We start from the raw sequence: 221,018 nt of genomic DNA on the forward strand, positions 1-221,018 counted from the left end.
CTTGCTATGTCCAGAGATAATCTGCCATTATTAATTCTCTCCCTGCTTTCAGCTGTTAGTGGAAGAATACAAAATGTCATCTTTGACAAAATAAATTGATTTAGATTCTCTTGCCTCTCTTTAGCACAGTTCAGCCTATGCTCATGCAGCTCAGTCAGTTTCTGTTCTCGGCCCATCTGTCAAAATCCTTTTAAAACCGTAAACATTTCAGAAATGGTCTCATTAATGCTGTACAAATGGAAATACCACCTCCTTGACCTTTACTCAGCAATCTGCTCCCATCGGGGACAGTAGCATTTGCTTTTGGGTACACTGTATCACACAGGGAGTGCGTGTTTAGCCGACTATCCATTACAAACAAGCCTGAGTCACTGGTTTCCAAAACACAATCTCCCAGACAAATAGCACAGCTATAAAAGCACATCTTTGATCTGTTAGCACCTTGAATTTATCTGAGGACTCAGATACATATTTTTGGGGATGAGGTCAGTTTACCAGACAATGCAGAAGATGCTAAAGAATAGGCACGTCCTTGACACTGTCATTTATTACTTCATCTCTGGTTGCATCATCATCATTGTCTTTGTCTAATGAAATAAGTCATGGTCATGGGTTCTTAGGTAAGAACCCAAGCAACTGAGTACTCTGAGCCTCAAAGAATGAGCCCTTTGGTATATCCCTCAGGAACACCAATTCTGAATGCCTCTTCATCTACAATTACTTTAGAAATCATGGCAATTAGCCAGATTGCAATTAATTTGATGCCTTCATTTATTGTTATTGTCTTATATTGTTAGAGCGTGGGTGTTTTGTTTTGTTTTGGGTTTTTTGGTTTTTTTTTTACTCAGAGCATCATATGGAACAAAATCATGTCTTACAGAAATTTCAATAGGTGTATGTTTAAGTGACCACCAAAAACTTTACCTCTACCAATCAAACAGCCACCATTGCAAAATTACATTGCAAACAGTTCATAAGACAGTTTTACCTTGATTATTATGAATTATATAATCTTTTTCTATTCCCTTCCTAACTTCAGTTCTGTATCGGCTTTCCTGTGATTTGCCCCAGAATTTATCAGATTGCTACCCACTTTTTAACTATTTGAATAATAACTCCCATTTTTTCCTTATTTTTGGTTTCAATGTCCTGACAACTGACTTCATTCTTTTCCAGTTCCTGATGCTGAGACATGAGGGAAGTACAAATGAGTGCAGCAAATTAAAACATACTTTTTCTCAGGCTGCAGCAGAAAAAATTGTGACTTTTCTTGGTCCTTCTGACTTCTTCTGCATCATGTCTCCTCTGCTGTATTTAAAAGAAAATTTCTGCAAGTGAGCACAAACATGACTGCTTAGGGGAAAAAAATTAAATTAAAAAAAAAGAGAGAGCAGAAAACCTTTTTAAAGGTTAAACTCTCAAAAAAAAAAAAAAAGTTAAAACTCTGAAAACTTTCACCTTTGCTCTTCTTTTGGTCAGGAGAAGAAACCTGTTGGAAGAGTTGCAGGTGGAATCTATCCCTTCTCACACCAGCCTCTTGCTGAAGTGTGCAACTCCATCACTCCAAGCCACATCATTTGTTAAGCTTTGGGCAGCACCAAAGTCAAACACAGCCAAATCTGGCAGATCCCTGCACCAGCACTACGGTGCACATGACCAGTAATGACCCTCCTGCCTTCCTTCAGCACCACCTCTCCCTTGAAAAGAGCAACAGGTTTAACTCAGGGCAAGGAAACAGAGCAGATACATATGGAAAGGAAAAGCTCCCCTCTCTAAGCATATCAGCCCTAGATTCCTCTGAGTAATTTAGGATAACCTCTCTCCATGGCACACAATTAGAGCAAAGGCAGACACTCGAGGAGGAAGGATGGGACAACTGGCCTTCAGGAGGTGACCATTTCTGCTTGGTGCATCTCTGTGCATTGTCATTACCAGAGCTCTGCACAACTTGTGGTATTTAAAGAAGGGATAAAGCTGTGACAATTTGAGATTAGCTGTCTGTGTAAAATGATATTGAGAAACAGAACAGAAACATCCCACCCTGGACCCAGTAAAATGGATTAGTAAAGATCAGTATATCAAATTTCAGGCTGGAGTCTACTGCTGTTTCTTGTTACATAAATGGAAACACAGGGCAATCCATCAATTCACTGCTACCTCACACTCTAACTCGCTGCTAAATGCCTGCAACAGGAGCTCAGGTGACCTTCCAAATCCAGGTGGAAGGTTTTAAGAACTGAATTATTACTTACATAGCACAGGAAAGTAACTGATACTCTGAAGTGTTTTTGACTAATGTATTTTGTCTAACATTTCATGTGCTCTAAAATTGAGTCCTATTTATCACTTCTGGCAAGAAATAGGATCACTTGTGTGGCAAGCTTTACTGATTAAGGTTGAAAACAATTTGTCCAATATTATTGCCATCTCTGTTGAAGAAGGAACAGCTGCTACCCCTCACACCAACTTTAAAGGGCAAAGATGGATGGCTGGAATCTGCACACACATTCATGTGGGAAGCAGGAGGAAAGGAAAACACTGGCAAGACCCACGCTATAAGCACATCTGGGTTCAGAGAACAGGCAGCCACTATTTAAGGAATGGCTCCCTGATGCTCAGCTTTGAAAGTGGAACAAATATTTAGTGCTGGCTCTGAATTTTCCAGCTTTTGAGTTTAGAGCAACATGAAACAGCCTTTGCAGCATGGAGCCATTCCACACTGATTTGCTCATTAGGTTTGGCTCACAGGGCTACTCTGGGGATGGCCAGCCCTCAAGAGGTGATCCACTGTGCCTTGGCTGGCTCTGGAGTCAAGCCACCAAAGATCATTGGAGGTTTCCAGAGGCCTCATCATCACTTCATTTAAGAACCATTCCTTGCTGATGCCCATACTTGGAAAACTAGGTAAGAGTTAAGGACTTCCTGGAATTAAACAGGGGGGTGACACAAGATGATTAAGAGGATTTTGGGAGGGGGCCTTGCACAAAGTCTTGGACTCCGCCTTTTTCTCCCGTTTAGTCAGCGATATGCTTCCTCTCCCACAGCCTGCCATGGTGTTCTCCCTTTGCCAAGCACACTGACTCCCAGCAGGAAGGGCAGCAGCAGCTATCACAACAGCAGAGTGGCCTAAGGACAGAGAAAGCCTGCACTTAAAGCACATTTATCAAGGGGCAGCAGGCAGCTGACCTGCTGGAAGGGGCATTCTTGGTCAGCCTTTTTTAATTCAGGAAAAGGCGAGGACCATTTGTCTGAGGTATCCGTGGAAGATGGAGCAAGAATTATTACTTAAAGCCTCTTTCAACCCAGCCCATGCTGTTTTCTCAGGGCAAGTCCTCTAGGACTTCCCAGCAGCTCTACTGCCATGCTTGTGTCTTTGAGATAATTCTCTGCAATTTCAGATTGGAAATTTTAAAATTTCATTATGGGACAAATAAGCATTAAGGCTGCCCTTGATGGCAGCAATGGATGGATTTGCTCAGACTCTGTTCATGGCAAGCCCTAGGCTGTGACTCTTCTCATTGCCTCTCAAAAGGAGCAGGGGAGATAAAAAAGGTAACAGTAAAACTCTGAAGGAGGAAAACCCAGTGGAATAAAGCACCAAAGAAAAGAGACAGAGAAGAGAGTTCTTGAAATTAAGTCCTATAGGATGTAGGAGAACAGAAGAGTAGGTCAGCCTCTAACAGTTCCTGCCCCATCAGCAAACAAACAATTGCTCCCAGGATCTCATCCAGATTATCTACAAGCCCATTCAGTGGCAGCGTCAGCAGCCCTACAGATCACACAGCATTGCTTGTGGCTGTGGGACAAGCCATGGGTAAGGAGGAAAAATTATTTCAGTCCTACTTGGTTGGTCCTACAGGGACCTACTTGGTCCCTGTGTGGTTGGAAAACCCTGTAGGCACTGCAGCCTTCTTGAAAAGCCTTATGTTCATCACAAGAGATGTCAAGAACACTCCCCCTTACCAACACACACCTTTATGGTCTGTGGGGGAAACATCTCCAGTTCCTCAGCATGGCGAAAGAAGGTCTGGGCACAGCTGTCATGGCTGGGCCCCCTCCTCCTCCACAGAGGTCACTCCTCCCTTCCTGCAGGGTGAGGATGTCAGAAAAAGCTGGAGTCACTAGAGGAGAGCAGTGGAGGCAGGGTCAGGATGGAGCTCAACAAAACTCAGTTTTTGTGTTGTCCAGCTTCTGGGTACATGCTCAGGCATTCAATGGTGCTTCACTGCACAGCCCAAACCTCCCTACATCCCTCCCTTCAGAGACACCATCCTTTTTATTTTATGTGTGCCGTCTGGAAAGCATCAGAGAGAAAGTAAGCACCCCTAACATCATGTGGGAAAGGCCTCTGGTTTGAGTAGTTCCACTAAGAGACTGGGCCAGATTTCTTTCCCTTCTCAAAGAGCATTTACAAAACTGTCTGTCATGGGGGACACTGCTTTGCTGCTGAATCCATAATAAACTGGACGAGAAATAAATCTTCTGCATCAGAGAAAACATTTGAGGTTTTGACAGAATTATTCTAGAGAAAAACCTAAATATACAAAACCAAAAAAACCTAAAATACACCTAGCCCTTCTTTCTCTCATTGCGCTTGTTGGGTTTTTTTTCCAGCTTTGAGCACTTCAAAATATATTGATTTTTTTCTTGTTTTGGGGTCCTTATGACTAAGTGTTAAAATTAAGGTAATTTTGAGGTAGAGCTTTAGTTTAGAACTAGAGTTTATTATGTAAAAATATCAAAACAGGCCATTAAAATAAAAAAAATCTGAAATTTTTACACCTAAGTCTCTCAGAACTATTAATTCTCATAGAAAGGGTTAGTTTTAGACAAAGTAAGATCTAGTTTTGATAAAAAAAGGCTCTGGAAAAAAAATTCCCAAACAGCTTATCTCTAACCAGGCTGTCAAATGCCTTGTGTTCTTGTCCCAGGGAAACTGTTTTGTAAACTGAGACTTATTGCTATTGCAAAAGCAGGAAGAGACTTCTCTGACCTCCACAGCTTCCACGCTTAGAAAAGCACGTTCCAGTGCCACCAGAAAAAACTGACCTCTCGTAATCTCCTCTGTCATTTGTTCAACAACAGCAACAAAAAAGTTTATATGCAACTATGAGTATGTGACAGCTGGCAGGCTGAAGCAAATATACTGAAATTGCTTTCTGATTGCCCCTGTGTGCATCTGAGCACTGCTAGGGCCACCAGAAAGTTACAAATCCCAGTTCTGTCCGGTGTTAATCACTTAGCACATTTAAAAAATGTGTCACCTGTTGAAGGGCAAACCCATGTCCTCTTTCCCAGCATTTGAATCTGCTGTCAGATTTGACAGAGCTGGCACAAGCAGTGGGATTCACTCCTCTCAAGGCAGATGGTTCCCATAGAATCAGGGGACTAAGTAATGAAAAAAAAATGGAGGAGTGGTATTTTAGACCTGTTTCTCATTTGTTACATGTAAGGGCAACCACATATTTTTATGGATATAGCCAGGTCTGCTAAGCTAAGCACACAGAATGACCCCTTTCATTTTCATTTGGTACTCTTCCCTTTGGAATCATTCTCAGCTGCAACTGAACATTAGTTCATTGCTGTTGTGCAGGACTAACTTGGGCAGAACCTCAAACTGTCAAGTCTTCACTGCAAATTGTTCAGTGGTTTCCCTCCAGAGGCCTGCCTCAGGAAACTACAACTCTCCCTGATGCTCCAGTAGGTGACTTTTTCCTCCACTGAGCTATTTGCAGTGAAGACACAACACCGTGTTCAAGGTTCTGCCCAGGTTAGTTCTGCACAACTACACTGTGGTGAACCAAAGTGATCAATTATCAGATTTACCTGTAGCCACAAAGCATGGAATAACTGCTCCACAGGCATCCTGCCATCCAAACAGCCAAGAGATGAGAGCAACAGGTACAACAGTTCTTAATCCCACACAAAATAATGTGGTTGTGTGTGATCCTGAACACCACAGGGAAAAGGGATGGTCTTTCCCACAGGAGCAGCGGAGGACATCCAAATCACTGTCAGAACCACATAACACACCCCTGGACTGAGCCATTAAGACTACATTCTAGAGTTACTGCCCTTGCAAGGGAAACACTCTGGTTTGGTTATCAGACCCTCTGAATGACGACAGATTTGCAGCACTGTGGGCAAAGCAGTCCCAGCCCCAGGCTGCACCATGGCCTGGGCTCCCACGAGCTGAATTCCCCTGGAGCAGACCCAAGTCAAGGTCAGGCTTCAGTTCCTCATACCATCTCCTAGGGGTGCTAACCCCTGTGGCAGAGCTGCTGGAGCATGAAAGTCTCAAGAGTTGCTTTTGTACATCAGAAAACTGAATACTGGGGTTATTTGCATGGGTGGCTGAGCCACCTCACACTGCACATTTCATTACAGCCCTGTTTGCCTGCCAGTGGGTATCCGCCCTGCTGTCACCCTGCACCCCATCTGTGCCCTGAGCTCATCTGATCCCCAAGACAGTGAATTCCAGGAAGCATCCAATGCAACAATTCAGACCTTGCAACAAACAAGTGTTTTTTATTATTGTTGGAGTTTAAGGAAAATAGCTTACAGAACTTTGGGGACAAAAAATCCCCAAAACAACAAAAACAACCAAAACCCGGCTCTGTGTGTGTGTGTATATATATATATATATACACATTTATGTCAGAGGATTGCTGAACTTGGAGAAGCATTTAGTGCCAAGTGGATTGCCCTTCTTTTTGTCAGCAAAACCAACATATACATTTGGGCTTGGATAATTGCCTGACTGGGATGCTAAGGAGATGTTTATCTAGGGATGTAACTTGCTGTGACTGGGGGAAGAAAAAAAGCCCACAAAAACGCAGAGAAAAAATGAATTACAAAAATGTCACCAGTGGTGTTTCTGTATTTATTCCAACACTGAAACAATTACCCTTTGGCAAATTTTCAAATTCTGTTTATTTGGCAGTGCTGCACATAAGCCAGGGGAAAATAAGCATGAAAGAGAACAAACTGATATTCCTGATGCAGATCTGGATTGGCACTTAGAGGAAAGCATACCCAACTTAACCTCCAAATGTCATATGAACGTCATAACATAAAAATGAACGAGGTACTATTTATAGGGCTTAAAATGAGTAGCTGACAACTGATACTTAACTATGCACATTTAAATACATATCTTTCTTAGGTAACTCCTGCCTTTCCCATAAACACATTTGGTTTCAATGAAAGGGTATGCTTGGGGATTTATTTACTTTTTTTTCTCCTGCCTCTGGCACAGCATACAGCCAGTGTGAGCTCGTGTATGGTCAGAGCTGCTGTTCTGGGTTATGTTCACACAGACAAGAGCAGTCTGTGACAATGACTTCCTCAAGGATCCTGGCTGCATGCCACAGGTGCCACTCAGAGGGGTCCCATCCCCTTCCAAAGACATGGGCTTGAACAGGGTGGAACACTGCCCTCCTGACAGCTGCCGAGGCAGAACCTGAAAAGTGCCTGCAGCTCCTCTCCACTGGCACATCAGCCTCCATTGCTTGTTTCTTGCCTGGGACCATGCTGGTTCCTGATAAACTGCTCTTGTGTGCCAGGGACTGCGGAATGCTACGGGTTGATGACTATCTGCATCCCATCAGGCACCAGGGGGGCTCCTGGCATGCTGATGGCAGGAGTGGGACTCCAGGAGGCAGATTTTGCACCCCCCAAGGCTCTGCTCTGCTGCCTGTGACTAATTCTTCACCTAAATTAGAACACAAGGACTCCTGCTGATACATGCACTTCCAACAGGACAGCCAAGCTTTATTTTTTGTTAGCTTTCAACTACGGTACTTTACTTTTTCATTAACTCATGTCTGCTCTGTGTGCTGCTCATTAGGCTCTTTAGTACCCCGTTTCATGAGACTTGCCTCCTTCTACCCCCACAAACACCTCAGGGCTCGATGAGTGGCAACGCTGTGAGTGGGATTAGGTGAGTCTGTAGATTTTCCCAGGAGCAAGTATGTGTATCATAGGTGTAATCATCTTCCCTGGGCAACTCATTCAGCCAGGCCATGGGTTTGAAGCCTAGCAGTGAGGCAGGCCTCTGGCTTTTCCACTGCCAGGTTGTGCCTCCCAAAGTGTGGTGGGAAAGTGGCAGGGCCTGGTGCACACTGAGTGCTCACTGGTGCAGGGCGTGATCCCTGTTGTTTGGTGGCTTAATCCCAGCCAGCAAGTACCATGCAGCCACCCACTCTCACACCCTGCCACCCCTGCAGTGGGATGGGGAGGAGAATTGGAAAAAAGATAAAGCCCGCAGGGTTGAGATAAGAACAGTTTAATAATTGAAAATAAGATTATAATTATAAAATAATAATTGTAATGGAGAGACAACTAGAAGAGAAATAAAACTCAAGGAAGACAAGTGATACACAACACAGTTGCTCACCACCCGCTGACTGATACCCAGCCTGTCCCCGAGCAGCCATCAGCCCCTCCTGGACAGCTCCCCCAGCTGACAGACTGAGCAGGATGCTCTACTGTATGGAATATCCCTTTGGCCAGTAAGGGCCAGCTGTCCTGGTCATGCTCCTTCCTGCCTTCTTGTGCACTTCCTTGCTTGCAGAGCATGAGAAACTGGAAAATCCTTGACTTAGGGTAAGCACTACAGAGCAACAACTAAAACATAAGTGTGCTATCAACATTATTCTCATACTAAATCAAAAAATACAGCACTGTGCCAGCTACAAGGAAGAAAATTGACTTTAACCCAGCCAAAACTAGGACACCTATCAATCTCTTTATCATTGTTCCCTACTTGCAAATATATTGAGAGAGGCCCAAAGCAACAGCTTATACCTAAAAGTTCTCAAAACTGGAAAGTACAGAAGCGTATTATAGATCTTGCATCCATCTGCTGTAACTGCCCATGCAGAATTTCTCAGCATTTTCCTACTACTCTGCAACAGATGGGACAAAAGCTGCCAGACACTTCCAAGACTTAGCCCTGCTTGTTTTTTTCCTGAGCATTGAATTAGCACTACTGAAAAACAGGCCTGGCAGAGTTTGCTCAGGGAGCTGACAGAGCTCAACCCAGCAGCTACAAAGCATGCTGTCAACAGAGTGTCAGCAGCATTTGCTGTGGCCCACAGAGAAAATCTGCAACATCCACGCTCCTCTGACATGGAAACACAAACAAATTTCACCCACCTCCAGGAGCAAAAGGCTGGAAAGACTAATCTTTGGTTTTGTTTTCTTCCTCTTGCTAACCTCAGGCAAAGCAGTTACCATCCTGCTGCAACTTGTCATGCCAAAAACAACACCTTGCGTCAGCAGGATATGTGCTGCAGCCCACTGGTTTTTGTAAATTAATATAGCAAAATAATAGAGGCAGCCACCAAAATCTCTCTTCTCCCTTGTCCAAGTGAAGCTTCCCTACTGAGCCAAGAAGCATTGTGCATGCCACATTTAGCTGGTACTGCAGGGTCCTGCATCACCCTGCTTGCTTATTCCCCTCAGGAAGGCTGGGAAGCTTTAGGCCCCCACTCCCTCAACTGTCCTCTCACAGACAGAATAAAGGTTGGGTGAATAAAAAACAAGCGTGGGTTTCATATCAGTATATATGCTTTAAATAAGCATATCGATATGTGCACACATACATCAATCCTCCCTGCCACATCTCAGTCCAGCACTACCAGCATCAAAAATGTTTAAAATTAAAAGAATACTATAGCTGCAAAGTCGAGTACTCTGAACCCAGACTGTACAAACAGGCTCTGTGTCTGCATTTCTTAGCTTTAGTCCTCATGCACATGCCCTTATCACAGACTATTTGCCCATCAGTCCCCTCCAGTGCCAGTCCTTCATCTGCTAGTCAGGGGCTGTCCTCTAGTAGCTTGCCTAGAGGAACCCTGCTTTATTTTCTGTAAAAAGCCATAATAAGCTGCTGAAGTAGTGAACACAATATTGAAATAAAAATCATGGTCTCTTATACCAAAAATGTTTCCGTAGCTTCAGATTGTATCTATGACATTTGCAGAGTTCCTGCAAAACGCCTATTACCTTATGTAACCCCAGGCTTTAAAAGCAGTTAATTCATATTCATCTACTTCCAATTAATTACACTGAAACATTTTTGGCCTGCTGTGCTAGGACAGTAGGTAAATGCAACAACAACCAAAACCAGACGGCTATACTTAAATTAGTCAAGTAGCATAAGAAAAATGTTATTTACAAGGAAAAAGGGTTTGGAATTTCTTCCTCTTAATCTCACGGTTCATTTTGACCTTAAACAAATCTGTTTTTCATTTACGCCAGCCTGTGAGCAAAGTTGGGTCAAAATCAGCAAGTATTACAAAAAATTTAAACATTTGGGTTTACTCTTTCTTACAACAAAACTGTTTAAGAACATAAGTATCTAAATTTTGATATTAAAAGCATGTTTTAAATGGAAATGAAAAAATATTTTAGATTTCATATTTTTACAGCACTAACCCCCCCAAAAAAATTGGAAGTAGCAGACTTCAGCTGAAGAGAGGTGTTAGACATGCCTTTCCTCACCCATTGAGAAGTGGCTCAGATAAGACACTTGATGGCAGGTGCAGCACATCCTGCCCTGGATGATGAAGAATTAACTTTCTGTGCTCCCCTGCTCCTCCAAAAATATTGCCTCTCATCACTAGGCAGAAAAACACTGTATGGACATCTACAACAGCAGCACTACCTGAGAGCCAAACATAAAAATAACTACATTTGCTCAGGGCTGAAGGGGACACACAATATCTACCAGATCATGCATGGAGCCACACACTGTGAAAAGGAAACAGACTGAGTGTGCTGCATGACAAGCAGAGAAGTTTAATGATTCTATTAACTTAAACTAAAGGTCATATAGATGACCTTGACTTTGGCATGTATCCACTTTTGAAAGTGCCATTAGAATTATTTAAAAGCACAAGCTCACATTAATACGATGCTCCTAGTATCACTTAGTGTTTTACAATAAATATACTGACACAACAGATTTTCACTTGTGAAAAGGGCTCTTTGAGCAACATTTACACCTCTCTGCTAGAGCTAGTGCAATAGCCCATTGTTACTCCCTTTGGTCCTCCCAAAGGGTGGGTGAGAGAGCTTCCAGCAGGTTTGCAGCCTATTGCTGAAAAAGGAAATGCAGACCTGAAGGAGAGTGACCTCTGGGGTAATGCTCTTCAACCAGTTACTCTCCAGATTGCTTAACACTCTGAGAGTATTTATGGTTTAAGTGTGGAGATTAAAGCTGCAGCTCAGTGCAGCCATCAGATCTGTCCCTGCAGCCACATCAGGAATGGCTCCTGTCAGGAACTGGGACTGGCCACAGGATATGTGCCTGTGGTTTGACCCCAAAGCCATCAGCCCACCTGGTCTAAGCCTGCCAGACCTGTAAACACTTCCAGGAAGGATTTTCCAAGACAGAAGCATCTGGCAATTCTCACTGCAGGTGATTTGGGAATTAGGATACATTCTCTCTGTATGTAGGGTATGTTCTCAGTTCCCATGCACGTTCTGAACAGCAAAACCAAATGCTAATTAATCAAGGCTTGTGTCTCACCCATCTAGTGGGAGGTGACTCTGCCCTTGGCAGTGGGTTGGAACTAGATGATCTGTAAGGTCACTTCATACCCAAACCCAATTTTGAAGTGAAGTAAGGTTACTTCATACCAAATTTTTTGATTCTGTGATCTATCCCTTTATTTAGCCAGCTTCTTCTTGTTCTCTCCAGTCCTACCTACTAACACTTTCCTCTGCATTTCTGCGCCTAGAATTCTTCTCCCCGGCTCCCCTGTAAACAGAGTATGTTAGATAGTTATTTCCAGCTGCAAGCGGCTATAGCTGGAATCCTGCCACAGAGAATTGGCAAAGATGAGACCTTCCCATGATGCCTAAAATGTGCCCAAGCCACCCTTACAAGCCACTTCAAGTGCTCATACCAGGGCTCACTCCCTCACTGCTACCTGCTCAGCTCACAAGGACTGCCTCTGCAGTCTGTTCCTCAGACTCTTCTCCCAGTTAGAATCCAGTAACTTCCTGTAGCACTTCATTTGTACCTGAAAGGGCAACAATTTGAAATACACTAGTGAAAATAAGATACCTAATAAAGGGTGAATTCAGTGTCAAGGAATAAATTATCTGTTTGTGAAGCAAAGGCACAGAGCATTTGTTCATTATGGAGCAAGAGGAGGAGATGAAATCCCTTATGTGGGTTGTGCCTTATTTTCTTTCCTCACTGCTATGAGAGGGTACAAAATAAAATCATGGTGTACACAGAGCAGCAGTCAGCCCTCTCAGTGCAGGGTTGTACTCCTTTAGAAGAGGGGGACTTAAGATTTTGAAGATTTTGACAAGGATTTATTTAGTGCTTTTATTTTAAAAAGTATTTTAACTACCTGTCTTTCCATTATCTTTAGTACTATGGTTTACCCTCATAAACCACATGGATCAATAATTTGCTCTGGTACCATCTGGGAAAAAACTGGTTTTTGTGTGCCTCAGACTGCACTACAGAACTGAAAGTATTAATTGAAATGTAAGGGTAGTGATCCCAAAACACTCACTTGAGAAACCCTTTTTTACCTCTGGAGTGCTATTTTGTCACCTAAGCTATAAAGTCAAGCTCAAGTATCCTGCAGCCTTTGGTTCACGGGATTTAGCATGAGGTCACTGCTGCCTAACACAGTGGCAAAAAATGCAATTCCCTTCAAGAGCCTCTGAAGTAAGCAAGAGAAATGAATGCTCTAGGCACTTCATAAACTGGTTTCATGCCTTACTCTTGGGAAGTGGCAAAGTCCCACATCAACAGATGAAATAACATATCAACAGACTCGATGCCCTAAACAAAAGGCCATTCTCCTTTACTCTGTTGTGGATCCCACAGCCAATGATTCCCTCCAGTTCTGTGTTCCTTCCCAGGCTCAGCATGCATCAGCAGGTCAGTAGCACATCTCAGGAAAGCAAGGGACTGCTAGGAGCAAACATATTGCCTGTCCTGTCATCGTTGAGAGTTATCACTTCATAAATATCTCAAGGAGACTGAGCTACACTCTTGGATCCACAAGCAAAGGAACTGCCACTGGCATTACTGCAATGGCATAACCTCACCCTATAGCTGTGCCTGCAGGATTCCCACCGCCTAGACAAACTCCTGCAGCGCCAGCACACTTCCCAGGGCACAGGAGGGATGGATATTCAGCAGAAGCAAGAAATCCTGCAAAAGCTGGTTGGCCATCACTCCCCTGAAGGGACACGGGGCAGGCACAGACTGCCCTTCCCCAAGGTCACACCTTGCAGAAGAAAAGGTGGCCTGGAGGGAATGCAAGAGAGGGAAATAAGGTTCCTGCCCTCTGCCTCAAGAGGAGGGGCCAAAAGCAGCCTTTGAATCACATACCACAGGGGCTGGAAAGGAGGAAGAGGGGGGCAAAAGTGATCACTAAAGCTTTTTCAAAACAGGGCCCAGAGAGATGAACTAAGGCCAAAAGCAGCAGTCCTGCAGCAAGGCACAACATACTGCTTTGAGGAATCCCCCCAAAGCCATCTCCCACCTGGCCAAACTCTTTGGCCAATGTCTGATCGCAATTGTCAATATATATTGTACTAAATACACTGGGTTTGAGGCATCACCTCTGGCTCCTTGATTCCTCTGGACTTGAAGTATGTGATGTACAAGGAAGTCTTTGATCCTATTCTTTGAATCTTCTGCAGGCTGGATGAGGGGTAAGCAGTTGGGTCCAACATGTTGAAAACATTTTAGAAGTTGGGAGGACAGAGAGAGTAAACAAGAAAAAAATTACAACCAGCAGCCAGCAGCTACTTGCACACAAAAATGTAATTTCTTTTTATTTCCTGGGAAGTTCTGCTTCTGTGCTTAAGACCCAGACAGACAGGAAAAGCCCTTGCCAGGCCATCAGTTTTCCTCATTTGTGGGAACAGAAAAAGGAGGCTGCTGTGCAACCTTTACCTACAGTCTTTCTGTCAGCTGAAGGACCCTACAGCTTACTCAGGGCCTTTGTTATAAACCTATTTTGGTTGGGAGTGGTGGCAGCAGTTAGTGCCATGATGGAAGCATACTTTAAGACAGCAGTCATTTTGTGCAGTCATGTCTTCTGTAACTTTGGACAAAGCATTAATGTTGTCTAGAAGACCTTGGGGCAGGAAGGAAGCCATGCTACTAATGCTAGCCATCTAGCTAATTCTCCACATGCTACCAAGAGGACAGTGAAAGCATCTGAAGTGCAGGAGCCACTGTCATAACTCAGAGACCCCCCAGCGCCAGTAAGCCAAAAGAAACAGAGGCATTTGTTACAACCACTTTCCTGGGTTTGAAAGTACAAATAGTGAAAGTTACCAAGCTCTTAAAAAAAAAAAAAAAAAAAAAGGCAAGTGTGCTCTGTTTCCAAGGTTTCCTCCAGACTGATTCTCCTGGCAAACAGAAAAGATCCCCAAGCCAAGTAACTCTACTCAGCCTCATCCTGTGCCTCGCATGCTCAAAGGATTAAGTTATGGTTTACTGCAGCCATACCCAGAGCTCGCCTAAAACTTCACACCCTTCATGGGTAGCATAAACTTTTGCATATTCCTTTAACTCACAATTTTCTCACAAGCATGCTCAGCTATTTCCTGACACCTCCCACGTGTCATTTGGTGGTTTTTTACCACGCAGCTCATCTTTGAAACCTGAAGTGTCTCAGAAAATGCGCACTGTGCAATTGGTTGTCGGTGGACAGTCACCACTTAATGCTCCGGAGGCAAATTCCATGCAGGATCACCGTTTCAGTATCTCTTATCAGAACAAGGGCGGGGCCTCAGCACTGTTATGTTTATGCTTGTTACCCAAGGCAACAAGCAGGTTTAAAAAACAAATCAAAATGACCTTTGAAAGTTGTGACAGCACGACTGGTCATTTTAAAGCTAGATTAATAATCTTCAGTGTAGAGGTTGACCCTCTATTTTGTGTTTGCATAGTCCATATGGTGGGTCTGGCTCTAGACACTGTCCCAACAAGAAGAGCAAGAAAAATATTTTTAGAAGTCTGAGTTATTTAAATTCATAAAGCATTATAATTTGAAACCAAAACTGTGATTCGGTTGTGCTTTGGTTTACCAGCTGCATTTCTCTCAAAGCTTATTGGTGAAGCCCACAAAATAGCTGATTTTACCCTTTAGGTTCCCTAGCAGAGAGCTGCAATGTAGGCTGCAGATATGCAGATGAAGGAACTGCTGAAATAAGTATTCCAGAGCTATTGAACACTTCTGGGTATCGGCCTCCCCCACAAATGTATAGGGAGCAGTAAAGTAAGGCTATGCAGCATGCATCAGTTTATACCTGCCAAAATTCCTTAGACCGTAACAGGGATAAAAAAAGCCATGCCATTGATTAAAAACATATATTGCTGACAGTGGCAAAGTTATTTAATGACAGTTTGGAGAGAATCAGAGCTTTTTCCTGAGGAAAGTCTTGTGCACCATCAGGAGAGGCATGCAGGGAAACCCTGTGTGGAACAAAAGTGTTTGAATTGGCAGGACAGTAAGTAAATGGAAAGACATTTTCCTCCTTTGCTCATCTCTGTTTCATTGACCTTTTCTTTCAGAGGCACTTGGTTCTGTGAAGAAATATTTGGAACAAGGAAATCCTGCAAGTGAAAAGAAGTCCTACAACTGGGAAAGGCAAAAAACCAGCCAGTGTAACCACAATACTGGATTTCCTATGGAGATAACCATCATCAATGCACAAAGCTCCTGTGTTCCTTCAATTAACATACTGTAGGTGGAAGCCAAAAGCACTGGATAATGGTAAGTTTCACTTTCTACAAAGTCAAAAGCTGTTTTAATAGAAGCTTAAGTGCCTTTCTTTTCAGTTCAGCAAGAAAGAAAGTATTTTCTCAGAGGCTGACTGAACACCCACGTTGTTCAGAAGCCAGGCAGAGCGCTCCCTGTTAAGCTTACTTGCAATTACTTGTGCAGTCAAAGCTAGCAAGAGCTGGTATCCTGGGTTGGGATAATGCTGCAAGTCTTGGTAGTAAATGCAGTCTCACTGAACATATTGCCAAGAAGATTTTCTCTGGCAAAGAAGGGGAGAGCTTGTCTCTAGTAAATGAAGTCTCAAGGGTTGGTGCAGCCTATTGAGGCACAGTACATAAGCACGAAGACATGAGCAATTTAGTCCATCTTCCCATTAGAGGTGAACTTTTGAAGGTCACACCAGTGATTTCTCATATTTAAGGGAAAGTTCTAGATGTCAACAGGAAAAATTGAGTATCTCCTATACACAGTCTGAGACACTGCAGGAGGCCTTGTACCTCACCACTCCAAAATCTTCACAAGTTCCCAAAGTCATGCTCCCCATCTGCTGGTCCACAGCAGCCAAATTTCCCTGCAGAGGGCAACACCACAGGGCACAAACAGTGAAAGAAAAGGAGATTAAGAATGCAGCTAACCTGGACGTTTAATGAAGTATTTCTTCTTTCTGTCAGCCTAAGACACAAACATACAGGCATGTCTATGCATTACCACACACCTACTCTTCAGCATTTGAAGTCTAGATGAGCCTTGAGGCAAGAATCACGTCATGCAGAACAAAGAACAAATTCCATGCCATAACAAACACTTTATCAGTAATGAGACCAAATTGGAGCTGAACTACAATCTTAACTTTGCTCCTTAGCTTTCACACCCAAAGAACACTCACAGAACCTACATCCTTACATGGGCGACGGAAAAGATAAGGAGGCAGATTTATGATGTAATTACATAAATCATGCTGGTCTCCCAGTAATGAACACATTTCTAATTATCTTGGAGTCATCTTATCCTGCATGTGCTGCTTGCACACTCATTTAAGGTGCTGCCAGAGAGCCTTGTTAGTAGGACATGGTTGCCAACAGAAACTTCACAGCCCAAATCTGAAGCCAGGCTTACATACCTGTCCCAGTTTCTATCACTGTATTAATTCTTGAGAAAACTATTTTAAAAGAAAACCACAGAGAAATTTTGAAAGGGGTCTGAGTGAAAGAAATCAAATAAGAGCTTGGAATTGATGATTTCATAAGCGACATAAAATATTTTTTTCCACTGTTACTGTTTTAAAAAATGAAATGCTTTCCAACTTTCAACATCAAATAGCCCAAAGGGTTGGGTTTGATAAAGCACAGAAAGAATCTCCAAGTTTTTCTTGAAATCCTCTAAGATCTCAAATGCATCTCTTCATGTTTTTCAGGGAATCTTTTAACATATGTCTTTTTCCAGAAGCTATACTTGTTTAGAGTTTACTTCTTGCCACTTACACTTATTCTCCTCACCTTTTGTTGTTCTCACTGTAAATGAAAGTCATGGTTCTTTATACCCCTTTTAAAGAAGATAAGTGCATAAATAACCACCAAAAATGTGTGCTGCATAAGTATGTCAGTTATACAATTAAACATTTTCTCCTTCTCGTGATATGTTTTATTGAGGTATAAATCAGGACTACGAGGCAATTTAGCACAGACAGGAATTTTATGGAGGGGGTGTGCAGATCCCCTGGGCTCGTCTGGAAAATGAGAAACATACTCCTAGATGATACAGCTTGCTGGGTACAAGATCCACAGGAGCTAGAGAGCACTCTGTCTAGACTGAGATTTAACTCTCTCATTTAAATCAAGTGAAATAGGACTGTGCTGGATGCAATTGCATTAAAACCTTTCTGTGGTGGATTAAGGAGCTTTTTGCAAAGCCAAGTCACACTGAAGAAATGGTGTGGGCAGAATGAATTGGTGCCAAATCACAGGGAGAAAGCGGGAGCTGAAAGGTAGCAAGAGTCTCCCTCTGTTTAACAGGGCTTTAGCTACATTCACTTTCTGCCACTAACTAGAAACTTTCCCTTCTCTCCTGCTACTAAGACAGGCAGAGAAATGCTTGGGGCACATGTTGCTTTCCTACAGTCAGGAGTCTCAGTTGCAGAGCTTCCTTATTTCCCTCTAGGAAGGTGTAAATTGAGGTCAAAAAAAGAACTTTGGCTTGCTTGCATCAGGAATGTGCCTGGAAACAGAGAGCAGGATTCAGATACAGCCTTTTTCTTACCCTCAGACACTGGCCAAAGCCACCTCCCTGTACTTTGGCCAAAAGGCAAAGTCCCCGTGATGGAAGGGAAGTCTCTGCCTTGCAGTGCTGCCCAGCAGAGGTGATTGTCCCATTGCCAATGATGGAGCATGGAGTGATCCTGTTCCTCTCTTAACTGGGCTATGATTTGTGTACAACCACACAAATTTGTCCCCATGTCTGCCCATTCAGACATCCCCTCCCACCACATCCCCCAAGCCCATACTCGGGATTTACAGAAGGAAGCACCACAGTGTTTTTTATCTCTCCAGCCAGGCCTGCACCCAAAGATCTGGGGCATGAGCATCCACCTCACCTCACAAAGACAACCAGCCTTGGTTGTTCTCTCCACAGTCAACAGAATCTGCTGTTAGACCTCATAGGCCCTGGAGACAGCTCACTCTTAGCATCTCAGCTAGGCAGGATACATTTCAGCCTTCCTGCCCAGAGAAATAGAACTTGCACCTAACAGTAGCACCTTACCAAAACCAGCCAACAAAGCTCTGCCCACACATCTTAATGCCTGCACAATAGTGGGGCAAGGGCAACATTTTCCCCTCTGTGCACAACCCAGCCCACACCTGCATTCAGGGTAGCTGAATAACTAAATTAAATTTTCCTCTTAGCTGCTTATTTGGAAGCAAATAGCAGAAGCAAGACACAGCAGTGAGTTACCAGCTGAAACAAGTCCACAGACTCAGATGATCCCAGGCAAATGATATTTGAATCAAGCACCTCCCTCTTGACATGCAGCATCTGAAAGCACACAACATTCATTTTTTATCCTTATGAGCCTTCCACTGTCCAGCACTGTCAGCTTGTGATACATTCTCCAGAGAACAAGACTATGTGCCCCACCAGCTCCCAGATTTTGCAAGAATCCCGGCATTCCATTAATTTTTTAACAAAAAAAAAAAAAAAAGTGCTTTGTCTGCTTCTGCAGTTCAGACCACAAAACCCACCCACCTGCTTTGTTCAGGCAATGGCAACAGGCCCTTCCTGAGGATGTTCTCTCCCAACATGCCATCATGGATTTTCTCTGCACATTCCCTGGTGCCTTGCTGTACAGTAAACTGAGTTGCTCTGTGACACTTATTCAGCAGCTCATCCCCAGCCCCTGACCTTCTTCACTTCACCCTTGGCTTCCAGCTGAATATACACACCCCGACTAATTGTGTTTCCAAACAATAGCTAAACACAGGTCTGGCATCAGCAGCAAGCTCTTAATCAGGCTTCAGTAGTATTGTCTGACCAGAGGCTAGCACGGGGAGAGGCCCCTTGCCAATGGGGAAGGGAAGTTGGGATAAATACTTGTACCAAGACCCACAGAGAAAGAGTGGGAGGGCTAGAAGAACTCCTTGTAAAGAGAGTGGGGGTTAACAAGAGAGCACAGTACCTTTCAACCCTCTGTTTTGTTTTGTACTTCAAGGTGCAGTAAAACTCCTCAGTTTACAAGGAAAGCAGGTTGCCTTAAAGGTTTTAAAACTGGCCTCAGCTGAGCAGCAGTTCTCCCAGACTGGATTTTGGAGATTACATTTCACTCCATGAATAATACTTTCATTCATTTTTTCCATCTACCTCTACCAGAGATAGTTGATTTTCATCTCCATTAAAACACAGAAAGATAAAGGCCTGAAGTAGTAACTACCTAAAATACAGGCAACTACCTAAAATACAGAGGTGTTGTGCACAGAGCTTTAGGTCATTAAAAATCATCATGGAGAAATTTGGGTATACTGTTGAGTGAGGCAGCAAGAAAAACTGAGTACCTTAGAATGGATTTTGAAGAAAAGTACCAATTGCTTTGATTATATACATATATATATATTTTGATTATATACATATATATATATTTAAGGGGAAAAAGGAGCTTCAGACTAAATTAGCAGTGGAGGCAAAAAATATACAAGCATACAATATAGATAAAGAGTTTTGCATGCTTTCCATTTGTTTCCCATCTGCTGTGCAAGTAGCTAGTTCATCAATATACATTGGCCACAGTTTATCTAAAGGAATCTTGGCCTTGGGAGCAGCTCCTGCATTTACTGTTCTTTAATGCAGCAGTAAGACCTCAGGGACAGCTCATAAGCAGAAAGTCCATCCCCTGATAATCCTCATACAAAAGAAAGCAGTCCTCAGGACATGCTGGCAGACAAAGCAAAGCGTGGAAAAAAGCCTAAGCCTGCTCTGTGCTACGCCTGTGTCCAAAGCAGTAAGTCCTAGACTGCAGCCAGGTACAAGTTTAAAGCCAGCTTAGTCCTCCTTCCTTCCCAAGTGTGCCAAAGGGCAAGCGAGGCACATCTCATGCTCCAGCCAGCTGGAGAGTAACGAGAAGCACAGATAAAGAGGCTTAGCTGAAATTTAGATTATGGATTAATGCATCCTGCACCAACTGGAGAAATTATCCCTGAGTTAACAAGGACGAGTGCAGAAGGGAGAGCACAGGGGTCTAGATGACAAGTTTATCAGCTGTTGAGCAACCTGGTATTCAAGGGCTGACTCTTCCAGTGTACAGTTCTTTAATATCACCTTGGCCAGTTAAAGAGAGCTTCTGCTTGTTATGTTTCCCAGTTGTGTGAGGTTACCACAGTGTGTATCTGGATCACCGGGATTCACCTAAGAAACAGCAGAAGTAAACACGTTTGGTACCAATATAAAGCCTTTCTTTGAATGGCCATTTTATATAAACCCCTATCACATGGTCACCATTGCTATTCCACTGGAGAGGGAGGGATCCAGAGCAGCTAACTAAATACAGATAGTTATAAAAGGGCTGGAATAGGTCAGTGCAAACATTAAATGCTTGCACACAATCCTTTGATGGTCAGAAGCAGTCAGACACCAGGGAGAAGTCAGAGAGAACTCCCTTATCATCAGGCTGAAGCCATTCATTCTGAAGAGCACAAAGAGAAAACCAAACCAAACCAATCCAAACCCCCTACCTTTCACAGTTTCTCTAATGTCACCAAAGCCAGAAATACTCAGATTTTACAAGAAAGACAGATCTACAACACACCCAGCAATGCAAACAGCTCAGTGGAGTGTGGCAAAGCAAGACACCCAGAGGGCCACCCTGAGAGCCGCCCACACATGAGCTGGCACATGCAGGGACACAGGACCAGCCACCACACCTGCAGCCTGGGCTCAGACCCAGGGCAAACATTTGCCTTTCACAACAAAAACAAATGAGAGACTTTGGGTTGCCCCAAATGAACATAAATATTTTTCTCTAGGAATTCTTCTGTTTTGTTTTTCTGTGTGCAGGTTTTTTTTTCCTTTAAACTAACAAAGAGCAGGGTAGAAGTGAAGGGGCTCTCTGAAAACACTTTAAAGATTTATTTACTTTAATACCAAAGCAAGGGGATCTAGCATCTACTTAAATTCCATGAATACATACATTTCTTATTAGCATCATTATAATGACATTAAAGAACAGATTCACTCATCTGCCTACAAATTATTCTGCCTTTGCTCACAATGCCTGTTCATGTCCCAGAAGTCTCATTTAATATTAGTCTTTTTCTCCCTTCTCTCATTCATGACATTTCTGTATGTTCATGATTATTTATTTGGCATGGCATTTTGATGTAAGAGAACAACCAAGCCTTGTGTGCATACATAGCACAGAATTTCCACTTTAAGAGAACTTGGATTCTGTAATTTAGAGATGGCACAAAAAACTAACTTAAGGAGTGAAAGCTGAGAGGTGTTATCTGTGCATGGCCTTTGGCAAGACAAATTGAAGTCATATCATCCACTTCAGCACCTTGAACCTTGCTCTGCTATTGAACCAGAAAAAAAACATCTTGACCCTATGCAGCTGGCCTGCCATACCACCAGCAGTGGCACCCCAAGCCTGCTCAAATGGACAGGGGAAACAAAAAGGTGTCTCAAGCTCTCTGCATGAGAGCTTAGAGATAGACACAGCCCTGCAATTTCCTCCCAGTGACACAGAGCTTCTCCCAGACCTAGGTGACTTCTTTCACAGCTCAGCCCAAAGCCATTTGCAAGCAGCAGAAGGACTCAGTGACTTCACTGGATTGCAGAGCTCACCTTGCTGTTAAAATCACTCTTGCCCAGGTTAAGCAGCAAACAAAGACACTTCCCTGCATCACACAAAGGATGATAGCAGCAACACGGGCCATGCCTGTTGCCTGCTTGCCCACAGCTATGCAAACCCTAACAGCTACAGACACCTGGAAAAGGAACTGCTGGCTGCTTCCCTCCCTGCTCATGAAGCATTTGAGCTACAGCCATTGTTTATTCAAGAACCTAATAAGAGATGACTGTGGCTATTTTCCACTTAACATCATTAGTTAAAAAGAAATTTATTACAGATGGAGAACAGCCATTGTGTTTTATTACCAATAATTTGCTTCCTGGGATTTAAGAGCAGATCTATTTTGGCAGATCTGTTCCCTTAGGCTGCAGACACTACAAGGTGTGGCCACGCTCTGTGTTTACAAGCCATTACCAGGGCTGCTTTTGGCTTTTTTCAGCTCCAGGCATGTCAATAAGTCTTAAAGGCTCTGTGTGAGAGAAGCTGAGTAGAGCTTGGTTTGTTTGCTATCAGTCAAAAATTGCTGACATGCTTTAACTATCTCATAATAGAAAAGATATTCATTACTTGCTTTCAACAGAAGATCTCAGCAGCCTTAAAGTGAAATGGGCAAAAAGGAACCTAAATGGCTTTTATATATCTTAAGTCATTCAAGGAAACACAAAAGATATCTCCAACCCACCCAGTTTAGTTTGGCTGGGCCTTGCCACTCCCCCTATGCTGTACCAGATCAGATTTGTGGAACTACACATGCAATAACTGAGATGCAAGCTTGAACTCTGTCAGGCCCATCTTTCCACATTAACACTGAATGCATACGAGATCCAGCTCAAAATTTTCAGCCGGTGCCTATTAAAACTGAGACCAAGCTAATTAAAACAAGCAGTGGGTGATCTATCAAGCAAATAGCTTCAGAAATCTTTACTGGCTCCCAGGTCATAGTGAGAAACAGTGCAAAATACCACTGCTGAAAGTCTTCTCTGGAGCCTGTCTCATATTTTTTGCCTCAGATTTCCCCCTTCTGTGATTTTTCCCCAGTGATACAACAAGGACAGGTGCCCCATTCTGCAAGGTACCCTCCATTATGGGGATGTCAGAAAATGACAGCACTGGTAGGGTCTTGTAGGACCTGATTCTCAGCATTTAGCTATGCAGTATCTCTAGAGCAATTGCAAGACGTTACTGGCAGATCCCTTTCACTGTGTGCCCTCACCATCTGATGGAGCTTCCCTTCTGAGCCTGGCAGCTGGAGTGCATAGGAACCACCATATCTGAAACAACTAACTGTCCTTCTGATCCATGTGCTGCTTTTGGTGTAAAACCAGCTGTCTTGCTGAGGTACAAATAACCTAGCAGTGTCCCCAAAGGAGATGCTTGTCCCTAACTTCCATTGGTTACATCTCAGTTCATGCCTCGGGTCTGAAAATTTATAGCCCTTCCACTGGCTTCTGACCCATACCGACCATAAAGCTCTCAAATACCTGCTGGCACCCAGGTTGTCACTGGGATGGATAAACTCAAACAATGAGATTGATAGATGGTCCTTCCAGGCTTCCCATGACCACAGGACCACTAAAAAGAAATGGTCCACCCTGAACCTTGCCATCCTCACTACATATGACAGTCCATGAAGATGTACTTTCATGAAGCCCAGAGATGGCAAAACTGTACTTACATATTTTTTTAATTTTCCCACCTCCAAACAGAAAGTTTCAGGGAAAATGTTTTCAGGGAGTTACTGAGACCAGTTGCAAAATGCTTTCCATAATGCCTTATACAGCAGCTGATGTAGAAAACACACAGCATAAATGGTAATATTTTAAATACAAAGCTCAATATTCTGCTGACCCTCCCTAATGTTATGTCACATTTCAGACTAACATCTGACTGATGGCCCAAATTTGGATCAAATTTGCAGCAGGTACAAATTATGCAGGGCATGATTTCTAGCAAATCTAGTTGGCTAAGTCCCTAAGAGTTTTCTTTCACATTACTATTTCCTACTCAGTGCAGTGGTGAACATCAAGTGCAACAATGGGAATTTTTTTCTCATATGACAAATTCAGCATTATTTCTCAATAATAAGCACAATAAATAAATTCTTATTTCTCAAGACTTAAAAGTCCATCTGATGTCAAAATCTACTCAGTTTGGTATCACTAATGGTTTCATTAGCACTGCCTCCTGTGTGACCTTGTACAGTGGTATGGCATTTGTTAGCTTGTTCAATGGCACTACAATCAACTTGCAAATTCAGATTTCATGAGAGAGCTTTTGTTCTTAAGCAGCAGGACTGCTGGCAGCACTGTGTATGTTGTGTGCAATTGCGTGTGGTGGTTTGTGCAATATCATCTGCAACATTTTATTTTAGATCATCCCCCCGTTCCTCCCCAAAATGGGACTAGACCCTTTAATTGTGAGAATAGATTTTACAGTGGATGATTGAGAGCTAAAACTTCATGGGGCCTCAAGATAATACTCCATCTGTAGAGAAAGAATAAAGAATCTGCTGCAAATACATTAAGATTAATGCGGTAATCATCTGCTGGCATGGCACACCCTGGGAAAGAGGCTAATTAAAAAGGATTTGTGGAAAGTCACGTCAGATTACTCTACTGTAGAGTAGAGCAGTGGCAAGACATTTGGGTTATCAGTGATTTTTAAAAGCTCTAATTAAGGTTCTAGAAAACAGAAATTGAGACCTCCAACTTTATCTACATTGGAAATACTCTTCATATTAGTTCTTCAAGCATTTACAGCTTTAGGAAACTTGGAAAGTAAAGACTAGCATTCTATTATCTCAATACTCTAAATCCTCTTCCCATAAACTTCTGGGGTAATGACTTCCATTTACATCAGTGACATGGTCTGAAGAGAAAAGATAGTAAAGTTCTGCTGATTTTATCAGCTGAAGCATGTGATGCACAGGACATGGCTCCCAGAAAAATAAACTAGCAACCAAATTAAGGAGCTGAAATGCCAGCTCTGCTCTTCTGACAGGTATTAATTTTGCCCAAAACACATAATAATGAGCTTTAAAAAATAAAACTAGAAAATTAGTCAGAGAGCACCTCCTTTTCCATCTCTTGTCCTTTGAGGACTCTGCTGTGCGCTTCAGGAACAGGCATTCATACACCTGGTTTTCACCTGCTACCAAGAAAAGCTCAATCTTTCCTTGCATTCAGGGAAGGAAATTGTTCACTTACAGAACATCTGTAGCATGATCAAAATTGCATCTAACAACAAAGAGGGACAGACACAGGCAGAAGTGTTTTCAGAAGCAGGCATCCTTTGGAGTGTCATTTGTAAGAAGAGACACAGATTGAGTCCCTGAGCGCAGAGGCTCCTGTGGAAACAGCTCCGGTGCTCCCTCAAGATAGTCTCAGTCAATCACAAGCTACAGCATATGTGCAGCAAAGTTGCATTTCTGCACTTTGTCCCTCACTGGGCCTTGCATCTTGCCCTGGCCTCAGAGCAAAAGAAGCTGCATTGTCAGGGCCACCCCAGACAAGGAGGAGCATTGAGGGGTGGTACAGAAGAGTAAATTCAAGAGGTAATCCTCACAGAAAACACAATGTCATGTCATGATAGGGTCTCCTGTTGGGAAATTGAAGCGTCTTAAATCCCCGAGCCAGAAAGAGAAGAAAGCATTCCTTACAGAAGCAGCAAGAACCAAGACCAAGAACCTTTTTTCTTTGCTTGGTAACAGCCAAGAGAGATACTTCATGGTTTTGTAATGACCTGAGAGGGCAAAAGTAGCTTTGTGCACAGATGTGGTTTGCTGGGATGAATGATGATGTGCATTTAATTCCTATTTTGGATTACTGGGGAATGATGACTAGAGAGGATCATAAGCCATGAAGTTCAGATCCAGGTCTGAAACACTTTGAGCATTGCGGAACATGGGTTGACAGGCCTGGGGCTTGGGTTTTGCTCCAGATCATTGGAGAGAAAATGGTCAGCAATACAATGGAATTGGAATCATTCCTGAATTTTTCTGGATTCATGGCTTTGGCTTGAACCCTTTAGTGGTAAAAATTGTGAGCGAAAGCACAAGGGAGGAAGAAAAGATAACACAATAGCATAAATTCCAGTAGCTTCTGGAAGAAATACATTTGACCTTTATTATCTACTAACTTCTAACTGTGATTCTTAACTGTGGTTTTTCCTTTTAAAATATTGTCCCTGGCAGAATGGAGTCCAAGGAGAAAACAGACTCTGGAAAAAGTGTGAGACTTTGGGGAGACAGTTATTTACTGGCAGTTTCACAACCATCCCTGCACTTCTAATGAAATTTCATTTGTCAAATTCAGTGCAACTTGGTGACAAGCCAAGCTTATTCCGTCTGCCTTTTAGCTTAGAAACATCCCTTTGGTCTCTTGCTCTTAAGAAGCTCCTTTAATTCATTTGAGATTTAAAAAATAAAAAATTGCAGCTTGTGGCTAAAAAGATGGCCTGAAGCTCTCATGGACACAATTTCTTATTTTATTGTGAAAAATTAGTTAAAATTTTGAACTGCTTTTAACACCATGTGTAATGAAACATGCTCCTCACCAATACTACTTCAAAGGGAAAAAGACACAGCTTTGGCCAAAAAAAAAAAAACCAAAAAAAAAAACCAACCCACAACTGGTTATGATTTTCTATGGACTCACCACTGTCTGGGATGAGGCCACCTAATTGGAGCCTGGTCTTAACATCCTTCCAGCACTGGATGAAATCCGTAGCTTCTAAAGAAGGAATGGATCTAACTCATTATTGATGTTTTTTAACAAATGAGACCTGGTTTGCCTACATAGCTTGCATCACATTCCAGTGGTGGGTAAACCAGCTGAGCTATTTTGACTTCTCCTGGTTAAAATACTACTTTAAGCCTGTTGAAAGTTTTTGTGTGCTTGGGTCATAGAGTAGAGCTGTCAACAGAAACAGTCACAGGTTTTGTTTGGATTTAGGGAAAAGGAGAATTAATAAGAAGAGTTAGCACAAACAAAATGATCACACTTACCCCATTGTTCAGGAAAAAAAAGAAGAAAAGAACCCAATGATTTATTTTAGACAGCCTGAATAGCTGGAGACAGAAAGCTAAAATATGGCAAGGAAATTGCTACCCTAAACAAGTTTCTGTGAGGAATTTGTTGATTTTTTTTTTTCTTTCTGCCTGAGTTATGAGCCCTTGGAATTCACATACCATTGAATTGCTTGGTGATTTGCACAAATATCTCTTCCTGAGGTCCTAAAGCCACTGTTTATCCCTGACTGGAAATACTAGCATGACAGAGAGGGACAGAGCCTGATTGCCAGAGTCTGGCTATATAACCTTGTAAAAAACACGGGACACTCCAGCTTCTCCCACGAAACATGGGAGCAATTGAGCATGTGCTGTCACACACTGAGCAGTGAACATGGGTATACACACACCCACTTGCCCGTTGCTTGAAACTTCTGTTCTAAGCTGCCCAAAATCTCATGGGAGCATCATTGCTGAGGAACTGAACACCTCCTGGCTGCATATCTAGGGATGTGACCATCTCTACTGAATGGGGCTCCTTCTTCCTGACAGAAACATTGTTTGTACAATGAAATATTTTCTTTTGTGAAAGAGGTTTGTTTATGTTTTCATCTAAAATATAAACACAACCATAATTATAAAAATAAACAGACCACAATTTTATGGCATGAGATTTGTGTGGGTGGTTTGGGTGCCTAATTGCCATGTTCTGCAGAAAGCCTGTGGTTCCAACCCTGAGAACCTCTGCCTGCAGACACTGAACCTTGTTTTCTCTTCCATTAGCTCCAAACTGCTTTGTGCCTAATAAATGTTAAATATTGGTTAACTACACCCCCCCAAAACACATGCCCAAGTGGAGGTTACAAGAACTATGCCACTCTTTTATAAAGGGAGCCGATGGATAATTTTATTTCTGGGGCAGGAGAAGCAAAAGCTCAAAGTTTTCTTTGCCTGATATGAAACAAACTGGTGCTTGACAAAGGTTTCCCAAACTCTCAGGAGCCTCACTTAGCAGCTCTCTTACAAGTTATCTGGGAGTGGTCCTCCCACTGTCTCACTAGAGGGTCTTACTCCACTGCTCCCTCACCTAAACTGGGACAGAGATGACACAGGAAGTGAGAGGGTACATCAGCAGTTCAGCAAGTTGGATGCTCACCTGGAAGCTGGGCATCAAGCTGCCTTTCAACATCCAATTACATCAGGGACACTCACCATGTCCCAGCAGGGAGAAAGAGACCTAAACTATAGGACCCCCTCTTCTTTCAGTTCTTTGTTTTCCCTGGGGAACAGTGGGCAGACTCCCTTTGAAGCTCCCCCCAACACCCTGCCAGTCTCAGAGGCCAGGGAGTGACCCACCGTGCGTGGTGCTGCTCACAGCCTCCCCCGGGGCACTGCAGTGACCTCCTGTCTCCAGGTCCCCTCCTCCTGCAGGCAGCAGCACGGTTCTCAAGTGAGGGGTCTGCTCCTCCTTTCAGGGTGCATGGGGGCACCCTGATTTCCAGCAGTAAGGGATTAAGCTCACTGACTCACACAGCTCAGCCTCCTGTCTACTTTGAAATTTATCTTAGAAAATTAGGCCTGAAAGAGACCTGCTGAGATCATCTCATATCATTTTCTGCCCACAGGCAGGGTCTAATATCTATGGGCTAACCCCAACACATGTTTATTTAACATGCTCTGGAAGGCATACAAGAAAGGAGAACCCATAAACTCATTCAGATTCCTACTTCACTATTTTATGCTCACAGATTTATCTTATTTGTCATACAGTCAACTAACTAATCTTTGCTTCAATTTTTTTTTCTTCCTCTCCCAACGTGTCTGAAAGAAAATATTAACTTGATGTAAAAATACATGTAAAAATTAAAAAAAAAAAGTAAAAATTAAATTTCAAAGTTAAATTTCCTTCACTGAAGCTAGTAATTAGTAGGCAATTTTTCAAAGCAAAAGAAAAGGGAATTGCTAAAAAGAGTCATATCTTAATGCTGTGTCACTGTGTATGGAAACCTCCTTTTGGAGCTTTGCTGTGGATGTGGCAGCTCTTTGTTTATTTTGAAAGGATAAGTTAAGCAGTCACTCAAGGATGAGTAGGAAAAGCCTGAGGCTGGAGATTACCATGTAGCTTTCTAATTAGACTGGAATGAAAATAGGTCTAAATCCATTGACTAAACAAAATATGTTTGCATACTTGGTAATGGATAATAATTATGGTTCCCTTTAACAGCACTAAATGCTTAGTTGTTATTTTGTGACCTCAGGCAAATGAGTAGGGTATTTGTTTTTCTTAAGCTGACAAAACTTGTAAAAGAGGCCACCACAATGACAGTCCAGAGCACAGGGAGAGCTGTCATTTCATCTGCTGGCTGGTAAAAAAATAATATATGATTTCATAATGTCATCCTACTAAATCCTTGAGGAATTGCACATCTCACTAGCTGAAAGGATCTGAGAAATTAAACACTAGTTGAACACTTCTAAATGTGAACAGTCAAACTTGGTTTTACCTCAGTGCAGGATAAGCAGCCACGTACACCAGCAGCAACACAAGAACAAGCTTGTTCGTGAGAAACTCGTGGAAAAGTCTGACTCTCGTTCCTTTACATCGAATAAATTACAGAAAAGCAATCAATAAGTCAACTTCCAAAATACCCAAATGCAGACACAAACTATGTGGTGAATATGTGTTAACCAACAGGCAAAAAATACCTAAAGAATCATTGTGGTTATCTAGGGAGGGAACAGGAAAAAACCAAGGGTACATTCATACAATGGATGGTTGTTAAAAGCTGACCTTTTTCTTTGGGATCTGATTTTAATGGTCAGGACTCGCTTATGCAGAAAGAGGAGAGATTTTCAATATGCATGAATAGAAGTTATGCAAAAACACTCCCAAACCCACAAGCCTGTTTAGCATGTACAGAGGATGAGATTTCTATGTTGAAAGCATTACAGCAACCACGTGTTGCCTCGTGCTCATTTCTGAAAGCCACTTACCGGTGCAGTCCATGTAAATGTGCCACAGGACAAAACAGCACTCTAGGGACCAGTACAGTTTGTTCAGCTTGCCAAACTGATCCTTAAATTGACCTACAAAATGCCCATCTGTATGTGTGTGCACCTGTGGGGGTGGAATGTGTGTGTGCCTGGTTTCCTAAGGAAATGAAAGCTTAAGGGATGCACATGTGTGTATTTATTAGAAACTTCACAGTGTATCCAGATGACCATTTATCTAAGCTTAAGAAACTCCCACCTCTTGACTTCCAGAGAGCCAAGGCTGGTAGCTCACTCACAGCCAATCCCAGTGAGGTGGAATTCCAAATTTCCTGTGAAGCCCTGGATGAAGGTATAGTAACACCACCAAGAAAACCATCTCTTTGCAGCGCAGAAATCCCCTTTGTACCAGACATGCAGCTGCAACTTGATTTTGCATATTGAAAATTCTGGGGATTTGTCAGGGATTTTGCAAGAGATGATCTAGATGCACCTATAAGTGTCTCTGAACACTTTATGAGACAGCTTCTTTCTGCATTTTTGGTATTTGGGATTAAACTTGGCAACAGATGTGGTTTTCAGGTCTGGGAGATATTTAATTTCTGGACGTACTCAAAGCAAGTTGCTCAGTTTTCCAAGAGATTCATATGTATTTAAAAATACTTCACTGCATTTCAGTGGATGAGTTCCAGATACTACAGTGTCCTGCAAAAGCTTCTAGCTACCTCCTTTATGGCAGCTTGGATTTCAGAGAAGGTTTTATTAACAACAGGCGTAAGTCCTTTAGAGCACTACCTGAGAGAGAAAGAGCTGCTCTGCTGGGTCGTCAGGCAGAGCCTTAGTCTTCTTGTGTTTATGTGAATAAATAAACTACTTCAGCTGTTAGCAAAACTATGATGAGCAATAAACATAGAATTTTTAGTCTTCTAGTGGAAGGTGTTTACAGTAGTAGACACTCATAAAAATATTGGCCTGAAAGAAGGAGAGGTGCTAGCAGTCCAAGTGCTCCTTGGAAGAGGGAAAAGTAGATCAAGAGCTTAAATTTATTTACATGTTAAACAAAATGAAAATAAAAATTAACCTCCTGGGTTATTACAGAGGTTTTATTCTCTGTAATTTAAAAATGCAGGAAAATATTTTTATAATCTTAGGAGGCAAAGTGAATAAAACACTTTCATGCAACATCTGTACTCTATTCACAGCTGGAAACAGGGTACAACTTCTGCAGACTAGAAACCCCAAAGTTTCACCCTCCTTTTGTACATGAGAGAAAAAGGAAATAAATCAGTCAGAAATACCCCAAAATAAAAGCACATTGTGTCTCTTCCCAGAAACCTAATAATTACATTGAAATGAAGGTCATTTGGCTTTGTTTTAAAATCCATGCCACCAAAACTTTAACAATTCCATGTAGAAAGGCCTACAGGTTTTTCAATCTGCATCAGTAGCATTACCTGCAGTAAAGAGATTATTTTGAATACACATAATTTATTTGCCATCATGTCACTATTCTCAGGATACAATGTTCATTTGATTTCATATACCAAAAATCTCATACACTACAGTCCTTAGCTGGGCTCTCATCCACCTGCATTTTCAATATGAAGACAACATTAGTGGGCAATACAATATACACAGGTACAGAATGGAACAGTAAAGGAATTGCATTTTTCTTCATTGTCTTAAAGGTTTCCTTCAATAGTAAAACAGAAGATAATTTCTATAAAGTTAGTTTAGTTCATAGAAAAAAATCTTAAGATAAAGAAGAATGAACAGTCTTAAACTAGCAGCCATTTATAGATCTGTATACAAGAACTACACATACATGTAGAGTCCCAAAACTATGTAGCAGTTGGATGTGGGTGGTTTATATTCCAGGAGAAATGAAGGCTTCCCATTCTGAAAACACATGCAGAGGCAAGTGGAAATTCCCAAGTTCCTTAATATTAATCTTTTGCTAGGAGAATTGCAATTCTACATCCTATTTTGAAGAAGCCCAGGAAGGTAGGGAACAATGACTTTCAGCAAACACATCCTCAGTTTTAAAACTACAGAGGGAAGTGGTTCTGATATTGACATTTCCAGATCTTCCCTGTTCTGTCACGAAGAAGGGGACCAGGTTAAATTACTCCATGTCCATTTACTGGTTCTTTGTTTTCTTGAGGTTTTTTTAAGCTGAACTAGAATGATGGAAAAATTTTTAGATGCAGCTTTCAGAAAGGGAGTAAGGAGGCAAGGGAGACAGTTTTTCCTCAGTAGCCACCCAGAAGCCCATCTCCTCAAGAAACAGAGAGAGCTTCCAACCAGAATCATCTATGTTTCTTATTGATCTGATTTTTGTCTTTTTGCAGAGGACTAGCAACAACTACAGAAGTCAAAGATCTATATAAAGGTAGAAGGGGAGCTTTTTCTTGACTCTCTAAGAAGAAGCAATTGAAAGGTGGGAAGCAGCATGCACTAGAGGTCTGGTACCTCTTGCAATTTAGTAGAAATCCAGAAAATTACTGGACCTTAATCCAGTGCAAATGAATGGATAGTCAGTAATGAAAACTGTGGAGGTAGAGGTCATTTCCAACAGCCATTTTGAAATGCCAGGTCCCTGATAGTGAAGATGTGAGTTGACTCATTCAAAACAGTACATCTGGGATGACGTGCTACGCCAAAGGACAAGCCTGAAATTTTTACACTTCTTCTGTCTGCACTTGACACCAAGTGGGGATTTCTTTATGTTTCAAATAAATTGAGTTCCAGTTGCCGCTGTCTAAAATTTTTAAAAAAGAAAATTTTAGCCATTCCTTTTCCTTATTCAGGAGGGTACCTTTTAAGTTGGAATCTCCAACTCTTCAACTCAACCTTTCAATAATTGATGTCATATGGCATAAAATAGGAAAAAATGTGTCAAATTCGTTTTTCGCATTCCTTTCTCTTTGAGGTGCTTGGTGCAAAGTTCCCCACTACATTAATCAGCAGAGGTGCTTGGGTCACTGTTGGTTGCACTTTCTCAGCCAGAATATTTACTTTTCACTTGCACTTAAGAAAGAAGACAGACAACTTACCCAATAGCAGTGCTTTGAATGAAGTATGCACTCAGTACTTACTGACTGTGTTAAGGTACACTCATGGTACTTAAAAACCAGAGAAATTTTACCACATTAGCTGTAAACTGCTTAAAATGTAAAGTGAGTGTCTTTACATATAGATGTAATTTTCACACGTGCAGATATTTTAATATCTATTATTAATTTGGAAGTAGGTTACTGAAAGCCATTATTGTTTTCAGAAGGTACAGAATCCAATATTTGGTTATCCAGGCTGAAAACAACTTGGTCAAGGAGTAGCACATTGAAATCAGTCATGACACTTCAGAAATGAAGAAAAATCCTCCCCTAGAGACAGTTTTAATAATCTGGCCTATGGACTTCTGTACAACTTCTGTAAGAGCTGGTGCAGTCCTCACCATTGAGATATTTGCATGCCAGGCTGGTAGGAACAATTCGAAATGTAAGTGTTCAGAAAATATTCAGAGAAAAGAGTGGCCTGGGAGCAGATCCTGAGAGTGCTATTTAAAGGGAAGAGCATGCACTTCCCTTGGCAAACTTTGTTCCATGTGAAATAAACTACACTACTGGCAGAACAAAAGATAGCTAAATGTGCATAGAATCAGGCAGGGTTCAGATTATTAGAACCACATCCTGGAGTGCAAATGTGGAACAATGTTGCTGTTTGGTAGAAAGGTCAGGGCCATTTTCACCTGCGTTTGATATTCTCTGAACTTGGAAAATTATATTAGAAAAAAAGAGACACGCTCACATGTTGGCACATCAAAAGCAGTGCTGTTAAACTGAGGGCCTGGCTCAGTTACCACAAGATCCACCTGTGAGTGTGAGCCCCCTTGAAGCTCCTTCACTACTTCAGGAAGAAGCTTCACAGTTGCAGAACAGGGCTGTAATATTAAATTAGACATAAATATTGCATGTTGTCATGGCTAGATTTGGAAGATAGACTGTGAAAAACCAACTAATGCAAATTTGAATGTTATGAATGACTCAGTAGACCTGAGGCTATGTTTAACAAAAAAAACCTAAACCAAAACAAACAAACAAAAACAAACAAAAAAACCAACCAAACAAACAAAAAAGAGCTGGAGAATGTATCTAGTTTATTTGGGTTAATGCAAACAGGCCTTGAGCTGGCCCTTTATTTTTATATCCTCACACTACCACATAACTCTAAGTGGTTTTTTTATTAGTATGGGCTTAAATTCTGCAGTAACATCTTCTGTATGAGATCCAGCAGCAATTACCATCTCTTAAGTTACCCTGAGTGGTCTTCTGCCATATCAATGGAAGGATGAGCTGCTTAGGCCAGAAGCCATTTTGACATCATTGTGCAACTCATTAAAATCCCAGATGCAATCAAGACCAAAAGTAAATGGTAATGAAGCCTGTGTTTCACATTCAAAACATATTTATGGGAAAAGGAACCCACCCTACGTATGATTATGCTCTACATATTTACTTTTGAGAAAAAGAGAAGCTACTCTAGCAAAAATGAGATAGTCTGGAAAATTATTAGAATGCAATACATAGCATTGGTCTTGTTCTTTTAATAGCTCTTCTTTGAAATGAAGTCATTATTTTGTAGCTAGGTGGTGGTTTTAGAGAAGGGTTGCTTTTTTTTCTAATGAGACCAAAAATTATGTAATAATCTCAAAAGCCTGTCCTTAAAGATCAGTTTACTAACTGGTGGGCAGATATTTCCATCAAACTTTTCTTTGGTAGTAGTTTCAAACCATGATTCCAGTGGATTTTGGATTATACAGCTTTTTTTTTCCCCTGTATCCCCTAAAGAAGAAGAAAGATGAAGACTTGGTTCCAGTGCCAGCAGTAAATAACTCCATGCTGAGCACATTCCGCAGCTGCAGTTCTCTTAAATGTGATGCTGATATAAATTTATCAGGGAGAATTAGCAGTCCCTGGCCCTGTGGCCAAAGCCAAGTGTGGCAAATGCCCACAGGATGAGGGTGGATGTTGAACAGCCGTGCACATCTCCTGGTCACTCCAGGGCTGTCCTCAGCACAATGGCCTCTGCTGTTTGCCAGTGAGTGGAGGAATGTTATTAGCATGGTAAACCCTCTTTCTTCTCCATTTAATAGCAAATCTGTCACAAAGGAAGACAGAAAACCTTTGGTCTTCCTGTATAAAGACCCACAGACTGCTGAGCTCCCAGCAAAGACTGTATCCCTCCCTAAAGATATAACTCCTCTGATCGTGAACAATGACTGACTGCCTGCCAGAAAAAAAGGAAAGGTAGTCTTCTTTCCTGTGTTATGACATTCACCAGGATTGGGTTGAGTAAATTAATAAAGCTTCTTCAGCAGCACAGCTAGTCCCTGCTGAACTAGCCCTGTGTTCCTAGAAACTAGTCCATTTAGAAGAAGCTTCAGGACAGCCACTGCATTTACTTTTCCCTGTCATTTGGTTTAAGGAGTAGATGTCTCCACCTACATTTCATCCATGCTAAGCCTCTCATAACTGTATAAGAACTAGTTGCAGAAAGTAGCTTCCACAAGCTCCTCACAGTGAGGCCTTTGCAGACCCCAAACCCAAAGTGCTGACTCTTAAACACTGGCAAGGACTTGGCAGATGCTTGGAAACCAAAAAGGTGGCATATAGGGATTCCTTGTATAGGGTAGATTTAGCATGGAGTCAAACCAGGAGGCAAAATCTAGTAAATCCTCCACCTAGGAGGATGAAAAAGTCAAGATTTATTGTGGTGATACCTTCAATTTAAGCAGAAGCCAAAGCAAAAAGTAAGGGCCAGTTGTACTGAGTATTTGGGCAAGTATCATCATGCTGCATATTTCCATTTGCCCTCCTGACCTAGTTATTGTCCTACGGTACCCAGTGAGCAAGCTAAACTGAGTCCAGCCTTCCCAGCATGCCAGTTGCAGTTCAGAGGATTAAAATAGTGTGTTTCATCTCTTTGTGAAGAATAATGGCAAAGCATGGGTCACAGCTGACTACAGCAAACTTTCTGAGTCCATTTTGCCCTTGCCGCTCTGTATTGCAAGGTGAAAACCACATCCTGAATGTGAGAATATGGCCTTGAAAGTCCCGGTGTGAGGTGTGATTTCAGTCTAAGAAACCAGAGAGATACATTGCAACTAGCAAGGCAGTCTACTGATGCACAGAGCAGGATATTGATGCATGAGTAAGTTAATCAGTGATGAATTTAAGGGCCTTTTACATATTGCACAAATTAGTAGAAACAGAAACCCGGAGAGAGCAGTTTTCCTCTACAGTATTTTTGCCTTCTGTGTGCATTCCATCAAATGAACAGGCTTTTCAAAAGTCCTGGGAAAAGCTTACTGACTACTTTGAGCACTGAGATGCTTGACTGCAATGAATCATTTTCTGTTCCTTGCTGGACCAGGGAAGAGGCCACATTGTATTCAAAGGATCAAAGTGGCAGAGGTCGTGATCGTCTAAGCAAGCAGGCTGTGACAACTTCACAATGGATGAATTTTCACTTGGCTGAACCTTAGGGACTGGAAACTGGCCCTGATTTTTCTACCACTGCTACTCTAACTACCAAATCTTTCCTGCTCCCAGAATTCCTGGACCAAATTTTTACCTGGAAATAACTCAAACATATTTTGAAGATGTGATGATTATTATTTTATGTATTTTTCTCCTCTGCATGTCTGGCTCCTATCAGAAAAAATGACTTGAAGAGAGGGAGAAGCAGGTCTCAAACTCCAGCTCAGCTTTGCTGAGCCAGGTTGTTTAGGTATCTTGGCCATGATTCCAGTAAACATTCAGGAGTTGGATTCAAAAGGCTCAGGCCCCCCATTCTCAACTATCCATGCAAGGGTGGGTGTAATGCAATTGGACATATTGGCTATTGCTGTCTCCCTGGAGCTGCAGCTGTGTGTCAGCTGGGGTACCCCAAGACAGATGTGTCCACAGACTCCATGCCCAGGTAACCCGGTCCCATTGCTGGCAGACACACATTTACTCCTGAAAGTCTAGCCCTCAATATTCACATGCCTAAGTGAACCAAACATCCAAATCACTTTGACTTTTGAGGAAAAGGACAACACAGGCCCTAGAGCAAGTGAAATCGAGCCTGGTACTATTTGTAGCACTACAATACAGGTAATGATGTAGTGGGGGAGATCCAGTGAAAAGACAGAAGCCCCATCTATATGTAATAAATCAGGATTATTACCCTACACATATGAATGCAACTATCAGCTACTTCAACACAAGCTTTATCAACTGGACTGGTGTCAAGAAACAGTAATGACTCATAAAACTGAGCAGCTTGTGTAGCTCGTGAGTTCTCAACACCACCAAGGTCTTGAAGAAATCAAACACCATTTTTAGAATATATGGCTAGTTTAATCAAGCAGTTATATCACATGTGTCTTTAAAACTAGCATGCCTGATATAATTTAGATTATCTGGGGCACCTGCTTACAGACAATACATCTGAAATCTAGAACCACAACTATATAAACATGTCACATGTTAGTTTTCATGTTCTGAAATGCAGAACAAACCCTGTGAGAGACAACAACAAAGGCTAAAGCTGAGCTGAAAGCTGTCCAGAGCTGCAGGTGGAAAAATTCCTCTCTCCAACAGGTGTCATTCATTGTATCACCATGCAAAGAAAAAGCTGAAAGATGCAGACATACTTTTTACTCACCCAGATTTTTGGGTGGTGATAAATAGAAAAAAGTGACACAAAATCACAAGTTTTTATGGAACTCTAATTTATCTAGATAGTAAAATAATGAAACATCTACTGTCATACTCAAAGAGGAGAACTGAAGTCAGCAAACAGAGTAGCCTCAAAGCCTGAGGGAAAGGGGCAGGAGGAGCACTTGCTACTCACCATATGAATGGCAAGCAAAGAAAAAAGCAGACCTGACCTTTCAGGGAGACCTGGAAACAGCCCCAAGAGCTCTGGTCATTAAAACAAAACAAAACACACAAAAAGGCATTAAGAAAACCTCACTCCAGCGGGAAGAGGAAGTGGTTTAAGGGGATTAGCTCCCAAAAAACAAAGCTCCACTCTTCCTCAGACTGCTGAGGAGCCCCAGAAATCTTCTATATTGAACAGGGCTGTGAAAATGGACAAATATTGGCAACCACTCAACAAATGATAGTAATGTGAGGTGACATCTCTGGACCTCAACCAGCCAGCACACAATTGTCTCATTTTCATGCTGTGTCAAATTAAATTTAGACTTCAGCTCTTCGCTTGTCTTGCGCTGTTACCTCCTTTCCAGAGCAGAACACAGAAGAACATTTACAAATTTACACTGACTTTGACCTGCAGACACAAATGCCAGCCCACAAAAACTACTGCTGAATCATTTCTTTTCCTAGCTGCGACCTTTTTACCCGCCCCCCCACTTTCATGTCAGATCATTTCTTCATGAGAGGCTCTCCTTCATCTGTGTCCCAGAAGCATTTGGGAAGAACTGGTGGGATTGCACTGAGTAGCTGTGGGGACGTTTTCTCAACCAGGAGCCTTTCATGTTGGGCAACAAACACAGTGCCCCTTTTCTGACTGCTTCGCAACAACCATAGCAACTACAGCAACAATCACAAAGCCCAGGACAGCTCAGTAACCTATTTCACAAAAATACAATGCCCCAAAACCTTGGGATGTTACAGAGTGGCAAAGCATTGATTGGATACAAATAGACATCATTTTTGTCTTGGCACTGTAAAAATGTGATAATTGATTCATTCTTCTCTACCTTGAGACTAAACTGATGGTACAGTGGTGTCACAGCCACACTTGGGTCAGCTTTGACAGGACCAGGATTACACCCTCTCATTCTTTTACTGGAGTAGCAGCCTCTTCCACTGTGCAAACCCAGCCCATCTGGAAGTACTGTTACTGAAACCAGACACTTTAAAAGCTCTGATGCTTTTTTTGGAGCAGGCATTAGCAGTCCAATGTCTTGCTGCATCAAGGCAAAAAACATCAATCCCTTCAATTGCAAAATTACTCAGAGATTTGAGCGTTAAAATGAGAGGGAGTTTGTGGACTCAAAACAGGGCCAAAATTATAAGTCCTTGAAGATGTTTAGTTGATTGTGTGACTTCAGGAGACTCTGAATTTGAATCTGACTGAAAAGAGAACACTTGCAGAGGTGGATAAGGACACAGAGGTATCAAAATGAAAGCAGGCAGTACCAGTTCTGGGTAACTCAATGGGGATTTTTGAAAAGAGCTATCGGTATGACTGCTAGATTAGATCTGAATAAGCCTGAGCTTACACAGAAAAAGAGGCATCTCTTGTCCCAACTGCTTCTGCTTGAGCTGGAAATACTAGAAAAATTCCCTCTGCTTGTGGCATTTTGGCACTTCTGAGTTCAGACGATCAGTACTCAGAGATGAATAAAAATCAGGGAAGGACCTGAACCAGAACTCTATCCAGTATCCGTGTATTTGAGAACTCATTGCACATGGATCAAACTTTGTGGATAAGTTCAATGGGAGATGGATGAAGGAGAGCAAAAAGCACAGCGATTTCTCAAAAACCCTGAAAAACTAATTCTTCTGGAACAGAATTTTGTTGTACAAGTAGACAGAGACTTATCAAAGACCCAGTTCTATGAAGCACAGACACAGAAATTAATAAAGGACTTGAGCATGTGTTAAAATTAAGCATGTGTTCAGTTGCTCTGCTGATCAGAGTGTAGATTCTACTCCCTAGCAGTCATTTCCCATTTGGAAACCCTTGTCAGGAAGAGAAAGGGGAAGAAGGAGGGTTGTTTAGCACGATATTTTTAGATAGATTTTTAATGGAGTATTTGTTAAGCTTTCTTCCACCCTGACTCCCCCCGCCCGCTGTCTGGGTTTTGTGTGTGTTTTTTTAATGGCTAGCAATGCATCATAGTGCGGCTGCTGTTTAAATATTTGCCTGAAAAAAATGTAGTCTGTGCTTAAGAAAAGTGGTTTGGCACAAACTGGACATTTTCAAACATCCATTTACCAGATGGATCACTTTGTTCAATTACAAAGAAAAAAAAAAGATGGTGAAGGAGTTGAAAATCGAGTGGAATGTTCCTAAGCACACAGCATTGTTTACTATCTGCATGTCTCCTGGCATCCTGTGAGAAACTATCAATAGGCTCTTCAAAAATGTTCTTTCCTTTCAAAAGTCTGCATTTTTAACTATAACAAAAAGGCAGTAAATACATTCTACAATAGCCTGATGGAAAAATGTGCTAAAGTATTTCTATAAATCAAATGTAGCAGTTTGGCATTAGCTCTGAGGCAGTAAATTTAGTAAATTAGGACCAGATGATTTTAAAATAGAATCTTACATAACTTTCTAGCATGATATATTTTTTTTAAATTTAACACAAGTTTGTCTGTCTTCATAAAGTTATCTTGGCTGCTACCAGAATGTGGTTCAGTCTTTAAGGACCATATTTTTTGTTATTTATCAAGTGTATAATATTTAAAATATCAAAGTAAGAAGTGGAACAGATTTCTCAAAGACAGAAAAGGCCATAATATGTACTGATCCACATAAGGTGTGGGGTGCTTTGTATCCCTGATGCCTCTGACTATTTCACTCCTATTATTCTGATTAATATTAGTCTATATCTATGTTCATCCTCTTTTTTTTTGCCCTCCTTCCCTTTTCCCACAAATTCAAGGAATTGTCTCCCTCCATTACTCTCTATAGTGGTTACAGCTCCTATAAAAGCAGCAGGTCCAATAGACTTCTTCCTCACTCATGTGCTTAGGTCAGGAGTCAGCATTTGGGACCTTGCGTTTCTTATGCTATCCCACTTTGATCTCTGCATCAGAATATCCATCTCTGAGAAATAAGAAATTATAAGAAGAGTCTAAGGAGCCTATGACACCAGCTTCAGTCTAAACCTTTTGGCCCTATCTACACATATACCCCTGTGCTAACCTGCTCTCCCAGCAGACCTTTGACTTTCATGTCTGTGCCAACATTTACCCCACCAGACAGTCACGTCAGACCACTGTTTATGTTCTGAGGAGAGAGGATGGCATACACATGTCCTCTGTGGTCTTCTTTTTGGGCAAACACTCAGCCATACCATGGTCTTTCACGGGAGGCAACAACTTCTGGAATAGCTACTGTGGAGCCATCCCACAGCAGCTGTGCTCACTATGGTGCTACAGTGGCTTGGAAAGCACGACCAGTGTCCTTCCACAGAGCACCCTCACCGAGCCAGAGCCAACACCCTCTGTCTCAGAACTTGCAGATAAAGGAGTGTCTCCAGTACTGACTCATGGCTTCCAGACAAATGTACTCCACACTTTATGACACAACAAAAGAGTTAAGCCCCTCCTCAAAAGCTGTAAGGACACGTGGAGACAGACCTTTACAGCTGCCAGACAGGGATGAAATCTGAGGATGTGAAGTGTCAAATCCTTATGACTCAAGCCCTTATCAGACTTCAGAAGCAAACACCATGAGTCAGCTGGGATGTAAGGGAAAGGGTAGACAAAGACAAGAACAGAGATGTTGAAGGTGAGACCAGCAAGAGTTGTGCGGAGTCTTCCTTTCATATGAGCTGTGACTGGTGCTTCCATCACCTGTGCAAGTATCCAGACCCAAGGAAGCACAATAACTGTGGTGGATACTTGTGAGGGCTGAGTTAGCTGCAAGTGCTGTCTCCCCCAGCAGAGCCAGCCTGCTGTGACAAGCCAGTGAAGCCCTCGGTCCAAGGCTTGGGATGCTGCATGGCATGGCCAAATCCTTGTCCCAGTTGAGATGAGAGCTTTGCCAATGGGAGCATGCTCTGTCCTTTTCACCCTGTCTTTGGCTACCCTGTTGCTGGAAGCATTCAGAGTTTGTAAATGGAAAAGAAAGGGAACAGAGTTCCCACGTTCTTTCTCTTCTAGCATTGTTTCCTGAGAGTCCTGCAACACACAGCAATGCAATGATCTTTTCTCTAAACGACACCACACTGAAATGCTTGTTAAAAATAACAGAAGAGGAGGAGGGGTTTGAAAGTCAGTCATTTTCCTTTAAAGAATGATTTTAGGAGAGTAGACCATAAACAGATTTAGATGACAGCAAAGAAAACCTTTTTTGGCAATTTTGTAGAGATGCAAATTTACACTGAGTATGAGATGAGAGCTTAAATACCAACACCCAAAGGAGAGAAAAATAAGTCAGACAGTGTGAGGCATTTCATATGCTGTTTTCTGTTTTTATGGATATCAACTGATCTCCACAGATCTGTTTGAAGCAAAAGAGAGAAAAGATGACTGCTTTCCTATCTTATATCCTCCCTCCAAACACCTCCAAATGAAGGAATTCCCCAAGCTTCAAAACACATCTCGGCTGAGACTTCATGGGAAGCTTGGCAGTAAAGGCAAAACAGAATCTCCGTGGGTTTTTTTTAATCCCAAACTTGCATTTTATTAAAGTTTTATTTTTGCTTCTCCTCCTGCTGGAAAAAAGTGGCTCTGGCTAGTGAACAACCACTAAGCTGATGGCCTTACCAGAGAAAAATGCTTTTGGTTTGAAAGAGTTGCTGATGAGAGATGGGGAGAGAGAAAACATGAATATATAAAATACAGCAACAGCACATATTTTCTTTTTCTAAAAGAAGTGTGGGAGATTTGCAACAAAAGGTTTTTAAAAACACAGAGAACAAATATAACAAGCTTTGCAAGCAAAATGGCAAGTCAGTCACAGGACATTTCCTTGAATGATGTGTGAAACTGATGGACAAGTTATGGTCAGGAGAGATTATATTTTTGGGTCATTTTTGATGTTTTGCCAAGTTAAAGTAGTGTGCATTTTGCAAATCAGAGGAAGGAGAGAATATTTTGGCAAGGCCAGCTTTGGTCCTGACTCCCAAAATGGGGTTAAGACACACAAATGCTCTGTACAGAGGATTCATGGGATTTCAAGGGTTTTTATGCAGTATTTTAAATCTATCTAATATATGTATGAGGAGTTCAACAAACCCCCCTCTTTATACACCATTTTTGTACCTTCATGTGTCTGTACAAACTGCTTCCACACAAGTTCAGAGTAAAGTGCTAGCATATGTGCCTGGAATTGGGCCTCTCCACCCTGCCAACTGCAGGGCTGGGAAGGCAGGAGGAGGGGATGGAGAGGTAGGCAGGAAAAGTAGACAGGAGCAGGACACTACAGACTGGAAAGAGCAGAGGTGTGCACTACTATGTTCAAGAGAAAGCTTCTGGGGATGAGTGTTGCTGCATATTACTCTGTGTGTGGGTGAGGAGGTGAGAGAGGTTGTATCTCCTGAGAAAAAACTTGCTGATCCTAGTCTATAAAACCTTACCTTTCCAGGGCGTCGCAGGAAAGTGAACCTTTTTATTCCTGACCACTCTTTCCTACTTAATTGTCCACACTCACACTCCTGCTTCCATTTAGAAACTCCTTTGCAGGTGGGCTATGTGCTATTTGAGTCAGGACTTTGTTCCCACAAAGCCAGTATGCTGAGTGATTGTAATCAAAAGAAAATAAATACTTTACTCAATTCATTCCCATTTTAACAGTTTTAGTATCTTGTGGAACAATGTAACATGTTCCATGTGAATAAAATCCCAGCTCTGGAGTTTCACCCAGCATGGGGAAAGTTCAAGTAGAAAGTTCAGGTAAAGATCTGAGCTTTTGGATGCCTGCACTATGACTTTTTACAACTGCATGAAAAGGTTAACACGCCTAAGCTTTGTGCCCAAATTTCTTGTCTGAGGCAATTCCGGTCCCAATTCTGGATTCCTTTCATCTTAAACAAGCTGTGATATCTAAACATACATTTCCTCTTGAGCAACCTTCCTATATTACATTTATCATATTTCATCCACACAATTGTGAACCAGAGAGAACAGAAGTCCTTTCCAGTCTCCATAGCTGTGCTATTTCTCAGTTTTTCTTAGGAAAAACAAGAAAAACTCTTCTGGCATCAGTAGGCTGAATGGCATGCATGCCACATGTCTGGAAGCAAGCTGGTATTTTTTAACCCATGCATTAAAAGTATTCTGTGCTGGAGGGGAAAATAAGGGAGTGCAGCCTGCGAGCACGACTGTTAGACTGGTTTGTTTGTTTGGGAAATGAATAACCCTTTGACAGTATCTCTGGAAGGAATAGGCCAGTGCGCGCTCCGTGCTGACATTCTTTTCTCTCTCCAGGCTTCCCTGCATACCTCACATTCTTCTTTCCCTCCCAATAACATCAGTTCCTAGGCAAACAGGCACTGGAGACCCAGTATGCCCTGTACCCACCTGGAAGCCACGGGCCTCTGCTATCTCTCTTCTCACCAGTGGTACACCAAATCTGCACCAGTGCACGTGCCAAGATTCCCAGAGTTCCCACTTTGCCTCAGCTCTGCAAAGGCTGCATGACCCCTTCTGCTGTCCTCCACAAATTCCTCCCAACACCGCTGAGAACATGAAGTCCCCCTGACTCAAGTGCTCTACACCAGCCATCTCCACGGGGAGCTGCTGCATAGATCCAGAAAACCTTTCCACAGAATCACAGAATATGCTGATTTGGATCATTGAGTCCAACTCCTGGCCCTTGGTGACCCCCAAGGATCACCATATGCTCAAGAGCACTGCCCAAACACTTCTTGAACTCTGTCAGGTTTGGTGCTGTGACCACTGCCCTGGGGAGCCTGTTCCAGTGCCCAACACCCTCTGGGTGAAAAACCTTTTTCTAATATTGGCCTTGGTCATGGCAAATTTGAGAGGAAACTTCCAAAGGGGTCTCTCTAGAAAGCAGATTCAAGCGGCCCCTCCCCCAACTGGGCTAGTTTGGGAAAAGATTTCCTTGGAGAAAAGTGGAAAAAGCGAGTTTATTTAATAAGCAGAGTATTCACAAGCATTAAAAAAAAAGAATAATATTAAACAATACAAACTTCTGCTGTTCTGAAGAGATGGCAAATTCAGAAAGTCTTTTTCAATCTCTTATCAGTCCCTCCTGAGCTGGAAAATGCCATGTCTTGGGCCCTGGTGGGCCACAAGTGTGAGCTCCCAGTGTTTTTCTGGGTTTTCAGTCCACAGCAGGGTCAATTAGTTCCAAGAAAAAGAAAAGCCACAGTCCAGGGAACTTCTCTGCCTCAGCTGCCTAAAAAAACTAATTAAAAAGCAAAGGAAAGCTCTCTCCCACTGTCCATGCTGCAGACAACACAGTCCATGAGAGAGAATGTGTGGGAGCAAGTGCAGCTTCTGAAAACAAACCCTGCGCTTCTTTTCCCCCTCTTCACTCTCCCAATCAGTCTTAAAGGTGCAGAATGTAATATCCAGCATAAACAGAACAGACAACTGGGGATACAAGCATCATAAAGTCACCCTAGGACAAATATCCAACCTGAACTTCCTCTGACACAGTTTCACACCATTCCCTCGTGTCCTGCCACTGGTCATCACAGAGAAGAGATCAGTGCCTGCCCCTCCTCTTCCCCTCATGAGGAAGTTGTAATTGCAATGAGGTCTCACCTCCGTCTCCTCTTCTCCAGGCTGAACAGACCAAAAGACCTCAGTCACTCCTCACACAGCTTCCCCTCAAGGCCCTTCACCATCTTTGTAGCCCTCCTTTGGACCCTCTCTAACAGCTTTATGTCCTTCTTATATTGTGGCACCCAGAACTGCCCCCAGCACTGGAGGTGAGGCTGTCCCAGCCCAGAGCAGAGCAGGACAATCCCCTCCCTTGCCCGCTGGCCATGCTGTGCCTGATGCCCCCAGGACAGGGTTGGCCCTCCTGGCTGCCAGGGCACTGCTGGCTCATGTTCAGCTTGCCATTGATGAAAATAATTTCTGTGGCACTGATTTCCAGTGCTGGAACAGAGATAAATTTCCTTCTTTTCAGTTTTATGCTATTTTTCTTTTCTCCAGAGTAAGATGTGTCCCTCATGCTGTTTTAATAGTCATTCCGCTGTTTCCCTTTCCCATGTCCATTCTCCCCTGAGAAGGCGACTGCTTGCTTCTCATAACAAATGAAAATTGTAGTGGTATTTATACCCCCTTTTTTGTTGTTGTTGTTTTAACTGAAGAAACTTTTCAGGTTTTGTTCACTGAGTCAGGCTGGAGGTTTAGTGACAGACAGTGCCAGAATATCTAAATTCCAACTGCCTTCCATGATTTCTCAAGCTAACAAAAGCTGGATTGACTTTCAAAACCTTTTGGGTGGGAGGACACCAGTATGTTTCTTTCTGGCTGGCATTTGAAGCAAAACAGAGAGGACAGAAGGAGCTGCATTTATTCCCCTTATCTGAAGGAGGGGCACTAAACAGGGCCTTGATGGTTGACTTACAAAGTTAAATGAGCAATTCCTGATGAAACACTGCATAAAATGCCCTTCTCAAGAATGTGAACAGCTTTTGTGCCTTATTGTGAAAGGAGGTGGGATGCCTGTAAGATTAGTTAGTATATATTAAAGTAAATGTAGAATTCTAAAGCAAGGCAAGTGAACTAACCCTGTGGTTAAAAGGCATCTTAGGCACCTTAAAATGGCAAAGGACAAGCAAATTTAAAAAGATAATTCTATGTCACAATTTTTATTCTCACAATTTGACCCTTGCTTTTAAATCCCACCACTATGACTGCTACCCCTCCTCTGTCTGTCAGGACAGATTTCTCATACCATTAAATGGAAGAGAACACTTGCTTAAAAATATTTCCATCACTGGTAAAAGAAAAATCAAGCAGACTTTGTTTTGGTTTGCTGAAATGCAAAATATTCCCTTCTTTTTCTTATTATGTCCTAGTGAGGTGGGAGAGGGAGCCTTTCTATGCAGACAGACACAGAATCCTGCCCATGTCAGTGGTGAACTTTTGTTAATGTTCTTCTCAGGAAACAGCAGCGTTTCATCTTTTTTTTAACAGATATGTCCAAGCAAGCAAATTCCACCACTCTGAGTGTGTGTACAAAATCATTCTGCACTGAAGAAATTCCATCCACTTCATATCTGCTGAACCAGCCTGGGTAGCATTATATAGGTGACAGGATGTGAAGCTAATTATGACTCCCATGCTCAGAAAGTGCAGTGGCACTACAACTAAATTAATTTTAATCCAAACCCCCTGGCCAAGTATCATAGCAAGAAGAAATGCAGATGCCGCACATTATCCAAGAGATAGTTAGGCCTTTGTGAAGAGGGGGAAAAAAAAAAAAGACAGCTCAATGTTTCCCAAACACAGAGCTCACAGACCCTTCCTGAAAAGACTCTCTCAACTGTGAGGGAGACACTGCTGTGTCTCTCTTTTCTCAGATTGTGTCAATGGGGAAACGGGAACAAGGGGATTTTTGTTTGAGTAACCTTTCAGAGCAGGGTATCTGTCTTGTGTTCCCCTATCAATTGTCACAAGGTGATAGCTGGCTGATGTGCTTCAGCGGGTATTCCCTTCCTGGCCGCTGGCAGCTCTGCTCCATGCTGGATGCTGAGGGCCAGCCACAGAGCCCAGCTGATAAGCAGTTCCTGTGGCTGCCCCACAGTGATAACTTCACCTGCTGCCACATCCCAAACACCTCAGCATGCCAGCTGCCAACCAGGAGGGCAACGGGAAGACACAGAGCAGAGACACGATGAGAAATAAAGCAAGCAATAAGCTCAGCAGGATGGGGTATGAGAGCAGGAGACAAGCAGTAGGTTGCCCAAATGAGCAGAGAGTAATATTAATTGCCCTCAGCAAAAGCAAAGAAACAAACAAAAGCCATTGACAGAGGCACAAGACGAAGTCACAGAACCCATTTGCTACTCTACTAGAATTGCAGTGGAATAAATATGAGGCAGTGAATCAAGCCATTGCTGTGCTGTGAAGCAAAAAAGGCACATTACATGAATTACCCTCCTGAGAACTTCAATAGGACCTTGTAGTTATAAATCCTGGCAATACAGCTCAAGTTGCCTCTGAAACACAGACAGCAGTAATGCCTGGTCCCAGCTTCCTCATCAGCAAGTTGCATTGTATAATTGAGCTGATTATCCAAGGCAACCGACTCAAAACTTCCCTAGGCTGTGCCTGAAATACAATATTACATAGCAAAGGCACGGCCGCCGCCAAGGTCACCAGGAACAGCGGGGTGCTTGCACTAACCACAAACGTGCCTGGTGCAATCCCAACTTCTTACAGCGACACGAGGAGCTTAGAGGATCACGTTTACAAATCCCTCTTTCAAGGTATATTGAATTCCTGATATCCGTGATAGACCATGGAGCTCCGCCATGCTGCTGGCTCTGCTAGGAGTGTCCCTCTGAGTGGGAATGTTTCACCCTGGGGGAAATTAAAAACCCCCTCCGGGTAAATGCAGTAGGTGAGAGGGGGAGGGAGGGTGCGTGAATAAAATGAGCAGTGGGACTTCACTGTGCAGTGGTGTGCGATGGCAATCTCTTTTTCTCCCTGTAAAACACCAGCTCTTGTGTCTGCCCCTTCAGAGTTGCGAAGTACAGCTACCAACACTGACAGACTTTGTGGGTTTGTGCCCAAAGTGTCATTCCAGTGGCATCTAAGTAAAAGTATTTAATAAGAGTTATGGAGAGCGATAAAGGCAAAACAATACACAGGCAGGACACTCCAAGTAGAATTTCATATTGACACATCTGTTACCTCATATTAAAATCAGTCAGGGACTTTTTACACACATTAAAAGCCGTGCAAGCTAAAATAATAGCAGAAGGCACAGCTTCCCAAATGTGCTCAGGTTTCATAATGTGATTGTAAAGCATTCTGAAAAAACACCAATTACAAGAAAAGTACCACTATTGGTAGGATGACTGGAAACCAGATGCTCCCTGAGTTTAAATATAGGTGAAGTCAGAAATATGATGTTACTTATTTTTGTCTCCAATACTTATTTGGTTCTTGCTGATGTGGTTTTACAGTCCTTAATGCATTTATCTTTATGGTAATGGTGCCATGGGAAGAGAGTTAACAGAGCTTATTCAAGGAAGAGGATCTGGATGCTAGTCCAATACCATGCTAACGCCTTAGCCATCGCATCCTCTGAATCTAAAAGTAATTTTCTACTTGGAGTATGAAGAGTGAAAACATGCAAAAAAAAACCAAAACAACCCAGTGTTTCTTTGATTCTTAACTCTTCAATTAAGAAACGCTCCAAAGAGATTTGCACTCTCTTAATAGTAAGCTGGTTATACATAATCACTGGAAGAATTCCTTTCTTAATTAAGGTGTCTAAGGACACAGTTTACAAGTGATTTTTATTCTCCTGAAACTACCCACATTTATTTTAATGCTACACTTAAAACAACACTGCTCTAAACCCAGTGCATATAAAATATCATCTGTTTCACGTTTCTTCTTGGTAAATCAGGAGAATCAACAGCAATAACAAAACTGGAAAGAAAGGCCCAGAGAAAAACCCCTATAAGGGCTTGGAGCAGCAAAGCTACAGCCGAGCCACAGTGGCTCTTCTGTACTGCAGAAAGCAGGAGCTCGCTCTTCTCACAAATTTCTGAGACTTATTTTGTACTGACAGGGACACACACCCATGAGCTATTATGGCATCTGCAGTCAAGAAGACAGCACAGGGAAAAAAAAAAAAGCATTTTTGCATTCATTTAGTAAATTTATAGAGTACAGCCACATATTTTATGCTGGAATTGGAGAACAGAGGAGATTGCAGATAAAAGTATGACATTCTTTATCAGTCAAAAAGCCATTTTAGCAATAGGATCCCTCTCTAGAGGATTAGTCACATGAGAATTTAAGGATAACATTGTACGAAGGAATGTAGTTATGTTTGTAATCTGGTAGTACAAGATTATTCTTTGCTATTTTTCCTCAGGCCACCAGAAATAGCCTTGAGTCCATCTGTGACCTAAAAATGTTGGATAAGATTCAGCATGGGCAAAAAGGACAGAATTTATTTCCTGTTCCTCTAAACAAGCCGGAGTATGTCCCATATACAAAGATGCCTATTATGTGCACCATATTAATCATGCCTGATTAAGAGATCTAACTTGAAAAGCATGGAGGATCACCACACATCTATTTTCCCTGCTCTTTCTTGCTTCCAAGATACCAGAGTTAATTATTACTCTCTTCCAAATAATCCTTATTTACAATGGTCACTCTTTATAATGGACATCTCCAGGCCATTAAAGCATTCTTGGCCTCTGGTGTCTAATCAGCGTTAAAATAGCAGCCAGGCAGAGCGAGCACTTGGCAGATTGATTTCAGCAGTAATAGTTAAAGAAGATCATCTTCTGAGGACAAGTGAGAACAAAAATAATTGCAAAGACATGAACAAAGCAGTGTTCAGCGCCTCCAAGAGCTGCACGCGAGAAAAATGCCTATGGGAGGGATGGATGGAAAAGGTTTACAAAATCACAGAATCAGTTAGGTTGGAAAAGGTCTCTGAGATCATCGAGTCCAACTCTTGACCAAAGACCACCATGTCAACTAGGCCAAGGCACTAAGGGCCATGTCCAGTTGTTTCTGGAACACTTGCAGGGTTGGTGACTCAACCACCTCCCTGGGCAGCGGATTCCAATGGGTTACCCATCCTTTGCATGAAAAAATTCATCCTGATGTCCAACCTGAACATCCCCTGGACATCTTGAGGTTACGTCCTCTTGTTCTGTCGCTGGCTGCCTGGGAGGAGAGACCAAACCCCTCCTGGGTACAACCTCATGTCAGGGGGTTGCAGAGAGCATTAAGGTCCCCCACTAGCCTTTTTCTCCAGGCTAAACACCCCCAAGCTCCCTCAGTCGCCCTTCACAGGACTTGTGCTCCAGATCCATCACCAGCTCCGTGGCCCTTCTCTGGACCTGCTCCAGCATCTTTCAGCGAGAGGCCCAGGAGTGGACACAGGCCGTGAGGTGTGGTGTCACCAAGGGACAACTGCCCTGCTCCTGCTGGCCTCGCTAGTGCTGATCCAGGCCAGGATGCATTGGCCTCCCGGGGCACACCCGCTGCCTCCTGTTCAGCCGCTGTCAACCTGTGCCCCAGGTCCTTTTCCGCGGGGAAAAGTAAAGGCGAGCAGCACTGAAAAGGCACGGGCGGGGGTCCCGGGGAGCCCTCGCTCTGCGGGGCCCTCTCTCCCGAACCCGCGGACCCGGTCCCGAACCCGCGGAGCCGCCGCTTCCCCTCAGCACCGCCCCCGGCGGCGCCGCCGCGGTCCGGGGGCGGGGCCGGCTGGCGCTCGAGCAGATGGGGGCGGCGCTATGCAAATGGCGTGCGGGGCTGTCGGGGCGGCGCGCGGCGGGGCGCGCAGAGCGCGCGGGGATGCGGCGGAGCGCGGCGGCGGCGCAGCAGCCATGAAGCACAAGGTGAGCGCGGCGGGAGCGCTCGGGGCTCCCCTCACTCCTCCGCACGGCCGGCCCGCTCGGGGCTCCCCTCCGCACGGCCGGCCCGCTCGGGGCTCCCCTCGCTCCTCCCCGCGGCCGACCGAGCGCCCGCGGGGCGGCCGCGTCTCCCTCCTGCCCTCCCCAGGCGCAGAGCCGCCGGGAAGGTGTCGGCGCGGAGTGGGAGACGAGGGGGCAGCGGAGGGTGGGGATGCGGGGACCCCCGGGTGCTGTGTCGGTGTTGGCGGGCGGGGAGAAGGAGCTGCCCTCGCTTGTCCTGCTTTTGCCGGCTCTGGATAACGGGGTGAGCCCGGGATCGCTGGAAGGGTGTCGGGGCGGTGCGTGATGGCCAGGCGCGTTTGGGACAGGTACCCCCGGTCCTCCCCGGAGCTCACTCACCCCCTTCCAGCCACTTGTGGATGTCTCCTCATCGCGGTGCCGTCTGTTTGATGGATCACAAGCGGGGGGGGTTGAAAAAGCCCTAACATTTCTTTTAAAAATGGGTAGCCTATCCCCCGTATTAATTCCCATCATCGCCGCTTAGTCAATAATCGCTTTTAGCGACCTTTGTGGTGGTTGGTTGGTTTTTTGGGTTTTTTCCCAAAAGGCACAAATGTGGAGACTTTCATGCTAATATTACTCAAAAACGTCTGGGCAAGGTACAGAATTGCCCACGGGGCATTAGATTACTGTACAGACATACCGTAATCTTGTGCGATTGGAAAAAAAGGGGGAGGGAAGGAAAAACTTTCCTTGCCCTGCCAAAAATAACTTCAGCGTCAATAAAAAGGTGATTTTGGAAATGTCACACGCTCTATACTTACTTGGAACTTAAGTTTCTTTGGAAGCGAAGTCCATCTCCGTACTAAGCTTAGGCTGTGTGGTGTGAAAGAGTGCTGATGGAGTGGCAGTGTGCGTGAGAAGTACGAGTGATACCCAGGTAAATGTGCAGGGATTTTTGTGCTCTTCTGTGAGCATCTCTGAGCTCAGGCCAAGTTTTCAGGGTCTCTCAAGCCAAACTTTGGGAAAGGTCGGAGTTAAGTTTCCAAAGCATCTGCCAGTTTTTCCATCTCATGGAAAGACAAGGGAAAAATTAAATTTTGTTAGATGTGGGTTGACAAAGGTAATCCATGGCTTTCACAATATTGAGGTGCAGCTGATGGCTTATTTTTTTGCTTTTTTTTTGAATCGTGTCTCAAACAAGTGACTGATTTAAAGTCTGAGATAAAATCCATCTCTTCTCGTCTATCTACTCCACCTCTGATCAGTGCAGGTAGACTTTATACCTGCCTAGAGAAGGTGTTAGAGCAGAAAACACCAGCCACTCGAGGGTAGAAGAGCACTGTTAGTCCAAAGCTCACAAACTGCTTTCAGGCTGCCTGGAGCCAAGCAGCCCTTATATTCCTGGAGCCAAGCAGCCCTTATATTCCTGTAGGAAAATAATGGTCCTGCATAGCTATACAGCTTCCTGATTTCTTGTATGTAGGGCAGTGGCACTGCAAGAATAGGGACAGATAAGGTGGATCAAAGGGGGAAGTCTTCCCTGCTCTGTAATGTTTCCTTTGCCCTGTATTGTGGGAATGAGGATTTTGGATTTGGTTTGTGATTACGTAATTCTGGACAGAGAAGACTAGACAGGAAAGAACAAGCCATTAAAAATAAATAAATAAAAAGAGAAGACTGAGGGGTTTGGCCTCAAAAACCTTCTTGCTGGATTACGGTGTTTACTTTCCCTGGGAAATGTGAAGTAGTTACACTGTTTAACTGGGACAAACATTCTTAGATCAATTTCTTATCCCTAGAGTAATACACAAATACCTGCACGTTTGCTCTTTGTTCTTTCTGTATTTTCTCTTTCTTTTATCTTCTTATAGGAAACCTTTTTTTTTTTTTTTTTTATTGTACACATGAAATAAAGGAACAGAGAATGCTAATGGCCTGCCTGGGGACATACCATCACTTCAGAGGAGGCTTAGCATCCAGGTGCAGATTTGGCTCTGTTTAACTGCTCCCAGTGTTATACTGGGGCCTGTCATTCCATACTTTCATTGTGGTAGTCCATAAAGCCTCATTTGAAGAAATTATTGAAATGCTCATTATAGTTTAATTCCGAGTTTTAACGATAGGACAGAACAGGAACTGATTCATGAGTGAGACCCTGAATATGTCTCTCCATCACTCATGACATTGCTTTCAGTGTGACTAAACCCAAGGTCATTTCTGGTCTAGAAATCCTTTTTGCTATGCAATCTATACATTTTTTATTCAGACATTTTCAAAACTTGTTCCCTCCCTCTCTTCCTTCATCTAAGCTTCTTTTATTGTCCATTGCGTTCTTCCATCTTAACACTCAAGTCTGAATCCTCTGAAAGGGAAAATCCCTGTGGATTTAAGCAAGTTTAGAATTTTACATTACATATGTCTCTACACCACTGTCTAGCTTTTGCACACTGTGTGAAATTCAGTGATTCTGTGACTATTTAAAGCAAAGAGAAATTTAACCCCAGGTCAGGTTCTGTTCTCCTATTCATGTACTACTTAATGCCTGAGAACACAGAAGTTGTTTTAACTGGGCTATGGAAAGATGGGAAAGGTTAAGCATAAGAAATACTTCTGTTGGTTTGGAGCATTTCTTAGTCCTGCTTGTCTAAAAGCTACCTTCAAAAACTAATTCCTGTAGGGGTGCAGCTGCATGACAACAGCTTGCTTTTGATCTAAATCCCCATGTACAACAAAACTGCACCCCATCAAGTTCTCACAGGACTCCATTCCAGTATTCTGTAATCCAGGGGGCAGGGTCAGCCTTTTCTGAAACCAAACACAGGCTCCTCCAAGGAAGGAGCAGTTACAGCTACAATATACTCTGAGGCAACAGAAATACCAGTGGGTTACCGTGATGAGGGAAGGACATGGATGGGAGAGAGTGTATCTGGTCCCCAATTCCTGCACTCTTATCTCAGGCAATAAAAGTGCAACAGAAGCAAAAGGGAGAAGACATTATCATAACAAGGCTTTTGTAGCTTGTTCACATGCAAAACAAAATAAGAAGGGGGAAGGAAGGAAGGAAGAAAAGGGGACTTGTCTGTTTACTAAAACTTCCAAACAGTGAAAGAGGAGAGGGAAAAAAACCCTGCATTCCTTACCTCATTTAAGCCAAAAGGAATGACGTAGATGTAAAGTATGAGGTCTTGATTATCTATTTTTAGATAATTTGTTGGGCAAGGAGGAAACCTAAATAGGGTTCGAAATGCCTGCCATTTGTGCTAAGACAGAGTCCTGTAATATATAGACTTGATTACAATGTCTGCAAGCCAAGACAAACAAAATAGTGTCCCTGGGAAGAAATACAATATTCTCAACCAGAAGTGCTTGTGAAAAGCTGCTTGTAACCCTGGCAATGAAAGACTTTGAGTGTTGGACCATGTAAAAGGAAAAGAACTGTCTGTACTTTATTAACCAAATCGTCTCTGTTTCATTTATTCCTCACTCCTCTTCGTTTCACTTTTTTTCACTATCTCAGCAATCACAGGGTGGCAATCAAACTCAGAAGTAAATAGGAACTGTAAAGTCTTGTAAAATGTAGTAGGAGAGGAACAAATTGACAAGGGGAAAACCTGTCCAAGTTTGTGGCGTCTCTCTTACTGCCATGAGGTTAGAATGGAAGTTTCATGATTTTTCTCTCACCTGTGCACCCACGGGGAGAGGTGGCTGAAGTACAGCAGGGTCAGGCTTAAGTCAGCAGCGGCACCAGTGAGATGTGACCAGAAGGACTGTCCCCTTCATAAAGCTTGGAGGGCCACTGTCATTTTCAGGTTCTGGCTGTAGCCTCTGTGTGCCTTCCTTGCCCTCCCATACTCTCCCTGTAGCTTTATATTTGTATCCATAATAGAGGTGAGGTGTATATTTGTATACTTAATAGAGATAATTGTGTGCACAATTGTGTCCACTTGCCCTACCAAAGTCTTGGCAGGACAGCAGAGTGCTTCTAATTTTGCTTTACAGATGGAGCTGCTGAGGCTAAGGGATGGTACAGGGCTTATTTCAGAGGAAGAATAAGAGCCATCACAAACCATTGCAGCCAACAGCATGCAGGTTTTTCTGCATGACTTCTAAACTTCTGTCTTTTTATGCTAACAGCTGCTCCTGAGTAATGTAGCTGTGAATCTATTGAATCAGAAACTGGTAGCCTAATCTGTCCAGTAGTTCCTAATATTTGATGGGGAAGCAGAACTACCAAATGAACAGCCTTCCTTATTTTTTGATAGTTCCAATTCAGTTTGATTCTAGATAGAGCAAGAGACATTAGGTACTTGTCTGGGGAGGTTTTACTTTTGCTTTTAAGGTCCCGCTAGAGGTTGCAGGTTGCTCGTTAGACTATTACTTGGCCTTGAGGTATCTTGACTCAACTCTACTGATTCCAAACAGTGCCATACTATCAAAATATCTCATCGAGGGGGACTTATCAGATCAGAGAGCAGGAAAGCTGTCTAACAGTAAGACTCTATGGAAACATCTTCTGCAAAGGAAAAATGAAAGCACATTTCAGTGGTTATTGTCTTAGGCTGCAGAACTCTGCTGTTTTGCAGAATATAGGCTGGACATCAGAAAAGCCTCATGAAGTGTTATTGTGAACTTGCTAAAGTATTGGAGCACATTTCTTAAGACTGCAGACAAACTCATCTTTGGAACCTTACCATCTCAAGGCCAGCAACAAGTGGGGTTAGAACACTATACTTGCACTGATACCTCATCACTGAACTAGTGTATGTGGTGTCTGAGGAGAAATTTGTATTACTGTATTGCCTGTGCTCCATTATAAGTACCAGAGTAATTGCAGCAAGACCAGGTGCATCTACTGCTTACAGAAAAGTAAAAAACCAGGAGCATAGAGCTTCCTACTTGTCATATTGCTGCATCAAAGGTGTTAAGTGCATGGGAGTGCCTTCTGCACACAATAGATGCACTTAGGTCACTTAAGGGCCAACGTGAAGTCACTTTTGCCTTGCTCATTTTATTTGGACTAACTTATCACAGCATTTAAGTACTTAAATCCCATTCATACCAGCAGCAATTAGAAACCCACCTGTCTCCCAAGGTCCAGAGTTTAATTCCATTTTTAAAGCAACATGAGTGCTTAAGAGGAGTATGCACAGTCTCAGCCTTGGCTGCAGCACTTGTGGAGGACCCTTGTCTTGTGCTGTTCCCATTTCTGGCCGCACTTGATGGAGACAAGTAGCTGAACTTCTTAGGACATGGAAGTCCACACACCTCTGTAGGAAACCTCTTTCAGTGACATTTGGAATCACAAATGTGTAAGTCACTTTTCTAGAGGCTTCTTTACATAGTAGATGCTCTCTGAGCATCCGTGGAAGCAGTGGACATCTGTTAGAGCAATACTCTGGCCCCTGAAAGGTGTTTTATGCCAAGCCTCCAGTGGGCTTGATCAGACACTCCTCTGGGGCTGTACTATGAAAATAGTATTTATGGCAGGTATTGAGCAATGTTTATTAAGTCAGGCTACTGCTAAGTAAAGCTGAATGTAGAGGTACTTCTGCCTGTAAATAGCTGCAGCTCTCAGCATCACTGAAGCTGGGTCACTTTTATAGCAGCTCAGTGTGCAGCCTCTGCATATTATTGCCTGATTACCACAGCCTGCTTTTGGCAAGTGCCCGTTTTCTTTTGCCTTTTGGTCTAGACATTACAGTAGTGGAAACTGTCTTAATTTTAAGGAGCTCGTTTTTCCACAGCAGATTTGGATGTAGTTTGTGTTTGACATGAAACAGGGCTGCTAAAGCTATAGTTCATACTCCTAGAAACACAAGTGCATAGCATGACAAAAGTTGTATATTTTTTTTGTCTACAGCGATGAGGCCAATTCTCGCCTTTCTATTTTTATGTTGGTTTTGAAAACACTTTCCTCACAGTCAGAGTGGATCAGCCTGCCCGGAAAAGAGGAGTAATAAGAATTGGTTTACTTTACAGGAATGCAAGTCAGCCCTTTCTTAAGCAGGCTTCATCGACAGCAAGGTTGAAAATTTTAGCAATATCAATACCATAAATCATTTGGTAACAAGACTTAGAAAATGCTGAAAGAGCCTAGGAGTAAATCTCAGTTCTTCCAGTGACTATCTGCTTAGCTGCAGACAGAGAGAGGAAGATACAGACCATTAGAAAAATCAGTCATTCTCTTTCTAAAGAAGTTTCTGATTCAAAGGTTTAAGTGCAAGACAACTAGAAGTGAGCACTTTGTTTAAGATACAGCTAGCAGTAGGTAGTGTCATGAATGCCCTTGTCCTGTGGACTTTACATCCAGTTAAAATGCTTTGGGTAATAAACAAATTTTTACTGCTATAGAAGGGTATTTACAAGCAGAGAACTTTTGTTTTCTATCTGTCTTTTTATGTGGCTTTATTTTATTTGCAACCCAGGAACTGCCCCAACCAATCTCTCACACGATCAAAATCCTACATGATCGAGCTGAAGTTGTGTTCAGCCTGAGACTGAGCAGAGTAACCAGACCTGCTTAAAACTCACCTACACTTTCACCATCCCTCTTCTCTGGAGCTACACTTACCCAGAAAGTTTCAGCTTGCCAAAATCGAGCTGTTCTGGGAGCCTCATTGACTTTTGGCCACTGCCCTGTAGAATGAAGATGGCTGTACCTGGCAAACATCAGCAGCTAGTGAGGCTTGGCTCCCCTGGAATTCAGATTCACAGGCAAGGTACTACCTGTCCCACCAGCCTGCTGAGGGCTGGAAGGAGCCTGGAAAGAGGAGTTCCTGAGCTTGTTTTTCTTGTTAGCTGGACTCTCAGGGCATCCCAAATTGTAGCTGATGTGTAGTATCCCAGATGGTAACACTAAATTGACAGATTAGGATGGCTCTCCCTTCTCATGATTGTTTTTCTTTTTTGGAGAGTCTTGGGGGAAGAAGAGCATGCTCTAGTTCATCTAGATTCTAGACTTAAAAAAAATAATTTAAAAAACATACTTTTCAGAGCTGAAGTGATCAAACAAGTAAGTTGGTGGCAATACTGAGGTCCTGGGTCTACATAGCTATGGTTTCCTGACAATCAAGTTGTAATTGTTTCCCCAGAGCCGCAGAAGGAAGGGTTAATTTTGGAAGAAGGGTTTGGGCTTGTTTCTTTTTTTTTTTTAAGGAAACTTTGTCTGGGAGAAGACTGCTCACAAATGCCAGAAAATGGAAAACTGAGAACTCAAAACACACGTTTTGGGATTCTTTCTTTCCGTACTTTCCCCCCCCCGCTTCTGCTCTGCTTCTTCAATTCTTTAGCATTTAACATCCGATCTCCTTTCATTAAGTTTTTAATTGCTTGCCTGAGGGAAAGAGGTTAAGTTTTACATCTGCTTTTTGATTCTGATGTACTGTGGTTTAATCACAATGAGATCATATTTACTCTAAGGGTATTGTTTGCATGCTTGATTTTTTTTTTTTTCTTCTCCCTGTTGATGTCACAAAAGGCACACAGCTCTCAGCCAGATTTGAAAAGGCCTTTTAAAGTCATGGAACGAGATCACACCCTTCCTTGGGTGGGGGGAAAGGAAACCGGTTACGAGGATGAAACATACACAGAAAGCTTAGTGAGTTAGGTGTGGTGGAATTTCCCAAAATATTAATAGATCTTGAAGGTAAGTCAGGGGATGTGGTTTGTATTCCCAGAAAGAGCAAAGGGAATGCTATTCCGGCACTCCTGTAAAACTCAGGAACTCAGGGGGAATGAGAGGAATAAGAGGAGCGGATCAGCGCTGTGCCCGACTGAAGATGTTTGTGTCGCACGCCGTGTGTGATGCCTGTGATGGCAGCAGTGCAGGGTGGGTGGTCTGCCAGCCCAGCAGTGCCATGCTCAGTGCCAGGCTGTTGGCCAGGGCTGCCAAAGGAGCATTGCCCCAGCCGTGCCTGTGCCAGCAGAGCCAGGAACACCACGGCCCACTCGCTGCCGCATAGGGAAAGGGAGTGTCCACGCTCCCCTTGAACTCCTGCTCTGTGCCATTCACAGGGGGTTTGGGATGAGGTACATCCCTGGCAGCATCAGGAACACCTTATTTAACACCTAGGATATTATTTCTGTGATTAGTAATGCCTCTCACCCCCTTGAACTGAAATAAAACTGGGCAAGCCAATAAACCAAAATTCAGTCAACAGACAAAAGAATATCGCCTGAGCAAACAGAGATGGCCTGGGTTTTTTTCCCTTCTTGCCTATGTAGAATTATCATTTTGTTGCTCTCAATAGATGTGGAGCCAGAAATCTTTCTTTTCAACTCACTTTTCCATTGGGAAACATCAGACATGGCAATAAACTGATGCACTCAGTGCAGAATAGTGAAGTATTTTATTCACACAGGCCAGAGCACCAGTTAGAATCTTTGTTCTATTCTTCATTTACACATTTTTCCTTCTTTACTTCCCCCCCCCCACACCCACTTTTTCTAGCCTCCTAATTCCTTCTTTCATAGATCTGCATTTGGATTCCCTCCCAAGCTGCAGGTTCACTGCTGTGCCTCAGTTTTGCAAACTGCTTTGCCAACTACCTAAAAAAAAAACCCCACAAATATCTCCTATTTTCTTAAAACTAAGCAGTTGTAGTGCAACAAAAAGGGTTCTCAGACTAGAGCGCTATCAGTCTCTCACATGTTTATGTCACATTTGAATCCCAGTCTTGAGTGAACCACTGGACCACATCAGCATCTTGGACAGGAGTATGAAGTGCTTGAGCCCTACTTGTCTGCCTGCTGCTTGCCCGCCCTGCTTGATGGAGTATTGTGTCTGCAAAAACTGGCAATGAACATTCCAGAGCATGACAGCCATAGTGCCTACTTTGGCTTACCCAAGTGTGGTCCTATAAGAAAGAGAACATTCCCATTTTTCTTCCTTAACTTTCTGGTTAACTTGTGTCACTACAAAAAAAAAAAGTCCCAGCCAGGGCCAGCTCTGAATATCAGGCCTCTCAGGCAGAGGTACCGGGACAATTTGGTGGAACACTGAAATAAGGCACTTGCCTCTCTGCCCTGCAGAAAGAAGGTTTTGTACATCTCAGCCTCCAGGCAGCTTGGTCTGCTTTAGCATGACTAACAGCCTGTGTTCCAGAGATGCACAGGACCAGAGAGTAAGGATACTTAGGATGGATAAAGACTTCTCCTCCTTCGGGCTCTGCTGAGTCTTTTGGCTCACAGCTCTCTCATTAGCTGTGAAGTCAGTCTTCCAAATCTGTGCATGGAAAACTGCCTTAATTTCCATCCAGCAGGACTTGTTTGGGTGAGCAGTGTTTGACCAGAGAAGTATCTTCACTAAACCAAAACCTTGTGGGTTTTGGTGTTAGAAAGCAAGAGAGTGCCTGAAAAGTAGAACGATGGGCTTTGCCTGAGGAGCGAACGGAAGCATTACCACGGTGAGCATTTGCAGCTGGGCTCCTTATTTTGTCATTAGCTGAGAGCCAAGGAGCTCAGAGTTCCAGAGCCAGGCGCAGGCTGGGTGCTCGGGACCTTCCCTCTGCTGCAGCAGCTGCAACACCCTGCTAGTGCACAGGCTCTTTGATATGTGCTGTGGCAGCACTTCCTGCCTCCTCTGTAGCTGTAGACTTCATCTTGCGATAAAGAGCAGAAGCCTGCACACAGCTTGTTGCTGGCAGTGAGTTGTGTCAGGTCTGCACATGGATGGGGGCTGTCATGGCCGAGCCATTGCATAGTCCATTCCCCCTGTCACTGCCCACAGGGACCTGCCTAAGAACATGCCAGGACAGCTTTGTCTGTATCAGGTACTGCCTTTGCTGTTCACACTGCCTTCTTCCAGGTTTGAGCAGACCAGCAAAAGACATTTTTCAAAGCTGAATGTCTTATTCAGTGACCTCTGTCAACTGCTGTTAAGTAGCCTTTGTGATAGGTTGCTTGTTATAGATAGACCTGTTACCTACTGTGCCTCAAGAGTTGCTTTCCTTGCCAACACAGCACAATGAATGCTTTATTTCAGGGGCAGTGAGAGTGAGAAATAGAAAAGGAGATGGGAGCTGAAAAGAACCAAAGTTAAATTGTCCAATGACTCTTGCACTGAAACCCTTCTGTCAGAAGGCACAATAGAGCTAAAATTTTCCTCTCTTCTACCAGTCCTGCTTGTAGGCAAGCCGTGTATCTCAGAACAAAACTCACTTTTTACAGGGTTTTCAGAACGATCCTTTTATCTCACAGGCAGATCATTACTGTTGGGCCTAATGCAGCCCCACAAGGGTATGTAAATGCTTAAGCTTACTTTGGAAAAGCAGTCATTCATTTTTAGGAAATCTAAAAGATGGGAATCTGTATCCAGAATATTATGAGATGGATAACTAAAAATGATCCAAGCAAAATTAAGCTACTGGTTTGTTCACAGACATTGCCCCCACCTTTCCTTCCTTTGTTCCTCCCTTCCTACTCCCAAGCTAAACATAGGAGAGAAGCTGTTTCTCATTTTAAGAAACAGTTTGCCCAATAATAGAAAAAAGGGGTCCCACCCTCTTTCAGTGAGGAGCAGAGGCAATTTTCCCAGTCCTGTTTGCACATAAACTCTACACACAGGAAGCAATATTATAAAACAAGACAAAGCCCAACAAAACAATACGCCTCAGCAGCCAAGCGCAGAGCGGGGATCAGTATCCTCGTATTGCACCTCTGAGGGATGCAGCGGGAATCCTTTGAGCTTATGGTTGGTTGAACCTTTTCCTCGAGCGTTCATTCATCGTGGAGCTGGCTGAGAGGAGTCAAGTCGGCAGCCCTGTGCTGGGAGCTTGGCACCGCCGCGCTCGGCCCTTAAAGAGACCATTGTGTTTAATCTCGTAGCGTGTAATTTTTTATTCCTGCGTTTGCTTCCATGGCTCTGGGCACCTCACACACTCTCGTTACCCACGTCACTGGATGTGTTTACTCTAACAGAAGTGGGAGGTGTTTCCACTACTATTGTATTTGCAAGGTGCCCTCGTGGCAGGAAGGAATGATGAATCTGACTCCATGTTCTCAGAAGGCTAATTTACTATTTTAAGATACTGTATTATATTAAAGAATACTAAACTGTACTAAAGGATACAGAAAGGACACTTACAGAAGGCTAAAACTATAATAATGAAACTTGTGACTCTCTCTCCAGAGTCCGACACAGCTTGGCACTGGTTGGCCAATGAGTCAAAACAATTCACAGCAAAAACCAATGAAGCAACCACCTCTTGGTAAACAATCTCCAAACACATTCCAAAGGAGCAAAACACAGGAGAAGCAAATCAGATAATTATTGTTTTCCTTTTTCTCTGAGGCTTCTCAGCTTCCCAGGAAAAAAATCCTGGGTGAAGGGATTTTTCAGAAAATATGAATGTGACACACTACTCTCTTTAACTCTTGTCTCTCCCCTTTTCTGCCACTTAGCCTCATCAACAAACACCTGCTTCATCCTCCAGACTATGAATTACAGAATTCTGCTAGTTCCCCTCACTGCAGAGAAGGGCAGCCAAAACAGATCATGATCTTCAAAGTATTTTCATGTGTCTTCATCCAGCTGCAGATGTGTCGGCCACCAATTGCAACAGGCTAAGGAGAGAGTAGACACCTTTGACAGTTCTGTAATAGACCTCATTTATACAGCTGAATTTGGCATGTAGTTCCTTCAAGATTTGAGAAGAAAAATAGTTTACAGAGTCTTTTTTTTTTTTTAGTTTGGGTTCTGCATGTAGAACAAACAAACTGCTCTGACAGTTTTCAGAGCAGCATCTCTTGCTTACTGGTCCATGCATCGTAGGTGCAAAAGAAAGAAAAATCTGAGATGTGCAGAGAATACAGATTGCACCTTTCCAGCTTTTATCTAATGGATTTTAAATGGAATTAAAGGAAACCTCAGACAGAAGTTTCAAATCCCTGGTTTGCTTTATCTAGAGAGAGCTTGAAAGCTTTACTTTTGTCTCAACCAATGTAGAAAGTTGGGATCACGAGCACTGTAATCTGCATTTGATCTTGAGAGTATCCATTTCAGTTCCCTTACTTTTAGACAGTTTCTGACAGAGTCTGCTGAGCCTGTTCCTGCAGTATGTTCCAGCTAAAATCCCCAGGCAGCAGTCATTAGGCTCAGGCTCCCTTTTGCTTTGACCTGCTGACAAGGGAGATAGCACTTTGTTTAACAGAAGACTGTAAAACTTCCGGTTTTCAGTGATTTTACATAGGATGCTTTCTACTGCACTCATGAGCCCAAGGTTAAGAGGAATTTAAGCTTCTTGAGAACAAATGTGGGGGATTTTTTGTTTTGCTTGTACAGAGCATTAACACTACGGGGGCCTGACCCTGGCTTCAGCTTCCAGACATGCCAGTATTGCTAGCAAGGCTTGGCACAGAAGCTGAGCTGAGTCTTTCCAACCCACCAGTAGTTGTAGAGAAGCACTCATTACTTGAAGTAGGGCTGCCACAGCACAGGGAGCTCAGGAGAATGGAGATGCTGCAGAAACATCACACGTACTTTTGGATTTTGAAGAGAGCACCATTGCACCTATCATGTAGTTAATTTAACTGGACCAAAGGAGAGCAACAGATGCTTCCAGTATTTGTCTTATTAAAAGAAGCTGGAAGCTGCCAGTATCTTCATTTTATGAAATGCAGCTGATTTCTATAACAAAATGAATTTTTTTCCCTATCTAGCATCAGGTAATTTTTCCCCAGCCTTTAAAGAACTTGGTTTTATAGCTCTGCATCTGTTGCCCTCCCTTTTTTTTTTTTCTTTTTTTCTTTTTTTTTTTTTTTTTTGGAATGTAGAGGGACTTCTGTGTAACTTACTAATCGTAAAAACAAGTTCCAAGACAATTTTCTCATTGCCCTTTCTCTGTTGCTGATTTGTCTAGGAAACAGCCAAGGTTTTTTTAGCATTTAGGGATACAAAAAGGTCAATGCTGTGCTTTTGTCTTCTCATATCAGATCTTAGTGCTTACTTGGTGCAAGTTCTCAGACAGTTGAGTGGACAGATCCATGCCTCTTTAGAGCAAGTCCAATTAATGTCATGTAACTCTCCCCAGTCTCTGAGCTGACGAGATCAATGAGAAGGAATATTGATATATATGGGCTACAGTGCCCACAGAATCAAAAAATTACTCAGATTTGTCAAATCTTTGGAGATAAGGCCCACAGGTGTTGAAAGATGTCTTTGATCAGAACTTCTTTCCCTGTGCTGAAAAGCGCAGACTACCATCTTGATCACCACAGCAGGCTACAGGTGCCTCTGTGGCTTCCAAATGCTTTCTTTCTGTGGTCACAATTGCATTTTTCTCAAGGCTGATTCTGCTGACTCGTGAAAGTGACTGTGACACAGTTTCTGAAGCTCATACCAAGCAATCCTGTGAAGGAAGAATGAAGACAGGGAAAACACAGAAGGCTTGCTTAGCAGGAGCAGTGCCTTTGCAGCTGGCACCAAGCAACAGGCTTAGTGTTTCTGGTCCCAGTGCTTATTTAGAGGAATATTTTTCCTGCTTCACTGCTCCATCAGTGACTGGTGCTGGTGGCATAGCTCTGAGCTATTTAAAAGGCCTTGGGGAAATGGCTGTGAAACAAGTGGCAACCAATTAGTATAATTCACATACTGGTGCCTGAGTTAACACCAACAATGAGAATCTGAAGCTGTTTGCAGCAAAGAAGTTCTTGAAGCACATCCAGAAACTGTTAATATGCTGCGTGCCAGGTGGTGAGAAGGTCACTGGGACAGAGATAATGAACAGCTAGAAAAAAAGTTCACATGGGAACTTTTATCTGCTCTAATTCTACCACCATTTCATCTTTGTTCTGAGAATTGCTTTGCTGTAGAAGCTAATCAAGCTTTTCAAATACCTTTAAGCACCAAAGTGTAGAAGAATATGCATTTATCATTGATGTAGCCTGCTTGGTTAGTGCCTCCCCCACCCAGCTGTAATTTTCCTCCTTTAAACAACTCCTCTGTGAAAGTCTTTAAGTTGCACAGGCTGGTCCCATTAGTAGATTTCCCCTGTGAAAGACATGCTAGAAAGAAATGTGGAAAGAGATTGACTTGAATATTCAGATTAGGCAGGGGCTTTTGTTTTCTGAGCTCCAGACTCTGCTAAGCAGCCTGGTTGACACAGCAAGAGCATAGAGATAGTGCTCAAGAAGAGACCACTGGTTTTGACCATGCTTAAATAATTGTTTTACAGTCCTGCCAAGGCATGGACAAAAATTGCTCCCTGCTTTATCTATATTGAGATATCTTAGTGTTGTTGACTGATGAGCTGAGCAGAAGTACATCAGAGGGAATGTTGGGCCCCAGTGCTGCTGTTTACATGGGAGTTCAAAATGGCAATCCTGCTTTTCCAAGCCAAAGCTTAATTTGTACCGACCTCACTAATGATGCTGATGAAAGGTAAAGGCAGTGTTTCTCATACAGTTGAAAGCTGATCTCCCATTCAGAGAAGAGGAAACTGATCTCGTGCATCCCATTTCAACACTGCCAGTCTTGGGAAATGCAAGTTCGCCTACCTTTTATGTGATATCTGAGCTTATCCCCCTTCCATCCACCAGTCAGCCCTACACACAACCTGCTACCCTGAGCAAGGTCAAACTAAAGTCTCTCTCTTGAGAGGAAGCACAGGAATGATGGGAAAACATCAGTGTGTCAACAGGGAAAGATATAACAAGTGAGGGATGATTAAAAGAAAACGTTCTGATATGTCCAAGGAGGAGAATAAATATGGCAGATAAAAACACTAAACTGTACTTGACGCTATTCCTTTGACATAGGAAAGATAAATCTTTAAGGCAGCTGCATATCCTTTTTGGTGGATTAGCACCATTTCAGTTTGTGTACTGCATCCAAATATTTCAGCTTGAACACTCCAGATCCAGGGCTCTGTATATTTTTTCAAGTGCTTACAATCAGATTATAACCATCTCTGCTGACCGCCTTCTCTGAAAAATCAGCAGTCATGGAGCAGTTGTTTCCAATGTGTCTGGAAATATCGCCAGAGCCAAGAAATTAAATCTTCATGGCCTTTTTGAGGGGTCCAAGAATGTAGTGCAGACAGCCTGCCTACTTTCCATTGAATACCTTGGCCAGTTACTCAGGACTGGATGTGCCATAGAGGCCTGCAGAGAAAGAGGAGAGGGAGGTAGTTCCATCTGTGAGAGGACGTTGTACTTACTAGTAACACATCACAGCCAACAATCCTACATCAACTCAGAGCTGGCCTAAAACTGCATAGCAGAGGTACTGCTGGGAGTACAGCCCCAGCAGGAGAGAAGGGCAAGCTGCAAAGCCTGCCTGGAACTCTGGGCAAATGCTTAGGCTTAGAAGTGTGTGAAGTTCCTTGTGTTAATGGTACTGCTCCACTTGACATAATCAAGCAAAATGCATCTAAGAGTGCTTTAACTATGTTGACACAAGTCAAAGACGCTCCCTTGGCTGCCCTAAGACTCCCCTTAAGTTACACACAGAGGCTCTTCGTGGTGCTGGTTGATACCTACATTCTTACATTCTTTGAGATGGGCACTGCTTTCCTCCTGGCATGGGCATGACCCTGCTTGGGGTCACTGGGACATTATTTTTTTTAATTATATTTTTCTCTTGAAGATCTTTCTACAGAAGGTGGACCTCAGAGGAAGCATGTTCTTTGAAGTTGTTTTGGAGGGGTTTTTTTTGTGATGATGGTTTTGAGGCAGGAGGGGAGGAAGGGTTTTATCTATTAAGCTACTGCTATGCTATGCTGTGCCCCTGAAGAAGTTTGCAGAGAGTGAGAAGGCACAAAGCTACGTTCAAAGATGAGCATTGTAGCTCAAAACCTGTGACGTTTTGTCAACTCATATTTTAGATAGTTTTTCTTACTAGGTGATCTAGAGATCCCATCACTTTTAAGGCCACCTGCAGGTGTCAGCTAAAAAAAGCCAGGCCACTGTCTTTACACTAAATGGGATCTGCACCTTCGTGGAAAGTCTTTTGGGACCTCACAAATGGAAAACTGTTTGGGAAAAACTACTCTGGATTACTCACTCCTTCTGAGTCTTGTTCAGGTTTATTTTTAATGGCTGCTAGCTGGCTGTAGCAGTACACAGAGCACATTTGTAGGGAAATCAGTGTCAAGAGATGAAGGTATAAGCCCCTCATTCACAGGAAGAGTACCTCAGTGCCAGGAGCAGAACTCTCCTGACTTTCTGTCTGTTCAGGTGACTGGGCCGTATAAAGAGCTTCTATCTGACCCACTGTTGCTGGAAAATTTCTCACTAGCAGTGTTGCTAATGCATAAGCTTCTCATTTTCCCAACTTGGGAGAGAGGAATCCTGTGCCGTATGATTTTCCATGTTTTTTTGTGATTTCCTGCACACATCTTTTTCAAATTCAGTTCTTATTTCCTGTCACTTAGAATGTCCTTGAAGATATAGAAGAATTCTGGCTTGTTTGTTGACTTGCTGTGCTTGCCTTTGTTTCTCCACAGAATCTTATGGCAAGGGCCCTGTACGACAATGTCCCCGAGTGTGCAGAGGAGCTGGCCTTCCGCAAGGGAGACATCCTGACGGTGATAGAACAGAACACCGAGGGTCTGGAAGGATGGTGGCTCTGCTCCTTACACGGCCGGCAAGGCATCGTCCCGGGCAACCGTGTGAAACTCCTGATAGGTGCCGTGGTACAGGACAGTGCTTCTGGCCAGGATATGCCCAGCTCAGGATTGATGAATCAGCCCTTCAACCACCAAAAGATCTACCAAGTGCCAAGCTCGCACGCCTCGGCACGGGACCCTGTCTACCAAGTGCCACCTTCCCACCAGCATCAGGGAATTTACCAGATACCCACTGGTCACGGTGTGGTGGGACAAGATATTTACCAGGTGCCCCCCTCCATGCAGAGGTGTATTGATGGTCCAGCTGTGGCTAACAAGGTGTGTGCATTTGCTTTTACTTCATAGCTCCAGAGCAGCTCACTTGTGCTGGGAGAAGTATGGGATTCAGGTTCCTCCCAGGCTGAAGCACATTTGGCCTATGGCACTCTCACATTATATGTTCAAAAGAGCTGCTGCAGCAAGATGAACTCTCCCACTTAGTAATGAACAGTTACATCATCTGCCCAAGTAATTTTTGTTCAATTAAAAATTATATACTGTCTTGCTGGAGCAGTCCCAGTGGGTCTAAACTACAAAGAGGAATCAGTGATTGATGTGACAAGGGCCATACTTGTAAGAGTGAGGAAACAAGAGAATCGTGATAAAGAGGGATGTTTTAATACTGAACCTAAACCTTTTAAGAGTGCACTTAATATTTATCTACAGTTAAATTTCTTGCTTAAAAATGAGAGCAGCAGCAGCTCCATGATGCAGCCATTACTGCATTATTGCATTTTGCAAGGGTCCCCCCCTTGTTCCTGCTATTGTTTTTAAGCTGTCCCCAACTTTTGCCACTCCCTTATTTTACCTTCACAGGATACCTGCCAGGTACCCTGGTGACTGAAAAGGATTAAGGAAGATACCCAAGGAACGAAGTATTACAAAGCCAAAAAGAAATTCTTTCAGTCCCTCCATTCCCATTTCAACAGCTCCAGATATCAGCATCCTCCTTACCTTTAGAGCTTAAAGCACAACATTAATATCCAATTTATGTGAGCAGATGATGGCTCTCTCAGGAAGTTCTTTACTGGTTTAAACTTTCATCTAATTTAGTTTGGCAAGACCATCTGTTTTGTGTTTTTCCCTCACATCACCCACAAGTCAGCCTTTTCCATATCAGGCCTTTGGAAGACATCTTCTAATGCTTTTATTTCCTTGTTATAATTTCATTTTCCTTGATAAGAATAAATGGATTTTTTGCCTTCTGAGCAAGAGAGAAAGATCTGTGAAACCATTCCAAGTCAGTTTATAAAGAGGTTTGCTTGCTCAGCTTTTCCATAGTTATGCTTTATAGGCTGTGCAGGAAGATAATACAAGAAAATTGCACTTGCTGCACAGGCAGAGATAGCAGCTTTGTTGGAGGAATTACGTGAGTTTTCTTGATAACTCCCATGTATTTTCTCTCATTTCCTTCTTTCCATATAGACTACATACATTGAAATATTTTCCAGGGATGGTATTGTTTGCATATCCACAGTGGATATCCTCCATGGTAGTTAGTGAATACTTGGTGAATAGTCTATTGATGGGGCAGCACAGAAGAGATCTCATTTTAAAGTATGGCTGTAGGAAACACTTTACAGCACTGTTCAGAGGTCCCTCAGCTATCCAGCTTGGGCACAGGAGATGCACCATACAGCATATCTGCACTAAAGTCTGTAGGAAAGCCCAAGGAATTAGTTTGGAATGAACACTATATGCTTTCATTTTAGTACTTGACTTGCCTAAATATTAGGATAGTTTGCTTAGCATAATTAATGTGTGTTTCTACTCCACACAGAAAGAATTTTCCAACTGATAAGAGGTTTCTTCTCCCTCCTCCCACCCTCTTCAGCTCCAGTGAAAATAACAGGACATTCTGCATAAACCTGTTGGCTGCTAGGACTGTGTTAAAACCCTTGCAACACTAAGAGACTGAAATCTTTGTTTTAGTCTAAGTGCAAAGTCCTTGTTGAGATACAAAAATCAGAAGCTGTGAAGAACTTGTTTTCTCCCAAATTTCTGCTGAGAAATTTTTCCAGCAACCTTGATTATTAATTTTTCTAAATTCAAGTCACCTTTAGCAAGTTATCTATTTGTCAGAGTTGTGACTTGTTTTCATTTCATTCCTTGCAATCCATGAAAGACCAGCTATGCTGCTCACTGTAAAATAACTAAACATACATGTTTATAAAACATTTCATCCTCAGTCAAAATAAATGCCAACCTGCTTAGCCCTAGCCAATATTTGCTACTTGACCTAAATTTAAGTCCTGACTTAAATTTATTTAGCCCAAGAGTCCTTAGTCTCAGGATTCACTGTGTTGTATTAGTGGCTGGCAAACCTCATGGCAGCATTCTGCTCTGACCAGAGGTAGATATGTCTCTTGCTCCTTGGAAGTGCTCAGTTCTACACTAAAAGGAGCCCATTGGGATTGAATCCGTGGCAGGCAAGACACAATTTACCAGTGAAGGAGATGTCTGAGGTAAAACTAGTCTGTTCTGTATCATCCTGATCTTGCTAAGCCGCTTTTTTACAGCTACAGCTGCAACTCTCTGCTAATGCCTTTGTGAATGAAAAGCCTAATTAAAGGGAAGCACTTTAGCACTTGTTTCCTTTGTATGAGGAAACAGCCTGCCCTCCAAATCCTCCTCCTCTAGGGATCAGTAAAAACAATCCTTAATATTAAGAAAAGCTGGGCATCTTGAAGGTCTGATTTGAGGTCTCTTTGCTTTGTCTTCCAAAATGAATAATATCTTTTCTCAGACTTAAGACACCTGCTTCCAAGGCTTACATGAGCCCCTCTGCCTCCTTCCATCAGCAGAACCAGCTGGTCAGCAAGCTGTGTGTTTTGGTAGTTGTAAGGATGTTGAAGGGTTTTGCTGCAAGTTCTTGCTGTATGCAAGTCTTCTCCCTTCCCACAGCAGAAGCTAGAGAAGAAAACTGTGTCCTCTGGACAGCAGTCTAAGTGGGACCAGCAGCAGTTTCTGTGCTATCCCTCTCTGCACGTGTCTGCTTGCTTCCCTTGTGCAAACGTGTGGCTTGGCCGCCATACAGGTTTGGCAGGCAGGGCTTAGGAGCTGCTGTCAGGCAGGAATTGTCTAGCCTGGAGCAGCAGTAAATCAACAGCAGGCATGCTATTAAGCTCTGCTGAGGTAACGCATCTCCTAAGCCAGCAAGGCAAAGTGAGTCAAAAAGGAGTCCTGAGGCAGGTAATTACAGTGATTAATTGATTCTGGCCAAACTGGTTGCTGACAACAGAGCTGTATTGGCTCCCTCTATCAAATAAAAATAGCACCTTCTAGAACTCACTCTACCAATGACAGAGATGGGGGTGGTTTAAAATTAGTCTTGGTTAGCCCCAGGCTTTTGCAGCTCTGCTGCAAGTTCAGTCACAAAACGGTTCCACCCCAAAGCGTGGAGAGCATCTGAGGAGCATAAAGAGGTGAAAACTGTGTCTTAGAATTTATTCCCTCTTTCTGTGCTCTGCCTTGGAACTTACTCTCTTTTGCTGCAGCCAGCAAAGAGAAAGAATCTTCAGACAAATCTGACATTCAGGAAACCTGGATTTTATCCTTGTCTCAGAATTTTGCATGGTCTTGAGTGGTGCTTTTGCATCTCATCTGCAAAATATCTGGGTTAATTATGAGGGAACACATTCTGTACAGATTGCTTTGAGAACATCCTTTGGGAAAGGTGCCAACAAAGCACAAAGATTCTTTTGCATCTGATTAATCATTAGTGATTAATCACTAGTTCACACCTAAGCTGTGAAGCAGGGAAAGCTACACATGAAAAAAAAGTCACTGCCATAATTTAAACACTCATCTTCTGGTTCAGTGTTTCCCGAAAATAGCATTGGCCAAAAAATTAGGGGAATTATTTCCTTGTTGGAAAACAGCTTTCTGTAGGAACCAGTAGCTGTCAAGAGAACTGTCGGTCAAGGAAACTGCACAAAACAGAATGAGACTGATGTTTGACCAGGGAAGAGACTGCACTGTGGGAGTTACAGCCCTCAGCTACAGCTCCCACAAGGCACAGACCAACTCAGGCAAATAGAGATTCGTGCCAGCTTGGAACAAATCACCTTTTTTGTTTGTTGGTCTGTTTGGACTGGAGCGCTGTGGTTCAGGAAACACTCAGATTTATCCACCTTTTAAAAGTGTATAGAGCGGAATAGGGAAGGAACTCATCTTCAGCCCCGGCCTATTTCCAAGTATAAACATGTCCTTGACAAATCAAGAGTTTCACACCCGCCATCCTACTATCTCTGCCTTTATCAAGAGGTCACTGCTTTCAGCAGGAGGTTTGGGTAAACCATGGCTATGGGAATGGATCTTGTTCCCTGGGTTTTATTTATGTTAAGATTCATGCTGGTTCAATGCACGAGAAAGTAGAAACACCACCCCACAAGCAGCACCACCCTGACAATTCTGGCACAGACTTCAGTAGCAGGAGCCAGTTAGCCACATTATGACATTTTTCCTTCCAATTACACAAGTACTGTCCTAGCTGGGAAGAAACAAATGGCTCCTTATAATGTTAGTTCCAGAAATAAGCCTGCCTTTACATTATTGTCTTCTTTTCCTTGCCTATTTTCACATTTATGAAATAAGAAGAGAAATACATTAAGCACAGTAAAGAACTGTGTGACCAGATTATTTTGTTATCAGAAAGAATGAGATCATATCTAGTATTTTGCAGTTTGTTGGTAAAATATATTTACATTCCAAGATAATGTCCCCATTTACCCTCAGGCTTGAAATACCACAGTTTCCTGTGATGGGGTTTCCATAAATGGCCCCAACAGTGATCATACAGTCCCTCTTCTCTTTTGCTTTCACATTACAAACTCTACTTCGGGGATTTGTATCCCTCGTAACAAAATATTGCTTCTGTGTTAAAGTGCTGAACACATGGGAAGTTTGCTGAGTGCAGCAGGAATGGTAACACATACCTCAACACTCAGAGCTCGCTTTCACAAAGTGTGCTCTAAAGGATGAAAATACCTCAAGTTAAATGCAAGCTCAGTGGTTACAACAGCACACAGCTGTTTTCTTAGGCTCGGGAGTTTCCCTTGTAACTTTCCATGTGACGTTAATAGGAGAACAACCATTTTGCTGATAAAAAGTCAGTGCAGTTAATCCCTCATCCACCACGCAGAGTAAGCAGTAGTTAGTCACTGATGTGATTTGTAGAAAAGTATTTCAAGAAAAAGACTGCATTTTATTAGGCTGAGCAAATATATGAGCTCAACATTACTCCTTGTTCCTCCCTGAGCACAGAGCTCTTTTTCATCAGTTCTATTTGTAGACCAGAGGCATGCATTTTTCCCCTGGAGTATCAGAAAAAAAGGCCAGTCCTGCAACCTCATCCAATAACTGAGGTCTCCAGGGACAGAAATCTGTCTGCACAAGAGCAGGATCAAACCTTTGCTAAAAATAGTAAAAGAATAGTAATAGTAATAATAAAAGAAAAATGCAAGCTTATGGGCTCTTTCTTGGTGGTTAGAAACCTAACTGAACCTTTTATTATGTCTGAAACAAACCACCAAATTCAGGTAATCTAAATTGCCCTTTCAGTACTAAAACTAAGCACAGCAGCAGAGCATTTTAGAAAAAAAATATCCACATGAGTGGAAAACTGATTATTCAGAAAGTGAATCTCATCATAAGGAGGAAGTGTGGTTTCTGGAGATAGGAAATGGGTAGATGAAGACAGGTTGCTGGCCATCAGAAAATACAGTTCTAGTGAAATCTAAAGTCTTGGCAGGCGTTCTATGATTTTTTTTAGATGTTTTGATTTGGAGGACGACTAATTAGCATCAGAATATCATCATTCCATATGTTTGCATGCAACATTTCAATTCTACTTTTTTATATAGCAGTGGCAGTATTGCATCTTTTTTTTAAACATGAATCTAAATTAATCTTTTTCCCCAGACAGACTGTTAAAATGGGAGCAAAGTGAAATGAAATTAAGGTAGTTTAGTTCCTAGGAGACAGGAGCCTTCCATAAGCCATATTCCTAATCCTTAAAAGACAGTAATAACTGAGGTCTGGTATAATTACTATACAGATGCAAAAAAAAAAAATTAAGGATGGAGTTTATATCTGTTTAAAAGGTGTCTATGCCTTCCATAAACTTGTCAAAGCAAGCTGTGCTAATCTAAACACCACTTACTAGAAGCACTTGTCTGTACAGCTGCCCTGAGGTACCCATACAGAAATTGAGCCAATAGAGTTTGTGAGCCAGAGAACCTCTACAAATGAAATAAAATCAAATCAAGCTTCTTCCTCATGGAAGGTTTTATTTGCCTCTCTCTCTCTCAGAGCAGCGTAGTTCCCAGCTTAAATGATTTAGAGGCACTTCCATTGTTTCTGCCCAAGTGTACCTCTGAGAACACTCTTGTGGAATTGAAACTCTCTGGCAATGCTTTGTCTCAACCATTCTTTTGCCCACTGGGAAATGCCGATTCACAAAAACTGAAATTGTTGACAGGGAAGGATCTATTCTGAGAAATGTCTTAAAGGAAGGGCAACAAGTCATGGAAATACCCTGTTACAACAATTCCCAAATGAAGCTTCCCCCCTAATCTAGAAATTCAATATGGGAGGAAAAAAATAACAGAAAACATATGAAGCACCTCAAAAGAATTAAAATTATTTGTATGAACTGAACCAAACTGGTTTTTGATTGTGAGCCTTTAGGATTTCATGTCATTCACAACAAGACACACTCTGTCCTATCTGTCTTAACACCTCATCCTTTTTCTTTCTTTCCTTTCCTCTGCCAAGCTTGCCCTAAACTTGGGCTTCTGTCTTTGAAGAGACAGTCATAGTATTATGAGCACAGAAACCAAGCTCTGGTTTGCAATTGGTTCTTCTTATGACAACCTTTTTAAAGTAGGGAGACTAGAGAGACTGGGATGGCCAAAGCAAGATACTCTTTTTTTATCCTGGACAAGAGACCCAAATGCTGAGGTGCTGAGTTTTGCCACATACTTTTCATTTATCAAAACTGCAGCTCAGATTTAATCATGGTTTTCCAGAGAATGCTTTAGCAGACACGTATATTTCTCCACTAAAACTTATCACACAATAATTGGGAGGGATTCTTTCTCTGTAAGACCCATCCACAGACAATATTTCAGACTCCGTGACTGTTCTATCACCAGCCATGTAACACATCAGCTTTTTAGCTCTGTTGGCCAATGCATGCAAAAAATGATGATGTCTCTGTCTGCCTAAATGAGTAATTGTCATAGAGATGACATGACACTGATAAAACTCTTATCAAGAGTTAACTTGAGTCAACTATCCTCTTCACACTCCTCTTTAAAATGCCGATAATTTAATAGTAATGTTATGATTTGCTCATCTCTCTGTTCTCTTCCTCTCCTCTCAAAAATGGGACATTCTCAGATGTGTTGGTTTGACTGTCTTTAATTACATATTTTGAGCAAGAATGACTCTTACCAGAATCTTGGAAATACCCCTTCCTAGTCAGCCTTGCCAGCGCCAAGCCTGTTCCACTGAAGCAAGCAGAAATGTTGCTCATAACACAACTGGCAGCAAGCCCTAGAGCTGATGTGAGAGGGAGCAGGATCATGTCACAAAAACATCATAAAATAAAGAAAAAAAACCACACAGTCAAATCTTGCCAGTGACAAAGTTGTTGAGATTTTTTTTTGTGTTTTGTACAGCTCATTTGGTAAGATCTGGAGATACAGACCTTTTTATCTGCATTCAGTTTGCAATCATGAACATCAGTGAGAAAAAATTCAACACTATCAGCTAATGCAAGTTCAGCACTATTCCACCACACTTCATAGAGCCCTGTCATTTTATACTAATCAGAGCTTAGAACATTTATGTAACTCCACAGATTTATTATTTTTTTAATTGCTTGGAAAGACTATAAACCTGCACTTCAGATTTAGGGAAAAAAACCAAAACTTAAAAATAGTGTGATGACCCTGTTTTTGTGTGCTGATTAATGGGAGAGGTCACACCAGGAGTTAAAAATTCAGGATTAAGTTAGTTGCAAAGCAGTTGGTTATACCCTTTTCACCAGCAGTGAGGGTTTAAATCCAGGCCAGCTTGTGACGTCACATTTTTTGTCTTAAAAATGTTTCACAGCTTGTCCTCTATATCTTCAAGACTCACAACCCCAAAGTCGTGTAAGTCTTGTCAAAATAATACAGCCTCAAAATTGTAGCACCCATTTTCATTACATGCTGTTATGACAATACCACAGTGGCATTTTCTAAGACTGGGCACCTACTGGTGAGGCACTTCCTAGGCACATTTAAAAGTTTATGTTTAAATGCCTGAGCCTGCAGAGTTAAGCATTTTCAACACACCATGACTAAGTGACATCTGGATCTGTTTTAGGTTTTGAGAACATTACAGCAGAATCTTCATAGGTGTAGGTCTTGGACAGCAAATGGAGGTGGTGTAGGAGAAATAAGCAGGTTTTTTAAAGATAAAAGCAGCATCAAGAGATAAATCAGCTCTGTGTCGGGGTAGTATTTGCCATGTGTTATCTTCACACATCTGAGTATTCTAAGAAATCTCAGTGGTGAACGCCCCCTCAGGAACAAGCAGAGGTGTCACACTACGCCTTGGTGCCGCGTTCCTTTTTGCCGCCTGCCACAGCTGATAACTCGCTCGGCCCAGAAAATCAATGCAGCCATTTCTGTGAATTTCCTCTTGCCTGGCAGAGATGTCTGGACCTTAGCACGAGAAACAACTCATAGTTGAGCTACAAGTGCAGTGCATCAGAAGAAATGCCTCTACAGGCTTCCTCCACCTTCTTCCAGCTTGTGAGACTTGATCAAAGCTCTCCAACATCTCAGTCTTGGCAGAAAATACTACACCAGAACATTTTATAGTGGCCCAAAGTTCATACATTATTTGGGTTAAAGTGCTATGAGTTCATAATCTTAAGACCTGTAGCAACTGACAAACCCAAACACTGAGAAGAGTATCCTTAGCACATGTGAGACTCCAACCTTTACTCGTTGGCAGCAGGGAAATACACTGTCATTGTATGCAGCAAATAAGTAAGTAAAAACATGCCTGCTTGGCTTTTTTCAGAGCAGGCAACAGAAAGTGATACGGTAGGTATTACTCTCAGGAAATTTATTATCAGTCACTGGAAATCCTGATGCAGCTTGCAGGAGACATGACTGGAAACACTGTGTGCTTTCTGTAAAAATGACAGTTTTAGCCAGCTAGCCAGGATCTTTCAAATACCTAAATTACCTGTGTGTTTTTCAACCCAAACTTCCTGCAGTTCAGCTCAGCCACTGAAACTTCCCCAAAGGAAAATAAGTGCAAAACATTTAAAGAGACACACGTGGCTTCCTAAGTACATGCAGCAGAACAGAAAGTAGGGCTAAGAGACGGTTCAGTACCTGGTCTGACATAATTCAATGGCTCCTGTCACTGCCTTGCAGAAGAGAATAGGGAGTTCTTTTCCTCTTAATTCTCTCTGATATTTCCCTATATTCTCTGTGTCTATTTTACGCTTGTTACAAGCCTAAGAGAGCCCTGGTGGCTGTTACATATCCACTTAAGGGGCTCAGCAACAGAATTTCAACAATTAGAGCTTCATGTTAAATTTATAGAAATAATTTACAACAGTAAACAGACATGATTTTTTTTTTCATTTCCTTACACTTTGATTCATTTTTCGCACACCCAGGCTTTATGCCAGCCCCCTTTCATGCACCACCACCTGGCCTCCTCCAGGGCAGAGCTCTTCCCAGGGTAAGCAGTGGATGGCAGTAGCTCATCAGCTGCTGAGCCCTGCCCGTGGGGTGAAATATGCTTTAATACAGTTATTTATCCCGATTTAAAATATATGCCCCTTCTTTCCCAACTTCAAAAAGCACTATTTAAATCTATTTAAAAAGAAGTCAGCAGGCATCAGTAGGCTCTTGGGGTCGAGAGGCCATACTGGGAAATACCAGGCTGCACTTTTTAGCTCCCTTCTGCCTGTAGTTTGGATGGGGCAAGGTGTACCTCGGATCAGTTCTGTCAGCTGTAAAACTCACTTGTATCCAGTCACTCTGCACATCAGGAACTGCAGTTTGTGAGAACAGGCCAAATTCTGCCCTCACGGTACTGCTATAAATTCTGAGTAATTTTGTTTGCTTCAATAGGTTTATTTGCTCTTTGTCCTTGTGAAACAATGTAAACTACAGTGTTTGTATCTGCTGTAAGCATGAGAATGGTCTTCTTGTTGCCGTAGTTAGGAATGTTCTCTGTTGCAGCCTAACATGCATTTTAATCCTGGAAGAAATAGAATGTTGGTTTTTCCCCCCCTATATTTAGGAAAGTGGGATTTAATGAACCACAGGACTGGATATTTTGTAAAGTACATGCACATTCAGCTCTTTTTTGTTGGTTAGGGACATGCCATTGGCATGGAAAAGGCCCAAGTAATTGCTTTTGGAAGAGCTTGGTCTTCAGAAAGAACAGAACAAACTTTCTGCTCAGTTGCCTTTGTTTTGCAGTACTGAAAGTTTGAAGGCTCATTACATGTTTCACCAGAGCCAAAGCTGGTCCCTGTTAGCTGCTCTGCACGGATTAAGTGGTTAACAATGTTTTGAGAATGTTGTTGGGCTAGATAGTTTGTGGGAACACCATCTGTTTCCTTTAACACGTAAACAAGGAAAATTGCTGGTTTGAAATGCAGGATTATTTTTTTATACTTGGGTGACCACAGGCATTCTTGAAAGAGAAGAGGTAAAAGGGAAAATAATCCTCATGAGGTATGAAGTGCAATGACATTTGTTAGAAAATAAATTTGTGAGTGTCAGATGGGGCTGCTCTCCCTCTTCTAGAAGTGGCTAATGTGGAACATTTCCTTTGCAGTCACCTCCTTCCTTCTGAATTCATCTTCAAAAGTAAACTACTGTGAAAAATAAAACCATAAAAAATTGTTCAGCAATGCATTGGAAGGGCTGAGCATCCCATTCAGAAGCAGCAAATTAATTTAATATAGTAATGGGTAAATATACAAATTCAAAAGTTACTTCTAAATATCCAAAATGAAAAGTTACTGTCCTGATGACCCATGTGAGGTCATGAGAGTAAGAACAAATGCCCCACATTTTCCCTTTGTCAAGTAGTGTGGGCATTATTTTAATTATTGTTACAAAATGTTTACTAAGATAAGCTTTGGTGATGAGCTTCTTCTGTTCTGAACTGACCAGGAATAAGCAGTCCAGCTTAAGGAAAAGCTTTGGAAGGAAAGAGGGGTGGAGGTACAACAGGAAACATTCTTGTACTCAGTACAGATCAGATTATCGTCTGCAGGAGATTTTGCTGTGAAATTGCTCATAACATGTTGTTACTGAATAATGATCCTCCACACAGGAAAATATACCCAAGTCACTGGGAGAAAAAAGCTGTCTTCCATGTTATCAGCACCTTGGTTGTTGCTGGGTATCTTAAAGTCATATTTTCTGCTTTTCATATAACTTTTACAAAATCCTAAAGAGGAGCAGACATAAAAGCATCTGATGCATTTTTATTTGGAAAATAAATGCCACCATAAGTACAGTGCATAGCTAACCACAGCTCTGCAGACACCCTGGGTCTCCTGTCCACAGTTGCAGGCAGACTTTACTCATGAATACCCAGAATCAAACATTTTGCGCTTTAACTTCTCACTTTCTTTGTCAGCAGTTAGGCACACCCAGAGCACATTTTTGTTTCAACCAAATGAAGGAGTGACACTGCTTGACCACTGCTTCAGTTCTGGGAAAGAGCAAAAGTGCCTAGATAATATAAAAAGTCCTGCAGTGCTGAGTGTAACTGGTTTCCTTTGTGTGGTCCATCTAGCTTTAATGTAGCCTTTTAGGATGGTATCAGCACAGTAAATAAAACCAGCACCCTTGTAGTACTGTAAATCTTTCATATGGCATCTGGTATGTCAGGACTTTTTGAAAAGTGGGAATGGCCTCTAAAGATAGGCTACCAGAGTAACTGCAGCTGCATGAAACTCCTGTGTGCAGAGGAGGGAGAATTTCTCTGCAAGTACTGGGCGTGAGCAAGGTTCTCTTCCATGCATGTTCCAGGCTCTGTGGTGCAAGGATATCATCTGTTCTGTAACCAGGGATTCTTATTACAAGAGCAAAATACCATGTTTACCTGTGAGAAGAACAAGTGGTTTTACTCGCGTGTGCTTAGGGACATGTCTTAGTGGTGGACATGGCAGTGCTAGGTTGACGGTTGGACACGGTGATCCTAAAGGTCCTTTTCCTTCTGTGATTCTATGCCTTATTACCTGTGCTGCTTGGATCAACTCCCTTTTTTATATTAGAGGCCTGTGACTTTGTTCATGGAAATCAATTCTCTGAGCAAGAAGATTGGTGGTGTCTTTTATCACAGAATCACAGAATGACCTAGGTTGGAAAACCTTTGAGATCATTAAGTCCAACCTGTGACTTAACACCTCCTCATCAACTAGACCATGGCACTGAGTGCCACATCCAGTCTTTTTTTAAAAATGTCCAGGGACAGTGACTCCACCACCTCCTTGGGCAGACCGGTGCCCAATAACTCCTTCAGGGAAGAATTTTTTTCTAACATCTAATCTAAACTTCCCCTGGCACAGCTTAAGACTGTTGTCCTCTTTTTCTGTCAGTCATTGCCTGGGAGAAGAGATCAACCCCCAGCTGGCTACAAGCACCTTTCAGGGAGCAGTAGGGAGTGATAAGGTCTCCCCTTAGCCTCCTTTTGTCCTGAAGCAGTTCAGTCATTCAGTTTCTGGTGTAGAACAAAACTGAACAAGTGGGTATAAAAATTTCACACTGAGCAACCAATATCTGTCTTTTTGGAGCCTGACACATCCTGAGTCCTTCATTGTCTGTCTAGGCAGCAAGCAGCAGGTGAAGCAGAGCCCAGCTGCAGCAGTGCACCATTCCTCCTGCTTCCAGTGCTGCGTGGGGCCTCTGGCTGCCTGCCATGAACACCCTGTTGTTTCTTTTCTCTGGGATGGTCAAGCAGTTTCCCAGCATATTAGCAAGCACTGTGTTCACAGCAGCAGAAGGGCTGGTGGAGATGGGCTACCCAGGAAACAGCCCTTTGTCTTTACTGTACATTGTGAGTTCTCCCAGAGGATCACTTTAACACACTGAATGACTCATTGAAGCAGCTCCATGGTTGTCATGTTGGAGCCCTTGGAAGGAACCTCTGAGTAAACATGACTTAAAACCAAATCCTTCTGTTCTTGACTTGGGTAGAAAGTATCTGACTGGCTGTACACAGCTGGGGGGAAAAAAGTGTGCAAAATATATATAGGGAACTATTCTAGTCTGGTCACTAACTGGCAGAAAAAGCATGAAGTGATGTTGGTACTAGTTAAAATTTTCTCTGGCAAACAGAATAATCCCAGTACTACATGAGAGTGGCCTGGGAGGGATACTGTCTGCAGTGACCCATGACAGGAAGCTTCCAGTAACTTCAGAAAGAACTTCCTTAAAAGTTTTGCCCATAGATACCTTTTACAATGCAGTAGGTGACTCTGTGGGACAGGAACGGCCTGTCATAAATACAAGATTTTTAAATTCTTTTTTTAAAAACTCCTGTGTATGTAAGCCCTATTAGTCCCATGCCCAATTGAGCAGTTCTCTTATATGCAGCACTCTGGAGGCTCCATCACTTCCAGTTCCTGTCTTCTGATGATAATTCAAGGAAAAGCAGTTGCAAAAGCCATGGTCTTCCCCGCCTGCCAGGCTTGACTGTTCCTCCTTCCCCCAAGGCCCACGCAGTCAGGGCAGGGGCTGGTGCTGCCTTGGGATACTCCCTGAATCAGCCCTGTACTTGTGCTGGCAAGGCACCCTCCCAAGGGGGAATCCAGTGGTTTTTTCATGGTACAGGGACAGAGACTGCACAGCCAGATCTGGGTGGCAAGTGAAAAGAAGGAAAGCCTGTGTTGTTAACATAGCAGAGAAGAGGTAGGGGGTCAGCATGAGGGACTTTCCCTGAAGACCTCAGTCAAGAAAAACTCACTGTGAAATCTGGCTAGGATGCGAGGATTCCTTACATTCCTTACAAAAACTGCTGTGGGATCCTTACTGAGCATTGGGGTAGAAATGCTGTTGGTATGTCTCGCATACATTTCTAAGGAGACTTAGGTAGCTCTGGTATAAAATTTTTCCCAGCTGAGTACAAAGCCTCATCTTATACAAGCCTATGTAATTTGTCATATTGTGTCTTTGGGTTACAGTATTTATATTTTTTTCTTAGAGCTAAATAGCACCAGCAGAGGTTGAGATGTCAGCATTTCTACTACAAACCCAGTTCTCTTTTGGGGTTAGGTAACATTTCTTTTATACCACACTGTACTGAAATTCTGCTGTACAGATGCTGTCCAAGACTTTAGGCATTTATTTTTCACCAGATTTTATTTGTAGTCATTATGGTAGTTAATGGTTTACAAAATGTCAAAAAAAAACCCATAAATTCTAAATTTTCTTGTTTTTCATAGGCTGTTATTGCATTATATACTTCAAGAATGGCTTGACATTTCCCATATCTTAGCCACTAACATGAAAAAACCAAGCAGAGACAGCAAAATTGAATGTCCTGCTTTGGAAAGTTTAAGCATGGTGTTTCTATGTAAAGAATTTCCAGAGCCACAACTCACAATCAGTTCTCCAGGATGTTGTGTTGTGCAGCACAGTAACACATGGAGTCCTGCTGGAGTAGGTGCAAAATACCTCTACAAGCAAAGGCATAGACTCCCAGAGACTAAACATAGTATTTTAAGCCTCTGACAAGGAGTGGGGACACTCACCCCTAGTAGGATCAGCCCTGATCTCAACGAGTGGGTGGTGCAGCCATCACCTCCTGCGGTCTGTGCTAATGGGAGGTCAGTGGGAAAAAAGGACAGAGCTCGTGGACCTGCACAGAATCTGTGCTTGGCAAATAGAAGACACTGTAGAGCGCTAACAAACAGTCATGTCAGGGCTGGTCTGGAAAGAAAAAATGCTGCATTTGTAGGTACTCATTTTAGACCATTCAGCTCTCAGAAGGGTATGCAGACTGGTGTTACTAACATTGCCAATGATGCATGAATGTTAACAGGATTGGATTGTTTATACCCTGTGCAGTTACAGAAAGAACATCCTCAGACACTTAACAATTCCTCTTTTTTCCTTTATCCACAGGTAATAACACCAGTCAGGTCAGGACAAGGTTATGTTTATGAATTCCCTTCTAAACACCAGAAGGATGCCTACGATATCCCCCCCGTTCGCCCTCTCCAAGGGGTAGGTACCAATAAAAGTGCCAACAGGGCTGACAGAGCACAAAAGGTGATGAATTTCTACCAGACTTTTATGAGCAAGACAAGTTCTCTCATTTCAGAGAGAAAATATGTTTTAATTAGATGCTGTGGCTTATTCACAGATCACAGATGTATTTCAAAGTTTTATTTGATGTTGACTAAGATTTGGCAGCACACCAAACACAAAAGTCTCATTTGTTCTCTCTGTTTTGATCAAATAGTATATCTAAACAGAATAAACTTGCTGCCTGGGAACATTTTTTTTCCCCCTGTGCTTTGTTGATGCATAGTTGACAGTAATTCACTCAGTAAGGGTGAAATTATCGCCTAGATGAACAGCTGCTATGCAGGGAGTTGTTTTCACCACCTATTGACTGCACCATGTCACTGGGCTTGAACTATATCTTTGTTCTGGGGAGCGCCCTTAGCAGTGAGCCCCCAGGACCACAGGCTTGTAGAGTGGATGCTGGCAGGAGCTGGAATTCAACCACCCTGAATGTAAGGGTGTGATCAGTTCTGGTCACATGTTCACCCCAAGAGGTATTTGTAATAGACTGGCCATGGTTTACCTCTCAGGAGGGAAGTCAGCCTTGACTTCATCTCTCCAGCTTGCTGTCCACACCACTGCCCAGAGGAGACCTGGCAAAGTGCATTTCCTCCTAACTGTCCAAAATTCTAGGCAAATCCAAGATTTTCTCCCATATGAAAAAAACTGAAGAGCTCTGTTCACATTCAAACTTTCTGAGAGGAAACACAGAAACTATGAAAATTCATCTAATAGCAGAGCTTTTGCTGAGGTGACTTGTTTTTGTAATCAGTTTATTCTTTCTTCAGATATATGACATTCCCCCCACATCGGTTAAGGGGCCAGCACTTCCAGTTCCCATGGGAGAAGCAAAAGCCTTAGGAGTGTATGACATACCACCTGCCAAAGGGGTAAGCATTACTCTGTTTCCACAAGATCCTGTATTTTCGTGTCTGGCCAAAGACATGTTCTAACAAGGGTTTACATAGGATCCTGAAGGAGAAGGAGATTCAGTAGTTCAAAAACTTCCTTAGGTTTTTTAATTGTTAAAACTGGTGAAGTGAAGCACTGCATCAAAATTTAGGTTATGAACTATAAATTGATAATCAGACCTACACTATCTTTGTGGCAGCATGCTTTTTGGATTTTGCTGCTTTTGGGAATTTGCATTGAGATGAGTGATTAAAACTGACTCTCAGTCAAACTTAAGATAAGTATCTGACTCTTTGAAAGTCAATAGCAGATCTTCCATCCCAAATGGAGGATGGTAAATATTTTGCTATTCTAGTCAAAGGTTTCATGTTTTGTTTGCTGTGATTCAGGTCTATGCTGCACCTCCATCTGCACGCCAAGATGATACAGCCCTGAGGGAAAACTTGCAGGATTTTTCATCTCCAGTGGGACAGAGTGTAAGACCGGAAGGAGTGTATGATATTCCTCCTCCCATTACCAAAGCAACTGGAAAAGAACTTAATAGATTTTCTCCTGAGAGCATATTATTACCAGGTGGAATGGCACAGACACAGAGTGTTTATGACATCCCTACAAACCATCAAAACCATTTTCTTGGACAGCAAATTGCACCTGAAAAAGATGTTTATGATACCCCAAGGGGAATTGCATTCCCAGGACAACAGACAGGACTCAGTGAAAATCCCATTGCAGAAGGAAGAGAAGGTGTCTATGATGTGCCACCACCAGTCCTCCAAGACAATAAAGGCTTACAGGATGTGACTGATGGGATGAATAGGTTGTCTTTCTCCAGCACAGGAAGCACGAGGAGTAACATGTCCACATCGTCAACGACATCAAAAGACTCTTCTCATTCAGCATCAACTGCACAGGACAAAAGACTAATCCTTGATCCAGACACTGCCATAGAGAGGCTTTATCGCCTCCAGCAGATGGTGGAGTCAGCTGTCAATCACCTCACAGCCTTCATTACGCCAGACTGGCGGTCCTATGTGTATATGGAGAAACACATCAATGAAATTCACGCTGCTGTGGATAAGGTAGAGCAGTCGCTGTTGGAGTACCTCCAGTTTGCCAAAGGATCGGCAGCCAATGCTTCCTGCCTGTCTGAGTTCAGCCTCCTCAACAAAATGAGGAGGGAGGTGCAAAGGCTGGAGGACTCTCACCAGATTCTTACCCAAACCAGTCATGACTTGAACAGCTACAGCTGGTCTTTGAATGTCCTAGCTGTCAACAGAGTGCAGAACAAGTGCGATGACCTGGATCGGTTCATTATGGTGGCAAGGACAGTCCCGGACGATGCCAAGCAGCTGACCACCACCATCAGTGTCAACGCAGAGCTGCTCTTCAGACAGGCACTGGGCACCTCCCGTGTCAAAAATGTACCAGAGAATATAATGAATGCTCCTGACTGTGTGTATGACAGTCCTCAGATGCAGCGTCATGGAGAAAAAGCACAGAACCACTGCAGCTCCCTTCCCCCGCTCCTGAGTAAAGGCCAGCACCCCTACAATGCCACCAGTGAAGGCTCAGAAAAGAGCTGGATGGATGACTACGATTATGTTCACCTGCAGGTAGGTGAACCCAACACCTTGTTTTGCACAAGGCCATGTAGGAATTGTCTGTGGTTTTTGTAGAAGCTTCTTGTGGGAAAGCAGCAATCGATTGCCATGCTAAAGCCTATTCAAGAGTAATTTCACCAGGTTACCAGGATTACTTCCTGTCAAATAGGACTGTTGGATTTCTAATAATGATAGCCTTTTGTCCTGCCACACTATCCTTTCATTTTCTGTACTCTTAGTGGTGCACTACCAGTGAAAAAGCCAATATAAAGCAGCCTCTTTCTTGACCTGTGAGCTGCCATTTAGTTCAGAAGCAGTTTTGATTTAACAGTCTCTTATGTTATGCAAAACAGGGGAAAGAAGAGTTTGAAAGGCAACAGAAGGAGCTTCTGGAGAAAGAAAATATCATCAAGCAGAGCAAAATGGAGCTAGAGCACCATCAGGTACGTTTTTCCAGGTGCATAATTGCACTGAAATGCAGCATTCATTACACAAAGGGAGCACTGGTTAAACAGAGCAGGAGGGGCCCTCCCCTTAGCAGTGTGCAAAGGCTACAGATAATAAAAAGCAAAGAGTTTAAAAACTAAAAGTTCACAACAGAAGAGAAACAATCTTCTGTGATGTCTCACAGCAGGTCAGTCACAAAGCCAGCTTGAGAATTCCTGACCTGCCATCCAGGGCCTTAATCACTGGACCATACTCAATACATGTGCCACCTTCACATCTGCTCAGTGAACATCAATACCATCAGCTTAAATATTAAATATTGTGCTGAACATCACTTTTAGTGCTAAAAAAAGTAGGTTCACAAGGTCGATGGCTGTCCCTTTTTCCTCATATTAATTCTTCAGAATGTTGTTGCCATATTTTATGGCAGAAAATTGTACAAGCAATGAAGAGGTGAGATTTGAAGGGTTTTCATCTCAAAATCCCACAGAGATGACAGCTTTTTAAAGATTGTGTAGGAGTCATTGCCACTTGGATCCATCTCTCTCACTTGTGATTTCAGAATACTCCAAATGAGCAACAGCCTGTAAATTCAGGAGTTTGTGTTGTTGGGGTTTTTTAATGCAAATGAGGTATTTCAGATGGTTCTCCTTTCTGAACTCTGCATGTTTGGATTTACGGTAATCAAACCTGATGCTAGAAAACATACTGTTACTTTTTACTTGGCATAAGGTCACTGTAGGATACACGGGGGTGTCCCGAGGCACAAAGGGAAATCGTAGTACATAACAGCATCTTACAAGAATACTGGCTGATGGGAGCTTTTGCTTTTCTTTTCAGATCAATCAGTTTCAACGTCTGGAGCAAGAGATCACAAAGCCAGTGGAGAACGACATCTCCAAATGGAAGCCTCCGCAGGCCCTGCAGACCTCCCATGACAGCCGCCTGCTTTTGTTCTACTCCGACCAGTGCGAGACTCACTTCAACTCCCTCCTGAACGCCATCGATGCCTTTTTCAGTTGTGTCAACTCCTCTCAGCCCCCCCGGATCTTCGTGGCACACAGCAAGTTCATCATTCTGAGCGCTCACAAACTCGTCTTCATTGGGGACACGCTCGCGAGGCAAATGACGACTCAGGACATGTGCAACAGAGTGATGAACTCCAGCAACCAGCTGTGTGAACTGCTCAAGAGCGTTGTTCTGGCCACCAAGGCGGCTGCCTTGAGTTACCCCAACACAGCATCCCTGCAGAAGATGGTGGACCGAGTAACAGAGCTCTCTCATCACGCACAGTTGTTCAAACTCTCTCTGGTCCAAATGGCGTCCTTATGAAACCCAGCAGAATCCATTCCGTGAGCACCAAAACAGAAGAGCAGACAAACTGGAGCTATTTTTATGTAAATGGTATCTTTTTTAGATATTTTTTATTAAATATTTTAAACACATTCTTAGGCATCAAAGAGTCTAATCAAATCAGGGATCTGGGAATATTGTCTGGTTCTGTATTATGTTTCTTATACACATTTAGATCTGTATACACGGGGTATATGTATATGTTGCTACCTTCCCTAAAACATCAATTAAGCACCTTAAAAATTACGTGTCAGGTAAACAGTGCATATCTTTTGTATATACAGCCTGTTTCCTCAGCATATTTGTTAACTGGATGCTGCACTCTTTTTGTTTCATTCCTTCTTGATGCTGGTGCATGGACTTGGTTGTGAAACCTACTTGTAGCAATCCATGAAGCAAGCGTAATGGTTCTCATAGAACTCCATTCCCTTCTTTGAAATTACTTTCTGTAGGTTAATCTGTGAAGTTTTAATGCCTCTTGATGTTACTTTGTTGTGTAAAACATTTGGTCATTCTGACCAACATACATGCACAGCTGCAATAAGCAACATATCGAGCAAGGCATACACCATTTGGGAGAAAAGCATTTTTAGGCCCTGTAAGAAACAGGACCTTCAAAGGAGGAAGGCAGAATTGAATATATTTAATACCTTTTGGCATTCAGATTTTGCTGTTTCTAATAACTGTCCAACATGGGATTTCAAAACCGTGGATGGATTCCCAGCAATGTAATTTCATACATGTTTACTTTGTATGTCCTTGCATTGGCAGTTTAATTTAACAGTCAGGCTTGAAAGCCTTATTGTTTATGGACTCAAGAGTTATCCTGAGGGCATCCCAGGATCCATTGGGCTCATCTTTGAGGCTGTGGATGAGCAAAGTTTCAAAATACCAATCCCTTTCAGAAGGATTAACATACAAATTATATTTTGTATGGAAAGAAAAGAGCTTAATTTGAAATAGATATTTAAATATCTCTATAGCATATACACAATTTAATGAAGAAGTAGCACTTAATTTTCTAGGACGTATTATTGGGAATTAATTGCATCTGTTGTAATTCTCATTTCCATTCAGCTACTGGGCCTTTTTTCCAGAATTCTGTTGTGTAGGTGCTGATCTTTTTTGCACTACACTGTTGCCAAAAATGATGTCCTGTATTAATGGGACCGTTCCATCAGTAAATACGCACAGTCCCACCTAATAATTTTCAATGTAGACCCTTAAAAATAATTAGCAGAGTGTTAGGCTCCTTTAGAAATGTTGTGTATGCTGCTCACTCCAAAACCCTTATAAGCTTATTTGTCATCGTTGCCTTCTGTGAACCCCATAAAAATAAGTCACAGAACACCATTTTCCTGTGGTCTGCAGCCTAAAAGCTGTGCTTCAAAGTGAGCAGTAGCTCAGGAAAATTCCAGGTGATTCTTGCATTTTTAAAGCAGAAACACTACTACTGTCCTTATTAATTCAAGGTGGTCCCACGTTAATGTGTTCAGAGCATTTGCCAGATCACTGGAACAGCAGGGTCGTGAGATCAGTAGCACCTGGGAAACAGGCACTTCTCACTTCTGCTTGACTCCTAACTTTCCCATTTTGTAGCCAAACATGTGCCTTACTGAAATGGGATGTATTGTCCTAGAGCAAAGACAATTGTTCATTACCATAACATTCCGGAGTGCAGAACATTCCTGGAAGGTCAGTGGTAGCCAGCACAACCCAGATGGCTCAGGGTGGGTTCCAAGGCTTGGCCTGGTATGACATCCTGAAAGAGCAGTTGTGATTTTGCAACCTATAACCAGTTGCCAAAAAGCAATCTACATGAACCTGTTTTGTACTATTTTTGTTTGGGATTCTTTTGGATTTCCCTGTACATTTTTTTCTCTGTATATTCTTAGAAAGTGAAAATGTGTTTCTAAGTGTAGTGGTTATGTTGATAGTTTGTGCTTTCCAAAGGAGAACTTTTATTGCAACCCTGTATTACAGTTTGTTATCTTGTAGAGAATCATTTTGGAATTACTAAAATTACAAACTTTTTTATATTAAAAAAAAGGCAACTTGGTCTTGTTTTTTCTTGTTTTCAGAGTCTTCTAAGCATATTCAAAGGAAATATTGCTGCTTGCTAATACTATCAAAGCCATTCTTAAATGAGGAACTCATTTTCTGTCTTTTCACTGGTCAGTGCTTATAGTGTGAAATGAGAACTTGGTGGTTTAAGAGGAAGGGACAGACAGTTTCTCTGCCTGTCCAGAAGCAGCAGGTGAAGCATTTATCCAACTCAGCCACACAAGCTATCAAGTCCAAAATACATCTATGAGGGCCTACAGTACACTCAGGCACAATCCTGCCCCATTCCTTGTGTGTATTCCACCTGCATCCCGAAATGTCTCAGCGTGGCACGGACAGTGGTCCTTCATCTGAGTGGGGCAGTTCCTCTCAACATGATCCCACAGGAAGCTGGGGATCACAGGACACAGCTGTGCCTTCCACCCATTCTGGCCTGCTCCCCCTCTCCAGCACTTACTGGTGAAGCCATTGTCCACAGGAACTGGAAAAGCAATTTTGCTCAGTACAGGCACCTTTCTCCCCATAGCCAGTGGTAAGAGCATCCCTCTTCTATTACATGCCACGTTGAGCATTATGTGGTTGTGAGTTCTATCTGAAGCAACCCCGTGGCTTTAAGGATCACAAAGTTTTCCCTGAAGTTACTTTCACATTTCACTGCTGCCAAGGCACTCACTGCCCAACCTCCTGTCAAACACCCAGGGGTGCAAGGAGAGAGAAAACCCACGGCTGGTACTGTCCTTGCACCAGCTTTTGGCTGCTAATGAAAGACATCTCTGCCAGAAAGCATAAGAGCAATGAAAACCTTGAGAGCAAAGTGCTTGGTTTGGCTCACCATGTCCTTGCAAGGGGACAGCTGGGGATACAGGGTTGTTCTGTGGAGCACTCTTCCACAGTGCTCCATTTTGCTTCCCTGCTAAATGTAAAAAGGTCAGCTAACAACAAAGAAGGGACTGGACAAACAAAATAGCTCAGAATAGAAACCAGAGCCTCTTTGTTCCCCTCCCTCAAGCCACAATGTGCCCATGCAGTTGTCAAGAAACTGCTGTTGTGTGGCAACCAAGATGATGGCCAGTGTGAAATGACTGTCTCATGGCCAGTGTGGAAAAAAGCCTGCCTCACAGTAGTGGCAAATGCAGAACACTCAAATGAACACAAATGCATGGCTCTTTACTGCGTACATTAAGTAATTACCGTTTCATGTTTATTAGAAAAACACTTCTTTTCCTCTTCCAGTATGATGAGCAAGGGAGAAAAAGAACAGGCAAAAGCCATCCTTGAAATGGGCAGGTTTTAGAGAAGTTGCCAATTCATAACAATATGACACAAGCCATAATTCATAATGCACAACCCCCTGCTGCTACCTCTGCCATTTCTTGCAAGCCAGGGTTGTGCAGCTCCTGCCTTTTCCTCAGCGATGCAGTGCTGCAGCCCCAGCAGAGCCCCAGCACAGGCAGTATGGGTGAAGGACACCCACTTCCAACACCATCACCTGATGCCTGAATACACCCCAGCATCTTCACATCCCCCATAACTTCTAGGCCCTGGAGCTTTTGGCATTCTCTGACACAAACATCTGGGCTGCATTTCAGAAGTGTCCCTCCCACACCTGTCACCAGCTCTTCAGAGTGTTGTCACACCAGTGACATCTTCCCTCTGCCTACAAGCCAAGCATCTGTAACTTTTCAGATCCAAATTCAGCTTTTCCTTATGAAACTTCCAGGCTGCCTGCTCTACCTTAACATGCCTCAATCTCAGCCTAAAGGCTTTAGAAGCTCATGGGATTTTCTCCAAAGGTAATTCTTAATCTTCCCTTACCATTTCTCCTCTCACAATGTCCACAGCTTTAGTCAACATTTAGACAGAAATATTTCTAGGGCAAAGCCAGGGTCATGCCAGTCCCAGAAGACAACACAAAGCATTTCTCCCTATTCTAAAACACGCCTGTTCATTTCATCTTAGCCTCTTACACTGGCAGTTTCAAAAGTTGCATGTGCGTATCTTTCTTAACCCAGCTGAGCTCATCTCAGAGATGGACTGTCTAGATAATGTAGATTTGGGGTCTTTTATAAAATAATTTATTTTTGTTACTTGCACCCAAATTCCACCCATGACAGCAGCTTTCTCTGTCTAAGAGCCTGGATATAGCTGTGTGGCTTTTCAACATCACAGCAAAGCTACAGTTGTATCTAGTGATGCAAAGCCCTTCACAGAAATTCTTCTGACTTGAAGAGGGCATTGAAGCCACGGCTTGAGAGTACCTGCAAAAAGTGAACAGCAGCAGGAAAAATATCTAATCCAGCCCTATAATAAGCCAGTTGACTTCACAGAGAGCAGGAACTTCTTGGGAGGTTGCATGAGGAGTAGCACAGACTCTCAGTAACTTGTACTACTTCATTTTCTCTCTGATGTACTGCCCAGAGACAATTTTACTTTGATTAAATTAGAGCTAAATTTGGAATGGAGTTCACATCATGAGCAAGGCCTGACCATGCTGGACATATTGCTGGCTGTTGGATTCATTTCGGAAATCCAAGTACATCATTCTCTATTCAAAACCCAAATATTTAGCTTTCAGTGCCAGTGAGTTATGCAGGGTATAAAATAGCCAGTCAGCTGCCTAACCTTGGACGAAACAACTCCCCTGGGCATTGACTTGAGCTCCTGGGAAGCTGCTGGGCTCAGATCAGGGTGATCTTCATGCCCCCGCCTTCCAGGTCAGTGGCTAGGACCACTTGGGGGGTGGCTTCCTAGAGCAAAGGACCAACAAGGTCCTTTCAGGTCAAAATTCCAGGGCACAGTCTGGGCATGCACACTGTAGAGGCCTCCTCTTTAGCTCTCAAAACAGCAGAAAATCAGTAGTTGCCCATCCCATGGGCAAAAGCTCTTTGTGCCTCTTGATAAACCCTTGTCTCTGCAGAAACAGCCTTTGCTATCAGATGCTGTGGACTGCTGAACAGAGGAACCTGGAATGCTCAGAGGGAGAGCCAGTGCTGAGCAGATCACTTTCCCATCTCTCCTGGGGTTTAATTTGCAATAGTAAGCTCCTCACAGCAGTTTGTGCTTCCGTTCTGTCTTTTCAGTAGACACCATCAGGCTTGGCTCAACCCACAATCGAGCTGCAGTTTGCTTTCTTCTTTCTGCACCTCCCTGGGGTTTAACTTCTGGCCCTAGCCCCCACAAGCAAAGTCCACCAAGTCAATGCTCCTTGCAGGAATTCACCTTGTGGCTATTGGCCTCTACATCTCCATGAGTCCTCCCAGTCCCTGCCGAAGGAGAAGCCCAGTGCCTGGGAAACCAGTGCCTAAGGAGCGCTGCTGCAGCCTCAATGGGCTCAGCACCACACCACCGCCCTGACAGGGGTTCTTTTTTCTCTGCTGAGCACCAAGGGAAAGGATATGTTCTGTACACACAGCAATTCCACGTGCCAGGCTGACTGGCAGGAGCAGGGAGCAGGAAGCCTCAGGTCTCCAGGAGATCCGTGAAGCTCAGCTCATCTGCTCCGCGCTGCCTTTGCAGCAGGAGCAGCAGCAGCTGCCGCCCCCGCCCGCAGCGGGCTCCCAGAAGGTTACACATTCCATAAGGCCAGGCAAAAATCACAATTCCCTGGTTCTGTGCAGGCTTGCACCCACGGAGCATCGGGTGCTGTCAGCCACGGCAGGGATGTAAAAACCCTGCTGCTGGGTTGGGGGAGTTGTCCGCTGAAATCACGAGTAATTTTTTTCTCCTTCTGTGTAATTTCCCTTAATTACAGAAAAAGTGATCAGGGCTCTTCTCTGGATGTAAAGCTGCAGGAAACTAAATTCAAGAGGCCCTTCACAGCTTCCTACTTAGCCAGCTTTATCTTGCTCAACACTGCAGCCAGGGCTGCTCAAACGATTGCCAACCAGGAAAGCACAATAACAATGTCCCAGAAGCATCTGCTATTTATATGAACATAGACGTGGTTAAATGAAGGTTACTGTCAAGGACAAGCAGAAAAATCTGGAGGAGTGCAGAGAATAAGAAAAGACAAAGAAAAAAGCCTGTTCTAGCTTTAAATTTTCTTACAGAAAGGAATTGAAGTAAATCTTACAACCTTTTGTGCAGTTAGAGGGCCCCAGAGCATTTTGCTACACAGTGATTCAAGTTTTTTATTCCCAGTCAAGCACAAAGAGAAAAAGCCCCACGGGTGAGTGGCCATGAACATGAAAAAGAAAAAATAGATTTTTGCTGTTTTTTCACCCTGTGCTTTGTTTTTATGAAGGATGTTGGGACCAGCCCACCCAAAAGCCTTTTATCTCAGGAGAGCTGTAATTAGCTTTCATTCCAGAAGGGGAGAAGTTAATTTACCTGGCTTTTCTTCATGAGGCATTTCAAAGACAAATTAATTTTTGATGAATGAGCATGTGCATTCTGCAGTGCTTGACCTGCAGTTGGTTTTCAGGCCTCATTGCTCTAGACACAGCTTTCATTTGTCCACTCACAGATGTACTAAAGGAATAAGCACATCAGCCCTGATGGAAACCTGCATCACTTTCATGGGAATTGCTGCAATGCCCAAATGGACATTGCCAGAGCAGGGCTGCACTGCACAGGACACCTCATTCCACCCTGAAACAGCAGCAGGTGGAGCTGCCTTTGCTTTGCTCCTGAGAAGGTGGATATCCACAGGTCCCTCAAATACAGGCATTACACAGAAACTCTGGTTCCATCCAAGAAGTAGAACTGCTGAGGACAACAAGACACACAAATAAGAAAGTTTCTTCCTCACTGCCTCCTTTTCTCTCCATGGGTGGTGATGTTCAGAAATGCCTCAAGTTGGATTAACCTGTATGTACTCTCAGTATGAGACACCTCAGATGCAATTCATCCTGCTTATCTAAAGACATATGCCTGTGAGAAATATCATCAGAGTCCCCTTTAAGCTGGTTAGAGTCCAATCTATATGATTAAATCTACTTTAGGATGAGACAAATCCTCAACAGGCCCCAATGATTGATTGCATCTTAGGTCTTCAAGGGCAGCCAAGACAAGCAGCTCACATGCAAATGACCACATGATACACTCCTAAATTTTGAGGATGATGAATACTACCTGGAGACCTGCCTCCTGAAAGTTGATGGGGCCACAGACACAGCTCAAGTCACAACCTAAACACTAAAACATTGTAGAAACTTGTGGACTCCCCCCGGCTCACCAAGCCTAAATCTGGTATTCGTACTATCAAAGCACTTGTCCTGAGAGTTCATCAAGTCAGGGCACCCCTGGAGCCTAAGCCAGCAAATGTCACAACCCACATCCAAGCTGAGTACCCCCTGTCCTGCCACCTCCTCCTGCCCTCAGACAGCCTTCAGGCTTTGCAATTAGCCCTGGCTCTAAAGGCTCATCAACTAAAACATGCTCTGTGTCACATGGGGGAAAAGTTGGACAAGTAACTCAGAGCTCTGTGCCCCCACTCTCCCAGCAGTTTTCTTGCCAGCTCTGTGCTTGTAACAGTGCAAAATCCAGGTGGTTACAGAGCTCCTTCCTTAGGAACTCCCAGCCTGGAGGATACCTGGGTTAGGCTGTTCTTCCTTGTACCAGAGCAGAGAAACACAGGAGAAGAGGAAAATAAGGCAGATTTCCTTAAGGTCACAGGGGTGGTTGATAGGTGAGGTTCAGCTCCCCTCCATAAGTAATCTGCCTATATCTCTGCCCTGCTGAAAAGTGTAACCTGCATTTTCAGACACTCATTTCCAGGGAGAGCATGCACCAGATGCCAGGTTAAGTGGCTTTGGCACAGAAAGGGCTGAATCACCAAAAGAGGCTAAAGGAGAGTCAAACAATAGAACAACCCTTAGTTTTGAAATGTTGGTTTCAAAATTATTTTCTGACAAAGTGAATTTGCTTTCTTCTTCTAGTTAGAGAAGGCTTGTGAAAATCTTTTTTCTTTTACTCTGAATGCTTCTCCACTACCAGCACATATGGCTCATCCCTTTTTGTCTGTTTTTCTCCTCATATGGGAAAGAGGATGACACAACTGCAAACACTAAGTACCTTACATGGTGAGTGTGTAGATCCAGCTGAAAGAGATTTTACATTTTTATTTTCCTCTCGAGGAGAAAAAGAAAAAAAGACCTTCTAAAGATCTTATTCCCGATGCTGCGTCAGCCAGGCACTGCTTATGCAGTGACCTGCAGTGGCAGCTAGCAGCACACGAATAAAGAGTCATGTATTTAGGCACTGTGCTCATTAGCTGTTAACCATATAGAGGTGTCAAGATACTCCTAAGCTACTTCTGTCCCACAAACAAACAACACATTGTTGGGTAAAACAAAAGCACCCACCTGGAGGCCAGCACAGGATACCAGTATTGCCATATGATCCAGAGCCCTGCAGTTGACCGGTTTTCCAGCAAGTGATTCTGCCTCAGGCTGTTCCAGCATGGAGGGAAATCCCATAATTCATATACTTAATATGGATTTATGAATCCCATAATTCATATATTTCAGATTTTCTGCTTATCAGAGGGGCTCTGCTACAGTTAGGTTTTTATGCTAAAATTCCCATAATAGGCAGAAACAGAAGCCTGTGGCATATCTTCTACAACAAACCAAAATCTTTGGAGCAACTTATCTCATACATATAAGTTATTCAGAAGTAATAAGTGCAGAAGAAAATGCCAACCTCCACTTCCAGGCAAGGCAACAGAGCAAAAAATCTCCATGCCCTGTGATCATTGCTCAGTTTCTCATCCTACGAAAAAACCAATCAAGGAGAAAAGTGAAATTCAGTGTTTCCCACATGAATGCATCCATGACTTCCCAGGAGGACATTGTGTGACAAGCAGCTAGGAGGCCATTTAAGCATGCTCTGTTCCTCAGCAATGCTGCTTTTCCACAGGCTCAGTGATGAAGACACAATCCTTACACACACAAAAGCCACAGCTGTGGCTTCATCACCAGCTGGTATGTATTTTTAAAGCTCTCTCCATGTACACAGAAGCAAGTCCTCCAAGCCTGATTTTTCTCTAGTCCTTGCACTTTAGGTAAGGAATAAATAATACCTTTTGCACAAGTAGGAACTAATTAGCTCTTCAAAGCTCCCCTACACAGGTGAAATCAGCTACAGGAAGGTGGGACAATCTCATGCCTGCTGGCTGCAGCTCAAAGCCCAAAGGCAGAGCCCAGCTCTGATCTCTGCTGGTCCTGCTCAGTATGCAGGGCATCTCAGGCAGGAAAGGCTGCCATCTCCTCCCATGTGCTGCACTGAGTTCTGGCTTCTTACTGACTGTTCAGAGCAGTAAATACAACAGATATTTGTGAAACAAAGGAAAGCTTTTCTTCATTCTTTGAAGCTTTGAAGACATTTTTTAGTTGAGAAAATGTGCATGGTATTCTATTGGTTTTGTTCTCTAAGCATTTCTAGCTATCAGTCTGACAACATTTAAGAAAGTAAGAACTTACCAGGTGGGTCAGGCCATGGAGCACACAGCCCCATATTCTATTTCTGAAGGGGCAGGTAGGTCTGTTCAGGGCACATTCACAAGCTAGTGTTCACAATCATTGGATATTGGATGTTAGGAAACATAGCACTGACTACACCTCTCATTATCCTATAAACTTGGGATTTGCCCATGGAAGTATTAATTAGTTGGTATCTGCAGGTTTACAACCTTATCTTTGTGACATTCTGTGGCAGCAGATTGCAGGTTTTCATTACCTACTGTGTGAAGTGTTTATCCACATGTGAGACATCCCAAGAAACCTAGTGCTGCAGCCACCACTGAAGTGCTTGGCCATCCTAGAAAAGATACTGCTCCTGTCACATACCTGTACCTTGAGATGGTGTCCTTAGTCTGTTGTGCTGTGTTTCCTGAGTCAGAAGCATGCACTGAACCCTCCACACTCCCCTCATCCTAGCACACTTTCTTCCTTTTCCTAGGACAGGCTCACTCTGCTCTCCATCACAAGTATTTCTGAAGCACCTGCCAGTCCTGGCAGTCTTGATGACAAGCACATCTCCCCTAACATGAACTGAGAGCAAGGGTCTTGGAGAATGGAGAAAATACAGTGTGACTGAAGTATTTTCTGGCTAGTCAGCCTCGAGCTGGAGTCTGGCCAAGAGAAAAAGAAAAGCCCTGCCATTTTTAGCCTTAAACACCACACATACAAAAGGTTGGCTTCAGCTCCTCCTCCTGCTGGCCACAGGGCAGAGGCTTCTTCCTCCTCTCCAAGCTCCCACAGGATGGGTGGGTGGCCACAGCTGCAGTGGTCCAGAGCACTGGCAAGCACCTACTTTCCAGCGGCATTTGTGCTCCCCAGGGAGCTGTCAGGCAGAGGAGTGGTGTAAGAGCCTCAGCCCTGCTTTGGTGTTATAAACAGCCCAATTTTTAATCCCAGCATTTCATCTCAGTTTTGACTTGTGGAGTCTCACAAGCACTAGAGATCACTAACACAAGAGCAGCAGCCCTTCTTCAGACCCAAACAGCAGATGAAGACTCCTCAGGCACACACCTGCACAGCTGGAATAAACCTGAAATTACCTGGCAAGCCACACAGACTGGAAAAAAAAGAAAGTTTGTCTTTTTTTTTTTAATGCCAGCAACCCTCTAAATGTAAATGCTAGATTTTCTAATGGGACTCACTGAAAGTCTTGAGTAATGAACGAGGGACTCAAGAAAGGGAAAATAGATTTCTCCAAAGCCATGTGCAGCAAAGTGCTTCCTCCTCCCTTAGCATGAATACGGAGTCAGTAGCAGCATAACTCAACAAGGCTCCCACCCTATCTCTATCCCCTAGCTTTTCTCAAGAATTTTGGTATTTAATGCAAGGAAAATGTTACACAGACTTTCTGTCCCCAGGTTTAATATTAATATTGTGCTATTAATATTATATTTTATATTAATGGTAGGCTACTATTGGACTAATACTAATAGTAGATTTTGGGAGAAGGTTTTAAAGTAAGCCGATCGTAAGCACTTGTTTTACTTGCTCAGTAACTAGCAGGATTTAGACCAGCTTTGATGGGATGGAACGTCACATCACATCTCAATTGTGAGAAGAATAAGGATGCAACATCAAGAACTGGTTTTGAAGAGATCTAGATAGCAGGCAGCTTGCCCTTGCCATCAGACTGGGAAAAACCCCACAAAAGCAATACTTTTCCTAAGCTGCTGTAGACACTGGTACAGTATGTTTATAATCCTAAGTGCTGCTGTGGTGTGTTTTGTAGACTTTCTTTTTTCTTCTTCTTCAAGCACGGTGAGAGGTAAGAAAAGCAGACCACTCTTGGTATTTTTGAGACCTCTCTTCCTGAAGCAGATAGTTTAGAGGCTACTTTCCTTTACAAAGTAAAGCAATGCACCAGTGCTCCCAGACTCAAGGCTCCATGCATTCCCACAGGCTTTTTGGCATGCAGTATACGGCCAAACAAGAACCAGGCTCAATACCTACAAGCCGTTGCCCTTGTGCTTCCCAAACCCCCTAACTAACAGCAGAATTGCTATTAATTAAAAAATATATATATATATATATAAATAAATAAAGCAACAACACCGGCAAAGGAGTTCAGCAGTATCGGTCCTGCCAGGAGGGCGCGTCCCCAAAGCCTGGCGGCCCATGCCATCTAGTGGTGACACACGCCCTTCCCACCCAAACTGGATGCTAAAAGCCTCCAGGATGTATCCATTTCTTGATTTAGTATTTCAGACTGAATCTACAGTGTCCGGTTCAGGGATAAGCGTTTTCCACTATCCATGACATCCCTTGAGGGCCCAGGAGAAACGTGAGGACATCCTGGAAGCAGGGACAAAGAAAAGCAAAACCAAGTCTACTCTCAGTATGTGAATCTTTAGGAAAAATGTAAAACTAAGGCTGCAAAAAGTGTCACTGCTAGTACTTCAGTGCCACAGTTGTTAAGTGAACCTCGTGATTTTGCCCAGAGTAGCTGTCAATGCCCCATCCTTGAAAATGTTGGGTTGGATGGTGCTTTCAGCAACCTCGTCTCGTGGCAGGTGTCCCTGCCCATGTCAGGGAGGGAGGAACTAGACGACCTTTAGGGTCTCTTCCAGCCCAAGCCATTCCGTGATTCTATAATTCTGGAAAATAAAGAGGCTAACAAAGAAATCCAGTAAGACTTGCAAATCAGAGTGATGCAGTGAAATTCACAGCTCCCAGCCGTGGCATGGCCTCTTTGCTGGCCTGAAGGAAAGATGAGGATTTCCACACGTGGCTGTAGTACTCATGCTGGTTCGGGTGTGCCAACGTGTACCCAACCCACGGACACCAGAGGTTGATCAGACTGGTTCTGTTCTTGGAAAACCAAAAATCAAGACGTGCCAGGATCAGAAGTCACAGCAGCTGTGGTGCCAGCCAGCCACCAACACGAGAGGGCTTTAGGGGATTACCATCACTGCAGAGATGCTGCAGACCTGGCGTGTCCAAGCTAAGCACATCCTCTGCCTACGCCTTGCAGACACCTGCACCTTGCACCAAGCTCAGCCCTCCAGGCAGCATGTCCTGCTTCTCCTGAGGATCTTCTCAAAGCAGGGTCTTTCCAGAACCTGAGAGGAGCAACTCTTTATATTTCTAAAAACTGAGACCACCGACGTTGGAAATAAGTGGTGGGCAGGGACATATTTTGATGCATTCCACCATGGCAGGCAAGTTGCCTAACAATTTTAAACAGGTTAAAGTCCAACAGCTGATCATCTGGCATCAAAACACTCATTTGCCACAGGAACAGCAATTAACCGAAAATAAGCAAGAAGTTCTCACAAAGAAGGCTCCTGATTAAGTCCTTCAGTAAGAAGGACAGGGCACTGTGCTAAGAAGTTAAAGATTGACTTTAATAAAAATTCAGTGTTGACACAGCCCCAGTGGTTCAACCTGGCACACAGTTGTAGCAAAACTTGCTTTGAGCCACAGCCTGTGTTACTTGTGAACAAACAAATTTGCTGCCAGAAGGCTTTAGACTCCCCCCAAAAAAAGTTAAAATACTCTAGTGCAGAGAAGAGGAAATTGACATGACATACAGCAAGGTATTCTCCTTCATAGTGTTCCGAGGAAGACATAGGTTACATGTAACTTCTCATCTTGAAACTTCATTGTTACCAGCATAGAAGGCTGGATGTTTTAATAGACTGTGGACACAAGTCAGCTGCTTGAATCGCTCAGCACACCCAGATCCAGGGAGAAAGATTCACAGGCAAGTACCTCTCAGGCCACAGATCCCACATCTTAGCCTTCTTATTCAAGTACACTGCCAGCATATGGGACGAGTCACAGTGGCAGTGACACAAACCCAGCAGAGGCAGGTAAACCACAAACAGTAGGTTATGTGTTCAATACTTGGACAGTGACCAGAGTGGCCACATTATGGCCCTATCCCATCTTTCCCTACATACTGGAGTCCCTCAGCCACCAAAGTTAAAGGAACATTTGTGCTATTCATTTCCTGCTATGGAAACTGAAAAGCCCCATGAATAGAAACAGACGGAAAACAAAGCCCAAGATGTACTTGATCGCAGTGTCCCCCTTTGTGAAAATAATTCCTTTGCGTGAAGTGGAGTCCAACACTGCTATGCATGAACATTAGCCCTAGACCAGATGAGAGCCTTCTGCCAGGCACTGTGAAGCAGTGCCAAAGTGTCTCCTTTCCATCCAGCTTTCAGAGATAACACTGTGATTATTAACACCCACAGATGATCAAAGCATAAGAGCTTCTGGTCGACATGAAGAACACAGCAATATTCATGTCCTTAACATTTAACATAAAACCCAGCATATTCACACTGCCAACTTCCAGTGTGATCATGGATAAAAAATGTTCATCTAAGTAAAACCCAAGCACGATGTAACACTGCTTGTATTTGATAAAGTTTGTGTATTTTAATTACACAGAGCCAAGGCCACAGGAGACCCCTGATAGAACACGAGTGCCCACAGCACCAGTTGAAACAGCTTCTGGTGGAACTTGGGGCAAACTTGTACAATGGCACCTTCATTCATCCCACTGGAACAGACCCCAAAGGGGATCTTTGGGATCAGCAACAAAATAGAAAAGCAAACACATGTTTCACATGCACTCGACACCAGTTGCCCTTCACTGATTGTTCTCACTTATATTAGCCCCCAACACAAACCACCACATACAAATCCAACTTTCTAAGGTGAAAAGATCCAGGTGCTCAAGTCACATAACACCAAGACATTTTGCTGCACTCCTTTAGTAGCCTGTCTTTAAAAGTAAGAAGAGTAGAACAACAGCAGAACAGTTTCTTCTCTCAAGATATTTCAGATTTTTCTTTAAAATCTTCTTTTAATGTCTGATTATTAAATAAAATAACCCAGGATACAATGCATTTTACTTAACAGAAGCAGTAAGGGATGCAGCATGTTCTCACTTCCTTCTCCTATACATCTTCATTTCCAAAATAAGAACCTCCTACTTCACCAAGACACTTATTTTAGGAAAACCAGAGTCTACAACCAGTCTTAGAAAGATCAAAAAAAGCAGAGCGGGGAGGTGGCTTGATTTTTGGGGGGTTTGTTGTTTGGTTAGTTGCTAAAATAAAACCCAAAGGTTTCAAGGTATAAGGCAGAAAAAACACCTTTACTAACAACTGCTCTAAAAGATACATACAAACCTGCCCTTTACAATGAAGTCATCTGCAGGTATTACACCAGCTAGAATGTGACTTTTGACAAGTCCTCTTTTGTAGTGTTTCACACTCAAACAAGCAGTCTAATTCTACAGACAAAATCTCACTCAAAAATGTAATCAGAAAATCACTCAGGTCAAATATTCATATCAAGACTGGTTATTTTATTTTTCATCTGTGCAGTCAGTTAAAAGAACAGTAATGATGAAAACAGACAACCACAGAAGATTTAGGTACAGTTTCATAACACTGAAGAAGCAAATGACCACACTGAACACATTCTTTATGCTGGTCATTTCCAAATGAAACAGAAGGACATACACAGTTCTATTTCAGTGTAAAACCTGGTATTAAGCAGCAATGTGATCACAAATTGCAACACTGTCACATACAACACAGGAAATTACTGCTTATTCAAAGTTACACAGCCCCTGCAACAAAGATGATATGACTGTATTTAAAATAAGAACCCAAAATACATTCAATGTAACGGCTGCAACAATAAGGCAATCGTTTTAAAAATAGATCCCACTAAACAAAACAAGACCAACCTGTTGCCTTTGTAAGGTTTCAGACTTGGATGGGTGAATTCAAAGTTAAGTGCTTACCCACCACTAACGTTTCAGAAGGACATTGGTAAGAACACCTGAAGACATGAGTATATTGGACTGCCAGCAATCACAACCCAGGTCTTATCACAAGCACACGTCCCACACTCGCAGCTTCGCTCTTACACGTTTGCATGAAGTGCCCCGTACAAAGACTTCACTAGAGTTTCCTTTAAGAAAAATTAAGCATTGACAGAAGACATTAGCATTCCAAATTCTTCCAAACCACATTGTATTATATACCTTTGGCCTGCCACTAGTAACATCATTAAAGCACATCACTAGGGAGACAGCATTATTGGCAGCTATGTCACAACAACATTAAAAAAATAGCATCAGCTGTTTAAGAAAAGAAAGAGACTGAAAATAACTTGGAGAGTGAAATGTACACCTACAGACAGCATGGAAGGGAGAAGGAAATTGTTGGCTGGAGCAGATGAGCTACCCAGAGGTTCCACGTCCATCTTATTGCATATTTGATCAGTGTCCGCATTCAAACCCACACGGATTTCTCCTTCATTATCTTGCTCCAGAGTCTTGATTGCTGCACCTTCAGAGCTACCCTGAACTAGCCATGTATACTGCCATACTTTCACAATTCTTCACAGCTCCTAGAAGCAGGGACTAAGTTACTGTTTCTTAGCCAGGGATACTATAGGCATCAGCCTTTTGCTGTCTTCTGTGCACTAAAGTCTAGGCAAAGTGAAGTGCAGTGGAGTGTCAATATCCTATGTCAGTACAGAGCAAGTTCATTTATAAGCCTGTATTAGCAAAGCTTAAGATGAAGATGCTAATTTTTAAGAAAAATGTCCCAGTATTTAATTAGCACTGCTAGACTGAAAGTCACACCATGTGACAAGACATAAGTACACAAGAAAATTGTGACATTAAGTTATGTGAGGCAAACTGAAAGCAGCAGGGAATAGAATCCGACTGCTTCTGCTCAGTTTGAACAAATGGGAAGTTTACTAATTAAAGAAAAAAAAAAACAATCAACCATCATTAGACATTGCCTTGCCAGCATGCAAGACAGAGGAGGAGACAATCAATGTTTCAACATGTGTTTACAGGATATGTGCATAGCACTCCCTAATCATGCTTCAAAATGCAACCTTATGCTTAATATATACATGCTAGCAAATGAAACAGTCTTTTAGACTCCAAAGGAAAAGTCAGGGCTGATCTACCTTATGTATTTTCATACTGAAATATCCAAATGATTTTAAGAAGTGAATGCCCCCATTGGGTTTTGATCACTATCCAAAACTGACAAATTAAAACATAAAGGCACTAACAGAGTGCTCTTTTCCTAGATGTAGGCCTAGTTGATGAAAAACCTAAATGCTGCTGCTTTCAGCCATATAACTGAACCAAACCACAATTTGGAAGCCACAGGCTTAAACTTCTTAACAGCTAAAAATACAAGACTGATTTTAAAGTCCTGATTAAGTTTTTATACACTGAACAATGATCCAAACACCACCACATATCCAAACCTTGTGAGAAAACTGAAGCTGTCCAAGATGAGACCTGTTGGTAGCTCTCCCTCATACACACAAAGGTGGTTTTTACACATGCTCATCTTTCCAAAATCTCATGCATAAATCTTCAGAGTTGCTACATAAACAGAAGTGGAGCACTTCGTTTAGAAGTGCAATGTCAAAATAGCTGTAGAACTCATCCTCAGAGAAAACAGGAGCAACTGCTGATTACTGGTAAAAATCTGTAAGTCCTCCAGCAAACACGAGGTATCGAATTCCCTGCTGGAACACTATCAGAGTGTCCCAGTGATGTCTGACAAACTGCTAAGAGAGCCTTAACTGCTTCTAGGAAAAAAAGTTATGTTAGATACCAAATACCCAATGTAAAGGTGTGCAAGGAGAGCTAAGAGAAGGGCTCATTATCCAAATACCAAAGATGACACTTCAGAACACTAAACAGTGAGCACTGCATAACCCAGGCACCTTCCCGTCTTCAGCACAGGCTGCACTTGGAGTAAAAGGTTCAGGAAAAACATTCAGAAGCCTAGCAGGACTGTTTAAACTATAATCCTTCCTATATACCAAAATCAAGAAAACAGGTATTGCCATCCAATTGCTTTCTTTGCATCTCCTTCTTTTTTACAAAAGAGGAAATAATAGAAATCTCCAGATCATGTGCACCTAATAGGATTTTTCATATTTTCATATTTCATTTATACTTTTTATATGTACAAGAACTTAACTAAAATCTCACTTTAGAATACGTTCTAATCAGTTCTTTCAACTGATTTTTTAGTCAACGTGCTTTCTCAAGGTTGAAAAAATATATATATTCATATACAGCTAAGGAAATAAAACTCATTTTCATTATATGTAGTTACAGTGCTGTAAAGAAAAAATAATTTATAAACTATTTCGAGTCTGAAATATTTACTATGTTCAGACTAATGCAAAGGCTAAGCCTAAGGTCCAGGACCTGTTCTTCATCTGCGTGCTGAGACGGGAAATACAGGAGCTCAGCATTTTTGTGATGGAGATTTCTCTCCACCCCTCGCTTCTTCCAGTATTCTGTGACTTGCTGCTGAAGCCCTCCCTGAACCTCTACCGCAGTAGCATCATCCATTGGTAGCTCAGAAGTAAAGGTCCACAGGGATCAATGGTACCTCTTAGGTCAGTTTCTCAGTAAGGTCACACCACTGAAGGACACAGTGCAGAGGTGTTAACCATTCACAGTTTACTCAGAAGTCCAGGGGAGTAGTTTAAGTCGTGTCTTCCGTAGGCGCCCTTCGCTGCCGAGCCGATTTCTGTCTCCCTCTTAGAGGCGAGGGCGGAGTTTCCTGTTCAGTTTCAGGTTCTGAAGGCTCGTTGTCTCCCTGCTGGGACCCCGTATCACCTATCAATTCTCTCAGGAATTTGAATTTAGACAGGAACAATTGCCAGACTACATACCATCCTGCAGGAGAAAGAAGAACGATACCGCTTAGTTACTTCATACAAATTGATAGTCAGCTTGCTGGCAAAATGTATCAAAAAGGGAAAAAATATTTGAACAGCTCCCACCCTTTACTTGCCAACCCCAACAGCCCTCCTCACCACATCCGCTCCTTTTTACAGTCCTATAAAAACCAATTCAACTTTGTAAAAGTTGTCCTCATCCAGAAGCAACATTTAAGCTGCAGGAAAAGCCACACACCACACTTGCCACAGCAAATAGGTGGGTGATCGTCATGACCCAGATAAAGGTCTTAATTGTCAGGAAAAAAGAAGTCCTGTGATAATATCTCAAACAAGGACTCAGGATTCATCACACAGGCACTGTGAAAGCACTGGAATTTCTCCCCTCACCCAGCAAACACTCCATTCTGGAAATCACATTTTAAAAGTTGCATTGCATAATCACTATTAAGCACACTTGCTCAGATCCTCAAATTAATATAATATTTTATAATACATCCTATTCTGAAATGGACAAGGTCTTCCTTATGTTCACTAAAAGACCACTAAATTCAGTGAGATCCCTCACCATGCCCAAATCCCACTAAAGTAAAATTAACATTCTGTGGTAAATCTATGTTCTGCTCCACTGCTAAAATACTCTAGGTCCCAAAATTATGCAAGTAAAGAGCTGAGATGGCCACATTTATAGAATCTATCTTAAAAAATACTGAAGATCCACCTGCTCCTCCTCCTCTGTCTCGTCTAAGTGTTTCTGTAACAGATAGCCAAAAAAAAAACTTGAAAAAGCAGATATTAATATATCTAAACCCCAGCCAGGATCTTCATTTTAAGAGAACCCACCGAACAGGAATACAACCTATCTGTGAAATACAGTTAAGTGGAGCAAAATTTAAACAGCTCTTTGAAAACAAATGCTATACAAACATCATTTGCAACACCAACACTGATCTGGCCTGCACAGAGACTATATTTAATAGACCCATTCTTGATTCAGAAGGTCTTGCCAGCTATTTGAGCCTATACTGCTGACCCATTCAGTTATCAAGAGCCCTATGTTACAGAGCTAGGGAAAACTGTCCTCCCAATTACACAACTTCCAGCAGAAGCAGACTTCTTGGAATGGATAACAGGACACATTAGAAAGGGGGGAGAAAGACTAACTAACTAACTAATAAATAAATAACACTTATACAACTACAGCACCTCTGTATTTCTTCCTCCTCTGTAATCAGAGTCAATACAGGCAGTCTATTCCTTATGACAAAAACAAGATTCCACCCTTCTCCTCCTTCCTGGAATACTTTTCATATCCTGCAGTTTTTTAATTTCAGTAACTTCTCTGCTCCTGAGGAAATTGAAGAAAAGCTTCTCTATGACAACCTTTTATGACCTAAATTAATTCCTAAAGGCTACACAATATTTCCTTTCCCATGAATACCTAACCCCTTAAATGACTTGTGATTAAATCAAATCTGCTGTCCCACAAATGCGTTACATTCCCTTGCACCTCGGAAAATAAAAGATTGTAGACGGCTGGGTTTGGCTTCTCTTTTCTTTCAGAACTAGAAGTAAAAATTGAGGTAGCAGCTCTTTGAAGGTTGCTTCCATTGAAAGGGGAGAGGGAGGAGGATGAGGCAAAAATATTCAGGGCATTCCCAGAAGGGTTTTAGGGCACTTTACAGAAGCATGACTTGAACATATTTGGTGTAAATACATATTCCATTAAAGGAGGTATTTCAAATAAGCTAAATAAAGTGAACTACATGCTTCCTCTCTCACTGCAAACAGGCTACTTAACAGCCAGAAGTACTATGGAGTATGTGTTGGGGAAATACTAAAGAACATAAAAAGTTCATTTGCACTCTCAAGAAAAACAGCACTAATTTCTTTTCAGAGTTTGGTCTGACTTAGAGAGCAGAACAGAATGGTCTAAGTATCCAAAACCCCAAGTACCATAAACAGATTCTGGAGCTCTCCATCTTCAGACTACAAACAAGACAGTGCAAATAACCAGCCAAGGCGATTGGTTCTAGCAGACAAACAGACCAGGGGTAACAGGCAGGTGAAACAAACCACAATACAGCGTGTTGAAAAGAAAATTACAACACGCTAAGACAAAGGCATTAGTGAAAGGGCAACCACGCTTGAAAACCAGTATAAAAAACCTCACATCTCCTGGTCTCCTAGGAGAGAGACTCACCTGTCTCTCCTGCAGGTCTCCTAACCTGTACCAGGAACCTTGAGGTATAAAGTAATCAAAGTAGAGAGATTTCTTTCACTTGCTCTAGTTACTGTGCCAGCTTGGATGTAATGGTAAAAAAAAAAAAAGTCCCCAAAACAAACACACTTGTCCAAATCAAGTTTGGACTTGCCCCTTCAGCTGAACCTCCCTGTCACTAAATAAGTAAGAATTTCCTTGGAAATAACCAGACTACTAAAGAACAAGTTATTCTGGGTAAGAAAAAAATCTTTCCAGCAACAATATCAACTAAATACATCATTAAACAAAGCCACACACACACAGACACAAAGCCTGGAGGCAGAGTCACATCGTCTCTGAATCAGAAGACAATGCATTGTCTATTAACTTCTCATTCTCTTAAGAACATTGCAAAATGGTAACACCCGTCACTGTGCCATACTGAAGAACTGCAAGTTACACAACTGTGTTTAGAAAAAGAAAATAATTGTAAACTAATTTAAAATACAGACACAAGAAAAGGAAAATGGGCATCTCACTGTATTCTTTTCTGTATGTGGCTCAGTTTAGCTTTGTGGGGTTTTTGCTGTAGAGCTTTTCCCGGACACATAAGTGACACCATTGGTTTGCATCTCTAACGCTTGCACTCTGTTGACATAAGCTGCTCTCAAAGAAGTCCTACTGGTTTAGCTTCACCACACACAAAACATTTGATTAGAATCAGTCTTTCAGTGCTTGCTTTATTTTCTTTAGCTATTTGATTTACCTTTTAAAACCATCCTTAGCTTGACTGAGCCTGTGGAAGCCAAACAGCACACCCACAACACGCCTTCAGCAAACAAGCAGTGATGACATGCAGACTATAATGCATAGTATTTCTACACTAACTGGTGAAAGAAGCTGCCTCTCAGAGCAGTAAGCCAGATCAAATACACATCAGCGCAGTGCAAAGCAGGGGATCCAGCTCTTGATGTAGCACATACCTGAATCCTGTGTTACAAAATCTAAGCTACCAGTGTTTTGCAGCTAGGCAAAACAGCAGCACCCAGCCTTGCAGAGTTTAGTACCCATTAAAAGCTGGGTGCCACCATCTCACTTAAAAATGCCCCAGCCAGATGCCGTGCAAAGATACACCTGGTACTGTGCCATCAGTATGTCAACCCCCCTCTAATAAATCACGATGCAACGTGTTTGTAAAGATGGGGCTGGGAGTCAAAGCCTTTGACTCAGAGAGGATGTATGTAACATGCATACAATTCAGGTGTTAATCAGATTTTATGGTTTGACTAGACTTCATTAAACTATTGTTTCTGTTACTTCCCACATCAGCTCCTGGTTCTTTGGGAAGGGGAAAGAAACAGTGATCCGACTACAAAGTTACTCCCACTGCAAAAGCGAGGGATAGCAAGTCTCAGGTCCATCTATTTCATCCACATTTCACTGCCTTGTATGCAACAACCAACAGAGTTTTCTTCATTGGAGCACATTTTCCTCTTCCATTTGAACCAGGAAAAGCAAAAAAAAAGAAAACCCCCAGGGTTAATATGGAGTTCTGGGTAAAAGCAACTTGATTTCTCTTATGTGAAATACAAATGAAACCAAGAATGGCAGGATGGTGATGCAGTAACTGCAATAACACAGAGAAGACTGAGCTTCCAGTTCTGACCCTGCTGTGGAATTCCTGTGTAGCCTTGCAAGATCATTTTACTTCTTTGTCCCTACTGATTTGAAAATAGGATCCTATCATGGCAGAACATGAGTACTAATTTAAAACTGGGGTATCACCATGATGAATGTTGCCTATATTCAAATGCTGAAGTCCCCATCACAGACAATCCTAAACAGCTACAGCTGAAAAAAAACCAACAACAACAAAACCAAACAAAAAAAAAAAAAAAACCAAAAAAACCCAACAACAACAAAAACCAAAACAAAATGAAACAACAACAACCAAAAAAAAAAAACCCGAAAAACAAACCAGCAAGGTGCTAACCTGAGATTTGGGAGAACAGGGCTGTTCTCTGAGCTCTGTTAGATAACTCCTGCAACCATGCACAAGTCCATTTACTTCAAATTAAAGGATATTTTCTCTTTACAAGTGGTCTAGTCAAGTATGACTTTCCTCATCTGTTAAGGTATTTCCCAAGAATTATTCATTGAAGATAGTTACAAAGCTGTTTAAGCAAAGCATTAAAGAAAAGTTATTCAGGCAGAATTATTTAGGGCTGAAATGTTTTCCCATCTGCAATTGAATTCATACTTCTGAAGTGCACCACACATTCATTTCAGCACTTAGAGTTACATGATTTTTATTTTAAGGTTGTATGTCTCAACCTGCATTTCATTAGCCTCTTTTGACAAATGAGATGAATGCTTCCATCTGTTCCAGTGAAGGCACTTTGGCAACTTCACTTGGCTTCATGCATTGCTACACTGGGAAAACATAACAAATACACTGAGGTAAGCAGTACTAGAGTTCACCTTGGCTGGTATTTTATTTTATCCTACATCCTTGACTATGCACAAGTTCCTCCCATCTCGGAGGTACATGGAATACACAACAGCAGCAATAAGACCACCAGAAAATCAGAAAAGATGGGAATGAAAAAAGTGGAAGCGAGTTACCTTAGTTCCACTTTTAAAAGAGCAACTGAAAATTTGCTGTGTTTACAGTACCTCAATGGTTTCTGTGTCAGATGTGATCAGTTTACAAATGCTAGCTGCAAGCCTCCTGTGCTTCTTAACTAATTCAGATTAACACTGAAAGTAGCAGTAGTTGCCAGCATTCAGACATGTTTTAAAGAAAAGGAAATCAGGCCATTTATTCAAAGTACATTTCTAGACAAAAATGCCTAACTCACATTGCTGAAGAACCAGCAAAGTAACTTCTGATAATTTGTGCTCTGAATTTTGTCTTTTCATGTTGGAAAAAAAATGGTAAAGTGAATGTTTTACTCATTGTTTAAGTTTTGATAGCCCTTATCACATTATATGTGGACAGACAGCAGAAATCCACATGATCCTGGATATTTAAGTTTATTACTCTCTACAGGCAATCACACCATGAGTCCTTTTATGAGCTCAAAATCCAAGTCCCAGCTCTTTACACTCTTGACCCTTCCTCTCCAGGCTGTTTCAACACCTCTTGTCAGATGGCTGGAAAATATTCTCATCATCAGACCAGGCTTACTCCAGATTATATCCAGCCCTTCCTATGCCAGATTTGTCCATTAATTTGTATGTCTCACTGGTTTTTGCTGGCTTTTGCTCATATCCTGTCACACACAGCACTTGGGCAGTTTCCTCACTTGGAGGTCGCTACTTTTTCCAGCCTTCCCAGGGAAACTGCCTCTCACTAGCACAGATAAACAATTAAGTTCAAAGTAGTTTTGGTTTGGTTTTTTTTTTTTTTTTTTTCCAGTAGTGGTCTTGCCACTGTTTTCTTTGAATACTTTCCATGGCAAAAGACGTATAAGTGGTATAACCAATATTAATTAATTAATAAATGCTGAGTAATGGAAAAATAATTACAAATACTATAAATCACCATCAAATCCCACTGGGTCACTTCTAACATGGTAATAGTTCAAATCCCTTCCCAAAAAACCCAATTAATGTGTCAGCTTCCTCTGTTCAGTACATCTGAAATCTAGGTGACTTTTAGTAACCATTTTATAAAGTCTGACACTGATTAAAGTAAAATACAATGAAGGATTCAAAGCAATGTATTCATGGAATTCAAGATGAATGTCCAATATGCAACTCCATACAGCTAAGTATTTACAAGTCACTTAAAGTTATTCATTACTTCTGCTTTCTTTAACCAAGAAACCACAAGGCAAATAATTATGCTATCAACCAAAGTTAATACTTGAAATACCAATTCCATGTGTCATATACAGACAAAGGCAGAAGGGCCTGAGGAAAATGATGCTTGTTTCTGAGTTTGAACAGCAGGATGCAAAACTGTATTACACTTTCAGCAAGATAGTAACCAAAGATCTTGTATTCATACTTAGATATAAAAGCCCCAGCAATTACCATGCCGCATCTTCTAAAAGTTGAAAAGTGGCCAGTCAACACCTAATGAGGGTAGAGAAACTTGAATAAATACCTGCTTAGGTCACTGTTTAGTCTGTAACAACAGACAATACAGGGCATGCAGGAAAAGAGCAAAGTATAGCCTTGCAGTTCCAGTTATCAGCATTTCACAGATTTCCTCACCCAAGATAATGACCAAGATGTTGACCTTTCTTCCAGGAACTTTAAATGACAGAAGTTTCAGCATCCAAAATATTCCTTGTTAATGAACTTGCAAATTATTTCCCCATTGTGTAAAAGACATTTTTTTCTTTTCAGACTGTTGTTTGATCATTTAATTTCAGGTACTCCAACTCCTCTGCAATGATGGCATTTCACAATGCTTCCCACTTCACTTTTGACTTGCTACTCAGTGATACACCCATCACCCCTTCTCCAGTCAGCTATTTTCCATGTTTGACAGATCTAACCTGTTTAGAGTTTCTCCAGGCAGAAATAATTTCACAGCTCTCAACAAAGAATTGCTACAGAAACCCTATCTTTTTAAAAAGAGACTAGGATTTCATTTTTTTTAATGAGGCAACACACTTTAACAAGAAAGTGAGACACATGCACATGGATGATTCCCATAGCAGCACAATGACATTTTCTCTTCTATTTCAGGCTTCTAAAGTTCGGTTGCCTGTTTGCTAGCTACAAAGCATTACAGAGATATTTTGGAGAAATGCTTGCAATTACTTCAGCTAATCCTTTCTTTGGGATAAGAGCAGCTCAGTTGGATTCCATTCTGTTTCTCCACACAAATTCCATGCATATACATTTCACACTTTCTACATGCCTTACTTCATACATAATACCCAATACCATAATACCCCAATGCCTTGATAACGCAAAACCTTTCCACAATGCTTTGTCATTTTGACAACAACTAGCAGTTTTTAAACTATTAAATATCAGTCTTCACTTTGCTCCCTCAGTTTTTCAGAAACCACTTGTAAACACCCCTGTCACCAAGGTGCCAGGTAGGTTTATAAGTGGTTCTAAGTCTCACAAGCCTCTCATCACATATTAAGGCACAGTTTGAATTTGCTGGCGTGGTTTTTGTTTGTTTTGAGAGCTGCAAGTTCTGCATATTGGCCACAACATTCGCACACTGCTCTGCTGATTCCTTCCAAAAACTCCCAACAGACCTGCAAGTCATCCCTCCCACTGAAATAACCCTTCCCTCTGCGTAATAAAGAGAAAAAAAATCAATCCTTGGATGAATCATCATCAAGGTTGGAAGAAACCCTTAAGACCATCCAGCCCAACCATTCACCCAGCATTGCCACTGTAGCCCCTAAATCACTAAACCATCTCCCAGCGCCACATCCAGACATCTCTTGAACACCTCCAGGGATGGTGACCCCGGCACCTTTCCTGGGCAACCTGTTCCAATCCCTGACCACCCTAACAGTGAAAAAAACATTTTCTAATCCCTAATCTGATTCGCCCCTGTCTCAGTTTAGGACCATTTCCCCTGGGCCTCTCTCGGCATGCACAGCAGATGGCCCTCATTAGCCTCATGTCAGGTGGCTGTAGAGGGCGACGGGGTCCCCCCTGAGCCTCCCCCTCTCGATCCACGTAAGAAAGAACCTCCTAAGAGCTGTCTTCAGCCAATTCCAGCAAACACATGTCAGAAGCCGAGGGATGCCGGTCCCAAGCTCACTTCCCGCACTCACTGGCATTTCAGACCCATGCATGTCGAAGCCGCACAGGGTGACTGCGCAGGAGTCCCATCACTAAAAAAGCCCTCATTTCCAGAGGAAACGGCGAATTAAACACCGAACTAAGGTTCTGGAGCATATCAAGGCTGGCAACGACTCGGGAACAAAGAGAAGAGGGCGCTGCACACCACAGCCGCTCCCCCACAGGCCGGGGCACGGTGCCCTTTTCCTTCCCCCAGTCAATCCGAGCCAAGAGGAACCACGGCACATTGCGAGCCCGCTGCGAGGGCGGGCGGGGGGCACCGGCAGCGCCCGCCGCGGCCGGCCCGGCAGCCGCCCCCCGCGCCCCGGCTCTCACCGCACAGCATGAAGAGCAGCACGCAGGCCAGCGTGGCCACGATCACCAGCAGGGTCAGCCCGATGCTCTGCCACATGGCGCGGCCGGGGGGAGCCGACAGGAGCCGAGCCGGGCCGGCGGCCGCGGCGGCCCCGCTGCTGCTGCTCCTCCTCCCGCCGCCGAGGAGCCGGCGGCCAGGCTGGGCGGGGCTCCCGGAGCATCGCGCTGGCGCGTGGAGGTGCGCGGGACCTGCTGGGAGTTGTAGTTCGTTTTCCTCCGCAGCGGCTGGAGCGGAAGGGCAATCCCGCCAGCGAGGACTACAAGTCCCGGTGTGCCCTGCGGCACGGTGGTGATGGTGGGGGCGGTGAGGGCTGTGTGGGGTGAAGCCCGGGGGCGGTGGCTGGAGCCCTGAGCGGGGCAGCGGCCCGTAGCACCCACGGAGGGGTGATTCAAGGCGCGGCTCTGAGCGGCCTGGTCTGGTGGAAAGTGCCCCTGCCCAGAGCAGTGGGGTTGGAACTGGATGGTCTTTAAGGTCCCTCACAACCCAAACCATTCTGATTCCATCACTCTATGACTTAGATTTAGGGATGGGGCAAACTGATTTCTTAATTCTCCTTCGCCCTCTTGCCATTCCTGCCCTCGCATCCACCCAGTGGATTGTATAAAGGGACAACAGGAATATCCAGGCCTTAGTCAAGGAAGCAATTCTATGCCCTGACATGGTTCGAATTCCAGCTGGCCTTGGCTCTTGCCCTCTGTTGACATGGTGTTGGCACATCAAAGCTGGCCCTTCCCACTTGAAAGAAATCTGAGGAAATAATATCTCTCAGAACTGTCAGATAATCTTGATTATGATACAGACTTTGCTGTTAGCACTGGAATGAAGTTAAAATTTTCCTTTGTAGTGTACTGGTTAATGTTTCTAAAACTACTAGAAACGTGTGTAAATCCAGCACTACGGAAGCTTAGTTCCCATGGGCATGCCGACATTGTAGTGACACGTCAGAAAAAGCTAGTCCAGTTCTTTGTTTCTTTTATGTAGTATTTTAAAATCTTCCTGTTTAAGCAAAGCTAAAAATTGCTTTCCTGAACTCTGAGCATGCCACATGCCTCCTGCTTTCAACATACCTGTGAAGAAAATTACCTGCATGTTCGGTCCCCCATCCACATCCTTAAATCTGCTGTGGCTTCACCAAGTCAATCTAGAGTTCTTTCTTTCCAACCCTAGCCTTCTTTTCCCTACATTCCAAGCCCTGTTTAATACTCTGCCTGGAGTATTAAACGACTTAGCATGTCTTTTGCAAGTATCATTTAATTTGAAACATGTTTTCTGTTATTTTCCAAGTTTTACTTTGACATGACTCCTGATCTTTAAATATTATTACAATTCTTGCCTCAGCACTTGTTACAGATATTTAAGCAAGGTTTCTTTTGTATTATAAAGAAAGCAAAGTAGTAACGGTTGCTACCATATTATTTTTGAAAAATAAGCTTCCTCCTGGCTGCACTGTTCTGCTTCTCTGATTTTTTGCTTGTCATCTGCAGTTAAGAGTAAGTTCTCTGGATATGGGACTACTACCTTCTCTTTTCTGTAAAATAGCTGTCAAATTTAAGGGCTATTAAAATAATCCAAATATGCCATCCTATGGTTCCAAACTGATATAATAATAGTAGTAATAGATTCATTCACATCACATTCCCCAAGCATTGCAGAACCACACAGCATTTGGAATTGAAGAAAGAATTAATCTTGGAATCAAGTAATTTTGGAGCGATAAATATACATGATCCATGTATATAGGCCTCAGATATATATGGGGATATATATACATGGATCATACATTCAAACACATATAGTACTGCTCAAGGCAATATGGAATTTCAGGCACACAGTGATTCTTGGGGTGTCCTGTGCAGGGCCAGGAGTTGGACTTGATGGCCCTGATGAGTCCCTTCCAACTCAGCATATTCTGTGATTCTAATAGACTAGATAGTAAAAAATGAAGACAAGTAGCAATTAAAGTTCTCATGTGTTCTGTACAGGTTGAACACCGCCTAATCAATATATGTTCAGTTTGGAAAACTTTACTTAATGATGTTGTCCCTTTCTCTAGTTCTTTCACCAGGCTAGTCACCTGGTTGTAGAGGGCCACCAGGTGACTTAGGCATTATTTCCTGCCCATAAATCTATTTTGGCTTGTCACAATTACCTTGATCTTCATGGTTTCGGAGACCACATGAATTCCAGCAGGATTTTCTCTATGACTTTTCCAGGGACTGAGATGAAGCTCACTGGCCTGTCACTCTCCAGACCTTCCTTTGTGGTCCCCTTGAAGATAGAAGAGATGCTTGGTCTCAACCAGTCTCCAGGAACATCTCCCAGTCAGCTTCCTATTTCAAAGCTAATTGAGACCAGGCTCAGAGTGACATCAGCCAGCTCTCTCAGCAGTCAGGGACACAGCCTCTCAGGCCCTGGGAACTTAAGGTATTTCTATTTTGTGTAAGTGTCCCCTAACCTGTCCTCTTCCACTGAGGATAAGTCTTCCTTGCTCCGTTAGACTTTCCCTCTAATCTGTTGCCTGAGACTGCTGAATGCCAGTATGGGTGAACTACTGAAGCTGTCCTCAGGACAGACATCAAAAGGACTTTCTGGTGTAATGGCTGGGGCACTTCAATAGGAGGTAGATGTATGTGGATAGATAAAATGTAGGAGAATAGAGATGGTGAAGGTAATCTCACCCCTAAGGAGTTACAGCTGTGCTAATTATCAAGCATTAAGAACAAGCCTGCCCTTAATAGGCCTAATAGGCCACAGCTGGATCCAATTAAGAGGGGTATTATAAAAGAGCAGGTTGGCTCGTCGAGAGGTGAGATGGAGTTTGTTGGCTGTGCTGAGAAGAAGGAGTTAGTGCTGTGAGGAGCTGCTCATGAAAATCACCAAGAAGGTATGAAACCTTTGCAGCAAGATGGCAACAATTGGTGACCCCGACGTGATCAAGGACCCAGGATGGTGCGGGGTTCCCCCCGAATGGCTGTGTGTGCGGCAGGACACAAGCTGTGTGACAGAAGTTGCAAATGGTATGGCCACAGCAGCAGGGGGTGCCTCAGCAATAGCATGGCCCCTGAGGAGTACGGGGGAAGGTTTGCTAAGTCATTGCAACATGAGCACTGGAACAACAGCAACATGGAGCTCTGAGAGGCAGAGTCAGGGCTGCACGGACAACATGTAAGAAAAGCCTTCTAAAACTGTATAGTGGCCATCTCCGCAGTAACCCGACGTGATTGGGAGTAGGCTGCAGGGCGAGGTGCAGCCGGAGATGGAGCCCAGCGTAGCATTGAGAGCAGCAGGAGAAGCTGCCTGGTCCGGACCTGACAGATTTTGACACCTGAGGTACAGGTGAGCCGCTGGGGACACAATGAGAAATAACATATATTGCTTGATATACATGGAAAGAAGTTAAGGAAAAACTGTGAGATATAAGAAGCCTTCTAAAATTGTATAGAGGCCATCTCCACAGTAACCCAACGTGATTGGGAGTGGGCTGCAGGGCAAGGTGCAGCTGGAGATGGAGCCCAGTGTAGCATTGAGAGCAGCAGGGGAAGCTGCCTGATCTGGACCTGACAGATTTTGACACCTGAGGTACAGGTGAGCCACTGGGGACACAATGAGAAATAACATATGGAGTGCTGAACAGATTGTTTGTTTGATATACGTGGAAAGAAAAAAAAAAAAGGAAAAAAAAAAAAACACGCAAAAAAAAAAAAGGAAAAAAAATAAAGAGAAACCACCAAACTGTGATATTCCATAAGCATAAGTTGTACAGCTGTGGATATTGTCAATAATCAAAGTAACTTTGTAATTAAAAGAAAAGGGGGAATTGTGGATAGATAGAAGGCAGGAGACTAGAGATATTTGGCTGCCACCTGGAAATCACTTTAGAAAACTTTAAAAGAATGGAAAACAGAGTAAGACAAGAGAGGCTTGCAATGATCAACTAATACAACAAAATCTGTAGAAGGAAGAAGAGAATTATTAAAACAGCAGTGGGGACTGGGGAAAGAGTAACTCTTATTTATTATGGTGTATTTGTTTGATGATGAAATAAAACTGAATTAGAATTTAGAGACATATACTTTCACTGTAACATAGAAAGCTAAGTAACTTTGTAATTAAAAGAAAAGGGGGAATTGTGGATAGATAAAATGTAGGAGAATAGAGATGGTGAAGGTAATCTCACCCCTAAGGAGTTACAGCTGTGCTAATTATCAAGCATTAAGAACAAGCCTGCCCTTAATAGGCCTAATAGGCCACAGCTGGATCCAATTAAGAGGGGTATTATAAAAGAGCAGGTTGGCTCGTCCAGAGGTGAGATGGAGTTTGTTGGCTGTGCTGAGAAGAAGGAGTTAGTGCTGTGAGGAGCTGCTCATGAAAATCACCAAGAAGGTATGAAACCTTTGCAGCAAGATGGCAACAGATGTATAGGTGAGAGGTAACTGGGGGGGTTACTCTATAACCAAGCCATGAGATACGAGGAGAAACTCTTCCTCCTCCAGCCATTTAGTCAACACAATCTTTGTTACTCTATTTTTCCCGATACATAAAATAAACCTTTTCTTTTGAGCCACTTTATGTCAGTTAAGATTTATATGCAGATCTCCATGTGAATGAAAAAGCCCAAACATATTACATGTATTTACCTAAGAGTTTTCTTCAGATGAAAGTTAAATGACATGAATAAATACACATCTATCCCACTATGTATCATTTCATGTGCCAAAAGTCTGTACAATACAGATGCACTTGGGATAGGTGAGCTGCAATGTGGATATGGTTGTTTTTCAAAACCCCATAAAATCACACAAAAGAAAATGGAACTGCTGTTGGACACATGAGCTTTTCTATTCACTGAATTTCAGATATTAGGTTACTTATACAAATCTTACCTTGGTATATCCAATTACTTAAGTGTATATGTGTGATGCAGAGTCACAAAATTGGAGCTCATCCATTCCCTGAGGAGGATGGAAAAATCTCCCTCATGACATTATGACCTTCTCTCTGTCTTCTCGTTACATGCTCGCTGCATACTATCAATATTCTACATTGAACACTTTTTCCTGTGATGCTCAACACTGATCAATCTTCCCACATCATCTCAGCGTGTACAACCACAGACACCCTGACATATATTTTGGGGGTAGGGAAAAGAGGATGCCCAGGCCATCAGGCAGCAGAAGGACTGCAGCACCAGACTGCAGTGAGGGGGCACTCAGGGGGCCTCTGCCCAACAGTGCACCAAACCATGGGCTGGCCCACAGCAGCAGCATTTGACATGTTTCCTCAAAGCAACAAGGCCCCACAATGCTGTGAATAACAGAGCTAAAGACTCTTAAGCTCAGGGAAGAGGGGTGCAGCTGCTGAGGGCGCAAATCTTATTTTCAGGTTGTGAAAGCTGATGCATCTAGACCAACCAGTTGTTTCACAGCAGCAAGTGCAAACACTGTTTGTGTTTACATAGCAAGACAAGGGGAGGATCTTGTTATCCCTCCTTCACCTGGGAGTGGGCTGAGGCAGACAGACACATTTGAAGTATCAACTGAGTTTTGATTGCCCCTTCTGGCCTGCTTTTGAGCTGGCATGTGGGGAAAATCTCATGCCTCCCTTTATTTGTAGCACAGCTTTTGCTGATGTTGGGTACTGCTGCAAGTGTTCAGCACTTCAACAAACCCACACTTGGTTACCTACAGGGAGACAGCAGAAGGAAGAATGAAATCATTGACTAGCTGTAAAAACTTATATGTAAACAGTGTAGAAATTATTCTATATAAGGCATTTATTCTTGTCCTTAAAAAGAATTTCAGCCACTTAAGTTTGTTGGGGTTTTTTTTTTGTCCTTTTCCAGATCCTTGCATCATTCATGGCCTCCTGTTTGTTTATTATCATCTGCACCCTGCATTGATGAAGTGGGAGTGTTGCCGAAGGCTATTATTGCAAATAAGGCTTAGTAAAATTAATGTGGGCAGGAAAAGCAAGTTAAAGTAATCCAGGCAGTTTTTGTTCTACAGTGTCCTAATTTTTTAAGCCTTCTCTTGGCACATATAGTATCTCTGAAGGTAACTGGCAACCACATCAACTACTGGAGCCAAAATAATGTACGGGAACTTGACTGCCTGTCAGTTGTACCCCAGAAGCCAGGCAGGTAGTTACAGTACAGGCAGAAGGTGCAAATTGTAGCCCCTTTTGCTATTCAGAATATACTCATTGATCTTCCCACTGCTGATTTTCTTTTGGCATTAATACACGTCTCTTTTCCTGTGGTGGGAATACAGAGAAACAGCTTCCTCCCACCCCTTTCCCTCTGCGTTACACTGTTACTCGTGACATTGTGAGCTCTTGGATGTAGGACACAGCAAGACCATGGTCCCCAGCTGAGACCTCCACAAGCTACCTGAACACCAAATACTGGTGGCTGTAAGAGGTTCATTGAGGTTCATCCTTAATTCCCAGCAGTTAACTCCAGCAGGCTCCTCGCAGGAGACATGCAGACAGCAAGGAGCTACGGTCTATCGTAACAACTTGCCTTCAGTATTTGCTTTGGAACCTTCACGCTTTTCCCAGCTCTTGGCTGACTTAAATGAACAGCACAGACTATTTGTATAAAGATGATAAGCCTAAGAGGGATCAGAAAATTCTACTTACGTTAATTTATAGAATACAAAAATACATAACTAACCTTGCCTGTGACTGCAGCCAAGCACTTTTCCTGTTGCAAATGCTTTCCAGCTTTAGCCAAGCCTTTTAAGAGTAAACATCAGCAGTGTTGGTTCGTGTCCGAGAGAGGGTGCTAAAACAAAATATTTACTACAGAAACTTCAGAGCTCCACAATTCCTCAATTCAGTGCTTCTGCCTGCATAAATTTATTTTGACTTCGTTTTTCCTTTACTTGCTTGCAGCTGGCAATTTAATGTAGGCATTAGCTTTACGGACATATTACACCAGCTGTAGTTTCAAAGCTGAAAATAACACTTAGAAAGAACTAATCATTCTAGAGAAAAACAAGGGAACAAACTTCCAAATTTTCACTTCAGCCTGATTACTCAGGTTTAATTGCGTGCAGTTTTATTACTGACAGTTCTGAGTTAATACAATTAACAAAAATTAGGAAAAGTTAACTGAAGGAGGAGAAATTTAGGTTAGATATACAGAAGAAATTCTTTACTGTGAGGGTGGTGAGGAACAGGTTGCCCAGGGAAGCTGTGGATGCCCCATCCCTGGCAGGGGCCAGGGCCAGGTTGGAAGGGGCCTTGAGTGAGCTGTTCTAGAGAATGGTGCCCCTGTTTATGACAGAACATCGTGGAACTAGGTGATCTCTAAGGTCTCTTCCAAACCATTCTATGATTCTATTCTGTCACACTGACATTGTAACTCCCCATGGTGTCACTAGGAAAATTGAAATATGCGGGTACACAACCATTGTCCTGTGCCAAAAAAATAGCAAAAGAATGGATAACAGAAGAAAGATATCCTCTTTCATGTGAGCTAGATGCTCAGAGACCAAAGAGACATTTTGCCAGTGAATTGATAGAGGCTGCTGGCAGACGAATTCTGTGAAACAGTCATGTCCTGAGTTTAAATTCCAAGCTTTGGAAGAGGTCATGGTCAGGTCAAGAGCAGTGGCTGCTAGTAGGTGACATGGTAATTAATGGGAGACAGAAAGACTTTTCTTTCCCGAACTAAAACTTTTTCCTGCTGATTGAAACTTAGTGGGAGTTGAGCATTGCTGGTAGTTGACTGATCTGTGATACCTTGTCCACCCTGTTTCCTGCTGAGCTGTAAGCCCAGTGGGACCTGTCAACTTTGAAGTCATTGCAATTCAAAGGTGCTTTTCCTAAGATGCAGAGATATCCAAAACCTGACTGAACACCACCTTGGGCAGCTGGCTATAGAAGACCCTGCCTGAGCAGGTTGATTGGACGAGATGATCTCCAGAGGTCCCTTCCCACCTCAACCAGTCTGTGATTCTGTAAATTAGGTATTTTGTGATAAAGTACAACTTAGAACTACCCCTAGACCAGCAGTACTCAAGCTAACTCCCTGTGGTATTGCACTTTGAACAGTGGTGGTTGTGTAACAGCCCCAGAATGAAGCGCTGTTTAAACTGCCTCTTACTCTGCCAGTTTTCAGGGAATTTCAGCTGGAACTAAACAAGTCTATTTGTCCATATGTCAACTTATTTTTCTGCCTTTTATCTCAGGACAATGCTGCTCAACAATCACTGAAAGCTGGCTGGCAGAGGTCTGCTCTGCTTAGTGCCTGGGATCCAACTAAATGCATAGCATCACTCTCCCTACAAAACAGATGAATCCAAATCCGGCCACAGCCCTTAAATCTCCAAATTCAGGTCATTAGAGAGGTGTTAAAAATATCTGTAATGCTATTACAGCTTCTCTTAGATGCCACCAGAATCCTATTTGTTCTTCACTGGAGACACTATTGTTTTTCTAAAAAAGAAAGTTGCTACTGTAGAAGGAAACTACTTAAGGAAGAAAACTATCAATTAGTATGAATATAATGTGTCAGGAACAAGGAACTGAAGAAATTAGAAATATGATATCTTTACCAAACTTGAACATAGGTTTCCTTTCTGTTTTAGACAAAGAATAACAAGAATAAAGACAAAAATACCTTGTATTACCATATTCTTAGGTCTAGATTTGGTTTGACACACTAACCCAGATTATTTTGGACTATAGGGAAATTGGGTTAGAAATTGTGAAGCCAAAGCATTGCAATGCACTGGGTCACTTCTGTGTTCCTCTGTCAGTCAGCTTCCAAACTGCTCCTTGCTCTACAGCACCTAAAGAGTGACAAGTTTTTGGACGAAGAGGACAATTTTCTGTTTAGTGAACAATTTCTCTTGGGAAAAAATAGGTATAGAAAGTATTTCTCCTCAGTATTTCAAGATGGTTTGTAATTATGCACAAAGAATTAAATGAATAACCTATGGAAAAGATTAAGTAGGGGAAAGGTTGGCAGGTCAACCTCAGGAACTGGGGCAGTTAGTTTGGACTAACATGCTGGAATTTGGAAGCTTGAGCAAACAAGTTTGTGTCTGTAAAAGTGGGTTAGAAATTACATAAGGACATGCTTTCACATGAATCTCCTGGCAGTATCCTTTCTGGGCAGGCAGCAGCCCCAGGAAGATCACCATCCTCACTGTCTTTGGTGGATCTCTGTGTCTAGATCCAAGGGAAAGCAAGGGTTGAAGTAGTACATGGAAGAAGAGCCAATCAGGAAGGAAATTTCAAAGTCCAGAACATCAATGCTACATTTTGGACAAATATAGGATGTCTGTACATCAAATACACTTTAGTTTGTGAAGATGACACCAGTCCTGCACCACACATGCTCTCCCTGACTTATTTCCACTGTTTGTCCCACTGACATGGAAACACATGTCTGAGCTCCGGTCAAGCAAATTATGAACACAGCATTGAGAAGGCAGCTATGGAAGTGCATGTATGGATATGTAATTTCTTGACAAATTTTCCTTTAGAAAATAAAATAAAAATGAAAAATGATCATAGTTTTTAAGAAATATTATTTTGTTTTATTTATTGAAAGCAGGGATAAAGAAGGAGGAAATTTTCAACTAGCTTTGATAGTTTACATAAATGTTTCATAGTAGCTGTGAGACTTTGTAACCACTTGTAACAAAAATGAGTTTTGAAGGTGTGTGATTTTGTGCCTATTACACCCAGCACAAAGCCGCCTCCTTCCCTGACTCTTTCTCTGTTTTGTATCAGAGGCTGAGTTGTGATGGGATCTGTAGCTCCTGTTCTGTGTGATTTTTGTTTCCTTCCCAGCCAGCCTGAACATTTTCTTAGCCGTCCCTCCCTAACAGACAGATCTCCCAGGAGATGCCACAGTTGGAATCATAGAATCATTTAGAGACCTCTGAGATAATTGAGACCAACAGGTAACCATACGTGGTGAATCTCACTTTGGCTCAGTGTGTGAGAAGTTCAGCTTGTAAATACAAGTACTGGGCCATAGACCAAACCCAAGTTGAATCCAAGAGGCTCAGTGACCCTGTCTGCTCCCAAAGCGGCCCGACAATGAATTGAATCTTCCCGACAGGGTGGATTCCAACAAAGGCAAACGGCCACCATCTGCCGTGGCAGCTGGGTGGGTGATGGAACAGCACGACACAGCCTCTCCCCCTGCCCAGATACTGCTCCCCACCGCCTCCCCATCCCTCCGCTTTGCTCTGCCCTCCCCCGGCGGAGCCCCGGCGGTCTCTCCCTCGCCGTGCCCGCCCTCCCCGGCGGGGGCGGGCTCGCCGGTGCCGGTGCCGGTGCCGGGAGGAGGCGGTGCCTTATAGGGCGGGCGCGGGGGCCGCGCCTGCAGAGCCGCGCCGAGCCCGGCGATACCCTGGACAGCGCCGCGCCGCCGCTCCGCCGCCATGGTGAGTGTGTGTCCCCCCGTGTCCCCTTCCCGCACACGCTGCCATCCCCCCGGGGCCCTGCCTCCGGGCCGCCGCTGCCCCCCGCTCCACCGGGGCCGGCGGAGAGCCCCGCTGCCCGCCCTCCCTTCTCCCCGCCGCTACCCCCGCTCTGCGGGCCACGTTCGGGGCGTGATTTTTCGGGGGGAAAAGGGAGGCATGGCCTCAGATGCCCCCAGCCCCCACGCGAGGCGCACGACCGAGCGCGGGTCGGGTCGAGCGGCTGAGCTTGGGCATTGTAGGGAAGGAGGGAGGGACAGAGGGACCCTTAGGGAGCGGGGGAGAAGGGATGGGGGAGAGGGAGCCCCGGGGACACCCGCGAGGCATGGGGAGCCGGGCGGCGTGCGGGGACAGGCACGTGGAGGAAAGCGGTCCTGGCTGGAGGGAGGGATGGAGAGCGGGAGCAAGGGATGCGCAGCCCTGGGCATCCATCTGCTCGGGCCCCCTGCGCCCTGCCCCGCTCCGAGCAGGTGCATGCTGCTCTACTCCGAGGGGCGTTTGAGCGTGTTACATAAACCGATTACTCCCGTTAATTTGTTATCTTAACAGAAGCTCTTGCTTTAGCCATGCAATCTGTAGTGGAACACTTCCTTTTTTTTTTTTTTTTCATGTAATGAACGAACAATGGAGTTTTAGATTCTAGTTCAGCATTTAAAAGAGTTAAAGTGGAACAATGAAGTCACCTATTTAGTGAGGAATGCCGATTCCCCATAGCACATGGGGAATCTTTGCAGTCATAGTAACTTTCCCAAAGGGGCTCATCCTGTTTATAAACAGCAATGCATTAAGTGTGCTGCCAACCTTACAAAGTAGGACACTATCAAAGAAGTTTTGCAGGCTTAAATTTTAAGACACGTTGGGACGAATAATTTAGCAAAGCTTGTATCAGAAGCTTGAGACACGATTAACAACAGAGCCTAGTTTTTGTTTTATATGATTTTACAACAAAAATATGTTTTTCCCCAAAAAAAGTCTTTGCATCATATATAGTGAATTCTGCCTTCCTTGAACAAAAATCAGTTTGAACCCTTCCTTCCCCCATAAATCCAGACATGAATATTATTCAAATAGTCATTCTATGAATTAACTTCAGTCCTCTTTCTAAAAGTGATGTATCCCCTGGCTGTCACTCTGAATCTGTTTCTCCCATGTATTCTATTTGCCACCAACTCAGCTTTGGGATGATAGATATGAAAAGACCGTATTGAAAAGACCTGAAATTGTGCAGTATTTTATGCTGCCTGAGCCCCCTTAGAATGACATAATTGAATTCCTATTTCCTGTCGATTTGGAATATAGACACAAAAGCTATGACTAAATTACCACAGCTGCACAAAGCCTAAGTTAAAACCAGCTATTGATAATGTCTTCCTTGTGGCAGAGGAAGGTTACAAAGATACCTGGTGTTGCAGAAGGTAATGTACATTATTTATCAGTAATTGGTACGGGTAATACCCAGGTGCTCAGGAGTACTGAAGCAGCTGGAAAGAAAGGTAAAATACCCAGAACTAGTCAAAATGTTTCATTCTGATTCCTTCTAGGACTGAGATGAAGTCAGTTATACTAGTGCAAATCAAGGAAGCATTAATTGGTAACATAGGCATTGGCAACCTCAGACCAATTAAAATTATAGCTGAGACCTTCCCTTAACCTGTTCTTTCTGGTTCCTAGAGCTGTCCAATTAACCTTGACATTTTTCTTGAAATGGCTGGAAGCAATAACCAGAAGTCACCATTCAGAACTACACATGGGTTTGGATTAGCAAATTTTGCACTTCTGTATGTCCAGGAATCTTAGTGTTCAAAAGTTGCTGACATTTCCCAAGCTTTGTTACTCATACATAAAGGCATTCTGATGAAAGAATTGCCGATCTGAGAACGTCCTTGAAGTGGTATAAAGGCTGAAGGTTACTTTGGCTCTGAAAGTTGGAAAGAGTGTCCTTGGAGTAATAGTTACTAAAACAAATACCTGAGCTATTGATGAAAGCTGTTGCAATGATGCTAATGCGGGGTTAAAAGTTACAGCACATCGATTTCTAGATGGACCTGGAGCTTGGGGGCAAGGGGTCATGGGGACATTGGAGTATACTACCAAAGGTATCAGGAGCAAATGTAGGACAAACAGATTTTTGGCTCAAGTGGTGGGAACATTGATTAAGCATTCCCTTCACTAGTATAGAAATAGAAATAAGCAGGCTTATGTTGCTAGCGTCCTTTAAACTCAACTGAGAGTTTTTTCAGCATCCTGGGAGTTCAATAATCAAGCATCCTGGGAGTTCAATAATCACTATTATTTGTAGAAAGTTGCATAAGAAAACTTTTTTTGTTTGTTTGTTTTGAAACTACGTTTTGCTGAAGAAGCAAATCACTGCTATCATAGAGCATTAAGTATTTCCTCATCATCCTCACCGTATGAGGGCAACCACAGTGGCTTGGTTCTTCTGTTTATGTAGTTCACTGCAGCTCTCCTTGCTTCAGTGAATCTAGGTCAAATTACACTGGCTCAGGATTTGGCTGCACCCTTGAACTTTAAACCGATTACATATTTTGATTTGTCAGTGTATTTTCCGTGGGGTCAAATCCCCCTTTCATGGAGGAAGAGGGTGTATAACATTGCACAGTCATGGCAACTTATGCTTACCAAGAGACTAGGTAGCACTAAGGTAAGCATAAACATGAGGACTGTATTTAGATATTATAGATACTGTGTCAGTATCTATACCTCTACGAGAATCCAGTGGTAGAGGGAGAGACAGAAGCTAGAATAGAGGTTTCATTTCCTTCAGAGGCCTTGATACCCCTGTAATCTGAAGCCAACACAGAAAGACACCTAACTCTTCTAAGCATTCATAAGCTTCGTGGCCACCACATCAGGATATGGACCTTCATATGGACATAGGCAAAGAGCCCTAGAGAGAGCAAAAAATGCCTCTTCTTTGTTGACAGTAGCCAAAATAAACCCCTGTCTCATTGTCCATTGGTGTTTGTTAGTTTCTCTGAATACTGCATGAGAAAGAGGATTGCAAAGACAATGTTCTTGCCCCTGAACAGTGGCACACAAGTTGGAAGAGAATGCTTTTCAGCAGAGATGAGCTCAGCACAAATACCTGATGGCACAACATCCAATGCTACAGCACCCACAAGATCTCTCCAGCTCCAGCAGAGTGAAGAGGGAACAGTCTGCAGCAGCTCTGCCATCCAGAACCAGAGCAGGAAGGCAGGGGCTTGGCAGCTGACACAGAATTGATAGGCTATGAGAAAACATGCTGAGAAACTGCATGTAGAACAGAAAAAAATAGGCTCTACTTGCACAGAAGCTCAAGAAGAGACACTGAATCCTTTTGTACATGGTGGAATTGATTAGGAAAAAAACCTTCAAGGAACTGAAGTAAGAGTCCACCATTTCATTTGCATAGTTACAGATGTCTGCATACCAAAACCTGCATGCTGCCCTTGGTGTTGATCCCTCTTGTGTCTAGGGAGATCCTTTGATTCTTGAAGACTGATGATTGTGTCTTCATTACAAGCAGTCTGATCTGTGAAAAAAAGCACAGTTGTCTTGTTCATCAGGTTTTACATTCTTTTAACTTTATAGCATCTCTTGACTTTATTGAAGAAAGAGGTTAATCATAGGCAAACACTTTAAATGTGAACCCCTGACTCAATCAAAAGTTGGGAAAAAAACCCTGCAATAGTCTTTTCTTGAGGCATTAGTGAAGTCCAAAGTAAGGCAAATATATAGGCCTGTTTTATTCCCTGATCTAAGCAAAATTCAATTGTAAATAAATAGAATAACATCATAATTCTTCCTGATGGTTTCAAGCCATGCTATGTGAGAGTTTTGTTAAACACTGCCTGTAAAACTGATTTAAAAGCTGAGACATTATTAAGCCTCATACGAACTGAGTCTGAAGTCTATATTCAATGATAAAATAATATGTCACAAGTGCAGTCGGATTTGTAAGATTAAAGAAGGTAACAGAGAAGGGAGGGAAATTATGAGGATGGAATTAAGTGTACAACTGCTTGTTCCAGCCAGAGCTGTTGGGATGAGCCTGTCTTGTGAGGCAGTGGTGGAAAGGTACAAGGAGGATTGCCCAGCCGTAACAGAGAAGAAACACCTGGGGATGTGCAGCTCTGTCACATTATAAATGCCACACTTCAGACTTTGAGCACACCAAATTTATCAGCCAATTTGTGAGTGCCTGGCAACAGTGGAGCTTGTAAATCCATTATCTGCATACGCCCTCCATGGCTTGCCTTCTCATATGCTAAATACACGGGCAACACTATCTGAGTGACTACAACTTTACCAATGGGACTGCTGCACAGCTGACAAGTAGAGTACAATAGGAAATGAAGTGAATATTTATGATTTCTGTGGGGCATCATATCTACCTAACAGCAAAAGCCACTGTAAGTTTTTGATGAATAGTTAAATTCAGATTTACAAGTGTGATTAGAATTCTTTACATCTTCAAGAAATGACAACATTATATTGGCATTAATACTGGGAGTACTCTGACTTGATGTCAGTCTAAGAACAGAGTGATAATTTTAAATATTGAGTTCATCTAGGTAATGACTTTTAAACTGCCCTGAATTTCCTTTTTTTCAGTCAAAACTGACTGTGACAAAGTGGTAAAGGTCAGCTGTCCACAGTGAAGGAAATCAAACCCTCTCTAGTAGAAATTTGTGTACAAAGATATGTAATTAGAGAATAAAAAATTAAGATCATTAAGTTTTCATCGTTGTTTGGAGAAATTTTGATTTTATTTCACCCTAAGGAGGACAGAAATGGAAATGAAGCAAGACATAGTTCATATTCTGTGTCATCATTTGAAAACCAAACACAGCAAGAAATATAAATTACAAGTAGGGTGACCAAGTTTCAAATAAATGTCCTAAACCCAAGCAATAGGAGCCACAACCAAACCATTCTTACCCTAGTTCTTAAAGAACCTCCTACAGATTGTTAGTCAGTAGTCACCATTCACGACACTTTTTAGCCAGCAAAGACAGTGTGGTACAGCAGCCTGACAGGGGGACTGACTTACACACATGATAAAAAATCTTCAGCATTTTTATTTCCTCTATGTGACAATAACTGAGGCAGTTTACAGACATTTTGTATCATTAGGGCATTACCATGCAGCACAGTCATTAGCATTTTTATTCTGAGGAAAGTGTCGGTCTGGGTGTTTCCATGGTTTAATGGGTTTAAGAGTCTGGGCTTTAAAATTCCAGTTATGTGTGGATTAAACTCTAGGATACCCACTGTTGGGGCTGATGGAGAAAGGGTGCTAATTAGCCTGTGCACCCTCTTATCCTGTGCCAGCAGACAGCGCTCTGTTATTTGGGTTTCATACAATTTTAAGAAGAGGTGTCCTTGGAGTTCATTAGGGTTCATTTAGGGTTTAAAAAGAGGTAAATTTAGAATTGTTTTGGAGGAAGAGACATAAGAAGACTTCCATACCCTCTGTTTTCTTCTTTATTAAGCTTGAAAATCAACTGTCGTTTCCTCTCCTCTCCTTGCCCAGTCTTCTTTAAACATGACTGAAGTCCAAAACATTAATTAGCATTTGAAATACAGGGTTTTGCCCTCCAGGATTTAAGGGGGAAATGGAAGGAAGAAAAAAAAAAATTAAGGACCAGTTACTAGAAGAAATTTCCCTCTTTAATTGTTATTTTGTGTTCTCAAGTGACACTTTGGAAAACAGACATCAGCTTCTGTTTCCTTATTTCCTCATATTACATTTTTACTTCCAACTAGAAGTGAAACAATACTGTTTCTTGCATCTTTCTGTAAGCATGGATAAAACTGTTCCAAAAAGCCAAGTGCTTTCAAATTGGCAAGGAATAAATGGTTGGCAAACTTTTTGAGAGTGATTTCCTTGTCAGGGAATTGGCACATCTCTTGGTAAAGCAGTTCTGAATATTACTATCCACACCTGCTTTTTCTCCCATAGCTGGCTGCAGGCAGCCAAGTTACTTCTGCTGGACTTTAAAAGATTAACTGTGAGGTTGTGCAAGTTCTGGTCTGGTAGGAGTTGGTATTTATGGCAGAACCTTGCTTTACTGTGCACATGGTGTAATTTTTTTCAGAGTTTGTCAGTAGTCCATGAAATTCCAGGGATAAAAATCATTAAGTCTGGTTTTATATTTATATCCTTGTCAGTTTATTATTTAAATATCTTTATGTATTTAATAATTTACACAATTTGCATTGTGACTGGCTAATCAAAGTTATCCTCCTCCCCAAATTCAGATGCTTGTGTGATATGAAAAATATCCCATGCAATGGGATATTTTTTAGAACCAGCTGCATCTGTCCTCTCAGCTGTTAGTATTACATGGCTTCCTAGAGCAGCATTTCAGTCTTGCTTTGCTGTTACACCAGACTGTACTGTGGATTTAAATCTTAAAATCAGCCCTTCTTACCTCGGAGTACCCAGTTACCTTGACTTGACTTCTTTCCAAAATGTATCTCTTAATACTGACAGAAGACTATGCAAGAAGCCAGACAAAAACTCCATATTTTCAAGTAAATGGAGGAAAAAGAAAAATCGAAGAAAACAAGTGTATCAGAAACCAGTTCAGATTAGCAAAGTCTTTTTAGGTTCCTTTCTTCTTCCCACTTCCTGCTGCTGCTGAAAGCAGAAATGAGAAATGTCTTCCAGCCAGCAGCGATCATCATGCTCCAAGTAGTAGACAGCTTGTTTATCTGAGTTACCTAAGAAATCCAGATCTTCTCCCAAAAATTAGGTACACCCATCCACTGAAAAATATGTTAGAAGAATCTGGGTTCACCCTTAAAAGCAACATTGGAAATTTGTCCTGTTGAAATACTGGAACTATTGACTTTATCTGGCAGCTTGATGATTAAGAACCATGAGAAAGAGCTGCTCAATCAGTTGTTCCCCAGAACCAGAAAAATTAAGTACATCACATCTCTAGTTTTATAGCATCCTTTTCAATTTCCAGGGCTCTTTTTTCAGGCAGAAATTTAGTTACCTATTCTCTCTAAGATTTTTTTCAATTTTTTTTTTTTTGATATGTGGCAAAAGCATCACAGGATCTTCAAGTTCTCCTTTGAAAGCTGAGATACAGCTTGTGATTTCTTGGTGCTGAAACACATTTGAAACTTGTCTTTAAAACTGGGAATTTGTGCAAGGCAACAGAAGTGGTAGCATTTAGCTTTATTGTTCAGCAAAATAGAAATACCTCTCCATTTCAGTGAAAACTGAAATGAAAACCTCTTGGGTTCAATGCAGTTATTTCTTCCTTACTGCTATAGACTTTGTAAACCTGCTTTTTAATAATATCTGTAAAAGCCCTCCAAAGATAAAAGGCTAGATAAAAGTTATTTTGCTTAGATTAACTTAAAGAAAAAACAAAAAATATCTCTCATAACCTATCTGGAGAAAAAGAACCATTTTATTTCCCATTTTACATTTACTAAATTAGGAGCATAATTTTATTCCAATCTGGTATAACTAAAATGTCCCTCCAGGACTACATTTAATAGATTTTTTTTTTCACAAAATAATTTATTTTTTATCAATCAGGAAGTAATTTTCTTCTGTTTGCTAGACACCTTTGGGAGATGTCAGAATCCAGATTAGAAATTACTTTGATGGAAAGGTACCAAGTTGAAAGCCAAGATAGACAGCAGCGTCATTAAGACAGGTGTAGAAGGGAAACAAGACAGCACTGTCCTATTTTTCCCCCCAGATGTGTTTTCCTGAGTTTAAAGGAGTATAAGTATTTAAATATTCTGGCTTGTTAAACTTCAGGTCTTACTGAAGCTTGAGACGCATACTGCAAGCACTTTGTAAACCTAACAGCTCCTGGGCACTCAATTGGATAAGGAGCATCCTGATCAGCTGAAAACAAGCAACCCATACTAGTCCCCTGGTCTCCAGGAAATTTGGGGTTTCTTGTGTTCTTGCTTCTTTTACAAAGGTGTCTCCCCACTGTTCCACCTCTGAATATGAACAGCATTGATAAGACACTGGTGTAAGTGTAATTCTCAGATGCTTTCATTGGACGCAATAAGGTCGTTGTTTAAGCAAAGAGGTTACAATATTATTCAAATAATGAGTCAGTGTAAATTAAGAACACTGAACTCAATAGCAAAGTAGAAAGCAACATGAGATGATTAAATATCTGTGACACTTCATTCATCAGTCCAGCATTAGATGGGGTTTGAGAACTTGTTACCTCAAATGATCATGCATTTGACTCCATAAACCAGTTTAGGATATATTTTCATCAATATATACTTGATCGGCTCCTCTGGTTAATAGTGCAGGTAATTGAGTTTAAATTAGTACAGAGACATATGCACAGTCAGAACAAAGGAAACTTTCAATTTCAATTACAATCCTCAAATAACACAGTGTTTATACCTAGCTGGGGAAAGTACCTGAGGACATCTTCAGACATCACCTCTTGCTTTCTTTCTTATAGCTTTCATCAATGAAATCATTCTAAATAGATGGATTTTCTTTAAAATCAGTGATACTTGGAATTCTTTTATTTTACCTGCTTACCTAACTCTCACAACTGTCACACATTTACTCCCTCACCACATTGCACCAACTTAAACAGAGGTATATATTTCTTGCTATAGTTGGTTTTCCAGGGGAAAGCTTCTTAGCACTTTTATACCTGAAACATTGTAGTACTGTATGATATTAAATAACTAGAGTTACCATTATTACCTTTGCCACTCTTTCAGACAATGCATTTCACCAGCAAACAATTATTCTGTGTCTGCTAGTTGGTTTTCCTCCCTTAGTTGGTGTTTTTTGAGAGTTTTCTTGAGTACAGAAGGTTCTCATTTTATCTGTTTTTAAGGTTATCTGTACTGAAACTTAAATCAGCTACAAGTGCCATCAGTGCTGTTTATAACTTCTCCTGTAAAACAAACATATTTATTGTGTTTACTTGTAAGAAATTGTCATCTCTTCAAATCTTTATTCCTAACAACACACATATGATACAAAGTAAGAAGGGATGCATTTTCTTCTTGGAAACCTAAGCTCGTGAGGATATTCATTTTCTGGACAGTGATACTTGATCAGTGCATGTGATGTATATCAGGTCTCAGATACTTCAAGCTGACCTTGCCAGCAACTCTGTTTTTTCTCTCACCTGCTATGTGTCCACCACAGAGCAGCACTGAACACCATCAATGCTTACTTATCAAGGGAAACCAAAATTTTTCCAAGTGATATCTGTTTCTTCTGAGAAGCAATTCATTCAGTGTGGATGGGTGTGACAGCCACAGCGGTGCAGGGCTCTCATGGAGCTGTTATGTCACATGGAAATTCCCAACTTCAATGGCACTTGACTTTCCAGGTCAGCTTAGGCTGATCCTATCAGATGATCTTCCTGAAAGCTGAAGAAAGCTAGCTGTGTGAAAAGCCTCCACCAAGAAAGCCAATCTTCTAATACTGGACATCATTACAAAGGCACAAGATGTATTTATTGCAAGACCAGCAATACCCACTGAAGTACTGCATGTTTTCTAGTCACGCTTGCTTTACATATTACTAGATATCATGACATGCTTACCCTTCAGAATTTTTTGGGTTTTACTTTTCTTCTTTCAGTCAGCAGATACTAGTAAATAGTATCTACCATCAAATGATAAATTAGGAGATAAATGTCTATTACAACTCACAAGCTTGAAATCTGCTTGATTTAAAATCTAAGGCACAGATTTTAGAAGTAGGTATTTTTACCAAAAACTTCATGCTTCTTTCCCAGAACAATTTACACTCCCAATTGAAAAGCTTCCTGTACTGAGTTTTGTGCCCACATTTGTCACACAGCAGTTAGACAGTTTTGTACATGGGTAATGACCTCGAAGTGAAATTGAAAGGCTTTGCATATGTTGGAAGATTAAGGCTGAAACCTTAGAAGCTGGGATGTGAACTCTCTAATCCTCAGCAGCATGCTACAAACACCTCCCCCTTCTTCAAATTCTTTTCCTTCCCCTTTTCCAACTTACATCCCTATAAATAGCTCAGGAAAGGTTCTATTCATTTGGGCAGAAAATACCCAAAGAAATGGCACAGCAAATGACTGCAAACCAAGAAAAACCATTTCTCTAGTGGGCAAAAGAACACACCCAGATCTCCTTCACCCAGGCTCTAAGAACAGGAGCAGCTGAGTGCTGTTACTTTTAAGGATGTGGCTAAAGCAGGATACAACATGACCTATGTTGCCAGTCCCTGCATGGAGAGCAGCAGATAGAAAACATGCACACACATACCTCAAACTTAGTTACCTTGCCAGAGTCCCGCATTCCCTGTTTTTGAAGAGAAATTAAGATACAAGCGCTCCACGGCTGGCAGTGGGTCCAGTGAGTCTGGCCAAGGGGACTGTAACATCCACATGGAGCTCCCCTGGTCTCTCCAGCAGCCAGCATGGCATTTACCCATAATATGCTGGGTTATAATTTTGCTATGGACATGCCCCCTCATAAATCTCCTGCTTCTTCCAGGAGCAGGGGGATGGGAATTTGTCCTGGTTTAATGTCCTTTTATAATTCAACAACTTGAGCAGGTTAGACAGAATATGTATCAGAGTAAGTTTTGCCTTTGGGCAGATACTTAGCCCAGTTGACTAAGTGTTTATAGGTGCAATTTTTCACAAAGGAAAAGCAGCTGGTGAGATTTCATCTTAGTAGATTTAATGTATAAATAAGACACTCAGTAGAGTGTTTGGAAAAAAAAAAGCAAACTTATAATAATAAGCATTATTATAGACGTGCTTTTGTGGGGTTTAGTCCCACTTTGATCCTTTCTCAGCTTTCTGAATTTACAGAGGTCAGTAAAAATCTTCATTTAGTGGTATTAATTTTAAATACAATTCTGGTTTTACTGTTACAGTGAAAAGCTGGAAAATACGACTTTACCTTCTGGATTGTGTAGATTTATGGAAACAAGAACTTGTTTCCATAACTTGGTGGCTTAGTTCAGTAAAAATGCAGGGCAGAAGGGGTTTGATTCAGGGGATCTATACTAAAGAAGTTAAAGAAGTCACTGTAAAAGCTAGGCAAACATATGAACACCTCTCTGCTCCTGTTCCAGCTCCCAGGCACACAGCACCATTCCTTTGCTGCAGTCACTGTTCCGCACAGCTCACATCAGCTTGGTACACTATATTTTAAGAGCTCCAGTTTGGATAGTTTCAATTAACCAATCCCTTTATCTGAAATAGGTAACAGCTGTAGAACCAGCACTGCCAACAGCCCTGCAGTGTCATTCCCAGCCCAGGGGAAGCACAGCTGAGAAGCCAGTGCATGGCAGTCCAACTCTCCAGCCAGCACATTTCATGGTACTTAAAATGCCACAGATGTTTAGCTGTGATTTAGTTTTTCTGTATGTTTATGAGGAGTTCAGGGCAGTTAAATAATTGCATCAACTGGAGACTGTTTCACTCATGAGGATGAAAGTATTTTCAGGACCATTATTTGTTTCTGAAAAAATAAGGTATCCTATGTTACAATTTCTGTTTACGCATGGAACCTTTTCTATTTAAAACAGCCATCTGTGCACAGTCCCTAACTATTGCAACTTTAAAGTACTTCAGGAGTATGAAATTAATAGTAGTGAATTTCACAAATTCATAAGATATTGCCTATATGTACTGTACATGGTTAAGTGATGCGAACAAAATCTGCTGCATTTCATTCATTTTCTTACATACAGTAGCTGTGGCATTTTATACGTTAGAAGTGCATTCTACTTCATACATCCTGACACGTCTTTGTAACTGGTTTGAAGCAAGTGTTAATTATGTAGGGAGCTGTCAGTTTTTCCAGCTTCTCTTACAGTTTTCCTTTCTTTTTTACATGCTTCAGAGGCTGTATTCAATCTTCTACCACTCTTGTCCTTGGAAAAAGGGTGTCTGTAAAGGGAATTAAGACTGCAGGAAAAAGTCTGATTTAAGTAATAATTTAGTTAATATTTTACAAGTTGAGTTCTTGACTTACAATTTTCTGAAGGGCTGCTGACAATTGCCTGTCAAACACTACAAGATGTAAAAAGCACCCTAACACTTTATTTAATTTTTATATGTTTATACTTTAGTACTTTGATTTAGTTTCTCGTCTTTTAAAGAGAAAAACACACAGCCCTACTTTTAAGTGTGCCCAGAGGAACTAGAAATGCTACCCACACAGATTTTCAAATACTCCTGCCTTGTCTCCCCTGCCAGCAGCTGAGGACCCCCCAGCACTGGTATGAGCTGATTAAGAAATTCGGGCAAAACCGTTCAGTGGGGAAAAGCCCCAGCCAGGGAACACATTTTATAAAATCCTTTTTGATCCTCCTGCCTCTATCAGGAGGGGCAGGCAGTCCCTTGCACATTAATCCCTGCCGTGGGGACACAGTTGCAGACATCTGGGACGGCTACCAAGAAACCTACTTCTTTGGCATAGAGTGCCCTTTGTCCTCCTGCACTGCCAGGATTGTGGGAAAATCAGAGCTCTTGCTTTTGGATGTTTTTTGGGGAGTTTTGTTTTAGTTTGGGGTTTTTTTAAGGTTCTTTGTCCAACAAGCCATGAGATCGTGTGCAGAGGCTGAGGATCTATTCATCTTAGATCGTGAAGTTTGTTGCCATAGAAAATGAAGAGATTTTCACAGTACTAGAAAGGATATGTTGTCAGCTTGTCCCTGTTTCTTTCTCCAGAAAAATGATCAATTGTGTATGCAAAGCACAAAATAAAGTCCTGCATGCATTATACTTATGGAATCAGCTTCTCAGCAGCAACAAAGTCTGTCTGCAAATAGTGAGGAAAACAAACTTATCATGATATGGCATACTGAAAAAACTGAGCTACCATATAAACTTGTTGTTGTAATTCTCCTCGCCATTTCATTTGCTCCCTGTGCCCTTTTGGTTTATTTATTGTATGGGTCTAAATGTAGGATGCAAATTCTTTGCTGCAAAAACTGTGTAGTAGCACATGTGGCAAATTTTGGGCAAACAGTCTACACCCAGTATATATTTGGGGAATATTCTGTTCCAAAACTAAATAATCTGGTAAATCCAAAGCCTTAAAATAGTGATTGCCTCCATTGTTTTGGTAGAATTATTTTCCTGTCCTTCTCAAAGTGCAGCTGGCTGTCTTGCTCTTATATAAGGTGAAATTGTATACTGGTTCTTCAGATGCAGTTTGGTTGGGCATCCTTTATCCAGGCTAGTATTGCTGATGTAAAATTAATTCTGACACTGATCTGTCTTCCCAACTCTTCGTAAAGTCAACAAGAGCTGAACAGACAATTAAGAAAGCAACCAAAACAGAATTAACTTCTCTCTAAAAAAACTCATTGGGGTTCTTTGCTTGTAACTTTAAGACCTGCCTGTTCCAAAGGAAACTTTCTGTTATTCAAGCCAGAGGCCATTCCCAGGGATTGTTGCTTTCCTTGAGAAAGTGGTGTATTCACTCAGGCTGTTAGAAGGAGACAGAATTTTTACCTACTATTTCATTTTTAACTGATTTATTTTTTGTTTGTTCGCTTACCATCACACATTCTTGTCACATCGTCGCTGTCAGGAATTACGCTCCAGCCCAGGTCATTCTGTCATTTTAAATCTGATTGTTAAAGGAAAATGAGGTCAATAATTGCTACCATTTTCTTGGGAACTGGCAGGCCACATCTGAGGTCTCCCTAGAGAAATCTTCTTTAATTACAAGTTAAGCTGATGTTCCCCTGTGTAGCAGGTAGAATTGAGCAGGATTACTTTTAAAAGGATTGCACTGATCTGCTTTGGTGACAGTTTCATTTTGAAATTCTGATAACAAGCAAGAGGATGGATTATAAAGATACAGTTCTTGGCAGTGTACATGACTGACAAATGCTGAAAATAGGGCCACAGCAGCAACTCTTCCTTTTTTCTCTTCTTTTAAGGCCATATAAGATCTATTTTAAGAGCTGAAATTCGCTTGCATTATTTTAGTGATTACTTAATGTGTTCACAAAGAACAATAGCTGATCTGACAGTAGTGTGGCTGGTAAAACAAGTCTTGCCTCAATTTGTGTGAGCCGTTAGTATTTTCTATGACTCCCAGCAGGTTGCATAGTCCAGAAACAAGACTGATGTCTGAAATAATAGCTCACATACTTACAATGCTTTCACTAAAATTCTTCTGCCTCTTAGTGCTTTCTCACCTGTGGTATTGATGGTGTTTTAAGCTGATTTGAGTCCTGATGGAAACCATAAAGCAGCTATTCCTCCATCCTTATTCCCATGTGTGGTGGGATGAGCAGGTGCCACACTGAGCAGGACTACAAAACCAAATGAAAATACACCTCCTGTTAAACAAAATTTACAATCCCAAAGCAGAAGGAAGCTAAATGTTAGTGCCCTTTTATCAGAAGTGAAAAGTCTGGAGTATGTTGGCTCCCCAGCTGAAAACAGCTCAAACTCTCACCAACCATCAACCCACAACTCATCAGGCTTGAGAGAAAACTGCTCCTCCAGCATCTTCTGGTTGTAAAGACCTGTCACACTGAACTGAGGTGCTTGCAGACTGCCTGCTTTTGGCAGCAATCCCCAAAGCCAGGCAATCAGTTTTGGGGAGTTTTACACTAAGAAAAGTGTTAGCTGGGCTTTGGGCTTTCATCATGCATTATTATAAATTTGTCAGTATGAGGCAGCCCTTCTGCTTCACTACAGCTAAAAACTGGCGTTTTCAGAGAGCCATAAGATTTCCCTTTGTTACCTCAGTAACATGAGTTAAACCACAGACTTTAGGAGGAACAAGGACAAAACAGAAAGCAGGGTCATTTTTGTTAGCTAGGAAGAGAGAATGAAAACACAAATGCAAAGCTTTTACAGTTTGATCTTCATTTTATATCACAATTTTTTAGAAAGGTGAATGTTAGAAGATCCAAAAGTAAATTTCATTTTTTTCCTTTCATTGCATTGGGTTATCATCCATTGCATTTTCCCTTATGTGTGAGATAATTTTACCAATCCCTAAGCTGATGTTTCAGACAAGCAGCAGCAGGAAGGGTTGTCTATAGATTCACATCTGTAAAAAAACAAGTAAAAATTCAGCAGCCAAGGTGGATATTGCAGCTGTAGATGAGAGGGATTACAGCTGGTGTGGGGCACTGTGGTTACAGCCATGAGCAGGATGGGGTGCAGGTGTGTTTTGGGAAAGACCAAGCATAGGAGGTCTCCTTGGGTCGCTCTGCCATTCTGAGGTGATCAGCCAAAACCTGGCCTGGAGCTCAGAGACCTGAAGCAGGGTGTGCTTGATGTTTTGGGGGCAATGAGCAAGCGCAGAGATCTGCTTCCTCAGGGTGAGGAACACTTGTGCCCACAACTTGTACTCACAGGTGCCACGTGGGCAGCAAGGCAAAAGCTCTGCCTTTAGCAGGCCACTGTTTCTCTTAAATCTCTCTGAGAATAATACTCAGAGAGCCATAAGATGCCTAAGGTTGGGTTGTTAAGGGAACCCTGTGCTCTGACTAGTGTGGAGGCCACCCAAACTCACACTCCACAGAGGAAAGTGTGGCAGTTTCTCAACCTTCAAGCCGCAAAGTCATCTGCTTCCCTTTCACCAGAAGGAAAGATAACGCAGGAACAGATACTGAAGGATGGGGTTGGCTTTTTGCCACCAGCTGCTTTAGCAGAAAATGGGAATTAAGTCAGGAGAGGTCTGTGCCAAGTCCCTTCTGGCCTTGCTCTTTCCTGTGGGAGTTTCTATCTGCCTTTGGGAGCTGTTGGTTTGACTCTGCTGCTTCTCCACTGTGGGCAATGACAGGGAATGTTTGCTGGCTCCACAGCTCCTATTCCTAATGTTCTGGTCTGATTTGGGTGTGGAAACACCCACAAAAAGTACCATTGGCACAAATGGAACTGCATAAAGGTGACATTATTCATGAGAGACATGGGGTCTGCATAGAAACTTGGTTTAGGTGCGTGTTTGCCAAAAGATCAATTTCTAACTCCCCAAAGTGCAGAGGCATATTATTAAGAGGAAAGATTTCTTCTTTGAGCAACCTGGTTGGGTGGAAGGTCCCTGCCCATGGTAGGAGGGTTGGAACTAAATGATCTTTAAGGTCAAACTACTCTTCTACCTAACTGGAGCTCATATCTGACATCTTTTTATGTCTTTCTTAACTGCTTGGGCTGGCACATCCCCCTGATTTTTTGAGGGTAGTCAGCCATCACCACCATCAAAGAAAAGCGAAAAATTTCAACTGAAATAATTCATCTCAACATCTGGGTTGTAGTCTCTGCTGTGACACATACTTAAGTTTTCCACAGGTAGTTGCAGAAAAATAAATTCCAGAATTAACTGCTGGTCTGAGGCTCAGGGCAGATTTAGAATGCAAACTAAAGGTTCACTGACAGATTGAACAGAGGCAGGTGTGAACACTTGTATCACAGGCACACCTGGCATGCTGGCTGCTGCCTGTATCTGGGTACTGCTTTCTTGTCTTGGCTGTGTTTGCAAGGGGAAATACTTGTGTATGTACCCAGCTCCAGAAACAGCCACTGGCAAGCAGAGGAAAGCAGCCACAGCTGCTTAGCTACCACCCTGCAGAAAGGGAGCTCCTGTAGCCTCTCCAAGCCCAGCCATCTGCACAGTGCAGGGAGCCAGGTCCCGAGGTCTTGTGCCTTGAAAAAGCAGCTTAAACATCTCCCTTGAGACCACAGAACCTCAGCATCATACACCACAATACCACACCCCAGACATCTTGGATGACTCAACTATTTCTTGAAAGATCTGTTTGAGTAGAGAGAACACAGATGTAAAATTGAAGATAAAATTAAATTCAGTTTGCCAGTATAAGGAGCATCTTTCAGCATGCTCCTGGTAATTTAGGCAGTCAAATATTCTGCTTCAGGTTGGATGCAAATATTACTGGCAGCCTCCTGCTTTCCCTCAGGCACTGCTAAGCCCTATGGTAAAATTTCTCTGGGCAGCAATAAATTAAGAGAATCTGAAGTCAAGCCACCTAGACAGCTCAAATGCCAGATAAAACCCCTGGCTACATTTAGCTGTGTCTTTCCATGCTCACCAAACTTGACATCCATTCACTTTTGATATCAGAAATGGCTAGCCAGTCTTCTTGTTGAGGAACCCACTGAAAATTGCATTTTCTTCCAGGCAGTGTAACCTGAGCAGCTACTCAGGGGAAACCTGCAAGTCTGCCTTCCCTTTGCAGCTACTTTCCCCTTTACATCCTCAGTAACACATCATCAACTCAGCTCTCTCTTCAGTGACTAAAGCAGCACAAGAGAAGGTGTTCAGCACTTCTGGCTGTAATCCCTGTTCAAACAGCTGTTCTCAATTCCCTCCAGAGAAAACCCACCTATGTGGTGAATCAGTTCCCCCACCAATTTGCCTGCAATAACAGACAGACCTGCAAGCTCCCAGCCTCACCTAGGCTGCCAACCTGCAGTCAGTCATTTCCAAATACATGCAGAAAATAACCCTCAACTGCAAAAAAAACCACTGTCACAAAACGTGCTGAATTTGTTAATATCAACTGGGAAAATATCCAGACATTTGCACATATGCATGCAAGCTTGATCAGTGGAATGAATCATATATTGCATAGTAAGAAAAATTAATAGGATTAAAATATGATCTGGTTGAAAAACACTGAAAATTAAAAAAAAAAATTCAGACCAGACACGGCTCTCACTAAGACCTTTTAGAAATGTGTAATTTTCTAAACATAGACAGTGCTATTCTATGCTGTCTTCAAAGATGCTCTTGAAATTTTTTTAAATAATTTGCTAACCACAGTAACAACATCTTTCTTTCTTGGAGTGCTTACAGTTTTATGTGAAAGCCTTTAGAAGAAATAGGAGGAGAAACATACAAAGACTATTTGTTTTTTATTTTCTGTGCTAAAGCTGGAATGGACTTATTTTATTTTTTTTCCACTATATCATATTTTTCAGAGATTTTTGCATTATATTATTGTGTATTACACAGCCTGCATTTCCAAAACAAAGATACAGCTCTCTCTTTTCTTGGAATTCTAGAAGGAAGACTATCTATTTAGATGGAGTAGTTCACACATAGTTCTTTTCTTAGCTATTCTTGGCTATTTTCTGCAAAGTAGGAGCATTACCAAATGTCATCCACATATTATAGGGGCATCCTTCCAGACCCAGACCACCAGCAGGACTTCTCTCTCTTCCCTTGGCTTCAGTCACTTCTGTCACACTAAATTACATGCCTTTGAAGGAGAGATGGAAGGATTCAGGCAGTGAGATTGCTACAGCAGCAAAAACATTTCCCATGGATCCATCTCATGTTGGCAAAAGAGCCCTTTGGTCAGCCCAGGTGACCACAGAGGGCTGTGCTGCTCCTAGAGGTTCTGGCAGCACCACTCTGCTGGGTAAGGCTTTTGTGGCACAGCCCCTAATCCTGGTCAGCCACCCGTGTGGAGAGAATGTCCCAGAATGTGGGACACAGAAATTACCATGTCAAGTAAGGACTCCAGTTTCTGTCTCTTCAAATGATTAGTCTAAAATGCTAATAAAGAAGATCTAAGATAATGTCTCTACTAGCTATTTTTTCCCTCCCTCCCAGTACATCCGTGGGATATAGCAGTAGTCTCATGCCCCATCTAGTTGTGCTTCTCTCATGAGCTCTCTCCAGCTTGTTCCTGATCTCCATGAGATTATCTAACAGTGAGATCAATATATTAAGCATAAATTACACAAAGCAGCAGTTTATTGCCAGCTCCTGGATGTCCTTCCTCCCAATTTCATTGAATATCTCCCTTCTTATAAGGCACAATTCATACAAACATCTGTCTCACCTTTCTGCCTTCAGCTTCAACTTTCTCTGCGGTATACATATAAATCCCTAAATAAGTGCTTTCTTTTGGGATTTTTTTTAGTAAAAATTATATGTATCTGTTTCTCCTACAGATATAACACACAAATCATAGAAGATAAAGATGACAAAACCCTATAAGGTTGTCAGAAGCAATGCAGAATTGTCTCTCACTGTACATCTTTGTTTAAGAGTAATTTTAAATGCTTCAAGCAATCAAAAGTTAAACAATTTAATCTATAAGCAGTTCTGAGCTGGATTGAACTTTGCTTCATTTCCTCTGCTTTTTCAGCCATTCTAGAGCCAATGCTACCATTTAAAAAAATCTTCTTTAATATTTGTATATTTAAATATATGCACAGTAACATCTAAGATCAGTTTCTTTAAACATGCTGCTAAATTTGGATTCATTCCAGTACTTTGCAGACACTGACTATGTACAGAGCAGAACTCTTCAGGGAATCAAGGGAAAATTACCATTTAAATAATAAAATAAATCATGTATGTATTTTCAATCAGAGTAGTTTACAATATCACTGTTACTTCCAGGAGCTGTATCAGAGAGCAGAGTCTGGCACCCATTTCCACTTCTTTTTTGAAGTCTGAAATGAGATCTTTTTTTGTACAGAATATTCTAATTTCTGTGCAGCTGTGTAAGAAGAAGCAAATAATTATCTTGGATTTTTGAGACACTGAATAACATTGAAGGCTTTTGAATTAAAAAAAAAAAAAATTAAAAAAAACAGTAATACAAAAGGTTTCCAGATACCATAAGCAAGATTGAATGCAGTTTACTCACCCGTACGAAGTTTTTCAGAGTTTTTTTGTGTTTCTATTGGATCCAAATAGTTGGTTATAAAGCTATATAAAGAGCAAACCTAAATCACTTGAGACAGTGTTTTCACTGGGCAATAAAAAATGCCTAATGGCAAATCATTGGTATTTTGAGAAATCAGAGGTATTTTTGACAAATCAAAGTTATTTTGATAGCTGCACTGTTTATATAGCATTTACCTAATTTTTACATAGCTTATACTATTTTTTGCTGAAACTGCTCAAAAACCAGTAGATATTGGTCTCTCAATGAGGACCAACACTTACAAAGATATATGAATGTATAACAAGAAGTGATATATTGTTTACATACCCAGTGACTTTGAAATTGTGTTTTAGGTGCAATGGCATGAAAACTAATTCACTTACCTACATTTCTGTGCAAAAATACTGAAATATCTCATTAGAGAGATCTCTGTTGTTTTATCATCATTGACTTTATAGTCCCTACAGTTCTTTCCATTTGGGTGATTTCATTTGCTCAGATAACCTACTGTCTTTTTAATAGGTTTAGGTAAATAGATCTTCCACAAATCTGTCCAAAATCCTGCCAAGGAATATACATTGCTAATACCCAGAGCAATGTCCTGTACAAAAAAAGAAACAACATGAAAGACATGTTAATCTTTAGCCTTGTAACCCAAATACCTTCGTTGATAAAGGCTATTACAGTGATTTGCCAGAGAGAAGTGAGTTGTCTGAGCACATGGATTTTTTGTTTTATTTGCTTTTCTTTAGAAATGTGACAGATCATGTTGAGCAAGACATTTGCGTCTAATCTGCCCAGAGGTACTATTAAGGACATGTTCTAAAACCCAGAAATACAGCATAGTCTCTTATAGCAGTGTTGACAGGAAGGTGTCAAGACTAGTCACATAAAATTACCTACCCTTTTTAAGAATTTCTTTTCCCAAACTATTACTACTAGTTGTAAGTATATAAACAAATATAATTTCTATAACAATCTTACAAATCTATATCTTGTAAACTTCTGGTTTTCTTCCTGTAAACTAAAATAAGCTGTACAATGTTGAAAGAGAGGAAAAGGCTGAAATATTGCACTTAAGAAGAATATTTGTTTCTCTGCTGCACCTCCTAGAAAAAGTTCTACCCTCAAATTACCGATGAAGGCAAACCAGGCACTGAATTTTTGTAGTGCTAATTAAGATAGATGGGAAAAAGTTTGTCAGCTGGAACAAGTCCTCACTGTGTCATTTAAGCACACTCATGAGGAAGTAGATTTAATTTCAGACTGGCTCATCTACTCAGCATGCTGTCTGCTCATCCTAACCAGGTATAAGAGGTTGCAAGTTGGATCAATGAAGACAGTAACCTGTGTTGGGTGGGAGGTTGATCTGCTGGAGGGTGGGAAGGCTCTCAGAAGGATCTGCACAGGCTGAATCGATGGGTTGAGGCTGATGATGTGAGATCCAGCAAGGCCTATGCAGCATTACAGCCTTGGGGCAGAGTGGCTGGAAAGCTGCCCTGTGGAAAAGGATCTAGACCTGTTGACAGTCAGTGGAATGGGAGGTGGCAATGTGCCCAGGTGGCCAAGAAGGCCAGTGACATCCAGGCCTGTATCAGCAATAGTCTGGCCAGCAGGACCAGGGCTGTGATCATCCTCCAGGACTCAGCACTGGTGAGGCCACACCTTGAATCCTGTGTTCAATTTTGGGCCCCTCAATACCAGAACATTGAGGTACTGGAACAGGTCCAGAGAAGGGCAGCAAAACTGGGGAGGGGTCTGGAGCACAAGTCCTGTAAGGAGCAGCTGAGGGAGCTGGGGGTGTTTAGCCTGGAGAAAAGGAGGCTCAGGGGACCTGACTCCTCTCTACAATCGTCTGAAAGCAGGCTGTGGCCAGGTGGGGGTTGGCCTTTTCTCCCAGGTAACAAGTGACAGGACAGGACAAAGTGGCCTCAAGCCGGGCCACGGGAGGTTTAGATTAGGTGGTAGGAAAAATTTCTTCACTGAAGGGGTTGTTAAGCTCAGGAACAATCTGACCAGAGAAGTCACAGATTTTGTCACTATCCCTGGAGATATTTAAAAGATGTGTAGGTGTGGCACTCAGGGACATGGCGTAGTGGTGGAGTTGGCAGAGCTGGGTTTGCAGTTGGACCTGATGCCCTAAAAGTCTTTTCCAACCTAAACAATTCTATGATTCTTTTCTTTTATTCTGCTCTGTCTTCTTAATATCCTACAATTCCTGTTCCTCCATCTAACTGTTAGAAGCATTCAGTACCTAATTTCCATTTCAATGCAGCTGAGAATAGATTTGTCTACAGTATTTTAATATAAAAGGAATATACATGGTGTAAGATTTGTTTATGTAATGTAAACATGAAAGCAAATAACTTCGCATGCTCGTTCCTACATGTCGCTCAAAACCATTACAGTATTTTTTCCAAAGCAGTCTGTTAAGTCTAACCACAAAACCATTAAGCACAGGAGTAGGTTTGTTTCAAATTAATGCAGCAGGTGGGCACATCACACACAAGCAGCAGTGTGGCATTTCCCAAAAGGGAGTATCATTGTCATGAAATAACAACAGAACTACTGTATAGCTCTAGGGAATAAAAATGGAAACAGATTTTTGCACAGGTCCCACACCTAGAAATCAGGTCACCTCCTGTGACAGAAGCCATCCTTAGGCTGCTAAGCTAATTGTCTGAAATTCAGAAAATGCCTTTCTTTATGGGCTGTAGCCAGGACACCTTCCTAAAAGCTAGTTTAATTTCCTCAGCGCTGTGAAGTATGACAAACCTTTTTGTATAGTGAATCATCAGTTTCTTTTGAGGAAATATATTTGTTTGTTTGGGGTTTTTTTATTTAGTTTGTTTGTTTGTTTGGGGGTTTTTGTTTATTTGGTTTGGGTTTTTTTTTTTTTGTTTAGAAAAATATCAATGCAGCAGCATCTTACAGAGACTTTATAGCCCAAGATGCTAAAATAACCTCTCATGACTAATTGTTCACACAAAATCTGTCCACTTGGAACAATCTGAGGACCAAAATCAAGGTCAGAAGAAACACATGGGAGGGTCTTGGGAGTGCCAGGAGCTTGTCCCTGCCCAGATAAAAACCCAGTCCTAGTAACGGCGTGGAGAGGTCAGGGCTGGAACTTCTAGTGTGCAAATATGGTTCTTCATAAGGCAAATCTGTTAATGGTGTCTGCAGTCCAGGCTGGTGTGGAGGTATCTGGCATGAAAAGGCACCCAGAGCCCACAGCAGCTCCTGCCCTGCAGAGGGGCTCAGCATCACTCTGTGTCTCTCTCCTCAGCCTGGCAGCATTTTCTCAGTGCTGAACTTAGTTCATCAAGCACAGTAGGACACTGTTGGGAAGAAGAGAGGGAGAAACTGGCTGACCTCAGGTTGTGGCAAGGAATTGTTCAGGCACAGGCATGCAGGAAGCCGCTGCCCAGAGCTGCAGTCTGGGAAGAGATCACCACATCCAGTTGGGGGAAGGACTGTGTAGGTCATGGCTTAGCTCCCAACTCAGTCAAACACACAAATTTGCTAAACCTGCCAGCTTAACAGCTTCATTGACTAAGACCTAAAAACACAATGTCTCTATAAAGTTACCCACCTCTTCCTGTCACTTTGCATGGCCTGAACTTCATTACTGGACGTCTAGGTTCTTCTGTAGGCTTGTTTTATAGGAACTCAGGGCCTGCTTTAGAGAAATATCAGTTGGCTCACCTTCACTTAAATCACTTAAAGATTTTCTTCTTTAAGTGTAAAGCATTGAGACACTCAGTTGTGGAAACAATAAAAACAAAGAAGCATCTTTATCAGAGTGAAAACTACACCCATCACAGATGGGTTTACTGTGATACTTGCTGATTTTCATAAACCTTAATTTCCCTTCCTAAAGAGTTCTGGTCTGGGCAGTTTCCAGGAATGAGACCTGTATTATTATCTAGACCACAATCTGCCCTAAATTAATTTTTAAAGAGGTTTGGTGTTTTTCAGTATACACGATGTTGCGCACTTTGGAAATACTTGTGCATGACAAACTTTTTACAAGTTTATTGGATTTTTTTTTTTTAAATCATATTCTCTCTGTGACCCTGAGATAATTTCTTTTTCACATGTCCTTTTCCATATTTTTTAGGAGACCCTGAAAGCTTTTGACCGGGAAGTAAATGCATTTGTGGACTATATGTTTGGACCTCGAGGTAAGCTGCTCCATTTACAGCCCTTTAAGGAAATAATACTTCCAGAGATTACCACCCAAAAAACTTCTAATAAATTTGCTGAGTAACTTCCTATTGAAAAATGTAAACTAGGCAGAATCTTGACAGTATTATCAGGAAGACCCCATTATTGTAGCAAATCTATCAATGCAATGATTTGTGGTTCCTTTGTTTCTGAGAATATCAGAGAAATTCAGTTTTTCATCCTAACGTGGAATAAAAAGCCTGAAAGCTTGCATCTTTCTGAAAGTGGAAGATCTGCTTTGGGACTGATTGTCATGCATAATCCAATTTGTTTGGTCCAGCTACTTATTAAATTGCCTAATTCAGAAGGATGCTTGGAGCAAAAGCAACCTGCAGATCACATCCAAAATTTCAATAAACCAATAAATTAGGTGAGAGAACAGATGCATCTTTTGACTACCTATTATTGTTTTTCTGGAACAGCTTGGACAGCAGTAACTTAAATAATTGTAGGTTGGAGGTGCCTGATGCTTTGTTAGGATTGAAGTAAAAAAGAAACCAAACCTAAAATAGGACTGCAGCCAAGGATAAAGCATCAAAGTAGGGCTAAGAGAACAAAGCAAATACAAGAAAGGGATGAGACAGGAGCTTAGACAGGACACAGTCTTCAGAGCAGGCCCCTGCAAGGCCACCTTGCTGTTGAGAGGGCTGGGCTTAATTTCAGGAATTGCCTTGCAAACCTCCACCCATGGTAAAATCCAGAACTGCTGCTGTGGGGCGGGATGCATGATTATGGATTCCCAATTTGTTGCAGTAATATTCGCCATGTCACGGAAACAGTTCTTGCTTAATTGGAAGTAAAAGGGAAAGATGTCTTCTTAAACACAAGAAATTCCAATTTTTCTTAGCTTGCTGGCTGGCTACAAAATCTTTTCCTTCATGTCACAGTAGAAGTGAAGTTTGAAAGAAAGATTTCCAGTGAAGAAACACTGAGTAGCTTGGGAACTGCAGCAGAATTGGTTAAAGCAGAATAAGTTTTATTAATGGCTTCTACAATAGTACATTTTAATATTAGCAAAGAAATGTGATCCGAAGAACAAAAGCACTACTTTTTGGTGTTTTATTTTGGTTTTGTTTTTTTCTGAATAAACACGAAGTTCTCTTTTATTCCTCTTTCCTTGTTGGTCCAGACAAATTGTCTGAAGGAATAAGCAGTAGTTGATCCAATTCTGAATAACACAGAGATCCCTTTGGGATTTTAGAAAGCCCTTCAATTAAACAAGTATTATTTGTATTGCTTGCCAAGTACATCACCATCCTTCTCCAGACATCAGTGCTGAAGATAGCTTTGTATGTCCATGCCTCTGCACTCTGATCTTTAATTTAACTGGTGATATAATGACACAGTATCATACATTTCCTGAATAGTGTATCTCCCTCCAGTGTGTTTATCCACATAAATAATTCACATAAATAATTTGCATAAATAATTCACAATAGACTACAATCAGTTTTGAATCAAATGACCCCACAGATGAATACCTAATGAATTTGAGAGCTTTCCCAAACATCAAAACCCACAAACCATTCCTCTTCTTTCTCTCTACTGATTTTCATCTGCAGTACAGACTTAATTCAGCAGCAAGATAAATAAAATGGAGAGATAACAGTACTCTATTATTTTTTAAACCAATCCCCTATTTATTTCTTGTATTTTAGGTAGTAACTCCTGAGATACTTGTGTCACTATGAAGGTCTTAGGCATCATTAACAGATGTGTCTGAGGGCACTAGAAGAGACAGAATATAATGCCTCTGGGAGCTAGAGTGTGGCTGTCTCTGTCACATTGGGAGCACCAGGTTAACACAAGCTGCAGTACTGCCCTATTACAATGAGGGACAGACTGTCAGAGATCTGAATTAGATTTATACATATTGGCATATTGTGTACCTTCAGTCAGTGGTATCAGCTGTGCTCTGTAGATAACTTAACCTCCATGTTTGCTTTTGAACTAGCAGAACAAGTCCTTTGGATAGGGAACAGCAGCCATATATCTGCCCATTGGTTTCATCTCTAAGTAAGGGGTGGTCTTACAATTTGGTGTTGCTCCCTCTTGTTCTTATGCTCAAGGCAAATTGAGAATGAGTGAAATAGCAATTTTCTTCTGTAAGAGAATTTTTCCGGGGTAACCCTTTATCTGCAGAGTATTGTTTGGTGTTATGCAAAATTAAGTAATATTGAAATGCAGAAGCTAAATCTAGTTAACTGGTTGTTTGTTTTATCTGTGGAACAAACAGAGGTGGGCAAGAAGAGATGTATTTTGTTAAATTTATGATAAAATAAAAAGCACTTTTCCTTAATAGACTCTGATCAGTAGCAAGGCACTGGGGAAAGCCCATCTACCCTCTGCACCTTAAAAATGAGTGAATCTACTCAGACACTGACTGGCCAAAGCTATACAGAAACTTGAATCAAAATGTTTCTAAACCACATTGATAAAGGCCTGATATGTTTAAAGAGCCTGGGAGGCCTGCCACTTATTGAAAAGGAGCCAGGATTTCACCCCAAGGGTTTGGCACATCGTGGCCAGTGACCGTGAATGAGCTTATTCACAGAGCGATCAGAGCTTGCGGGCGCCTGCTCCTTCCCCTGCTGTAGTCCAGTGCTTTCCCACTGTGACTTTATTCACTGCTTTGGTCTCAATTTCAGATGCTGTGCAAATTCAATACTGTAAAAATAATCCTTTCTCCTATTGACAGTGTAACTTTATAATACTTGAACACGGAGATTTAACTGTCGGTCAACAGAAATACTTTTCATCTTTCATTCTTCTGATAACTTCTTTTGAAATACATTCCCTTTCCTCCCCCTTCTTGACACATAAAAACCTCCCTCTGCTTGTCATTCAGGGATAAGTGGAAGTGGAAACAAAACAGTCACGTTCCTTGGCTGCCCTTTATAAACCACTTTCTGCCAGAAACTGTCTTACTCTTCAAGGTATTGAGGTCATGGTGGGAAATATTCAGGAAGGGTACATGTTTAAACAATTTCACTTGAAACTGGAATACTATAGAACTTAAAAGTACTTGGCATGCTGACCTGAACAAGCACACGAGTTCTGCTTTTGTGTGGATCAGCCCACATGCTTGTGGCCACTCACAGCAGAATGAAAACTTTCTGAGGGCATACTGGGGCAGAATTTATTCTGTGTAGCTTAATTTGTATTCTGGAGTCTTCTGAATATTTTTCCTTTTTAAGCACACTTGCAGTTTTGCTGTCTACTGATGCCAGTTTACCTTTGTGCATGTAATCTTTATGCACCAAGTGTTGCAATCCTCAGATGGAAGACCCTTCCTTAGACAGCAATCTTGCTGACATGACTGCTTTCTACATCTTCATTTAGGACAGCAATTAAATAAATTAAATAAATTTAATTCTGACAACAGAATTAAATCCTTATGCTCCTAAAACACACACTTCTAAGACATCAACACTCAAACACTCAACCTTTACTTGTCCTGTGACTCCTGTGTCATGTTGAGAGCCCATAAGGAAGCATAATCACTTCTAAAATATTCATTCCAGTGCTTCACACGTGGCTTGTGAGCTTTAGGAGATTGTTGCAAGTGTTTCCTTCTCACACTGAGGTGATCCTAATAAGCACTGAGATCTGAAGACAGACAACAGGCCTTCTAGCTTGATAATGCACAACAAAGCAAGGCTGCCATAAAAGGAAGGATTGTGCTGTTGTGACTGCTTTAATCCTACACCTCTCTGCTCCCAGAGGTTTTTGGGAGTCCAAAAGGGAGAGTCAAAAGCAGGAGAGCATTGGATTTCCATGGCAGTGGTGACCTGGTTGAACGTGTTTCCTGCAAAAGGGCTTACAAGCCTCATGGAATCCAAATTCTATGGATGAATGTTATGCTATGGAAGTGAGGGGAGAGGCAGAAGGAAAATGTAATGAGGAAGAAAGCTGATGTTCAGCACCTGGCTCATATGCAGGTTACTCCAACACATGCAAAATTTCACTTTACATATACCTGTATGCAAGTATTTCTGAGGAAAGAATTGTTGGAAATAATACAGTACAGCAAAATTCCAATCAATTACTAATTGTTTGGGCATATTTACTTGGTGCATCATCCATTGCCCAGTCTTTTCCAATTTCAACACAGGCAGAAAAACAGTAAAATGTTTTTTTCATGCACTGTGAATAGCTTTTTTTTTACAGATGTTAACACAATCTTGACCTTTGTAAAAAATAATCTAAGTAATTTAAAACATTTTCCAACAACTTTCTGTGAGACCTGCACAATGACTCCTCACTGACTTCTTTCTTCACTTACTCCATAAGGCATGCTAAAAACTAGCTGTGATGGCCCCTTGTTCTTCCCATAGATAAATGGCTGAAGAATGTTGCTGTGGAAAATTGACTCTAGATTTTTCTCTTGGAAAAAGACAAAAGAAAAGAAAGCACACCCCTTTCACTCATGACATCCAGTTGCTCATATGACAACAAAGTGGTGCCTTCAGCTTGGCATCTGGGATTAGGCTTTGCTCATATACACTGAACTATCTGATTACTGCCAATGGGATTACCTGTGTGAATAAGGCAAGCAGGATTTGACCTTAATATTTCATTTCAGGAGCAGGCAAGTGGGACAGAAACTGTGAGAAAGCTAGCCCTTGCCCAGCCAAAAAAATTTGATAACCATCAAAGTAAACATTTGTCACTTGCTTTTCATATCTAATATTTTGGAAAAGTCTTCTCCTTGTATGAACATTTTCTAGTCAATGCTATATACCTTCCTACCTGTATGGCAAATGCAGAATTAAAATAACACATGAGCTGGCAATATTACATATATACTTTGTATTTAATGCTGTCTGCAAATTGTCTGTTGAGCAGATTAAGATAGGATTTAAATAAATATTAAGTGAAAACATTATATAAATATTTTTAAAGCATATAAGAATAGGGTTTTCCCTTTCATCTTGTCTTTACTATTAAAATGAGGTGATTTAGGTGACCTTAAGTTATTCGGGAATTCCATGCAGTTTTCAGCCCACATTCTCTGAGACTTAGCCTGCAGTTTTGATAAATTAAAAGCAATGGATAGCTCTTGTGAGGAAAGAACGGCTGATTCCATCTCACACTTTTAGCTGATTCTTTTCATTATGTGTTCTGCCTTATTTAACAATATTTTACCATAGCTTTCTTAATTGCTTGCTCCACGTGTTTCTTTTTTTAGATACCAGGGTTAGAGGATGGTTCCTTTTGGACTCTTACCTTCCCACGTTTTTCCTTACTGGAGCATATCTACTCTGCATATGGCTGGGCAACAAGTTCATGAAGAACAGGCCTCCTTTCTCTCTCAGACCTCACCTCATTGTGTATAACCTGGGCATCACACTGCTCTCCTTCTACATGCTCATAGAGGTAAGTGCTCTGCCATGCAGCACGGCTGAGGAGGTGACCAAGGTACAGGTTTTAGCAGAAATATATTAGTGACAGGTGGTTTTACTAGGAAAGCTTACATCAACAGCAAAATAATATTAAAAAGTTCCTTCTCATCTTAGATCTTGGCATGTTTTGGTCGTCCTTCCTGAGCTGCAGTCCACACCTGGGGACAGTTCTTTGCTGCCAGGACCGTGTCCATAAGCATAAATTTGAATCTGCAGCAGTCACTCTGCTCAAACGTGCCTATACCTTGTCCTTCAGCACCCACTTTTACTTCAGTGAAAATGCCTTAGATTGGGCTTTATTTGTATGACCAACTGTGGGATGATTTTTCCAGGCCCATGCTTAAACATGAAGAGATTTATAGATGAGAGCAAGTACTGATTTCTTTATGGCATTGGCAATTTGGTGTTATTTTTCTGCTCGTGTGGCTAAGAAGCTTTCCTCATATAGTCAGACAGTAAAAGACAGATGTTAAAAACTTACCACTTCATCCAAAAGCAAGGGCTGTGGGGCTTGGAGACTGAATATGGTCACATAGATTATTTCCCAAGTACTTATCAGAAAGAAACATGCATGTATAATTCAGGATCCATTTAGAATCAGAAGAGAGGTTTGAATGCATCTGATGGTCTTGCAACAGCAGAGGATTCAAACAGTGCCCCTCGGCAGACATGTGTTTTACTTCTGCAGAGGGAAACAGAAGCCAAAGTCACTATTTGGATATTATTTGGGAGCTGTCATTCTCAGCCTTTTGATAACTGTGATACTTTTAATATTAAGGTGTTAACATACATTACTTGAAGCCCTAAAAACAAAAACTAGATGACACTTCTTTTCTTTTTTTTTTTTTTTTGCCAAAGAAGTGACCCTGGGCATGAGAAGCCCTGGCTGAAGAGTGTGCTTGATTTCATATGCTTGATTTCAGTGTCAGTATGTGTCTGACACTGCTCTGTTACCTGCACAGCCTCACAGCATTTCTCACTCCCAGGCTCTCTGCCACAGTTTCCAACTTCTCTTGTTGGTTAGACAAGAAACTTTTCAGAAGCCAAACAGGACAGCCAAAGACTTCAAGTTTTAAATTAATTTGGGCTCAGCAGCAAGTGACTGGCCTGGTGAAATGGCTGAGGAGCAGTTCAGGTTTGTGCCTTTGTGCAAAGGACTGACTGTGTTACACAGAGCTTTATCCTAGTCAATGCTCCAGCTGGCTTCAGAGGCTGCTGTAGGTGTCTGGGAGTGCAGGATAAGGTTTAGAGCAAAGGAGAAACCAGCACAATTGCTGGAAGGTTTGATGACTCCACAGTGATTGTCCTCCAGAATTTAAATTAGTACTTTGATGTTTAAATCCCCATTTTGCTTGAAGGTATGCAGATAACTGGCTGCAGTAGCAGGACTCAGCAAAAAGGATTAACTGAATAGAAGACAATGCTGCTGCCCCCTTTGCCTTCCAGTCTGATTTGGCCTGCCACAAGTAAACAAATGGAAGAACAAAGACAATTTTAGCAGGTCTCATTTGCATGAATTAAGCAAATTTCATTTTAGCCACCTTCACATCCTGGTAGGAACTGTATTTAGTCACCTCCTGTTCAGCTGCCTTCCTGCTCCATCCTTCCTGAGGCTAACTTTGCTGCAGACAGTTGCTGAGTTGTGTTAGTCCTCAGATTAGTCCCTTGAAACCTTGATTCTGAGGCTGGAGGCTGCTGATTTACACCTCCCAGATGGCAGCTGGGCATGGCTGGCACTGCCAGCTCACAACTCCACATTCTGCAAATTTGGGAACATGATGGCTGGTCTGCACTGCCAGCTGTTCTACTGCAGATTTCTCTCTCAGCTCTGGACTGTCATCTAGGCTTGTTTTACACTGCACAAAACATGCTTCCATTATACTGACTCTGTACTTTCTTTTAGTCTACTTCCCTGGCTCCCATCACAGGTTCTCCTGTGAAGGAGCAGAATGGAAGTTAACACTTGCAGTATTGCACTGCCTGAGGTAGCCTGCACATCCCTGCTGAAGAAAAACAGGCAAATGGGAGAGCAGAAGTCATCTTCATTTCCAAATAGAGTAATGGTGATTCAATATTTCAAAATGTCTAATTTCCAAAGCTTCTCTCTATGCCCCTTATTCTCTCAGTCTTTTGTGGACAGTAAGCTCTTTAAGGCAAGAGTTACCTATATTTAGAACATTCTGCACAGTGGTTCCTTATGTAAACACAGCTGATCCTTCCAGTGGCTGTGATCTGGGATCAATTCCTGGTTAGACACATCCACAACAGTTGTTTTATTCCTTCGTCCTCTCACTGCATCTAAATCCCTCTGGTCTCTGTACTGGGGAAAAATCACAAAATAAGAAGTTCTACAATATGGATAAGACATATTCCCCACCCACCCACACCCCACCAAAAGAAATCCCCATAACCAACAATCTTTCTTTGTTTTGTTTATAAGGTGCCACACAGCATTTCTTGCAATAGCTCCAGAATGTAGGGGTTGCTTCTTAGACATTCAAAAGAAAAAAATATCTGATTCAGAAGAAAGGGGGTATCTCCACATACAGCCTGTCCCACATGATGGATTTAATGAGAAACATGGTGAACCTGCTGATGGGGGTACCTGTGCTTCAATTCCTCAACTCCTCACCCTCATCTCCTGACTAGTCATAGCTGGCACTTCATGACAGTTGATTTGTGCAGCCTCAAGGCAAGAAGATGAAGGTTACAGCAGAGAGTCATAACAAAAGGGCTGTTTTTAAATCTCCAAGGGCAGATTCCTCTTTTGAGCCAGAGCTCCACGCACTGCACTGTGGGCATGAACTATCTGGGAGCCGATTTTATCTCTGAGCTTTGAGGTCAACCAATCCACAAAGCACTTGGAGGAACAGCTCCAGACCAGCTCTAAGATGTGCCTTGAACATAAGGCCAGATACCCCTACGATCCCCCAAGGACAAGGTCTAAAGATAAATGGCTCTGCCCAGCTGCCCTCATCCTAATGAGATATCTCAAAATGTTTGAGTCAACAAAGAGTTAGGTGCCCCTGAAGGCCTCCCAGAAGGGCAGCTTGTTAGACCTTTAGACTTCTGAGTTAGGCAGATAGATTTTCCTGAAGCTGTCAAAGGTGCTTGCCTTCCCCAGGTGAATGTGGTGAGATTAGCACTTGGGTTTGGAGCACATTTTTTTCAAGTACCTGAAGCTTAGACAAAGGTCCTGTGCTTAAACTGGGCAGGCTGCAGGTGGGCTGCTGAGGAGGCAAAAGACAATTCCTTCCATCCTTGCTGCTACCAAAGAAAGCCACATCAAAAGTTTGTTATTGTTGTACTGTTCCGTACCAGTAAGTGCTCATAGACCCAGATTAACTCTACTGATCCAACAATTTCTAGAACATTGTCAAATTCTGTATAAGGAACAACTGCCAGCACCTTTTTACTTCAACAAAAATCAAAACGTTTACTAATTTCCCTTAAGAAATATATGCCTTTTCTCTGCACAAATCTTTGCTTAAGATGCTAAAGTTGCTAACTGTGTGCAGTAAACCAGCTTACTGTGAAAAAACATTGCATCTGTGCACATTTCAGAATTGTTTCATATGCTTACAAACCACACTTCAGGGATGCAACATGAGGCACCAGAGGCCAAACTGTCGCATGTTCAGTGATAAATTAAAACTGGAAACACAGGAGACCAGTGCTGATCTCTGAATTCTGAAATTACTCAGGTGAGGATACTCTTTCTCACTAATAGGAATAGACATAATCTTGCCACAGTCCTAGGCTGCTTTCCCCAGCAGTATCACCTCTGCCCTATTTAAATCAAATCTCAGCTGGTCATCAAGGTCTCACCCAAGTCCTTCTGTTGATCAGGCACTGAGAAAACCAGGACACTGGCACCATTTGGGTCAGATTAAAAAGGAGATCTAGAGATATGTGTCATTAGCAGAGGGGTGGCGTGATGTCTCAAGCTGCCTGTATCCCCAGGTAGCTTCTCAGACTTATTACAAATCCATGGGATTTGTAAGCAAGCAACCACACCCAAGTGGGGAAGCAGGACTTGCATGTGAGGACCCCTCATTTCAGAGCAAAGGGAAAAGAGCAGAACTCACAAGTATTGCCAGCCCAGTGCATTAACCTTTCTAGAGAAGCCAGGAAAAAAGTCATCTACCTTGCAGGATTAAGTAAAACAAAAAGCAGCAAATCAAATGCACTTTAGCTGTTTCTAGGAGCTGAAAAATCCTCCCACATGAAATCCAGTTTCTGAATTATAATCATAACTTGCATATTCATAGATGCCACGCTGGTGAGAGGATTCCCAGGAGTGCCAGAATGATCAGGGCCATCAGCCACCACTTTTAGCCCTGCACACTAAAATTGAGGGTATATCTCACATATTACTAGAAAGTATAATGCCTGAATTAGGCATAATGGGGCAAAACAAAAGGAACAAATCAAAAATAGAAGGAGCACTAAAACCCTGTTTTATTCCACCATTATAATGGCTTACATCAGAAGGATTTGCTTCCTATCTGTGCAAGTGTTGAAAAGATGGTGCTTGTGTAGCACAAGTTCTAAGTAAATCTTTAACAGTGCAGACAGTGGGGAAAGGTGAAAAAGATCCTAACTAATTTGAACCCTCCTGGAATTTTACTGTAGAAATCCAACTTCAACATAACATTTCTTTTGGTGTTTGTTTTAATTTTGTTTTCTGTTTTGGTTTTTTTTTTTTGATGTTTCATTTTGTTTGGTTGGATTTTTTTTTTGTAAGATTGTGATAAATTATTTGCTCCTTCATTAATTGTTCAGAAGTTAACAAATGTAAAGTAAGTACAGAAATATGGAAAGATTCTAGATCCATCAGTATTGGTGCTTGAGGTGAAGGCTTCCTTTGAAGCAATTATTTAGTACTGAAAGACTATTTGTGCCTTAGGGCACAAAGAGAAAAAGAACAAAGTGAGAAACCAGAAGAGATCAGGTGCACTTCTCTATCATTTGAAGAAAAGGAGAAGAGAAAAAGAAAAACCTAGAGAGCAAAAGGTCACTGAGGGTGCATTGTAAAGCAGTGAAATGTAAGGGCAAGAGCAAACTGATCTTTTGATCGAGTAAGAACTTTGTGTGAATGGAGTTAAATTACCAGGTGTTCTTCTATCTTTATTGAATAATTTGTTTGGAGAGCTGAGGAGCTGACTTTGCTGTCCTTGCCTGCAGTTATTCCAGCCGGGCATGTTGTCTTCACATCTTGGTTTTCATCCTCTGTGTTCTTCTTGTCTTTCATACTGACCTTTCTGAGCTCTGCATTTCAGTGGAACATTTATCCGGATCATCAGCAAATGCAATGTTCTGGTTCTCTCGTGCACATTCAAACAGTATTCAGTAGAACCTTGCTGGAAATCAAGAATAAAACTTCATATGATGAGGTTTTCCATACGTGCACAGCTTCTAATACCCCACTGGTACCATAAAATATGATAGGGGAGCTATTCAGAACAGATATAATCAAAGACTCATGGAAAATAAGCCTAGACAGGATTTCTTTTAGCCTGTCCCGCTATCCCAGACAACAGCAATACTCAAAGTAATTACCATTCATAACTAATTTTGAAGTCATTAGTTCACTAATCCTTCTGACGGGCTCACATTTACTTAAGGAGTATTAAATAGAACTGGCTGGTAGTTTCTCAACAATATGGCTTTACATTTGAAGGAGTTTTTGTTGATAAAAATAATTCAAACAATTATCAAAACTTCACTTGGGAAGGGGCTCTTATTTTTTGTCACCATGTCATGAACTCTCTGACCTAAAAACAGGAAGAAAGCATAGGATCACATATTTCCTCTGCTCTGGAATAACCAGTATCCTTTTAGCTACAATGCTCCAGTTGGAGGAGACATCCAACTTAGGGTCCAGCTGTACATTCTGCAGGTCAGGATAGCAAACTCCAGTTGTGTTTTACAGAATTAGCAGATCTTTTTGGGGGAGACACCATGCACACAATTTTCTGACCTCTAACCAGACCCAGGGGGAGCTGGAGAGCCTCACCAAGCAGTAGCCCAAAGCACACTTTTCACAGTTCTGTCATCATGAAAAATATCTTGAATGCATCATAAAGAGGAACAACAAAATATTTCTCCTTTGACAAATCTTGTGGGGTGTTTCCTATTCAGCACCTGGGTTTGTTTGGCACAACACCTCCACTAAGTTTTTACATTTGGGAAAGCCATGGCACTAACCAAGTGGCAAGGCTGGAACGTTCTGGGATCTCCCCATCCTGGGCTGAACCGTCAAACCCCTGCAGTTTCCCTATAGGGTTTCAGTCATGCCAGACTACAGCCTATCCAAGATCTTTGAGGCACAAGGGCACCAATCTGGAAACACAGGCTGTTCTTCATCTCAGCTATCCATCTAAAATCTGGGATTATATCACAATTCTTGGAGTCTTGTCTAAAGATAGGCAACCTTTATAGAGATATTCTTCAATAAATACTATTCACAGATGATTTTATAATTTAATGTTTTAGCCAAAAAAACACCCCGAACTCTGTCTTAAAGCTTTCTATGTATTTTTTAAGACTGATTTAATGACAAGTAGAAGATGCTTAGTGATACCTTCCTCTTTTCTTTGAGTTATCATGTAAAAGTGTGATGGCCTCGGTAGCCTTGTGGAGTGCTTCACCCCAGCCTCTTGGGTATAGCAAGACAGTTCAGATGTTGCATTCTTGTTGAAGTCAAGGCAAGGAGCTGATTTCTCCCTTAAAAAACAAAAACAAACAAACAAAAAAAACACCAAACAAACAAAAAAAAACAACAAAAAAAGGGAAAATGTGCCATTATTAATATCTGTTCTCTGTTTTTAGACACTGAAATCTTCTCAGGCATTCCATTCTAAAATTAATTTAAGATAAAAAAGAAAATGTAATTTCTCTCTCTTTCCTGAAATACTAACCTGTGTGTGACTCCTTTTCCTTGGGATGTGGCCATCAGGTAACTGCTTTTAGGACTATTTGTCCAAGTCTATAGATCCAGGGAGGAGATGCCATCCAGAAGGATTAAGTCTCTGGTGGCCAAGCGAAATAAGTGATCCACAGCACTGCAAGTTGATACCTTCGTTGTGCTACACAGATAGATCAGTCTACTTTACTTAGTTTAGTCAGACTTCAATTGCTTGAGAATAGTGGTCATATCAGTTGTTTTAATAGGTCTGAAGGCTGGAGTGCCTTAGAAAACCCAGTAAAACTCATACCCATACATCCTGCTCTGTTCTTTTCACAAGAAGTCTGCTGGTGCTCATACTCCTGCTCTGAACTTTTATGAGGAATTTTAATTACTTGAATACTAACTCCATTATTAGTTTTTAGTTTTCCTTCTTAACTGTTTCTGTACAGACAGACCCTGTACTACAGAGACCATGTCAGCTGGAAAGGACCCACAGCAGCTACCTAATCCATCTGCTTGACCAATTCAGAGATGACCAAAATGTTAAAGCATGCTGTTAAGGACACTGCCCAGATGCCCCTTAAACATTGACAGGCTGGGGGCATTACCCACCCCTCAAGGAAGCGTGTTTCAGAGTTTGACCACCCTTGTGGTAAAGAAATGCTTCCTAATGTCCAGTCTAAACCTCCCCTGGTGTAGCTTGGAACCATTCCCACATGCCCCACCATTCCTGTCTCCAAGGGAGAAGAGCTCACCATCTCCCTCCTCAGGAAGCTGTAGAGAACAATGAGGTCACCCCTCAGCCTCCTTCTCTCCAGCTTAGACAAGCCCAAAGTCCTCAGTTGCTCCTCACAGGACCTGCTTCCAGCCCTGTCACCACCTTTGTTACCCTCCTGGTATTTTCAAGGATCTCCACTTCCTAAATGGTGGATCCAGACCTGCACACCGTGCTCAGGGTGAGGCTGATGCAGTGGGATAATCCCCTCTCCTGGCTGGGTTTGCCGTGCTTGAGGCACCCCAGGATGAGGTTTGCCCTTGGGGCTGCCAGGGCACACGGTGGCTCACAGGGAGCTGCTGCCAACCTGCACTCCCAGATGCTCTTCCACAGGGCTGCTCTCCAGCCACTCCTCCCCCAGTTCATACTTGTGCCCATGATACTCCATCCCAGGAGCCAGATCCAGCACTTGGATTTGTTAAATTTCATCCCACTGATGAGTGCCCAATGCTCCACCCTGCAAGGACTCTTGTCCCCAAGAGAGTCAGCAGCCCCTCCCTGTTTCATACCATCAGCAAACCTGCTAAGGGGGCATTACATTCGTGTCTCCAGATCATTGAGAGTTATTTTGAACAGCACTGGCCCTAGAACTGATCCTGAGGAACACCACAACTGGTGACTGGTCACCAGACAGATGTAGCCCGATACTGATGCCTCACCTTCTGCCTTCCTCCTGCCCTGGGACAAGAGGGAATACCTTATGCTTCTAGGCATTTCCTCTCTGAGAAAGTCCAACCATTCACAGAGATTTTTCTATAACTCAAAAGAGCACAGAGAACCTGTAGTCAGTAGAAATGGCAATATCCATCCAGAAAATTACATCCCTTTCACATAATTACTAGGTTGGAAGAGATCTTCAAGTCCATTGAGTCACCCATGCCCTAACACCTCAACTAAACCATGGCACTGAGTGCCACATCCAGTCATTTTTTTAAACACATCCAGGGATGGAGACGCCACTACCTCCTCAGGCAGGCCATTCCAGTACTTTATCACTCTTTCCATAAAAAGCTTTTTCCTAATATCCAATCTATACTTCCCCTGACATGGCTTGAGATGGTGTCCTTTCGTTCTGTCAGTAACTCATTCTGTCTATGGGGAACAGATAAAAAACAAGCTACAGCTATGAGACTTTTGAATTTGAAGGCTTGAAATGAGCAGGACACAGACCCTGGGTCAGGCTGTTAGAGCTCAGTCTGCTGCTCAGTGAGGTGAGAGGATTACATCATCTTTTGGTACCTGCTGCTCACTCCCACCCCTGATACCTCTGACAAAGGAATCAACTTTCAATTCTGAACACTGATTCTCCATTTACAAAAATAAGGCAGGAGTTAGACTGATGTGAAAAAACAATTTGTGCGAATTCTCATGCTGTTTATACTTGAGTAGATGAATAGAAATAATTTATTAGTGTAAAAACAGGAATCTGTTAAAAACAACATTAGGACAAACAGCAAAACATGAAAACTGTACTAATTAATAGGATGTTGCTATTTAGCAGAAATTATTCACAAGGCAGCACTTTGCTCTTTATGTGATCTGTTTTTCCAAATAGCTTCAAACAATACTTAATATTATTTTCAGAATAGGTTACCAAGAATGCATAGAATTCAAATAATTGGTTTCTAGGAGGAGAGAATTTGTGTTTCAAAAGAGAGAGAGGATTTCTTATCTCTTTGCTAGATCCTGCACTTTCACCATCTCTGAGTGATTGACACACCATCAGCTCTGCTGAGTTGTGACTGCTCAGTATACAAAAGAGAAAGTGATTAAAACAGTACAAGTAGTGTCTGGGTTTCATATCAGAAAAAAAGAGACCTGGTACCAAAATGTCTCATGTCAAGGTTCTGGCATATTCTGTTCCAGATATGCATCTGGCTCACTTTGCACCACTGAGTGAGCTGCTTGCCTTCCACCCCATTGAGAGCCAACAGGAAAGTCATGGCCTAGGATCACCAGGATCCCATAAAAATTACTGCTTTCCAAATTTCCACCCTTTTTTTTTAATTAGAAAGTTAACCAGAAATCTTGAAAGTTACCTTGCAAAGCAGAGGAGTCAAAACTCAAAGTGAATTCTTTTCCTTAAAGGAGACACAGCAGTATGTTAGGAACCTACAATGGAGAATATAAATTCTAAGCTACAGAAAAGCTGATGTGAAAGACTGAGGTTAAAAAAAGTCAAAAAAGATCTCCAGTCTAAGCTGCTGGCTTTTGAAATGCAGACACAAACCAGAGGAAACTCTTCTGCCAAGTAAAATGACTGGGGAATAAGTAAATAGAATGATTTGTAAAATCTGGCATTTTTTAAATCATGAGGAAATGAACAAAAGAAATTAAATTAAACCATGCAGTCAGACAGAGTGGTATTCTGACCCCAAAGCTTACTCCCCATTTGCATGCTGACCATTTTAAGGAGTTGCAGATTACCTAACTAACAAATTTTAAAATTGTGACATTGAAAAGAAATATTTTCTTTATGAGCCTCTAAGGGTCTTTTCAACTCATTTTCCAACATGGAACCTTTGAATTAAGTACTCGAAAAAAATAAACCCAAAACCTTGTGATACTATTTAGCTCACCTGTTCAGCACTGGCAGGAAAGCTACATAAATTATGTCAATTTGGAAGACACCCATCAGGATGATTGACTCCAACTCCTGGCCCTGCACATGACACTCCAAGAGTCTCCGGCACACACCATGTGCCTGAGAGCATTGTCCAAACACGTCTTGAGCTCTGTTGAGCCTGGTGCTGTGACCACTTCTCCAGGGAGCCTCTTCCAATCACCCTCTTGGTGAGAACGTTATTATTGATATTCAGCCTAAACATCCCTTGACACAGCATCGTGCTGCTCCCTCGGTCCTGTCACTGGTCACCACAGAGAAGAGATCAGTGCCTGCCCCTCCTCTTCCCCTCATGAAGAAGTTGTAACTGCAATGAAGTCTCCCCTCAATCTCCTCTGCTCCATTCTGAGCAGACCAATTGACCTCAGTCTCTCCTTGTAAGTCTTCCCCTCAAGGCCCTTCACCATCTTTGTTACCCTCCTTTGGATGCTTTCTAACAGCTTGACATCTTTTTCATATTGCGGCACCCAAAACTGCCCCCAGCACTGGAGGTGAGGCTGCCCCAGAGCAGAGCAGAGCAGAGCAGAGCAGGACAATCCGCTCCCTTGCCCGCTGGCCATGCTGTGCCTGATGCCCCCAGGACAGGGTTGGCCCTCCTGGCTGCCAGGGCACTGCTGGCTCATGTTCAGCTTGCCATCGACCAGGACCTACAGGTCCCTTTCCATGGGGCTGCATTCCAGCCTCTCATTCCCCAGTCTGTCTCTTTACCCAGGGCTGCTGTATCCCAGGTGCAGAACTCTGGTATTTTCATCCCAAGGACCATTCCATCCATTACCCTCCAGGCCTTCTGGAGATGCAATTAGTTTACTAATCTGCACAATGTCAGGAGGGCTTGGAGCCCACATAAACATTAGGTCTACTTTTTCCTTCAACTTTTGTTTTTCTTTCTGTTCCTCCTGTAGCTGTCTCTGGAGCTGTTCTATTTTGAAGGACAGTAGTAACTCATCTCCTTTCCATCTCAGTTTTCAGTCCTTATTTATATTCAATATTATCTTTTCTAGAGTGGCAGGCAGCTTCTGGAAAATTATCTAACACTGTGCAAATGATCACTTTCTTTTTCCTAGCCTTTACACAGCCCCTAGCAACTTGTAGGTGTTCCTCCCCAGCTTTCCAATCACACCAGTTATCCTGAGCCATTTGTCTGAGAACTTAGGACTCGGACTTCTTCCATGCTTTTATAAGTAGTCAGCGATAGTGCTTGCAAACCTGCTGACTACACCAATTTTTGGTGAATGTGTGTTTTAAGGTTACTTAAATCACTGGCAAAGGTATCATCAAAAACAGGTTTAATATAGAAGTAAAAGCACAACAGAGTTCTTTGGTAAGGCTTACTTTACCACTTATCAGATAGTTTAAAAAAGCAAACAAAAAACCAGTATCAATTAATCCAGACCAAAAATATCCCCAAAGTGTCTCCATGGAGGACTGCAGCTCCTGACACATGGTGATAACACCACATTCTTTCCTCAGGGCTTTACGCAGGAGCTGCTGGGCAATGAATCAGCCCTCACTCCTGACCTTTAATACGCAAGGAGACAACACACAAAAGATTTTTCAAAAATGAATCCACTGTAATCATATACAAATCAGAACAGTTATAAAATAGACTAATCAAAATATTGAAAATTGCATATTTTCCCAGCCAATTTCTGTGAACCAACATTTTACCTACTGCAGCAGAAAATTTTGAGGTCAAATTTCTTCAGCAAAGCAGAAAAATGTAAAAGAATATGTTTGCCTCAATTGCTACATATCATTTGTCTATAAAACACTCATTAACTGTATTGTCATCTTTCTCTGAAGTTTCTGTGGGCTGTTTTGGCCACCTAAAACAGCTAAGTTCATATTACAGGGACAATGACAGAGTTTGAATTCAGAAGAAAAATAGTAGAAGACCATGGTTCTCCTGGTTTCAGTGCATTTTAGTGTGAATTTACAATAAGCATTCTAGGCTACTTTCTAATTCTCTGGATAGTCTCAATAATCATTTTTAAAATGTATTTACTCTAGGAATTAATTTGGTTTGATCACTGAGAATGTTTCTGCTTCTCTTTTGTATGGGCTGTCACAGATTGAACACAGAACAGTTCATTTCATTGTGAACTAGAGGGAAAATTTCTGTGCTGACACACATCATCCCTGTGAATACTGCTCCAGAGCTGAAAGGAACTCGCTTCTCGCAGCATCTTGCAATTCTGCTTACAGCATAACACTTGAATGCATTTCTCCCACCTTCACTCTCTACAGTGTCTGTAGAGGGTGAGAAAGACCCCAGAACACGAGTTGCTCAGTTTATCCCCAAACCCACTTTGCACTTACTTGAGAATAAGCAAGACCTTTTAAAAATCAGTGGATTCTACATGACATTTATAAGCAAGAGATGATGCTCCCTCTTCCAAAAGGGCTGCTGAGTGCTTTAGGTGGCTGTTACTATAAAAATATTCCATACTGAAAACTACCATATGGTTTTCTAGAAACCTGCTCCATCCCAGTGTGGCACTCTGATATTTCATTGCTCTGTCTTCTTCCCCGTGTGACATGTGCAGAATCTAAGAAATTGCTTGTGTGCTATTCACGCCTCCATTCAGCACTGTGCCTGCTCTCCCCTTCACTTCCTCCAGCATTTAACAGTGGCTTATAAAGACATGTATGGCATTAGGAAATATTTCTCCCATTGCACTACTTTGCATTTGCCTTCTGTTTGCTTGGCAAATGGAATTTTTCTCAAGGGCAGCTTTGCGCAAGTAGCTGTGTTAAGCTCTGTTCATACTGCTTCAGGACAAAGACAGAGTATTCCGGCATTTTCTTTGGAGTGAGGATTTGGAGGTGCATTAAATAATGAGAGATTTTAATGGATGCCTTGAAGGCTCTAAAGCCAGAGAAAGATGAGAAATGCATCATTTCATATCTCCAGCTTAACTGATGCCTTTCCCCTTTCAAAATATAAGATATTAGCAAGTCATCTGGTTCAAGAGCGTCAGTTCATGGAAGGAGTGGATACCCACCAATGAGGACAGAACAACTGCAGGGGGAAAAAACCATTCCATCTGTTCATGAACGTAATTCCTCTTTTCTGTTCCAGCTCATCCTTGCCACATGGGAAGGCGGCTACAACTTGCAGTGCCAGAACCTCCACAGCGCAGGGGAGGCCGATATCCGGGTGAGAGACAAAAGCAGCTCAGCCCTCAGCACCCTTTCTGTTTGAAATGTCTTTAATTGTCCTAGCTCTGATTAAATATCTCTGCTCTAGAGGAGGACAGATTTCATTGCATTGAGTATCAAATTCAGATTTCTTCAAAAGAATCCGGAACCAAAATCTGTTCAGTGTCAAGAAAATGGTAGATTGTTCAGTAAAAAAACTGAACTATCACAAAATGAAGCAAAAACCCACCCACAAAACTGCACCTTTGGAAAAAAACCCCAACAAAACAATTTGAAAACCCTTCCTCAAGTGTTACATTTCTTAAATTATATTTTAATAATTATATATTTATACAGTTTCCTAAAAGACATTGTTTTTATAAAACTGCTTTTGAAAACTCATTGAAAAGCAAAATAAAATTGAAGGCAGAACTTGTGCTTCTCCTTTAATAGCATATTAATGCCTTCTGGGAAGTCACATGCCTAGGGAGTGAAGACATACAATAATATTTAAGCAATTGTATGGACAGATATTGATCTCCTGCTCCTTTGTTCTTGCTTGTACAGGTAGCCAAGGTGCTGTGGTGGTATTATTTTTCCAAAGTAATTGAATTCATGGACACTATCTTCTTTGTACTGAGAAAGAAAAGCAACCAGATCACCTTCCTTCACGTGTATCACCATGCCACTATGTTTAACATTTGGTGGTGTGTTCTGAACTGGATACCTTGTGGGCAGAGTAAGTCTTTGTTTGCTTCATCACCCTGGGTCTAAGTCAGCTGCAGCTGGGGAGGAATCACGTCACCATACAAAGGAATTGTGCCACTGTGCCATATGAGGGCACCTTTAGGGTTCAGAGCCTTTTAGACCACCTGCAGAACACAGGAAAGTTAAAAGCATGGTTAAAAGTTCAGGCCAAAAATACCTGAGTGTTAGGCCCTAGATTTTTAACTTAGCTGTCACAAACTCATGTATTTACTTCTCTTCAAACCACTTTTAAGCATCACAGTACTGAGTAGCACAGAGGAGCCAGCACATACAAAACCTACTCCAAAAGCAGATGCAGGAAGAAGTCAGGACCCTGGTAAAGCCTTTATAAATCACAACAAATCAAATCAATGGCCCTTTTACAGGCTCAATTCTTGTATACATCAATCTCTGCTTTAGCAGATACTTTACTTAGTCACTAATTAAAATACCAATTTGAGTTTGTTCTGTTTCCTATGAGAATACACCCTCAGAAGGTTACAGTAGCTGTCATCATCTTCCCTGTGAGGAAGGGATCTGTGATGCCACAGGCTGGTCACCAGGCATTTGTATTAGAAGTCCAAACAGCAGAGAACTACTTCAGCTGTCTCACAACAGGCACACTTTTCCAGGGCTTCACACAACTAGAGGCTTCCTGTGGAACTGCTTTCAAAGTTGAAAATAATTCCAGTTTTCTTGCAACCTATTAGAGTGAGTCACCACAGCCCGTTGTAACATTTTGTAAAGAAACTTGTTGCAGGTCTTTTTCAGAGCTAAAAGCAGAATTCACATTTCTTGGCACTTACTGTGGACAGCACAAAATCAAAGTAAATTACTGTTAGAGGTAGAAGCAGGAATCAGAGATTTCATAGCAATTAGGAGCTATTTCTAGAGGTGTAAACAAATCAGTGGGGGTTTGAACTTTCTAATGTGTGGTCCCCACACTTTACACTAGCACTGCACTACTGTAATTGAACCAGTAGCTAAGTAATTAATCAGTGGCAAAATGAGAACTACTGATGAGTCCCTCTTGTAGTTGTGGCACTGCCATCAAACACACAAGCACACAGCTGAGAGTAGTGCTGCTGCTTCTCCATAGTCTGCAAAGTACAGAGGATAATTAATTTCCTCTAGAACTAGTATTCACTAAATGTTACTAATAACAGCAGCAAGGTATTATCTGGGATGAAATTCTATAAACGTGCATCTAGCAGAAGAGCCAATGAAGAAAACAAGAGTGGTGATCAAACACAGGCACAAAAGGCTGGGTTAGTTCAGAGTAAAGCCCTTGCTACTGCATCAGAGAGCAGAAATACAGGAGTCTCCCAGGGTCCTAAGCTGCATACTAGCAGCAAAGCCATCCACAGCAGTGTTTAAAGCTTACAGGAATAATGGAGAGACTCAGAAAGAAGAGCTTTAGGAGAGGGAAAAATTATCCTGTAAACTACAGAGTAGGAAAAAGTGGAGGAGAAGAAAAATATCAGATAAAAATACAAAATTCAGCATGAGAACAACCCACTAAGAAGTATCACTTGGTTTTTCAGTTGTCCCTAGGACAGCACCTCTACACATCAGGAATGTCTTTAGCAAGGAAAAAGCATGAAAGGAATACTTACCATTTGCAAGAGATTCAATATAGAAGCAATATCACAAGCAATAATATCCTCTCTCACTTTTTAGCAGTTGGTACTTAATTATTTTTTCCATAATGGATTTTTGTAGGCTTCTTTGGACCCACTTTGAATAGCTTTATCCACGTGCTTATGTATTCTTACTATGGACTGTCAGTCATCCCTTCCATGCGCAAATATCTCTGGTGGAAGAAATACCTCACTCAGGCACAACTGGTAAGTATCTGTTTTACTGTTATTGAAATCCTTCAAAATGTGAGAGAGGACTAAATGAACTATAGCTAAACATTGTTATTTACACAATTAAGCCAGTAAGAATTGAAGTATAACTAAACTATCATACAGCATAAGTCACTAGTGCAGCTTGATATAATTTCATAAAGGAAACTGTTCAGAATTGTTTTCTGTAGAAAAGAAATAGTAGAAACTCTTTAATCCACAAAATTTTGTTAGTTTTGAACCATTGCATAGAAAATGACTGCTCCTTAATTGTGGAAAAAACAGATTTAAAAGTCAAAAAAATGTCTGACAGAATCAGCTCCAAGACAGACCCTCCCAGCTGGCCAAAGCTGAGCCCATCAGCAAACCTGGGAGCACCTTCATGATATAATATTTATTTAAGGGTGAAAAACATAACATAGCAGCTCAGAGAGGAGACAGCAAAGCCCTGCAAGTACCCAGGTCAGAACAGAAGGAGGGAATTAGCACCAAAAACTCCCCTGGAGCCTGTGGTGAAGGTGCTGGTGAAGCTGTTCCCTGCAGCCCACGGAGTCCAGAGGGGAGCAGAGATCCACCTGCAGCCCATGGGGGACCTCATGCTGCAGCAATGGACATGTCTGCCCTGAAGGAAGATACAGCCCATGGGGAAATAGGCTCCTAGGGACCCAAGGAGAGAGGAGCCCACCCTAGAGCAGGTTTGCTGGCAGAACCTGTGAGACCCCTTGGGGACCCACACAGGAGAACCCTGCTCCTGAAGGACTGCGCCCTGTGGAAGGGACCCATGCTGAGGCAACTTGTGAAGAACTGCACCTGATGGGAAATACCCACACTGGAACTCTCTCCCATGGGAGACACCCCACGCTGAAGCAGGACAAGAGTGTGAGGAGAAAGGAGCAGCAAAGCCAAAGCAGTAGGGGCTGACTACAAACCCCATCCCCCTGCACCACATGGAAGGAAGCAAAGGAGTGAAGTTCAGACACGAAATTAAACCTGAGAAGAAGCAGGGGCTTAGAGGAAGGTGGTTTTAATTTTATTTCTTGCTATCCTTCTGTGTTATTAATTGACAGTACTTGAAACTAATCTTCTTCAAGTCAAGTCTATTTTGCTTATAACAGTAATAGGTAAGTTTTATCAATTACCCTCCTCCTACCTTTATCTCAATCCACAAATTCTTTTCATCTTATTTTCTCCCCCTACTCTACCGAGGAGAAGGGAGAGAGCTGCTGGGTGGGCAGCTGGCAGCCAAGCCAGGATAACCCACAACACAGTACAACTACAACATGCAAAATGATGCAAACAAACTTTAGGCAATACAGAAATTGACTGACTTCTAAAAGTCTGTTCCTCCTGTTGCTGTACCTGAGGAGCTGAGCCACATCAAAAGTTTCTATCAATAAGATCTAAGGCTTGATATGAAATAAAGTTCCTTTTATCTTTTTTTTCGTGGGGCCTGTTCATATTATTTGGAAATTCAGATGTTTGCAGTGGGCTTTAAAATGCCTGTGTAGAAATTTGCTTAGCAAAAGCTGTTTCTCTGAGCTGAGACCATCCCTGCAGGTGAAACACACTTCCTTGCTGGAAATGCACTTCAGTACACTGGTTTGAGGGCATGCTTATATAGCTGAGAAGAATGAGGTGCACTAGTGTGGGCTGTGGCTCGCATTTCTAAATACAGACAAGTCTCTGCAATTCCTTCTCGGTCTCATTTTTCTGCCTTTGTTCCCTCCTTAACTCTATTAATGCAAGTGATAGCCCATCTGAACTCCTTGGACATGAGTTTTGCGTTTTCTGTTCAGGCTTCTAAAGCTATTGCCAGGAACCTTCAGAGTTTCCTCTGGTTTCTGCCCAGCAACAGAGACAACAACTGTACCTGTCACAAGGACTGGAAGATAGAACAACACCTACTAAATCTGAGAGAAAAAAAAATAAAAGCTTCCCTTTTGTCAATTAGGCCTATAAACTTAATTTAAGAAACCTCTGACCCCTTCAGGTTGTATTGAATTTCACAAGATCACCATTTTAACTTAATACTCACAACACATTCCGAGGTTATAAAGGGATACTTTTTAAGAGTACTCAAACTTTCAGGGAGCAGGACTAGGGGACATTGCTGTGTCTGATTTAGCTAGCACTGACCCTTTCTCAGCAAATACACCTGCATTATCTTCTCTCCACAGATCCAGTTTCTGCTCACTATTGTGCACACACTCAGTGCAGCTGTGAAGCCATGTGGATTCCCATTTGGCTGCCTCATGTTCCAGTCCTCCTACATGGCCACACTAGTCATCCTCTTCATCAACTTCTACATTAAGGTAAGCAGTCTTCTGAGAGCTCTCTGACAAAGATGGGGAAAATAGAACTTTTTGCATAGCAGTCTGGGTGGACTCAGATAAAGGATCATCATCAGTGCTTAAAATATGTTAGTCTTAAAATAAATACATCACTTAAGAGTAACAGATATAGTCGTGTCTGAGAGAATTACTCAGTAGTGATGACTTTCTCATTGCAGCTCAACTCTTCTGCACTTGTATAGCAGATCAGGTACTGCATTCAGTACATAGGAGGTCTGAATTTGCTTTGGTGGGCAAATTTTTGAGTCTTTCACCTACTTAGGGGGGGAAAAAAAAAATATCAGAGTTCTGTCTTTGCCTGTTTACTTCAACATCTTTTAGCAGGGAGTGCTCTAGCCTGCCTGCATACATAAAGCTTTTAGTGCGCAAGGCTTGAAATCTCTTGACACTGAGAAGTATTACGGTAAGGCTAGTAAAGTAACATCACCCACAGCAGTGAAAAGGCTACTATACTCCTAATGCAGTCTGAAGCAAATATATACCTCTGCATCAAACAGCAGACAAACTGTAAACTCCATTTACAGTTAACCATAAGCAGTGTTTTGGCAGGCACTGAACAAATCCAAATGTTTATTTTTGATTTTGCTTTTACAGACATACCGGAAAGCACCTTCAAGAACAGCTGTAAAGGAAACCCCTGTCACATCAGAAATCAAGAATGGTTTCCACAAGGACTACTTTGCTGCTGCCAATGGATTGCAGAATAATAAGAAAGCACAATAAGTATACTGTTTCCTATGATTTTTTTTCTAAAGAGAAAAAGAAGAAAAAAGACTGAATTACAAGCTTTAGCTTAAAACCTATTTGATTACATTTATCAGTCTTTGTACCAGACACTTATTAATGTACTGCTGTTTAGGTTTTAACAAAATGAGTAGAACTACTTGTCTTGTCAAAGATCAACATCAGAACAAAGAAAGCCAAGATCTTTCTCATATGAAAAAGAAAACCTTTTTGATCTCTAATGCTGACACAAAAACGCCTTATGAAACACTTGATGGATAAATCCATCAATGCCTTCAAAAGGTTAGGACTCTGTTCAGACTAACACAGTGAGCACTTTCTGTGCATGCAAGAGAGGCAAAGCTTCACAGTGCACCCACTACATCCAGTTGAACTGCAGCCAAGGATAGAAAATAAGGAGGGGTGGCAGGAAAGGTGAGAATTGGACCTCTTCTGTCACCATATCCCTCTTTTCTTCTTCTCAGCAATTCCCCAAAGCACACTAGCAAGGTGCCCTTTGATCCTGTGGGGCCATGGGGAAGGATGTGACAGAGGGCAGAGCCCAGGAGCGCCATCCCATAGATTTCAGGCGGTTGTGGCTCCACACTCACTTGCTTTACACAAGTGCTACCTGATTCAAATGCCAGGAAGGCTGGCAGAAGCTTTCTATTTCAGGGGGCTGGGCTTGTAGCCCCTGGCACTGCCCATAATGGCATTCAGAACATAGAGCAAAACAAGCCCACTTTGGATGTGCTAACTTCACAGGAGTTCCAGGTAAATGGATTTTGAAATAAATAGGGTCATGCCAACTTAAGGCAGACAAACCCGCTCAGTGTAAATGTGTGTAAAGTTATTCCTATACAAACGCTGCTAATTCAAAGGAAACTGTCATGCCACGTATTAATAGACTGGAAGATGCAGAAAATTTGAGAAGCAAGTTCAGCAGTGAGCCAAGCAGGTTATACAGGAATTCCTGTGGCAGGTGGACCTTTCAGACTGGTCTCTGGCTGGAGAAACAGACAGGACAGAGGCACAAACTGCTGGAGGGGAAGTAAGGAGATATCTGCTGTCTGTAGTTATAAAGGTGTCTCCCAACAGTCCATCACCATCTTTGTTGCTTCAGTTCACTGCATTTACCCTACTGAAATGGTTAGAAATGAAGAATACCCAGGGTTAACTTCATGGGTCTGCACTCACCCTTTTCCCATTTAGCCCACTTATTTTCCTCTACTAAAAATAGACACAGACTTTTTTCCTCACAGTGAAGTAGTTCTGATCTCTTCCATTCTTGTGTATAAAATTCTCTCAACAAAAATAACTTTTGGAGTCACTCCGGCCCAGCAATTCCCTTGGAGTGAAGCACTTCTGTAAAGGAAATATGTCCTCTCATTCCTGTCACCTTTTAGAGTCCCAGGGCAGGAGGAAGCCAAAACACACACCCAGCCAGCACAGAGGGCCCAAGCAGCCACAGAGGCACACATGCAGAGGAGGCTGTCCCAAATCCTACTGTCCAATTCTTCTCCACCTCTAGAGGGAGAGTTATCTCCTCCAGATATCCCCATTTAGATGATCTGCCGTCAGGGACTCTTGAAGACTGCAGGTATAAAGGCAGGAGGAAGGTTTATCCCAAGGAGCAGTGTGGACACAGGGCAGCCAGCCTCACCAGGAGCAGCCCAAGAGACTGTAGCCCTGAGGGCCCATGGATAGGAAGGAAAGGCTGAGGAAGTGGTACAGTAGGGGAAGAAGAGCAGATGGGGTTGCCCAGCAAAAGCAAGAGGAGAAAATGGCATGAAGAAGGGTGTCTTGTGTCAGAGTTCTGCTTGACTGTGTGCTTGAAAGTCCCATTGAATGCCATCTGTCTCCAGCCAGTTCCAGCGCCATTGCAAAGTGGACAAAACTTTCCTGCTCCAGCAGAAAACAGAAATTCCCAAAATGCTACAGCAGAAGCAGTACCTCTTAGCAGCCTCACTGCAGAACTTCATCATCATGAGCCGGGTGACCAAAATAACTGCAATATTCAGACACTTTTACACCACCACACCAACCTAGATCTAACTGGTGCATATTCACATTTACTCTCCTCTTCATGAAGTTGGTCACGAAGCCTCACTTACTGAAAGCCAGTGCTTGTTTTCTCTAACACTTAAGGGGGAAAGCAGCAACCCAAAAGAAAAAACCCAAACAAAAACACCCAAGAACCCTGAGTTCACAAAACCTGAACACTGTATGCATATACTATTTCTCACTGGCCCTTCCCAGAACCTTTACAGGCATTTCTGATTGATACTGTAAAAATCCCAAAGTGTAAGAAATTAGTGGGTTTGACTGAAGGTGTTTTACACAACCCTGAGTAAAAGGAGAGCTTCAGAACTCTGTAGAAATCAGCTTAATACTGGAAGCCAGGGTAAAGGCAGAGGAATCTGAAAGAGCTGACAAGACAGTGAACAAGGCAATGAGCTGGACCATTCATCTAAGGCAGGCAACACAAGGGTTGTGTGCCCAGCATGGATTTTAGGCCGAGTGGAGTCCATAATCTTTTGATGGCAAAGCATGCATTTGACTATCAAGGTGGAAAGCGTCAGCTGTGCTAAGTGTTAAAGTTTACTATGGCAATCAAACCCACAGATATTGTCTTTGGTTCTGTTGAAACCTCATCAAAAGAATAGGAAATAAATAAATGCCTTACTTGAAATTCAAAGGGCTGGGGAAAAAAAAAAGAACAAGAAAAAAAAAAAAAAAAGGAAAAAACCAGATGGTCTCAGACCTTGCAGATCCAGATCAGCCAGGAAAGCTGGAATCAGGTATGTTTAAAATTCTTCAGATACGTCTTAACATCTTCAAAATGCCGCAACTTTGAAGAAAAAGAAGCATTGACTTTTTAAACTGATTTTCCTGTAATACATAACACTGTAAATAAACAAATTTTACTATCAGGCTGTCTCCATTTCTCCTTAAGGCATCAAATTGAGCTGGTAATTGGTTACTTGAGACTGCTTTTGTTCTCCAGCTTTTTCAGAAGCATTTTAGGGCAGTCACATCAGATTCAAAAACAATCTCCATAACTTGATACACCACCTTCCCTGGTATTGGTGTAAAGCTTCCAAGCAGTTTTTTTGCCCCTCTTCCTATAGAAATGTGGACTTTTGAAGAAAGGTAATATTGAAGTAGAGAACTCACTTGGTTCAAAGCTTGTACTTGCCCATCAAGTCCTTGTTTGATTATCAGATTATTTTCATGGAACATAATGGTTGAAAACAGGGGAGAGACAATAGAGAAATCAAAATCTCAAAAATAAATCTCAGGATCTCAAAAACAAAATTTCTTTCAGATTGAAAATACACAACAGCTCTCAGCTGTTCCTAGAAAAGTCTATTTTCCAGTGCATTACTCTCCGACACAGTTCTACTGCGTGCAGAAGCAGGACCTGTCCCTGTGTGCTCCAGCTAACCTCAGCACACCTTACCAATAGCAGGATGGGCTGTCCCTGCACCACAGCTCCTCCTCTGCCCATTGCCAGCCACAAAGGACATCCTTTTTTCTGGCTTTACACAGCCTTGACATGAATTAGCTGTAACCCTTGGCTGGGCCACTGCACTGGCACAGAATGTGCAGGTAAACAAGCACTTGGCACAGCAGCATCCTCTGAAAGAGATGCAGCATAAACAGCAGGGATTATAGTCAGTTTAATATTAAACCCTATTTAAAGCTTAAAATGCATAAAGCAATTGTCCTTAACCGGAACTTTTCTATTTCCCATTTCTTTTTCTGGGTATTGATGCATAGCTTTTGCACCTCAGCACCTACATCTTTGTTGGTCTGGCTCAGAAGTGTCAAGGAAACTGAATAGGTTGAAAATTGAGCTATATATATTTGCACTGAAAGGAAGAAAATAAAAGAAATATCTGGATTAATAGCACTTTAAAAAGCATGAAGTGGGAAGGGCAAAGGAAACCTGCCAAGGTCAGCTACCTACCTTCCAAAAGGTAATTTTGGGATAACCCAATTACACATCTGTTGCAGAAACGAAATGGACTTCAGACTTTCAGGAGGTTTAAGGTCAAACATGTTTAATTGACCTGGGAGTGCAGAAAGTGGCATGAGATGGGCTGTCCAAAGTCAGAAAAGTAATTTCTGTCCCAGATGCTCTCTCCAAACTCTTCTACTGCCTACAGATGGAAAGACCATTAGTAAAGTCCAAAGTTTTCACCTTGGGCAATTCACAGGTCATCAAGCTGGAGCACACTGAGCTTCTCAAACACTAAAGTGTTTCAAATGAAGGATAGATGAGTGTAGGGGTAGAAGGTATTTAAGCAATGTGACATCCCTTTCTGCTCTCCTATACCCACCATTAAAACACCCTTTTGGGGTTCAGACTTTTCCAATAAAAGAGTTAAAATCAAATGTAAATACATACAGCATTATGGCAATTTTTACTAAGTAAGGAACCCTGATTTTTCTTCTCCATGCCTTCTGAAGCGGTCAACACTTACCTTCCAAGCTTTATTTGGAGATGCAACAATAAGAGATACAGAAATGCACTCTGTAAATAATCTAGCAAAGATACTTGGATGAAAAACATTCCTAACTTTTTGCAGTTAGAGGGGACACCAAGAGAGCCTTCTGCCAACACACATGAAGGGTGAGGAAATGTAGCAAAACAAGTGTTTCTACACATCTACTTCACAGTGCTGACAAAGCTTAAACACTTAGCAGCTTGAACTTAAGAGAGCAATGAATCCATCCAAAACATCAGATTATTAAAAAAAAAAAATCAACCATTACTGTCATAGTTTGGAAAAAACCCCACACCTTAAACCAGAGAGAGACATCCCATCTTATCCTCTTCCTATTTCAAACGTTCTCTCTGGGCTGCAAACTGCTTGGAGAAGCAGATGAAGGAGCCTAAATAGGTCCACACCCATCCCAAAGGAAATGCCGTGCCCCAAGGGCGCAAGTTCTCGGCGCTGTTTCTGTGGCTTTGCCGAATTCAGCGCACAGGAGCAACCGCAGCGCAGGCAGCTTATCTCAATTCTTGGGTCTGCTTCACATCAAGCACCTTGATAGCCCAGGTTGCTTCATCATCTTGGGCCAGGTAGTTGGGAATATAAGTAAGGAATTTAGGCATTTATGTAGGAATTACTGGAAGGCTCAACTTGGAACTTAGGAGCGGGAGTAACACAGCACAAGGCATCCCTTTCCATTCACCAGTGTGCACTCCGGATCCCAATAAGAAGCAGCAGTGCAGATCAAGCCTTATCACACTCCTACAGCCAGATCCCTGGGCTACTACTCAAGTACTGAAAGCCCCAAATGTAGGACCTGGCTCATCCAGGCAGTGGGATAGCAATAGAATCAGATTATTCAGGCTGCTATCTTAAAGTCTGTTTTGGTTAATGACACTGTTGGGGCCATCAGAGTATGCCACCACTCTAGTGGGACCAGAGCCTGCTGAAAACTCTGCTGCCAAGTTGCAAAACTAGTTTTACTGCTCACAGAGGTTAAAGCTTCATCTCCCAAAAGTCACGGCTGCTTCAGCTGAGTGCTTTGAGAGCCTAGAGTCAAACAGCAGCTGTAAGGACACTGAAGAGTAGCAGGAGGAAGCAGTGTAGCCAGATCACTAGGGCCAGCCCACAAAGAAACAAGAGTAAGCCAGTGGTTGTAAAAGCAGCACTTCAGCCCTTCACATTAGGAATAGCAGGGGGAGACCAGTACATCTGAACCTTTGGAAAGGGCAAGGTTGAAGAAGTCTTGTCTTTTAAACTACCCAAGGAAGAAAGCACCAAGTGCATCTTGATGTGGATGAAAAAACTTCAGCTCATGCCAACCCTAGTCAGGACTACTTAAGATAAAGAAATAAGCATAAAATGGTAACACAATGGCAACAGCATCTTCTTGCTGTTCTCTGTGCTGGTGCCACCCTGTGAGACCTTCTCAAGTAGGAACAGCATCAAACCTATTTCAGTTATGAAACAAACCCTGCCAGGGCTTGGGCTTTTGTTATGAAGTTACATTTTGTGCAGGGGAGGATTCCCTCAACTCTAACCCATGCAGCAATCTGAGGCTGGTTCTCTAAGCTAAGGAGATAGAAACCCAAAGCCTGGAAATCTGCCACGTTCCCACAAATTCATTAAGGTGCATTAGAATGAATGCTGTTTTTGAAAGAACACAGTCTTGTGGAAAGCAACTATATTCTGGGGAAATCTGTCACAGCAGAGGACAATATTAATAAGCTTGGGTTGTCTGCTGCTTAGTTTCCAGAGACCTCTGATGCTGTTTTGTCTAATCCTAGTGTTGTTCACTGTATTCTGAACTCTCCTTGGAGCCAAAAGTCACTGGCAGCAAAAAAAAAAAAATCTCTCCTGCTTCACTTCCCATTTTCTGTTTAATTCTCCAAATTTCTTGCCCTCTGCAGTCTCCAGCTTGCCTTCAGGCAGCTGGACAACAGATCTCTCTCTGCTTTGAGCTCTGCAATCCAGAATTGAGTGGCAATGGTGTCAAGCCAACAACTCCCACACTTACATGCACACAGGAGAGGCTATACCTAACACATCCTATGCAAGGCAGGCAGAGCTCTAGAGTACCTTTCCAGACATTCCCAGTGCATCAATTTGAAGGAAAGAGGCGAGATTGTTATCCTATGCAAACAACTTTTTACTTTGAATCAATTGTTAAGCACTTTTATGCTTGATAAAGGCGTTAGCAGAACAGTCAAAGTAAGTCAATATATCCATCAATTTTACGGCTATATAATTTCTTTGTTAATTTTTTTAATTTATTTGATATATAAAGAAGCCAACCTTGCAATTTTTCAGAAAAAACTTTTTATTAACACAGGGGTCGCAACTGGACCACTTAGCATTATATATTCTTTTTAGGCCAAAAAAAGGCTCAACATAATGCTTTTTCCTCCTTTTTTCTTTTCATTTAAGATAGACTAACATCCTTAACAGAACCATCTTCTCTATGCTGCACACAAAGTGCTCAAATGCCATGAGCAATAATGAGTTCAGGGGTTTGCTAGTCAGAAGGAACAATGAACACGTTTTCTTCTTCCTTGTTCACCGAGTGCACATGCTGCATAAAAGAACAAAAAAAAGGTAAGATAAAACACCACAAAAATTTAGATAAATATTGAAACTGTTCAAGATAAGAAATTGCAAAGATCCTGGAAGAACATTTAGACTCAGCTCTTTATTCTCAAGCACCTACCCTGGAACAAGTGCTGCAGGATGAGCAGCTCCCATAACACAAGTGCTCTTTTCTCAGTCCTGCTGCTCTTTCAGGAGCACCTGTGTCCCTCAGCAACTCAACGCTCATAATGGAAAATTTTCCCTTTGGAAAGGCTCAGGATTCCAACTTTAACTGCTAAAATATGCAAGCCCTTGGTTTTCAGCATCTTTTCTAAAATCCCAGGCTCAGTCCACTGTGGTGACCACATGCATAGCTGTTCCTTCAACACAAGGAGCTTTCTCAGCCCTGTGAAGGGCAGGCACATGGCCTCCCACACATGGCAGTAACCCCATCAATCTTACTGCAGAACTGCTGAACTCCCAAAGCCACCAGATCTGCACACAGACCTGGAACAGCAGCAGTAACAAAAATAAACATCCATGTGATGGGGTGAACCAGATAGAAACTAAGCATTGTATCAAAGTTAGCAAAGTATTTTTCTTACTTTACAAATTAAAACAAGGGCATCAAGTAGCGATTAGACTCTGCAGAGCTTAAGAACTTCAGCAGAATATTTAACCAGGATGTAAGTTAAATTTAAAAAGTTGTTTTTAAAAATCAGACTTGAATACATCAAGGCTAGAGGTTATCAGACCCAAAGAGCAGATGAGGCAAAGCACACAAGGTGTTGTTACACTGCAGAGCCCATAGCCACAGGTTGTCATGGATGTGTAACTCCAAGGGCAAATGCATTGAGGGTCACAAACTACACAGAAACTGCCCCAGACTGTGAACCCAGGAGAAACATCACTACCTGATGGCCCTTGTCTTTATCTTCTTCCCCAGGTCAGTACTCTGTGACCTCTTCCCCTTGTCAAACATTTCTTTCTCAATGCTTTCCATGCATCAGGGCCAGAGGTCCCACAAAGAACAAGCCCCACAAATCAGCCAAGCAAAGGCTTCACCTCCCAGGACTTCAGTTTCATTTTCCCACTTCTGACACCAGTCAGTCAAGCCAAAGCTCATTCCCCCATCCATAGGGAGCTGCTTTTGTACCACACGTACCGTTGTATTCTGGACAGCAATGGCAAAACTCCTTGGTGTTTCACCCAGGGCTGAGTCAACAGATTCAATTCTGAAAGAAAAACCATCTTAGCTTATGGCTTTCATGAAGCACTTACTGGTGAAGTTTGAACAGATCTATTTACCACCAAAAATAAACCTGAGAATGGCAAGTTTTTTTTCTCAGCACTTAGGCCAACAGCGTCTTTTATACAGAAAATTATCACCTCCTTCCACGTTCTCTGACCCCTAGACACAACCACATTGAGAGGGCACATTGCATGTTATTCCAGATTCCAGAGTACAGCCCTCCTGAGCAATATTCCTCTCCCATACTACTTCCCATACAGGGTTCCCTCATTACACTCTAATTCCAATTGAAAATTCTCACAAGGCTGCAAAAGCCCCATCTGTGGACACCAAGTGTAGTAGTGTTCACCAAGTGAAGATGCCATACTAGGTTTAGAATCCTTTCCCATCTATCACTAAGTGTACCACCAGTCTAACCAGTGCCCTCTGTGACCATCAGAGGACTTGTGAGCACACAGGACAGCTGGCAAAGATGTACCTTTCCTTTTGCTGGTTGTAGAATGTATTCAGTTTGATAATCTGCGCATTCCAGAAATCCTAAAAAGACCCCAAAGAAACCCCCTGTTACCTGGGAAGGGGCACCTTTTTGGGCTGGCACACAAGAAGCTGTACACACCAGTGCATCCTTCTCCATGACTGCCAGAATTTGAGTTTCCTTCTCAAGGCTGGCAAGCTCATCAACAACAATCTTCCGGAAGGTCTCAAGTTTATTCAGCCTAGTAATGAAAAGCAGAAACAATTTTACCACTTCAATGTGTAGCCACACAAGGTGGACAACAACCCCTTCAGCACCAAACCTACCTTGAGGCAGAGGAAAATTTCACTGCTGAGCTACATGGGGCAGATTTGTTCTCAGATATGTCACAGAGCATGTGAATAGCTGCACCAAAGGCATACTGCAGATAAATACAGCTCAACAGCCTGTCCCAAACAGCAGCCAGCAACAGAGGACTGGGACAGAGCATACAAATGAGTCCCCAGTGCAATACTTGCACTTCATGCTATCCTAACCTCTAGGGAGTTCAGCAGAGATCTCCTGTGCTGAAGACCCCTTTCCACCCAAACCATTCTATGATTCTATCTTAACACAAACAGCCTCCATGGATTTTCCTGCCTTAGGTTTGATATGTACAGGATACCAGCAATTTCTAAACCTTAAGAAGGGTTGTGGTTGCAACATTTGTGTTGCGTTTGCCACCATTCCCGGATGCAATGAGGTAGGAAAACTTTAGCAAAGCCCTGCATCCACTATCCTGTGATCCTGGTTAGATCCAAGTTACTTACTTGGCAACCAAGCATTGAAGCATCTCACTTCTATCTACTCTTATCTTCCACCACAAAACAACCAACTTTTTTCTTTTTGGACTCAAACTTCTCCATGTACCTTAATGATAGCAAATTCTGCTCATAGAGGTCCCATTGGTACCAGGGATTTTGACTTTAAAGGTTATTATTTCATACTACATTTGATCTAAATCCTAAAATGCGAATGTGCAATAGATACAGAGGCCTGATACATCCTATACTGTACTTGTAAGTATCTCACTTTACCAAATTCATAAATATTTGACTTGATTTTTTTATCTAGCTCCTATCTAAGAAATTCAGGATCTGAAAGACCCCTTTTCTTCTCCTCCACTTAATTAAGCAAGTCACAGCCTGGCTTCTTTCTGAAAAGATTTAGAAATAGAAGCTACTAAGTTGATGACAACCAGAAGACAGTCCAAGGACATCAAGTGCTTGTAACTCAAGCTTGCTTTGCAATTAACCCATCCTCTCCTCCTACAGAAAAACTAGGAGCAATCCCAGGAGTTGCACTTCTGAAACTCTTCTTGCATAAAGTAAAAAAATAAAAGACACACACAAGTACAAACCATAAGAGCAGTATCCAGCTCTCAGGTTGGCTTTCCCTATCAACCAAAATTGACACAAAATTGAAGCTGTTTTCAGCCAGCACCAGACTACTTACCTGCACTTATGTATCTGGTTCAGCAGGGCAGACAAGTTCTTTTCTGAAGATCTCAGGGCATTCTGTGTGTTGATCTCAATCCTTTTGTACCGGGACTAGCCATGGGAAGCACAGTTAGGGACAGCAATGGCCCAAGTCAAAACCTAGAAGTGTAGCTTGCAAAACCTTTCCCTGGAAAACACGTTCCTCTGCAGGAACTTGCCATTCATCTTTGCAGAAACTATCTTAAATCGAATTTAATCTGCAGTAAGATGACACATCAGTGCTGCAGATACAGTCTGATTTAATTCAGTCACAGTAGTTAAACCAACAAGCCTCAATGTAACCTATGTGACTTCAGGGCAGTGTTGTGTTAGGAAAAACCTAATTAAAATTTTCTTTGTCTTCCCTGAAACACTTCTTGGAATATACAAGTTCTGAAGAATACTTTTAAGAACTCCAGACTAACAGACACTGTCAACAAAGTCCTACTCCTGAACACAAACTAAAGATGAGATATTTGCACTAACTCTCCCTGAGATAAAAAGGTAATTTCACATAAGATGATCAATTGCCACACATGTTGAAAGAGCTCACATTACCCAGAACAATTTCTTCAGTTGGCCAATAAAGCTTTCAAAGGCAAAGATCACTCCTGAATCACTCAAGTCTTCATGGAGCATCTTGGAAAAAAACACATCATCTAGGCTATCATCCATTTCCTGACCTAGGAGGAAGCACATGCACAGTTCGCATCATGCTGGAAGACTTGCTGGAATAGAAACCTTCCTGCTACTGAAGGGATTGTCATTCACATGAGCAACAATTTCTGTTAGAGAGCTGGAATTTGGGGCCTGTTCTTCTAGAGTTCACAAGCAGGAGGAAACTGGCTCAAAAATCCCTAGAGAAATACTTGTTAGGGAGCAGCAGGGAAGGATAGGCACAATAGAGCAACACAAAGGTATCTACAGAGACTGAGGCAAATGCACAGAATAAAGGCAGAAAATAGTCAGGCCACCACTGCTTCTGTCTTCTACTTATGCATTGCAGGATCTTCTACTTATGCATTGCAGGGAAAGCCTGATCCTCTTGTGCTCAGAGTTCACAGTATTTTGCAGTTACTTCATCCATTACTTGCATGCATTTTTTCCAGCTCCTGTGTTTGTTGTTTTTTTAATAACTCTGTAAAATCATACTCAGAGTAGAAAGGGTGGATGTTATGGAGCAGCTGACCAAGTGAAACCCAAATATCCTTATTCACACCTCTACAGACATTGCCATCCACTGCCATTGGCAGTGCTGCATCTCCTGCGAATTTTCACTTTTGGATTTTGTTAAAGTTGGCCTGTCTACAAATACATGTCTTCAAGCTTCCGTGTGACTATGATTTCTATCACAAGAAAAGCAAAGCTGAAAGCATTTAAGCACTTCACCTTAATTACCAACCGGATTTTACCTTTCTGGATGTCCACTTCCTCTTCTACCGAATCAGAAATTTTCTTTGGTATATGGTTAATCTCAGAGGGCAAGTGATTTTCCTCCAAACTAGAAAATTTAAGCTTTTTTACGATAGTGCCACTCAGTATATCTAGAAAGAGAATAGAAGATGTTTCAGAAGAAATCTGTCCTTTTGCATGGGGTATATGACAGTGCCTGCTCAAGGAGAAACCACCACTGGAATTACCAATGTTTCAGAAAAGGAGGCAGCCCCATTTTATGGTCTGGCACCACACAGGACAGAATAAGACTTCACCTGAAAGCATCTTCCCTCATAAAAGCAGGGAACTAGCCTGCCTAGTGTTATACAGGTATTTGGAAAGCTTCTATGTCTCCACCCTAAAGATGAAGTAATTTCCTTTCTTGGCCTGCTACTCTAATGATCAAAAACCTCTGGTGTCCAGCTTCTTCCCATTCCCTTTTCCAACCCAAGTCCTCAAACTGCTTATGAAGAAAATTTTTGAAAAAAAAAAATTGAATCAATCCAAACCAAAGCTGCAGGGGCTTTGCAGCCTCTACTTTAGGGAAAATTTGCTAAAACCCAAAGAAACAAACTAGACCCCCATCCTTTTGTCTCACTGTGCACTTTTTCTGATCTCAGTAAGTTGTCTGACAAATCATCTCCTTGGAGTCTCCATAGGGCAGAATGGAAGGTGATGGGGCCCAGAACAACGGGGACAGTCAGACCAAGAGAAGCACCTTGGAGTAGATTTAGAGTTCACAGAGAGAGTCCAAATGCAATCAGAGACCACACCTGAAACTTCTGGGCATAACCCTGTTTGTGCCTTTGCATGGCAACAACTCCTCTCCAATTGTAAGGCTGTACGGCAAACAGTGATAAAAATGAAGTCCTCAGCATCTACCTTCCCCCAAAATTAAACAGATGTGTTATTGCAATGAAGGTGTATTAAAAAAAATGCTGGACAGGTAAAAGATACATTGGGAACACAGAGTCAGCTCATGAGAAAAGGGATGCTTTTGTCCAAGACCAGAACTTCAAGGAGTCACTCCATAGTCACAACAGCAACCCAGACTCTTAGAATTACAACAGCACTGAGAATTATTAGGATGAAAACAACTCCACTGCTGCTTGAATTGCTTGAAATTCAGTTGTTTCCAATCACAAAGAGACTGTGCTGCACTTTTGAGTTAGTTTATGAAAGTTCGGTTTCATTTTAAAAAAAGATCCTGACATGCCACTAACCTATTAAAAAAAGCTACAGCAGTAATAAGCATTATCCAAATCCCCATTTAACAAATGCTTATAGCAATGGTTTACATCCATGTTCTTAGGTATAAAAAAATTCAGCAACTTGAAGGGATGCTTGTTTTTTAATCTGAAGTTGCAGTTCAATTTCAAAACATGAAAAATTATCTTTTGTGTGTCTCTTGGGTCATTAGCTTGTAAATCTACACTACAGGTCCCCCTATAACCAAGAACAGCTTTTAAGAGTTAGCAATGAATTCAGAAACATAAGTAAAAGCATCTTACCATAGTCTGTCATGATCTACAAAACAGAAACAGAATTTAGGAAAAAAAAAAGTAACCTCAAAAAATTCTGTGTTAATTTATCTTTGAAAGAAAACAATAGCTTCGGCACCACGTCTTTCTGCTTTTACCCAACTCTTCCATGTTATCAAGAGTAACAAACCTGAGTCCTTCTGTTTGCTACTTTCTTCCACTCTTGATAATTCGCCTGGTGTACCATGAACCTTCTAAGGAGAGAAAGGAAACGAAATAAGAAGGTACCCACCCTGCAGACAAGCTGCCAGGGGCTAGTCTTGTTAGGGTAAGCAAAGGGACACAAATCCCTGGTTTCAGGCAGAGGTGGCCTGACAGCAGAGTGGGAGGAGGCTAAGCACTGCATCCTGCACCTGTGTGGTTTTCTCCACATCACTGGGAGGGCTCCTGATAGACACGCCAAGTAGCAGTGGGCTCCCTCCAAGATCATCTGGGAGAGTTTCATCTGTGTGAGATATTAATAAATGACACAGGTAATAGAGTTTGAATCCTGCATTGGCTGGAAATCGCAATTTAATGACACAAAATAAAGCCCAAGCCTCTCTACCCTCTCCTTTATCTTGTCACACAAGGAAGATGTGGTGTCTCAGGCTCAGTCCAAAGGCTGTTTTCTTGGTGGTTGTCAGTTTATTTCTTCACCTCTCAATAGCACCAGCTTATCATCTTCTCCTTGTACAAGAGACTATCTACACAGACAGTTATCTATCCCTCATAGCCATCACAAAGAAATGTTACTAGGCAACTATTGATGGAAAAAATGTGACAGAAAAGTGGCAAAAATCAAAAAGAAAAATCCATCACCAAAAAATCTCATCCAAAAAGTACAGACCCATGCATATCAAAACTCTTCTAATGCACTGAAGAAGACCAAAATAAAAATACCAGCAAGATTCACTGTAGGTAAATCATCTCCCGTGGCACTAAATGTCCTTTTTCTCCTTAGCGTCTCCTTTGGAGCTCTTTGCCTGGATTCTCCCTCCTAAAACAAAAAGTCTAAGCCTTATTTAAACATTACTACAGAAGCAGGGGTTGGGGTGTTGTTTTGGATGGAGAGTTTTGGATGATTGGTTTGTTTTTTAAATACACTAAGAGTAGATATATACAAAAAATATGCCTAACATACTGATGACTATCCAGCACCAAAGGAGACCGTGCCCTGAAGTTCAATGCATGCAAGAATTCTCCCTTTAGGCACTGGAGATGTACATTTGATGGTGTTTTTCATAAGCAGAACAGAAGCGTTGTTGTCAAGAAAGAAAAAAAGTTTCCCAGGGGAAAATAAAAGCTTTTAGTGTGACTACTAGTTCTAGGGATTTTTTTCCCAGACTTTCTGTATTTCAAATATATATAAATATACACACATATATATTTGATATGCAGCATTTAACAGTTATTTCTATAAGATTTACCATGTTTTCCTAAAAACTCCTCCATTAGACCAATAGAGTCTCAAAAGCACTTAGCAGACAAATCTCTCCATCAGAACATTTGAGAATTAAAATAACACAAGCTTATTTAATTCTCACTCATTGGTAAATAATGTCTTTTAATCTGAGGCACTAAAGCATGACACCTTCTTACCTTCTTTGACTCGTAGTCGCTGCCACTACTTGCAGAAGATACTGGAAGAACTGCAAGAAGAAAAGGTTCCCTGGTTACTGGCAACATAAAGAGTGTACTTTACCCAGTTAACTGAGCTAGTCACAATGCAAACCTTTTCAGTTTTGGTTGTCTAGCCATTTGCAAGATAAACCTTCACAACACTTCAATTAAATTTCAAAAAAACACCTTACTCTAACAAAGACAGATGCCACAATACAAACATACACAACTCATTGCATCCAGAGCAGCCAAAAAAGTAAAAAACAAAAGGCTCAGCATTTTGTCTGACAGTCCCCAAGTCCCAGGCAAGACATGGGCTGACACTGCAGTGAGAACAACTGCCCTGAAAACTCAGTATAAAGAATATTTTGAAGCTCATCTTTCTTTTGCTTTTTAATCTGTGCAGAATCCAACAGCTACCTGAGCAAGCATCATTTCTCCAGGAGTGGGAGAGCAACATTCCATCTCATTCAGGACAATTTGGTTTCCATTTGGTGGTCACAGCAGCACACAGCCCTAGAGCATGGCTGCAGGGGAGGTCTGCTGCTGCTCAGGCCCGAGCAGAGGCTACTATCAGAGATAATCACATCTGACACTCAGAGCAAGGTTGGCTTATTACTGCATAAAGAGGGGAGCAGAATGCCCTGGTCTGCAAGTTGTGAGGATTTTCAAGGTTTACTTGCCAAGTCAGTGATGTTCTGGGGAGGTGAGGAGGGGAAGGCTGCAGGGAGGAGGTGTGGTAGCTTCAGAGAGCTCTTCCTCCTCGTGGGGTCAAGAGCACCAACACAGCCATCAGCTCAGGGCCCACGGGCTCTTCAGCACCATCACAGAGAGGGCTGGACCCACACAGTTTGTTCAGGGGCCAGATGTACACCTGGACATTTGAGCCCCAATTTGGGAAGGAGACAGGAGCCCAGTTCAAGCAGAAAGGTTTGCAATTAATCTCCTCCATAGGGCACCCCTTGCTGCTGGCCTCAAGCCTGCTCTCTCCCACTCAGGAAAGCAAGGATTTGGCCAAACTCTCCTTTTTCTAAACCATCACCAGCATTTACTTTTCTGCAGCACAGTACATCATGCATATCTAAGTGTCAGTAGGGGATTAAGCTTACCTTTTAATTTACTTCTCACTCTGGGTCTTTTTCGGGTATAGCCAACAGATTTTGGCACTGACTGGATCTGAGAGTCAAGGATCCAGCTTTTCTCACTCTGACCAGGGCTTGTATTTTCATTGTTACTTTCAGAGAAAAGGTGTTTCCTGTAACTGGACTAAAGACACAATTAAGTCCTGTTAACTCAGAAGACCCTCAGCCATTCCATTTCAGCTGCTACAAAGTTACCCCATTTCTTCCTTCCCACAATACAACATGTAAAGCTGTGAAATCTGCCAAAACAGCCACAGCCAGCTGTATAAAAACACCAAGAGGCAGATGTTTGCCTTTTGCCAACATGGGGTTTTTACAGTATCCTCCTTCCTTGTCTCTCTCCTGTGCCTAAAATAAGAGCACTTTTGCAAGGAGGAAAGGCTCAGTGTGTCTGAGCTGCATCCAGTGGCACATCAAGGGGGGGAACAGGTAACACAGACAATTCACTAGCTGGTCTGGCAGTGATGGTGCATGCTCATCACTGCTTTCAAAATGCAGACAGTATTTAGAGGCTGTCAGAATCACATTTCTCCAACTCTGCACTAGATAGGCCTTAAACTTCAGCTTCTTTATGGGTGGAACAGATTCATAGAGGTAGAAATACACAGCATTCAAATAGGCAACATTCTACGGATGCAAAAGCATAGACAACCTACCTGCCTTCTCTCAAGACTGCTTAATTCCTTGCTCTTGCTTCTTGTTTCATAAGTCCTGCCAAGTAACACAAAGACCCAGATTAGAGCACAGCAATAACACACTACTTCCACTCTGTGGAATGGGCACAGAGAAGTAGAGGTGGCAGGAGGCCCCTCAAGAGCTCAGCAGAAGAACCAAACTGTTAAAGAGCATACAGTAGCCAAAGTTTTCTTTGCCTGGATTTTGAAAGTAGCAATTCGGGGATATCTAGAAATCAGCATATTTTAAAATAAAAATTAGTCTTCATACATAGAGGTGGTGAGTTCTGGAAGCTTACTATGACTGGAAGGCAGCCAAATCACATCAAGGAGTTTTAGAATTTTTCAAAAATTAAATCAATCATTTTTGCATATGGTCAGAAAAGGATGATGTTTAAGAGTTAAATCTTATTGTCAAAATTGACAGGAGTGACTAGTCTTTCCAGTAACCTTTATATTCTCAGGTACTAATTTAAATATTGGTATCAATAGTATTCACAGATAGTGTGGTAGCTAAGCAAGGAACTACTGTACTAAAAATTCATCCAGCCTTTGGGATCCTAACTTAAAAGATCATAACCAAAGCTATGAACCCCTATTCACATAGCAAAAGGTTCATAAACACAATGTATAATACTGTACCTCAGAGTTTGTGAAGAAGTTCTCTGGGCAAGAACCTTTCCTTTGGCTTCAGCAACCTGAAAGCAGAGAGTTGTCTTAGAGCCCAGGTGCCTCATAAAATACTCCATATAGTAAAAATAGATCAGAATTCAGAAAGGAAATGGATTACCATTCATGCTCAGAAACGTCACTTTTTAATGGAATGGGATTTGTTGAATGAAACAGTGTCATAAATTATAATAGACAAACAGCTAAGTCTTAAACAGAGTTCTTTTCTCTTTTCCTTGGTTTATGAATAATGCTCATTTTAGGCACCAACATGATAAGACTCGTCATTTAAATCGATAGCAGTGCTGGCAGCAGCACTGTAAGCAGAGTGCAGGGCCTGGACAGCCCTGGGACAGGCTGCTGGGACGGGGGCTGGGTGCCATGGAGCAGGGATTTATGCTGACACCCAGTGGCAGTAGCAAGGATCGGGCCACGTCCAGTTAATAACAGAAATTTGGGGTGTTCCATTCGGCACCCACTGCCTCACAGTTAACAGGAACCAGTGACAGCCCCCACATCAGGGAAGAGGCTGAAAGCCAAAAGGTTTGTCCAGCACAGCCACCTTGATGAAAGCAATCAGGAACAAGTTCACAGCTTCCTGGGAAAGGCCACACCAGGCAAAGTTTCAAAGCAGTCAAAGTGATTAATTTTTATTCCCCCCCCCCTTTTTTTTTTTTTTTTTGAGAGTCTGCAAATGTAAGTCAAGCAGAATTTCCAACAAAAGTTTTGTGAGGACCAAGTTTTAACCAGGGATTCCCAGCTTGCAAAGCACAGCTTGAAGGGGATTTCAGTCTCTTCTATTTAGCCTAGGAGGACAAAGTGAATGCTTAGCAATCTGCTTTCGATATTCAGTAAAGCACAGAGACTGGCCTTCAATCACAGCCTCATTGGATCAACAGCACAAATGTCTGTGATGTTATCATGCATTACCCACCACAAAATTCACATAGTGATGAGCATTCTTGCCACTCAAAAAAATCCATTTCCACCACACAAAGAAAACAAAAAAAATCTCAGGTTCCCAGTTGTCTGTCTTGCTAGAACAGTGCGTCCATCCTTACAGCATTTCTGCAGTAAATGATGCCCCCTGCTTCAAGTTACTACTCCATTAGGTGCTGAGCTTCTGTCTCAAATTTACCTTTTCACGACTTGAGGAGTCTGAGTTTTCAAAGTCATAGACTTCCTTCCTGCAAGACAACATAAATATGGCAGTGACGTACAATAGTGAAGAATCACCCTATAGAATTCCACTAAGAATAGGGAGGTGATAATGTGGTTTCTTTCTGAGCCCCTCACCTCAGATACCTTATAAGGCCTAAAAATACTGTTTTCTAAGCTTCTAAAAAATACTTGCTCCTTTTCTACTTAGTCTTTTTGCTGTCTGTCTTGATTCTCACTTTTTAAAATAGTAACTGTTTCAGGAGATATTCAAAACATCGAAATTAACCCATCCCTGTTTACATAGAGGATATTTTGTTCTCACATCGCCCTTAGTAGTACATGGTAAGAAGTAATAAGTGGAAATATAACACCAGAAGCATTTTAAAAGTTCCTTTTAATTACTTTTTGAAAATTCTAGTATTAAATATTTGTTCTCTAATCTCTTCTCTGTGTACACCTAGATCTTGTTTTCATGTCCTCCAACATTTAAACTTAACTGTAGTTTTATATATCTCTCCAAATCGTAACTATTTAAAAAAAATACTGCAACAATTGCTGAATATACAGTACATCATCTTTTTACTAGTAAAAGGAATGGGAGGACTAAAGAGCTGAGTTCCTCGCCAAAGGAAGGAAACACTCACTTCCAGACGAAACACTAGAGGGAGCAGAATGACCAGAGTTAAGAAGTTCCACATCCCTCACTTCTACACTGCTGTTCCTGTTTTAAAACCGGGATTTGTTGCATCAAATTGTCTTAAAATACACAAAACAAAAAAACCTATGAAGCCCTGCATCAAGTTTTCCAATTCTTACCAACAGTCGAAAAAATGATCTAAGCACTTGAGGTTTTGGGAGATTTTCTGAGCTAAGGGACAGTGGGCTGAAGCAGGACTCCCATGGAAGCCCCAGAACAGGAGCAGAGATCCTCACACACAGTTCATTTGCCCTCCTGCTCGGCAGCAGACATTAACTTGAACACAACACTTGGCAGGGTGTAGAAGGAGGGGTCAACAAGGCAGACTTTCAGTGCCACAGGCTGCATACAGCCCCCAAAACCTCAAGTGCTTCTTCCTGCAGTTTCCCCAGCTTCCAATGCAAACAGACAGATGTGGGGGTGCAAGGGAAGGGGACAAATTGAGAAAGAGGCCATCCTGAAACCCTAGGACACATGATGACAAGAAACTGGGACAATATTCGAGAAAACTTAAATATTTGTGAAAAAGGTGATGCTCAGAACTCAACTCACTGGAGGATTATGATTGGGCAAGTAAAAAACCAACATGTCATGACATAGGGGTAGAGGGCAATTTTGCAGGCTAGGGTTAGCTTCTGAGATCTTGATCACTTTGGGCACCCAAGGAGTCCTACAGAGACAAGTTATGACCCTTCATAGCCTCATACTTGTTTTTCTGCCTGTTCTAGGTAGTCAGGCCACTCCCCCATGGGGACACCCTTCCTCCCTGAGGGCTAGAAAAGGTCTAAAATTACTTGGTACACCAGTTCCTGCATGGGCACAGGGCTTGTGTGTCATACCTGTCTTCAGCTCTCTTCTTGGCCAAACTTGTATTCCTGTTTCTCTTTTTGGTGGTAACATCCTTTGGAAAAGGAGGGAGTTGCAGGATCTAAAACAATACCCAAAGTCATGTTCTGATTCTAGAACCTGCCAAAAGCAGAGAAAGGGTGTGCCAGGGAACTTCCTTCCTCCCACTACAACAATTTTCCAGGTGCAGCTGAAAAACTGTTACCTGCAGTACTTTCCTACCACAAAGTATGGGACTCACAGAGCTGAAACTGGGGGGTCAAGAAGGTGAGGGGAGAGAAAGTAGTGCTCATCTTTGAATTCACTGTAAAGTGGGCAAGTGTTACAAAGCAACTGAACTGGCAGTAAAAAAATTATGGGTTTTTTTAATCTTAAACTAGCACCTAGAAACAAACACAAGAACAAGTCTAAAACGTGATTTCTTATATAAGTACCTAAACTCAAGATATTGCTTTGGGAATTTAATTTTTCTCACATAGTGCATTTACTTATTTGTTTTAATACATGGACGCACCAATAGAACTTTCCAAGTGCAACTACAGATGACTCCCAGTTACTTGGTAATTTACCCAGGCTGCAAGTTCCTACATGGGAGAGCCATTAAAGCCCAGATACAAAACTGAATAAACACATCTGTAGACTTCCAAGGCTTGCCTCCATTCAGGAAGCAAACGCTCCTTCTTGAGGAGGGTGTGCAAGACTTGTGACGTGCAAGTATGTCCCACACACCCCTGTACTCCTGGACACAGGCACAGCACATTGCTTTGGGGCTGTGTATGTGCTGAATAAACTCCAGCGAGCTTGAATCACTTGGCTGGGCCCCTCTAGGATGAGGTTGGCAGCTGTTGCCTCTGCAGCTCAGTCCTGGTGCTAAGTGGCACAGCACATCAGGTGTGACACTCTGTGGGCTCAGGACACTGCTCAAAGGCACGAGTGGGTTAACCCATCCCAGCTTTCTCCGGCAGCTCCACCAGAAAGTCTCTTCCCTACCCTGTATCTCTTCACTCGGGGAGACTCCCAAGGCACACATACCTTTGGTATCTGTTCATCCATGGGTTCTTCTTCTAGGGGATTCTCACTGGGGACAAGAGGACATGTGAGGGAGCTGCTCATCTAAAGATCAAAACATTTGTGAAGTACTAAGTGGCAGGGGGGAAAATCAAACTTGGACCAGTTAGCACCAAAGCAACAGTTTAATATGTAAGGAAGAAAGGTAAATCAGTAGCTCTACAGAGGTCCAGCTCCTTACCTAAAAGAAATTCTGTCCTCCAATGTTATGGGGAAAAAAGGTGAATTCAACCTAAGGTGAATTCAAATTCACATAATTTTTCACAAAGCCATGGTGCCCATAATGAACAATCTCACATTTGGCAAGCTCAGGTTTCACAGCTGAAGTTTAACTGTCTGTGAATTAGCTGTGGGCTCACCTTGCATTTGGACTGAATCCTTGATGAGAAAAAAGTCACACCAAAGCAGCTGCCAATCTAGTAACCAAACTGTTCAGCAACTCCAAAGTATTGTAACTCCAGGCAAACAATGCCCTTGATGTCCATGTGCAAAACAGAATCTTCAATTTAATAATAGATGGAATAACCTCAAAATTATGTGCATTAAAACCCCGGGGGGAAAAAAACCACACACACAAAAGAGCCACAAAAAACCCACTTTGCAACTTTCTGTCTGCAAGACACTTACCTAGGCTTAGCTTTCATCCCTGAAGATGGACTTTTGGAGTTTTTTCCTGAAGAAAGCAAGGAAACTATAGTTTTATCCTCTGAAGCTACTATGAAACGTTACCTATTTTTTGCTGTAAGACCCACGAAATCAGAGCCTTCAGCATGTCACCTGTGTGACATGTAACTGGGTCAGACAAGGTACTGAAGGGAGCCATGCCTGACCTTGGTTAGCATCTTCCAGCTCAGTCTGCTGGCTCACTGTAACCATGGCAACACCAGAGCTGACCATTTTCTGTTTGGAGACATGAAACCATGAACAAAACATACATATGATCAATAAAAATGTGGGGGTTTCCACAAACAGATTTTTCAATGGTAGCTTGTGGCAAGAACTGCATGGCAGGTTCATCATTATCCACACAAACTTTTAAGCTGCATGTGAGTGACACTATGGGTTTCTCACTAAAAGCATCCCACTGTCCTCTTACAAGAGGAAGTAATTTATTTTTTCTTTCTTTTTTAAAAGCAATTTTGCCAAAATTGCAGCTCTGGAGATAAGTATTTGAGCTGAATAGACATAAACCAGTTTTATTTGAAAGTAGGTTTTAGTCACACCTGTAAAAAAGGCAGACTGGAGGAAGGGAAAAGGGGCACAAGGACCATTCCATCATACACCAAACACTTACTGCTACAGTCCCTGTTAACTGCTGTCTGTGCTGAGAGGTTAAGTTGTCTTTTTGAGTCTCCACACTGTCAGAGTTTGAAGGATTTTTCCACCTCTGTGTGTTAGAGAGCACAGGTGTTTCTGCAGAACAGCAACCAGGGTGAGAACGCCATTGCAGCAGTTAAACACACTCACTACCTCTTTTTCCATTCCCACACATGCATTCATAAATTGCAGCAGTACAACCTTCTAGGCACATCTTCAGCTCACATTTAACAGAACAAACCCAAGTATTTTCAAAGTACCCAGTGAAGAATTGCAATGCTAAATAAACAACATACAGGCTCATCAATACTGGATAAATATACACAAGTTTATCATCTTACTATTTATATTGCTACATTGACTCCTAGGCTCTGGAGGACATGGAACAAGCCTTTGTGTCTGACTAGAGCAGAGGGATCTTCCACCTTTTATGTTTTCCTCCGCTCAAATTCTGCAAAATTTGTTTTATTGCAGGTCAACTACCTTCTGCCCTTTATCCTCTTAGACTGCTTCAAGTAGCAGTGCCCACCTTGCACCTCTGTGTGCTCCATGGTGGGCAATGATAAAGGAACTCCTGGCTCATCTGCATCTCCACAAACTGGAGGACTTCCATTCTAGATTTTAGGCTGTAACTGGAGGAAAGTGGAAAGGACTACTGAAGAAGTTACTGCTCTGGACATTTACAGGTGGAAGTGGCTCTTTCAAGTATGGAGAAATCTGAAATGCACAGGAACTTAGAAGAAATTAAACATATTGTCACAGAAAGAATGTGACAGCTATCCTAAGAGCTCTTCAGACTTTATTTTCAAGACAGTGGGTGATAGCAGTAAGAAGAGCTGTGATTTCACACTCTTAGAAGAAGTGGAAATAACTGTCAAGTAAGTTACACTAGGAAAGGACCTACACAAAATGTAATCAATCTAAAACCTGAAACATAGCCAGTTTAGGAGCAAGAGCAAATCCCAGCTTTCAAAGTTAAAAGACCACCATACGGAAAAAAAAAACCTACCTTTCAAAAAATTTGATACCAAAATTGAGCTGAGGAAGCTTTTCCTGTTTAAGACCAATTTTGATCTCACACACACACACACCTCCTGCTTCTTCGCTATAAGCAGCTTTTCCTTAAGGTGTGAGCTACAGTTTGTGGGGACTTACAGAAGAATTTCAGAGTATAAGACTGAAAGAAAGGAGTTTCTCTTTTTCTCGAGAAGTGCTGGGCTTAGACCTTCCTTTGGGTCAGACACAGAAATTATATGTCTGTACTTCAGGCTCCAAGTTACCTCAACAACTACTGCATTTAGTTGCTGCATAATAAAACTCTGCCAAATGATCCTGGAAGAAGATGCCTTGCAGAAGATTGTCACTGGCAGCAGCACAGGAAGCACCACCATTTGATGATAGAAAACTTGATGCACCCAGTTCAAAGAAACACAAATAGAGAATATTGGAATAAATGCTACTTCAGGTGCAGCTTAGACCCTATCCTACCTTAAGGCAACTATTTTTGTAGCTGGGGCACACGCAGATACAGCCGTGCAGCACGAGGTGTTTACAGCAGCAGGTCACCTCCTGCAGAGGCGCTGGGCTGCTGCTCACCTTTACCCACAAACAAGGATTGCAGGTGAGCACTTCTGCTCCCCCAGCTGTTTTTCTATGACAGCCCCAGGCATCATCCACTGCACTTGGGGACAGGAGCACATCATTCACTAGCACATCTCCTTGTTCAGAAAAAACAGAAGTCACCTCCCTGCAGGAAGCTTTAGTAGAGGTTGCCCCACAATACACACCCCACTGCACAGAGGGGAGCTTGTCAAATGCCAAGGTGCAAGCACTGACCCATCCGGGAACCTGAGCTTTCAGGAGGCCAGAGGCCACCACATGGCATAGCCAAACCAGAAACCAGGCACCAGGCAAGCCAGAGGGGAGCACAGGAGGGTGCATCCCACCACACCTGCAGATGGAGAAACAGTTCTGCACACCCTGCACACCAGAGGTCAGCCAGCAGCTGACATGTGCCTTGCCAGGCCATCTGCCAGCACACAGCTCTGTCTCCATGAGCATTCCCCTGCTTGTACAAGCACAGCATGCATGGCCATGCTGCCCAGCCCTCACTCCCTGGGCTGGAGGGACTCAGCATCTGCCACAGGCAGAGTTACCAAGCTAACAAGGAAGGAACAGTAGAAGACTGAGCTTGGGCATGATTTGGTTTTTCTTGTGTTTCTTCCTTTTTTTAAATTTTTATTTTAAGTGACATCAACTGTGAGCTGTGGACTACAAGTGAAAATGATAATATGAAAACAAATATTTAAATTTAATTAAAAAAACACAATTAAAAAAAATTACCTTCATTCTGCATGGCTTCCTTCCCAGAAAGGACAATCTCCTCTTCAGACTCAACTATCTGTTGGTATGAATTAATCTCATGTGAAAGTGGTCTTAAAAAGAGTAGTCTTTATCTAGTAAAGTCAGCTACTTCATACAAAACTAAGAGTTGCTAATTGCCAACAACAAATCAGTGGATACTAATTGAGTTGATAATTTGGAAAGGCCTTGGCTCCTTTAAGGACAAATGACAGCCACTATATTATGATTATTTACTGTCATGTAGGTTTTTCTGTAAACACCACAGACTGCGGATGAATTGCAAATCAAAAATTAACTATTATTAACACTCGGGGGGGAAAAATAAAAAATTATACACAATTTACATTTTCATATTAGCTAATCAAAACGCTGAGGTTTTAGAAGTACTCTAATCTTTGTCTTGACTTCTATCTACAAAGTCAGTCTAAGATTTGTAGTTTTCAGCACACCTCCAGGCTTTTGTGTAACAATTTGCTCATCCTGTGCAATATAACACTTGCAGCCATATATAAGATCATGTCCATACTTAAAGTTATGTAATTAAATGCCATAGGCTTTATTTTCTACTTCACAAACTCAGGAAAATCAATGAATTAGCAAATAATTTTAACCATCTGGATTTTGAATGATAAATTTGAGTACCTTGAAACTTTTTTCCTAAAACACCTAATTTCTCTTCCAGGCCAAAGCTTAGAACATCTACGTAGAGTGTCATAAATCCATAGTGGGAAAATAACTATACAGTAAAGAGACACAGAGAAAATAAACCACAAAACACAAATCCCACATACCTGAATTGTTGTGTCCAGTGTAAAATACAGTTAAGAAAAAATCCCACATATTAGAGCTTACCATCAGTCTTTCATCTCCCAGGACTTTTCTAAGTACACTTAATATTTCAAATTCAGCACTGAAAACCAGTTTGACTTTTGTTGCTTCTGTTTTGTTAAGAGCTGCAGGTATCTTCATAAAAAATTTAACAATCTTTTGTCTATCTTTCTCTGTGAAAAAAAAACCACCAAAAACAATCAATTACATTCATTTTAGATCAAGACATTCTTCTGTCAAACCCAAAATGTCTGAGTATTTGTTTGGGATTTTTAAAACAGTCTTTTACATTCTTGCCTGTGCATTTCCAGTTACTCTGCTCATTTCTTTCCCCTTGAGTTTTGGTTATGCTGTTCCCCAGGACACCTACAAAGGTGTCCTGTTGGGGTAGGGAGGGGGGGTTTATTGTGCAGAATGGGCCCACACATAGTCCAACAAGCAGAGCTAGTGCAGGATGACCAAAGAACAAGGCAGAGAGGGAGGAGAATACACAGGAACACCTTGGTGATGGTGGGATTTTAGGTTTACCTGTGTCTCATGGATCCCCAGCCAAACAGAATAATGTTGTTGGGAAATATCTTACCCTTCACACTGTAACTGTTGACATTTTCTTTTGACAGCCTCACAGAGTCCCAAAGAGTTCCCTTTGAAAACCAAAGCCATTGTGTCAGAAGGGCTGAGGGAGTGCCCACTGGCTTAGGCTAACCCAAGGCCATCTGGGCTTTGCTGTTACCTCATCACAATCCACATAGAAAGTTACACTCTGGCTGCCAGCATTAAAGTCAATCCAAAACTCCTCCAGTTTCTCATCCGATGGCTTCTTCACCTGGGGAAGAAGAGCAGCACTGTTGTTCCCCAAAAAGCCCCACAGCTGCTGTACCAGTAAATTTTCTTTAATGACAGAAAACTGGAAAGCATTACTCTACGTAGACACCCGCACACCTTGCAGAAACAAGAGCTTGGGTCATGCTGTGGGGTGCCAGCCCACTGCTCCCCCCAACCACACCCATGTCAGACATGCCTCTGCTTCAGCCACAGGAGCAGAAATGCACAAATGCTTGCATGATTGTGCCAGGAAAGAAGCTGTGGAAGCTCTGTTTCTGAGCACTTGAAATAAGCAGAAGCAGTGGAATCAGCTTCCATCTACATGGGTTTGATTCAATATGACTGTCAGGAATGGTGCCACAGTTTATTCAGCTGAAGACCAGTGAAGCAAACTGCAGGATCTGCAACTCTTCTCCAGGGGCATCAGGCTAATCTTGTTTTCTGGCAGTCTGGAAACAGCTCTGCCAGAGGACCCAGTGTTGTCCTGTCCTCCTGTTTCCTTTTAGGACTCTCTTCTGTCATCACCATGAAGAGAAGAGTTGCCTCTATCACTTGGCTGATATAAGAGCAAAGTCAGCAGCAGTAAGTTGGGAGCTAAGTGACAAACAACCAAACTTTCCAGCTAGAGCAGAAGGTTACACCCTGTGCTCCAAGAAATTGAGCTCTTCAATGAAAAAGAGGCAGGGGAAAAAAGCCCCAAACATTTACCACAGAAAGCAACATTTCAGCAGCCATAACGCAGTAGGGAAGGTGTCACAGCTTTAAGAGCTATTACCTCATTCGTTTCAGCATAAGCAGATATGCAAGGAAATGAGTAGACCCTGGAAGAGAAGCAGACTTCACATGATATGTTCAACATTAGAGTCTGACTTCAATGATTTTATTTTTAATAAGATTAGTAACCAATCTTACTGTTCAAAGAATAATTTTAAATTTTCTAGAAGTAAATTAAGCTTGGATAAGCTAGAGACTACTATATTTTAGTAGTGGTGTGTTATCTTCATTTATTTTACTTTCAAAAGAATCACCATAAAAACCCATAAAACTTCCTTCTTAAAAAACAGTTTAATTTTACATGTGATGTAAAATATTTTTTTATGTTTAAGCCAACCCTTTTCACAATTCCACTTATTCCCCTCTGCAGTAATGATAGCACCAATTTATTCTGTTGGGTCTCAGCTTACCTTCTTTTATCTCCAAGCCTTTCATTTAGTAGATTAAGAAATTTTCTGCAGTCCTTCAAGATAAAATGACATGTTATTTTTTTTAAAATCAGGCTACTTTTCCTTTGCAAAGAGTTATTCCATTGTGTAGAATAACTATTTGCTGTGTAACCTCTAATGTCCAGTTAAAAGCCTTAAGCTGTGGAACACCGAAGACCACTGGGAAGAAACCCTCAATTTACTACAAAAGGTTAGACCCAACTTAAGACCAGTAAGAACTCAAATATAAATCCCACAAATTAACTTGTTTGTGCATTATTTATATTTTTTTTACTTTTTTATAGGTAAAATAACTTAGATGTAGGAGCTATTTTAACAATGTTAACAAAATTATTTAATATTTACCATATTAATAAGAAAAAGAAAGGTAAAACATAACATCCACAAATAACTGTTCATTTATAAAATCAGTTTTGTAGGAACTTCTTGCAAGGACACCCTGGCTTAACTCAACCAAATCTAGCCCCTATACACATTTGTCAAGTATCTTGTTTTCAAAATAAGGACCCTCACCGTCTCAAATTCTCGATCCTTGATCTCTTTGAAAGCTTCAGCAAGATAGTTATCTTCAAACCAGTGATGAACAAGGTCATCTCTCCATTTTTTTATCATTAACCTACAAAGTGCTTCTGAAAGGGCAACCTGAAGATCATAATCTGCCGGGTAATCATAAGCAGAGGATAAATATCATCCCACTGGCACAACAGAGGGTTACAGCATTGCTACTCCTGCCATTTATACTGCAGTCACACCCATCCTCTAGCTTCAGTTCCCCCTGGGAGAACAGGGGAGGGTAACAGCCAAGTGCTGGCTCAGGCATCCTCCCATCAGCGAGATCGAGGTACAGAGCGCTGCAAACCACAACACACACGAGTGGGAGATGTGCTTGGGGCTCGGGAAGGGGATGAGAGCAGAGACTCATCACTAACCTAGTAGGATTAAGCCACATTCCATATACCATGGCAATACTTAGTGTTATTATTGGGAAAGAACAAAAAGATTTCACTGAAGTGGCCATTAACCTCGTTAAGTAAATTTTGTCCACATCATGGCAAAGCAATTAAAATTTAAGTTTTTGAAGACTAACAGCCAGCATATTCTGTAAACGCCTACATAAAGCTGATCTAATTACTTTTCTACATAAATCAGTTTAGCCTACCTGATCAGTCAATATGCATTACTAACATCAACCAGAAAGGGCTAATGCATTGCTGTATTTAACTTCTTTCATTTTTATTTTGCTAAAGTACATTTGACTTGCTTCCCTAAAAATCAACTCTCAACAAGGAAATAAAATTTAAATTATAGCTCATCTATAATAAATAAGCAGATGAGATAAAGCTGGAGAACTTCTTACCACCAACCTCCAATATAGTTTTTGCCAGGTCTTTCCTGAAACAACATAGTGCCACAAGTTAAAATGGAAATAACTAACTCCTAATGCAGAGAAGAGGGGTTTAGGCACAGAAACTGGAGTGTATTTAGGCACAGAAAGGAAAGGAAAAATCACTTACGTGAGTGAGCATATCTCCTCAGAGAGAGGGAACTTCTTCCTCTCCTCCCTTGGGAGACTGTCAAGGATAGAATTGAGGGTCCTCAAGGCCTTTCCACCCCCACAAGAGAAGGAGTAAAAAATTAATGGAAATAAATCAATAACACCATTTCATATCTTTTTATCAAATTACATAAACTTTCACACAAATATATCAAATTTTCTTCTCCTAGTAAGGATCTTACCTCCAGATGCAGAGCACAGCAAAGATTTGCTTCTGTCACTAGGCGCCCTAGTTCAGGCAAAAATAAATTCACTAGCTCTTTCTTCCCTAGAAAAATAATTGGAAAGGCACAGCTAGAATTGGGTGGTGTCCACATAAAAATAGTTGAAGCAACAACGGTTTGTTTTGTTGAAGGAATAAAAACATCCCAGCTGTAAATTCATTTTAAGACAAAGGTTCCAACCATCAGACAACCTAGACAGAAAGGGGAACTGGTAAATTCCATCTAAAAAAATGCTCCAGATACACTAACTTCTGACTTGGGTAAGTATTTAAAGAGGCACAGAAATGGGAAGCTACTTACTAGCCACCAGAGAAAAGCTGAATATACAGGTTTTGTCAAAGTCCACAGAGCAAACTAATAAAGTATTAACCAGAAGACGCTTGTGCCACTGTGCTCCCAGTAGAATAAGGTACCAGGACAAATAAGCACACATTACCTGACCCACACTGCAATGCTTCGTTTTCACATGGATTGTGAGCCTGGATGCCTGGTCATAGATATTTTCTGAAAGTACCTGCTCCCCTCCCACCCTAATGTAAAATCAGCTGCAGCCACAGAACAAAATTTTGCTGCTGAAATGAATAAGAGAGACAGACATCCCTCTGTTGAGTTCAGAAGGCTGAAGGAGTTACCATATTATTCTGTGGAGATGGTTGCCTTTGGCAAGAGAATGACATCTGATGCCAGAACAAAGAGATTGTGCAAGAACAGACCGTCTAGACTGAACCCCTTTCAGAAGCCACTCACTCTGAGCAAGTGAAATGCTTGATGTTGACCATTTAAACAAGATAACAGATTTTTTTCAGCATGTACATAGCAAGAAAACAAATAGAGAAAGGTTTTGTGTTCTAGTGTAAATGTTAATGAAAAGTAACTGAAGAGAAATCAGCTGGAGAATTTTTAAAAAAATATATTGGAGAGAGGAAGAAGTAGAAGTAGGAAGCTGAAGAGAAAAGAGAAAGGGGACAGAGTTCAAGCAGAATTAAGAAATATGCTCCTGAGATTAAGATTCATGATACTGAGGAACATAAGGAAAAAAAAAATACTGACCTTCATTACTGCATTTGCAAATCACCTGATGGAAAGAGTAAAAGGAGCCTTCATTAGCACATTACCACCCCAGAACTGCAGCACACAAAGTGCCAAGCTGTTCATGCACACCTTCCTCATCCCCCAACTTTCAGATGCTAAATAACATAAAACAGTATGAACCCACATCAGAATAACATAAAACACTAGTGTACCCACATCAGAAAAAGCCACCTGATCCAGGTATGTCACATATGGTCAACCCTGATCACACAATATGCAGGGAGGGTAAAGGTAGCCAAGTACCCACTTCCCCCAGGGATTTCAGCAGCACTTGAAAGCACAGTGTCTACAGCTTCCCTGGAAAACCCACATCATGATATCATTCTCTTTTTTTTTTTATTACACATGTAGGCCTATGTGAAAGCACATTTTATGATTATACAGTACTAGATATCACAATGCATATATGAAGGGTGTTGAAGTCCCTTGAGGAAAATTAAAAATAACTCCATAACATGAAACACTTCCTCCTCCACAGTGAAATAATGTGGAAGAAATATAGCAGGAAGACACAATTCAAAATAAATTCAAATTTTGGGAAAATAAATGGGTGTTTTATAATTTCAAAGTGGCTAGTACAGAAAGAAGGAAGCTTGATTTTGCTCAAATATCTTTTAGCAGAACTCCTGAAAAGAGATCTAGGCATTGACATGAATTCTGATGCATAAAGTGTTACTGTTCCAGTAAACTACAGACAAGACTGGGAGCAACAGCCTGGGGGAAAAAACTAAAAAGCATTCTTCCTATTACAAATGTTACATCACTAGGCCTCTAACACTCTTAAAGTCATGAATATTTAAAGTTGAAACCTAATGAGAGTTGTAAGCAAGTTAGATAATTTTTTAGAATTAAATAATCTGTTTCTAACAAAGCAGAAACAAATTGCCAGGACCAGCTTAGCAAGCATGTTTGCACATGAAGTGCAGCTCAGTGTCAGTAACTTGTGGGTTTTAAAGAGAGCTTTGGCTCACAAGCCTTTATTTACAAAATGCATCGGTATGTATTACAAATTTTTCTACAAAAACAAATACTTCCACTTAGAAAATGAGAAAATGCTCTCAGCCAGACCCCAGCCTGGAGCAGACTCCTGGCTGCCCACCCACTCCACCTAGGCTGCTTCCAAGGCTCAGCCCGAGGACACTCTGTCCATGCGATTATTTATATTCTAACAGGAAATTGTTCATAAACAATAGCTATCTTATCCAATAAAGGCAACCCTTCTGTCCCCTTAAATGCACAAACATACCAATGCAGAATCAAAGAAGTCTTCAAGCAGTAACATCAAAAATTTATTCTCATTTGGGTTGATGATAGTCACAAATGCTCTTGCTCTTTCAAACCAAGATACCAGGTAAAAGTTAAAAAAAAAAGAGTTAAAAACTGAGAAGAGGAATTTAAAAACCTAAACTTTATAAGTCTGCAGGAAATTGTACAGAGTTCTTTACTCTTTAAACTTTAGAGTCATGTGCTATGTCAAAAGCTACATGGCTTTAAGGAGTTCAGATTTTGCTAGGAGGACATGAGAAGTGCCATTTCCCCCTTCCCTCCCTAGTCCTCCTTTTAGCCTCCTTTCTTATCCAGGGCACCCACTTGTGGTGCTCAGACACAACACATGCTGCTAGTGGCACCAAAACTACTATAGATATTTCTAGAGGACATCAACTCACAGAAAACTACTGTACAGTTTTTTCAAGGTAAATATATTAATACTTGATGGTTTTAAGCATTGCATAACACCACACACAGATGGTGAACTAGAAATCTACATTCCACTGAAAGAACAGAGCTCAGACTGGAAAAAAATTATTAATTTATCTCCATACAGGAATTTTGAGCAACTGTAACCCTGAACAGCATAACTACAAGGCAGGAATACAACATTTTGGACTGAGGACGCCTCATTAGCTCTCTGCTAACAGACAGCATGTTCCCTGGCACCTGTGTTAGATCCAGGTGTTACTCATCTTCAGCACAATTGCCTTTCTGCTGCTACAACTATTACCAGCTGAAATCAATATGGTGCCAGAAGAAAAAACACAACTGCAAATTAAATGCATTGGGTTTGCTACAGAGGGACCCTCATAGAATATCTCAGTTTTTAAAAATATAAAAGTGCAAAGTACTCATCAATTCTACTACAAAAATTGTATTTCAGTAAAATGTATTTTGCTGGAGCATTTAAAATTGCATTTAGAAAGTCTATATCATTTCACTAATGGGACTTATAGAAATTAATTCTCTCCTTCTACCATCAACTTTAAAAAATCCCAAACAACCCAACCCTTTAAATCACATAGTAAGTGGAGCCATAAAATTGGCTGCTACACCAAAAGCAGTAAGAGAGTCAGTATTTTTCCCCACTCAGTTCATGCAAAATATTAAAAAAATATTTTGTTTCTGTGGGACCAAGAAGCCATCCTCTAGTTTTCACTTCCTTGGAGTTATTTTTCTGATTCAAACAACCTTAAATCATATTAGTAAATGGTATACATTATTATACTCATCTTTGCTACCAGTCCTTGCTCAATAAACAAGCTCTTCCCTTCTTGAAGATCACTTTTAAGGTAGAGCTGAATACATTTCAGCAGCAATGAAACATTCTTGAATTCATTCTTGTCCAGCTCCTACAGAAACACAGAGTGCTGTCCATCATTAGCCTGCTACCCTCTGAGTTGGCTGTTAGGAGAGTTGAGATCATTTATGGTACTCGCCTTTCTCAGTGCTTTGTCCAGCTGGTTAAAGAGAGATTCACTGTATTTCTGGGGAGGCTCTACTTCCTTCTCTTGCAGCAGTTCGTGTATTTTTTGAAACCCCTTCCCTTTAAAGGCATCAATGAGCAATGATTCAAGCTGTAGATGGAGGGGAAGGAAACAATTAGTGAGTAAAATAAGCAGGCATTGAAATTGTAGCAGCGCTAATTATGATAAAATACTTTTAATGCTACTTTAAAAGCTGCAAGTTTCTGTTTATTTGTTTCATATTGTTTGTTTGCCTACTTTCATTTTACTACTACATCTGAAGTGAAACATCAGTCTTAATGTCCAAAAGAGACAGAACTCTTGAAACTGAATAATCACAAAAGGTACTGAGTAAGGAAATAGACAATTCAGTATAGCCCACAGTTTGTAAGTCCCACAACTATTACAATAACTTCTTCCCACTTACTAAAGAAAATATTAGGAGGACTACTGCACTTCCCACATTAAATAAAATTACTAAAAGTATTGGGTCATGCCATATCCACGTAAGATATGTACCTTTAAATATATATATTTTAAAAATAACAGTTGATAAAGATAAGGATGCATGTAAAAGATCCTTACGTAGTCTTCTGCTCTGTCTGCCATACTGCCACTCACATTTCTATTTCGTTCTTCACTTCTTTCTTCCTTTAAAAATAAAAGGAAGAGAAAAATACAGAAAAAAAATCTTCCCCTGTCCCCCCCAAAAAAGAAAATCCAACCAAAACAAACAACATTTTCCACCCCACTTACTCATCCCCTCACTTCCAAAAGGCTCGTTTTCCTTCGTTATTACCCAAAATGCAAAACCTCCCACGTCTCCCGGCCCGAGGTTCCTGGTGGCCGCGGGTGTCCCCTGTCCCTGTCCGGGTCCCCGCTGCCGGGAGCGCCGCTCACCGGGGCCATGGCGCGGGGGCCGCTTCACACCTGGCTGTGACCCGCTGCTGCCGGACACACCGGCTCTGGGGCTGGAGAGCGACCCTCGCCAGCCTTTCCCACAGCTCCGAGCACGCTCCTTTTCTCAGCAAGCCCTCGCTTTACATCCCAGCAGCGGAGGGGGAAAAAAAGGAGGAAGAGCAGCGCGGTTCGCATCCGCCCTAAAAAGCCGCGGCTGTGCGGCACCTGGGACGGGTCCGTCGCACCCCGGCACTGACAGAGCCCCGACCGAGCCCAGGGGGCAAAAGAGGAGCTCAGAGCCTCCCTGGGGCTGCTCTCGACCGAGGGATGCCACAGCCGGCGTGTGCTGCTGCCGGGTGGGCTTTATGGTGCTCAGCTGAGGGTAAAGGTCAGTAAATTTTGGACCAGAGAGGATGGAAGCTAACGAGAAAAATCATTGCGAACAGCTGGGATCGTTTAAAGGGTGATAGCAGCACTCGGAGTTCAACCGCTCTATGCTGTTGTGGATAGTTTTATCTTTCTGTTTTTCACACCAAATATCAATCTCCCTCCTTCCTTCCCACAATATCCCCCCACTCCAAAAGAACCCAAACAAACAAACGAAAAAATCCCCACAAAACCAATAAAAAGAAAAACAAACTCACGAAAACCAAACCAACCAAACAAAAAGCTCTAAACTTCAGATCCCACCGGCTGTTTCTTTCGAAAAGGTAACAAAAAGCCGGTAACTGTTCAATAGGTTAAAATGCGCCTATCGATACAATGGCACCAGCACCAACTCTGCCTTTTAAAGCAGGTGCTACAGGGCGAAGGGGGAACCTGCCAAGTAACGCCGGTTTCGTTTACGTCCGAAGAGCAGGTTATTCAGCACCTTTTCCTCCCTCCGGAGGCTTTACAAGCTGTGGACAGCTCCGAGCCACGCTCAAAATCCAAGACCAGGGGCATCCCCGTGGGGCAGAGCAGGGTCCCCCAGCTCCCCGTCACCGCTCTCATCTCCCCGGCCACCCGCGGGAGAGAGCGGCAGAGCCCCGCGGCTGCCGGGTTAGACTTCCAAACGCGGCTCAAGTTTGCCGAGGTCACGGCCCCTAGGGGGCTGGGGGGTGGATTCGTGCACAGCCCCTGCATCTATCCCCCGCCACACACCTTCGGGTGAGGGCAGCGAAACCCGCCCGTGGCGGGGAGGGGCAGCGCCCGGGGTGGCGGTGGCGCTCGGTGATGGTGCTGCTGGTCCGCCTACGAGGCCGGCTGAGAGCTCCGATCCCGCACACACACACACACACCCCGGCGACGCCCCGACGGCATAAAAAGCCGGGAGCCGGCACCCACGGCCACTCTCTGCCATGAAGCTCACCTGGGACATCAACGACCCCAAGCTGCCGCAGGTACCGGGTGGGCGGGGAGGCGCTGGGGAAAGTCTACGTCCAGCTCTGTCGCGGAGCAGGGGACCAGCGGAACGAACTTCACTCTAAGCAAAGCTTTGGTTTACGTCTGCTTTACTTCTCTTCTCACTGTGTTGTGGTGTAGTCTTTATAAAGTCACTTGTAGTAAAAGTATGGATTTGATGCACAGCTTTGCCTAGCTGGATATGAACTCCTGCTCCATTTGGACAGTTTCCTTCTCCCTCCACCTCCTGTTCCTTGTTCAAGGAATGTTGAATTGGAGCTTGAATTGACAGTTTACTACTATTACCCAAGTTATCTAATTATTCCTTTGGTTTATTGATGCAACACTTTAATGCCAATGAGCACTCCACTTTTGTCCAGCTGTGAGTTTCAAGTGTGTTTTTTAATTTGCAATTTTTTTCGTCTTAGTGTTTATTTAAGTTTACAGAGCCCACGCTGTTATGTCTTAATGCTGTAAATGCTGGTAGTTTCCTGGGATTGCTCTCACATATGGTACATGCATATGTTAAATATGTATTGCATTATAAATATTTGCAGTTTAAAATCTTCATTCATAGCTCTGGTAATTACATTTTCGTAATGAGTGAAAATGAAAGCCCTGAAATCCCAAACTGAAATATTCTTTGTTTGTGCCACTGTACATATTGGAAGTACATTTGCAATGACAAATCATTTTATCTCTATTTTCTGGGAAAAGCCTTATTCAAATCATATTAGATGCACTTTAGGAAGCCATTCCATAGCTTAAACTTCTAGTTTCCTGCCTGCAGCTGCATTGTCTCACAACAAGGAGAACTTAATAGCAGTCATGATCAGGGTGGCTCGTGTCCTGTCTGGGCACACTGATAGTAGACTAGTCAGTAAATTCTGCAAGTAAGGCTGATGTCTTATAGCTGGTAACTTCCCTGTAAAAGGCGTAAGTGTGTAAGTGTCAGCAGACTGTGCTACAATGGATCATGATGCAAAAGAGGAAATGATCCTTTCTATTCAGGTACGGAATCTCAGACTGCCCTAGCCCTTTTAGAGAGCACTTCTGAACAAGCTATTCTTTCAATATTTCTTTTTCTGCTGCTTGGCTGGTGACAGAAAAAGCATTTTGCCCCCTGTTATGTGTCTTATAAGTAGGCAAAAATATCAGGTTTAATGTACTAATAACGTTCTCTTGCTCTTCTCCTCGCTGCCTTGCCTGCGGGCCTGCAGGAGCCCAAGCACTTCGACGCCTTCCAGGAGTGGCCCGATGGCTACGTGCGGCTCATCTACTCGAGCGAGGAGAAGAACGCGCAGCGGCACCTCAGCGGCTGGGCCATGCGCAACACCAACAACCACAACTGCCAGATCCTCAAGAAGTCCTGCCTGGGCGTCGTGGTGTGTGCCCGGAGCTGCGCCCTGCCCGGCGGGGCCAGGCTGCAGCTCCGCCCCGCCATATGCGACAAGGCTCGGCAGAAGCAACAAAGTGAGAGAGCTGCGATGCCCAAGGGACCCCTTCTTACTTCTGGGCTTGATTTCCAAGCTGGAGTCACTCTTACTTGTGTACAGACTAAGGCACAATTGCAATGGCTGATTAATTGCAAATTTCATCAATGCCTCTTTGCAAATATTTAAGGGGATATGGATTTAAATCCTTTAAATTATTAGTGTATACATCTAGTGGGCAGTTCTGGTTCATACCATTTAGCTATGCTGGGTAGTCTATGTCACATTTCCTTGAATATACATTTTAATCTGAACTTTGGAAAAGTCTGATCATGTTGCTCTTGAGCTCTGTTTACTCTCAGACAGCATCCTTGCCCTTAACCAATCTCTTCAGTAGTTTCTGTCTGTTCACAGAGAAAGCCTGCCCCAACTGTAACTCTGCCCTCGAGTTGATTCCTTGCCGAGGACACAGCGGGTATCCGGTCACGAACTTCTGGAGGCTTGATGGAAAAGCAATATTTTTCCAGGTAGAAAGCAGCTGTATGTATTTATGCACACTGTATAAAAAAATACCTGTAAAGAGAGAGATTTCTTCCTCCTCCCCCCCTCCTTTTTATGTAACACAGACCGTGATGAGCATGACAGAGGTATAGCGCACAACTGAATTTCTCTTGAGTATGAACATAAGAACAAATAAAATAACACTTGGCTGTCTCTCTGAAAGCAGTACTTATGGGTTGGCAATATTCAGTTTTAACTACAATATCACTGACGGCTAAAGTTCTCCTGTTTACAGAACACAAATATGAACAAAAAGGTTGTCTTGCACCCTGGTGTAAGTGACAACTGGATCTCTCCAATGTTATTTCCAAATATTTATTTCCTACTAAAATAAATAGGGAAAAAAGGTCTTACTTAATTTACATGAGTGGAAATATAAAAATTCTACTTTGTGTGAAACAAGCCTTTGAATTTTGAAGGATTTAAAATCTTGACAGAAAAAAGAAGAATCTTAGCTGAAATTTGAAATTTTGTCGTGATTTTCATTTTTTAGCAACATTGGAACAAAAATGAATCAAAAAGTTTCTGTTCTGTGAGATTACATTTTCTCCTGGATCATTTTTTTCCACTGACTCTCACAGCAGTAAATTCTGTTCTCCAGTCAGTAAATGGAACAAAACTGGCCATATTCCCAGATTCCCTCCTATATTATTCTTTTTCAGATGTTCTCTTAAAGACATGCAATACTGGAAAAATTTACTATCCAAAAAGTTGATAAATCCTTGCCTAGAAGTTAATTTCTGCTTGAGAAAGGACAGTGTTTTAAAAGCAATTTTTAGCTTTCTGCTTTGTATTGGGGACTGTATGTAACTCTGCTCAGACAAATGAGTAAGGAAATGTAGTGTCCATTACTTCATCATATGCCAATATAACTTTGGTTATGTAGCTCTGCATACCCACAGATGTTTCAATAGCAGAGCATCTTCAGATTTTCCAGGTTTTCCCAGGATATAATTTTCAGTCTTGTTCAAGAAGGTGTACTGCTTTAAGAGAATATTTTTCATTTTATGGCACGAAACCTCTTTAAAGCCTATTTATGCTATTTATAGATGTGCTTATAAGGCAGAACTGGACTGCAGAAAACCAACCAAACTAAATTCCCATCCCCACACCCTGCCACCTCTTGGTTCTAATTATCTACTCCTGAATGTCACAAACTTAGGTAGCACTTTTGCTCCTTTATCAGCTCTGCAGTCCTCACTGACTTCTCCCTCACTTTTTCTTTCCATCTACATCCAAATAATGATTTATGCTATTTGTTTATTTTCACATGAATTTGTCCGTGTTTAGTCTCTCCTTCCTTTTTACTTGTGCCAAATCACAGACCATGCTGTGACTATCCCTCCTGCTACTTAGACCATTTTCTCTAATCTTACCCCCTTCTAGGTACACACTTAATTCTCAGTTAATTCTAATTTAGGCTAAAGGAGTCCATGACCACCCCCGGCCAGAGAGTAAACTGGAGGCAGAGGCAAGAAGAAGTGCAATTAAGAAGCAAATGTCCTCTTATCACCACTCCCAGAAAAAGAGATCTCTAAATTCAGAGGTAAGTCAAAGTCATTAGTGAAATAAAAAGGTGACATAAATGAAGACTTTATTTGTCAATTAAAAAGACGTGATAAACATGTACTGTGGATCCCAGGGCAAAACAAAGCTTTACACCATGGTATTAACATGTGTTAATTACAAATTAACATCTGTTAACTTGGGGCTGAAACTAGCAATAGCACAAGTATTGAGACATAGCAATAGCACAAGTATTGAGACATATGTGTGTGGGCAGTATTGATTCTTATGTCTTAAAGATCTACTTCTCCTTGTCAGCCAGGAAGGTACCCTGACAGCAGTGGTTACGCCAATAACCTACAGAATTTTCACTGCATGGATGGCCCAGAAAGAGTTGGTATCTTCACAGACACCAATTATTCAATTCCAGCCCAGTCCTACCCTTCGGTGCAGAACCCAGACCTCTACAAGGCACCTTACGACTCAGCCAGCTTCCAAGAGGACCAGCTATCACCATACCCTAAATGCCCAAATCCAAGGCTCTACATGCCCATGCCATGCAGTTACGAGTTTGGAGTTCCCGCCTTCATAAGCTCGAGTCCTTACCCAACATTTTACAAAGATCTGCCCAGTCCTGCCATTGATGCAGACCCCCTCAGTCTGAACGGGTCTCACTACAACGCTGTGACCACCCACGATAAGAGCGTTGATAACCCTGGCAGGCATTACGGACTGAAACCAGCGTGGGGGAAAACCGGCAGCGGAGAGCGGGGTGACTACGGGCAGATGGCAACAAGTGCTCCCCACCCTTACTACAGCGGGGACTATGCCTGCAGGTACAGCTCCAGCCCCGCTCCCATGGCCCCACCGCTGCAGACCGTCATCACCACCACCACCAAGGTGTCCTACCAGGCCTACAAGCCACCTGCGCTGAAATATAGCGACAACCTCTGCGATGTGAAAAACCTTCAGAGCTACACCCACGTGGCAGAAAACATCTCGGGTGCCGTCTATTCAGGGATGAAGATTCAGGAAGACTTTGGGATGATAAAGTCGGCGCTGCTCTACCAGCACGACTCCATCCCCACAAAATCCAAACCAGCTGAGAGCGTGGAGAGCTATCGGTATGGGCTCCCTCTGGGGAACAGCTTTGCTGAACATGAAGGCCAGGCCCTAAGGTTTGAGAGTGCTGAATATTGACTAAATGGTCCCTAAATGGCAAATACCTGATGATGGGAGAATAGATTATTGTGTTGACCATGGGAGTGCTAAGCCAAGTGATTTGGGATTTGAGGAGATGTAAGGAAGCAGAACATCAAGACAGCTTTTTCCCAAAAATACCTTTCTGGAGTTGTGTGCTGAGTGAATTATATTTTGCATGTAACTTCAAAGAAACTCACACAATCTCTAAAATGGCACAAGGAATTGAGCCCAAAACACACCTGGAAAAGGCAATATGGAGGCACAGCTCCTCTGGAAGTCAACAGTGTCCTCTGACAGTAAGTGCAATCCACTTGCAGCTACAACTCCTGCCTCAAGCTTTGAGAGAAAATGCTCCATCTGTAAGAAAAGACTAATCAGGTAATGGAAAAAAAATGAAGGAAAGTGGCTACAGATTATAGTCAACTGAAGGAAATGGCATGGAAAGAAAGAAATAACATAAATGTGAAAGCAAGGCAATTTGCAGAATAATTCACCTGAGCAGTTCATTCACCTGCCATGATTCTTTTGATGAATGAAAAGATCAGCTAAGTTTCTCTGAAATGAAAAATGAAAAACCTGAAACCTAAGAAATTAAACATTTTAAATTCATGTTGCTTTTTGATCCCCTGTATCAAAAGTAAAGATGACCCAGCCTTTCTATGTAAGAAGGACAACCCAGCACAGCCACAGCAGGAAATGATGCCCTGTAACACTTAGCCTGGAGGCAGGAAGGCTCAGGGACCCCCACCAAGCCTGCTCAGCATCACATGGCTGCCAGAGTTAACTTATGTGGTCCTGAAAAACATTTACAGTGAAACTGGCTTTTGCTTAAAGGAGCCTGGCAAGCTGGTCAGGCCAACTGGTTATTGGTGCAGAATTCTCTTTACACATGACTACAACTGGTCCTCTCTAAGAATGCAACATCCCAGCTGCTTAGTACAGGTCAGTGTTGAATGAACCTTTCCTGGCTCCCTCTCTGCACTCCATCTCCATCAGGTCTTTCTCCCTCTCCCAAGGGACTTCTGGTGATTTTTCTCTCTGTAAACATAGCTCCCCATGACAGCACTCCTTTGGAAATTAAACAACTAAACAACCGGCCAACAGAGAGGTTACAAAACAAAATCCCCAAACTGAGCTAAGCAAAGAAATCATAAAAAAATGCATTCCAAATTAATTCCTAAAACAACTAATTCTTCTTTAATCTGGAAAGAAGGAAAAACAGAGCAGTGCTGGTTTAAAACTAAGGATATTTTGAAAGCCACCTAGTACTGGGGAATAGAACCCTCACCCAAAATGTGTGTGCCAAGCAAGGGAGCTAAGTAGACACAGGGGATTGATCAGGATAAAAAAATTTCTTTTGGTACCATTATTATTGAGTTACCAAGTATCTTTAACTTTTTGAACACTTTTTTTTTTTTTTTTACCTCTGTCTTATGTATATTTTTGGTGTGTTTTGAGAAGAAGCGTACTACTGTAGTTTTTCAATTAAATGTGAAATCACAGTTAAAAGCAAAGCACCATGCAAAGTAATGTGAGTAGCTGGCTTGTTAGAATTATAAGGTTCTGTGCATGGGAGCCATCATTAAACTGGTAAACAAATTGTATTTTCAGAGAACAGTTAAACAATTATTTAAAAATAGTTATTTCTGATGTAGTATATTTTCTTTCTTTTTATATTTTTATGAAAACCAACATGTTCAGTCTAAGATGTGAAACTGAGCCACACAGGAATTTAATTAATAGCATTCTGTTTCAGCAGTGGATTGTTCAGCATTTTAAAAATTCAAGCCAGACAAAGATGGAATTCACAAAAAGACTAAATTAATTCACCTGCAGCAAGCTTACTTTGTCTTTTAGCTCTAGTGTACTTTTTGTATATCTCCCTTGGCTTTTGTTAAACTCTTAGGGTTATTCTTCTACCAAGTGTTTTAAATTACTGATAAGAAGAGATTCAGGTGAACAACATAAATTTGATAATTAGCCCACATATTTTAAAACTTTTAAAAAAGAAAATAAAAAGGTGGTTAGTGAGTAATTACCCAGAAATACTGACGCAAAATTTTAGAGTTTATGAATATATAACACTATGCCTGTTTACAGAACTGGGATTTCTCAGCTGTATGCCAAATCATATTGAGGCATTTGACATGTAGAATAATGATCAAGGCTTACAGCATTGTAAGTTTAAAAAGGGTAAAAAAAAGTATAAGAGGGGAATAAGGCAAAAGTAAATTACTAAAAAAGCTGGAAAGATTCACTGCAGATGGGAAAATCAAGGAAAATATTAAAGCTGTAAATTGCTCTATTTTATTTTAGATTTTAGAGGAGATTTTAGATTTTAGAGGTGATTTTAGAGGAGTTAGCCAACCACAACTCAAGCACAAGTTATTAAAATACTACTTGCTATTAAAACAGACAAGCTGTGGGGGTTGCATGCTATTCACGTCACTGGTATTAAATTTGTCATTGTAGTTGTGTGCTTAAATCATTATGCTATCCAATTAAACATAGCTTTTAAAGCAGAACTTTGTACATCAGTAAAGAAAATGCAGCCAATTGTGTTAAGATGCTACTTTTAAGGTGTAAATTTATTTATAATAAACATCACAGCTGTTCAAGCACAGTGGAAAGTGGTGGTGTTACACAGTGGTGGTGTTACCTTGCTGCATCATCTGAGCAGCACAACAAATAAAACTGCTCTAAAGGTTATTACATTCTTTCTTAACCTTGAGTTCTCTCATGTACAAGTGTCTGGAATGAGATTAGCTGTATGTGACCTTTTAGAGATAAAAAATCAGATGGAAAAAGTCTAGAGCTGTAGACAGTTTTTCTCTTCAAAATACATAAATGTAAGGGCAATGGGAGCTTCTGTAACAAAAGGAAAAAAAAAGCGGAATTGAAAGCCTCATTGTAGGTTTATACAGCTGCAGCATTGACTTTAAAAGCATGTTCCTCAGGCAAAGCAGCATCCTGAAGCAAGATGGTCTCTGAGTAAGCATCTTCTCTTCTATTAATTGTCCCTTTCAAGTGTGGTTTCTGGACCTGCACTGAGCACCTGAGAGGAGCCCTTCACCAGCCTGTACCATCTACTCTGACAGGCATTTTTGTCTAACAAACTCCAATTGTTATGGCACAGTCGCAGAGGGAATGAATGAGAAGGTTCTTTCAAATCTCAGTCTCCTGTGGCTCTGGCCTCAGATGGGTTACAAGGGCCCTACTGAGGTAAAGCACCACCTGTCCCCATGCTGTTTTGTACCAAAACAGCAGCCCCAGAACGGCAAACGTTAAAAGCCCAAGTGTTTAATGGATGCCTTGCACAGACAAGAGGCCCTGTGACAGTGTTTTTGACTCATGTACCCACGAAATGTTGGCGTGTGTCACACACCTGACAGATGCCAATACCTGCGGGCATCACTTCATGGTCACACTGCATGGAGGGCAGACAGAGCCCGGCATACTGTCCTGCTCCATGACCACCTGTATCCACCCAGTCCTAAAGAACTCCTGTGAGAGTCTGAGCAATCTGCTTAGCCCTTGCTCCTCTTCTGGAACCCGGTTATCTCTGGGTTTTCCAAATGTGCTAAATGCTGCAAACAGGGCATGCAGGAACTTGGCTGTTTTGGGCTTATTGAGCCTGAAGTAGTTGATCTCTTTTTTTGGGAGTACAAACTATCACCTTAAAGGCAGAGACAAGCTTTTCCCTGAGTTCCATGAGTGGAAACCAGCAGTGTAACAGAGTTGAATATGATTTGAGACTTTTTCCTTCCTGGGGATTTTCTGAGATTTCTTCTGGATTGCTGGAGTTTTTCTTGGTGTCTTTTTAGGGGAAAGCTGTCTAATACAACTGAGACAGCTTTCACCAAAGTAGAGCATGTTTCCTGAGAGACATCATTTAGCAGAATGCACAATGCAGCTCTAGGGATGCATTTAGGAAAATTCATGTCATTCCCACCCTTATCAGTAGAAGTCATATGCAGACAGAAAGTGGAGAACTGAGGAATTTAGTGTTGGAGTGGTTCCTCCCAATACACAGAGTGAAAAGTTAATCCAGGCCTGTTAAAATCCCTCTGCCTGAGAAATAACAAGAGTGGGGTACAGTGGTTATCCATGCCTGGATCACTGCCGTTAGTGTTTTAGCTGCCTAAAGTTAAGTACCTGGCTGTCACTCATGAGCAAGGGGAAGGTGAACCAGATAGTGTTTATGTGGTGCTACACCTGGGAGTGTGCAAAATAGAGTGCACTTCAGCACAGTACCTCTCCAGACTTGCAAGAGTCCACATGAGACATGAAGATCAGTGGGATGACACAGGTGTAAGTAAATATCACAGGGAAACATTGCTAGTTTGGTTCAACCTTATTCAAACAAACAGAAAAATGAAGTTTACACAATCCCTATGAGCTTCAACATGCATGCTGGTACTTGTGATGGTGTTTGGGACAAGGCAGTTTCAGGTATTTCGGCTGGCACTTGAGCATAGCATCAACACCTTCAAGGACCACAACCAAAGGAGGTCCTTTCAACAGAAAATTACTCAGCGGGTCTGCATGTGTTGTTTTGTAAAATAAGCAGGGATGCAGGTGCATAAGGATGTTCTCAGAGGTCCTTCAGCAGGGTTCACAAACATCCTGGATCTCTTTGTTCCACCCTGTTGCCTTTACTTCAGCTTCCTGGTTCATAGCAAAAGCACAGGACAGCATCTCTCTCCTGTCTTTATGACAAAATGAAGTGTTAAGTGACTGGCTTGCAGTGCTTGTACTGCAACTCCACAGCATGCTGCAGCCTGGCGCAAACACTGGCAAGTCCTGTCTACAGCCTGTCTGTCTTCACGTGTGTGAAATGTTGGGGACCATTACAAAAAGCACCAACAACTGACAGACAGGAAGTCCTGGTAACAGAATTTAGACTTAAACATTTCTCTTGTGCAAAACTAATACAGAAATTATTTAAACATCAACTCCCTTTTCTTATGCCAGATCTCTTATAAGTGACTGCAATTAGACTGGAAATGTCCCACAGGCAACTAAGAGCATTTTCATCTTGTTCAGCAACGTGGACAGTGGGATTGCATGTACTCTCAGCAAGTTTGCTGGTGACACCGAGCTGTGTGGTGCAGTCAGCACGCTGGAGGGCAGGGATGGCACCCAGGGGGACCTGCACAGGCTGGAGAGATGGGACTGTGCAAACTTCAAGGAGTTCAACAAGGTCAGCTGCAAGGTCTTCCATGTGGGTTGCAAGGACAAAAACAGGCTTTGGGGAAAATGGATTGAGAGCAGCCCTGAGGAGAAGGACTTGGGGGTGTTGGTTGCTCAGCATGACCCAGCAGTGTGTGCCTGCAGCCCAGAAAGACAAATGTATTCTGGGCTACACCCAAAGCAGCGTGGCCAGCAGCCTGGGACAGGTGATTCTGTCCCTCTGCCCTGCTCTGATGACAACCCACCTGTAGTGTTGCATCCAGCTCTGGGCCCCCCTACATAAGTAGGTCAAGGAACTGCTGTTGCAAGTCCAGAGGAGGCCTGGAGAAAAAAGGCTTCTGGCCTGACCTTGTAGCATCCTTCCAGTACCTAAAGGGGTCCTGCAAGAGAGCTGGAGAAGGACTTTTTACATGGGCATGTAGGGATAGGACAAGGGGGAATGGCTGCACAGTGGGACAGGGTCGTTTAGATTAGATATTAGGCAGAAATTCTTTACTGTGGGGGTGGTGAGGCACTGGAACACATTGCCTAGAAAAGTTATGGATGCCTGGAAGTGTTCAAGGCCAGGTTTGGATCAGGGTCTGAGACTTTGATCTAGTGGAAGATGTCCCTAACCATGGCAAGGAGGTTGGAACTAGATGAGTTTTAAGGTTCTTTCCAGCCAGTCCAAACCATTCTATGATTTTATGAAACTGAGTGGCAGCACCAGAGGAAGAGGATGGAGCCCATCACTTGGAAAGGACAGTCATGGGACATGGCTAAACTGTCAAGAGAGGAAAGGACACAAGGCAGAGAGGGGACATCACAGGGTAACTGATGCATCATTTCCACTGACAGTGGAGAGCTGTTTTCACATATTTAAGATAGGGATGTATCCATGTAGTAGTGATCAAACATATTCTTAGAGGTTAATACATGGTTAAATTCTTTGCTACGTACAGTCAGCTTCTGCTGAATCTCTGCCTGAATTCTACTGTGTGGGTGACGGTACTTTCTGCCTTCTCATGTCCAAGTCTCACCTTTGAACTTTATTTTACCTGGCAATCACCTGGCAGTCACCTCTGATGTTTTATTTCAGTAAAGGAAACAGGCATATTTTGTTTCAGAAAATATAATGTTGTTTTCTAGTACTTTCATTTCAGCAAGCTATGTGCAATTGGTCAAATCCTTTGAATTCCAGAAAACCGATTCCCATAGCCCCACGTTCCACCCAGTTGACTTGAGGTAGAATCAATTAATCTGTCAACAGTTCTTAAACCATCACAAAGTTACCAGGCCAATTAATGAGGAACAGGGAGGGGAGAGGAAAAAAAAAGGTAAAATGAAGACAGCTTCCTATTTTTGCTCAGCAAGCCTGAGCTGCCAGCGTGGCGAAGCAGATAGGAATCTGAATTTCTAAAACTATTTTCTGCCTTTCCCTCCATGGCGCTTCTCGTAGTTATTGTGTTAGTAATTATCTCCTTTTCTTGCCCATCACTCTCAAAAACATCAAACCATAGAAAGCTCAAGCTAATGTTGAGAATTGAAGCTTAAAATGACACTTCCCTGCCCAAACCACCTCTGGATCAGACACTAAGTATGCCATTTTTATTAACTGTGCTTTCTATACACCCTAGGATTACAAAGGACCGAGGAGAATGTTCATTATTTGTAATAGAAATATATTTTAGAATGCATAGAGCACTCAAAGTTTCTCCACTGCATTAGTATTAACAACTCACATTTTAATAAATTGCTTACAGTAAATAATTTTTTAAATGCTAGGAGGAAAATATCCCTCAGGTTTCACTACAGCTGTGAATAATACAGGTGGGAATTTCTGTACAAATCACAAATATACTGTGGCTTACCTGGCACAGTAAGATTTATTTCATAAGGTCATAGAATGGTTTGGATTGGAAGGGGACCTTGAAGAACATCTAGTTCCAAGCCCCTTGCCATGGCCAGGGACACCTTCCACTAGACCAGGATGCTCAGAGTCCCATTCAACCTGGCTTTGAACACCCCCAGGAATGGGGCATCCACAACTTCCCTGGACAACCTGTCCAGTGCCTCACCAGCATCACAAAAGAGATTTTTTTTCCCTAATATCTAATCTCTTTCAATTTGAAGCAGTTTCCCTTTGCCCATGCTCTTGTAAATAGACTCTACCCATCTCTCCTGAAAGCTCCCTTTAGGCACTAGAAGGCTGCTCTAAGGTCAGCTTGGAGCCTTCTCCAGGCTGAACAGCTCCAACTCTCTCAGGCTGGGTTCACAGGAGAGGTGCTCCAGCCCTCTGAGCACCACACAGCATCCAGTTCTGGACTCGCTCCAGCAGGTCCATGACCTTCCTGGGCTGGGGACCCCAGAGCTGGATGCAGCACTGCAGGTGGGGTCTCACCAGAGCACCAAATATATATTCAATATATAATTACTG

General features: G+C 42.2%; 5 protein-coding genes and 3 long non-coding RNA genes across 16 annotated transcripts; 4 read left to right on the top strand and 4 right to left on the bottom strand.

The window, feature by feature from the left end:
* Positions 1-20,163: 20,163 nt before the first annotated feature.
* LOC135288269 (uncharacterized) lies at positions 20,164-22,272 on the bottom strand. Its single transcript, XR_010351471.1, has 2 exons — positions 22,110-22,272; positions 20,164-20,672 (listed from the first exon to the last, which is right to left on the bottom strand). It is a non-coding gene; the product is annotated as an uncharacterized LOC135288269 (long non-coding RNA).
* Positions 22,273-51,281: 29,009 nt separating this feature from the next.
* On the top strand, positions 51,282-89,730 carry NEDD9 (neural precursor cell expressed, developmentally down-regulated 9). Of its 2 annotated transcripts, none has more exons than XM_064424727.1 (7): positions 51,282-51,401; positions 67,862-68,302; positions 83,194-83,295; positions 84,147-84,248; positions 84,660-85,883; positions 86,225-86,314; positions 87,159-89,730. In XM_064424727.1, the coding sequence occupies exons 1-7, from the start codon at positions 51,297-51,299 to the stop codon at positions 87,648-87,650; spliced, it is 2,556 nt and encodes an 851-aa protein (XP_064280797.1). In that variant the 5' UTR covers positions 51,282-51,296; the 3' UTR covers positions 87,651-89,730. The 2 variants fall into 2 exon arrangements, with proteins under 2 accessions (XP_064280797.1, XP_064280804.1); XM_064424734.1 differs by lacking the exon at positions 51,282-51,401 and adding an exon at positions 51,613-51,720.
* Positions 89,731-102,500: 12,770 nt separating this feature from the next.
* On the bottom strand, positions 102,501-114,395 carry SMIM13 (small integral membrane protein 13). Its single transcript, XM_064424778.1, has 2 exons — positions 114,210-114,395; positions 102,501-105,899 (listed from the first exon to the last, which is right to left on the bottom strand). The coding sequence occupies exons 1-2, from the start codon at positions 114,283-114,285 to the stop codon at positions 105,706-105,708; spliced, it is 270 nt and encodes an 89-aa protein (XP_064280848.1). The 5' UTR covers positions 114,286-114,395; the 3' UTR covers positions 102,501-105,705.
* A 194-nt stretch (positions 114,396-114,589) lies between these two features.
* Positions 114,590-117,901, top strand: LOC135303247 (uncharacterized). Of its 2 annotated transcripts, none has more exons than XR_010364713.1 (3): positions 114,590-114,720; positions 116,463-116,673; positions 117,040-117,901. It is a non-coding gene; the product is annotated as an uncharacterized LOC135303247 (long non-coding RNA). The 2 variants fall into 2 exon arrangements; XR_010364714.1 differs by having other exon boundaries at positions 117,054-117,901.
* On the bottom strand, positions 115,645-121,777 carry LOC135303243 (uncharacterized). The gene is made up of 4 exons (XR_010364711.1): positions 121,410-121,777; positions 120,923-120,984; positions 116,399-116,517; positions 115,645-115,788 (listed from the first exon to the last, which is right to left on the bottom strand). It is a non-coding gene; the product is annotated as an uncharacterized LOC135303243 (long non-coding RNA).
* Positions 121,778-121,865: 88 nt separating this feature from the next.
* On the top strand, positions 121,866-176,042 carry ELOVL2 (ELOVL fatty acid elongase 2). Of its 3 annotated transcripts, none has more exons than XM_064424754.1 (8): positions 121,866-121,885; positions 148,475-148,538; positions 153,773-153,960; positions 167,380-167,457; positions 168,006-168,177; positions 169,908-170,032; positions 172,213-172,347; positions 172,981-176,042. In XM_064424754.1, the coding sequence occupies exons 1-8, from the start codon at positions 121,883-121,885 to the stop codon at positions 173,107-173,109; spliced, it is 894 nt and encodes a 297-aa protein (XP_064280824.1). In that variant the 5' UTR covers positions 121,866-121,882; the 3' UTR covers positions 173,110-176,042. The 3 variants fall into 3 exon arrangements, with proteins under 3 accessions (XP_064280824.1, XP_064280814.1, XP_064280833.1); XM_064424744.1 differs by lacking the exon at positions 121,866-121,885 and adding an exon at positions 124,519-124,658; XM_064424763.1 differs by lacking the exon at positions 121,866-121,885 and adding an exon at positions 136,027-136,045.
* Positions 176,043-179,913: 3,871 nt separating this feature from the next.
* Positions 179,914-207,672, bottom strand: SYCP2L (synaptonemal complex protein 2 like). Of its 5 annotated transcripts, none has more exons than XM_064424864.1 (36): positions 207,549-207,672; positions 207,009-207,074; positions 206,397-206,534; positions 206,190-206,309; positions 204,932-205,036; positions 203,644-203,668; positions 202,552-202,637; positions 202,329-202,417; positions 202,172-202,206; positions 201,328-201,470; positions 200,776-200,828; positions 200,367-200,412; positions 199,500-199,592; positions 199,350-199,410; positions 198,791-198,939; positions 197,918-197,975; positions 195,552-195,670; positions 195,088-195,157; positions 194,885-194,930; positions 194,222-194,267; positions 193,183-193,271; positions 191,624-191,672; positions 190,459-190,514; positions 189,799-189,853; positions 189,110-189,266; positions 187,980-188,029; positions 187,281-187,377; positions 186,752-186,843; positions 186,529-186,592; positions 184,836-184,967; positions 183,982-184,106; positions 183,401-183,495; positions 182,048-182,147; positions 181,910-181,968; positions 181,345-181,414; positions 179,914-180,183 (listed from the first exon to the last, which is right to left on the bottom strand). In XM_064424864.1, exons 2-36 carry the CDS (start codon positions 207,030-207,032, stop codon positions 180,127-180,129), a joined length of 2,853 nt encoding a protein of 950 aa, XP_064280934.1. In that variant the 5' UTR covers positions 207,033-207,074; positions 207,549-207,672; the 3' UTR covers positions 179,914-180,126. The 5 variants fall into 5 exon arrangements, with proteins under 5 accessions (XP_064280934.1, XP_064280904.1, XP_064280893.1 ...); XM_064424834.1 differs by lacking the exon at positions 207,549-207,672 and adding an exon at positions 207,384-207,537; XM_064424823.1 differs by lacking the exon at positions 207,549-207,672 and adding an exon at positions 207,354-207,537.
* A 991-nt stretch (positions 207,673-208,663) lies between these two features.
* Positions 208,664-216,032, top strand: GCM2 (glial cells missing transcription factor 2). Its single transcript, XM_064424943.1, has 5 exons — positions 208,664-208,705; positions 209,927-210,179; positions 210,554-210,666; positions 212,121-212,250; positions 212,529-216,032. The coding sequence occupies exons 1-5, from the start codon at positions 208,664-208,666 to the stop codon at positions 213,404-213,406; spliced, it is 1,416 nt and encodes a 471-aa protein (XP_064281013.1). The 3' UTR covers positions 213,407-216,032.
* Positions 216,033-221,018: the final 4,986 nt, after the last annotated feature.

Source organism: Passer domesticus, chromosome 1 (genome assembly GCF_036417665.1).
Source record: "Passer domesticus isolate bPasDom1 chromosome 1, bPasDom1.hap1, whole genome shotgun sequence".
NCBI classification, from domain to species: Eukaryota; Metazoa; Chordata; class Aves; order Passeriformes; family Passeridae; genus Passer; species Passer domesticus.

Excerpts from the sequence above, each read along its gene's own strand:
- NEDD9 (XM_064424727.1), top strand. The coding sequence starts at position 51,297 with ATGCAAATGGCGTGCGGGGCTGTCGGGGCGGCGCGCGGCGGGGCGCGC. Across the intron at positions 68,303-83,193 it reads GTCCAGCTGTGGCTAACAAG|GTAATAACACCAGTCAGGTC; the intron begins GTGTGTGCATTT and ends CTTTATCCACAG. Across the intron at positions 86,315-87,158 it reads TGGAGCTAGAGCACCATCAG|ATCAATCAGTTTCAACGTCT; the intron begins GTACGTTTTTCC and ends TTTTCTTTTCAG.
- SMIM13 (XM_064424778.1), bottom strand. The coding sequence starts at position 114,285 with ATGTGGCAGAGCATCGGGCTGACCCTGCTGGTGATCGTGGCCACGCTG. Across the intron at positions 105,900-114,209 it reads GCTGCTCTTCATGCTGTGCG|GATGGTATGTAGTCTGGCAA; the intron begins GTGAGAGCCGGG and ends TTTCTCCTGCAG.
- ELOVL2 (XM_064424754.1), top strand. Across the intron at positions 168,178-169,907 it reads CTGGATACCTTGTGGGCAGA|GCTTCTTTGGACCCACTTTG; the intron begins GTAAGTCTTTGT and ends GGATTTTTGTAG. Across the intron at positions 170,033-172,212 it reads ACCTCACTCAGGCACAACTG|ATCCAGTTTCTGCTCACTAT; the intron begins GTAAGTATCTGT and ends TTCTCTCCACAG.
- SYCP2L (XM_064424823.1), bottom strand. The coding sequence starts at position 207,518 with ATGCGAACCGCGCTGCTCTTCCTCCTTTTTTTCCCCCTCCGCTGCTGG. Across the intron at positions 206,535-207,008 it reads CAGACAGAGCAGAAGACTAC|CTTGAATCATTGCTCATTGA; the intron begins GTAAGGATCTTT and ends CTCCATCTACAG. Across the intron at positions 194,268-194,884 it reads GGGATGAAAGCTAAGCCTAG|TGAGAATCCCCTAGAAGAAG; the intron begins GTAAGTGTCTTG and ends TCTTGTCCCCAG.
- GCM2 (XM_064424943.1), top strand. The coding sequence starts at position 208,664 with ATGAAGCTCACCTGGGACATCAACGACCCCAAGCTGCCGCAG. Across the intron at positions 210,180-210,553 it reads GGCTCGGCAGAAGCAACAAA|AGAAAGCCTGCCCCAACTGT; the intron begins GTGAGAGAGCTG and ends GTCTGTTCACAG. Across the intron at positions 212,251-212,528 it reads ATCTCTAAATTCAGAGGTAA|GAAGGTACCCTGACAGCAGT; the intron begins GTCAAAGTCATT and ends CTTGTCAGCCAG.